Source organism: Grus americana, chromosome 1 (genome assembly GCF_028858705.1).
Source record: "Grus americana isolate bGruAme1 chromosome 1, bGruAme1.mat, whole genome shotgun sequence".
Classification (NCBI taxonomy): Eukaryota; Metazoa; Chordata; class Aves; order Gruiformes; family Gruidae; genus Grus; species Grus americana.
In genome coordinates this window covers 204,257,784-204,475,138 of record NC_072852.1, presented here as the reverse complement: position 1 = coordinate 204,475,138, position 217,355 = coordinate 204,257,784, and the positions used below count along the sequence as shown (strand labels likewise).

The following is a 217,355-nucleotide window of genomic DNA, read 5'->3' as shown; positions in this document are numbered from 1 at the left end:
AACAAGAAAAAGAAAAAAAAAGAAAAAAGAGAAGAGGAAAATGGACGAGGAGGAGAGGAGAACACAACACTTTCCTATGCCCTTGGTCGAATTTTCAGCCATCTCTGTTCATACTTGATCTTTCCTACTGGTGCTGGGATAAGACTCTAAAAGATGCTGACTGTCTTTAAGGTTGTGCCATCATGCAGGCAGGTAAAAATGCCAATAGAAGGGACCATTGCTATTTGATGGTCATTGAAAAACTGTGCCATTAAGCAAACTGAAATAAATGAAAACATTTATTTCTAAAGAAGAGATGCTCCTACAAAGAGTTTTGGTCAAATAAATAAAAATCACTAAAGTTGAAATATTCTGTTTATATTTAAAATTCTGACTTTTCACTTCAAGATAAGGTTTTGAGACTAAATTTAGCTTAATCAGATTAGTTGAAAGCTATGGGAAATGTTTAGTTTCAGGTCCATTTAAATATTTTGGTCATTTCTTGCCAGTGGTAATTATTTCCCCTTCTGATTTCTCAGTTTGGCCATCTAATTAAAAGCAAAAATTATTTTCACGATCTATTCAAGAGGTCTGACCTCTGTTCTCACTTGTAGGCAAAGGGTTTAGCACTGGAGAACATGGCCTTCAGAGACCATATGGTTGGTTTGCTGGAGTTATTTTCGCTTAGTTATTCACATTGCAACATTTATGTTTGTGTTTTCTCGTCAGCCCATGCCCACAATCTTCCTTTGGAGAACAGAGCTGTATGGTGCTGCTGCACGCAGCTGCTGTGGCAGTACCAACACGGATGTTCTCGGTAGTTGAGACAGCATGGGGAGGTTTCAGCTAGCAGGATATGGGGGAAAGATGAGTATTTTCACATGCCTTTCATGATATTGGTCCTAACAGCAGACAGAACTAGGGAGACAGACCACAGGTTGCTATGAGTGAACATCTTTCCCTTCTTCTCGTAGCCTGAGTCCTACCAAAAATGACAGGTCACTTGGCTGATGAGAAAGATTGTACATTTAGGTTAAGGGTATAATAGCCTACATTTGGTGGAGCTGCAGAGCAAGCTTGAGATTTCCTAGACAGCTCCTGAGTCAGTAACAAATACAGTAAGTCTTTCCCCTTTTTCTTGGATTGTTAGAAAGTTGTATGAAAACGTGAAAGCAATTACGTCCTTCAGACCTCTTGAAATTACTGCACCATCCACACCCTGTGATTGCGCCCCTCTCTACTGCCTGAGGTGGTCAGAAGGGATCTGCTTTCTGAAGCAGAACGCACTCTAAGGTCTTGTGGGACGGCACAGGCTCTGCACACGCAGGCACAACTAAACCTTCCAATTCAATCTTATTACACATACATGTGTTTGTTTTCTAGAGTGATGGACATATATAGCACATATATAAACAAATTCTTAACCCTTAGTAATTAGCACTGCTTCTGAAAGTGATAGACATAATAACTTTTTCCTTTTGTTTTCAGATTTCAGGATGTGGCCCACTATACTGTGTGCTTCTGTATTGCTGCTACAAAAATACCCTGCTGCAAGGGGGGGTGCGTGTCTTCCTTTGAGGGGGGGCTTGTATACCAAATATGGCCCAAGCCTGTTTGATAGTTCGCTCATAAATGAAATGATGACAATCCTCTTGTGACTAGGAAACATTCCAGAGCCGGGGTGTAGGGTTACACAATGGTACAGTGTCTTGCCCCTGATTTATAATTTGAGAAGCAGATTGCGTTCAGACAGAATGTGAGCTGAACAATGAGGTTTCTAGTCCTGATCTCATTAACAGAGATTTATACCAAGAGGCTATTGTATCTTGTTCTTTTGGTTTGCCATCCAGCAAACATTCATAAAGTTATTTAAAAAAGAAAGCTTCTGTCACACACTTAGGTCAGAAAGTTCTCAGGAAAACAGCTACTCAAATATAGAGTGGTCTCAATCTGCACTTACTATGGCTTATGTTTCTGGCCTTAATTAGTCTTGGAATGATTACTGGATCAAACATCACACTCAAGCTCATTACATGTAAAGTTTTGTGGAGACACGGCTTAAAATGCCTTTTCACATATTTATGTTTGTTCACAGTTGAGTCACTCTAAGATACTTTATTATTTGCAAATCAGACATAATCACCAAAAGAATGTTCTTCCAGTGCAGAAGAACCATTAGTAGGTGGAAAAGCAATAATATCCTGAGAGCTACTTTCCATCCTGCTGCCCCCAGAGCCTCTCTGCTAAATGAAAGGTCATAACGACATGGCCTGGAACCTGCTCTTCGCTGACAGTCACATAGTCATTGTGCGTGCAGAAGAGGATGCACAGCACATTAATTAATGTTTCAATAATGCTGCCAGGCAATTTGGCCTGATCACCAGTAAAAAGAAAATGGAGGTCCTTTTCCAGTCTCAGCACTAGAAAATAGCCTGGCCTAGCCGCGTGTGTTGACAACGCAGCTCTGAAGCCTGCAGAGCAATTCTGCGACCTCAGCAGGAGGCTGTCTCGGGGTGTCATGACAAGAAGTGAAGTCACACAGAGCACAGCAAAATCCAGCACAGCTCTAAAGAGATTAAAGGACACTGTATCTGGAATACAGGAGGCATCTGGCTTCAAAGTAACTAAGTGCCACCCAGCCGTCATCACCGCTTTTTCATACTCCTGTGAAACACGGACAGTTTATCATTATCAAGGCATGTGACTTCCCAATTCCACCTGCACTGACTTTTGTGCTGCTGCTGGTACAAATAAGCACACAGTGCAATTAGCCCATTATTCACTGTAGTAATATTCCCATAAGCTATGTTCTCCCAGACGGCTGATGCACATGTCAGATGAGAGACCACTCAAACCCAAAATCGGTGGCCAGTTTACACATATGAAACAGCTGAGAGTAGGTGAGGAGACAGGACAGCAGAAACATGTCAGGCAAATCTTCAGATGGCAGCCAGCTCCACATCATGGAAAACTGCTGCTAAATAACAAGGAACATGGATCAGTCACATCACACGTAGAAAGAGTAATGCTAGGCAATGCAGGGGCATGGGGGTAGTGGGTGTTGTGAAGATCAACAGTGATGTCTTTGGTGTGCTCAACCTGTACTGAGAAATAGGACGCATTTCTCCCCAGTAAAAGTACAACAGCTGAGCCTTTGCATGTTGAATTAGCAACAGAGATCATCCTTACACCCTATTGCGGGACTGTAGCTAGACCTTCCTTTTGGTCTCCTCCGCCTGAACTCCTAGTAGAGATTAAAAGAAATAATGCAATCTCATCAGCTCCTGTTACAGAAGAGTTGCGCAGTATTTTTAACCTTCATTTTTCAAACAGATTTTGAAATGGACTGAGGTTATCTCAGCTTCATATCACATACCTTTGCTCTCTGGTGAGGCTGGGGAAATAGGAACATCGTGCTCACTTTTTCTGTGCTATTCATTGTTTTGCAAGCTTTTTCCAGAAGAGTTCAGACTGTACTGCAATAGCAGCTTTTCTATCTTGCTAATGACTTGTCACTGAATGCCAGACAGCCCAAATATGGAATAATTAGAATAGTAATGGCTGACATTTTCTAGGCAATATGTGAATGATAAGCTTTAACTAAATCTGCCAGTCTCCACTTAATCTGTACTTTTTTCCTTTGGCTGAACGTTTGGTGTTAAGTGACAGAAAAATGTGCACTTTTCCTTCTTTTTATCCCCCAAATGTATTAACTATTCTTTATCTCATCTCCCACAATAGCCACACTTCCCATAAATCTTATTTTCCATCAAGGAAGTTCTGCTTTACAAGTTTCCTATCCAAGTGCAATTGATTTCTACCATTTTACATTTCCTTTAGTATGAAGACCTGGAAGAGACAATCCAGAGAGAGTTTGTTCTCCTCCAGCTACTAAAGCTCTGTCAAAGTGCAATGATCTGACAAGGCGATGCTTAAGGCAATGAATCCTGTGTTAAATCTTTGCAACCAAAAAATGTTTTCAGTTGTCTTCTGTGTTTCCCTTGTAAAGCTCTCTGTGCCACTCACACCTTCCTGCTGCAGTACTTACAGCAGGATCACCCAGCCTCCCCTCTGAGAACTGCACTTTCAATGTTTCTGAGGACCTAGCCCCAGAGTGGGAAAAGCAGGGCAGAATTTATGCAGGAGAATGCTATGCAAAAGCTTCTGGCCTCAGCTTTGGAATCAAGCTCTGCAATGTGTTTTCTTAAATGGTATTTTGCATTCACACACTCAATCAAAATGATAAGTGCCACATTATTGGATCCACACACTTTGATTTTGAAAAAGATAAACTTGGCAGAAAGGTTCCTATTGGCAAGAGCCACTCATTATGGCAAACCCACTGTCTGAGGGACTGCTCTGACCATTAGACCCCTATACAAAAGGCAACCAGGGCCACCTCCTCCACCCCTGACCTTGCTCTGATGTGTGCTGCATGTTACCTGCATCTCTTAGGTATACTTTAAGGGTATCTCATTTTTGAGAGCACATGTACTGAGGGACATGTAGATTTGGGCTCTCAAATGTCTCGGACTTAGGACTCATGCCCAGATAGTCTGCTAACCCAAGGTAGTACCATTCCTGTACATGGGCAGGAAACAAACTTTGGGTCTGGATTGGGCACTGAACCTGTGTCCTGATCTTATTTATCCACTTAGATATGTGCATGCCATTCTGAATCTTCCCAGAGGTTACTATCCTTCAGAATTACTCCTGGCTTCTAGTCACTTTAATGTGTGTGTGTATATATATATATACACACATACATACACACACTAATAGTCATAGCAGTTGTGCTGTCTCATTATTTCAATGAATTAGGACAGAGAAAAGGAATATAAAAGACTTCTCCAACCTTATTGAGGTTACGTCCAACTCCAATAGCAAACAGCTGTCTCCAGAGTCTTTCTTCGCCATGGTCCAACCACATGGGCCAATCTCAGTGCTGTTGAACCCCTATTCGGCCCCTTGCTCACAAGCTCTAATAGCTCGTGTTAGAATCATAGGCTCATAGAATCATTTAGGTTCATCATTAGGACCCTTAAGATCATTAAGTCCAACCGTGGCCCGATGTTTAGCCACTTGAGGAGTCACAGACCTCATATGTCTGTCCTCCCCATCCCTGGAGATTTTCATCCCCATGGCTCAGCTCTATGTCACAACCCAGAACATGTTAGTTCACACCCAGGGCTGGGACCTGGGGCACCTCGGGGCTCTGGCTCTCAGTCCTCACCATGGATAGCACTGCAAGTAAAACCACTTAAAGCTGTTTGCCAGGCTATCCCCAAGTGCTGTTAGACAGGGGGCATTCAAATAAGAAGGAATTGGATAGAAAAAACACTCCTTCCCCTCTTTTCAGGGACCTGGTGGTTTATGCTCTTTCTGGACATGAGTGCATGACAGGAGAGGAGATGGCACTACAATAAACACTGCACAGAGACCATTTCCAACAAGGAAACTGCACCTGGCATGTCAAGACAGTGGCTACACAGATACATAGATGGTGGCTACATAGATTAATATCTTGAGGATTTCTGATTGCAGTTAAAATAAGCTTGTTTTCTCTTCTGTTTAGTCCTATTCTTTTTTCTCCCCCCCCCGCCCCGCCCCGTTATTGTCTTCAAATTCATTGCCAGATCAATACCTAAGGAGAATGGTTGCAGGGCCAGAGGCAGAGACTTCTTGATCCAAACTTTGGCAGGCAGGGAAGGAGAAGAGGAAAGGAGGTGTTGCAAACTGAGCTAACTATGGGCAGCACCGTTCCCAGGACACTCTGCAGCAAGGTGCAGAGCTTGCCAAAAGCCATTTGGGCACACATGGGAATTTCAACAGCCAGATCTACTGAACTGCCTCCAGCACAGCTGTGGCCTAGATGTACTACTTTGTTCACCGTGTAGTGTCCAACGCAACTGTCCTTCATGCACACTAGTTGGAGAGAGCATATTGTCCCTAACTTTGTGCTATTTTTTATTAGCATTTATAGCAGACTCAGTCTCATCTCTTCTTTCACCTGATTCCTGAGAATACTATGGAGTAGATATTGTTTAAAAGATTCTGTACAAATATAATTGCATAGTTTTGCATTATAGCAACCCAAATGAGGAGAATATCATTGGGGCAAACTTGGCCCAAATAACATACAGAAAACTATGCTGAAATTGTTTTGAGAGTGGCTCATCTCCATTCCCCATCCAATACAAAAAGAAACTTTGAGACGAGTTCTAAGTTGTTCTGCATCTGCCATTAACGGAGGAACAGAGACCTCACACAGAAGAGAACTCCATACTTTCAACCCAACACCAGAACAGCATGAAGGAAAGTCAGTACCATCACTCTGCAGAACACCTCAAGGGTCTGTTTGCCGAAGTGCTATCATCTGGGCTGAGATATTCCAACACGAGCAGTAAATAGATACTGATATTCTTTCACCTCTCTCTGCAAGTGACCTTTTTGGCTCTTAGCATTTAAACAAACAGGCTGCTCCAGGAAAGCACTTTTCAAGTTCCCTATTGGTCATATTAAAGATTTTTAAATGAAACTATATACAGGACAAAAATCTCTTGATTAAAAGTTTAGATGAAGGAGATTATTGGGAGACACTAAATCCAAATGGCCATTTGTTAAGTATGATTGTATTCTAGAACAAATCAGGTATAATAGATCAGATGCCATTTGGGGAGTCAGAGATCCCTAGTAACTCACCATGCTGACAGCTCAGAATCTGTTACTCACAGATTTAAAAAATGTTTGGGATCTACATCACAGGGAGGAGGGGCATTATAGAAACTATTTTGCAATGTTCTTATATTATTATATACAAATATATGTAATAATTATTATAGTACATATACTATATTGTATACATATATTATTATATGTTGCTAATGATGTCATTACATACTTATTTTTATATTGGTGTCTTCTACAAAATAAGAAGCCAACAAAAAGCTTGAGTTTGGTGGCTTGCTGCATGGAGCCAGGAATATAGAAAATATAGGAGGAGATTACTTTTCTTTTGAATGTAAAAGCTAGATGATTCTAAAGAATAGTGGCACTAGTCTCTGCAGAATACTTTCATTTGGCTTTTGTGTTATTGATAAAAATCCAAATTCAAGACAAAAATGTTGCCATGGAATTATCAAAAAAGTGTGCTTTTTTTTTTCATTTTGGAAGGAGAGAAGCTCAAATAAAGTATTCAGCATACTGAAATGAGTGACTTTTTGTACAATGTTGTAATAGTCTGTTGTGGTTTAGCCCCAGCTGGCAGCTCAGCACCACGCAGCCACTCTCTCACTCCTCCCCCAGCAGGATGGGGGAGAGAATTGGAAGAGTGAAAGTGAGAAAACTCATTGGTTGAGATAAAGACAGTTTACTAGGAGAAACACAAAAAGAAAAATAATAACAACAACAACAATATACAGAAAACAAGTGATGAACAGCACAATTTCTTATCACCTGCAGTCAATGCTACACAAGACCCCCAGCTGCTCAGCCTCCCAGCCCACGCACAAAAGCAAAGCAAGACAAGGAATTCATTCCCCACTTCCCATCAGCAGGCCATCTCCAGGAAAGCAGGGCTCCATCATGCCTAATGGTTACTTGGGAAGACAAATGCCATCACTCCAAATGCTGATGCTGCGCAAGACCCCTGGCTGCTGCACCAGGCCCCCCCAGCTACAAACGGAACATGACATCATATGGTATGGAATATGCCGTTAGCCAGTTTGGGTCAGCTGTCCTGGCTGTGCCCCCTCCCAGCTTCTTGGGTGCCCCCTGCCTTCTCCCTGGCAGGGCAGTATGAGAAGCTGAAAAGTCCTTGACTCCTTGGCAGCAACTAAAAACATCAGTGTGTTAGCAACATTATTCTCATCCTAAATCCAAAGCACAGCACTACAGCAGCTGCTAGGGAGAAAATTAACCCTATCCCAGCCAAAACCAGGACATAGTTGAAGGCAGCTTCAGAAGCTTTTAGTGACACCTGAAGTGACAGGGTTCAAAGGTCCGATTGATTTTAATGGAAATTGGGTGTCCACTTTTTTTTGAAAGATTTTAAAATCTCACATATGGTTTATAAACCAAGTACAAATGCAGCATTTGAACAGCACCTAAAAAGAGCAATAAATGTACAGAGCACGTTGCCGCAGATCAAGGTGAATCCAATGGAAATGCCTAGTTCAGTTCCTGAATACCAAAGTGTAAATCCTTTCCAGAAGTCATGTAGAAGAGACTTTAAAAAATAACATAATTCTTAACATCATACAGGGTCAAAATTCTCTTTCAGTGGTACGTAGCTGCCAGCCACGTTACCCTTCCCCTGAGAGCTGACTACAAACTTTGTGGCACAGCACTTACAGCCCTGAACAGTCCTATCAATTTAGCTTGGCACTGCATACAACATATGGCCTATAATTAATACAGCTTTTTAAGATCCTTCTGGTACTATTAAATGCAAGATATATTAAACCAAATGAGTCTAAAAGTTACTCCTTTTTTTTTTTTTTTCTGGGAAAGAGAAAAACTGAAGGGTTAAGGATGATGGAGTTACTAACATATTTTAAAAAGCAGGAGAACTAGATTTCACATCTCTGCCTGTTCCTCAGATGTCTTTTGTCCTTACTAAGACAGTACTCACACATTAGTGCATGGGGTATCAGATGGCCCTTTTGTGCTTATTCATTTCCTATAAAGAACGAAACTACCGTGGCTGCTCATGTTTCCTTTGGCAGCTGAGTAGCCGGAGGTTTAACATGCCGTAAATCTGCAGCTGTAGCAAAGCCCAAGTCCCACCAGGTCCACGGCCGCTGCGTTTGCCCTGTGCTGAGGAGGGCCCCCAACCTGCCCCCAGGCCGCCACGTGTCACCCACATCCCACTGAGGTCTGAGCCCCTGCCTTTAACTGCCTGGCCACCATGGAGGACTGGATGTTAGCTGAAAGCTACCCCTTAGTGGCCTGCTGCTGCTGTGTATGGATTTATTCAGAAAGGTTGAAGAAAATGTTAAAATTAATTGTACGGTACCACTGTAGACTGAGGAATTAGAAGCTTTGTATGTCTCCTGTAGAAGTGTAGAAAGTATGTGTGAGATAATTGCTATGTGCATCCTTTATAACAACTGGAGAGAAATAAACAATTTTAAGGTACAATTACATATAAAATAAGTCAGATGAATCCGTCCCTAAAAGTACCTATTTGTCTCTAATGACTTGAAAGAGAGCTTAGAGACTAGCTCTGACATAAGCACTGTGATGATACGCATGCCATTGTAGACAGACTCAGAAAAGGTCTACTGACCTCTTTTCTTCACTTTTTCTCTTGGCATATCGGGTTTTTAAACTAGATTTCAAGATGAGATTACCAAAGTTAGCAACAAAAGGATGTAAAACACAAGAACTTGATGATCACCAATGGATATGCACCTGTGGCATATCCTGGCCAAACTGGTCATGTCCCTGTAGATACAACTTTGTTCACTTGCAGTCAATTCACCTTTATCCAAGTAACTGAAGCACTGGGATTCCACAAGTAAATGAAAAAATGTGTTTCCAAACCTAAACTGAGCAAGTTTGAAATCTCTACATCCTAAATCCTAACAAATCTGGTGCAACCAGTACACTGGTTGTAGAGAAGCTAAGCTGACTCTGCATAGATTAGTTTGGCTATATCTCTCTCTGTAAATAAAATGGACCAGAGCCAATTCTCTAGCTCCAAAAGCAAGTGGCGTGATATAGCTTGAAACCACACAGCTAAACTCTCTTTTCACCCAGAGCAGGTCGCTTTGTTCATATTGCATTTGGGAAGAGTCTCAGGACTGTGCCAGGCCTTGAGCTCAGCTTGGACATGGTCTGGGAAAGCGCTAGCTGGCACAAGCCATACCATGCCAGGGACTGTGCCGCCAGTTAAACTGCACAGACCATTAACAGTGCCTAAACCCATCCCCTGCATTACGACATGTTTCCAGTGTAGCTATAGAGGTGGTTTAAGAGTCTAATAAAGTACATTGGCTCAGACATACTGCTCTGAATGTGGGTTACAGTTTCCCTCAGGCAGCCAGATCATACGTCTGTGTGCCTAGGACATGGTTTAACTTCAACAAGATAATCTGGCCAACAATATTGGACAATTTGCTGTGTTTTCAATATCATATCGCATTGTGTAAGTGTATCAGGGGAAAACAATATATTGCAGTAGCATGCTCAATATTAAACTGGAGTTTTGATATTACACCTTCCTAGTCTCTAGACTCAATATTTCAAGGCAGAATTCTCAATGTTACCTAAATAATTTTCGCAATCCAACCTGACCAACTCTGCTATAAAGGTTTGAGTTACTCTAGATGGAAGATTTAACACATAGGAAAAATGCTATTTAAAATTTAGTAAACAAAAAGTACATCTATACTGTCTTCTTGGTGTCTGCTAGAATTTTGTGCCCAGGTCTTACCTCCTGAATGTTCATGCTGCCTAAGTGTTAGTTCACCCTCAAGCTCCATTCTGGAGCAAGCTCAGGTGTTTCTGGGCTGGGAAGAAGTAGGCAGAGACTAAGAGATGGTGCACACCAGTGTCCCACCCCCACACTGCGTGAAGATACAGTATGAGTGAGACTCATGTCGGATTTGGCTTCTCCCAGACTAACCAGTATTTCAGCAGGCCTCTCCATGGCCTCATGTCCTAAGCCAGCCTTGGTGTTACACAACAAAAAGACCTATCTGGCAGCCTGCGAAGCAGCTTCCCAACAGCAGCCCAGGGCAACATCTTAAAAGGACCATACTTAAATCAATGGCTCCATTGTCGGGAAGATTTCTTAGCAGCAATTTAGAATTATATGGAGTGCCATAGCACAAGCTGGTTTTATACAAACTGGAGAGCAATGCTCATTCTATTTCATATATCTATCTGTATATCTATATATATGCATATGAATTTTGTCTCCTGTGTGTATATATGTGTCTGTACATACACGCAGGAGGGGTAACCAGCCCTTGGGTGCAGGCAGGCATGGCTGCGTAGCCTATACCAAGGTAGATGTGATCCTCGTAAGCATGGCTGCAGCAGAGTTCTTCGTGATCATAGTCACTGCTGTGACTATGATCTTGAGAAGCAGGTCTCTCTGCTTTGCTTAATTCTTAGTGCTCTCCTTGACTCTGTTCTGGACCACTTCAGTTGTCACTGAGAGAAGTCAGTTGGAGAGGGAGTTGACCTGTGGAGTGTGGACACAAGCCAGTCAGTGCTATCCAGCCTCAAGGCTTGAATCAACTCAGCAGTATAAACACAGCCAAATAGTCTGTATGTTCAATGAGATGAAACGGAGCAAACAATTCTGATTCCATTTAATGCCAATTTAGGGCTCTTAATACCGCCTTTCCCACAAACCAAGCTGTTGTATTGTCTACCTAAAGGCTTTTGTCCAATGATAGGATGAGATTTTGAGAAATCTGTCTCTTCTGACAATGTTGCAAGGAGTGCTCAAGTTTACTATCAATGCTTCACTAAGTAGTCAACATGTTGATTTTTGGTAAAATAAAAGTCTGGGATAAGGAAGACATTCAAAATAAACAGGATCCTAGGAAGGGCAGTCACTTTAATTTTATGTTTATTTTTCCCCAGAGGGGAAGAGGTAGAGCTTGCCAACTTTTTAAGTTGCTTGCTAACTGCATAATGAATGGGGATAAGTTAACTCTGACTATGTTTTCAATTTCCTCAGGGAACTAGATGCCAATGCCTTTGAAGCTTTTCTATTAACATCTGAATAGTTCTATACAGGGGCCACCTTACATATCTAACATGACCTTCAGTGCTTCAAACTTAACCAAATTTATCTTATAGTCAGATGATTTGCCAGAATTACAGTTCACAGGATATCTGGCATCACTGATCTAATTTATGACAAATAAGAGGATATAAATATATAGGCTTCCTAAGACCCCTTGTTTATTCCTTGAATAGTCTGCTGTTCCCTTATTAAGTCTCAATGTGTTTTCTAAATCTAACTTTAAAAACTATGTTCTGTAAAACCATGTATTAAGATTGAAAACCTAATTATCCACCAAAATGATGGATATGTTTGCATCTCAAGATACTCACATAGGAATAATATGTATAACTCCAGTCCTTCTGCTGTTGAATTAAAAAGGAGAACTCAATAACTGTAGTGGGAATAGCATCTGAAATATTTTCAGCAATCTAAAATGGAGAAGAGAAATGGCTAGCAAGGGAAGAAAAAAAAAAACACTCAAAAAACCCACAACAGAACTAAAACCAACCAAAAAACCCCACAGTAGCAAGGTTTGCTTATGAATTAACTTAAATTTACCTTTCAAGGAAGGAAAAAAAAAAAAAAAAGACCTTACAGCCAATTTCAGCCTTGTCAGGCATAGTAAGTTCTGTTAGAAAAGTCTGTGGAAAAATCTTTGTATCTCTCTGTGCTTATGGAATAAGGAAATGCTTACAAGCTCTCTAGAAAATTAAGTGTTTTCTGAAGTGTATGGAGATCTCTAGATAGAATTATAAAGATCAGACTGTGTACCATTCTGAATGCATTCAAAAGATAATTTTGTAAGCTCTGGAGGAAGTTATGGGTTTATTAAGAGTGTTTTATCCTTTTCCTCCTTGTTGTGTCTTGGGTACAGGCTTGAAAACACTTCAGATTACAAACTCTTTCATTGTACGCACATGTCTGGCATAACTAGTCTATATTTTGGCAAGGATCTCCTGGTCTATTATTATATAAATAATTTCTCTAAATGTTGCTTCCCTGATCCTTTTTTTTTCTAAGAGAGTCTTAATACCCAAACATTTACCGCTCTAGTCTAAATATTCCTCAGCTGAACTACAACATGATTAGGAAGACAACTGCAACTTTAGAGAAAATGGCAATGATCCCATTGTTCCCTCTGGGAGCCAGACGGGGCACTGTAAATCACGTATCCTTCAGAAGAAAAAGAACTCACATGCTTCTGTCAGGACTTCTGATTTTGAAGTTTGTAAATTGAAACCTTTAGCAATCACTTCTTAGCTCAAGCTCTAGGAAGGAGAATTTTAATTTAGACATTGAAATACAGAAAGTATTAAAATCCAAAGTAAAATGTTGCCACTTCTCTTTCGGACACATTGATAAGGAATAAAAGCAGATCACTCATTCATGTCAGCTGAAAAGGAAGAACAATCCAGTCTTTTTTGCAGGGGATGGAACTTATAGTTTTCCATCAATTTTCATAGTTTGTAGCTCCATTTGGCTTCTTGTTATTCCAAGTAAAAGATATATATTCTTGGAAACACTTTAAGAAAGCATTTGCATATCATTTTATTCAAATGATACTGTGCAGAGTAACGAACAAGTGAGACTATTACCTGGCCTGTATCTCAGAATGAGTTTGTCATTTCCTCATCAGGACAGTACTCCTTTAGTAACTGAGCCATATGTACTCATTTGGAAGGTGTGTTGGGTTTGTGTGGCAAGGTTTTGGTAGTGGGGGGGCTACAGGGGTGGCTTCTGTGAGAAGCTGCTAGAAGCTCCCCCGGTGTCTGATAGAGCCAATGCCAGCCGGCTCCAAGACGGACCCGCCGCTGGCCAAGGCTGAGCCAATCAGCGCCTCTGTGATAACATATTTAAGAAGGAAAAAAAACACTTAGAGAGAGAGAGCTTTTGCAGCCGGAGAGAGGAGTGAGAAGATGTAAGAAACTCTGCAGACACCAAGGTCAGTGCAGAAGGAGGGGGAGGAGGTGCTCCAGGTGCTGGAGCAGAGATCCCCCTGCAGCCAATGGAGAAGACCATGGTGAAGCAGGCTGTTCCCCTGCAGCCCATGGAGGAAGGATGAGGGGGTGTAGAGATTCCACTTGCAGCCCGTGGAGGACCCCACGCTGGAGCAGGTGGAGGCACCTGAAGGAGGCTGCGGCCCGTGGGAAGCCCACGCTGGAGCAAGCTCCTGGCCGGACCGGTGGACCCGTGCAGAGGGGAGCCCACGCCAGGGCAGGTTTGCTGGCAGGACTTGTGACCCCGTGGGGGACCCCACGCTGGAGCAGTTTGCTCCTGAAGGTCTGCACCCCGTGAGAGGGACTCCATGCTGGAGCAGGGGAACGATGAGAGGAGTCCTCCCCCTGAGGATGAAGAAGCGGCAGAAACACCGTGTGATGAACTGACCATAACCCCCATTCCCCGTCCCCCTGTGCCGCTGAAGGGGGGAAGGTTGAAGCCGGGAGTGAAGTTGAGCCCGGGAAGATGGGAGGGGTGGGGGGAGGTGTTTTAAGAGTTGATTTTATTTTCTCTTTCCTCTACTCTGTTTTGCCTAGTAATAAATCAGATGAATTCCCTCTCTAAGTACAGTCTGTTTTGCTCGTGACAACAATTAGTGAGTGATCTCTCCCTGTCCTTATCTCGACCCACAAGCGTTTCATTATACCTTTTCTCCCCTGTCTAGTAAATGAGGGGAGTGAGAGAGCGGCTCTGGTGGGCACCTGGCCTCCAGCCAGGGTCAACCCACCACAGAAGGCTATGAGGAAGCTCATCTCTTTTACACTGATTCTTCCAGAACAAAGGGAAGACGGGATTGATGCTGATGTTCTAACTACATACATGATTTGTAAGACCCGAGGACTGAAAGGAGACAGAAACACCTGGTGGGGAACACAATATAAGGACAGATTCTAGAAGAATTTTTTGCACTTGCAAAGTATATTATCCTGCTATACTTACTGTGGATCTGCAGCAGCCTTTTGTTCAATTGTTTTGCAGGTGCAAATTTATTCTCACCAGATAAATTATGGAAGCAAACCAGTGTACATATCTTCTTATCTATTGGCATCTGTTGGCAAAGTGGTGAGCTCTCTGATTTGGTTTCCTACCAGAGGGCATGCACAAGATTTAGGCCACACATTTCATACCCATAAACAAGAGCTCTACACTCTCCTTGCAGTCTTGGACCTGCATCTGGGGAGAGGAATTGCTTCCTTCAACACAGATTCTGAGGCATACTACTGTCAGATCAGTATTTAACACTGCACAGCAAATCACACAGCAGCTTAGAATATAAAATAGAGAAGAAAAACACCAACTGATCCAGGAGGAGGAGTTTGCAAAGATAACATAGCAATCACATTCTCTGATATGTTATTTTATTCTGTTGTATAACTGGAGGTTTTGGATAAGCAAGCTTTCATTAGATAATCTCAATCTGTATGAATCAAAATCAACTTCACCAAAACTCATGCAACATTCTGAATGTTTTTATTCACTCCCAGTTTCCTGTCACCAAAAAAACCCACTGCTTTGTAGGATAATCAGGAGCTTGGTCCCCCTGACCTGTGAATTCAAGATGAATCTATTGGGCAGATAGATCTGGATTTCTAGACTCAATATCGTTTTCCCAGAGCAAAAAATGTCTCTCTAATGAGGGCTTCACCCTGCCACTGAGGAAGAAGCCTGGACACTTGGTGACCTACCTCCATCATAAGCTCTGGAACCCAAGTTTTACACTTTCAGCTCCTCCCTGGAAGACTCCATGGGGTTTTCCTGACAACTAGAAACCCTGTAGACTTCTCCAACACTGACAAAAAGCCCCAGATTCACCAACAGGTGAGAATTAGCCACAGAATTCCTGGAACTCAACCCAAAATTTCCAAACCTATTTCCTTTCTCCTGTAGGAAACGTAGAAATGTCAAGTATTTGTTCAAGCCGAGTGACATTTTTGTTCTGACAACCAGTGTTTCCTAAATTGACCCTATATTTGTTGGCTTCAGGCTGTGCTGCCTTAATGCACCCAAAACAGATATCCTTGAAAGGCTACCCTCACTCTTCAATTAGTTCTGATTGCTATAGCCTGTCTCTTAGGTTGAGTAGAATAACAAGAACCTTTTGCTTCAGACATTTACATGGGTGCCAATCTGCTTCCAGGTATTTATTAGACATGTTTGTCTGTCCTACAGTTGAATTTACAGAAGTGAACAAGGACAGTCATAACCCCTGATGCTTAGCGAGGAACCCATTTTCACCAGCTCTCTGGCAGAATCTTAATCTCACTTTGAGCAGGTCAAGTTGCATGAAACATCTCTGTTACCCTGCCTTTCCCAGGACAGGAGGTACTGGCATTATCTCTAGAAATAAATGTCTTGGCTGCTGTGGATGTCATAACTGTAGAGGAAAACAGCACAACAGTCAGCTGGAAAATTTCAAAGAAAAGAAAAAATATTTTTCCCTGAAAAAAACCCTTTTCTTGGTATTTTCTTTATTTCTGTGGACAAGCCTACAATGACTTTAATCTTGACTTTATGGAATATCTGTCCTACACCTAAATAGCATCAGGATTCAAAGCATAGACTTTCCTCTTTTATGTGACTTCCCAAGCCCAATTCAGTAAGCATTCCCAGAGGTGTCCTGGTAGACAGAATCCTGCACAAAACAAGAGAGACAGTGGCTGTGTTACCCTTATCCTTTCATCTGTGTGGGTAAAGTTGGATTTTACCCATAGAGGAAATGTGTACTCATGTATTGCCTTTTATAATTTCCAGATCAGGAGGCGGTATAGGACAGATCTCTGTCAGTCTCACTGTTGAAACTGTCTCTCTGTAGAAGTGTAATACTTGTTGGGCTGAAGAGCATAAAAATGACTGTAGAATTAGTGGCCAGAGTATTCAACTGAAATTAGGGAGACTTCGCCCCAAGGACATGCCGCAATTCTCATAATTCATGTGAAACACCTCCTTTTGTCAGGTACTCTTTCCTGTTGGCTAGTTTAGGTATCTTTTTGCTTAGAGTGGGGCTTTTGGGAGGATCTCTGTAACTACTCACATTTTGAAGTGGCAGCCCAGACATGTAACTAAGAATCTGGATCTTAATGGGCATCTCAGCCCAACAACACTACCTTCTATGTCCTTTGTGGGTCTAGTGCTAAATTACTTGCTTAAATTGCAGTAGAGGCTTTGTGGTCACATTGGGAATGGACTTTAGTTCTCCAAAGCCCAAAAGAAGCAATTCACAGTGGAGACCATCTTTTCCTCCTCTTTCTAGGAAGAACAGAATAGACTAGGTTTCCTTACTTGATTAAAAACAATAGCAAGAAAAAATCTGCATAGGAATTTACACTAAATGGTTTAAAATAACCCCCCAAACATAAGGCATTTTGTAAAAGTCAAAGGACAAATATTGCAGTTCAGCAAAGACCTCATAATGTGAGTAAACAAATCTGAAAACAGAGCAGTTTCTCCACCCTCCCAGATGGCTTCAGGGTTTAGATTGCCAGTCCCTCAGATGGCCTAGGTTAAGAATCATGCTTATGCAATGAAGGATGCTTGTCAGACTGAATGGAAGTCAACATTTGGGTACCTTATTTTATATCGCTTCATAAACTTTGTTTAAACAGTATAAACAGCAGACAAAGGAAACTGGATTTTGCAATGAAAGCTATTTTTATGAAAGCAAAAGTCACATGACCTCTTACCCAGCTTTTAAGAGAGCAATAGAACTTGCTTTGCCTGCCAGCCCTGAAAAAAGACTGAATTTTATGTCAAAGACAGAGGTCTTGTTAGGCAACAGTGCTACATTCCAAATCTTACATGGTTATAGCTTCCCTCCTTGCCTTAACCCCACCCTCTTGATGAGAAAAAAAAAAAAAAAATGCAGTTAGGCTTAACCCTTCATAGCCTTTGACTTTTACAACAGCTGAGACCACTCTGATTTTTCACTAGGTAAAATTTTCAAAGCAAGGTATATTGATGGGGAGCTTGCATACATGGAACATGTTCTAAACACTCAGCTCGTGCACTGCAGGAGAGAAATCAAGGTCTCTGTGGGTCCTAAATATCCTAATTTCAAACCATTCATGGCAAGCTACGTTCAGATTTGTCACTGATATATCCCTCTCAGTGTAAAATCAATACCGTAGGAAAGCCTTTGTTTATTGCCTGCTAATTTCAACACATACACATTTTTCCAAAGTCACTCTAACAAAATTTTTGGTAAATATATCCTGCTGGAAAACCACACTCACTTTCCTTCTGAAATGAAGCTTTCCTTTTTCCTCACTGAAACATTTATAAACTCCTCAAATGCAGTATCACTCTCTGTAAAGCCCTCAGTACTGACTGAATTTTGTATTTGATAACCCAGAAATGGAACCCTATAAAATCCCATTCGATAAGGAGAGCCAAGGAATATCAAGGTAAATAAGTAACAGAATAAGCACCCAAGGAGTGTACATTAGTGATATTCTTATAACTCTTCTCTAATTCAGTAGTCCAATGTAAAATACACAAAAAGAATCCTTTTAAATATAGTAATAGTATGGTATATAGCCCTTTTCAGAGAAGAAAAAATGGTGAAAAAGATAGTGGTGATATTTTTGCCCACTCTTTTTAATGAAAGTCAACAGCTGTCTGGCTTTGGTACATATAGTGAACGAGCCGCGAGCATGACATGAATGCTATGGTACAGAGAGCAGCATAGGATGCAAAGGTCCTTGAGGGTCAGGGGGAGGAGAAGGGACAAAGTAACCCAGGGCTGGGTACGATGTGCCAAAGGTGAGAGGGAGTGAGGGAAAGTGCACAGGAACTGGGATCCTGGAGACAGCTGTAATGTGCTCATAGGTATGGGGGAGCGGGGCTAAACTGGGGTGTACAAAATACTGGTGGGGAAGGTAATACTCTTAGATGCTTTATCAAGAGTATAGGTGGAGAATAAGGTGTTCAGAGCTAAGAGGGATAGTAAGTAAATTTGCAATAGAAGGGACAGATATGCTTTTTCAGCCACTCAGCCAGCACCTCCACAGCTGGAATTCATCCCTGAATCCTAACTTTAGGTGCCTGATGGGTAGATATATACGTGTAACGTACATTAGGTACACATGCAATCATACATTCAATAGAGTTCAAGTAGGGAGTTTAGGATGTGTTTGAGCTCACCTTCTGGCAGCCATCTCGTCAGCTGAATAAATCTGTTGACTCTAAGGACAGTACTGACTTGGGACTCAATTCAGATGTCTGCATGTGGCCACCTAGTTCCATCTGAGACAAAGCAGAGTATCACCTTTACGGAGCTAGCAGATGTATCATTACTTAGAGCAGACTCAGCCTCTAGCTGCCATTCCAGAAAATCAGAAGAGGAGTGTCTGGGGTAATCTGAAAGGTACCTTGGGCATCTGAAATGCCTCTCTCTGCAATTAAATTGAGATCTTGATCTCCCCTGATGATAATAGAAGCTTAGCTCACCAAGTCAGCTTCTACAAGTAGACATCTAAAATTAAGTCTCTGAAGCTGAAACACACTCCCAGGTCTCGGCTCTCACCTCTAGGTCTAGTGCCATTTGAAATGCCCACCTGACCTCCAGCTACTGGTCTGGAGGAGCATAGGTCCCCTCTAGGTCTTGTGTCACATCTGACAGCCCCATGAAGATGTTTCAGCCCCTCAAGGGATATTAAATGGTAGCAGACACCAAGTTCAAGCAACTGGATCAAGCATCCAGCATCTAGAACTTCAGTCACTCCTACAAATATCCTGATCACTGTCCAGAGAAAAATAGCACATCCTGTAGCCTAGTACTGCTGTAGTCATGCACGTAGAAGGGAGAGGAACTGTTACACTTCAAAGGAATTTGTTTTCAGCATAAGAGATGTGAGCATCAAAAATCAATGAAGACAAAAGCATATCTATAGGCAAAATTTAGTTCTTAATACATATATAAAAACTGTGCTGGGTTACTCACAGAATACCTTGCAGTATGGCTACACAATTGTCTACAAATAACAAGGAAAAAACCCCAATTAGTCAGAATCAGTAAAAAGCACTTGAATAGGATTGCTGAAGAATCTGCATGCCTAAATCCAAGATCACTTCAATATTTCATATTAGCTAGGTGGTCACTGGATAAAAGTAATAAACAGTCTTTGGCACTTGAACAGATCGCAGAGTTGCCTCCTCCCTCTTAAAGGCCCTAACCAAGAAGTTAGACAAATTCATGTTTAGTTCTCCAACTACTGTAGTAAAATGTTATTTTCTACATAGGGAAACAGTTTCTGAGATACAATTACCCAGACACCTTGTAAGCTTTTGTATGTAAACTGTGTATGAAAACTACATATGTCAGCTGTGTGGTTTTGGCTTGTGGTCCTAGAAGAAAGGGGCTATAACTCTCAAAGCATAAGGTGAATTTGAAACCGTTCATCTCAGTTGCTACTTGTGTATATGAACAACTCATGTATTGCTCGAAAAGTGGAACAGTAGCTCAGTAACCCTTTTCTCTTCTGCTGGGTTTAAAAGAACCAGCAACCCGTATCTGATTTAGAGAAAGGGTGTTTAGACACTGGCCTTCAAAGGAGAGCTTTAAGGCAGTGAATCTCCAGGGGAGTACGTAAATTGTGTAAGAGAAATGAGACTTAAGTGCATGAATCCTCTCTGTTTCCCTTTAGATAGGCCTGGATGGTGTCACACACACTGTGTTGAGTTTCCTGGGCCTCACTCTAATTCTTACTGTGCATCTCCAGCATCTCATGTTTCTTTTTTGAAGACCAAAGAAAATTTAGGCATTGCAATGCTTGTTGCTTTGATGCCTAAACTCGCTTTTGGTATTCAGCCTCACATATTTTATTTACTACTTATCTCTAAATACTTTTGATGATACCAATTGTGAACTATCTATTTTGGCATTGCTGTTTTAATTAAGCTGCAGCACACGTATAAAGCAATATATCACATGTCCTTTGGAAGCAGAGGTTATTAATGGAACAGCCACTCAGATATACCAAGTTGATTAAACTAAAACAGGCGATGTGGACAAATTGAGCACAAACCACCATCTTTCTACCACATACTCTGTGTCAGGCAGCAGCAAGAGGGGGCTGCTCTGTAATTTGGGCTGAGCTGGGAGCCAAGGGTGACAGCAAGGCCAGTGGGGCAGTGTCCTCCCTGAAAAGGCCCCGTCCCACAGCACCCCAACCAGCACAGCAAAGCAGGTCTGCTGACAGGGACCACATTCAACCACACCACCAGATCAGTCTGTAGTGATGAGACAGGTTGAGTCTGAGGTCAGGCTCAGGATCGGTGGGGTTCATGGCCAGGCACAGGAATGCTGTCCACACAGCTCCAGTAAGGAGCAGAGGCAACAGCTGGGGCTGAAATGCAGCTCCCAAGCCAAGAGGACGAGGCTCCTCTCAAGGCTTCTTGCAGCTCTGTCCCACCCAGCTCTTCTCTCAGCTGTCTGATCGAAGGTCCCAGCAGAGCTGGCCACATCATTGGGAAAAAGTGGCTGCTGAGTCTCTGCAGGGTCCTGACACTGATCCGGGACTAAGCTTGCTAGGACAGTGGCAGGTTAACTCAGGGGACATGACACTAGCCCTAGTGGTTGAGGCACTTTAGATGTAAAAGCTGTGAGCTTGGATTTCCTCACACCAAAAGAGGCTGAAATCCAGATGTCCCTCTTCCTGGGTGAGGGCTCTAGTTCCATGGTATGAAGGTGGCCACCATGAGCCCTTTGGTTGTGTTTTTAAAGAAAACCTCTGGCAGTTCTCTGCAAGCAGAAGTGCCAATGCTTGCCTTCACCTGAGGATCCAGAGCCTGGCTCTGGAGCAGACAAGGACTCCTGCCTTGCAGCCTTGGATTACTGAAGGGCAACGCTCGGGGTGAGGGTGGAGAAAAGGGGGAATTCGGATATACCACAGTCTTTCCTATTTGCTAATTTAGAGATATTTCTAATTGGTTTCTGTCTCTTGCAGACTTGAACCTGGAGTCTTTTATCAGTGCAGGTGCCTAGAATTGGACATTGATATCCTGTGAGTCTTTTGCGGGAGCTGAGCTTCACCATAGTATACAGTGCTTTCTATTCTGGGGGGGTTCTAGTCCTCATTGCAGGCAAGATGCAAGATCTGGACTTTAATTTACCCTCCGTCAGACTTTTCCTACAGTATTTTAACACTGGAAAGACAAATTTATTTCACAGATGTATACAGATAATTATCCCTTTCCTCCTCCATTCAGCTAATACATGTGGCTTAACTATCCCTCAGCGATGCTGAAGACTTCTGCGGGAGGGAGGCAGGGAGGGAAGAGCTGCTGTTCAGGTTCTTTGCGACCTCCCCAACTGGAACGGGCTGCTGCTCCGTCACCAGCTGACCTTTGCCTTAAAGACTGATGCACTTTGCAAAGGTGCAACAGGGCTGGTCCTCTGTAATTTGATTTTTGTTTGCCATGGAAAGGCAGGTTTGTTTGCTTTGCACTTAAGGCCCGCAGTTTATTCAGGACTGTAAAACTCTTCAAAATCACATATAAGTAAATATGTGAAAAACAAACAATGCTGAAAATTAGTCTGGTCAAAAGTGAGGGACTACTATTGCTTAATAACATATACTTACAAGACTTCATTCTGCAGCAGAACAATATATTTTCCACTCTCCAAATATCTTCTGTGAGACCATAAAATCTTTAACTTTTTAAAAAAACAAGTTAAATGCTTGTGTTTAAAAAGAGTACTGTGCCTGACTTTCTACTTTGGGGTATTGTGAATGACATCAGAGGATAATGAGGTCAGTGTTTAAACTGAAAGTCCCAGTTTAGCTTTTATTACTGTAAACTGCTTAAAATTGGAAATGTTGAATTATAAAACGACGGTAGGTAGATGGCACAACATTGAAGAAATTAATTCCGTAGTTTCGAGCTTCTTGTCCTGATCCTCCTGAGCCAGTCCTGAAGTCCTTACTCATTTCCTTACTCCTGATTCATCAAAGCATTTAAACGCTCTAGATTTCAGTGGGATTTGAGCATATGCTTGTTGATTCAACACTTTATTCAGCAAAAATCCTCACTAAAGTCAGTAGGAATTTTTGCCCCAAAAGACCAAAAGTTTCACTCTGGTTTTTTTTAATCTTGCATTTGAGTCCCCACAACCCAAAATTGAGAATTTATGTGTTTGGTAGTTGTTGCTACGCATCACTCCCTGCCCAAACCAGTTCTTTCACTTTGGCTATTTAATCTCTGGCTAGTAATATTAGCGACAAGAGGAATTTAACAGATGGGGTAGTGCTGGAGTAGGTGGAGACGGGGAATGGCTCCTTAAATGTCTCATAGCTGCTGCATAACTTCATCTGCTGAATTGCAGCCTGCCGGTGTAAGCCCTCTTTTACAAAATTTAGTGAGTACGTAGTGAGCAATGAATTCTAGTGAAACTATGTTAAAACAGGGTTTCTTAACAGGCTTACGATATCTATTTCTTCAGAATTCCTTTGGTACGAGCCTGTTTGACTACCACGTCTTACAAGTTAAATCTGTAGGATGTCTTTTTGAGGCTGATGAGACGAGGGAGCACACATCGGCAGTTTCAGCTTTGCTCCCCACCGTCGTGGCACACTGCACCTTTCTCTTCTGCTTTCTAATCGAATCAAATGTGATTCAGCTTAAATTTTTATTTTTTTTATTTTTTTTTTAATTAGAAACGGGTCTGCTGTTAAGCCTGAACAGCAGATTAGTGGGAAAATGACATTTTGGGAGATTTGCAGCAAAGGGAGAGCTGGTTTTTTGGGGGGTGGATTGCTAAAGGATATAGCGTGAGATGTACAGCAGCCTTAAACTCTGACTGCTTTCCCTGCAAAGGGCAGGAAATTCCCAAATTTTGCAAGGTGTCTTTTGCTTTACTGGACTTTTAAAAATAACTTCCTTAAGTAACAATGTCCTCTCCTTAAATTTTCCACTGGGAAAAGCTTGAAAGCACAGCCTCGCTACTCCCAAATGGCTCAACACCCTGGGAACCAAGATGAAGCCGTGCTTCATTATACCTTTGTAATTCATAACTTTGGGCTTTTCATAATTCGTTTTGGCATTACGTTATTGAGGGTGGTGTTGATTAAGCCAGTAATGGTAGACCCTGCCTTTGCATGCCAGTCAGTCTGCTAGGTTTTCCTTTGGCAAGCCTGAATTTTCCCGGTGCATAGACAGGAGCAGAGGGGAGTGGGGTGAAGACTGATGTTTAATTAGGGGATTTTATAGGTAAAAATCAAAGAAATCCTGTCAGAACGGAGACAGCCGTGCCTTCCGGCCCTCACGGGGAAGGGGTGAGCGAGGGCCCCGTCAGGCGGCGGAACGCTTGTGAGCGGGGCCGAGCCCCGCGGCGGGAGCGCGCCGGTAGCGCACCGCTTTTGCGGCGCCGTTTCCATAGCAACTGCCGAGCTGCCGCTGGCGCTGGAAGATGTCTGCCGGGGTTGGGCGCTGCGCGGTGGGCTTCGTTTTCCGCTCCCTGCCGCAGAAAGCTTTCTCCTGCTTGGAGGACAAGGACATCCAGGAACGACTCCTCAAATGGTGGGAGGGGGAAAGCCCGGTGCGAGAGGCGCCTCGCTGGGGGTGCCGGGGAGCCATGAGAGGCGGGTGGGAGGTGCTGCGGGCCGGGGTCGTCACGGCGCCCTCAGGGCTCCCGCGCTGAAGCGGTGGCGGGTCCGTGTTTCTCTCTTCTCCCCTCTTTAATTGGAAGTCTCCTCAGTATTTTTCAGGCACGTAAGAAGCTTGTGCTAAGGTGCAAGGCGTTTATCCTTCTCGTCCAGAGTTAGCCAAGATTACTGCAGCTTCTCAGCGTTGCTCTGATGTTGTTTGAGCAGCGGTTGTGCTTCCCTCACCCCTCCAAGGAGGGGCGGGAGGCAGTTGTGAGAGAGAATGAAAAAAAAAAAAAAGAAGAAAAGTGTAATTATTGGTCAGAATAGGACTTTATGTAGCGTAACTAGGCAAATTTACAGAGTAAGTACCTACTGTGTCTGCAGAATATTTAATCTCATTATTCCATTTCAGGTCCATGCAAGGTAGGATCACAGCACAAGCATTCAGTTTTGACCAGCAGTTTAAGCCCTATCAAAAGGATGAATTTGTTATGGTACTTCTAAGTCCTTTATATTTTTACTTTTTTCCCATGAAATTATAGCTATTGGAAAACCGTATAATGGCAAACATTTTAGCAGTGTCAATGTGCTATTTGCCTGCTCATTGTCTCCTTCACAGTAGGTGACTTAGGTGTGGTGCTCAAGTCTTACATTATGGGTGAACTGTATTGTCCAGAAAAAATATTTTAGTCTGTATTAGTGTTACTCTGCTTTAAGAGGGAACGATTTAGTCATTCAAGATTCCCAAGAATGGGAATCTGAACTGGATGCTGATCTTGGCCACCACATTCAATGCTGGGAATTCCACCCAGGGGGAGACTTTAAAGAGTGTATGTGCAGTTGGTACCCTTGCTCACAGCTACTACTGCTTTGTCACAGTAAATACATCTTGCAATTAGATGTACGTATGCACCGTATATCTGAAAATGCAATTTATACTGGAATTTTGGGCTCTCAGCTCTGAGACTCAAGTCTCTTCCTGATTTTGTTTATTCCACTTTGTTGTCCGCAAGTGAAATCTGTTTATCTATTTGCAGACAGAAAAAAATAATAATGTGTGGTTTTAAAAAAGTGTGGGTTTTACATCTGTGGTTTTAAAAGCAACTCTTTGATTTGTTGTACGTCTACTTTATATTGTTATCCTGGGTAAAGAATTCAGGCTCTTTGTATTTTAAAGAAATTCACACAGAAATAAACCAATATTTCATCTTCCATTGATAAACATTTCAAAGGACTGAAGTTTACAAAATATGCATTTACCTTCTCAATACTTGTCTCTTTTGAATTAAAAATGTAAAAATGTCACTATGAAATTATGAACTCTGAGTAGCTGTGAATTAATTGAGAACAAAGGGGCCATTACATTGTTGTTTGATCTCTCTGTATCCCAGAGAGGTGGTAAAGAGATTTGGTGATGCAGAGACTGAAAAATCCATTATTTTCTTAGCAGCATCTTCAATGATTATTCACTCTGCCTGTATGCATATACATAAGTGTGGGTTTTCTTAATTGGCTTATCTATCATTTAAACTTGTCAGCTACCCATATTACTATGCATGTCTCCTTTTTTTAACTGATAAATCAATAAGATTGAATACTTAAATCTTACTGCGGAACATCTTCTCCATCCCCTCAATAACTTATGGATTTCTTTGGTATCTGTTTAATATTTTTTGTGTGTCTCTAAACTTCTCCAAGCTTCAAATTTTCAAAATGTAAATTTTACAATCATGCTTAGCATTTAATTTTTTACTTCAACAACATTGTATGCAGAGATGGGATTGTTTCACCTCTTTTTCCATTTTCTGTGCCTCCAAGGATTTCATACAACCATTTTGTGTGTTTTTGGACTAAAAGTGCTTTACTGTAGAATCTTAATACTGCATATATAAATATGTACATTAAGATATCTTGAATATATCAAAGATGGTGGCTACACAAAGTTACAAAAACATGTATTTGGTGGTCTGATATTTAGTATCCAAACTGAAAGATCATACAGAATCTACTTACTAATTGGATCCTTATAACTTGCTTTGAAAGTATCCAAGGCACTATAAATGATGATTTTATGTTTCATTTCATTAACTTGTATTATCTTATTTGAATATTATAGGCATTTTTTAATGATCAAAATGTGAACTCCAGTTTAAAGTTGCTCTCAGCTTCAGGACAATGGACTACATTGGGTAAATTTAGAATAAATTAATCTTAAATAAAAATGTCTGTGTTGTAACTGTTTTCCTCTAATTTACCATTATGTAATAATGACAGTTCATATATGTATATCTTCACCTGGTTGAAACATCTTAAAGAATGACTTCTTTTACTAAATAGTAAGAAAAGATTCTTACCTAGTTTGTTACTGAATTGTCACATATTGTGCTTTTTTTCTCCAACTCCTGCATCGATCCATAAATCAAGCTACTCGAATTGTTTTTAACATCCAGTTGACCTGATCATGTATCCATCCAGACATAATCAACTGCATTAATGTAGGAATTACAGTCCTACCTTATTCAGATAATATTTGTAGAAAGACACTCTTCTATAGATGTAACCACCTTACTTAGGACAGGTCTGAAATTATTGCTCTGTTACAAATTGAAGTTGAGAGAGCAGAAGATTAGATAGAGCACAGCCCCGAGCTGGTGTAAACATGCTATCTGCACAACAAAAGCGATCTGGGTGCAGAAAGAGAGGAAAGCGCCACGTGATAGGTTACTCTAGTTGCTATCATGGCATAAGGTTGACTTCTAGTTTGTTGCCATATCATTTACTTCTTATAACACTTGATTATGTCTGTAGGTAGAGATGAGACACTAAAGGAGAAAGACCACAAAAGCAAACAGCACATGATTTTATGGCCCCACTTTGAAACTGTATTTTTGATTATGTAAATGCCACATGAAATTTTGTGGAAATTACATGTGGTAATGTAATGGGATTTTATGCATAATGTGAACTCTGATATCGCTAAAGTGGTTTTTCTTAATAGGAAAGTTTTAAAAGGGAGCAGTGGGATGTCCTTGGTTCTTTTGGTTTGTCTGCAAATACTTTGCAGTGTGTAAATATTTAATGGAACTTTGGGACTTTTCTAACTTTTCCATTTCAACTCTCTGGAATTGGCATAGGTTTTCCCCACTATATACAATGACACTAGACATTGCTACCTTTTTGTCAGCAAAATCCATTTTCCAAACACTGAATCCTGCTGTTAAAACAATTGAAATATATAAGATGCAAAAAAATATCTCAAGTTCCCTTTCAAGTACCTCTTTTTTCACTCTGGCAAGCAAAAAGAAAATATTCAAATCGTGGGTAAACCTTTTCCTGCTTTAGGCATGAATTTTTTTAGGCTATCTGTCTAGCCTGTGACTTGCAAGTCCCTGTAGTGAAGGTCAGTAGGTTACATACCTCGTGTTAAGAGCAGAGGGTCACTTGCCAAGTATCCCAGCTTAACTCCTGATTCTGCTCAATCTTCCTCAGCACAGAAGTAATGCATTTTGTTCTGAGGACTGGAAGGGTTCCCTTTCTAAATCCTGAACAGCTGGTATACCCCATTTGCTCTTAAAATTTCATCTTCCCATTCTTTGCCTATTTTTGGTGAGGAATGTTGGCACATTTTTCTATACTTAGTCTTCATGTGCATTTTTTGAAAATATAGTAAGAATTAGCTTTGAGTGGGAGGAGGTAAAAAATCATCTTCTAGTATTTTCTTCTTCAGACATGCCGATAAATTAATCCAGATATATCATTTACTTATCACTGTAGAGTAATTCTTCTAAAAACAAGTTCCTGTTCTTGAAAGATAGTACTGGAAATGGGTTTATTTTGCCTTTTAGAAAATCTGAAGAAACTTACATAATCTAGATTGATTCAAATACTGTATTTATTCTCTTGCAAACAAAAATGTTAGAGTTTTTTGCAGGGTGGTGGTGTGTGTGGAGATATTTTGGATGCATAATATAAGTGTGGTTCAGATAGATTCTTAGAAACCTCCCTACTCCTCCTCACCATGAGCTTGGGCAGAAAGAATTTATGGACCCACAGAAAGATATCAGCATTATATAGAACTTCCATATAATATTACTTTACGAGAGTGTTTGTTTTCATAATCCTTTTGTCTTTTTCCAGGCTGTGGTTCCCTTTTACCTTCTCACTAAGGATTTATTTATTTATTTAATTCAGTGGGCACGGTTTCACTTTCATATTTATCTCCATCTCCTCTCTGTTACTTGTTTATCTCCTTTTCTTAAAATCTGTTTCTAAATGTTCTTTATTACTTTTTTTTCCTCTGTGTCTAATCTCTTTTTTTTTCTTCCCTTGACTGCTTTTCATCCTCACCTTAATATTATCAGGTCGTAATATCCTCTGTCTCCATCTGTTAGATCAAAAGGTGGCATAAAACGTGGGGTCCTCAAGGAATGCAACATGCACCTCTCTCCCCAGCTCCCCCATGTGTTGGGAGTCCTGGTAGAATCCCACGATAGTACATTGTCTCAAGGACTCCAGCTTTAATATTACTTGAAATATAACAGTTTAGATAAACAATATGCAAGGTTATTCTCTAGTCTGCTTCATTTGATCAGATAGATACTTAATTACCACACCACATTTTTTTCCCTGCTGTAGTAGGGATTTTTTTCCCTCTCCCTGACTGCATGGCAGAGTACTTGATAGTTCTGTCATGTGCTTTAAACCCCCTTTTCGTCTCTTCCTCTCGTATTTCTAAAATAGAAGCAGCAAAAGGGGCAAATTTGATGCATACTAACTTATATCTTGAGCCTTGTATTTTTAAATAGCTGCAATGAAAACTAAATAGTAGTTTTTCCTTGGAGACATCGCTGGCCTTGTACCTGTCAGCAGTCTTGGGGAGGCAAGACTGTATCTGCTTAAGCTCAATTAACACTTGAAAAGTTATCTTCAAAGGGACAGGGTTACTGTCTTTTTCTGTAAATAAAAATTCAGTATTTGCCTAAGAACGATTCTTGATTTGCTGTATGTAATTTAAGCTCTAATGGCTGTTGTCTTTGGAATGGGGTTTTAAAATCTGGAAGGTAATCTTAAATCAGCAATTTTTTAGACTACTGTTATAGGTTATAATTTGCAAAAATTTTAGATGTCATTTGAGCCTATAAATCGTAACCTGCACCTTTTACTTTTGAAATACCATCTTTTTAGTAGAGAGCACTGAACTAGCATTAAGTATGTTCTGTATAAACTGTTTTATAAATATTACGTTGCAAGAGGTTTCCCTGAGGTAAAAATCTTTCTAAAACTTTGGAGGAATTCTAAGTATACCTAATCTGGGGTTTATCTGCCCCATGCTAGATGTGCAACGTGTTCATTTAAAACTGTATTGGCAGCACTTTATAGATATTCCAGAGCTAGCTGTTATAAGCAGCTTAATCTGCTTCAGTATGTCTCAGCTCTTTGTTTTCCACTTGCAGAGTTGTCATAGAATTTCTTCTTCCTATTTTATTGCTCACTTTTACAGCGTTACTAAAACTGGTCACTCTTTTCCAGGAAATTCTGAATCTCCAATTTCAAATCTCACCTCTCAAATGGAGAATAGGAGCTTCCAGTATATTTAAACTTTACCATTTATAGTTTGGTTTTCTGAACTACTGAATAGATTACAAAGCTCTTGATTTTTTTTCCTCATTGTCCTGATTTTAGCTGAGAGGGTTGATTTTCTTCATAGTAGCTAGTGTGGGGATATGTTTTGGATTTGTGCTGGAGACAGTGTTGATAATATAGAGATGTTTTTGTTCTATGGACTTATTGTTGAGCAGTGTTTACACGGGGCCAAGGCCTTTTCTGCTTCTTGCACTGCCCTGCCAGCGGGATGGCTGGGGGTGCACAAGAAGTTGGGAGGAGACACAGACAGGACAGGTGACCCAAATTGACCAAAGGGGTATTCCATACCATATGATGTCATGCTCAGTTTATAAGGAGCTTGGGGAAGATGGGGGGGAGTGAGTGAGCGCCTGCATGGTGCTCAGCTACTGGCTGGGGTAAAACCACGACAGTCCTTTTTGGCGCCAAAGTTTTCATAAAATCTTGTTTCAGCACAGAAGTGTGTCTCCTTTCCCTCCCTCCACCAATAAAATCCTAACAATTTGAAGGCCTATAAATAGCTCAATTTCTTATACTTTGAGCTCAATAACGGGGAAAATGTAAGATGTATCTTTTTTCTCAAGTCATTTAACATCTGATTTTTATTAGTCTCTACTCAGTTTTCGATTCATAGGTCTTTACAAAATCATTTCTGTATTAGACGCTGATTTAACTTTTAATAAATCTCTTACAAAATAAAAATTCTATCCCTGTGAAAGGAAGCTGGAGAATTATAAGTTAGAGGAGTCTGGAGGTGACAGGGTGGGAGGAAGCATAAATAAATAAATAACAGTTGGGGTTTTTTTTCTTAGGTTGTTAAGTCATGTTTTTCATGACTTGTGATTTTGGTTACATAATTTGATTATTTTTTGGTAGTCACTATGTGGACAGGTAGGGGAATGTCCTAAATCTTTTTTCTTTAATAAAAGGTATCCTTTTTCATAACCATATCTGTAGATGTGAAGCCAAGCAATTAAATGCCAAGCTTTTGTCTATAGATGATTTTCTTTATGTCACACTGGCCTCATAAAATAATTACAAAATTTCATGCCAGTATTATTAGCTATAGTAGACATATTTTCGAGCCATCAACTTGTAACTTCTCCTTAATTTTTTTCTTAATGTTGATCAGGTCGGTTATACAGTTTACCTGAATTTAGATACCAAGATGCCAGTCCTACTTAACCTATGAATAAATAATCTCCATGTAATAATATATGGGAGAAATCCAAGGACTTTTTGCAAGTGTGGGGGCAAGAGAAATTTTAGGTTATGTTACGCTTGCAAAGATTAGCATCAGAATGAAATGATTGATGTTCTTGGAAGCATCATGGTTCATACATCCCTTTTTGGCATGTTTCTGTTCCTGAAATACTCTCATTAGAGTGAAATTTGGACATTTCCCTAGTATTAGTCTTTAGTGATCCTTTAGGTCAATTTGTCAGGACACCGCTTAATTTTATCTTGAATTGTATGGTCAAAAGCCTTTTGATATTCTGATGTTGTTGACCAGTCTCCCATCAAGGGAACCTACAGAGGAGAAAAGACAAACTCGTGGAAAGCTGGAATGCTGCTGAGACATACTGCCTTTGTGTTGCATGCTCACTCATGCCCTCCTCCCCTCTCCTGTTCAGAAGCACTTTGAAGGGTGTTCAGGGTGACTTGGAGATGAGTGGACAATATGTTCTAACATTTGGTCTGAATACTTAGGCCATAGAGAGCAGATGGAACTGGACTGTGTCCAAAGCTTCTTAAACATGGAGTCTAATGCTATTTGAGATGCCATAAGTTATCCAACACCACCATACAGATTTGTAGATGTAACACTGTATATAGAGAAGATATGTGCCCTTATGGACTGATATCTCATTAAGGAAAATACTGTCGGGCATCTCAAATGGCACTAGATGTCCATGAACAACAGGATCAAGCCTTGGATGACTTGCAAGCACAGAAAACAGAAAAATTACATAAAAATGTACTCTGCAATTAATGATTACAGAGATAATACTCAAGATTCGTACTGGAAGTGGTGATAGTATGGTTTTCATCTTCTGAAGTAGCTGTTTGCTAGAAAAAATTACAGTAGCTACAAAATATTTTTTTAAAAAGTTCAGATATAATACTTAACAAACCAAAAATTCATCAAGGCTGTGTTCATTTTGTTTTTTACTTTGTAGGGTGCTGTTTGCAGCTATCAACTTCTATACTTCATCATGCCAAATGTGGTATTTGCCCTCAGATTCTTTAAGGTTTAAGCTGTGGAATATAATTTTATAAGGGTTTGATCTAATGTGATGTTGAGTTCACATGGTGTTTCATCTATTGTTTGTTTCAGTTGATAGTATTGCCAATGGGGAGCAGACACATGAGCCTTAATGGAAGGCAGCATTTAGATGAATTTAATATTTTCTTTACACTTGTTTCTTTCTTAGCTTTCTTTGTTTTTTGGGGGACTGTGTGACTGAGTCATACTTATGTGATCTGTATTTTTTTAAAAGAATATGCCACACACAAGTATTTAGAGAATTTGATTATTTCCACACTGTGTCAAATTATGAATTACTGTAAAACCATTAGTACATGGAAATTCTCCTATTTTATTTATTGCAAGAGACGTGGAGTGAAGCCTTCCTATATATTCCAGGTTCCAAAGTGACAAAAATTGAAGCTACAGTGGTGCCCTGTACACAGATTTCCATGTCGTTTTTTGATCGCCTATACTCTGAAGGAGTTGTTAGAGAAACTGGAGATATTGTGAAATGTTATGATGACTATTACGATGATATTCTCATCTCTGATGAATTAAGGAAGGTCAGTATAGCAATAAATAATGGCTTATAATTTTTCATACTCCATTAGGTACCGTAAGGACAGATTATTCAGGTTTTTTTCCTAACAATACATACTTTCCACGGTAAAAATGGGCATCGATAGCCATGTGATAGAAATGACTAAGGCACTGCAGTGCCTGAATGGCTGTTTTCCAAGTGGGCTTTCTTTCCTTTTTAGGTGGGAGAAAAAGGAAAAACCTTCTTCTACCCACCCTTGTCTCAAGTAGTCAGTGCTTGTGTGTGTGGGGGGGGAAATGCAGCTACTCATTTGCTGAGCAGGGAAAAGGAAGTGGTGCCGATGGAAAGGTCCCATGATACCCAGAGCTGTGGGTTCACCCAGCCTTCCAGGTAATTGATGAAAACGAATGTACTCAATAGCTACGTCCTGAAGCATTCCTGGCCAGGAATGCTGACCATATCATACGTGAAGGCCTTTAAGGAAAGTCATCTTCATGTATTTTCACTGAAACAAAGGAGAGGAAACTATGAAAAGGGAAATTATTTTTCAGTGTAACACTGGAAAAGGACTAAATATAACTCCTGAACAGGCCTGCAAGGTGAAAACTGTTTGTTATACTCCAGTGGAGGTGTCAGAGAGGAGATTATTCTGAAAAACAATCTCTCTAACAGTGGCATCTTCTTAATCAATGTATGTCTTCACTGTATGTGTTTCTTTTGACTTCATAAGCTAAAACAATTTTGTTTAGCATTAGCGAAGCATACTGTGGGAGAACTGGATTTTGCTCTTCCTTGTATATATAATCAACATAAGTGCTTAATAATTACAGAGTTGCAGTCATTTGCACTTGGCAAATCCTTTGAAGGCAATGTATTTGAACCAGTGACACTGGTTACAGGACATGGCCTGAAATACTGGTCTGTCTGGTAAAGTTCTGGGAAAAGGAGACAACTCAAGCTCACGTCTGAGTTTCAGATGTGGTTTGTAGCCTACCAGTTCAAAATACTATGTATTTATTTATAAGTTGGGTATGTGTGAAATGTTTTCTGAAAATTAAGTGTATCAGATGTAGGAAAGTTAGAGGCAACATTTAAAATAAGAAATCATTGGAGTTTCAGTCTCTCCATTGGAAAAATTGTCCCTTGGAAGGAAGGTGTGTGTCTGCAAGTTGCAAGTTAAAGGTTTCACATTTGTTTGACATGCATGTGATTCCTACTTGTAAGACCTAATATGGCAGAAAGAATTCAGTCAAAATCTTCCAGGAACGATGTCAAAGCTTCAGATTAAATTAGTCAGCGCCCTAGGACAGTAGACTGTAGGGGGCAGCAAACTGTCTATCTCCCGGTTTTTTTTTTTGGGGGGGGGGGGGCTTTATCTGCAAAACTCCGTGTTTCTTTCCTACTTGCCACGTCTTCTCTTGCTTCAACCAAGAAGGGGATTGGGATACATATGAGATGGCCGTCAACAACAGTTGCTGTCCTGACCCCTTATTACTCAGGTTGTGTAGTGACATTATACAGAGGGCCAGAGAGCGGTAAGCTCATGTCTGGCTTTGACCAGTTTGCCTGGGTTGGCATCTGCAGTTTGGCTGATGTGACTCAAACATCTTGTAGCCATACTGAGTTGCTATTCCTGTCCACCCTTACAGTGGGCAGTGTTGGGACTAATCTATCAAGTTCTCTGTGTTCACATAATCATAGAATCTTAAGGTTGGAAAAGACCTCTAAGAACATCAAGTCCAACCGTTGACCCAACACCACCATGTCTACTAAACCATGTTCAGAAGTGCCATGTCTACATGTTTTTTGAACACCTCCAGGGATGGTGACTCCACCACCTCTCTGGGCAGCCTGTTCCAATGCCTGACCACTCTTTTGGCGAAAAAATTTTTCCTAATATCTAATCTAAACCTCCCCTGACGCAACTTGAGGCCATTTCCTCTTGTCCTATTGCTTGTTACTTGGGAGAAGAGACCAACACCCACCTCACTACAACCTCCTTTCAGGTAGCTGTAGAGAGAAAGAAGATTTCCCTTCAGCCTCCTTTTCCCCAGGCTAAACAACCCCAGTTCTCTCAGCTGCTCTTCATTAGACTTGTGCTCCGGTCCCTTGACCAGCTTTGTGGCAAAAGGCAGGTGAGACACATGGAGGCAGCTGAGTAGCATGTCTGTTTTATCAGGGCTACAGATGAAGGCTTGGCAGAGTCTGCAGTAAAGAAGGGTGTGAGTTTGAGTGATCTCCTATGGGAGATCCTTGGGATGCTTTTACAAATGTGAGATAACAGTAAACTTAGAGTAAGAAACCAAATGGAGGCAAAGTTACCAAAACCAAACTAATTGGCAGTGATCGACACACCAAATATAGCTAGATTATTTTCAGACTATTGATTGTTTCATTAGCATGATGAGCAAATAACTAGTGAATAACAAGAGTCTTGAAAAATCTTTCCTTACATCTTGTGGGCACAAATCTGCAGTGATTCTGCTGTATTTATAAATTTTGAATGTAATTGCATCATTGGAAGAAGGATTTAGAGAGCAGTACTTATTTCCATCCTTAGTTCATATATTTTATATGGACATAAACTCTGTGTGACATACAGCAAAGTAGTTGCATTGTTTATAAACTTAATCTTGAATAAGAAATTTTCATCTGTTTGAGTTCTTTGTTATTTTCTTGTTTCACAAGGTCTTGCTTCTGGAAGATTCAGACCACTATGACATATTCAGTCAATTGGATCGCAAGGAATTTCTGTTCTGTCTTTTTAAGCATCTTTGCATTGGAGGAACTCTTTGCCAGTTTGAAGATGTAGTTGACCCATACTTAGAAACTACAAAAGCTTTATATAAAGACTTGGTGAGGTAAGTGTTTTCTGTTTTATACAATTGTATATTTATGTGCTGTGCATAGATACTTTGTGTTGATTTGTGTAAATTTATTATGCATTACTGCTTCAAAAATGGGGCTGTTATTTAATCAATCTGCAAGCTTATTTGTCTTTAACTCTCAAAATATTGTGTAACAATGGTAGTAGTTCAATGGCAAAATATATGCAATTTCGATGGCATCTGTCCCACATAAAAACATTTTTTATATTACATATATGGACATTGATGTTTTATAATTCACTCCCATTTTAAAGATTTTTGTTTCTGTCATCATCTACTGAAAACATGGCATGGCACCGGAACAGATTGCGTTCCCACTGTCATTGATAAAATGTCAACAATTAAGTGTTGGATGTATAGTCCTGGACTACTTTGAAGCTGCTTTTGGCTTAGGATTTAAAAATTGAAATACTTTAGCTGAAATTTTTAGTTCTGTATATATTTTATTCCAGCTGATTTTTTCATTTTTTTTTAAAATACTGTTGGATTTTGGCATTCTTAATTCCACAGATATACTTCTTGCAGCGTAAAGCTAAGGGTGATAGAATCTGGTTGTTAACATGACACAGTGGACTAAAACATGTTTTTTCCAGGTCTGGTGTATGGAATTGCTTGGAATTTTAGGTTTTGGTTTTTTGCCTTGAGATTAGATGTGATTGATCAGAGGTTCCAATTCAGAAAAAAGGGCAATTTGATATATCCCTATGCTGACTTCTCTGACAAAATTTCTTATTTTCTGGCTAGTGGGAAATGGCATGTAGTTATCGGTTATGCAAAGACTCATTCCTAGCTAAGCTAATGGGAATATGAAGATCATCAATGATATTACTAAAATTTTATATTGTGTTATACTTTGCCGCTCATAGTAAGTATTTGTGAGATAGTGTAAAGAACAATATTAGCCTGAACAATGGAAAACAATCGTAGACCTCTGAAATGTGAGATAGTACAAGAACTCTGATGATGTGGATACTAAGCAATGCACTGGAATGTACACTACAAAGGCTTCAAATTGCTTAAAGTAAGAATTGGGTTTTTTTTTTCCTTCTCAGCTCTATCTGGAATGGTGCCATGACCAATTGTTATTTCATCTCCTATTTTAAGATTATACACAAGCATATTAGGAAAAAAAACGTGTAAGATGTATTCATCTTCAAGTCTGTTCTTAAAATGTCTTTGGATAAACTTAAGAGTAAAATTTATATGTCTGAACAAAGATACAGTAACATTATTAGACCCAGTGATTCTTAATCACCTGAATATTTCTTTATTTCTGTAGCACTTGTATATACCTTGCTGTATTAAAAAAAAAAAAAAAAAGCAAAATATTTGGCTGGTTTTTGGGAATTTTTTGTCATACTTAACCAAAGCAGCTTACAAAACTTCAATAACTTCGAAGCAGCTTTCAGATTTTCTAGTGGTCAGTACTTTTCATAGCCATATGCTGTTTACAAGGATCATCTAAAATAAATTATTTAAGTAGCAGTAGAACAGTTGATACTTCTAGAGGAACCACTGAAACAGAGAAATTGAGCGTTATCAATATTCCAAGAAGATTTTTTAGAAATAACAGAACTTGGATTGCTGCACTTATTAATGTGAATATTATGATTAGTCACCAAAACTTTCTTATTAGTGTGATTAGTTTTGATATTTTCATATCATACATCCATGGAAATCAAGTGGGTTCTTCAGAAATACAGAGTATGACATAAATGGATCTATCAGTGCTTCAGCTGTACCCTCTCTTTTCTTTTAAATCATTCACTCTGCAATTGAAACAAGCTGTTTGTTACTCTAATCCTTGGCCTTAGTTGACTCTGCATTGACTACAGCTGTTTCTGTTGGTGTTGTTGAATTGACCTAGGACAAAGCACAAATCCAATCAGTTCCTTCACTTTATTGCTTCCCTTTGCTGATGAGTTGTTTTCTCCTAAACATGTTCAAGTTACTTAATTTTTGCACAGGTTACACCAGAAAATAAAGCAATGAAAATTACTTTCTTATGGCCTCTTATTTACAGTAAACAATTGCTAATGACAGTAGTGGTCTCTTAAATTCTGTTTACTAAACAGTTCACCTTCAAATTCCTATTGAAAACCAACTATTCTTTAAATTCTTCTTTTCCAGACTGCTATGGTCCATTTGGTTTCTTTTTATCTTGGATTGCATTTGCATTGGGTACTTTCTACTCTTTGTAAATTGATATTAAAAACTTTTCGTGGTATTAAAAGATTCTGTAAACTGCATTCTTCTTAAGCTTTAATTTTTATGTCTTGAGGGTTCAGAAGGCTTGGTGAAAAACAAATGGATAGTACAATAGTTATTAGCTGCTAGCTGATGGAAAAATTAGCCCCCACAGATGAACTTAGACTAATCATGATATGCTTAGGTAAATACCACCACTGTTTGGTGCTGTAACAGTTTTTCTTACGGAAAAGAGCCTTCGCATGAAGACTTCCACAAAAGTGCCTCTTGTGCTGGGAGTGGCAAACCCGTTATGAGCTTTTTCCCACTTCTCTTTCTTACAGCCTTTCTTCTGGACTTTCCTGAGTTCTAACTGCAAGGCACTAGCATTCCAAATAGTGTTAAAAGGCTTGACATTTCATGTAGTTAAAGCATTTCCATGTCTATTGCTTTATTGTGAGAGAATGCAATAATCTTTTAAAATTAATTGCTCTAGATATTTTACAAGCACAGCTAGGGAATTCAAAATACAACTATTAAATGACAGACATTTTCTCCTTTGTTATAAAGAGAAGTAATAATTATTTCCTAATGAATTAACGCACTTGTCACCTGTTACTAATCCAGCAGTAGTCTGTGACCAGTTGAATCCATCCGAAATTTTAGCGTTGTGTATCCTGTGTAACCTAAACCATTTCAAAATCTTTGTAGTATTTTTTGGTTTAGTTAAAGAATATATTTACATGACAAAAACTTGCTAATTAAAATATAGTCTATGAATCTTTGTTGATAAATCTTGTCTTCTGTACTTAACCCTTGATTTTTCTGACAGTGTCTCTCCATGGTGACAGCTGCTCTAGTATCTTGTAGTCATTGTTCTCTTCTCCTTCCTTCCATGCCATCTCCATGCCCTTTCCCCCATAATAGATGAATTTATGTGAAAGCATTGAGCTGTTTTTTAATGTATGGAAAGCCTAATAAAATACTGTCAGTAAGATTAGGATATAAATAGAACCCAAAGTGAATTGAGAGACAATGAGGAAGTTTCCTCTTCATAAAAAGAAAAAAAAAAAAAGATGCACATTAAAATGATGAAGGAACTACATATTCAATGGATAGTTTGGAAGTTAACAATTTGAAAGAACAAAGGCTATTTTTAAGGAAGTACTATCCTCTTCAAGAAGACGAGGTAGTTTTTTCTGAAACCTTTCAGGGGAAAAAAAAAAGAAATAGAGCAAGTAAGTTTGTCAAAGGCAACCTCCTGATTTCTTTCAAGTCAGCAAGGGAAGAATCTCATCTGATTTTGGCAGATATATTATTTTGCATTAAAATTTAACCAGTACTAGGAATAAACACTCAGTCTGAAAAATTACTTACAGGAAGCTAACCACAAGGGGAAAATTTCTCAAGGCAGTGGAAAAAATAGGAAGACTTATTCTCTGTCACCCCTTACTTTGGTATCCTAGATATATATAACATAAAAATTAAGAAACCAGTAATTGAAAGCATTATTTTCAGATACAAGAATACGAAGCCAGAGTAACTTAAATACAACTGTAGCTTTTGAGGGTGATGATATATGGTAGAAAGCACTAACCCCACTCATGCTCTGTACCTTGTTCTGAAAGTTGTCACTCTTTCAGCGGACATGGTTAAACAGTTTCTGAACTGCTGCAGTTTACAGCCCAGTACATTAGCATAAACTGATATCCATGTTAGTTTATCTTAATATGTTGGTCTGTAAACTGCAGTGGTTCAGGAGCTGAGTCATGAACCAGCTGAGCTGTCCCTGATGGGAAAGCAGTAATCTCCAGGGGGGTGGTAAGGCAGACAGCTGGGGCCAGTACCAGTTTCAGCAATGCCATCTTAATCCACTGTTGAGTATATCAACATGCCAGTTGCAACAAAAAATTCTGAGAAAGCCTCCTTACTGACTCACCACAGGAAAGATCAACTTCATAGTACAGGCTTAATTTATACATGACTGTGTCATTACTCTACAGATGAAATCAGTTAATCAGAGAGTCAATTTCTTTTATTGGTTGGAGAGATTGAATCAACAAAGATGATGTCAGTTGATTTGGGGTTGGTTTGTTCTTATAAAAAGAAACCTTGCGAAAGCCATGGCAGTAGGGGACTGCTGTCACAGACAGCTTGGAGCTGGTGTGGTGTTTAACACAGATCCTCTAGCAACTTGGCTATATTGGGACCTTTCCGGGGAACTGAACCCCTTTGTGACAAAGCAGGTTTTGAACTATGCATTTCTTGGAAGTGTATAAGTATAGAATTTATAAGGCTCAACTGCTCCACAGTGAGTTAATGTAAATAGGAATCTGTGAAATTAGATAAATTAATAGAAGTTACATGATCTAATTGATGAAGAAATGTAAGCATCACTTAAAGCAGCCCTGAGAAAAAATGACACATTTAAAAATACTTAAATTTAAAATACGTTGAGATGCCTGGATGCTTTCCAATAATATCTTAGTGCTGTTAGTAACTGTGATGGAAGAAATTATAGTCTTCACAACTAACACAGTCTAGAAATATAAAAATTCAGAACTAATACCATCCTAAGTTGCATAGCTGTCTATATGTACAACATTCCAAAGGAGGAAAAATGAACCTAAATGATAATTATGTATTAATTAAAAATGAGCTAAAGTCTGCATTTCTTTACCAGTACTGCTGCTAATTCCTGTGATCTGTATTAAGATGCAGTTCACTTCACAGGTTTTCTTCTCAAAGAATATGTGAAAAGATTTATGTAAAATGTTTACTTGAATAACTTCTCATATCTATCAAAATGCAAACTTTATATTGGAGTCATCTAGGCCTGGGTAATATTGCTGTGATTTAGTAGCTGAAAACAGTGAAACCAACTCTGATAACTAGATACATTCAATAGTTTTCAGTAAAATGTCATAACATCCATGTTATCTAACAATGATCAACATAACTTTTCATGGTGAATGTGACATGAGTTGAATTTTAACTATTAATTTGAACTTGATCAAATTTGAGTGAGAACACAGTGCATATGTTGAAAATGTATTTATTAAATGAAGGATTCTAATAATCAATGGTTACTGTACATATTAAGTATGTATTATTCACTGTATTTCAGTGTTCAAAAGAATCCTGAAACAAAAGAAATACATATTATTTCTACAGTCTTGCGAGTGTCTGCATATGTAAGTATTAATAATTTTTGGTATAGGATTTTACTGGAAGTAACATGCATAACATGAAAATAATGAATTGACATATCAGTGAATATCAGCAAGCTTGATATTCCATTTTAAAGGGTTATTTTTCCATAGTTGTTGTAAGTTTTTATTCATGAACTCTTTGCCTGATCTCATCCTGCTTTCTCATCCTCTTTACTAACTTTTCATCAATAACCACCAACTAAAGTTTTATTTGATAGCTCACTAAAAATAGGTTTACTGGATTACACTGGAAGTCATAATAGTCATCCAGAAACTAGTTCATGAAAAAACCCCATATCTTTAGATCTGAGTAATTCTGGTTTTAGATCTACTTGAGATAGCAGTAAGGATTAAGACTCCACTCTTGACTTTGTATAGTTCTGTTTTTAGAAATGTTGCTAGAGCTTTCCGAATAGCTAGTATCACATCTGTTTCTGTAAGGACTGCAGGAAGTTTAGTATACAAAAAGGTTGGGGTGGTGAGATGACTGCTAACCTTTTTTCCCCTCCCTTGTTAAGTCTCATTCCTATCTGTTTCTCTTGCAAAATCATACATTTACCATCAAGATAAGTTTGAGAACTGGCTGCATGTTTACTAGATTCAGCATATCTGTAATTTAATTGTTACAGTAGGATGAACTACTCTGAATTCTTCTTGAGTAACCAGAATACGTAATAATTAAATGCCAGATAATGTACCCACTTTCAAAAGAACTAGCTGATGTCATTTCAGACTGCACGAACTTCCCTGTAAGTTGCCAATAGCCCAGTTGTTCATCTGTGGGTCATCATCTTTTAAATAGTGTGTGTGATTCATAAAAGCTTTTGAGAGGTTTGTGAAAATAAGCACTTTATGGGTGTATCAAAATTTACTTTTCTATTAGGCTGCAGACAGTAATAAAAAATAAAATAAAAAAGCAAAACCCTGATAACTTGATATTCTTCTGTTATTAGTTTCCTCCCCATCTCTGAATCAAATGTATTGATGTGAACTTTGCAGATTTCTATGTTCGTGTAGATGCGTGATATTTAAGACCTCCCCAGCTGTCTTTGCCATACATTAAATATCATCAGTATTTAAAAACAAAAGAAGAAAAGTAAACCAGACAAACTTTGGCAACTTTTTGAGAACAAAAAAGTGGATGGACAAAAGCAAATCCAGTGTACATACAGAGCAGGCTGTCCTCTGTGTAGCCTTGGGGGGAAAATTGGGCTTTACTGCACATTCTGAAAATTTGTTAGGTGAAGGAGAATTCTGAAATTCTGGTTTCCATTAAAGAACATCCTGAAGATTTTTCTCTCAGAAGAGAGAAAGGCTTGAACTTTATGGCTAGATTGTTCAATGGCTCTGTGGATCAAAACTCTTTAAACTCTACTTGGAAATTACAGGAGGGGCACCTACTAGAGTGCAAATGTCTTGTGATGAAAAATTTCTCTCAAGGAGATAACTACGTTTCTACAGTAGATTTAGTTCCTGAGTTAATTTGGTAAATAACTGCAGAGTGTGTTATAATAATCTTAATGTTGAGCTGACAAATTTTAAGCCATGTTTTCTTGGTTTGTATCTGAAAGAAATGGATTTTTACCCTGATACAAATAATAAAAAAGCTTTTCTGGTAAAAGTGACTTGAAGAGCAGCTGAGAAGTTAGAAGAACACACATTTTTGCAAGCTGGATTAATAAATGAACAAATAATACTTGTATATTTTCACAAGTAAAAATGGAATCAAGAATTAAGAATTTTATGTAACACCATCCTGATACCATCCCTGCCTTTTAATTTGTTTTTTAAGCTGTGGCTAAGAAGCCCTTGTTTTGTTATCTAAAGAAGCATGCTATTAGAGATGTAAGTATTTCAAGATATTAAGGTGTAGTTATAAATGTCTGTAGATCTGTTTAGCATCAAAACTCAATAGAGCTGGGAATCACAAGAGAAATAATTTTAAATCTTGTGACCAAGTACTCTGTTGAACTCCAAATACCCTGGAGAACTTTGTTGCTTGCATGTAATGAAACGTTGTTACAGCTGAAGTATTTGGATGCTAACTGGTATTTTAGAGCTTTCTTTACCTTAACCCAAATTATGGCAGTGTTAGAAATCAGTGTAATACATAGTTAATTCAAAAAGTATTTTTAAAAAATTGTTGTTTAAATGATGCAGTTTAGAGAGATGTTCAGCAGTATCTTTATTTCTGTATTATGCTATGCATTATGCTATGCATGCGTACTTTCAAATCATCAGCTGATTATCTGTGTTCCTACAAAGAAAAAATGATCCTCCTCTAACACCAGTAAATCAATCATTACACGCCCTGCCTGTCTGAACCGAATTGGTAGATGGAATTGGTATCATTCTTAATTTGTGTACATGCACCCTGTTGCTCTAAAAACTAGAGAAAGTCTGTGTAAATTCCAGAGCCTTTATGCTCAAGTATTTCAGGGGGTTTATGACCTCCTTTACTAATTAAAATAAATTTAAGAACCCTTTTCATTTAATTAGTTTATTATTTTCCTGATGCGTCATCACCAGAACTTAACTCATTTTTGTTCTTGAGTTGTTGAACAAATTTTTAGCGTGCTAACAGTGCCTGTCAGTCAAAACCTTAACTGACATCGGTCCATTCCGTAAGGACTGCAGGAGTGGGATCTTCAGTAGCAATGGGAAGAAAGTTTAATTAGCAATCACATCTTGATGTTGGTCTTCTGTTGGATTTTTTTTTTCAGTTTCGTGCATAAGCTTAGGTTATTTTTGGATCAAACTCCAAAGACATTGTGATGCCGAGTACTGTAAAATTTTAAAGCTTGCTCTCCTTACTGCAATTAAGAATCCAGTGTTTGATACACATGTATCCCTAAAAAACACCCGAAGAAAGCTAGGTATCTTAAAATTGGAGCTACAGAGCTTGGACGCTGTGTTGCTTAAAAATAGAATGCTATTTTTAGCTTGCAGCATTTGACTACCATCGGAAAATGCTGTGAATAAACATTATCAAATCTCTACCTGTCTTAAACAATGCTTTTATGGTGGTGCTTATCTTAATTTAAGATTTATGGTCTGAATAATCCCTCAAAGACAGACATCAGGACATATAGTAGAGGGGTTCATCCTCTTTGATATAACAGGAGAGAAAAAGGGGTGCGAGTAACAGCTACTGATAAAATTCACAAGTGGTCCATGGAGCAGAAATTGGAACCCGGACCTTTTCCTGAAGCTGACTGCCTTAACCACTGAGAGAGGTTACACTTTTCATGTTTCCTTTGTTCAAAAAAGATGGATTATTTTATGCAAAGGAAGACAGCTTCAACAAAAGAATGAGAGAGATGTGTCTCTAAACTGGAATAGAGTCTGGGAGTTGAAAATTTTCCTGGAGAAAATGGACAATATATGCAATATGGGAATTTCCCTGAGGCGAAGAAGGGGAATAGAACCTACATCTCTTCAACTATTGTATAAAGGTGTTGGGGAACAGGAGGAAACTGTTACATGTTTCAAAAGAAAGGAGGTATCAGCTACGTACTTGTTGATCTTTTAGATGTTCGATTACCAGAGTGAATACCTGTAAAAAAAAATCAACCCTTCAAAAATCCCCCCCATCTAGTTTCTGGATCCTTTCTGGATTTGAAGTGTGTGTCAAGCTGTGCTGCCCTGTCACTGCTGCAGCTTTCATTGACATGGGCAGACATAGGATGTTAAATTGAAGAGCCCAGTTCTGGTAGCGTTGGCTGTCAGCTGAACGTGTTTTTTCAGAATGAGGATGTTGGAGCGAGGCACCTAGATTCCCTTCCAGCCCTCTCTGAGGACTGGCACACAAAATGTTTTCAGTAACAGTTCAAAATTGTTAATGAGCTGTAAGGAGGGTTTTCCTTAAATGCAAGTATTTGAAACTGAACAAATGTATTAACAAATATTAAATGAAAAAGAATTACTGATAGAACAACTTTATGTATTAACATGGAGTCCCTAAATGTTTTTCTGTTTCAAAGGAAACATGTCAGGAACCTTGCATATTTAATCATCTATATTTTAGGCTCTAAATGTGTAAACACATGCTTACATGTTTAATTTTACATTTTATTACATATATTACATATACCTCAAGGTTATTGGAACAGACAGAACTACTGTGCATTTTGTAGTGTCAGGATCCTCATGGAGACATAATGCTGCTTAAATAAACTATGGTGCATTTATTCTATTGTGCCATGAAATAAACTGTTACAATTGGCACAAAATGATACATTTCATTCAAATTTTATGAATTCTCTCTTGGGTATCCATGTTGTTGCTAACACTGTTGTGTTTTGTTTTTACTTCCTCTCAGGATGATAATGGCCTGTGTTACCCTTCAAGCAAAAGCCACGAACAGACTTTTGCCTACTTGATAGTGGATCCCTGCAAGCGACACGTGCATGCTCTGTACCACTGTTTTGGTGGAAGCTTGTTTAGTAACTAGTTATAACCCTGGCTGTTCTCCAGTTTTATAATGGAGGTGGCCTCCTCGCTGCACCAATTCAGGCAGAAATTGCCTAGTTTTCTTACGAGGGAGGATGTGCTTGCAATTACATGCTCTGAATGGCTACATGTTTGCACAGATGTTACACAAAACTTTTTTTGCTAACCTCATAGTAAGTTTTCTGTATTTAAAAGGCATACTTCTTGAAGCTGTCCTCCTGGTAGTTTTGTCCCCCCCTTCCCTCACCCGTTTTATCTAATAAAAAGTACTTCTCTAGATGTGTCCTCTCTTTATGAGCCAACCTTTCAGATCCACGACACATAAATGCGGGGGAGGCTCCAGAGTCAGTGAAATCTCTGCGGAATTGGGAGAAAGTGCGTCAGGCGGCGCGGCCCGCGCCGGCCGGTTGACCTCTATCCCTCCGTCCCTCGCCCCCAGCTCCCGCCTCGGCCCGCACGGTTACAGCCCCGGGAGGCCGGTGCCGCCCGGGGCGCGGCCGCCCCGCCACCGCCAGGTGAAGCGAGGGCTGAGGGCCCGAAGGCCGGGCCCGGCCCGGCCGCCTCCTCACCCCAAGAAGGGCCGGGCCCCGCCGCCTCAGCCCCGCGGCTGCCCTCGCTGCGGGAGGGGCTGGCCAGAGGGGGGTCCCGGGCCGAGCTCCCCCTCACGCCCCGCGGGCGGGACGCGTGTGTGGGCGCGCCCCTGGCCCGGCGGCGGGTCTGCAGCGGGGGAAGGGAGCCCGACCGCCCATCCCCTTGCCGAGCGGCCGCCTGGAAGTTGGGATAGAAGTTCGGGGAGGAAAAGAAAAAGTTCTGGTTGGCGGCACAATTCCATGGCAGCCTAGGGCGGGCGGGCGGCCGGAGCCGGGAGAAGTGCGGGCGCGCAAGGAGGGGTAGCGAAGCGGCGGGCGAGCCGAGGCGTGAGGCGACCGCGGGCCAGGCGCGGTGGGGGGTCTGGGGGCGCCAGGCAGAGGCCCCCGCGCCAGGCGCCCCCTGAGCGGGAGGCGGTGCGGGCGGGCCCGCGCAAGAGGGCTGCGCGGCTCAGGCTGCCTTGGTCGGATACGGTGCGGGCGGGCTCAGGAGGGGCGGAGCCGGCGGCGGAGAGTGATTCGGGCGGGCGTAACTCCCAACTTTTGTTTGGTGTGTTGTGTGAGTTAGTTTCCGCCGCCGGGACAGAGGCGCCGGCCGGGCTGGGCCGGGCTCGGGAAGCGCCGCACGGTCAGAGTTGTTTTGCCAGTTGCTGCGGCCGGGTCGGTTTCCCTGTCGAGGGGTGAGAAGCACCGGCGACAGCAGGACGAGCCGCGGCCCAGCGAGCGGGGCATGCGGGGCTGGGAATCTGGGCTCTGAGTCGCCGAGCCCCGCCAGGGAAGCGCCGGGGGGTCCCGACGGAGCCATGGATCCTGGGCAGCCTCAACCGCAGCAGCCGCCGCAGGCAGCGCAGCCCCCGGCCTCGCAGCAGCCGCCGCCACAGCCCCCGGGCGCGGTGTCGGGGGCCCCGGCCGGCGCGGCGCAGCCCCCGGGCGCGGGGCCCCCTCCGGCGGGGCACCAGATCGTCCATGTGCGGGGCGACTCGGAGACCGACTTGGAGGCGCTGTTCAACGCCGTGATGAACCCCAAGGGCGCCAACGTGCCGCACACGCTGCCCATGCGGCTTCGGAAGCTGCCCGACTCCTTCTTCAAGCCGCCCGAGCCCAAGGCCCACTCCCGCCAGGTGAGGGGGAGGGGGCGGCCGCGCCGCGGGCGGGCGGGGGGCGGCCCGGCCCGGCCGTGCGCTCCCGCTCCCCCTCCCTCGCCGCCGCCGAGCTCCTCCCGGGGGAGGCGTGTGGGGGAGGGGGCCGGGGCGGGAATCCGCCCCCCACAGGGCTGAGCGGGGCTGGGGGCGCCCGGCCGGGGCGGCTGGGGTGTTCGCTACCTTTCTTCCTCCCTCGCTTTGCTCCTCGCTCTTCCTCCTCCTCCCCCCCCTTTAGTTAGTTGTTCTTCCCCAGGGGCGGGGGCGCCGCGCAGCCCCTCTCCCTCGCCTCAGGGCGCTGAGGGGAGCCGGCGGGAGGGCGGGAGGCAGGCCCTTGGCTCCGGTCCGGTCTCCGGCGGGGCCTCGGACTCCACATCCGCTCCTTGGGGAGACCCGCAGCCGCTTTCTCGGCCTCGCCGGGAAGGCGGCAGTGGGGGGAGCCCCTAAAACTTATGTGAAAACGCTTTGCGTGGAAGACGGGGAGGATTTCGCTTTGAGGTCTAATCCTTCTGTGTCGTGGCGCTGCCCGTCTGTTGAGGGGGGTAATGAGGTGGTGCCAGACTTCCCCCCGTCAGACAACATGGATGTAGCTTTTCCACCATTTCATCGCTGCGCAGGGTTGAGTAGGATTAACGCCCCCCCCCCCCCCCACTTCAGAAGTTAATTCCCGAGCCGCCCTTCAGGTCTGACGGCGTCGAGGGTCCGCCGAGTTAACCGCCTGGTTAACCCAGGGCGGGAGCCCAGGGCTTTAAACTGTGAAGCCGGGGCTGCGGGGGCCCCGGCGGTGCCGGCCCAGGGGATGCAGGGCAGGGCCGGCGCTCGGCCTCCGGGAGCCTTTGGTCTTTAAGCAGAGTGACTTTTGTGCCAAGACCTAAGTGTTGGTGCAAATATGACTGAAAGTTAATGTTTAGGCTGCTGTTACCAACTTTTTGGAAGGAGGCTGTGCCTACTCGAGAGTTTTATTAAGTAATGAACTTTGTTGCTAAGCTATAAAATGAGTTTTATTATTGGCTATTGTCACTTTATCTGTGTAGCCAGTAGGAGTGAAACTTGCTCTGTGTACTGGTGCCTGGTACTCCTGTTGTTAAGGGTCTGTCAACATTTCCATTATTAAACTTCTGTTTTGAAGGATTTATAACTTGGCTTCAGAAGTTCACTCCAGGCTGAACCTTGGCACGTACTCTTTCAGCCGAGGAGTTAATTCATTTTCCAAATACTCGAAAAATCAGTCTGGCCTTCATATTCCAAGACTGAAAAGAAAGGGGTGGGGCTGAGTTGCTTCTGTAGTTTTACTTGCTTCTGCCTTGCAGACCTTTAATAACATACTGAAATCCAGCGAGGAATAAGGTTATTAAGTTTAGTTTTTTCTAAGTTGTGCAAATCTTATCGCATTTCCGTTGTGCACAAATGTGAACTGATATACATTCAGCTAATACTTGGTTTTTGTCTTGTTAAATATGGTAACTGCTGTTCAATAGCTATCGCATTTTAAATGCACTTAACGTGTGTGATGTTCATACAACTTGTACTTTTAAGCTTAGCATAATCTTACTTGTGTATGTTGCTCTTCATCTGTAATGCGTATTTAGTTGGATCACTGTTCCGTGTGCCTGTGGATGGTTCCTAAAACATAAACTTGAAATCCAGCTAAAGCTGGAGAATCGTTTGCTTCATTGTGGACTGTCTTTTAAAATAAGACTGTTTTCGTTTTCCTTTTTGTTGAGTTGTGCCACAAAAATATTCTGTTTAACAGAAAAGTTCTTTAAGTTTTTGTAATTCTCCCTGTTTCTGAAGAATTAAAATGCCTCAAATTCAGTTGATTTGCAACTTGCATATTTTGTTCAAATCTAAATCTAAGCTAATTAATTTCCAATTTAATATATGAAACTTCACATGTGTTTGCGTACAGATGTAGTGAAACAGAATGGTTAGTCTCCATAAGAGTATATAAATGGGGCCTCGTGTATGGTGCAATACCTTGTGTAGAGAGGTGTGGCAAGGGCTGATACATGCATCTTATTACAGGTGTCCATGTTGTTCTGGTCTACCTACAAAATAAATTAATTGGTAAATATATAAAAAAAGGCCAATATTACTTTAATTCAGTTTTCAGAGCTGCTTTTTCTGTTTCACGTTGGACACGCATTTACTACTGGCAAAGATGATCAATGTGGTTATGACTGGTAACTCTGGTGAATGGTTTTGTGAGTCACTTCTGATTGACTGGTTCAACAGTTTGCTGAAGCTTTGCTTTGGATAAAGCATGGACAAACTGCTTAGAAACTTCCAATACCCTTAAAGTGCAGTTGTGTGTGGGTTAGGAAATTTTGTGTTCAGTCTTGTTGTAAAGGGTTTTTTTTTTTATGGTTGAGTTCAGGAGTCTTGCTCCATTGGAATTCACTGCTGTCGTTTGGCATTTCTTTGTTGCTTTTCTCCTTGTGTAATCATTTAAACTCCTGCAGAGGGTGTATGTGTGGGTGTCTTTGCACCCCCACACCCCCATTTCAAAAGGAGAGTGGGAAATTAACTCCTCCAGCAGAAAGTGGGTGTGATGGTATTGGGTGGGTGCAGTCCTGTAATGATCCATGCAATATGCTGTATGAGGTCTGCTGACTGCGGGCATGTTTTTTTCTTAACCCTGCACCAAGGGTAAGAACTTTAGTTTTCAAAATAAAACTAAAGGCATGTAGTACATACTTACAGTTAATATTTCTTGAGTTACACAGGGGGTTTTGTGATGTTAATTAACCTACCTACTTGGAGGCTCTCTTCAACAGTAACAACTGGAAAATAAGCAGAACTTTAGAATGACTAACTTCTGAATTTCTTCTGAAAGATTCATTTAAAGTGAAATGTCTTCTGACAGCTGAATTTCTGCTGAAATATAAGAATCTTAATGAGAATAATTTTGCTCCTGGCAGGCCAGCACTGATGCAGGGACAGCAGGCGCCCTGACCCCTCAGCATGTCCGAGCTCATTCCTCTCCAGCATCACTGCAGCTGGGAGCTGTTTCTCCAGGGACGCTTACACCCTCTGGAGTAGTGACTGGACCTGGAGCTCCATCTTCTCAACATCTCCGCCAGTCTTCATTTGAGATCCCTGATGATGTACCTTTGCCACCAGGTTGGGAGATGGCTAAGACACCATCTGGACAGAGATACTTTCTTAAGTAAGTAAAACTTGTTTTCAGTTAGCTGTATCTCTGGCATTTTTTGTTGGATTTTGTTTGGTTGGTTTTTTACAGTCTTTGAATTTTAGTAAATTTCATTGTGTTTAAAATACATACTTTAAAAAACATGCCTCTGTTTTTAAGTAGGAGATCCTACCACTTCAGTATTTATCCCGTATCAACTCTCTACTGAGAGAAAACTGTATGGCACTCTGTGAATATTTATCTTATATTATTCTTAGCTGAAGAATGTTGTCCATTATATTGTATACTGAAAATCAATGAAATGGGCATAGTGATTTATAAACAGTGTGACTCTTGGATTTGCTGAATCTTGCCAGAGTTCTCATGCAGGTCAAAATACATTTTACCTCATTTTTCTTGATACAGATGTAAAAATGTAGAGTAAGTTTAGAAACTATTGTAGTGAGACTGTATCAGGACTTCTTATTTTTTGAATAAGGACAATTGTGTAAGTACACAATCAAAATATTTTTACCTACTCTCTACTCATGAGGAAATTTAATATATGTGTTTGATTGCAGTATTTGGGTCTGTAGCTCTTAATGCATCTACATTCCCTGCAGTGAGAGAGAAATTGCAGAACTTCTAACATCGTTTCATGTTCCTACAGCTGTAGCTTTCTCACATAGTGAAATTAGTATCACCTTCTCTATAACTGAAAAGAGGTTGCACTTGCCAGCCATCTGATGCCTAGTCCGTCAGGGAACATTTTCTTTTATGCTGCATAGTTTTCTAAAACAGCAGGAGCTTGTCCTTCTTACTAAAAGTGTGCCCACCAAGACACGTAATTTGCCCTCAAATATTTTGACTATATTTTGAACATTTTATTTAACTGCAAGTCTCTAAATAACCCATTATATGTCATTTTCAGGGCTGGGAGCGGGGAGGGGCAGCACAGTGTGCCATTTATGTAAAACTTGTTTCGGCCAAGAAAAACATCTTTATCCCTACCTTTCTTGCTAAAACATTGTCATTAATATGTGCATTTGATTAAAATACTTGAGTTTGTAGCTTCAAAAACAAATTTACATTGTCTGCAGTGAAAATGGAACTGGCAGAACTTCTTAAAACTGTTTCTTGTTCCTATAGCGATGGTGTTTCCATACAGAGAAATTATTATCACTTTTTTAACCGAAGAGAGGTTACAGCAGTTGTCTGACATTATTTGAGCCTGAAGGTTACTTTTTGAAAACAATCATTCTATATTAGGAATGCGAAAATGAGCATTAGTTATAGATCTTGAAGATGTGATATTTTCTTTGGTGAAGTTTAACAAAGTAGCGTATTCTAGAATGTGAGCTCTTCAGTGGGCACAAATAGATTTATTTTTTTTAACTGTGTAAGTTTATGCCATTTGAGAACTGTACCTCATTGGACCTTGAGGAAAGCACAGACTGAGTTTTGAAATGAAAAGCGAACTTTGTTTTGACTGCACTAGTGAGAGCTCCTAAGGAGCAGCTTGTAAAGCATGAAAAATAAGTATTTGATTTTTAAGTTTTACTGTCACAAGTGTTTGTTTTTGATAACACTGTCAGTTTTACAGAAAGTAGAACAGTTTTAAGAGCCGTCATGCTCTTTTAATCAATTTTTTAAATTATGCTCATTCAGGTGAAATCAGAGTGAAAGATACATTCTTGGAAAGCTTTTCTGCAGTTTCATTATTACCACAAAAAATCTTTTCCTTTTTTTCTGCAAGTGTTTTGGGTTGTTTTTTTTTTTTTTTCCCCCCCTTTCTTAGTGTCCTGGTATCCATTTCAAAGGGTCAGGTTTCAGCAAGAACAATAAAGAGCCTGAGACTGGAAAGTACACACAAGTCTGGCAAACTCATCTGCATGAGCAAGATCGTTTGTTCTCAAGTAGACATCCAAAGTAAATGATTGAAAGAGCTGCTAGCTGTGAAGGATGTGTCTTGAAGGGGAAAGGAGTGGAAACAAACCAGGTTGTTAGGAAGAAAAATAAAGGCTGTACTTTTTGAACCTCTCCCTGCTGGGTCACATGCTGACCTTGGGAGATTTTAAACAGCTTAATGGGCTGTTTTCTTTTGGCTTTCCTTGGGTGATGCTGTGGTATGGGAGAGTCTAATGAGGACAGTTCTGAAGGCTCTGTTCACACTTGAAGAACATTTGTTGTTCCTAAAAGGTGGTTTAATACTTTCTACAGATGAGATTCACCAACTTCATTTGAGTTCATGAAGACTTGTAAGAAACATTTCAAGTACCAGCAAAATGTTTGCTTTGTATGTTCAGGAAATCCAAAGAAATGTAAGAATTATTTTTGAGGAGCAAGTTTGTATTTCAGAAGGTTTTTCAGTGTTGAGTGCTAAGTTCTGTCTCGTACCAACAAGCCCCGTTAAAAGTCACATCTTGTCTAGTTAGACCTTCAACATTTGCTCGAAGCGTGAGTACTAAGATTCCTCATACTGAATACATTTAACGTGGTTCCTTCTACCGTATGCAGATTTTTGGTGTCTCTTCCAAGTATTCAGCTTTTCTGTTGGATTGGCTGCATTGCTCTATGTTTCCATGTGCTCTGTTCTGTAGCCACTCCATGAACAGTTTGGTAATCAGGCTCTAGAAAGATCTTTGCAGGATAGGTAACAGTATTAGATTTTTTCCAGATGTCAGTAAGCCTTATGGTTATAGTTATCATAATATACTACAGTGCAAACAGAATAATATAAAATTGAGTACCATACTTGATACAGTCTGGAACATAGTCACTTCCACTAATCAATGGGTCAGGCACTGCAAGTGTAGTAGTTTGTGCAAAGAAATGAAAATACTGTGTATAGGAGAGAAAATATTTGTCTGTATGTATAGATATATGCACAGAGTTATTTGGCCTGATATTTTATATACACACTACACATGTATCTGTACATATTAAAGGCGGGTGAGAGTGGTAGTTTAAGATCTGAACCAGATCTGCTCTTGTAAATCAGTCTGTCGTCTAGATAGATAGACCCCTTTATGTATGAATGCCCAACATATGATTTGCCAGAATTCCACTCATTAGCGTTCATCTCACTGTTATGAGTAGGACTCCCAAGTATAATTTTCCGTTAGTGAAAATGCAGATGATTTTGGCCAGTGAGTTAAGACACGCTTGCTATACAGCTGGTAAAACTAATTCTGTTTTTTACTGAAACTGCTACTTAAATAGAACTCAGAAGTTAAGATTTGCCTGGTTAATAAGTGGTCATATCTGAGTCATCTCAGCATTGCTGTGCGGTACACTTTAGTCCATTCTTAAACATGGAGTGAAAAAGACTCTCTTGGTTTGTGTGGCGATGTCAACTGCATTGCTTTTTAACCACTTCCTGTTAGCCAGCTGCTGGTTGACATTTCAGTGAACTATGGAGAAAGATAGGGGATCACTCTCTAGGCAAAAGATAATATGCCATGGGAGTAGCAGACAACAGCTTGCAGGAAGAAAAAACAAGTTTTGCTCAATTTTAGAATTACTCTCGTATCATTTTAACTTAGTGTTATTCTTTTAATTCTTACAAAGCTTGTGTAATGCTTCTTCTCATTTTGTAGTGTGAGGAAAAGTTAACTGATTGTCCAGCAAACAAGTCTTGCAATTATTTTTTTCTACAGGAAGTAGTTCTTGCAAGCAGTTTATCAACAACTTCCTATTTTTTTCTGGAAGTGTTGAATGACTTCCTGAAGGAGGCCAAGGTGGTTTTCATTAGTATCTGTGGGTGTGTTTGAGGTGTTTACCCATCTGGCCAAAACCTTAGAAATGGATTGCTGTTACACGTTTCTTATGTGCTCTATACAGCGGTATGGCTTTGAATGTTATGAAACCAAATAATTTTAAAATAATGGGGAATTTTGTTGCTATGCTTTTTTTTTTTTTCCCCCCTTATGTCACACATGAAGAGTATCCAGTAGCACTGTTAAAATTTCTCTTGCATCCCATTTTTACCCCTGACTGGAACCACTCACTACACCAATATCATCTGCTCCCCTCCTTCTTGTCTCCTCCCCACCATGCCAAAGTAATCTTAGTCTTAGGGACTTCCAGGGTAGATGATGTTTATTGGAAAATCTGTTGCCACAGTTGCGTATTTGATTGAATACCTTAATTTACTGGGGAAATGCATATTCAGAATCATCAGTTAATGTGAGTTCTTGTGTTTATGGTTCTATAGTTCAGGCTAGTTTATCATTTAAAGAGCCGTATTGTTGGAAACTGAAACTGCAACCACTGCTTTTGATGGGTTTGTCCACTTCTCCATGCTTTTTATACTAAAAAGCAGTTGAAGATTTTTCTGATTGCTAAACTTTATTTGTAATATGTCTAATTAATTTCATTTTTATATTGATGATTTCTGAGTGTTTATGAAAATATGAGATTGACTTAAAAGAAAAAAGCAATGAGATTCGTGCAGGGGAAAATGGGCACTGACAATTTCAGAACATAGCTGGAGGAAAGAAGTATTAGTTAAAACACTTCTAGAGTAAAACATGCTGTGATGTTTTTGGCAACTTAAGATTTTTTTTTTTGTCTTGGAAGACAGTCATAGTACTAAGCATGTATCTTTCCTTTTACCTCTTACTTGGAGTCCTGCGAAAAAACAATGATACAAACTATTTTTGATTTGCAGTTGTACTAACGATTTCTGTATCTTTAAAAGGGCGGAGGAAGAATAAGGGTGCAAAGCTGCCTTATTTGTGTTAGCACTGAGACTGAGCGGGGAGGAGGATTGAAAGTACATCCTCAGCCCTCTGAATTCAGCCAGCTTAGTGGGTGAGCATCAGTGAAAGCAATGGCACATGGTGCTTTTCTTGCATTTAGTTTAGTTTTGTTTTGCTTAAGAGAAGTTGCAAACAATGATATCCATGCATTCAATACCCTGCTGTAGAAGGTGATTTTTATAAGACTATTCCAAAAACAGTTCAACAGATGTGATTTCAGGTAACCCAAAAACATACCCTGTGGCTTTCACTAATATATTTTCTTTTTATTTATAAGCATATTGGCATTTATTATCTTCAGCTTAAAATAGAACTGGGGAAAAAAATAGGATCTGTGGCAACTAGTTGTAAGTTAATAACTAAATCATGTCTGAGGATTTTTTTTTATTTTGTTTTTTAAATCAGCTGTTGATCTGTGCATTTCTTCCTCCCACAGGCTTTGCCTTTCAATATATCTATCATAAAAATAATCTTTGTGCTTTATAGTGTCTGATTTGGTGCCTATTGATATATTTTCATATACTCTAAAAAGCACTGGATTAAACCTCTACTGCGAGCTTCTAATATTGTAGGGAGGTATGCACCAGATGTAGAAAACATGATGTGAATATAATTCTTACAAATCTAAATAGGATATGAATATACGTGCAACAAAGAGATGGCAATTTCATACTCAAAAAATATAATAAGGTTGTATTAACGCAACGTTCATTAAGGAAGAAAAATATGTTTAAGTAGCAAACATATAAAAGTAGACCTTTCAACTTCCCTTATGTAATTGGTCAAAATTACTTCTGATTTAGCTGTTGAGAACACTCGTGTAGTTTTGGTTTATATGCCTTAAAACACCTAATACTGTTTTATAGCAATGCTTTCCTATCTCCTGAATCAAATTTGAGATCAGTTTTATCTTACTGTGGTCTGAAAACTTTGTATTATGTTGAAAACTGTAATTGTGACTGAGATCTTTATTAACTAGTCTTTTATAATGAGAACTCTTAGAGTCTCTCTGATCAGTAATAAGAAGAGGCTTCTGATACAGGTTTAATCAGAATGTAATGTTTAAAAAAGATGCTTCTGCAATTCTGCTTATTAAAGATTTTTTCACATTGTATCTGGTTAAAAGTAGTAGCATCAAGCTTTGTGGGAGCAACTACACCACTATGGAACCACTTCTGTTTTCTCAGGTCTTGACCTCTTGTAAAGACAAACAAGAATTTGACACAAATCAAGATGATGTCTTCTGGACTCTCTTATCGTTTTGACTTTCTTCTGTATGTTGAAGATGGCAAAGAATTATAGTTGTGGGTTTTTTAGTAGTCATCTGGTTCGTAGCATGGGGTAGTCTGTAACCCATCAGTCACATCATGGAAATTCGATAGAAAGCAGTAAAGTAATAAGAGGATGTTAATTTGAAAGTTCCCATGAAAGCAAGACAGGCACTACCCCATCAGTTTTTGCAAAAAATACTTCTAATGGGTAAATGCAATTGAACTGATCAGTGGCATATGTGGGTAAAATCATACCTACTTTTACAAGATTCATTTCTTACTCTCTTTCCTCTTCTGGAAATGGAAAATAAAAAAAAGTCAGTACTTTTTAAAATTCCAAATATAAAACCTCCATCTATAGTTTGCTCAGTTTCCCTCTGCCATTGTGGCTCAACAGCTGCAAATTTTTAAAAGCTGACAGAGCAAACAAAGTGGATTTTTCACTTACTTTATCCATTTTTACAATAGACTTTCAGAAAAACTAACTTGTTAGCACTGGGAATGCTGAAATATTTAACTGCAGGACCTAAATTGGGTCACATGTAAAATTAAAGCAGAGTTCTTAGTTTGCTCGTGAAGAAACGTTTTCACATATTGGACATAGTTACTGGATACACACAGGAGAGCAAGATATGTTACTCAAGGTTGAGATACAAGATTAACTGTTAAAACTAGTCTGATATTAACTACAAGCAATTTTTTTCAGGGTCTGGATTAAGACTAGACGTACTGTAACCAACCAAAGAAAAAAAAAAAAACAACCAAAAATGAGGTAAACAGCTATAGAGAGCTGTCAGCCAAAACTAGAGATGTTTCTCTTCTTTTTATATGTGGCCAGACCACTGCATGTGTTTATCTTCATAGCTGGGAACAAATTCAGATGATGTAATTAGATTTAGTTTAACCTTTTGAAACTGATAGCTCCTCAGTTCTACTATTAACTTTGTATCCTTGTATTTTTATAAATTCCAACATAGTTGCATTTACTGTTTGTACAAGCCAAACATACATATGCAGTAAAGCTCATTAATGGTGGAACTCGCTGTCTTTCACTATTTGTGTAAACATTGTTCCCTCTTTTAAGGTGTCGTCGTGGTTTTTGTCCCCCCCCCGCCAAGCTGTGCATGATTATGTAAACCCTAATATTTAATTGCTCAGTTTCTCTTGTAAATTCTAAAGAAATTTTCACTTGGCTGAATGCAGAAAATTTACAGGAGATTTCTGTGAGTAGCAGTCCTTTGGCAGGTGCCCCTAGGACATGGTCAGGATACCATGGAGTTGACCCAAGAGAAAGACAGAGTTGTCTCTAGGGGAAATTTGACAGCCTGGGGGTTGGCATAATGTGAAACAAAATTCTTGGGAGGAGGCTCTGTATTGGAATGTTAACAGATAGATGCCATGTAACGGCAGGACATGCTCTCACAAACAGCTTGCTAAAACTCATTTTGATGTAAGACTGTATGGGGAAATTTACCAGATAGATAAACTATATTTTTTGTTAAGTATTTAAATAGGAACGTGAGCATAGGGTAAAAGTGTCTTTAAGATGAAAGTGGTACCTAATTGCTATTTTTTGGTAAATAAAACTTGAGTTTTATTTGGAGAACAGGAGTTTTTGAAAGGCTTGACTAAGCTATGTCGCTGTTTCATGGCGTCGTCCTGAAGTGCTTCTTGGAGTTTGTTTTCTGGGATTCACTCTGCTGATGTTTTATTTGGCTTTTAACTAAGTTACTTCAGGCTGTGTTTCAGGCAAGTATAGCTAGGTTTTCTAAATTGCTGGTTAAGTCAAGCTAATAATATAAGGCTGCCTTGTAAAGTAAGACTTTTACCAGTATACTGCGTGTCAGTCATGCCAGTTGCTAGGGAAACAAAGCTGTCTTGAAAACAGTCTTGGACTTTGCTTTAATTTCACTAATGAGACTTTGCTCCGTCATAGTGAAAGACCAGATCCCTTTTGTTGAGTCTCTGACGTGCTGTTTGGTAACTTAGATCAGTGTTAGTGGTTAAGTTTAGTTATTGATTATTACATTGAGGTTGTGAAGCCATTTTTTTTCCTGCTGAACTGTTTTATAGGAAAGTCAAGTACAGGTCGTTTACTATTGCTAGTTTGTCTCCAATAGGTTCTGATTTATGGAGAGCTTTGTTGGAAGTCTGTCTGCACCACACAAGTTTATTTAAATAGTGTTACTGCTTTAAGAATGCCTTTCCCATTCTGATTACGTGTTGTGACTGAAATGCTAAGTAAACTTTTTGCCTTTTCCGGATATGTTGTAAAATTAGACATTTATGACGTAATAAAACATTATCTGAAAGCAAACAAGCATGGGTTGTATAGGCAAAAATGGATTTTTTTGGGGTAAAGGAAAGAAACGCAACTCAGGTATATTTTCTAATAGGATTTCACTTCTCAGTTTTGGGGTTTTTCTTCTATTTAAAAAGCCGGATTGGCGAGTCCTCTGCAATTACTTTAATTCCAACATTTATATAGTCTCTTCAGAATGGCGAGAAATAGGGAAAAAAAGAAATTTCTTTCCATATTTACTAACTATACTGATGGTATAGTTAATAGAGCTGGTAGACCTAAATATCCAATGCACACATAATTCAGTGGTGATTTTTATTTTTTTATTTACAAAACCTTTGTCATTGTCAGAGTAACCAGCTTTCCATGAGCAAAGGGTATGAAATGAGATATACTTAAAAAGGTGTAATCTGACATATAAAAGGCTGTTACAAAGAAAAGGTGAAAGGACTTGGAAGGATGTTCTATGCCCAACTTCATAAGCCATTTTTGTATGTATATATGAAAAACATATTTGTAGGAAAAAAAGTCATACTGTGCTTTAATTGCAGTTTGCGTGTCCATTGACTTCTGTGCTGGTGTTTGAGTCAGGTTGAATTACACTTGTTTAACAATAAAAAAATTTAAATACTTCCAGTCTTCGGTGAAAACAGTTAATAGCACATTCCATGGTTACAGGGCTTTGTACGCGTGAGCCTGACTATGCTAAAACTGCCTGTGTTCTAGTTCATGTATGGATAGATTTTTGATAGCTTTTTGTTACGCTGCTCTTGACATAATTGTACATATTTATCATCAATGTAGAGCCATATTTCATTTTCCTACCTTCTGTCCCTGAACACATGCACACTTAATTTCCATCTGTGTAGGTCACTTAAACTCGTCTAGCCAGTGAGTTTAACATATGGACTGAAGTAAGTGTTCCCTTTCCTAACTGGTCTTTCAGGCTTTCACTTTTTACGGGAATCTTATTCTGAAACTATCCTAAAGTAGGCCCAAGATATTGGGACCAAATAATTACTAGGTAACAGAGGATACTGTTATAATCTGTATGCTTGTGGGCTTTTGTTTAGTTGTTGGGTTTTTTTGGTGTTTGGTTTTTTTTTTAAACCGTAATGACTAATAACTGGAAAAAATCTATTGGATATTTCACAATATCCTGATAATAGAGTCACTGGCTAGGCATAAGGAAGAGAAAATGTGAAACAGACCTTAGCATAAACAGTTCATTAAGAACTAACATTTTACTATCCCTATTAACAAGGTCAAAGGAAGTCTTAATTATATTCTTTTAAAAAATAGTTTGCAATTCAAATTTGTGCCCATTTTTTATTAGTGTTAGATGGGTCTTGACATGATCAGCTTTGTATTATAGAGATTTGTTGATGAACTTGGACAGTTCATTGTTTTCTTAATGAATAAAATGTCAGTTGTACGTGGTAAAGTCTCCAGGAAAAATGAATCTTAATGCAGTTTCATAGTTGTAGTACCCATTGTCCAACTTCTAATTTTAAGGTTGCATTGGAATAGGGAGGGGAGGAAGCAGAAGGGGGACCTTTTTTTTTTTTTTTCTTCTGGTGCAACTGTTTGTGTGGCTTTTGCTCAGGGCTACAATTTGAATCCTGTTTATGCTGTGACGGTGAGCAGCACAGAGATTGCGTGTGAACTTTAATTGATTCCTCCACTCTGCAATGCTGTTGGAGTAGGAGTGTAGACCCTGGTTTGTGCCAAGATTTGCCCTTTTAAAATGGCCTCAAATACCTGCTCTGTGAAACTGAAGGGGGAGGTTTTTAAGTGCTTTCTAAGCCAAGGTAACTGCTAACTTACCAAATAGTTGAGGGAATTGCAATAAAGTGTGAATTACTGGCTTTTGTAATGGATAACTTTTATGTAAATAAATTTGTGGGAAGAAGTCTCTTAGCCTCACAAGAAGCCATTGAGCTCTTGTTTTGTGCATGCAGAACAAGTTTTTTTGTATGGAATTTATTTGGAATACAGGAGATTCTGGTGCTTGCTTCTTGCTGTGCCAGGACCTGTACATAATTTGCCTATAACTTTGAAAAATTCTTTATATGAAACATATAAGCACACTTACAATTTTCCTAATGCATGATGCTTTTACTGCATAACTAACTGAAATAACTAGCTTCTGTCCAATTTCTACAGATAAATATATTTGATCGTTATTACTCTTACCTGCAGTTGTGATAGGAAGTTTCAAGAGCTTAGAATACTAACCATTCAGTTACATACCCACTGCTGATTAAAATATTCCAGCCCCACCTACCACATGTGGGTAGATATGCATGTACTTTGTCTCTCTTCGTTTAGTCAAAGTGCAAAATACACCCTCTGCAAAAGGAGTAGATGCACGTGTTCTTTTATTGTATAGGATGCTGTTCAGTTATTGACTTCCAGCTAAAAAATTGTTCGTCTGTCTTACAAGCTGCAGAAAAATAAATAAGATACAAATTCTTGGAAGCAATTTCTTTATCAAACTGATGAGTCCAAAAAGAAGAAGTTTTGTTAAATGAAGATATGTAGACTGCAATGCAGCAGCAACTGGTGCTGTTGCATTGTGCTTCATAAAACAATCTTGTCGTTTGCACTTCATTAGGACTAGCAGCTTTTCATTTAGGTTAGTATATCACTTGAATACTGTTCGAGGCAATGTTTCTGCTAAAGAAAAAAACCCAAACATTTCTTTGTCAAAGCTATTAGGCTCTTTAGCTCATGGTCCTGCCTAGCATTTTAGGTGAGCTGAGGATTTCCTATCTGTTACCCTTCTAGTGGATCCTACAGAGCCAATATTTGGCTTTTGATGGACACAGCAAGGCTGAACTGTGTAATCGGATGATAATATTGTGTTGTTTCATGTATGTATCTTTTTGTGTAATATATCTAAACTATACTTGTAATGATTAGGTGAAGGAAAAAATTCAGAAGATGCGTGGCTAAAGTGTAAATAAAAAATAGGAATACTGGCAGTAGAGAGGCAGTAGAAGTAGCTATACTGTTCTCCCTAAGTTTTCATCTGCTGTCCTTGATACGATGTTCAATTTTAAAACCTAGCAAGTGCTGGGCCCTGCCAGCTTTGCTCTTGTAAGAGAGCTTCTTAGCAGCATCTCTTTAAACTGTTTATATTGATACAAACCAAGCGCCTGTCCAGATCAGTATCTTGTCAGTGGTGGTCATGAGCAAATTTCTTAGAAGGACTAAGAACAGGGCAAGCATGTGTGATACTCTCTCTGAGAACTCTCCCGGCTTCCAGCTGTCCCTCAAGACTTGTGCTGTCTCTTCTTGAGGCCACAGAAACTTTTAGCCTTTTAGCATCTGCTGCATGCTCTGGCAAGGAGTCTTGCTGGTTGTCTGTCCACTGCACGAAGAAACGCCTCGTTCTGTTTTAAGCTTGGCTCCCATCAGCTTCATTCAGCGGTGTCCAGTTCTTATTTTGGAAGTGACAATGAACAGTTGATGCATATTTGTTCTGCTCAAGTTTGATACCGTTTCCTCTGGAAAGTATCTCTCTTGAAATTTGAAGACCTGCTGGGTCTTCCTGGGATAGAAACTTTTTTCAGTTATCCCTGCAGCTCTTCTGTAAGCCTTTTCCAATTTTTGTTATTTTTCAGATGAAAGGTTTAGAATGTTTTACTACAACACCATTCTGAACCTTTCATCTAAAAAAAATAAAAAAAAATTTAGCGTATTCCTTCTGCTATTTGTCCTTTCACTATATACTTTTCTTTTTGCAGTTCTTTGCATTTAGCAGTTGACCGAGGGTAAATTTGTGTCATTGGGAAACTTTGTTGTGCTGCCGCTCTTCTTTTGCATAGATCGTAGCGTATAGGCCCCTGTGGACGTTGACCAGAGGCTTATTTCTGTTGCAGAAGCTGCTGATTCCTACCACCTCGTTTTTTTCTTACTGGTAATTGTTTGTTGATGTCATATCAGGACCTATCCTTATCCTGTAGCTCCTGTTCCTAATCAGGTCTTCTAGTCATCAGTTTCTGGAGCTTAATGCCTGCCGTGATTACTGTGTCTCCAGAAGTTGAGTCTTCCTTATGAACTTTGGGATGAAAATACTTCTGTTGGTGCATTCACCTTGGAAGGGAAAGGTTGTTTGCACTTGCTTCCGGCTTATGTCTGGGAGCTGCTCAAACAAAATGGAAGTATGCTGGCATGATAAAATGATGCTTGTGTATGTCATTAAAAAAAAAATCCAAGTGAGATTTATTTCTAGAATAAAATGTCTTGTCCTGTGGCTGATACTGCACATGCTTGTAGGTTTTTAATTTAATGGATGTGTCATTAGAGAAGTAAGCAATGCCAAGGTATTTTGAAGACAGGTTATGTTTCTTCATACACTCGGTTCCAGCAATGCTGAAAGAATATTGGTTTCAACATTGTTTGGGAATTGTCATTTCATATTCTACTTATAAGTTTAGTTACAAAATTGCTTCTGTCAATACCATGCCTTACTTCCTAGTATCTCAGTACCAGATGCTTATACCATATTTTTGTGTTGTGCAGTATGTCTATATATCGCAACAGTTCAGTAACCAAAAGAAAAGTATTTGGCAGTCCAAATTCTTGAGGTTTTTAAGATTTTCAACCAGCTGTAACTGATTTTGTGATATTGAATATGTTGTGTCAAATGTGGCAATTGGTAAATAATCAGATAATAAGGGACAATTGTCTGAGTTTAAAAAAACCTTGAGCAGTTCAGATGGAATCTTTCTTCTTCCAGCAGCAAAGGCTGATTAATTTTGCATAGGAGCTTCAGGATTGTTAGGATCTTAAGTTGACTGGAAGATTCAGAGCCATGAATTTACCAGGTGATATAGATATGTTTTTCTTTTCAAAGTTCTCAAACACAGCCTTTAGTGTCTTTATTGTGATCTAGCCAAACTAGTATTTAGTGAAGGTTGGACATCTATCCAACCTTCTGCTCAAAGCACGGATGTTGCTGAAGCTAAATCAGGTCAGAAGTGACTGTTAAGCCAAGTGTGAAAAACCTCCAAGGATGGAGATCCCACAGCCTCCCTTCCTCCTGTTAATATGCCCCTTCAGAAGATGGTTCTCTGCAGCAGAGCAGACTTTTAAAATAGGCTGTAGTTTCTCTGCTAGCCAAAAAGTGAAATGGCATGCTTTAGGTATGATTTTCTTAGGATTAAAAAAAAAAAAAGCAATTAAGAAACTTGCTCAATCTTTTTCATACGCATAAGATAGTCATGTGTGTTGACATCCCATGTCTCATCTTACATCGAATAAGTTGTCCAAATGACTGTGCTATATTTTACAGTCTTATATGTATTGAGTAATTCATACAGGGACTCGTCTTCCTGGAATGCCTGGTTGATGTATATCCGTTCTAGGTTATTGCTTACTATTATGATCATATTTATGCAATTCCTTTTAACTTGCTTGAAGCTCTGTCAGCTTACTGGATGTGTAATACAGTAATCACATTTATGCTAGCGCATGTCATGGCTTCTTAAATGATCTATATGTGTGTTAAGTCATAATAGCAGGGAATCCTATTCAAAATAGAAGAAATTGCTGCTTGTCTATGAAATCATCTTCCACATTTGTACTCTGTGTTCTGTAATTATGGGTTTCTGCACAAGATAGAACAGAGATGAGAGAACTAGATAGAACAGAGAAAACCATATTTCCATTGGGAAAGTATATCTTTTATTTTTGATATAGATTGATTTGGAAAAAAAGTCTCACAACAAAGTTTCACAGCTGATTCCAGTAGCGGGCATATAATGCAGGGTAGCCACATTTATACACTGATATAATCATTTCATCAGCAGTGGTACTTGGTCTATTTTGGGTTGTACTCTGGTTCTTAATTTTTCCCTGCAAGTGAGTTGTTGGAGAACTTGTCATGGCACATGGGATGAGAATAAGGAAACTCATGAGAAGACAGCAGAGCATAATGAGGCTAAAGTTGTTCATAGGTTGGGTTTGAAGAGTGAAAGCAAGCTTTGTTTGTAGACTTTGAGGCAGCCTCTCCTAGTTTCATAGCCGTTGCTATGCTGACATAGTTATGTGTGTAGTTATGTCATGAGCCAGAGACTAATTTTTTTCTGCGATTATGTTGTTTTCAACTGGATCAGTTCTTTGATCCAGTTTGTGTTGTGGCTGTTTAGAGGAGGAAGTAGAGATAGATGCTGCATGAGAGTAAATTAAGCCTTAAATCAGTGATACCACTAAAGAGAGAGACATGTGGAGTCATTCCATCTGACATAGGAATCCAGTTTTACGTTTTAGTCAAAACAAGCCACTACTCTGTAAAGCATTGCTGATGGATTTTAGTATGGTTATTCAATATAATCATAAAACAAATATTTTATGTTCTTAGAGCTTTTAAAAAAATTTGTACAGTGTTGGTGACTTTTATCAGAACTGTAGTAAATGATGCAATCAAATTATGAAACTAAATTTACTTATTTATTTATCCCTCCATATTTATAGTGATATTTTCCTGGAAGACCAAATGGAATTTTGAAGCCAGTATAACAGTTTCGGTTTACTCTTTGGGATGTACTGAATGGGTTTGGGGGTTTAGAGGAGGGGCTCATTGGTCGTGTGTGGTTTTGGTTTGTTTTGGGGGTTTTTTTGTGTGGATTTTTTTTTTTAATTAGTTTGCTTATTTTTTAGAATTGCTGTCAATACTATTCTCTGCAACGCAAAATTATATTGTTACCATTTCCTGTGGACAAATATGTAGATTCTACATTGCTCTGTCCTGGGCAGTCTCAGAGAGGATTTGATCCATTTGTATTGTCTGCAGTAAATATATTTTAGATTTAACTAAAGCCTTTTTTCTTTTTTTTTTACTCTCTTTTACCCTGTGAGTTACTCAAATAGTATTTTGATCAACCTTATAATGGCTGAGTTGAATGATAAAACTACATTTACAGGAGAGACAATGTAAATATTTTTAAAAGCTTTATTGAAATGTTACTTTTTAATTCCTAACTCAAGTTTCTAAGCAGTATTCTTCTGTTGCTAGTTGCAAACAAATTCTTTGTGAATATTAAAGAGTCATTCCAAGAGTAAGCCAATAATAAGACATAACATTTATTCTTGTCTTCCTTGAATCCAAATTCTATTATGAACCTCTGGAAGAGAGGTCCTTTTGGTTTTTCATGTAATATCTACACACATCCTAGCAGCTACGACAAAGCTCACAGAACTAGCTATTCTTACTCTAAAATTCAGAGAGCTAATTGACTGCAATCCTCAAGAAAATTAGCTTTAAAAGTCTACAAAATTTCACTCTTACAATTTTATTTTGAGATATTTGGTTAAAAAAAAAGAACCAAAACAGAAAACTTGTGTTTGAGCTTCTTTAGCTGTGTGATCAACATCTTCTGTTGTGGAATTTTCATTCCCATGCTGTTTATAGAAGCACAGATTTCACTGAATGGGGTAATCTGAAACATGGTGTTGTAAGATGGTCTATTCAGTGTCTTTAACAGAAAATGTCAGTCTTCTGCTAGGAATATGCGGTACATCCATGAGGGGACAGTGGAAAAGGTAGAGATATGTTGGTGTAATGAATCATTGGTTTGGATGGGGTTTTTGGAGGAGGTAGGTGGTGGCTGTTGGCATTTTTGTTTGGGTTTTTTGTTTTGTGTTTTAGTAAATAAAACCATGCATTAATATGTAGCTTTATATGAACTTCAAAACCAGCAAATAAAGTAATGGGGAAAAACAGTTCTTAATGAGCTTTATGGAGGAAAAAAATATTTAAAAAGCACTGGTGTTTGGCTTGTAAAGCAAAATTGAAGAAGTTTTATTGCAGACATCTGTGTAGAGTTACCACCTTCCTGTTGCACAGAAACTGAACTAGGGTAACACAATGGTTCTTCCAATCCCAACCAATATGTATCTTGAAAAAAATAGACCCCACAAAACAGAAAAAAAGACATACTTTAATGCTGGGTAAGTATAATACTTGGATTGTGGTCTGGTATGCACTCTGTAGCTGATACTCCGAGATTTGAGCTTGGTTTTAAAAAGTTCTAACAATATGTGTAAAGTTGGCTTGCTACAGTTACAAATTTTATGTGTGAACTAAATTCAGCTAAAGTCAGCAAGGTGTGTGGTGGTTCTGTGGTTGGTTTTCTTGGTTGTGTTTTTAGGGTGGGGGTTTTTTGTTTTGTTTGAGGTTTTGGCTTTTTTTTTTGTTGTTTTGGGTCTGTTTTTCTGACTAAAAAAAAATCATTGAATTGAGCTGTTAGCCAACATGTGTTATGCTATCGTGGATAATATGCTAACAAAGCTGTTTTGAAACCAGATTTTTTTGCCTTTGTATAGAATCTTTTTTTTTCCTTGTAATTTATCAGAGTGAAAAACCTCTTGCTAAACTGGAAGATCTGAAATACGGTGAGTTTTCGGAAGAGTATTCGGAGTAAGACAGCTTGGATTTTTGTCACTGCTTATAAATGTGTAATTTTTAAGCCTACAAGCACTCAACAGAGTTTCAACGTGCTCAAGCCTTTAACAGGGTTTAAAATGTGCACAAAATAAACATCTTAGTGTAGACAACTTTTAATGAGGGACCAGAATATTAATTTTAGTTTATTAACAGTGTACATGTTGTACATCTGATATTCAAAAGTTACTACAAGAAAAACATATTGAGGTCAGCTAATGACTGACCTACAAGTGACTTTTAATATTCCCATGAAACCATTCTTGGTAATAATTTGATCAAAGCATCCTAAAAATAAAATGGAGGGAAAAAAGGATTTTACAAAAGCAGAGTGGTTTGGATCTAAAGTGGGGTATGGATAAATATTCTGAGTTCTATTTTTTAAGTGGGATATCTAACACTGAAACCAGTGTACTTATTTGTGCAGCACAACGCTTAAGTAGTAGGTCTGTTGTGACCCTGACCATTACTGGTCCGGGTAAAATCAGAGTAAGTACTTAGCTGTCCTCACAAGTTTTGTAAGTATACCTATACAAGCAAAAATCTCAGATGTTCTGATGATCTACATCAGTAGAATAAATCACAAGAAGTGCAAGCTTTATTAAGGAAAGGGTAATCACATAGTTTTGTTCATAACTGTATCCACACAACAGTTTGGGGTTTTTGGGTGGTTTTGTGTTGTCTTTGAACAGCTTGCAAGTTCTTGAAGCACAGCTACCAGCAAAATTGAAGTGTAGAGCAAGGTACAAATTCATACAGCAGGTAATGTGAGGGAGGGCTTGTAGGGAGACTGAAATAGAAAGGAACTGAAAAGTAATGCAGAATTGGCATTTTTTCACTTCTCTGTGTTGAAGCAAAGTTGTTCCACAAAAGCAATAGAACAGGTAATGATTTTAGCTTAGATTTCAGTAGAAATGTCAGTTTGAAATTATAATTGCATGCCTGTACAATATAGGTATTGTGCTTTTCGGTGACTGTGCTGGTTTTGGCTGGGTTAGAGTTAATTTTTGTCATAGTAGCTAGTATGGGGTTGTGTTTTGGATTTGTGCTGAAAACAATGTTGGTAATATTGAGATGTTTTAGTTATTGTTGAGCAGTGCTTACACAGAGCCAAGGCCTTTTCTGCTTCTCACACCACCCCATCAGCGAGTAGGCTGTGGGTACACAAGAAGCTGGGAGATGACGCAGCTGGGACAGCTGACCCCAACTGACCAAAGGGGTATTCCATACCATGTGACATCATGGTCAACATATAAGGAGCTGGGGGAAGAAGAAGAAGGGGAGGACATTGAGAGCAGTGGTGTTTGTCTTCCCAAGTAGCTGTTAGGTGCGATGGATCCCTGCTTTCCTGGAGATGGCTGAACACCTGCCTGCCCATGGGAAGTGGGGAATGAATTCCTTGTCTGTCTTTGCTTGCGTCCGTGGCTTTTGCTTTACCTATTAACTGTCTTCATCTCAACCCACATGTTTTCTCACTTTCACTCTTTTGATTCTGTCCCCCATCCCACCAGAGAAAAGCAAGTGAACTTAGTTGGTGCTTGTGTGGTGCTTAGTTGCTGGTTGGGGTTAAACCGTGACAGTGACAAAATTACCACACTGTGGCTTTTTTTCCTGTATTCAAGTCAGGCTTGATAGAGAAGCCCAAGAGGAGGGATAGGTGTGTTTTGTGCTATGTTATTTTGCTCAGGAAATAGCAGGTGGCTGTTTTGTTTGCCATAGGCAAAGCAGGATGATGAAGAATACTGAGTGTCTGACCAACCGGAGTTGATGTGGGGAAACAAGAAAACATGTAGGTGCAGGTCTGCTAGTACAGGAATTTGTCATGGTTTGTTCTCAGAGGAACTAACATTAACAAAGAATTCAAGCCTGTACCATTGTCTGTCTTCAGATATTCCATTAGACATTCAAAATTGTGAATAAACCATAGTATTTTACAAACTTTAGAAAGTTCAGTGCTTTTTTTTTATATCTTCTTCTCTGTTCCTTATGTAAATAGTTACTGTAGTTATTGTTCATCTCAAACACCAGAATAAAAAATGAAGTTGTTCCTTGCTACACACAGCTCCTTTGCGATTTATGACTTGTTCTTCCAGTTGACCAGCTTGGTTTAACTGCTGTGCTGTGTAAAACTAAAGTAAACTTTGAATGCTTTAATTAACTTTCCTACTATATGATGATAGAGCAAATAGTTTCAGCATATGTGTTCATTACAGAAAGATGTATTTAACTCATCTGTGAACCTTTTATTCGTCCATATAGATACAATCAGATAAATAAATCAAAAGGTATATGATTTTGTTCTAATCAGAAGTCAGAATTACAACACACAAACATGGTTTAAGAAATAAATGCCATTAAGAGTCTCAGTGTTCAATACAGAATTTCAGTGATTGACACATCCTTGGAATGAAAGGGAATAGCAGTGTTAGACTTATATTTTGTGTCAATCCAGTCAAGGACTTTGTATAGCATGAAATTTCTGTTCTTTCAAAGTAGAAATTATCAGGTGTGCCTAAGATCTAAAGGTTGTAATTCTGATTCTGGAACTTTTTGTATTTGAAGCTATTTCATGTGGGTTTTAATAGTCTTTACAGAGTAACTTTATGTAGCTTAGCCAGTGTGACAAAAATCATAGAGAGGGAAGAAATCTTGGTCGTGAGTTACATGCTTTTTTTAATACTCCAGGTTGTGACCGATTTTTTTCATTCTAGTAGCACTAGATGTGCCATTAGTGGTACTATCACCCAGTAACAATAGGATAGACAGGCAGTAAAAATTAATTCCTTAAATTTCCTTTTTTAATGCTGCTCTGAATCAAGATACAAGCTTTTTGATTGTACAGTTGATTGAAGCCAGTTTACAGCTTTTTAGAGACTGAATACTTCCTTCTTTAGTGAATGATTTGGAATAATAGGATTGATTACTGAAGTCTAGTATTTTAACTCTTTATTCAGTCTGCTTCTGTTTGATGAATCCATTTTCAATCCAAGGTTGTTTTGCTTCATTCTGAGAAACATTTTGGGAACTGAGTAACGCAGTCAGGTTTCTCCTTGAAGAAAAGGGGAAGGGTCAAAAGGATAATTTCTTTAATCAGTGCTTATAGCGTGATGTTCTGAGGCAAACAGTGGATTCCTATTGATTGTGGCAATTCAACCACTTCTTATAAGGAAAGGCTGTGTGCTTAACATCTTTATTTTTGGTTTGGTTTTAACCTCTCTGATTAAGTTCATCAGTAGTTATTTGCTGGGCCAGTATGTTAGTGGTATAGAAGAAACTGGCAGTTAAGATTGCAAAAGCTCAAAGCTGTGGGAGATTTGATTCTAAAAATAATTACATATACACACAAACAATGGAATTATGTATGTGTGTGAGTGGTCTTACGTCTGTTAAGCTGTTTAAGTAGAGTTCATACTAAGTAATTTCATTTTCTCTGATGTCGCAAGCCTTAGAACTCTTCCACTGGTTGCTTTTGTAAAACAAAGTCACACAGCTTGGAGTTCAGCCTGCTGTTGTTTTTACTGGTTCATCAGATTTTAGGCTGCACAAACAAGTCCAACCTGGCTAAAGAATTCAAGTGGTGCCCTTTTAGACAGATGCACCTTCCAGCAACAAGAGAGTTTGGAAACAGTAGATATGGCTGTCACCTAGTTTGACCTTCTTGATAAAGGCTGGATCATGTAATCCATTAATTTCACAGTAGAAAATACGTACATTTATTCTTACCAAATACTGTTCTATTTAAATGTTTGCTTTCAGTGAAGTCATGCAAAGACCATGGAAGAGAAACTGAAGATTGTTTCTGCATGAAAGGGGGATAGGATTCTGAAATTAACTTTTCTTTTGAGAGATCAGGCTGAGTACTGGATTCATTTTAGAGAAATAAAAAAATAATGGAAAATAAATTAAAATAATGTTTAACGCTAACTCCTCTCTCTGAAGGTATCAACTTACTATTGCTTTTAGTGCTTGAACACTTTGGAGAACTGGGTCTACTAAAATACAGACACCAGTTCAATTAAAAAAAAAAAGCTTGAATACTCCAATGGAAGTGAGATTTAAAATTTTAATTTGTTTTCCTGAATATGGTCAGAGAACGTGTGGCAGATACAAATGGGTTCCTGCAGTCTGTAAAGGCAGCAGCTTGGATATTGACTTTACTTTTGAAAAGTCAATGCAACCTGTCCAAACACATTGTAAAGCCCATTTTAATTCGCATATAAGACTTGGTTTGAAACTTCCCACCTTCTTGTGGAGTTAATTAGACAGTCATGTTTAATAACATTTAAACCAAAAATGAGTTAGTGACTTCACAGCTGTTTGTGGTAGAGGGAGGCGGTGGATTAAATTTGAGGCCTAGTTTTCTTGACAGGGATTTCATAACATTTCCCACACACCACTTTACTTGTCTCAGGCTTTGGGTAAATATGTGTCTAGATTTCTGCAGCTTCAGTAATTGCCTGTTTGTTTACTGAAGCTCTGGTTTGTAACTTCCTTGAGCAAGACTTTTCAAATTTGAGAGGTGGGTTATGTAGTAGATTGTAAGAAGAAAAGCTGCCCTTGTAGTTTTTTTACCCAGGTTTACTGGTCAGTAAGCATAACTGAAGATCAGCACCTTGTGGCACTTCAGAAATGGTTATAACTCTAAAAGATAATTCACTAAAAGCGTCTATCAACTATTTGAAAAGAAGATGTGTGTGCCAGTTCCTGAACGTGAAACTGGGACTGACGTTTAAAAGGAAATTTGGTTCTCTTGTGGTTGTGCCAGTCCGATAGGCATGTAATGTTCTTTTCTCAAGGGAAGCAGAAGAAAACCATCATATGAAGACATGTTTTAACAGTGTCTTGCTAGGCACAGCAGTGTTTAGCCATGTTTTGAAGAATTCTGGGAAGTATGGCTTGGGCATTATCTATGAGGCCAAATGATGAGAAATTTTGAATAAATGGTGTGAGGAAATACATGCTACATACTGAAATTATTATAAAACTTATTACTGCCTGAGGGTACACTTCAGAACAAAAGCATTAATTAAAAGCAGTATTATCCTGGCAAGACATGGAGAACAAGATCTGTTCTTGTAACAGAAGCATAATTGCAGTCTTGTCAAAATATCATTAGACCCTGTGGCAATTGAAAGAACATCTTTCCAACATGGCTTGGCTTTTTGGAGTCCATTTTCTATGCTTTAAGTAATTTAGCAGTTTTCTATGTACAACTTTTAATTTTTGCAATCAGGTTAAATAATGGTGTTTTTGTGAAGATCAGAAAAAAGTGAAACAAATGCAACCAGATGCCCTTCAGCATGTCATTAAAGGGAGTAATACATTGTTTTTGCAAAGCTGTTTTATCCTCCTACAGTATAAACCTGACAGCTGCTTGGTATGGAAAATTAGAAGGGGGAGATGTATTACAGAGGAAAGACATCATGGATGTTAATTTAACCCTCCTTGGTTTTAGAAGGTTGTTTTCAACTTGAGTTAATGAAGCGCAAGGTATGGCCGATTATCTGAAACAGGTTTTATCAGCAGTGTGCTGCATGCAACATGCTCAGCAATGTATTTGTGACTACTGTGTTCAAGAAATGTTGCACGTACTTGAATATATCCTTTTGAAGGCTGTCTTTACATGGCCATTTAAAAGGGGAAGACCGTTGCTGAGTGCTATCTCGTCGAGATACTAGCAATGAAAAGAATTGGTTCAGACGCAATCTTCATTATTGTAACTATAAAAATTATAAACTCGTTAAACAATCAGTCTGTAAAGAAAAATATATATGTACATTCATATATGGATGTCTTTAATGTTCAGCTTGACTTTTAGTCTCTGTATTTTTGTAACTGTTGGGGTGCATTTAGTTGTGTGTTTTGTAGGCATTTAGACCAGCTGATAACAATTGACTTTCAACTTAAAGAACTCAAGTGCCCTTATCAGAGTTGCTTGGTGGTATTATGAAGACTTCAGTTCTGCTAGTCGCTTACACCTGGCAATAGTTTGAGAAGGCATAGGTTAATTATTTTCTTTATTTTGTTTGTTATTTTTTCCTAAAGCTGCTCAAGAGCTTTTGAGACTTAATAGTGTTGTTCTCTAAGGTGACTCTTTTCATCATTTGGGGGGGAGGCAGGAGGAACATTAAAAAAACCAAAATTGCTTGGTGGATCTGAAGATCTTGAACTTAAGCTTTCTGAAGACAGTTATAGAAGAGATTAAGCCAGTTTGCTGTTTTAAATAAATAGTAATTGAATCACTTAGATTCCTAAAATACAGCAGTTATTTTGATAGTTGGTATACAATTGTTGAAAAGCTTAAGTTCCATTTCATTGTTGAGTTACTTCATGAAACAATTACTGTGCAAAGTTCTTATCTTCTGATCTCTTTTTTTTCCTAAATGTCCTTTTTCTCTCGAAAGCATTTTTCATCAATATGAATAAAAAGTAGTCTTCAGGAGTTGGCAATTCAGTCTGATTGCAGCATTCAAGGTAATCTTTGTTTAAATTAGTTCTTAATTGACAACTTCACAGACTTTAAAGTACTTAGAAATAGATTTCTTTCTTCCCAGAGCCTTACTCTTGGGAAGTAACTTGAAACAAATACTTTATTACATAGCTTAGTCTAAATCCAGTGTGACGTCAGAGCTGCTGCTCCATGCAGCACATGGTGTATATTGGTGACACGAATCTGTTTCAAGGCTTTTCCTTCCTTAGTGCCTTCTGCCTTGGATGTCTGAAATAGGAACTTAAAGAACCCGCTGGCTCCCATGTTCTTTAAAATGCTTGGACTTTCGAATGACTCAGTTTGCATGTGGATATGTGAATTTTAGCGGTAGTCAATATAGTAGCTACCCAAATGTATACTCTGTGTGTGTATATAAGTGTGTGTATTCTGAAGTTTTCTGGTTTTGGAACTCCTAAGAAAATTAAAATGTATAAAAGCTTTCATGGTTTAGAAACTGTAGCCTTTAGGAAAAGATTAGTCTTGACAATGCAGCATTGTCTATTGAGTCAATTAAGCATGTAGGTTTAGCTAGCTTGGGAACAAGTTCCAGGATGTGACATTATAAATAGCTCTCTCACATAACAAATGTAGGCTTAGTAAGTGGGCCATGATTTCCCCTGCCAATTTACCATGGGTTTTTTTGAGCCAACTGTACTGATGCAGAATTGTAATCTTTCTGATGACTGTCTTGGGGTGCTACTACTATGTGCTTGGGGAGTATTGGATCAAAATAAGGCTAAGTTGGTCAAAGTGTCTCTCTTGTTGGTTTCCTGGGCATGTGCTTTTTTTTTTTTTCCTGTTTATCCATATCTAGAAATGTAACATTTTGGCCCGATGACTCAAAAATCCCTAAGAATACTGCTGAATCTCCAACCTATACCCCACTTCTCATTAGCTTGAATACATTCCGAACACCTAATCATTTGATCTAGTGAAAATAACATTTAAAAGAAATAAATACCTGTATAGATTGTCATCGTTCTGTTTTCTTAATAGAGCATCCTTCAGGCTAAAGTTGGCATCCTCTGAGGTAGTAGTTTTCAAAAAGCGATCAATGACTAGCTGGTGGCCCCTTAAATGTGAGTTGGTGATGTTAAAATTGTGGAAAACTAAAGGATTCCTCCTTTCAGCAAGCAGCAAATGGGGGAAACCATGTCTTTGTAGTAGCTTCTGCCTTTTATGTCAGGCCTGGCTTTGTTGCTGGCTATGATTTTGTTTTGTCTTCTGGATTTGGACGTGGCTTTGTATTAGAACAACCTTTCGCGCACCCCTACCCCCCGCCCCCCCCTTCACCCCCTCTCCCAATCCTGCTCTATTTATTTGGTGGAGAATTACTAGGACTGGATCTTCTTCAGCTCCAGGTCAGATTTCTCTTTGCAGTTATGAAAATAGAAAGGCAACAGAAATTCCAGCAGCTTTCAGGGTGAGACTCTTAATTTCAGGTAGTACTTCTAATGTGCCTGAATGAATTTCCTAGTTGGAAAGATGAAACTATGTGATTTCTTGTAAAATAATACTTTGCGGTATTAAATGCTGCCAGCTTTGCCTTGTCTCCTCCCTACACCACTAGAAGTTGTCTCAACAGCTTTTGGTGGAATGTAACAAATATGATCCCTATTAAAAATAAATGTCTGTTACGAACAAAACGCGTATGTTTTTAGCTTTGATTTAAAGTATAGCTTTCATCAGAATTTCCAATAGTTATACAACAAACATAAAAGAGCAGTGTGGTCAACCAGCGTAATTTACTTTAAAAACAATTTAATTGTATTTTTGGCTACTTCAGGGAAAATCATATTCGAAGTTCTGAAATGGAGTGCATTTCAGAATGATGACATTCACCTTTTAGACAGTCTAAGCCAGAGGTCTCCAACATGGGTGCATGCATTCTAGGTGGTGTGCAAGACAGTCCATTGGGGTGGGGGAAGAAAATGGGGTTTGTACCATTAATAAATAAAATTTTAAAAAACTATTCATCTTTAGCTCATCCTTTTTTGCTTTCCGTTTTTGTGTATGTTTTATAATGTACATGTATATAATTTATAAATATACATGTATTGGGAGTGCATACTCAAAATGTTTTTACTGGTAGGGTTCATGATCAAAAAGTTTGGAGACCACTGGTCTAAGGTACCTCATGACAACCATTTTGGCATGTGTGTTTTTGTTGGGTTCTTTGACCTGCTTCCCTTTCCTATTGGAAAACCTCTGTTTTCTCATATAACTTTATATTTAAAACATTAGGAACAAAGCATTTTGCAGTTCTGTTGTAAGTTGATCAGATTTACTTACATGGGTGTATGTGAGGTTGCCTGGTGTGAACAATTGAATTGTGGTAAGATTGCTTTGATTCAGTTCTGGTGTAAAAAATTTTAGGAGTTGCATTTTTATATGATGTCAGAATTGAAATTTCCAAGAAATACTGACCACTTTTAAACAACATAATGTTAGGTTTACTGGTGTTTATAGGCTGAATGCAAAAAATAAAGCCTGTCATAGTTTAAATTAAAAAACGAACTTTGAAGGTCAGATGTGGTATTTGATATGTGTCATCCATAATGGTGAAATAGAAAGCGTGAAGCTAGCTGATTTTGATCTGCATCCTTTTTTTTTGTCCTTCTCCTTTCATGTTCTCTGTGATCAATTTATTTAATTTTTTGTTAATTTAGAATTAAATTATTGACCTGTTGGTTACTTCATAAGTCATAAAAATAAAAGAAACTGAGGTACCTAATGAAATGTTTAAGTTTTTTGTCAAACATGAAACTCTTTTCAATTCAAATTTTGAGAAAGACAGGTGTTCAGGCTGTTTTTAGTAATTTTCCTGTAATTTTAACTTAAAAAAAAAAAAAAAAAGGCAGCATCTCTGGACATCTCCCATACAGCTTCAGGATTGATGTAGGGCTCTTGGTACTACATCCACTTGATGGATTCTTGTATTGCTTGAGCCTTGTATCAGGGAATTACTAAGCATTTTCTTTAAAATGTCTTTTGGAAAGGGGTTGGTTTCCAAAGCTGTCTTGGAAGTTCCTCCCACATTACATACGGCGGAAAGAAGTGACTGATTACAGTGTGTCTGTTCCTTGTCCCAGTTGTGTCATCATTAAAAAATTACAGCAATCTGAACCTTTAACATAAAAACTTACAAAATCATAGTCCTAAACTTTAGCCTTCTCCCATGTTACAGGTTTGGGTGGAGTCTTGATTTTGCTGCTTATGGAGGATTTTTTTGTTTATTTACTAATGTCCCCTGTTGGTTTTGATACTCTTCAATATTTTAAGTATTTTTTGTTTGTTTTTTCCTTCCTCTGAGCCATGGTTTCTGTACGAATACAGGAGCTGTGGTAAGGTGATGTTGCTCCACCTTTTCCAGATACTGTATCTAATTCATTAGATAGAAGTGGGTTAATGTAGTCATGAAATCACTGCTTCTCAGAATATGGGATTACATCAGCAGAGCCCCCTAGTGTGGGTTCAGTAGGTGACAGCAAAAGAAAGTTTTTTGCCTTGTGTCAACTGAGTAATGAAGGCAGAGCCAGAAGTGCCTTAATCTTGGCACAGCATATAACATGGGAGACCTTTTGCCTGCACAGCAACATCAGCCAGAGGGTAAGAACTCTTGTCCCATACCGAGGTGGTCAAAGATGTGCCTGCTAGCAAAATAGCATGTCTTATTGGCTCTTGACTTGATTCTTTCTCCTCTTGGGTTTTATTGTCATGGCAGGTTTGAAAGATAAGTGATCTATTGACACTGTAAATGTTTCAGGTAATCTGGTGACCGTGTCTTCTGCAGGCCACCACATTGTGCACCTGACATTTGTATGGGAGCTGAGGAGGCTTGGGTTTGTAGATGTTGGGTGTGCTGGAGTTTGTAGCCACCCCCATAGAGGCTTGAGAAGTTTGGTAACGTTTTCAGGCAGAAGTGCTATCTGTCTCTTATGACATCAGCTTTAAAAAAAAAAAAAGGCAATTGTTGGTCATAAAAGCTCTCTTGCAAAAGAGGAATTTGGTATTGTGTTTTTGTGCTTTTTAAAAAGTTTCTCCAATAAATATTAATGCCGATCAGATGCAGCTCTTTCCTATATGTACCTTTTTGCTTTTTGTTATGGCATGGCTATTGCATGAATTTCTCCCTGCTCTCCTGATGCTTCTTCATTTGAATCTGGACTTGTAGTTAAAGCAGTTCTGGAGACCCCTTGAGGTGTCTGTACTTCTTGCTGTATATTTTTACAGGTGACTAGATCAAAGTAACTGGGTCAAAATCACACTTACACTTCTATGGTTTTATATGAACTATGATATTCTTTCTTCTTTAATGATGTATTTTATTTATTTCAGCTTAGTTGCCTTAGGATTCTGGCAGTGTCAGTCATTTATTGCTGTCTCCCAGTACAGAGTATTTGTTTTCCTAGAGGTTTTGTGAACAGAGGTGATTGGGTAGGAAGAGGAAGCCTGTTGATTACTCCTGGGAAGAAAAGGCTGTAGTATGAGCCTCTGTTACTGGATGTTGTTAAGTCTTGAGAGTACTTAAACAGATTGAAATACCTAGTTAGTGGGGCTGTACAACTTGATTACTTTTGGAAGTACTTTTGACTCCTGGTAACATAATGAACTCAGAACAGCTGCAGAGGTGGGTTCAGCATCAAACACACTGATGGCTGAGTTTTAATTGGCTTCACCTGTCAAAACATATGGGTGATGGCACTGGAGGCAGAACTTGACACCTGCAGTTATATAGAGAGGAAAGAGCCTGGCTTGACTTTCAGGGTGGTAAGAAAGCTTTTTGAGCAATGCTGCGAATCAAGGTTTCATTTGTAAAGTGATATGAAACTGTGCCTCCAAAATACTAAAGCTCAAAAAGCTCATTCTTCAGTATACAAAATTTATGCTACCTTCCCCTACTTAGACTAACATTGAATCTGTTTTCTAGGAGTAGATGCTTTGAAATGGTTAGAGCTTTCAGTGTATAGACTACATGTTAAATGTTTTGTTTAAGAAAAACTAAATATTTGTGGCTGCCTGTGGATTCATAGGTTTGAACTGATAAAAAATGGGGAGTGTATTTAATCAACCATCTGAAATGTAATGATTGTTTTGTTGGGTATTCAAAGATATCTTCATTACTTTAGGACCTGAAAGTCCTAAAAGGTCTGAGGCCTATAAATAAGCTTTCCATATATTCTGTAAGATTTTAAAAATGTTTCTGGTGTGATACTGCTCAGGAGATGGAAGGTGCTACAAATCTGAGTCCTGATTAGTTGGCTTCATTTCAGTTGCCATTAAAAGGGCATGACCTGTGGGTTCCAGTTGATTAAATCCAGGGATGGGGCATGTAAACATTTTAAGGAATAACTTTTCCCAGACCAAGGCAGACCAGTATGTGTATTGTAAGAAAAAGCAATCTTCCCCCCTGCCCCTTTTTAATTTTTAAGGTGGGGGGGGGGGAAGAGGGGGGAGTACATGATGAAATCTTATTTTGAGTTTTGCAGAAATAAATCAAATGTTTTAGAATGCTAGATTTTCAGGCTGCTCAAACAAGTAGAACTTCTGAGTGTTTTTGACTGTGTCTCCATAGAAATTCTTTCCTCCCCCACCATGTTCTTTCATATTTAGTTTCCATAACCAGCACACTATTGTGAAGGAGGGGAAACGCAGGGTAACTGCAGGGAAACCAGCCAATCACTCCAGCATCAGAGCAGACTCCAGGGCTTGTGGAGCTAACCTCTGTGACCTTCACAAGGGGCCTCTCCGAGGAGAGCCATTTTTCCTGCCTTGTAATGGTAAAGAAAAAACTTGGCAACTCCTTTGATCAGCAAAGCAAAAACAAGAGAGCAAGGAGCAAATGGGCAGCTTTGTGCACAAAACTGCTAAGTCAGTGCTGGCTTTCTCTGCGCTGAGAACAGCGTTACCACCTTACATAGAATACATGCACATTTTTATAGGGTCTTTGGATATATGTTGCATAGTCTTGGAAAATCCTTCTGTTCAAAACTAAGGGAAAAAGTTTGGTTGTTACCAGTTATGGTGAAGTGAAAGTGTTTCATCTAGTAATGTGCAATGTGAGAGTGAGGGAACTTCTTTTTGGGCAAGATTTTCAAAAGAGAAGAAGGAATTGCACAACACTTCTAAAAACAGTTCTAGCATTGAGAAGTGGACATTTCTTGTATGCAGCTGGCATATATTTTTTACTATAAAACTTAACTGCTTTGCAGCTTTTGATGATGTTTTTCTCAATTGATGCCTACAATGCATTTCAGATGCTTAATAGAAGGAACAGTGGTTTTGCTTTGCAAGTATGTAAAGTTTTATTTTGACTTGTACAGATTTAAAAACACAATGTTTTTGTATTGGGAAAATTTATATCAGCTCTTAGCTTCTCCTTCATTATGTTCTTTTTACTGTTCTTCAGCTGCTGATCTTCAAATGCAGTGGTACCCTTCTGTTACAGTTGCTAGTTTCTGTTACAGTTTCTAGTCTCTGCTAAGCTGTGTTCCTCCTCTGTGGTAGTTTTCTGCTCAACAAATTGAGTTAATTCTTCCATGTGAGCTGAAGTGCTCTCTATTCTTCCTCTGTCTGAGAGTAGGAGGGGGTTCATACTGTTTTCATTCATTACTTCCTTCCATTCCAGTGAGAGTCTGCCTCCCAGTTTAATCTCCCAGACCAATATATTACTGTCCAGGGAACTCAATAGTTCGTTCATTCTCAGCAAGAATTCTTCCTGTGGTTTGTAAACTTGCAGGTTTCGACCTCCTTCCTTGGCTACTTCAGCTTCTCTTGATGAAGCTGGGCTCCTTAGGAGATGTTGATATTACCAGATTGCCAGATTCCTCTGCAAGTCATGTTTCTTCTTTTAGACTTCCACTGTTCATTTTCTCTTGATGTTTCATCCTTTCCTCTGCCACTCCCTAATTAATCTCCACTAGTACAGTGCTGAAGTGGTTCATAGTGAGTTTCTTCTTTCTTACATGACTGAAAATAAATAATCAGCTCCACAGTTATGGAGCCAGGTAAACCATGTTTTGAGATCTGTGTTGGTTTGGAGTGTAATGCCCTTCAATTTTATTAAAGTGCAGAAATTTAAATGAGTTTCATTGTCTTAGCTAAAAGTTTTCAGGAATTAAACAGTTTATTAGATCCTTGCACAGTTCTGGATAGAATGCAAATTAATTTTCCGTGGACATCATTTATTTTTGTGCAAACTGTTCTTCAGCAGCTTTCACCTGCATGCCATCTGTTACTCCAACATGTACAGTGATTTTCAGGTAAGTTACTTAGCATCTGATGAAGATACCCAGGAAATAATTTGCCTGAAGTCCCTCATCACCAATGAATTTCTAAGTAAATTGTACTCCATCTAAGTAAGTGCGACTCCTTTAGCAGATTCATTTGTCTTGTCTGTACTGATGGTGTGATATGGTCTCACTGCAGTTATTGTATTTAAGGGGCAAATCCAGCGTCTGCCTACTACCTCCCCTGTGCATTGCACTGACAAAATCAGGGAAGAGCAGTTCCTGGCCTGCTCTGTGAGCAGGGAGGAGTGTGCCTCCAGGCCCTCCTCCTCCTGTCTCATGTGGAAGCAGTGTTGGCGGCAGCAGCTTTCGGCCAGCTCTGTGCACGCTGCAGCGCAGAAGGTGGTATTTGGCTGCTCGGATGATGCTTCCGGTCCAAGCAGCTGTTCCCTGCAGTAGAGTAGGTGAGTTACCAGATAGACTGCTTGATTACAGGACTGCTGCACTCAAGGTCCATTTAGTTAGTCAAGTAAGACTGCAATCCTGAAGAGCTCAGAAAATAAGTAGTCGAGTGAGAGATGAGAAGAAATGGAGCACAAAGAAATAGGGATTCTGAAATAGAGCCACTAAACTCTAGGGCTTTGTCCACTTTCTCAGTTTCATACTGGATATTTTTTCCATCTTCTGCAGCGTATTCTTTGCCCTTGTTGTGCTGTTACATTTTGTTGTTCTTGATATATATGAAAATACAAGTAGGTTTCTTGAAGAGAGGAGCACGATATTGTCAAATCCGTATCAGTCCTCTTCAGTTCTCATTTGAACGTATTTTGTAACAATTTTCTGAAGAAACAGATTTCTGAAAATATGTTTAAAGGGTAATAAGATTTCGGAGAAGAGTGACTAGAAGGTATGCCAATTTGTAGAACTAGAGTCACGGTATCTAGAAATAGATTTATTTATTTTTAATGTACAGTTTACTTTAAATTTTATCTCATAACCTTTTATAAATTGTGACCTGTGTAGTGGTATAAAGTGATTGCAGAATGAATTTTAAAGATAACAATAAACAGTACATGTTTGCTACTGAACTTTGAGTTATAAATTCTGGAAGGAAGTTGCTGAGTAAGTACCTGGAACTATAAAGTGTTAAACCACAGCTCAGAAAGCATTAACCAAGTGAGTGTTTACTTTTTTGGTTTATTCAAGCCTCTCAGTTCAAAAATAAGAACCTGGGAGCTGAAGAAAAGAGTAGTTTGTTTCCTTCTTCCATAATTCTGAATAGAAAATCAACGTGAAAAAATGACATCTGTTTAAAAAGCTTTCAGTACATGGTGACTAGAAGCAGTCAACTCAGATCACTACATACAGATCAGACATTTTATGAGAATGTTGAAAATTGTTGGTGAACGGCAGACAAAAAGGATTATATTAGCTCAGTGTTAGGCTTTAGCAGGCTAATTGTGGATGACCATGAAGGGATATTACTCAAAAAAGAAATCGGACATTTTATTCTCTTCTCGATATATCCTCCTTTTTTTGCCTGCAGGTATTGATTTACACCTCCTTCTGATCTGAAGATTGCAATCTAGTTTACTGAGTTTAAAGGGCAAGAGTGGATATATTCTGAAACTTGCAGTGGCAGCGAGTCTCTGTGACAGAGCCATGTTGTAACCATGCGTTCATTTGCAGTTCAGACAGCTTGTCCTGACAGGTGTATATTGCATAGTCTGTAGAAAGATTGGCATTGTCAGAAGTTGACGTGGAATTGGGATGAATATTGTTCTGTTAACTCTCTTCTGTAATTTACTACTTAAAATTCAGAAGAGTTGTGTCCTATTACTCAACTGTGTACTTATTGGCACTTCTGAGATTAATAGCAGTATATCTTCCAAACACAGGTTATGGAACAAATACATTTTGGCTATGGAATTTTATATGCTACCTACTGAATGAACCAAACCCAAGCAAATAGAAAAAGCCTAAACAACCTTCAGACCCTGGGCTTACAATTGTGTTTGAATTAAAGGGTTTAAAACAATTTTGGCCACCTGGTTGGTGGGCAAAAGTAGGCCTGTGGGATGGTGGAATGAAGACTTTGGCTATAGAAAGCCGGTCTTATAGAAGAGATTAAAGGAGCTCAGTTTGTCCAAGAGTTCAAAGTGACTTAATACTGATTGAAAAAGCTTCTTCACCATCAAGGGAGTTTCTAAAACAGTTTGTGAATTTTGCAAACAAAAAAGGAAAAGCTGGAAGCTGATAATGGCGGCATTTGGAACTGAAAGGGAGCGGAGGAAAGGGATGGGTCATAGGGAAGTGCTGACTAATGGTCAACAAACGCTATAAGGGAGTACTTATGTTAAGAGCTGGCCTCACTTCCTAAAAGGAAAATAAACCCCGTACGGTTCAAGCAAGTTGGGGAAGTCTCTAAGCTGGTCTATTAGAAAGTGGGGAGGGACTATGCTGGAAGGAGAGTTTGATTACAATGGTGTTCTAAGCCATTAAAAAAGATATACAACTAAATTCTGGTGTGACCTGTATTCTGATCTCTTTTATGGGTAGGATACATTCATATCTTTATCGTGTCAGAGAGGCCTGTTAGTAGTGAACATGATTTTTAAATGCTAGACATAGGAGTACATGTTTTTTTTTTTTAAAAATATAATAAGTAAATACAATGTTTTTCCCTCTTCTCCCACTACAGCAGCACTGCCCCCCCACCCTGCCCCACAGCTGAATGCTGATTTTGATAAGTCGTAGATAAAGACTGCAGGGATTTTAAATTTGGAATTAACTTATACTAAGTAAAGGTGATAATTTGAAGTTATTTAGGATTTATTGGGAACTTCAACTCTTATTATAAATCTCCAACTGAAATTTAGTGAAGGATGGAGATCTGTGATTTTTATTTTGTGATCTGTTTTGCATCTAAGGGTAGGTTTGAGCAGTTTCTAAGTACTTCACTATGTTTATTGATAAAACATGGTAGTTGCTAATTTTGGCAAAGACTAAACTGTTGCGTATCTTTAAATGAAATTTGTACTTTAAGAACTGTTAGTAATTTATGTGCTTTTAAATAAAGTCCTGTGCTTAACACTCTTTATAATCACTATTCTTAATTCCCTCTGTACCAAAAGATACTCAGAAAGCAAATCAAATTACTACAAATCAAATACATAAAAGCTGAGGTATTAGTATTTATTATGTTGATTTAATGGAATAAATTAAAACCTAAGTCCTCTTTTAAATAATATATGTCTTTTTTTTTTCCTAGAAAGAAGGTAGATTGTTTGCTGCTGATGATTTCACTGTCAAACTTTCTCTGTTACTTCCCCAAATTCTTAATAATAAAACAAAATAGTATGAAAATTTCCATTTGATAACTTCTGAAACTTGCAATGAAATTTGAGTTCAAAATTAGTTTTACTTTTCATCATTGATTTAACAATGGGCTTCTGAAATACTTTTTAAGCTGATGCTCTTTAAACTTTTTTTTTTTGTGACTGGTGAAGGGTAATGTAGAACCTAGAACTTGAAAATCCTCAGGTTGAAAACTTTTTTAGGTCACTTTTAAAAATAAATATAGTTATTATATTTAAGTATACTATACATTTAATTACAATAGCTAGAATATATCATTTATGATATATAATAAGTAGCTTAATCTCTTTTTATGCTTTTGCTCTGTATTGTCCATGTCACCCTATGTTAAATGGATAAATAAAAATAACTTTTCAAAGCATAGCCTTTAGACAATGTGTTGTATCTGGGTGCCAAGAAATCTATTGCTTCTGGTGCGTTGCAACTTGGGAAATCTGTCTCCGGGGCGCTGAAGTGTGGAGGATGAAAAAGAATAATTTGCTGGCAAAAAACAGAATATGCAAGATTGCCTAGAGTTAGCTGAGCAGGTAGCACAAAGTACTGACTCAGGCAGCAACTTGCAGTTGGAAGATTTTTGTCTTTGTTTTACATGGCAATCTGCAAAATCTTCAGGGACGTGAGTAACTGCATCCATCCTCAGCAGCACGTTGTGTTTGTCTGAACTGTAAAAGTAAAAAGCTCTACCTGAGACACAGTCATAAGGAGGAGTCAAAAAAGGGATGAAACTATAATACAGGAAGTGGAAGTGAAAAAAGGGAAAAAAAACTTAAAAACATGTGTGTATAAAGAAAAGAAATAGAGGAGTTGGGGATTTTTTGTTTTGTGGTGGCTTTTTGGGTTGGTGGGGTTTTTTTTGTTAGCTGCAGTCTCAAATGAGGGAAAAGATAGTCCATAACACTGTTTGTGTAACTAAAAGTGAGAACATCTAAACAGCTGATCAATTTAAGGTGTGAAGTGTCAGTTCTGAAGCATACATTTAAAATTATTGTCAATATTAATGAATTTAATGGCAAGCGGATTCACTTATTCTTTGTAGCAGAAAGCTATGCATTCATTTCCAGTAGGTCCTACCTAATGGTTTCTTAAGAGTCAGCTCATCCTGTCAAGGCCATCTGGGAGTGATCATTGTCTGAATACTCAAGCAACCAGTTTGAACTGCCCTCTGAGACTTCCTACTTAGAGCAATAAGGAAACAACCTAAAGAATCTTTTTATCTTAATATTTTGTTTTCCTTGGTGGTGGTTAGCCTCAGGGTTATTCAACAGGATTGCTAGGAACCCCCTTTACATACTAAGGCAGCTGGCTATAGCAGCTTTTATTGCAGCATGCTTAGGCAAGCCTCTTTGACTTGAAAACCTTCAGGCAACCAAAAATAGGGTATATAGAAAGGGGTGTAAAATTGCCTGGCTCCTGATCATGCAAAGAGGCATTTGATTTCCCTCTTGCTTTCTTTGTCTGCTTTTAAGAGCTAACTGGGGAGAGAGAAATGAGATAGAATCTGAGAGATAAAAGGACAAGAAAGTGATAAAGAATTCTATGGCCCATCACTTCTGAAAATCATCTGCTCTTCCCTTGATAATTTGAAGCTAGTGTTTGTGTAACCTTGTCTTTAGTGTGACAGAAGACAGAATATAGTTGCATCTCGAGGTCTCTGTTTTTGCTAAGCAGGGGCGTAGGAGGGTATCTGTAAAATTAATCCAATAATTTCACTTGAAATAGCAGTGGAGATGGTTCTTCCTTTAGATTTGCCCTCCTTGGTGATGTATCTTTATCTCTTTCATTTAACATTAAGGAGAGGAAGAACAATGAATTCTGAGTATGCTGAGTGACTTAGCCACAGGAAGCAAATTTCTTACACCACCCCCCCTTCTCTCCACCCTGCCCCCTAAGGTTTCTTTAAATAGAGCCTCTTTTTCTGCTGTGGAACCAAGAGGGCAAGTTTAAAATTAAGTAAATCTGTTGATACAGAATGTGATCACACTGCATTTAGTCATTTATGGAGTTTGGGAAAGGATTGAACTGATACAAGGACTGTACGAGCAAGGACTTTTCTTTTTAGTCTCTGTAATACTGCTGTTTCTTATAGTTTTCAAAGTAATGGAAAGAGCCCTGGGAATGAAAATGCCTTCATACTCCTTTTTTTTTCTGAAACTCGGAAAATAATCTTACTTTATTTTGGGAAATCCACAGAGGAATCCAAGAATCATATTTTTGAGACTCAGTTTAAAATACTTCTAAGCATTGTGATACTAGCCCTTTTTTTTCTAGATGAGGTCCTTGAGTGCAGGGTGGGAAGAAGAACATGAGGAAAAGGAATAATAAATGCAAAAATAAGCATGTTATTACTTCAATTTCTGCTTTCACGAATGGCAGTTGTTTCAACAGTGCATTATAATAAAAGTGGTGCTACCTTGGCAAACCTTTGAACATCATATCATGCCTTCATCTCTTCTGTTAGTCATGCATGTATGATCAGACTGCCTGCTGCCCACTGTCCATTTTAGCATTATATGCTCTGAAAGGAGGACCTTTCTGTGAGTGCTTTCTTAAGAAGGTTAGTGCTATTCTGCAACTCCAAAACAGCAAGATGTGTATAATCAGAACAGTAAACTTAGTATTAAATCCTTGGTGTATGTATTGTGCACTGTCTGCATACAGGCCCATGCTAATGAGGGCTGCTTTTGAGTACCTTAAATACTGTATTTTGTGTATCTGTAAAAACCTCTACTCTGTGTATCAGTGTCCACAGCTTCGTGGGCCATGTTTTCAGGAATTTCTGGTAGCTCCTAGCATCTTCCAAGCTGCAACTGCATCAGGAATAAATTTCAGAGAGATTTGTAGTAGAACTTGCCTGACTCTTACTGACTGTGTGCAAAATCTATTTCTGCACCAATTAGACTTTTGTTAGAGACGTTGAAGGCATTTAAGTTCCCTTTACTACTTTGTTCTAGTTCAGATTTAAACTGTTAATTTGGTGAATGAATTTCTGCTGCCCAAGACTGTAATTATGTAGGATAGTGTATATGGTTCTATTTCATACTTTGATTAAGGGGCTAGAGCTCTGGCAGGCTCTCTTCCCACCTGGTCAATGTTCGTGCCCACCATTCTCATACATTTTGCTTGTGTTCTTTCTCAAAGTTAATGAAATCACGGCTGCGGCACAACACATGATTGCACACTGAATGTTGCATGTTGATTTAAAGCTTTTGCAAGCTGAAAGTAGGATAGACCTGCAGATTGTCATGCCACCAGTGTGCTCTCTATCATCGTATGCCTGTGGTGTCATTTGGTGAGGACATCATCAGTAGCATAGAAGGAGTAGTCCAACACAAGCTTTGTTTACTTAATGCATAAAGACCTGTCAAGCAGAAGAAAGAATATGGAAAATTCAAAAATACAGCCATATTATGTATTGCAGCAATATTCAGAAGCTTTTATCTGTGTTTCTGTTTCTTTGAGGCAATTAGGCCATGGCTGGAGACATTACTGTCCTTAAGAGACAAACTTTAGGGTTTTTTTCTGGCATTTTTGGGAAATGGTCAGATTAAGAATTTATAAACTTTACTGCTGTGTGCTTTTATATATATTAGGCTGTAATAATCCTGAGACCTAAGGAAATATTGCAAGTTAATATAGAGAGGAGAAGTGGAAAAACAGTGCTTTCCCAAGCAATGGGTGGAATATAATCTCTCAGCAGATGAGATTTTCATTGCTGGGTGACCAACAGCCTTTCCTTTTGTTGGATATGTTAGTCACAAAGACAATTGGAAAGTCCTTAAAGGATCTCGGGCCACTTTAAGTGTGTCTCCATGTCTAATAGTGGTGCAACTTTAGGGAAGTGTTTATGGAGGACTGAATTTGGGGGTAGAGATAATTGCTAACAGAGCTGTCTCATTTCCCCTTCAGGCTTTTCTCTTTACTGTTGCTCCTTGGAGTTGAAATTTGTGTCATCTCAAACAATGTATTAATACTACTTAAGGTATAAATCTAGAACTTTGTTACACCATTTTCAAAGAAATGTACTTCACTTTTAAGTCAACAATACCCAATTAAAAATGGCCAATATAGCTGAAAACTTAGTTTCATGTTTTAATTTTTTCCAATTCTTGAAATCCCCTTAATAGGGTAGAAAAAGAGTGTACAAAGAATGTCACAGCTCCTACCCTCAGGCAAAGCTGAATCAACTCCATTGTGTATAATATCCTAAGAGCATCATCAGCCATAACCCAGAAATCTCTGCATGCTACACTCCAGTTGTTGAGAGGGATAATCAGAGCAGTTCATGCCAAGGCTGTTTCTACTCTAAACTTATTTGTTCATCCCATTTCTAAACTGAACTATGGAAAATTCACCGGTGAGGTCCTCTAGCCTATCTGCCATGTCAAACTGATAGTGGCCTTCTAGCTACTGCTGCCGTTCTTAGGAGTTTGCATCTAGCACTGTTCTTGAATTAGTAGATACTGTCACTTTCACAGCTGCCCTACGATCAGACCTGTGATCTTCCTGTAGAGGTTAGGCCTCTGCAGAAGCAGATATTCTGGTTTCTCTGCCTGCTATACTGATAGGTAGGTCAGTAACTTGCAAGTAGCCTACACTGCCTGTGCACAGGACAAGTTTGTGTAAGGTTTGGCAAAGGGGTTAGCTTGAAGTTGATTTTTTTTTTTTTTGAGACAGTTTATGGTAGTTTCAAGAGCAGAAATACTGTTTCTCCTAGAGCCACCAGCAGAACTAACTTTCTAGTATGTATATCAAGTTCTGATGTACTAAAATATACTGATGATAGCTCTAAAATAATTCAGTAATGGCATTTATGAGGAGAAACTTACTGTGGTCATGATTCATCTAATCTTTAAAGTTCTTACATTAAAAGAAGGATTAAAGAAATAAAAAGGGAAAACCTTCCAGAAAGTTATGGATTATGTGGATTGAGGAAACCAGCTGGTTAGGAAGACAAAGGAAAAAATATGAAAGAATAGAATGTGTAGCTCAATCATTTAAGCTAAAGCAGAACCATAAGTGACATGCTTGTCAATGGAGCAGTTCATGTTTGGGATATAATGAAAAGTTGGCATTTCACATCAAGTTTAGAAAATAATTAGGTTTAGCTTCATTTGTGCACTTGCTTATGCTACACCGAGACTTTGCTATCCATCCCCAATACAAAAACTACGTAATGCCAAGTCAACAGTTTTTATAGGTCTGTCATGATACAGTCAGTGTTGTGTGTGTTTTGCTTTTAATAAAATAGGATTTCCAGTGAATTCCTAAAATAGCCCCAAAAATCTGAAAACCAGAACTTCTTTTCTGTGCAGATCAGAATTCTGCATTTGTTTGCTGTTACAGAAATTTCATATAGTATGTTCATCTAGTACACAAGATTAAAATCTCTGTTCACTGTCTTTTGCTTTTCTTCCTAATGGCATGTTTCTATTACACATTTTAGTAAAATAATTGGCAATTTCTGACCTGCTTATGTTAATATCTTATTTCTTCTGAGAAGATCTTTTTTGTGAAAGGAAAGTTCTCACTACAAATGACATAGCAGATGTGCACCCTATATAAGATGACTTTATGCTAATCATGGCAAAAAAGAGTAAGTAAGAATCATGGTTTTGTGATGACTGAGAATTCTGTTATTCTTGAAAAGCGTACCTACTAATACGGACTCTGTAGTTGCCATAAATACTACATAATGTCAAAACTGAAGACCTCTTAGATAAGCCTTTCTTGAAGGATTTAAGTAATTTTTTGCGTGTCCTTTGTGTGTTCCTTTCTGACTTGGCTTTCAATAATACAGCTCACGACTTTTCAGTGCAGTAACTGGACTACAAATGTGAAGGTGTGTCACACCTTGTGCAAAGGCAGATCAGTTCTCTAGTTTTAAGAAAGGTTTTATTTTAGTAGTCTATTAGCATCTAAAGGTTATTTTTTAAATAAAAAAGTAACAAATATGATCATTTTGATCTCTGGATCCCCTGCTTCTTTCCCTTGTACTTTAAAAGAACTAACAAACAAACAAACACCACCACCACTCACCCTCTGCAAAAAAACCCAAACCAACAAAAACCAAAAAACCCAAACTCAACCAAAAAAAACAACCCCAAACCACCAACTCTTTAAAAATTAGGTTAGAAATTGTATTTGACAAATCTTCAGGCATGTGATAGTGTTTAATGCCAGTAAAGATTTCTTTCAATTAGAAACTCCAATTCTTAGTAACTGCAGAAATGGTCTTTGCGTGCGTAAAATGAGAACATTGTTCTTTTCTTTAAAGTTGTTCTTGTCAATATGTAAATAATTTGTGTGTGACTGTAAAACTTGGGGATGGCTGGGGAGCTTGATTCTCTTCATAAAGCATAGCACTTTGAAAGTGTTTTTTGGTGGAGAGTAGGGAGTGGTGTGGCTTGGAACAGACCCTCTTCTTGATACCAGAATTTACATGTTTGCTAACAAATATTTAGGGTGTTCTGGGTGGTTTAGCTTTGTTTTTTGAAGGCCTGTTACCACAGACCTACATTTATGGTACAATCTAAGTTGATTTCCTTAGTTTCTACAACATTTGTTGGATTTAACAAGGATGTGCTTCACCTAGACGTAAATGAACAATAATAGATAAGTGTCAGATAGCTAGATGTTGGATTTGGGAATTTATTCTGTGAAGTAAAATGTCTTACTGATTGTCCTAGAGATGTTGATTTTAATTCCAAGACTATTTACTCATTTTGTTCTGTGTGCACAGTGCAGAGCTGTGATTGTAGTTTGTGAGTAGGTAGAATTAGAATTTAAGTTTAATTTGATAATACTGTGCTAAATGTAACAGCCGATTAATGGGTTTCATTGACTTGATATAGTTTGCTAATATTTTTTAAAAATTTTTGAGGTTGACAGTTATGCTTTATCAAAATATGGGTCAGGTCATGTAAAATAGAAGATATTGAATGTAAGGATTGGGGCAGTTGTCATGTAAAGCAGCAACTATGAAAAAATCTGTTTAGTGCATGGAAAGATAATGTAGTATTGGTGTTAGAGTTCTTAGGTCCATTTTGGACCTTTTCTGTGCTGCTATTTGAAACAGAGGGAAAGATCTTTAACCCTGGAACAGGTTGCCCAGAGAGGTTGTGGAGGCCCCATCCCTGGAGGTGTTCAAGGCCAGGCTGGATGGGGCACTGAGCAACCTCGTCTCGTGGAAGGTGTCCCTGCTCAGTGCAGAGGGGTTGGATCTAGATGACCTTTAAAGATCCCTTCCAACCCAAACTATTCTATCATTCTGTGTTCTTTACCTGTGGAAAATTTCCTGTTTCCATACTTCAGTTGATAATGAGAAATACATGGTGATTATAGGAGGTTACCCTGGTGCATGTGCTGCAGATACTGAACAAATAGAAAACCTATATTCCTTCCTGTAGTACAAGGACTTATTTAAACATTTCATCTGTATAAGTGGGGGTTTCTGTGCTTTGTACTCCATAAGTTGATGAGCGTGATTGGAAAGTTGTGGAGAAGAACTGATCCATTGTGATGTGCACAGAGCTGAGTGGGAGGGCACAAAGAGTTTGCCTTATTGAACCAACCTTATGATTAATATTATTTTAATGTAATCAGTTTGCTTACTTTGAGACTTTTCTTCTATGACTCTTTGCTCTAAGAAGACTACTGGTTGGAGTTTAGTTGGTAGAGTAAGGAACGTGCGACTGTTCTCAAGTGATACTCATTTAGGGAAAGGATTGGAAGCTGCTTCTGCCTAAAAGAGGTACCCATGTGAACAACTCTGTATGAGCATTAACTATACTTTGCATGGTATGCTTAAGCAGGCTTGAGGAATGGGTAATGCTGTGCTCAAAACTGGAGGTACTTTTAGAATTACTTCTTCCATAGTCAGTTTATCTATGCTGTATTCAGATATGTTTGGGAAAGCTGTTTCAGTGTGTTCCTACAAAGCTACCTGCAGAAATGGTTATGTAATGCAGTGAGACAACTTTTTTCCTTCTGTTTCTTGCTCTACACTCAAATAGTGTATAAAAACAAAGGCTGTAAAATATGTGCCTTAGGTAGACATTTTATGAGTTCATAGTAATACATGGATTTTTATAGGAGTTAAATGGAAATAAACAAATGTGTAGTCATGGGTGCAGTGCTGTTTTCCCAGTTTCCACTGTTCCCAGAACTGAGTTGAGCAAATATAACAAATCAGAACTAGAGGGGAGGGGTAGCACATGCTGGTACTGTAATTTAAACACATAGTCTGTGAAGCATTACTATACAGTGTTTTTACATCTGTATTATCTTTACCTGCTTTGATTGCTTTGCAAAATTGACCGGCAGAAAAGTGAAAAAATGTTCTCTGGTATGAAGGTTTATGTGTAGTCCAGTATATATAGGGCAGCCTTTACTGTGTTGTGCCCTGATTTATAAATAAATAGGCTAAAAAGGAAATAAAGAAGTCTTGCTGCATGTGGCGTGTTTCTCAGTGGAGCTGAATATTGGAAAACGTATGCAACCAAAAATGCTGTGTGCTTAATAGTACCTGTATTAAATGAGCAGGTCATGGAAACCGACATGGCAGGGACACCATTTTAATTAATGCTGTAGCAATGGGGGGTGGGGGGTGGGGGGGTGTCCTGTACACAAGGGAAAACTGGCAGTAGTTGCCACAAGCAGACAAAGTAGAGCTTTGTTTACTGTTATATTTTTGTACAAGTAACATTTCTGCCTATTTTGTGGCCCTGCTACAGTGTGTCTGTAACTCTTTGACCTGGAATTGTTTGTGTGCATGTTTAGTGAGGGTAAAATATATATATCTTAAAACTTTTTTAAAAGCCACTTCCTGATACCTTCTATCTTATAACAGAAAGTCCCTTCAGTGATTAGAATGTGATAAATAATTTTACGTAAGCATAAAATGGGGCAGTAGTCACCAAAATAATCTTCTGAATTTCTATCTATTCCTTCTCAGTTGTTTGAAATTACAAACTAGTTACAAAATTTAGTATTTTGGGGGAAAATACCATTTTTTGAACATCAAATAACATGTTAGAAACATTTACTAATGCAGTGGAGCACATTTTTATTAATTGGAGTCAAAGGTTTAGTTAGTAAGATTCTAGGCATAGCAATCAGTTGCTTACGGTAGGGAGAAAATAATACTCCATTTTGTTCATCCAGTTTGACCTCTGATGAGATCTTAATTTATGATCAGAGCTCTTGAATGTTGTGGTCATGCACATACATAAACAAAATTTGGTATTCATCTCTTCTAATGTCAATGCATTTGACCTAGTTAACTTAGGTTCCCTTATTGAAGGAGAAAAAAGGCCTGGTTCACCTTCAATACGTTCCTTAAATTGATCAAATTAATTCCGTCCTAACAGTGCTTATTTAGATTCCTTTCTCGTCAGTGGAGACTGGGGTGACAAAGTCAGATGTCAGTGTCCGCAAAGATGCTAGTGTTGAGGTGACCAAATCTGAATGGTTTGTCCCTTTAGAATGTCTAAAATAATACAGTACCAGCTCTTAAACTTGAATATGCTTTAAAATAAGAGAAACTGTGAATTGGGAACGGTTGCTGCACAATTATTATTTAATCCCAACAAAAAGATGGAAAACTTACAGTCTGATTGGTAGTTCAGTACAAATACATGTTGATCCACCAAGATAGATAACACACACAGTGTAAGATATGGGGACAACGCAGAGGTAAGAGTTGGAGTACTTAGTTTTGAACTCAGATCACCAGTAGAATTTATATTGCAGCTTTAAATGTTGTGGTTTTGCTGAAGTAAATGAACATGGACATTCCATGTAATCTAGAAAAAGTAACTTTAAGGATTATTAATGTAAGGAAAGAATGGTACCAAGTTAATGATGCTTTAGATTCTAATTGATAATGGTACTATTTGAATATGAGTTTTAATTGATACCAGTTCTAAATGAATTGATAACAAGCTTTGTTGTAAATGCTCAATGTGTATTATTAGTTTTATTTTTGTCCACATGTACTACTTGGAGCAGTGTTCCTTAATGGCATCAAGATAACATTGATGCTTGTTATGAATGCCTGCATTTGTTACTCATTAGCAAAACATGCTAATCACAAACTCAAAAGGTGAAGTAATCATTCATTACACTTTTATATTTTCATTGAATTGAATACTTTTGTGAATGACAGTGATGAAGGTACTTCCCAGTTTTTTCAAAACACATATATCTAAGCTCCCAAAGTTTTGTAATTTGGTTCTGGAGAGGGCTAGTTGAGTTACTCAACAGTCCAGCTGTGCTTATCTTTTCACATGAAGCTGAAAGGCACATCACTTTGATATCACTGCTCTAGTGTGACTAGTTACTTAAATTACCACGAAGAGATTGTTCAATTGTCAGTGGTGAGGGGAGTAGTCCATCAAATAATCTGAGGATGTGGTTTGCGCACAGAAAGTTTGGGAACACTGATTGCTCACTAGCCAGTTCGTTACAACTCCCTAGGCACTGAATGTGAACTCATCGTGCCAAGTTACTGGACTGTGCTTGAGATTGCAGACATAACTGGCTTGGTTTGAAAGACTCTGAAGTCACATTTAAAAATGACAAGTAATTAATCAACGAGAAAAGGAAGAGAATGTTTATTTCAGGGGTACAACATCTAGTTATGGTACAACAGACTAGATTATGATAGTCACATTGAGCCTTATCTCACCATTGCTCTAGCTCTGACTGCTACAGCTGTTGGTTGGGAAAGTGGTGGTGGCGGCGAGAGTAAGGATTTGAGAATCTGTCATAAGGTGATGCTTGGAAAGAATCCAAGCAGTTTTTGCTTGGTTTTGAATGTGGCTGTTGTTGGCAAGCACAACCTTTTGCTGTTAAACTTTCTGTGCTAGCAGGTCATTGTTGTGAATGCATGATTGTCCTAACTCCCCCATTCTTTTGTCCTAGTCACATTGATCAAACAACGACATGGCAAGATCCTAGGAAGGCCATGCTTTCCCAGATGAATGTTACAGCCCCCACCAGTCCTTCCGTGCAGCAGAACATAATGAACTCAGCATCGGGTAAGCAAAAATTGTATTTATGAAAAAGATCATACAAATGAAGATCTCACTAACTATTTTAATTGGGGGGGGGGGGAGGGAAGGGCGGGGGGGAAATCCAAATCTCAAAAATGTCTCTCTAATTACCTGGTGTTTAAACTTTAAATCTGTTGGTGCTTGATGGATTAAGCAAGAGGCTGATACTTGAGGTAAGACAATTTGCATAATATTTATGATGTCAACAGAAAATAGTTCTTTGATTTGTGTTTTTATTTTTTTTTCAAATGAATGATGCAAACATTTAAAGAAGCAGAATTTTTGTCTAATTTCTTCTGACTGAAATGCCATTAAATTGATGAAGACCAGAATGTCCATTAAATTGGTGTCAATTTACATTAAAACTATTGTGCTTCTGCAGTGTTGTTCTGCTTCCCCTTGCTCACTTATTAGATTTGGTATACCCCATTCATTTACATTTCCTACATATGTTATGACCATCTTTTTTTTTTCTTTTTTTTTTTTATTCCCCTTCTGTTTTCCCTAAAAAATAAAGCAAACATCTGGAAAATCTTGTTTGGAAGCAGAGACATTTTGATTTTCCTCCTGTTTTCCTATCATTTCTAAAATCCTGTATCATGATTACTGCTTTAGCTGACAAAATCTGATCTCTCTTCCTAGAATAAAGAATTGTTTTTCAGCTAGTCTGGGAGGTCCGTCACTAGACAGCAGTAAAGTGTGCTTGTTCTTGCTGTAGAATCTGCTGTATGTTTTCAGAGCTCTCTTGTCCTGACAGTGCAGAGAGCCAGCAGATAAATTTGGTGCCATGCTAGTTTGACCACTGCGCTCTTCCCTATGCTTTGTCACCTTCTGTCCATCGCTGAGTGTCATGTTTTATTTATTTTCTCACACTCTGATTGTATTTGGTGTATGTCTGCTGTTCCTGTATTTCACAAAGGTTATTCTCTAGTGCTGCTTTTTGTTGTCCGTTTAGACAGCTTTGTTTCATGCCACAATTCATATGCTGCAGACAATACCAAAAGATAACAGGCGTGACCAAACTGTGCTGTTCATGACTGAGTATTACAGAGAAAGCTAATGAAACTTTTTGCTGGCTAGGCCAGGAGATTGGATTATCCTGAAACAAATTAGAGCCCTGTTCAAGTTCAGGAAGTCATGGTTCAGAGCAATTAAGGTCTCGCTCTGATATGAAAATATCTGTGATTAATTTTTCTGTAAATATATCCCAGGAAACCTCAAGCAAAAGAGGTGACATGTTTTTGTAGGGACACTTCTGAAGAACAGGGAATAAGAGAAAGGAAACAATTCCCTTGGTCTGTCTTGCCTTTTGGTTTATCTTATTTGTGCTAAAACTGGATGCTTGCTGCTTGAATATTGACATAAATTCTGTGTTTTAAGATAACTCCTCAAACCTTGTACAAAGAATTAACAGGAAAAAATACTGATAGTGACGTAGAATTCATTCTATGTACTTAGAAAGAAATGAAGGGTCCTTAGCAGAAAAATAAACTGGTAGTTGTAAAGAGTAAAAATCTAAAAGAGAATCTAGCCATCAGTACACGAGGATTATTTTTAAAAGAAAATCAAGAATTTACGTGTAATTGGTGTGTGTGACCAAGTGATCCTGAATAGGTATTGTTGCTCATCCAATAAAGAAGAGTTGAGACATTTAAGTGGGTTGTTTTGTGACTTGAGAAAGTACTTACTTGAATACAAATTCATTGAACATTTATTTGTAATTTCACAGATGATACTGTGTTGAATACAAAATTAAAATCTTGTAAAGTTTTCCCCCCAGTGCTCTGAATTTGATAAAGTGCATGAAGAAATCAGAACTTCTGTGTATATTGAGTTATGTGTTTGTGGTGTTGCTTTTTTTTAAGCTTAAATCAATTGAGGTAGTGTGACTTGGAACTGGCTCTTTGGATGCACCTGCTTACTCTTAACTTGCATTTAACAGAAGTCTGTTTTGAATTAAGTAATACTGAACCTGCATTTATTGAATATGATTCTGGTTTTGATACCTGATTTGACAAATCTTTATGTACTAACTTTAAATTATTACTGGATATTTGTTTTTACTAAAGTCTTTTATATCTGGTTCTGTTACTTTTTACTGCTGAGTTCATGTAACTTATGCTTCCTTGGTGGCCTCGTAAAGAATGAGACAAATGGAAAAATCAAGTAACTATGCACCACTTCAGCACAGTGGAACTTAAATCTGAGTGCTAACGTCATAAATATAAGGCTACTTCATGTTCTAATTTGGGTATTCATCCTCAAGAACTGGGAAATAAAGTTGAGACCTTTAAGACCGAAGTTTCCTGTTATGAAATATTGCTGGCAATGAAACATGCCCTGTGCTGTGAGAGCCTTTCATGAAAGATATTGGGAAAAACCAAGTGTAAGTATTGTGACAGCTGGAGGTCACTGACTTGTAAAAAAATGTTCAAAATGCCATGGGGAGAATGTTTTCCTTTCTGTGCGGTTCATCCGTGTATAGCACTCAGTAATTGTAGCCCTTAATCAGAAGTTACTGTCCAAGTTTTAGTATATTTAATTATAGACTGCCATAGGACCTTGTGAGCAAAGATACTGGGGTAAAACCTAAGAGAGATTTTTAGGAGCTGTCTTGAAAACCATTGGAAGCTACCATTAGCTAGAATTAAGAACAGGGAAACAAACTGAAGAGGGAGAGAGAGAGAACATAAAGCTGCTGTCTGCATGTTGAAGACCTGTTGTCTTTTCTGGACAAATAGGATAAGTAGAGCTCAGGGGAAATGGGAAGAAAGCAAAACTAGAAGGTATGGTAAAGGTGAAGGCAAGTTGAAAGATGTAGGGGGAAGGTGTAGTTTAGCATCAGGTTGAGATTTTTTGGTTGTTTTTCTTAAGAAATCCCACCTCTTGAGACAGCTAAGACTGGATGAGAATCCAGGTATCTTGCTGCAAATTGTGTTTCTTTAAGGAAATTAATAGGCATCTGAAGCAGCTTCATCTGTTCCCGGCATGATTTTGTGAATGAACTATTTTGAGTGTTAGTAAGCGTACATCCTTTATAGGAGGGCATCGGTATGTGAAAAGCAAGGATTTCCCCCCTGCATGCTTGTTTTGGTTCTTTGATGTTTTCTTAATCTCAGTCTTGCTGACCGTTGCTTGCTACATGCAATCACCTAAAATGGGTGGGGCCATATGTATGCAGAGAAATGCAGTGTTCTTCTAGGTGGCATTTGTAAGCTAATCTTCTGTGAAGTAGGGTTGAATCTTCACATAAATAATGGAAAGAAAACAAGCCTGTCACTTCTAAATATGCAACGTATGTAAAAATCAGTCTTGACTGTTGTGATTTTTTTATGTATATGTTTCTAACCATTTTTCCCCTAAAGGTATTACAGGAAAAATAATGTTCTGCTGTCTCGATTAAAAAAAAAATAAAAATAAGAAAGTAGTAATGATCATAGAATCATAGCATGGTTTGGGTTGGAAGGGACCTTAAAGACCATCTAGTTCCAACCCCCCTGCTGCGGGCAGGGACACCCTCCACTAGACCACGTTGCCCAAAGCCTAATGGTATGTTGTTCTTCTGAAGAACCTGTCCTGTATATTTCTTGCTGAGGTAAAGTTACAAATTTGAAAGTAAACAATGCCTGTTTCTTATACAATTACAGTTGATATAAGAGAGATGGGATAGTAATTGTATTTATGCACTTCCATTCTTCAGATACTTTTATTTCCTGAATCATGCTTGACAGCACTGCTTACTTTAGCCTCTTCTGCTTGCGCATAGACATCAGATAATTAGCTTTGGAGTAGATTACCCATCTTTGTCCTCTTTTTGTCTTCCCTCTTACACTGCAGTTTTGAATTGGCTTTCCCAGTGAAATTTGTAGAACTAGTGTCATTCCGTTGCCTCTCAGGGGAAGGCTGTAGTGCCATGTTAAAGCTTGGTAGGAAAATGGACACTGGAATTCATAACTCTTGAGGGCTTTTTTCCCCCTTGGGGGGCAGGAGGGTAAGGAGGAATATGCCAATAACTAAGACAAGTTGTGTAGCTCTTCTCTTAGATTCTTGCTCACTTCAGTTGCGGATTTCTCTTCTATGTAACCAGTCATACTACAAATTCTGCTTTTTGTACAGTCAACACCAAATACGATTATTTGTGAAACTCAAGTTTCTAAGCGTCTGCATTGTTGTCCCAAAATTTTATGTTCAGCATGACAGTAATGTTCATTTCTTTCATCATCTGCAAAAAATGCCCCCTTTTTAATAGTGTTTTTTGTAAGTTTTACTGATTCAGCAAAACTTTAGGTAAATTTTGTAGGCTGTATATAATTTTAAAAGGTTTTGGAATCACAGTGCCAGAGGGGAAAAATTTCACCTTTCACAGAGAAAGATTTTCTTAGAGATCAGTGTTTTTCTATTAGGTAAAGGTGATTCCTGCTGTTGAACATAGGTGTTCCAGTTCCTGGGTTGTCCGTTCATATTCTTTTAATATCTAGATGCAGATGCCTGCTAATACTCATTAACCTTGTGATAACTTCCAGCTTCATGTACATTTATATTACAATTATGTATCAGAAACTATAGGGACTTGCAAGATTTACTTTGTATCCTAGCATACCTTCAATCTATACTACATTTTTGCTCTTGTTACTTTGTAACTGCCAGCAGTGAGCTTTGCTTTGTGTTCAAGACTCTGCATTTCATGGCAAAAATGGTGTACTGAGAAAGTAAAAACTCAGAAAAAATGGAGACATGCACCAGAGACAAGCATACAGACTTTTAAAATTACATGTATTTATGTTAAGTTACAGCATTATATAAATATTTAGTTACAGAGGTATGCCTTATCAGTAGTTCTGTAAGGATGGCTTACATTTGGAAATTGGAGTCTAATTTTTGGATAACGTTGTCTTTAAAAGTACCACAGTAAATGGTGAGTTCCCTAGAAGGATTGTGTCTCCCTGTGCAAATAATTTCATAGAATTGTAAGCTTATGGTTGTGATTATATTCAATTGACCTAGGAGGCATTGAACAGAACTGGTAGGAGACCGTGCCACAGGGATGTTGTTGGTGCTAAACGTGTACAAAGGTTCAAGGGGAGACTGGAAAAGCACTTGAAAGAGACATCCTTTGGCACCTAGTAAATAGACAGAATCTGGCTCAAGAAATCACCTCAGGTAGTTGGGAGGCCAAGCTGACTATTTGTAGCACTATACTTTTTGGGTCTCTGTGTATTCAGTGCTTCATTTAAAAGTTTATAGAGTCTGACAGTGACAAAACGGGCTGCTTTGAGCAATAAGATCTGTCCGTCACCCCAGGCTAGGTGCCTGGGCTAAATGGACTTTTGAGTAGACCCAGCAGGGCTGGTTTTGTACAATGAGGGCTACAGTAACTAGAAATTTTGGTGAGAGGGTCTGAAGAGCAGCAATGTAGAGCTTATATAAGTTAGGTCACTTAAAAACATAAGCTAATACTGGGAATTCTGTTCCTGTTGAGCCTTTGGGGGAAAATGGACATGTAATTGCACAGGAATTTTCGTAGATTCTCTGAGTGAATGTGTCTGCTATTCTTCACCATGGTTTTCCATTTTCCCTCCGTTACTTGCCTCTAATACAGAGTTTGTCAGACAGTTACAAAATCAGACTTGACAGGCTTCTGGTTTCATAACTGCTCACAAAACCAAACAGGAACTACAGAAAGCAGTACTAATCAATTTTTTAACTAACATTTCAACATGTAGGGGTGACAGCAGAAACACAAGAGCAGTTTACTGGCCAGGGAAGAAAGCAACATCACAATTAATGCCAAAAGTTTCTAGAGAGAAAAGTTCTGTTTCTGCAGCCGTTGATGGCACTTAGCAAGGAAGACTTGCTACTGTGACCGCCAGGTGAGCAGACAGACCTTTTCTGTCCTGTCCACAACTGTGCATTTTATTTAGAAAGAGAACCTTGCCCAGGTTTCTTTCTAGTAAGCTAGTACTCATCAGATTACTGAATCTAATAAGCAGTATTCTTCCACCAGGTAGGTGGACTGATCAGCTCCTGGCATCCTGCTTCAAAGCCATTTTGTTCTTATTTACTACAAAGGAACATGCTGGACCAGTATACACTTTACTCGGTGTTCAGCAGGACCAACACCCCAAGGCTAGTTTTGTCTTTTCTGGAGCCAGCCGTGTTTTTTGGCTTTGTAGTTCAAAAGATAATTTCTTGCTGAGTTTCGTCTCCGAGGGATGTGTGGCTTAGAAGGACTCTGAGGAGAATGCTAGTGAGAAGGTCTGCCCACATGGCTAGGGTGTTGGCTTAGCAGTCAAGGAACATTTTTGGTTCTTCATTGGCTTCTACGCCACTTGGATGATGTGGGGCATGTCACTGTGCTCCTGTGCCCCAGTTTTATAAAAAAGCATCTCACTGATTAGCTGGCTAGTCTTAGGGTATGGTAACAAAGTACAGGGTTCTTTGCACTTGAGCTTTCAATTCTGCATCAAAGTCCTGTTATACTGTGAATATGTTTGGATTTATGAATGTTTTGCAGTGTTGTCACTCTTTCTTGCCTGTTCTGTTCACTAGCCTCCGATTAAAAGCTGAGGTACTTTTGTTACTTATACACAGCCTTTAAAGCTTGTGAGCATTAAGGGTGGGAAGGAAATGTCCAATGGTTAAATCACCGTTTTTCCTCACTCAAAAACCTGTAGCTCTAATGGTGTAGTAGTGACGTTGCTAGGGAAAGGCATAGTATTCTGAGCCAAAATGAAAGAGTTTAAATTAAAAATGTAGTTTGCAGGGAATCTTCAAAGACCACAGTAAGAAATTCTTGTCCTGGTTATGCCTTGGGATATTACTGGAATGCAGCTGAATGATTATTTTACTCTTTTTGACGTTTCTCCAAGAACATCTTTGGAGATTAAGCAAACAAATCTGTCCTTCCCCCCTCCACCTCAGCTTTAGACAATGAATTCTTCAACAGGAGCATGACTTCAGGACAAAATGACAGGCAAAGAGCTAATGTACTTTGAACATGGATATAGTAGGTACTTCAGGCATTTATCGGATATGCACACATTTTTGTGTGTATATCTGAATCTCGCGTGAAATTATGATGTTTGTGCACACTTAATGTATCTTACGTTATACAGGATGGTCTGTTAGTCCAAGTCTAACAGCCAGATGGCTTTTGCTAGTGTATCACTATATTACACTAAGGAAGAGTGGAAGGAGAGGTTGAAATATGATGACTTCTGGCAGCAGGTCTTGTGCTAATTTCTTTTAAATTCTTAACATTTGTAGTGGATCTTTTCTTATATCATCTTAGGAAAGTACTTAAATCTAAAGAAATACAGGCAACATCTTTCTGTATCCAAGTGAGGTACTTTAAAAAGTCCATATCTGTGTGAGTATACGAATTCAAAAACATGTATTTGTAAAGCACATGCCAGATAAGATGTGGTGAATATAACTTTAAGAATAGTTTTAAGTCTAAGCAAAATACAGATGAGTGTACATGATCATATAGAGATGGGAATGAGTGGCGTATGAACTGTATAATCAATGAACTGTATAGGTGTTTTTCTTGAAAGACTCTTTGTTCAGCCATTAGCTCTGGACTCCAGAACACCATCGCCTACCTCCCTTTTACCATTTCCCAAGCGTAGGTTTCCCTGCCTGTGCCTTCCCGCTCGTAGAGGCGTAACACTGCTGTTTGTAGCACTGTGTCTCTATGTCTGCTCCTGGTGTTTCCTTGCCTTCACTTTTTCATTGCTTGTTTGCTTTTTGTTCTTCAGGTTTGTGTTTTTGCTTGCTTAAGCCTTAATGCTCTCACAGAAGGTTATGGCATGAGTTAAAGGGAAAAGAAGTTTTGTCACTTTAATTGTTTATGAAAGAGAGGAATATTTCAGGATCTTGTTGGTGTTACTTGCTGCTGCTGCTGGGCCTTAATCATTAGATGAGCTTTCCTGTGAAAGGTAGAATATCTCTATGCTTACTCTTTTTCCTGGTGCTCATGCTGGTTTCATTCTGGCAGGCTTGACTTATTGCTGGTTTTGTACTATAGTGCTATAGCAAAAGCAAGTGTCAAAAGCATATGAAAGGATGCAAACAAGTTATAAAATTAAACTCCAAATCCTAAATCAAAATGATAGAAGTGCTTTCTGTTCTTTGATTTCCCACCCGCCACTTCTTTGCCCTTATCCCAGAAATGTTAGACATGAGCTTGAAACTCTTTTGTTTCATGTACTGTTATATATGTAAAATGTTGGAATTTTTTTTAGATCAATTTCAGCTGGAGCAAACAAGAGCCCGCCATCAACTCCTTCCTTCTATATTGCAGGCCCACTCCCCGATGGATGGGAACAAGCTATGACCCAGGATGGAGAAATTTACTACATAAACCATAAGAACAAGACCACATCTTGGCTAGACCCAAGGCTTGACCCACGCTTTGGTAAAAGTTCATCTCACTTCAGAATTTTTGATTCACTTCAGTTCACTCAGCTTTAATTTTGCAGGCATATTTTGAAAACTTTTTATAGTACAATTAAAATATATTTTCATTTGAATTATAGAGACCTTATTTAAATCATTATTAAAAACAAAAGATAAAAAGAATTAGCATATATCCTGTAGGAGTGTATGTCACCAAAGTTTCTAATACTAGGGGTTGGGATTTTGCCATATGATCCATACAGTTCCCAAAATTGGTGGCATTCAGAAATTACTTACGTAGAGACAGTTTCAGCCAAGATCACTCTTCCCTTTAAAACTGCAAAACTTTACCACAGAAGAATCTTTTAATTCCCAAACAAATATTTACTTTCCATTGCTCTATCCTGTCAAATAATAATTTATGCTGTTTAAATACACTTGAAACATATACCAGCTTATAATTCCAGCTTGTCACAGTGATGATCATGACAAAACTTTTGTTTTAAATATGGAGAGAAATGATTAGTTTTGTGGTTTCTGCTTTAATAATCTTTTTGTGGGGTAAAGACTATGTAATATTGGAAATAGAAATAGTAAATTAGGGATCACGAGGTCTAGATGTAAAAATTTAACAAAATAGAACTGATACCTCATTTTTTGTAATTTTTTTGATCTATATAGAAAGCAGAACTGCAAACATTGAAATAAAATATTGGCACTGATGACTCTGAACAGCAATCGCATATAATATTAAGAGACTCTAGTTTCTTAGACTGTCGAAGTGATTGTTCTGATATATTTAAGGTGGTATTACAACTTTAGTTCTTGTATAAAGCCATGACCTGTGTGTGTAAGCTTTATTAGCTAATTGATTTACCCTTGATTTGTTTTCCCAGTAACTTACTATTTTCAACTTCTTTGGATTTTAGTCATTTTTCCAGAGCTATGGAAAAAAAAAAAAAAAGAGAGAAGAGATCATTGTGGTTTTCAGGCTTTAGTTTTGGACTCGGTGCAACTAAATGAAAACAGTGTGCAGATCACTGAGTAGGTCAGGCTGAGGGGATACAAAGCCTTTGAAGCTTTACAGGGGTTGACCTAACAACAACTGTGGGCCCCTTTTGGGAGAGGCATTAACTCCATGAATGCCATATAAACACAGAGCTGCAAAACTCAACGGTCGCTGTTCTGTTTTGTTTTTCTGAAATGGCTGTTAGAAATTTCAGCAATTTTGTTTTGTAGGCTTGAGCAGCTTACTTTGTTTGCTCTTATGGAGAACACCAGATTGTGACACTTTGTTTATAAACTGCTCACCAGTTTGTAGACAGGTTGAACCACTGTGCAACTTGAGCCCAAAGGGTGGGGTGTACATTGAAGGTTGTCGGCTTTGGCAAATGTCCATGCTGGCTTTAACACTAGCCGGAGTTGCAGACCTGTCTTGCCTGTTGCAAGAGGAGTGTGTAGGTAATTTGCAACTTCACAATTACTTAATATGTGAATAAGTCTGAAAAGGAAGCAGTCATTTTGAAAATCAGTCTTGTCTTTTGCAGGTAAAATAGGCAGGTCAATTATACTTACTTAAGTAATCTTGCAGGGCATGTGTTTTGCTTTTCTTTGTATTACTTTATAGTTTCCAGTGATAAGCTGGAATTAAAAAGGAGTGTGGAAAAGGTTTTAATTGACAGAGGTTGTGAGTAAGATGAATCTTATTTCTCAGAACTGTGTTGTACTCCTGTAAATAGTACGGTCTAACTGTAAGGGCAAAAACTACAGTCTTGTGCATACTGAAATTCCATGAAATGTTAAGACAGTGCAGTTAAACTGAAAGAAGTTAGAAATGTCCAAAAGACTGCATAAGGGTTTCTTGCTGCATAGCTTCCCTTTTTGGGCCCACTGCGTATGTGTATCCCAGACAGTCTTGAGTACATGCCAAGGCTCTTTATTTTGTGGTCGGACTTTTAATCTGTTCCAGACCTTTTCAGTCAAAGAGCTCAAGTGTAACTGAAAGGGGCAGGAAAGGGAAAAAAAAAAAAAAAAAAAAAAAAAAAAAGAGCATGTGGGCTCTTCTGATCTAGAGTGACGGCAAATAGAGACAAGCTGCTAGCTGCTGTTGAGCTTGAAGGAGTTTTCCTTGAAATCTTAAGTTGTACGCATTATGTTGTGGTTTATGTTTTCATCGTTTGAGCCAAGAAAATACAAAATCTTATTCCTGTTGCTTTCTCACTTGTGACCTCCTTAAGTCACTCCAGTAAAGAATAAAAAAAAAATCTGTTTGACAGAACTAACTCACTGAGCCTTGCATTTATTTATCATGTGGAGATCCTCAACAAATATGTGCTGTGACCCTAAATAGCATGTGAATGACTCAGAAGTTTACCTTTCTGTGCTTAATATAGGTTGAAAATCCTGCTGGGTTTTTTCCCTCTGAGGATTACCATACTCTTTTCTATCGCTGAGTTTAAATATAAGGGCTTAGTTTTCACTATTTTTTTACTACTGACACTTTCAGAAGCAATCCTAGGTGAATTCATTTTTGTAATGTTGAAACTTTTGATTATTACAGTGATACTAATGTTGATTGAAAATAAAGGAGAGGTTAATTTCTTCCTTGATATTGCCACTTTCACCAATCTGAAGAACCATTGAAAACAATAAAGCTGTTAAATGGTATGTGCAAACATACTCTTCTGTTCCAGTATTCAGAAACAGAAGGGTTGAAGAGTCTTTGCCCTTAACGCTTCTGAATTCCCAGCTTCCAGGGAGACAGCCCTTATGGCTCTGTATGTTCCTCATCAGATTGAAGCTTTGCATTCATCTTTCTTTTCCCTAGTTGGTGTGCCTATACCTCTTTTTAAGCAGTACTGGGAATTTTCCATTAATGTGGTTAGAAAAGAGAGAGGAAGGAGGATCAGTTTGAAGAAATTGTTTTAGGCAGACACACCTACTGACTTGGTAAGGGGAATTTGGGTATTGCGCTCATGCTTTTAAACAGAAAATAAAAGGATGCATTTAATATGGATTCTTTCTTGGAGTAGGCTTTTAAGACTAATGCATCAGATAGAAGTCCCTGTCAGAATACTGGCTGTGGAGTAGGCTAGGTCTAAAACCTGAGTGCTCCAAGTTGAAGATAAGACCTTTGTTCCAACACTCAGATCTAACTTCTTTGAAGTGGGTTTGAGGTCTTCAGCTACACCACTTAAATGGCAACAAAGTCTTGTTGTGGCTCAGATGTTGATCCTCCAAGTCTGTGTATTTGGCTTTAGAACAGTTTTGTGTTAGAATTTACAAACTTTAACATCTATGAAAGAACTAAGTATGAAAGGAAGGTCTTCTTATGCTAAGCACAGGCAATCATAAAAGATGACATGGGATCAAAGGAATGAGGATGGGGGGGTGTCCTTAGGCCTATGTCAGCAGTATTTTGTGTGTAGTGGAGCATCTGGTACAAACATGCTGTCCTACCTTCTCACTGCCCTTGCAGGCCTCGTAGTGTGAGGTTTCAAATTACTTCTTTTTATTTTTTTAGAAGGTTATTTATTTAAGGAAACTGGACTGTCAGGTTGAGCTTGTGTTTTGGACTGTTTTGTCTTCTGCTAGCTTCTGCTATTGTCCATTGGTCATTCTTCACAGATCCTTTTCTTAAGCCTTCCAAATAAGTTAATACATTTTCTTGATAGTCAAAGAACATCTGGGTAGGAAGCAGGTCAGCTATGCATTCTGAGTGGCTGAAGTAGAACATCTGCTTTTTCTATAAAATTAAATTTCTTAGAACCAGTTGAAGTTTGGAATCGTTCAACTTTATTGCTACAAGTTTCCAAGAATAGGCGAATAGGCTTTTGTATCAAATACCATTAAAGCAATTTTAACTGTTACTTAAGTTTGCAGATGATAGGACTTGTTTTCAAAATACAACTTAAAATAAGTACCTTTCTGGGGATACGTAATTTGTTAAATTTGAAGATGGGACAGTGAACTCGAAGTGGGAAAATACCAGAAACTGGCAGTTGATTTCTGTATCTCTGTTGGAAAATGTTAATCTTGTGTTTAAACAGTAGTACCCATTAGTCAGACAAGTCTGTCTGCAGGAATTTGAGTAAAACAAGATACTGTTTCAGTTTTCTTGTTATTTTATTCCAGACTTCAGTTTTATAGGTTTGTTACTAGTGATCATAGCAGTGTTACACACACCCGGTCTTTTTCCTTCTGTTCTTTCAAATGTTGGAGCTGCCATATGGGGTATGAAGCAAAAGATGTGACGTCAGATTGAAATCATTGCCACAATTTTATTTTTATCACTCCCACTTAGAGATTATGTTAAAGTTTTTTGAAGTTCTGTATGAATTTTGGATGAGGGGGAAGGTAAGGCCCCTCAGTGTATCAGTGTTTAATAGCTCTATGGAATGTGCCATAGGGGCTCTGTGTACAGTAGCTGCTTGAACTACACAAGTAGGAAAAGGAATAAAAGCGATGATAACAGTAGAAGTATAGAGAATGCACATCAGGACTTTCTGCTTCCTTTTTTTTGTAATGTAAGAACATTATACCTTTGAAACAATGAAAAGGGCTTGCTCAGAATTACTGAAGTAAAATGCACCTGTAGATTTCATTGAAACATGTATTTATCATTTCCATTTAAGAAAAAAACAAAACAACAACAACAAAAAAAACCCCAAAAACCAACCACACAACAAACTTGAAATGCACTTAAAAGCTTAAACTTCAGAGAATCTGCTAAGTTTTAAGTATTGTAAATTAAAAGGAAGTATTCCATAGTGTTGCTTTCTTATTCCTTACCTGCCTGGCACTTTGTTTAATATGTGTTTCTTCAAATTAGTTTGTAGGAGCCTTGCCAGAGGCAGATTTGTGGACAAGATAGAACTGGAACCCTAAACTGGAAAGCTTTTTTTTGGCCTTTGGTCAAAAAAACCCAGGCCTTATGTCTGGTCACAGTGGTGTTTCATATTTTTTAAGTTCCAGATCTGCCTTCCATTTTTGCACAAAAGAAGAGCATGAGCCACAGTTGGTTTTGATCTGCAAATTCAATGGCATATCCTCTTTACATTCTCTCTAAACCAAAGTGGATTTGGCTCATCTGAAAGGTCTGTTGGTATTAAGATTTTTCACTTCACCGTCTCTGTTTTTCCAGAAGAACAATTTCAGGAGATCTCTTAGGATGAGGAAGAAACTTCTGTATTTTAGTATGTGTGTCAGAGAATGTGTATGGATGGAGCAGCATCATTTTTCAGTGAACCAGTGACTTGTGTCAAATTGAGCTCGTTGCAAATCTGCAGAGGCAGATGAAATTTGACTGGTAAGCATCCCTTTGTAACAGGGGATGCTGCCCTTATGGTAGTGACAATAAATGCTTATTGGTTGTTCATCATCATATCAGAAAGTAAAGTCTTGTTTTTTTCAAAAGTAGGGTATATTTAGACCTCTTTACGGAACAGAATTCACTGAAGAAATCATTAACTCTGTCCACAAGTATTGTGTAAGGATGCAGTTATGTACTTTATGTAGAATATTTGTATACTAATAAAAAGGGGGGGAAAAAAACCCACTTCTGTTAGGAATTGTCAGGGCAGTAGGTTTATATAAGTTTATAGCTGGTTTGGGTTTGGTTTTGTTTTCAGAATAATTTAATCCTGTTTGAGAAAGGAGATTTATTGGTAATGGTGTCTTTATGCCAGTAAAAATAATGTGTACTTCCAGTGTTGTGCTAGAACAGCTGTGACAGTGAAAGAAAACTGCACTCCTAATAGGGCCATTTTTCCACCATATCCTCCTAACACCACAGTTTGCATGTCTCTGTTAATGAGCATAGTACATTAGAAATTGAAGGTGCATCATTTTTAACACATCATTCATTATCTGTAATCTAAATATGTATACAAACAATAATTATATCCTCTATATCTAATCATATATAATCTAAAATTCAAAGAAGCGTCAGCTTTTTTCCTCCTTGAACTCAATCATGTTGAAACACGATTTCAGTTTCTTATATAGAGAAAACAATTTTGCTCTGTTTCTTGATAGTATACTGTTGATTTTTATTTTGTTTTAATTGCAGTAGCTTTTACTGGATCTTGTAATTCCTGTTTAATCATTTCTGATGGGCTTGTGACAGACTAAAAAAAAAAAAAGCAGATGTGCGCATACATATATATAGACAGGGTTTTTTCCCCTCACACAAACTGAAGGAAGCCTGTGTTTAAAAAAAAAAAAAAAGCTTTTGTATTATTTTATAAGAAATTGTACACAAGTTTGTGTTTTGGCCTAATTAACCCAGGAAGTATTATGTAGTGATTAAGCAGTGAAACTGTTTGCAGCTAATACCCTTATGTAGACTCTTTGCTGATTAAACTTTAGTCTAAAATGCAGACTAGCTTTGATTAAATATATTTTGCCAGACATTTGGTGGACAGACATGGGATCTTGATGAGCCCAGGGTCCTGCATTTTCTGTAGTCTTCAGTGTATCATATATACACTTTGAGCTTAGATAATGTTAGTTGAGGTTTCTTCTCATAATCTGTCCTATGCAGTGTGTCCTACATAGTTCTCCAGTAGTACTAACACTTATACTGTCTGTTCCATTCTGTATGAAGATTTAAAAATAAAGTTAAATATTTTAAAAATGATTTAGACTTCCAAAATTGAAATAAATTTCTTTTTAAAGAATGGAAAACGTTTTGGTTTATATGCATGCACTGAGCAGAAGTTTCTTATAGCTATTTATGGTACTGCTGAATCTCATTTATATGTGCTTTTCTGGCTGGCCAGAATATTTCCGTTTTCTGAAACTGGCATACATTGAGTGAAAGCCCTTTATAAATATTGCTGCTGACTTCTATGGGGAACAAAGTTAGATCCATGAACAACTGCAACAGCATTTTAATCCACTTTAGTTTCCAGTGTGTTAAAAGAGTCTGTCCATGGATGCTATAAAGTCTTAGTGGTGGTCAATCAATCCAGCCTTTGCACCTCTGCATTTCAGGATACAGAAACCCTTTTAAAAACAACGGCAGCTTTATCAAAGAAAACAAATAACTGTTTAAATTAATTTATATTGTTTTAATCAGCAGGTGCCGTAGTGATAGAAGAGCAAAAAGAAAAATATTGGTTTCACTTGAATACAAATAATTGATAAATGCAGACTAATCGATCGGTAGTTTGGACATGCTTCTGTAACAGATAATATTTTCATTGGATATATCTTGTTTTAACCATGAGTTCAGCTCGGGGTGTGTGAATATTTCGAAGACACTAAGATTTGTTTGTACGCTTAAAACAGAAAAATGAGCCCAGAGGACAGTCTGTTTCAGGTTTCTCCCTTCCTCTAAGCTCCAGGATTCTCAGATTAATTGGAGATTGAAAACACTGGAATATTTTATTGTGCTAATTTTTAGGTTGTTTTATAACAACAGCATTATGAAACTGCAACTGGGATTTCCTTAAAGTAATATAGCAATGGATTATAAAGAATACAGTCCAGAAACATGACTTGTATCCTGATGAAACAACAAATTGTTGTACCAAGTCTCTTTAAAAAAGCCACTTGGAACAAGTTTTTATTACTTCCGAGACTCATTCTTTCAAATCCTGCTGGTAATTTTTTTTTTTTCTTGACAGCTCTTTTCAATTTAATCAAAGAGGATTTTTGCCTTTGTTGCAGTGCTGCAAACTAGCACCATTCAAAAACCTGGCCATAGCCAAAAGTGATGCACAAAAACTGTCTAGTTTCCAAATGAAGCTGGAGGGGACAAATACTCTTTTTCAGTTGCCTCAATAAAAACATCGATCCTTATTATTAAGAACAGTAAGTTATAGTATGCTTAGATGCTGAGCTTTGTTGTTGGTTTTTTGGTCAAATAAATAGCACTTTAAAATAGTTTTAGTTTTGAAGGGTGAAATGATAAATACAAAAGAAAAAACATCAAACATTGAGCTGTGTCTATTAATCATTAAGGGTACTCTACAGCAAGTTTTGCATGTAATTCTGCATAGGGGAAAGGTACTGTGTTACTGCAAACTGTCAGTGCCCTGGGAGGTGTGATTTAAATTGGCATAGGATCTTGGGAGAGAATTAGCCTTTTATGTTTGAGTTGTTAACAATCTGCTGGCCTTTTCTCTCTAGCACCAATGACTGGTAATTGTTTCTCTCTCTTGGTTTGTGGGGTGGGTTTTTTGTTGTTTGGTTTTTTTCATTAAGGATGTAGACAGCAGCTTAAACTTTTTTTTTCCCCAGTAACTGTCAAGTGTTATCTGCTACAGTACAGAACAGGCATTTTGCTGTTGAGTTTGGACAGTAGAACATTTACTGTGTACGATTGGAAGACCACTAATTCTCTGTTCTCAAAAGCATATTGCAGCTATTACAATTGACTGTACTCTGCAGATTGTGAAGCTAAGCCATATTATAGGAGGGCAAGATCTTTTTTTATTGTCTTAAGTTGCCCGTGTTTTTTAACTTGTCTGCCCCTCCTCCTCCTCCCTCAAATCCCCCTCTTCTAGAAACAAAGACTTGTTTGTTCCTGCTCTGCCTGTGAGGTCTTTGCAGCCTCTGCTGTGTGGGTGCAGAGCCCCTTATTTAAATGCTTTCCATACCCATGGAAGGTAAGGAACAGGATGCATCAGAAAACTGATAAGTCCTAACTCTAATAGATAAATGAAACTCTTTGAATTCAAAGTACTTAAAAAGAGCTGTGCATGTCAGGATCATCACAAGCCCATGAGGTGTGGGGAAAAAAAAAACCTGCTTATCTGAGATCACATTGATAAGCATATTCTTTAGAGTGCAGATTTCTGCAGTCATGTCTTCAGTAAGTAGTGGAGAATTGAGAATTTTAAAAAAAAAAACAACTAACAAACCCCACAAAACCACCCAAAACCAAACCAAAAAAAAAACCAAACCAACAACAAAAAAAACTTTAAAACTTTCTGTTTTTTCCTGTCACTTGAAACAAGATGTGGTTTTTCTCTTTTCATTAAATATTGTGTTGGAAATTATAGAAAACAAGACCTAGGGAATGAATACTTGTATGGTGCATGCAGGAAAAACAAATTCATAACATGTTGAAGGGATGTTAGTGATATTGCACTAAGGTGTTTAAGGTTACAACCTGTTAAATTTTTATGAGGTTATCTGTAATACAACTTGGCTGTGAACTGCATGAGGCAGGGACTCCGAAACCATGATGGTATAATTGGAGAGTAGACCATAAAGCTGGCAATTTTAACCTAAAGAAAACTGACATTCTTCAGCTTTAGGTACTTGATTTTTACAAGGTAGAGAGTTTGCTTTTAACTTTGATGTGCTGCTTTCAGGTGATTGTAATTTTCTAACATTTGTCCCTCTTTACTTTCCACTGTAATTGACCTTCCATCTTGTTTAATAGCAGGGTTTGAAATCCTGGAACTTCTGAAGGGTAGTACAGACCTCTGTTTGAGTTGCAGAATTAGCTAACAGCAGGAGAAGGCTGCTGTTTTCCTTTCTCCCCTACTAACCCTACTATTCACTGTCTGCTTTCAAGGTGAAAGAGGGTAAGGTATAAAAAGCAAAAGGCATAATTCTGGTTTCAGACTTAATATGATTCTGGGTAAAAAGAGAGAAAGGAGGAGAGAGATTCTCCACTCCAGCAATGTCATGTCCAGCTTATCTAGAGCTGCTCAGTGGGTTGCCTTTCTTTGCATTACTTGCTCTAGCTTCAACTTTGCCCTAATTTGATAAATGTAGGTAGTCTAATTGCTCTCAATGCTCTGGCAGAGATTGCCCAGTGGAGGGGCTGGAGCTTGTAATTACAGTTCACTGCTCACATCCTTGCAGGATAGTTGTTAGTGTTCTTGAAACATTTGCTTAACAGTTTCTTGTGTCTTGGGGAATATAAACCTTCTGTGTTTGTTCACCAGAGGAACAAGTTGTCCTGTCTCTTCCTGTTGCTGGCTTAGGGACCACAGCTCACATCGCAAAGCTGTTTGATTGGCTCATTCTGATCATCTTACAGAATCATAGAATGGCCTGGGTTGGAAGGGACCTCAAAGATCATCTAGTTCCAACCCCCTGCCGTGGGCAGGGACATCCTCCACTAGACCAGGTTGCCCAAAAGCCCCATCCAACCTGGCCTTGAACACTTCCAGGGATGGGGCATCTACAACTTCTCTGGGCAACCTGTTCCAGTCTCACCACCCTCATAGTAATGAATTTCTTCCTAATATCTAACCTAAATCTACCCTCCAGCTTAGGGCCATCACCCCTTGTGCTATCACTCCATGCCCTTGTAAACAGTCCCTCTCCATCTTTCCTGTAGGCTCCTTTAGGTACTGGTACTCCTATAAGGTCTCCCCAGAGCCTTCTCTTCTCCAGGCTGAACAACCCCAACTCTCTCAGCCTGTCCTCATAGGAGAGGTGCTGCAGCCCTCTGATCAGCTTCGTGGCCCTCCTCTGGACTCTCTCCAACAGCTCCATGTCTTTCTTGTACTGGGGACCCTAGAGCTGGACACAGTACTCCAGGTGGGGTCTCTTGAGAGCAGAGAGTAGAGGGGCAGAATCACCTCCTTCGACCTGCTGGTCACACTTCTTTTGATGCAGCCCAGGACATGGTTGGCTTTCTGGGCTACAAGCGCACACTGCTGGGTCATATTGAGCTTCCTGTCCTCCAGCACCCCTAAGGCCTTCTCTTCAGGGCTGCTCTCAAGCCATTCTCTGCCCAACCTGTGGTTGTGCGTGGGATTGCCCTGACCCATGTGCAGGACCTTGCACCTGGCCTTGTTGAACTTCATGTGGTTCACGCAGGCCCACCTCTCAAGCCTGTCAAGGTCCCTCCGGATGGCATCCGTTCCCTCCAGCATGTCAAGTGCACAACACAGCTTAATGTTGTTGGCAAACTTGCTGAGGGTGCACTTGATCCCGCCGTCCATGTCACCAACAAAGATGTTAAATAGTGCCGGTCTCAATACCGACCCTTGAGGAACCTTCTTCCTGAAATTTGGTTTTGAAGGTGAAGTGGTGCTGAATCATAAGATGAACTGCTTGATTTTAAGCTTTAATCCACAGGAACATGATCTTCCCGCTATTTTTTTCCCCTCTGGGTCAGGATGGGACTTTCAGGTTGGAGTTGAACCTTCAGCCCTTTGCATTCACTCTGTTTCTACTTGGTATTGGGATTCAGTTTCTATTTCTACCTCAGCTGTTCACTTACCTTTACAGGAAGTTTTATCTTATTCGTGATCATTTGTGTGAATCTCTCATAAGTAACTACATAAAAGATGATTTCAGATTACTTCAAGCTATTTGATACTTCCTTTTATTTCACCTTGACTCATGAAAATGTGACCCACATGTCCATTAGACTATTTTCTCCATGCTGGACCTATGAAGTAGTTGAAACGGTAGTCTAGAGAGTTGAGTCTGTAAATGTTTTTGACTTCTTTATTTCTCTTCTGTTCTCACTCCAGTCAGCATATGGCGTTTCTTCTTCATATGTTACCTCTCAATGGAAAGATTTGCTGCAGCAAGGGGAAAAGGGAGCAAGGCTGTGAAGCAACAGCCATTTTTACTGCTATTAGGAGATAAATATATTTAGGCTTTCTTGGAACAGAACTGTACCTTATTGTCGAATACTCAGAAGACAGTGGAGACTGAAGGGCTTTTCAGAGAAAAGATGATACAGATTCTTTATGGGATATTTCTCCTTTCTTATGATAGTTGGAAGTGTTAGTATTCCAGGAATCCTCTATACATGATGAAAACATTAATTCAAACTAATACAACAGATGGTTTTCTTTGCACCAAAACAGCTTGTCATCCTAAAAAAAGCTTACTTTTTTTTTTTCTTCCTTCTTAGTTCCCATAAACTGTAATCCTCATTCCCAGGAAAAAAAAAACAAACCTACCACTCTCCCATCACTGCATCGGCACATGCGTTCTGCAGCATATTGTGAACGTTAACAGTTTCAGGTTGTTCCAGACAAGATGGAGAGCTAATTCCAAAACTGAAAGCCCCTGAAAAATAGTGCCCTTGTAATTCAGCCTTTCCCAGTCCTCTGTTCCGCTATGGGAACTCCAGTGCCTCTGTTGACTTCAACCATAACTAGTCTCGTGGTGGGGAGGAAATCAGGCTTGTCAAGTAGATGCATCCCAGTCATGCATTATTTAATAAAATAAAATTGTCTTGAGTCTTGTTTTTATGGGGGAAGGGAAGATGGGTTCTCATTATGCATTAGGCATACAAGATGGCATTTTTTCTTCTCCACACCCCAGAAAAGATGCATCACATACTTCTGTGGGGTAAAATAAAAGAAAACGAAGCACTAGCAAAATGTTTCCTATATTGATGGCAGTATTTTTGGCTGTATAATTAATCTGCCATCCCTAATTATGCATGTTTTGCATATCCAGATGCCCTAAATGGAGTCTGTAACACTCAAAACTTGATGTGACAAGGACGTGAATGATTGTTGCATGACCTGCACCACAGTGGGAAGAATGGTAGCCTTTAACCACACATAGTTTATTATGTGAGATGATGTGTTTTGTTATTTTATATGTTCTTGACTTCAGTGATTCTAAGAGTACACATGAATAAGAAAAATGATTTTGTATTATTTGGGTCTAAATTGAGAATATTTTATTAGGAAGAAGAGCGAGAGATCCTTCTAATTAAACTTTAAATATTTTACTGCTCTTTTGAATTTTTCACCAACTTACACATTTAACTGTTTTCAGAAGCTTTTAGAACAAGTATGCACTCTTAGACATGAGACTCGCATTGATTTCACAAGAGTAATACAGTAAGCAAACATTTCATGCTCTGAACGTCAGTATAGCTGCATGTTTTGTACTGTCATGGCTTGCAATTTTGTAAGGTTTTTAGTATATGCCTTCTAAGGATAATACTTTCTTTGCATGTATTTGTTTGAGTTTCATTTTTAAATGTTTATTGTTTTGGTTCCTTAGCCATGAATCAGCGAATCAGCCAAAGTGCTCCAGTGAAACAGCCACCCCCTCTGGCTCCTCAGAGTCCCCAAGGTGGTGTGATGGGTGGGAGTAGCTCCAATCAGCAACAGCAGATGAGACTTCAGCAGCTACAGATGGAGAAGGAAAGGCTGAGACTGAAGCATCAAGAACTGCTTCGGCAGGTGAGGCCACAGGTTAGACACCTACTTCCACTATTTCTTTTGTATGTTACGTTTTGGTTTTGCTAAGTTGTTGTTTCAGTGAGTCTTAGACTGGCGACTGTACAGAAAGCTTTGAGATCTAACAAGGTCTGAATTCATTCTGTTACTGATACCAGCTTGGTAGTGAAAGCATCTGACTTATCAGACTGAAGGATTTTGTTTTCCTCCCTCATTCCTCTCCCTAATAAAACTCTGAGAACAGGCTTCTTTACTATTAGGGTGACATCATGCACTGCTGATCTGATTGGATATTCCTCTTGAGAATATATTTCATGTTCATTGAGTTCTGAGTCATGCAAAAAGACAAAGAGTTGGTTCCCACAGCTGCTTTAGTTCTCCCTTTTAAGTGGAGGAAAGTCTTTCACTTTTAGAACCTGTCACAGTCTGTAGGATTTCAAAGTACTTTTAAAGTTTATATAAGATTCATTGAGGACACACAGTGTTGCTAAAATCTTATCCGTTAACCAGTGGAGTGGAGCATGGAACAACTAAATCACTTATGCTGCATTTTGAACCTGTGTTTTTCTTATGCCGAAGAATTTCAAACTTCCTAATTAGGCTGCAAGCTATTCCTTTCAGTATTTTTCTACTCTATGAATATACCTGTAGCAAATGTTAAAGTGTAGGACCGGACATTGGAATCTCTGGATTTTGAATTCGGGCTTCACTTCCTTTTAACTTTAAGCCTTCTGCTTTGATTTTTCCATCTGAATATTTTAAGAGTTACTACCATCTGTGCTAGATACTTAGGCTATTATTTGGTTTTTTGACACTGCCAGAGAAAGCACTAATTGTTTCTTTGAAGAAAACCTAAAATCTTACCCTGTTCCCTTTTCACTTTGGGTGATGGGCCTTGTATCAAGAGAGGATAATACCTTAATGTCCTCAAAGACAGCTTTTCTCTTTCTTCATCACCTGCAGTATTCTGTCCTGGAATCTGACTCCCATTGTCCCCTTTTAGTCAAGGCCTATTTTATAGGAATCTTCAGCATCTCTTGGTGTGTAAAATGGGTCATCTTTACAGCTGTTACTTTTTCTAGTACTCTAGGTAAGAATACATTGCAAAGGTGGCATCAGGACTTTCTCTCCGCTTAAGCACCTGGGCTTCTGCTGTTCCTGCTTTGCTATTAATCCACCAACAAACATTTTACCCTGTGCTAGCATGCTTCTAGGTAGGCCTTCTAATTGTCTTCTTGCCTCAGTTGTCATTGAGAACTAACTTTGGACCAGGTGACAGCCAGTTCCCTTCTCGTTGTTCTCCCTGGTCATTAAGCTTATCTGTCAAATATGCATCCTTGGTAAATCTGTGAGTTTTGTTTCACTGTGTCATGATTTTCATAGTTTCTTAACTCCCTTATTCTGTCTCATCTGGCCTGTCTTGGGGGCTCAATACTACAAGATGGTGTTGATAAGACAGCCTGCATAGGCAAACCATGCAGCTAAAGTAATTTTTATCCATCTTATTTTTACTCTTAGGCATTGCGGAATATCAATCCCAGCACAGCAAATTCTCCAAAACATCAGGTAGGCTCTTAACTGATGTTTCAGCATAATTAGAAAGATGAAAGCATTAAATTAGGCTAGCAGAGGAACTTTTTGCTTCATGAAGGCATTCTAAAAAAGAAAAACAAACAAAAAAACCCCAAGCTCTGCCACACACATTTTTGAACCACTTCTCTGGTCACAACCCTAACATTGTTTTTAAGAATGCTGCATTACCACAATTTTTTATCAATATTTAAAAGCAAACGAGGAATTCATTGCACATTTTTCTGCACTGAAAACAACCTTCTTGTTTAGCATTCTTGAGGATACTGCCGTTTCAGTCCTGATGTCATCAAGATGTGTATTTAAAGCAAACCTCTCGTTATGTCTAAGGTAGTAGTTTGTGACTTAAGTACTGTTCATATGAATGTTCTTACCAGTTTGTTGAAACAGATATAATCTTAAAGAAGGATATCTATAATCAGTTAATAAAAAGTCACTTGAAATACTTATGATTTTTAAGCATGTACAGTGTAACAGAATCATTTAATAGATTAGACTAACAAAATAATTGCTATGGGGATATAATATGTAATTATTCCATTTTAACATTTAACGGGTTCCTGCACAAATACATTTTCTGTATAGGAAACAATTCTGAGAAGCCTCCTAAGCTCAGACCAAAAGAATTGGTCAAAATATGAAGCATTAATGAACAGTTTAATGCAGACTTTTTAGGCTCTTAGGAAGTCAAATATGGAATGAATCTCTGAAAGGGTGGATTTATGGATATATTCAGAGAGCTTCTTGCTTGCTATTGCTAACAGTATTCTTAATCTACTGGTTCTTAGGACAATATTTATATTTGTTTGTATTGTACTTTGTTTTTCTAAGAAAACTATTGCACTACGCAGTAAAAACAGAACAAAAGACAGTATCCTGTGTTTGTAAGCTGTGAGTACTGGTATACTATTGCATTCTGAAGAGTACCACAAAATTTGTACATTACTAGTTCTCCTGAGATAATCATCTTCAAAATAGAAACCTCAGACCTTAGAAACAGCACTGATACACTGGAAAAAATACTTTCTTGTTTGGCAATATCAGTGCAGCTCTAAAACTGAAGCAATTTAATTGAGATGTAATAATTTGATTCATTTACAGAGCATTAACCACATAATGATCTCATTGATCAATATTAGATCCTATTATGAAGGAGGAGAAAAAAATTCCTTAAGAATTGCTGTATACAAGCAGTAAACAGAGAAGCACACTCCTCCACACCAGTTTGAAACACCTTATCTTCTGCCACAATTAGGTCATTCAGAAAGGATGTTTTTCTTACTGAATGCCAAAAGCGTATTCTGTGTTTTCTTGTATGTCCGAAGCCCTGTCATACAATTGTTCACTGTTCCACAGTAACTTCTTCCTGTTGCCAGTTCAGAAGTAACCAGCAAATAGAGAACTTTGGGATCAGTTTCATATTTAATAAGATCAGATTTGTGGAACTTCTTGAAATTCTGGCTTAAAATACTAAAAAGCTGCAAAAACTCAGAGACCTTATTGTTAATTCATTAAATGTATATGTAGTGGTCACTGTGCTTTGAGATCGGAACTGATGAAAGGATTTATGTAAAAATCAAGATTCTAGTTACATTTAAACTGGTTTCATACCAGGCTCACCTGTGTACTCACCTGCCTGGGATCAGTTTTATTAGTCTGCACTTGCTAATGAGTCATGCTGTGTTTGAGTGATCTGGTGGATAGAAAAGTGCACGATCACGTCAACTTAAAAGTTCTCAAGTACTAGATTATTCATGTTATATCATCTAACTGTATTTTCTGTGTTTTCGTGTGTCACTTCAAAAATGTAGTGAGCAACCACATGTGGAAGAAGGTACTTAGAAAACTGCTTCTGGAAATTGTTCTCTAAATGCATCTTGAGGCCTTGTACTACAGAGGCAAACGTTGTCTGTCTTCTCCAATGATGCTATTATTGAAGTCCCAATCTGTACATCCTGTCAGGTCATAATCAACCTAGTGAATCTGTGAAAAATCTGTAGAAAGAATGAACATTTCAGTCAACTTTTTCTTTTTGACAGATCCTTTCTTTCCTTTGTGAATAAAATTAATGAAGTTTAGAGGAATTATCTGCTTTCATGATAATAAAGCTGTGCTTGGGGGAAGAATACTAGCTTCTCTTGCTAAATTTTAGATGTTCTTTTAAGAAATACTGAAAATAAAATCTTCAAATGTTCAGTGCTCTTAATTCTGGGAAGACTAAGTCTTATTTTAGAGAGGGATCGTCAACGTCTTCCTTTTGTATAGAAATTACATTACACCAGCATTCTTGATGCTTGCCCATAATGAAGTATCTCTTTCATATGGATAAAAAACCCTGAGAAATGTTCCTTTACTTTTATCTGGGTCTCTGAGCTTTTCTTAATCACAGAATCAACTAGGTTGGAAGTGGCTGGTGGAGGTCATCTAGTCCAGCATTCTGCATCCAGCCCAACCTCCTCTTTCTTCTTGACATTTTTGTCCACATAACCTGGATACAGTGCCATGGTTGTATTGATATCTTTGGTCAGGTTTTTTTGGTACTGGGTAAATACTGTGTCCTTGCCAGTTTTTATCTCTCCGTTGTGATACTGTAGTATATCCTGTAGTGACATTAACACTCAGTGTTATGTGTGGATGTATGGATGCCTTAGCTCTTAGAAAGATTAAACAATTGATCGGCTTCATCTTTTGTAGCAAGTACAGTAAAAGACTCTTCTTGTTTGAATGAAGATTTGTTTTATTGTAATTCTAAAAATGTCCAAGTCAAAGGTATTTGAAGCAAAAATTACAACTTCTATAGTTACTGTGTATAAACAAGAGCTATTGATACATTCAGGGAATTTGAAGACACCAAGCAACTGTCCAGTTACTTATGCTCGTCATCATCAGTTACCTGTGAACACCTTAAAGATGCCTACCTGTCTTAGTTAAGAGATTGAGTGACTTGACTTTCTCTCCATCCCCAGTAGCTCTCCTTCCATTTTCCTGCAATTAGCGTCCGATTTGTCAACAATGTCTCTCCCTAAAGTAGATGTCAGTCAACTTTTGTATAAATCATAAAATTGGCTAGATGTTAGGTAATGGATTTCTTGCCTTCCAGTATACAATGGAAAGAGATAGAGGCAAATAATGTTGAGGTTCTGATGGCATTATTATTGGATGTTGTGCGAACTACTTTCTTGTGCTAAGACTGGAAGATTTCTTCTTTGTCTGCAGCTAATATTAGGCTATTTGCTAGTAACATCAGCATACTACACAACTGTGGTAAGTTCTTCTTTCTTAGTAGATCTGCATACTTGGAATGTGCCCTCTGTTCATTGTCTCCATTCTTTTGTCCTATTTATTTTAGGAAGTACCTGTCATATTCTCTGTCCTGTTGCCCTGGACTTAATTTTTATCAACTGTAGTTTCCTATGATTCCTTTTTTTAAATTTTTTTTTTTAAAAGTTCATTTTAGCTGGTGTTTTACACTGTCATCAGCTTAGTTGAGAAGATTTCCAGTTTTCCAGGAAAGTATTAATTTCCTAGGACACTATCATTATTTTTCACTAAAAGATTTTTTTCAGTCACTTCACATGTACACCAATGCAAAGCTGTGTTACTGTCAGATTTGTGACCTTTTCTAGAAAGGAAGAAAGGCACTGTTAAAACCAAGTACGGTCTTGAATTCTGTACTCTTGAAATTCAGTGGTGTTAGTGAAGCCGGAAGTTTTACTGAGGACTTAGATTTTGGGTTTGTATTTGTTTTTTTCTCCCTTCGAATATGTCTTCAAATAACAAGATATACTTGTATTCAAATCTTAGTGTAAATGGTGGGCAATAGTTATTTTAGTTTCCTAGCAAATCCCTAACTGTGTTGTTCCTTGAATCTCTTGTTTCCCATCCCTCCACGTGTTATCTGAAGCTGACCTAGATTAACAAGATAAGTGACTTGTCTTGGTTTCATCACGGGTGTTTGTGTTGGAGGGTGGGGAGTTGGTGTTGGGTTATGGTTGGTTTTTTGCTGGTTTGTTTGTGGTTTTTTTTAAACAGAGATAAGGTACTGAAGCCATTTCATCTTTGAACATAGTTTTTTTTGACCAGCGTAGATACGACCACTGGCATGCAGAAACATTTTTGAAAATTACATTTACAGGATGCAGGAAGAAAATAACAAGTCCCTTGCAGCAAATTCATAGCTGTATTGTGTCCTTTGGTTTTAATTTGCCTTATTGCTTGATATTTGATAGAGAAAATGGTCTATGATGTGTCTTATTCTAAGAAGAGATCCATTACGTGAAAAGTTTTGAGGACCACTAGCTAAGACACAGTGAAGAATCTTTCCAACAAAGTTTTTTCCTATTTAAAAGTTTTACTTCTAATTCAACTTTTTTTTAATCAATAGTCACAAATAATACCTGAAACTTCTCATTTTAGTGGAAGTAAATATTGTATCCCTCCTTTTATTGTGTTTTACTTACTTGATAACTCTTTTTATTACTGCTAAGTTTTGCTTTGTCCTTCATGGTTTAAGTTTCCTGTTAGATGTTTCCTTTGCCCAATGAACAGAAATTGTTACTTATTTCTTACTCTCCAAATTCAATAACAAAATGTTACTGGAGAACTGTCACGCAATTAAGGGAGCAGCATGTACAATATCGTAAGATACTTGAAGATTGCAAGTAGGCAGAAATCAATTTTGTATGTGTTTATCTGAGTTTTCATTGAACTGTTGATATGTTATTGTTACCAGGAATATTTTATTTCATTAGGTAAAAATCTGTTGTTATTCACTGGACTACTTTGCAAAAATCTGTGTAATTAATGAACTGACTTCTTTAGTCTGTGGCAGTAAATTCAGCATGTAATAACAAATCTTAGCGTATTGCCTCTATTTATATAGGCATCTGTTTCTAGGAAAGCACTTGTAAGTAGCTAAAGGTTAGTTCAGATAATCTGTCAAGCACCTGTGATTTACTCTGCACCAGCTGCACAGAGCATTGTTATAGAGAACCATGAGGCTTACAGGTAAGGCAGCACACCTATGCAGTGCCATTACTTTAGAAATTAATTCAGGAGAAGACTTAACGAGCTGTGTAGAGCCATCCTAAATGGACTGAAGACTGCAGCTGGAGAGTTGTGTGGTATTTTTAAAGCAAAATATTTGCTGCTTAAAAAATGACTTCTGACTGAGAGGTCTGGCAGACATGCTCTGGCAAACTGAACTGTATCAGTTTAAGACATTAAGCTCAGCTGTCTGCCAGAGATTGCCTTCATAATAAGGCAGCAGAACAGGATGTGTCTAACATTTTTTCATAATCTAGTGGCTGAAGCATTGGTGTGGCTACACTGCAAGACAGATCAGACACCTGATCTATCAGAAAAAAATTTTTTAAGTTAGGTCAGTTTTCTGACTTGTCTTCATGTATGGCCATGCAAATGCTAGTTCCAGCTGAAGGGAGGGGTAAGAATATACAGTCAAAGGCCATCTGTAACTATCAGTAAAAAGTTACTTTGGAATTGCCCCTGGCTTGTGACCCACGGTGATTAAGAGATCAAGGCACACATCTTCCTCTGCCCTGATTAACACACTCTGCTTCTTCTTATTTAATTTAACACTATTAAATAAATGAGAAAGTTGTCTCAAAGCATCTGGAATTTCAGCTTGGAGTTGGATGTCCTCAAGAAATTATGGAGATGTTCCTTGACCTAAATATTATTTAAGTCTCTGATATTTCTGATGAACAGTACACTGAGGTACTACTTTAAAGACTGCCTAGAAAATGCAAGTATGATTGAATGTAAATAGGCAAGCATTATTGAAAGGAGTCCTGTGTGGCTAGATTTGGAGGGGAGGGTATGTTGGCTGCCATCATAATATACAAAATGTGGAATTCAGCTAGTTTTACTGCAAAAGTAACAGTGCTGTTGTTTGGCCACCTGGGGAACTAAGTGCTTTAAATGTTCTTTGGTTTCTGAAATAGTATTTGTTATTGAAAACTATAGATCTAAGTGAGACTTTATTAGTTTGTGTGGCAAAAGCTGTAGAATTTGTTTCACACTCTTTGTTGGTTTAAGTGGGAAATGCTGAGCATCAGTAACTAGAAGTTGTACAGTAGGAAAGATACTTGTATTATATAAGTAACTGTCATGGTTTTACCTCAGCCAGCAGCTCATCATCACACAGCCGCTCGCTCACTCCCCCTGTCGAGTTGGGGGAGAGTATTGAAAGAGTCAAAATGAGAAAACTTGTGGGTTGAGATAAAGACAGTTTAAAAGCTAAAACAAAACCCATGCACACAAGCAAGGCAAACCAGGGAATTCATTCCCCACTTCCCATGGGCAGGCAGGTGTTCAGCCATCTCCAGGAAAGCAGGACTCCATCACGCATAACAGTGACTTGGGAAGACAAACAGCATCACTCCGAACATCTCCCCCTTCCTCCTTCTTCTCCCAGATTTATATGCTGAGCACGACGTCATATGGTGTGGAATATCCCTTTGGTCAGTTGGGGTCAGCTGTCCTGTCTGTGTCCCCTCCCAACTTCTTGTGCACCCCCAGCCTACTTGCTGGTGGGGTGGGGTGAGAAGCAGAAAAGGCCTTGGCTCTGTGTAAGCATTGCTCAGCAATAACAAAAACATCCTTGTGTCATCAACAGTGTTTTCAGCACAAATCCATAACACAGCCCCATACTAGCCACTATGAAGAAAATTAACTATTTCAGCTGAAACCATGACAGTAACTTGAAAATTCAGAAGCTCTACTTTTACTAGCAGCACCTAAGCTTTACAGATTAACAAAATAATTTCATTGCTTGCTTGTGAATGTAGATCTTTATGGATAAATACCCTAAAAGTCTATAGAGTAAATCAGATCTGCATTTGTTGCCTTTGAGTTTTATGCCCCTATTTCAGGACATGTTTTGTGTCTGTATAGGAGCGTATAGCTACAGCTCACTGCAGTGGATTTCCAGGAGTCACTGGTACTGCTTGCAGTTGCAAAACTTAATCACAGAGGTCCTGCTAAAGCAATTGGTCAGCAGAAGATGGGAGTGACGTTGACCTGAGTAAGAGATGGCCGTGAATAACAGCTTTTGCTAGAAGTAAACGAAAATTGGTTGAGGGAGGCCATCCAGCTGTGCATGGCCTTCATGATCGCTGACTCCTGCTGATGTGTGCCTGCCTTACTGGTGCTCCAAGGCACCTTGGCCACACACGTGCACTGCTGGAGCCATGGGCAGAGAGGTAGTGAGAGGAGCAGTAGCACAGCAAAGGACTGCAAAACCAGACAAGAAGCCAGACTTTATTTACAAATGTCTATTGCAGTTTATGCTGCCTTCTCTGTGCTTGCAGTGCACTGTGTGGCATTGAGTTCTTTGCCAAGTGTATACAATACAATTAATTATCACTGTATCAGTATCACCTCTTAAATTAATTTTGCTGGTTTTCATGTTTGCAACACAAAGATTTATGTTTTCCCCCTTACTTTTCACTAATTGCATAACTCCTGATTGCCGAATTAATTTCTCTTAATCTGTCCATGTTTTCCCTGTTTCTTTTGTACATATGCTGTAAATTTGTTGCCCTCAAACAAGAAAGTAAATATGTAGTCTGAAGGAATAACTGGTGCTGTAAGTTTGCCCGTAAGTGTCGTGGTCTTCTCTTTCCCCTAACACTTCCATCCTAGTAAAGCCTGTGGATCATTTGGTAGTTGAGCAGTGTTTGGCGGCAGAAATGTTATAATTGGCCATTTTAAAGTAAATTTACCAAAAACCCCCCAATTATAAGGATATATCAATTCAGGTTGAGTAGTATATCATATACTTAATACAGTAAGAATGTGATATGTGAGTTGCATGAGGGAGTCCTTTACCTTTTCTCAAAAGCATGATGAAGATAAAAATGGTCTGAAAAGAGGAATTTTATGAAGTTAATTTGGACATGGTGTGAATGACCTGGAACCTCATGTAAAACTTAATCTGTATGCAATTATAGGGGAAAAAAAAAGAGGATAAGGTCAGCCAGATAAATTACACAATGCTGACATTATTTTTAAAATAACTTTGCTTAAGGAGATGACAGATCATCTTGGTTTTTATGTAATAACTAAAATTCAGTTTTTGTGTTAACAATAGGAATGCTAAGCTTTTATTTTCCCAGAGGTACTTAAAAAAAGTTTGACATACTTAAAAAATAGGATGAGATCAACTTATAGAAATCTAAGCCAGGATTTTGTCACGGTTTTATTTTTGCCTCCAGACTTTAAATACTTCTAATAAAGGATATATTTTAAAGCATGAACTAAAGCCTAGAGTTCACATTGCTCTGTTTGGAGCTGGGAGAGGTTTGTACACTCCCGTACATTTTTTTGAAGTATAGGAAACATATAACTTTTTTTTAATTGAAAATCAGCTTCATAAGGAAGAAGAGACGAAGAGACCATTCTTCAAGCAGCACAACTTTAGCTTCCATTACATGCACCCTTTAGGAAAAAAAAGTCCTAATACGCTCTTTAGGGCTTGTTGAAAACTTCGTGTATCTTACGGTATGATTAAAAATTGCTCTGTATTTGTTTCTGAATAGCTCATCTCTTTTGGTAATTCCTTTCTTTTTCAGACTCGCAGATTGACATAAATTTATTACTTGAATGAGTAATGGAATAATATTCTTTCTATGGGGAAGTGCTGTAGTTCTGCCTCCTGAACAAGCAGCAGTAATGCTACTTAAAAATAGTTAAAAATAGTTGTAGTTTTGCATTTTTAGCAATGTTGTTGTTAAAACAAGGATAAAAGTAGTACTAATATTAAAAAGATTTACTTCACTACACTGAACGTGCCAAAGAATAGGCAAAATGCAGTTCGTTCTTCTGGTTTAATACAGCTCTTTTTAGTGGGCCTTCAGTGAAATGTGATTTTTCTTTTTTAGCTGGCTAGTATCTGAGTTACATTTATTTTTACCATACTATTTAATATAATTTATTGATGAAACTTCAATCTCTCCTATCCTCTAAGGATTTAGAAAATACAAAAGTAACTTTCCCATTTTTCCAAATTGCTCATTCCTTTGTACTGACCTTTTTCCTTAAGGTACAGAAGAGAAATGTGTGGGTTTTTTCTTTCCTGGTGTCAGTAGCTCTTGAAAAGGGGACCTGTATGGATTTCTCTCTCTCTCTTTTTTTTTTTTTTTTTTTTAAAGTAGTACTGCATCATGAGACATTGGAAAGACCAGGCCTACCACACAATGAGATACAGTGTCACTTCAATGCTTTATATTCAGAAATTACTCTGTGTTGGTTTTGCTTTGTCATCACTTCTTGGGGCACTGGTGTGTGATTAAGCTTCTCCTGCAGGCTACTGGCACTTCTGGCCCCTCTTCTTCATACTAGTCAGGGACTGCAGCCCAAGGAAATAAAAATGCAACGCACAGAGCTAAGCAAGAGGGAAGGGGAAAGGACAGAGCATTCTTGTCGCAGCCAGGTAGTTGTGACTACGTAAAAGCAGAGCACTCGCTGATTGACAGCTTTCCTGTCAGCATGGAGAAGAAAGATGTGTGTCACTCCAGGTATGAACCCAAGGCTGAAAAGATTCTAGAAGTGGTGGTGCAAAATCCAAGGTTTTTTAATTTTTCCTCTCCTCCTTTTTCATTGGACAAATAGCAAGATAGAATTGTTTAAAAGTAGCTATATCACATGAAGATGTGGAAGACATGGAAGAATTCTGGTCTCTAGAGGAAGGGCATCAAGATTGTGGTGTGAGTGAGCAGTTCTTGAGCCGTCTCTGGGATGGCTGCTCTGAGACCTTCTACCTGCTTCAGGTCACCTTTTTGGGAAGCATTCCAGGAAAGAAAACCTTTTTTGCTTTTTTTCCCTTTTATATAACTTTACTTTTTTTCACTCCTTTTTTCTTGGTATTTTTTTCCTTTTTTTCCTTTGTCTCTATGTCTCTCTTCATTATTTCTTTTTTTTTTTAATGGATTGAGTCCACCTGCATATCAACCTTCTTGTATCAAGGCTGGTGTGACTGATAGAAGTTTGTAAACTTAGCTGTGAAGTAAGGCCTCACTTGGTTTTATTAAATAAGCAAATGAAAATCATATGGATAAGCCTACAGAAATGATTAAAAGGTACCTACCATCCTGTGATCTGAAAATGAGGAGAAGGAGTGTTATTACTATTTGTTAGAACAGTGGCCAAGTAAGTGGTGGTGAGCAGAGGACTGGATTTACTTGCAGTAGGCAATTGGGTGTGATGAACACAAAACCCCATGGTATGTTTGTACCCTTTCTGCAAAGGTCTAATCAACTGGAGTGAGAAAACCTTCTAGTACAAGACATGAAACTTGGTGTTAACAGATTATGTAGACTAATAACTCACAGGAATGGGAGTGAAGCATATGCAGATTAGAAAAGGAAAAAAAAACAGGTGTTAGGGAGGCATTCAATATTTGGCACAATCTGCTGGAAAATAAAATAACCTTAGACTTTTTTTTTGAAAGAAATCACTTTTAAGAAGAATTGGAGAAAGATTATTTTTATATATTAAAAGTCTGCAGTAGTCCTTTAGTCTCATAATTGAGAATGGATGAAGACCTCTCATTTTACAAGTGAGAAATATTGAGTATTGTCAAGACCGAGAAGATTGGTTTTGCCTGAGATTAGTGTCCCAGGCACAGCCTGAAAATCACATACTACTAATAACGGTAACAAGATAGTCAATAGATTTCTTTACCGGTTTCTGCATCAACAAAGCCAGGCTTGCTGAGCCCTTGATGATGTTTTAGGAGAGTTGCTTGAAGAAAATGACTGTATTTTTCACACGTGTAACTCATGGATTACTTGTTTAAAAAAAGGAGGGGGGGACGACTGGAAATTACATAAAATGCTGCTTATCTCCACCCACCTTTAATTTTGTGTATTTTATTTTTATTAAAACTTGTTTTCATTAAATAGTAATGACAAGCGTAATGGATGGATTGATTCAAGTTGGTGTACAGCGAGATGCCTAAAAATATATACGTAATATATATGTAACTTAGGTTCGTAACTTCAGAAGTGCAGCGTCTTAGTTATACTAAGAAATTGCTAGGGATTTGAGGACCTTTAAGATTTACATATGGGAAAAATCATTGATTTGATCAATCAGAAATTTCAAAATGCATGTCTCAAACAGGAGGAGTGAATGGGAACTTGTAGGGAAAGACTTTAAACTTTGTTGAATGAAACAAGCAAGGTTAAAAGGAAACCAGGGACAAAATTGGAACTTAAAAGAAGGGGGGGAAAAAAGTGCTAATCAGCAGAGCTAGACAGATGTATCTTAGGGGTCAGATAGTGTTAACAGTTCTGGTTTTGATCTTGAGAGTAGACTTAGCAAAAGGATATTGAAGTGAACTAGGAAAGACGTATGTAAACATACAGATATTTATATCCATAAATACATTTACAATGAAGTCTCTAATACTGGGCTTGACTGGTGGAACTTTCGTTATCACTGAAGCGAGTAAAAATTCTTGCTTTGTCTTCAGAAACTTAATTTCATTTAAATCTTGTAACTAGAAACAGTAAAAGCATCAATTACTATAATGTCATGTGTTTCTGTATCTGAAAAGTGTATTCAAATGTCTAACATGATCTTTCTTTCTCCCCCTCCCCCTGTTCTAGGAATTGGCTCTCCGTAGCCAGCTTCCAACAATGGAACAAGACGGTGGATCTCAAAATCCCGTGTCATCTCCTGGAATGTCTCAGGAACTGAGAACAATGACTACAAATAGTTCTGATCCCTTTCTCAACAGGTTTGTAGGAGTAGCTACTAGAGGGGAAAAAAAATTGATTTAAAATTCTGTTTGGTACATGTAATAGTTTATTTTGAACATCTGTCTGTGCCAAAAGCCACAGCTGTAAATGAATCTTTCCTTAAATGGCAAGTCAGTAAAAGTTGAGGATTAAAAGCTGTCTCCTGTGGGAGGAAGTAGTCTGTTCAGACTTGTAGGAAGGTTTTTTATTCAAAGTCATAACATGTTTGCCTCTGCATAATCTGTTGACTAACAGTCATTTCAAATTACTGACTCAGAAGAATTTCTGAATAGCTTGCTATGAGATCAAATGAACCATGAGGCACATTTAGGACTACACCTTGAGGTTCATTTTAAGGTTTCTCCATTCACCCCTCCCCTCCACTTCAGGTATTTAATTTAGCAGTATTTTTACTCTGTTAATGTTAGGTTTGCAAATAGTGGCATGTCTCATTTTAAATGCTGTATTATTTTGAAGTGGGTCTTTTAATTCAAGATTTAGAATTTTACAGTATAGTCTTTTTCATATAACATTTTCCTTAATCCCTCCGAGTTGGACTGTTTGTTTTGTTGGAAATACTGTTCTAATTACAGCTTGCAAATGCTTCATACTAATCATTACAACTGCAGCTTGAGATAAGTTGTATCTAAATTTTTTGCTTAGCATGCTGGAAAGAAAATATGAAAATAGTAAAACAGTCAAATCTCCAAGCCACATAAACTTTTAATTAATAGAGTAAAAAAATCTACTAACATTTCAGCAGTATCGAGTAATTGATCTTAAGTTGGAGTAGTTAATTTTGTAGTTCTTCATTAGACTATATTTTGTTAACATCCTAAACTGATATTAACTCAGTGTACTCTACCATAAAAGAGAAAAATTGTGTATTCTGTCAGAGTTCATCAATACTTTTCTGCATTACCTTAAACATTAGCCTAACTTTAGGATGCTTACTGGAAGTGCTCATGAAGTATAACAACATGCTCATCCTTCTCTTTAATGGTACATTATTATACTCGTGGAAAACCCCATAAAATTCATCTTGATTCTTTCAATGTTAGTTTTATCTTCTGTGGTTTTTGCCACCAATACAATTTCAAACCTGCTCATAAGGTAAGAAGTCCACATCATCTTTACCTTTAATTAGAAACAGGAAAAAAGCTAGAAGGGGCAAATTCGTGTTGTTTGTAATTTTTTGGCAGGTCGATAATAAGCAAGGACTATTTACTGTAAAGTGGAAAAAGATACTACTCACCTAGTTGCAAATATGTTTAACAGAGCTTTTTTTTTTTGGTAGCCCTTACCCCATGCAAAATACTGAAAATCTGTACCTGACTTGAGTTCAGAATATCTTAATTTGGATTTTGGTCTGATCATTGTCCCTTTCTAGGTAATTTTATGTACATCACCGCACTTAATTTTGGCATGTGGATAAGGGAAAGGAATTTTTAAAAAGGACATTTGTGGATATATGTGTTGCTATCTCTGAATTAGATACAGCAGTCCAATAGTTTTGCCCTAAAGGTCTCCTTGATGCCCCTTATATTAAAGTTCAGACTTAGAGAAATGCTTCGTTCTGTCTTTATAGGGTGTGTATAAAATTCCTGGTGAAACCGTCCTCCTAACTTTAAGTACCAAAGCTGGATATCCCAAGTTTAGGTAGTTGAATATTTTCCAATTGCCTACACAATCAGAGCATCCAAAAAAATCTCAGAAAATAATTGCTACATTAGAGCAGTTTGAGAAAATTTACAGTAGTGTTTTCATCTACATAGTCAATCTTTTGCCTGCTGTCTTCAGTACTTACTGTCATTGTGGTTTTGGGGGTTTTTTTGAATGGGACATCCAGCAATGCAGACTTTATTAGACAATTTCACCTCTTGGTTTGCCACTGCAATAATATATTTTTGTCTATTAGATTTATATTGGTAGTGACGGTAATTCTCTGTTTAGCTCCTAAATTGGGATTTCTTCTTTTGTATACACATATTTTAGCAAGTATTAGTTGAAGAAACATCCACTCTATTTTGGGTAATGCAGTTTAGTTGCATGCAGTAGTTTTGGGTGGTGTGACTACTATATGAAGAAATCCTTGTTGGAGGAAGAGGAAATGTGTATTAAGGAGCGATTTGAAGAGAAGGGCTGGACATTCCAAGTGTGAGAGCAGCAGCCAAAAAGCCTTCTCAACTAGAGTGATTTAGTTAAGCATAGTCTCAGTTCTGTTTTTAGTATTTTGTCCCACAAAGTAAACCAGCATTTTTTTTCACAGAAGTTTTAAATAGCTTAATTATTAGGATTGTTATCAAATGTGTGGTGATACTATTTTTAAATCAAGCTATAAAACAAGAAATATTTATGATTTAACTATAAATAAATGTTAGGTTTCATTCTTGTATGGCAAAGATGTCTTTGCGAAATCTAATATATATTTTGATATATATATATAAAAATGGCTGATGGCATTCTACTTGCATCTGATGTTGAACAGCTGTTCCATCATCATCTGTTTGGTTCTTCATACCTGACAAAAAGGCATACACTATATATTTCATAAACACATTATGAGAAGGATCAGTATGTCTTCAAATGCTAATTTGAACAGTAAGTCAAGCTGATCTTCAGTTAGTATTCCAGCTGGAAAATCAGTAAGGATTCTCAGTGAGTGTAACCACAACCTGAAGAAATACAGATTTTTAAACTATTTTGTGAAGCTTGGATATTAGGAGATGCAGGAGGAGGGAGGTAATGGTATATTTATACAGCTGCTTATGCAGGCCCCTCAGTTCCTGCCAGAAAACCTGGTTCTGCTTGGGCTTCTCTCCATGGGTCACAGTTCCTGCCAGGAACCTGCTCCGGCATTGGCGCTCCATGGACCACAGCTCCCTTCAGGGCATGTTCACCTGCTGCAGCATGGGGTCCTCCACAGCCTGCAGGTGGATATCTGCTCCACCATGGACTGCAGGGGGACAACCTGCCTCACCACGGTCTTTTCCATGGGCTGCAGGGGAATCTCTGCTCTGGCACCTGGAGCACCTCCTCCCCCTCCTTCTCCACTGACCTTAGTGTCTGCACAGTTGTTTCTCTCGCGTTTTCTCACGCCTCCCAGCTGCTGCACAGTGGTTTTTTTACCCTTAAATACATTATCACAAAGGTAGCACCACTGTCACTGATGGGCTCAGCTTTGGGCAGCAGCAGGACCATTTTGGAGGCAGCTGGAACCAGCTGTGTCTGACATGAGGTCAGCTCCTGGTGTCTTCTCTCAGAGGCCACCCCTGCAGCCCCCCTGCTCTGAAAACCTTGTGATGTAAACTCAATCCACTGACCTACTTCCCCACCCCATCCCACATTTCCCACTCCAGCTTTCTTGGTCTTGCTTGCTCCACTGGTGGTAAGATGGCAGTAAGAAAGTGAAGGCATGTAAGGCCCCATGCCATCACTGCTTTGTTAACTGTTCTGTCAACAAGATCGTTCTGAACAGGGTTTGTTTACAGGAAGACTTCTGTACCAGTATTTGATTTATATTAGGGTGCTCTCTTGCCATGACATGTATGACTGAACTAGTAGTAATAACGCAACAGTGGGAAGCAATTGAAGAATCGCTAGAGGAGTTCCAACTATAGCTCCTATTTATAACAGCAGTGACCTAAAAATACACTTCAGTGGTTGACATGGGGACATTAGTAGTTAGAAATATTTCTTTATCCTTATAGAAGTGTGAAAAGGGTACGCCATTATTATTTTTATAATCATCAGGGACTATCTGTGATACGCTTCCAATGGTTTTTAGCTGTGGGTGGGTGTGAAAAATTTTAAATTATGCAGAACACAAGTAGGCAGTTTTTTAAAGCTGCTTAAGTATGTTCTCATCAAGTTAAATTGAATCTAAATAATATGGTTTTAATTGGAAACGATCTGCATAAAATAAAAGCCAGGTCTCTCTCACAGACAAAAGCTTCAGTTTTTGATTAGAATAGAATGTTTCTCCTGACACCAGTGTTTTCAAAGCCCTTAAATTGGTTCAAAACCAAGCATTTATTTTAATTTCCTCAGTACTCTGCCCTCATTTTTTTGCTCCCTTTCTTCTGTTACAGTGGAACATATCACTCCAGAGATGAAAGCACAGATAGTGGACTCAGCATGAGCAGTTACAGCGTACCCAGAACCCCCGATGACTTCCTGAACAGTGTTGATGAGATGGATACAGGTCTGTTTTTGTGTACATCCTTAATGCATGTTTTCCAAATATACTTGTGTCCATTTGCAATGAAAACAAGCAACTGAGAAGCTGTGATACTTTTTGCATTGTTTTTCTGCCTTCTTATATTTCTGTAATAGAAATGTTATCATTAGATTTGTGAAAAACATACTTGTAATCAACTCTGGGAGGATGGGGAATTGCACATAAATGATATCACTCTTATATGGAATTTGCATGTCCATTTGCTTTTTGAAGTAATATTGTTTGTTCAGAGCTAAAAATAGTACCTTATGCAGTCTTGCTAATACTACCCCAAAACAGTATTTAACTCAGTATTGTCTTTTTCCTTAAGTGGAAAAATTAAAATATGGTAAATGACATCAAAGACTTGGGTCAGTAGGTGAAAAGGTTGAAACTAAGGCACGTTCCTTGTACATCTGCATGAAGTCAAGTCATCTTTGGGTTTTGTGATGGATTTCTATGAATCATGTTGCTTGTATGATGCAAGAGGTACAGGATTAACCTTTAACCAGTTGTCCTGATAAATCGTGGGTTTGGTACTTCCAGTATATTTAATATCCATCTTGCTTTGTGTTATAACTAGGTGACAGTATCAGCCAAAGTAACATACCGTCCCATCAGAACCGTTTCCCAGACTACCTTGAAGCCATTCCAGGGACAAATGTGGACCTTGGGACACTGGAAGGAGATGGGATGAATATAGAAGGAGAAGAACTGATGCCAAGTCTGCAAGAGGCTTTGAGCTCTGACATCCTTAATGACATGGAATCTGTCTTGGCAGCCACCAAGCTAGATAAAGAGAGTTTTCTTACTTGGTTATAGGGGCCTCAGGGAGACTGAATTCTAAATCTGTGAAGGATCTAAGGAGAATAGGACATCTGTATCTGAAGTTCAGAACAAGCCAGTGTGGCACACTTTGGCTTGTGTTCAGAAAAAGTAAATGAACAAATACTCAACAAGATTCTTTCGTTTTGCTCTTCCTTGTCCATCGCTGCTGTTATATATTGCTGACTTTTTTCCACAGTTGACTCTGAAGAACAGACATCTTCTTGATCTTTTTCTATTGCTGTTGCAACTACTGTTCAAGGGGGGTGGGGAGGGGTGATGAGCCTATTTGGATGACGAATGCCATTCCTTTTGTCCTAGTGTGCGCTTGCATATCATTTTATCTAAGTACTCAGATTTGAGAGTTAATTTCTGCATGTCACTGCTTGTAGTTTGCTCAGCTAGTTGTCTCCTGCCTGTGGCAAGTGGTAAAACATGACATACTGGGGTGACAAGCCAAAAATGATGTATCTGGTCAAAAGAAGTCAATACTGATTTGGAGATATGACTTAAAGGAGGGCTGAAGACTGTTTGGCATTAAGTGTTTCTACTAGTAGCTCTTTCATTAGTCACGAAGTGCTCTTGTTCATATTTTATGTTATAGTAAATCATGAGACATTTTACATAGAAACATATATGAACTTTGATTGTTGCCACATATTCTAGCCTAATTTTTTTGTTTGTCAAAAATAGTTTGATTATTTTTGTTAGCTGGTTCAACTGTAGCTGTAGGATGGGAAGTAATTATAGGTGGTTTTTTTTTTTTAAATAGTGAAATCGAAGGGTTTTTTCTGATTTCACATAGTCTTATTTAAATCTGAATTGTCTGCTTTTTTTATACTTAAAACATGCCTATTGTAGCCTGATAAGCTAGTGAGTACATAAACCAGTATGTTTTGCCTGTAACTTTTTTATTTTTTTAAAGGCTAGTTTTGAATGTAATCATTAGAATCCATGACCAGTGGCTTATTTTTCATGTTTATTTGCAAGATTTTGAATTAGAATCTGATTGCAGCAATGTAAAAGTTAGAATCCTAAGTGTCGTATGTACCATTTTTAAATGCATTTTAAAGTAGCAGGAACCATTTTTAAATGACAGATGCATCTAATCTCTCTTCTGATTTTCAGTTTTGATATCTAAGCAAGTTTAGATTTTAAAATCCTTAATGGGAAAAAAAACTTTATGAAAAGTTTCTCTTAAGTTAGCACGGAAAAAGTCTGAAGTATTAATATCACTCTTAAGTTGCAATGAAAAGGCTAGAACACCAAAAAAAAAATCCTCAAGAAAAACTCCTAACTGTAATAGTTAACAAATTCTGTTTGGCGAAAAATAAGCCCTGGACACTATATGTAGAAGAATGTAAAGATATGTGTTAGATGGTGACATGAGCAGGTAATGAAGTGTATGTTAGTAGTAGAGCTTAGCATGGGGTAGAGGTGAATATGAATTATCTTTATTTTAACAGGAAAAGATGTATCACTAAGTTGTCTGCAGGAGTTGACACAGTTTCCAAAGAGTATTTTTAAATGAACAAAATGAGCATGAATCAAACTTCCAGTATAAGCTATGAAGTTTTGTGGGGCTTTTGTGTTTTTCTGATGAAAAATAGTGTCACCAGTTAACACCTCTGTAATTAAGGGCCTGTCACCATTCTCAACATGAGCCTTTATTTTCAAGGGTGTGTAACATGACTATAAAGATACTGTAAGCATGAAACTTGGTTTTGAAAAAAATCTCAGCTGGCATGGACTTCTCCTGGGGAGAGATTTTTTGGGGTTTTTTGTTTTGTGGGTTTTTTGAAGACATTGATTATTGTTCAACTTAGGAATGAATCAGCAAAACAAACAAAAAAACAAACCATGTTATTATTTGGATTTTTTTTAATGCTTCAGAAGTAGTTCTGTTTTAGGATAATGTGAAGAATGAAAACTCTGAACCAAGTCTCATTTAAAAAACTGAAGCAGCAGAGGCAGAGATTTGAAATTTGCCACTATAAATGTACATTTACTACTTTATGTAAAGATATTAGTGTTTGAAATACACAAAATTGTTTGTGGCTTGTTATGGGATACAGGCAGGTTTTAAAATGTCAATCTTCAAAACACATCCGCAATGACAAATACATTCTGCTACACCAATAATTCAGCGATTAATAGGCCACTTGTATTGTGCAATGACACAGTAGCTCCTAAAGCAGTATATTGTGTCCAAAGTAGGGATTTTAGTAGCATTTTTACAATTTCATTATGAATTTTTCTCTCTTCTTCCCTTCAAGACAAAAAGACAGTTGTTATAACTTGAATGGTCTGACATAAAACCACAACAGCAAGGAAATTCAGAGATGATTCCATTTCAGTTGTCTTCCATAGTTGTATCCAGGTATAATAGCACATACGATGCACTGAGTGCAAACTCCTGACATGCCGTACCTTGCTACAACAGGGACAAGTACAGAACAAATTTTCTTTCCTTGCTTTTGTGTGTTTGTCACAGCTTTAATATTTGAATGTTTTCTTCTCATTGTAGAAACACTAAATGGCTTATACTGTATTTGGGTAGCACTGCTTAGGGTAGATACTGACAAACTGGGAATCCTTGAACTGCTCTAACATTAATTATGTTTTGTGATACTTATTTTAATTGATTTTAATACATTTCCGTTCTCTCATTTATTAGGAAACATACCATAGAGATGCTGTACTGTTGGCAATCAACATTAATTTGGATTTTTTTTTTTAATTCTGCAATGCATTGTTTGATGAAGTGGTTAAAATTGTTTGAAATGCGAAAGTGTTTTGGGTAGTATTTTATACTGATGTATATATTGAAACAGAAATCATTGTAATAATTCTAATAGCTTTTAGTTATAAATACACTACATGCAGACAGATGGGGCTGTACAGTACTGTGCTGTTCAACACCTGGGCCGGGCTACTGCTCGGAAACAGGTTGCAGTGTCAGTAAACCATATGGATCAAATATCGTACCATTCAGTGTTGGCGCTCACCAATGCAAAAGGAGAAGAGACAATTTCAACATGATTAACACTACATAGCTTTCACACATCTGGTAAATTAGTACTAAAGTGACCTTTTCACTTACAAGCATGTTTTTTATACAAATTAACAGGTGTGCCTGTGTAAAATAATTTGTTTTCTGTATCTTGGAAAAAATACTCTCCACATTTAGAATGTTGTATGTTAGAGAACTCTTAAATGCACCCTTGTCAAAAATTATATATATTAGTTACCAATGTTACTTTTAGATATGAGCATGACTAAGTTAGGTACTTAAGTACGTTCTGTTACATTATTTTTCTTTATGTAATACTTTTTCAGTTGTTTTTGGTATAAATATATACTTTGTGCTTACACATCTTTGTTTGTTTTTAACATTCAGTAGTATGTAAAGATAGTGATTTCCTTCAGTAAGATGGATGCATTGAATTGTTGGAATTCCTATTGTAGTATGTCTGTTCTTGTCCCCCTTGTCACTGCTTTTGTAGTCATAAACTCCAGTCCTGCAAACATTGTGTACAAGCTCGCCTAAGAGACAAAGGAGTCCCGCTGAAGTCAGTGAAGGCTTAACGTTAACATATACATCTCGGTGCGTTTGCAGTAATGAAGAGAAGCGACTCTACTGAGCCTCATACAATACTTTAATTGCATATGGCGCTATAGTGAGAGCTGGTAACAGAAGGTCTGTTACCTGCTCTAAGAAAACATCCACTTTTTTTGCAGTTCTGCTTGCAATGTTCAGGATCTTCCCACGTAGCAGATACTTTTTTTTTTTTTTTTTTTTTTTTTGGCTAACTCTTAAGTTTATACAATAATTTGTGGCAGACTATCAATAAAGACACGCTATTTTCATTTCCAAGTTTTGACTTATGAATTGTGAAATATGTAATGACATACCTTGAAAGTGTCTGAAGATTTTAGTTTAAAAAAATCTTGACAGGATTCATTAATTTTGACTTGTACAACAAAAATTCTGAAAGGCTTGTTTTAATGTAACGCAATTCGTGATGCCTGAAGTCATGCACTACTTGCATTCCAGCAGTTCCGGAGTTACTGCTATTCAGCACTGAAATGCCTCAACCCTGTGAAATTCAGTGCAGTTGTGTGTTTTCTTAGTTAAAGGTCTGAGGCTCGATGCTTCTGTTTGTCTTTTACTTGTGAGTTCCTGACTAGGTTTAGTCAGATCCTTTAAATTTAAACCTAGCATCACACCTTGCACCTGGGAATAGAAAGCCAGTGCCAGGGCATGACAAGGCACTGATGTTATTTGCTAATATCACTTTCTCCCATTTATAAGGTGGTGACATACTGCAGTAGGTGAAGTATGAATGACCTTCTGAGGTAGCCCTAAATAGACTGTGTCACAGCGAAGCAGGATATCTGGTCCAGGTGCTCCAGGCTTGCTTGGCAATTCTTTTTGAAATATTTTCAACACCGAGTTAAAAATAGAAAGTATTGGTTTCAAGAAGCCAGAAATAGTATGCTTCCAAGGAAGCTTTGAGTCTTCCCTATGCTAATGTGCAAGTTGTCAGCAAAAAAAGCATTTTTCACCTAGGATCATTAACAAAATAATTATTTCAGATTGGGCTGTGATTGTCTAGCACCTCCTCTTCTGGAGGCTCATTTGGAGATCAATTTTATTTACAGTGTTGGCATCCATAGTTTGTGTTCCTGTTTAACAGTGTGCGTCTTGTCCCGTGTCATCACCACTTATTATTGCTAACAATAGTTATCCGCACCCTCTAAATTCAGATGTCATCAAAATAGGAAGACATCTGTACATCATGAGAAATCTTGCTTGACATGAAATGGCAAAACCAACGCTAACTGAAGAGCCAGATTGTCTTTGGAAATAGGGTAGAGCTTTGTGCCAACTACCATACCCAGTACTTGTGCCTCTTAAGCAAAAAAGCCAATGTGTTCTTCTCTGAAGGAAAAAAAATAGAGGAAGCATGTTGAATGAGAAACACATAAAAACCAATACATCTGACAAAGCTGCCTAACGGTTTTTGTGGAAAACTCATGATTTTTATTTTTGCTGACATACTTGTCTCTAATGCAGAGGTAGTAGCAGTGAACGCTACAGATGTAGGCTGTTAGTGACTGGTGGTATTTTCTCTACATGGGAATGAAGTTGGTCACACTGGTTATAGTATTTTCTATGTTAAACTGGCTTGTATTTCAACATGAGAGGCACAGTAATTTTATTGGATTTTCCCCTCTCATTAGCAAGCAATTAAAAAAAAATAAAAGGAGGGTGGAGGAAAAAACCAAAACCAAGAGTGGCCCAAGAGGCTTTTCCTTCAACGTTCTGTAACAAGAAAATTAGAGCTCTGTAAAAATGGTATGTTAGATCTCACCTGAAAAGCCCTTTGTCGTTCTCCCTTATATGTTAATTCGGAGCCACTCTAGTGTGTTTTACATTATTTATTGTATTTCCCATCTGCGAGGTTTGCTTGCCTAACAGCTAAAGCCTGGGACCATACCGCTAGGTGCTGTTGGTCCCCGAAGGAGAACAGAGTTCCTCCTCTCCAGAATTCAGCTGCCATCCTGCTTAACATCTGTAGTACAACGCCAAAGTTGTATTGTATGAGCCCAAACGCGCTGCCCAGCCACTGGTACAGGATGGTTATTGGCAAGCACAATTTTTTGAATGATGGTGGATTCCCGTTCTGGTCTGACTTCCCAGAGACTGGAAAAGCTCAGCTTTCCTCTCAGTACTTGGATTTCTGTGGCTGGTGGCGTAGCAGGGGCGTGGAGTCCTCCCTGCACTGGTGCTGCTGCACCTGCCAGGACTCAACCAGCGCTTCAACCTGATCTTAACAGTGATGATTTTTTTTTTTTTTTTAAAGCTGACAGTTTTATTCAGACTTTCACTCACAGTTTCATTGTTAGGCATGCAAATACAATTGTCTCAGCTCTCTTGACTGACAAGTGGCCCTTTTCAGATTTCATCAAGCGATATAATCCTTTCATACCCATCATCCACTGTTGAAGAGTGTGACCCCAGACCCAGAGGCCTCTGAGAGGTCCAGCTGTAATTCTGGACTTTCAGAGTCTACAGTTAAAATGAGATACTGGTGGTGTGGATGTATGACAAAACCCCAGACCCACACTTCTAAGAAATGGCACGATTTAGGTGGTGATACCTCACAGCAAGTGGCACAAACTGGGAGCTGATTTCTGGTTAGACCAGTGTCCTCTGGCCTGGGGTCTGCAGGCTGCAAGGGCATATGAACATCTGCTGAGTCCAACGAGTTGCTTCCAAAAGCAAAGGCTGGTGGGCAGCCTTACGTGTTCTGTACAGAGATCCCCACTCCTGCTGAGACGTTTCGGTGTCTACAAAAGGTGAGAACTGCTGGACATGTGAAAGCTCCACTGCTGCTGCAGCCTGTACCTGCCACCACCTTCATCCCTACCCACAGGTGGTTCTAACTACTGCTTTAAAGCCCTGGCTTTTAGATTTATATACACCAACATGTGAAACTCTGTGACTTCCTTGATTTCTTCATTTTTGTTTTTCACTTAAGATGACTCTCCTTTTAAAGGTGTTTGCTCCTGTAAACAGCCTTTCAGGGCCTTTCTCAAATGCAGGATTAAAATAGCCTTTTGAGCATGAAGTAATGTTCAGGGAAAGCAGAGCTTACAATGAGAAATACCACAGAGTTTTCCCTAAAATGCATGTTTATTGTTAGACACTGAAACATGTACCTGGTTCCAGTTCAAAATAGCAAGAGAGATGGAGATCATTCCTCTTAGCATTCTCTGCATTCTTATTGAAGTAGCAAGGAGTTTGACCCACAGGCATTTAACTCAGTCCTTTGAGGCACTTGGATTAAATTTGGTAATATTTATTGCGGATATAGAGTCCTCTCAGAATTATGTGACTACGATATGCACCAACAAATCACTAAGAAATAGAAATTTCTCTTTGCAGCTTAGTGGCAAGAATGCTAGAAAACCTGTCAGCCAAGCAGTAGTATCGCTATACGAGTTCCTCTTCTCCGTGTGTGAGCCCTGGCTTGGAAAATAGCTGGGTTTGCATGAAAATCCATGATTGCTATAAGGCTCAGGTTCCTTACAGCTCTGATCTCTGCTGGTGAAGTTTTCTGCTGTGATACGTGAATTTTGCTTTATGGTCCCCTTGAAATTAAAGCAGTGAAGTCTGGTGAGGCCCATGAAAACGGGCAGGAAGCGGATCTGTACTGCGCTGCCGTGTGAGGCCGGAGTTTCTCAGCTGCTTTCAGAAATGCCTCACTCCTAACGAAGTGAAGACATCTGGTGGACTTGTCTCTTTGTGGCAACCAGCCTCACATTTGCTTGCATTTTATTTTTAACGTCGCTAACTTCTAACACACGGTCACGTTAGTGAAGCGAGCACATTGGTGACAACCAAAACAAAGGGTACAGATGCGTTTTAAAATGCAGCGTCAGGTTGGCTCTAGCTGCCACGTGCCACGCGTTGCCCTGGATTAGAGGAACTCCCACCTCGTAGTGGCACATCTGACTTTCTGCTCAGCCTGTCAGTGAGGCGTTTTACCATTTCCCAGGAAAGCTGCGTGGCATGGTTTTACTTGTGTCCTGGGAGCACTGAAATGTTAATGTTTGCAAAATGCTTTAAGGATAAAGCAGTATTTAAGAGCTTCCTGTTTGTTTATTCTCCAAACCGTGCTATTTTGGGGGTCTCACGGAGTGGCAGCATGAAGAAGTACAATTTTTGCAATGCAGTGCAAGGTATGCCTCTGATTCTACTAGCTTAAACCCACAAATTACAGAAAGGTAATATGTCAGTGCACATCAAACGATAGTTTTCAGTGGCACATGGACGCTCAGGAGGAAGGGTGAGCTGGTTCAAGCTAGCCCTCCTCTGCTGCTCACCAAAGTTAACTTGAATTACCTGGTCTTTGCTGGAAGACAAATGCACCACCAGTTACCACTGACAGACTCGCGTGCACTGGTTCTTCCTTCTCTGGAAACTTTGGTACCAAAGTCCTTAGGTTTTTAGCTATTTTTCAGATTTACCTTTTCTGTTGAGCTTTATCCGGTCTGCTTTCTGGGAAGCAAAGTTATCTTTTAGGTGTGAAAGTACATTGATTAACTATGAGCATGAAGCGGAAAAATCTTGTATCATTATACGTATATATGCATAGAGTTATGCTGCATGCATTTGTGTATATAAACACTAATTTCCTGCCTAAAGACAACTCAGGTTCTCATAAGCATTATGATATTTGGTCTAGGCTCATAAGGGAAAAAAAAAAATAGAAATGCCATCCCAGTTATGAAGTCCGTATGGTTGTTGCTTATTTTTAAATCTTCAGGTTTTTAGGTGTGACGTAGGAGCATTTCAATCACAAAACAAAAATGAATAATGAGAGGGAGCATGAATGCACATGTTACTCAGCTCTGCTGCCTCTCAAGAAACCAGTCTCAAGTAGTTATAGCACCCATATATGAAGTTAGTTCAGCTTTTGGGGACTTAAAGGCACCTTGAACAAAAAAAAAAACCCCAAAACCCCAAACCAAAGGGGTGGAGTAAAAGAAGATGGGTTGCCAGTCACTCACTCCGCTCCTGTGAGAGTGCATCTGTTGCTTTTTAATGTGGGACAGAAGGGCAGCTGGCTTCAGATAAGATTTGTCTACACTGAAGTTTACCTTCCAGTTTAATGCATAATCCATGCTGTGCATCTTTGTATACGCACGTTCTGTAACTGCATAGTCACACTCGTGCATGCACTAACACAGAGCTGTGTATGTGTGGCCTCAGAGACGGAGAGCTGGTACATTATGGAACAAAATGTTTACTTATGGCAGGGATTAGACAGGTATACTCTTCACTGGGTAAAAATACTGGCTGGAAGGCCGAGCCCAGAGAGTTGTGGTGAATGGAGTTAAATCCAGTTGGCAGCCGGTCACAAGCGGTGTTCCCCAGGGCTCCGTCTTGGGGCTGGTCTTGTTTAATACCTTTATCAATGATCTGGACAGGGGGATCAAGTGCACCCTCAGTAAGTTTGCAGATGACACCAAGTTGGGTGGGAGTGTTAATCTGTTTGAGGGTAGGAAGGCTCTACAGAGGGGCCTGGGCAGGCTGGATCGAAGGGCCGAGGCCAACTGTACGAGGTTCAAGGCCAAGTGCCGGGTCCTGCACTTGGGTCACAACAACCCCAGGCAACACTACAAGCTTGGGGAAGAGGGGCTGGAAAGCTGCCTGGGGGAAAAGGACCTGGGGGTGTTGTTTGACAGCTGGCTGAATATGAGCCAGAGTGTGCCCAGGTGGCCAAGAAGGCCAACAGCATCCTGGCTTGTATCAGGAATAGTGTGGCCAGCAGGACTAGGGAAGTGATCGTCCCCCTGTACTCGGCACTGATGAGGCTGCACCTCAAATACTGTCCTTCAGTACAAGACAGACATTGAGGTGCTGGAGCATGTTCAAAGAAGGGCAACGAAGCTGGTGAAGGGTCTGTAGCACAAGTCTTCTGAGGAACAGCTGAGGGAGCTGGGGTTATTTAGTCTGGGGAAAAGGAGGCTGAGGTGAGATCTTCTTGCTCTCTACAGCTACCTGAAAGGAGGTTGTAGTGAGGTGGGTGTTGGTCTCTTCTCCCAAGTAACAAGCAATAGGACAAGAGGAAATGGCCTCAAGTTGCATCAGGGGAGGTTTAGATTAGATATTAGGAAAAATTTCTTCACCGAAAGAGTGGTCAGGCATTGGAACAAGCTGCCCAGAGAGGTGGTGGAGTCACCATCCCTGGAGGTGTTCAAAAAATGTGTAGATGTGGCACTTCGGGACATGGTTTAGTAGACATGGTGGTGTTGGGTCAACAGTTGGACTTGATGATCTTAGAGGTCTTTTCCAACCTTAAGATTCTATGATTCTATGACTAAACCCCTAGCGGGTGCTGAATACAACTGGGTGCCGCATTCCACTGATACATAGCATGTACTCTGCTACTTGCTTGAGTTACTCTTTTTAAATAGAGATTAAGATGGTTTTGAATTACTTACCCATCCCCAAGATCTCATGACAGTTGCTGGGGTTTCTTTTGTTTTTGAAGATTTAAGCTGCCTCCATGGGTGGGCCTAGACTGTTTTAAAATGTATTAACATGTGGATTTATTCCACGCTCAAGTATAACTATTTCTGTGCCACAACTCTTGTTGCTAGGTATTTCTTCAGCAGAACAGTAGCACTGGAATATAAGATGACAAGCCAGTGTCCAGGCATTCGAAGCCGATTCAGGGTGCTTTTGAAGTCAGAAGTCTTTGACCTTCGGTTTTAAATCAGCCCTTTGGACTGTGTGCTGTGCTTGTACAGGACCTAGTCTGCTACTGGAACAAAGAGGAGATTTCTATATCCCATAACAGGCAAACCTGAGTGCTCTAACTGCTTCTAACAGTGACTCTGGTGGCCACTCTCTTAGGCTTTTGTTTTGTTTTGTTTTTTGGTTTTTTTTCTTTTTTCCATTGTGTCATCTGTAAAAATGTATGATATACTTTCCATCTTCTTCAAATACTCAGATCTCAGCAGGGATGTTTGCATTCTATACATTTATATATATGAATACATTTGCATATATTTTGAATTGTGTTCAGAATGAATACACAAAATTTGGAGGGGTGTGCTATAAGACAGTATCAGACAGTGAGGTGTTTGGAGAAAAAATAGAGGCAAATCAATAAAGACTGATACACGGGGATGTAGTCAGAAATAGTCAGCTACAGGAATTGAAGATTAGAACCTGGTAGCTCAGTAGATAAAACTGCTTTTGTGACTTGGGAGAACATCACAAAATTGATTTATCTGTCACGTTTTTGCTGTTACAAAAATGCATATGCTTTCATGAGATGCAGAAATGCAAATACAACAGGCACAGAGCAATTCTACACTGGTTCGTATCAGTGAGCAGCTGGAATGCTGGTCGGCCTTTTGGGTACAGCATTTGATGAAAGATGTGGACTGAAGGTGGTCCAGAGGAGAGTAGTGATGATGAGGAAGATGAGAGAGGAAGATTGCAGTAGTTGGGCCGTTTATCTAGAGAAAAGCTGATTACATGGTTAAAGATGATCTTCAGGTAAAAAGTAACTGCTACTATGAATCTATTATCCATGGAGCACAGGACAAGAAGTCATCGGTTATGTTGCAGTAAGGTAAACTTTGGGCTAGGAAAACCTTCTTTCACTCTTCTGGGTGCCTTGCTGGGGTGCCTGAGGAGATTGTAGTAGCTCCATCATGGGCGAATCCAAAGAACAAGTTAAACAGGCATCTCTCAGAAACAGAATAGAGCTGACCTGGCCTCAGGGTGGCCGGGCGGTCTAGCTGACCTCTGAGGTCCACTCCTGGGCACCAACTCAAAGAATTGGGGCCACTGTTAGAGCTCAAGCACTAAGTTAAAGAATGCAGGTTCCTAGAGTTTCAGATGAGTAGATCCCTTCCATCTTTGGTTCGACTAGTAACCCCTGTTGCTCCTGTAATTTGTCATTAGCTAAGGCAAACACCTCAGAAACGTGCAGTTCTGACTCTACTGAGATCTACCACTCCTGCTGGTAATTCCTCCCAATGGACGATCACACCAACGGCGTAAAAATGGAAAAAAACCCCTTACTTGCTATTTACATGTGTCCAGTTTTGGTTTCCAAACACTACTTCTTTCTCTCTGCTTAAGAAGTCCTCGAGTACCTGCTCTTTTCTTCTATTGAAAATATTTACATGCTTTAATTAAGCTCGACTGCTTTAATAAACTGGACAAAATGTTTCCACTGTGGTAAAGGGAGCTTTAGTGCTATCTGTCTGCTAACTAAATGTACTGCATGTGTTCAATTTGTCTGTGAATTAACCCAGCTAGTCGCGTTTCAGTGTGGCCAAGATACAATAGATTGAGCACAGCTCCCACTTAGCAGGAGAAAAACCTCCTGCGGAGAAGTAAAATCATCCTGAAAATCATCCAGCCTTTGTGGAAAAGATGTATTTTTGGCTGAAACTCTAAGGGAACTACTGATGAAGTTGAAGCTAAGCCCAGATACCAGTCTTGGCAAAAACAAAAGCAGCAAACTGGGTAAGAGGGAAAAAAAATCCAGCCGAAGTGGTGTGTGGTCTTTTCTAATGGAACAGTCTTTTGCACGTTCTCCAGTGCAGAGCAGTGTGGTAAAAATGATGGCCTGCAGACTTATACATCATTTGTTTACTGGTATATATTTCCCTTAAGGGAGTGGCATATTTCCCGCCCCCCCTTCACCTCCAAACTTTCTCCTTAGGATAGGTTTTTTTCTTTTTTTCCTATTGAGGAAGGTCTTCCTTGTAGTTGACTTTCTGCTGTTTGCAATACTGCCCTTGAATAAATTTCATGAGACTTGAAAGAGAATACTTTTTTCTTTTTTTTTTTTTTTAATATAAACCTGTTGGGGACTCTGGAGCAATTTCAGTACGTTAAGATGAAATGCTCTGTGTTTGGCTCAGGGTCATTTAAGTAATTCACTGTACTTATTGCCAAGCAAGGAGTATTTCATACGCTGTTTTCCTGGCTAAATCCCAACCTGGCTAATTCACGTGCCCACCTAAATTCCTCCTGCATGTTTGGATAGAGGAGATGATAGTCTTCACTTGCCTCTTTAAAATGCTTGTGCCCCATGGGGCTCGTGCAGCCTGCCTTCCACAGGTGCCTGTTTCATGCGTGGGTAGGCGATAACTCCTATTATGTAAAATACTTCAGGCTCTCCCAGGATGAAAGGTGCTAAATGTATGCAAGTCATTTATTATTTTGCTCAGAGCCTGCTAGTTCTGCCTGAGCTGGAGACATGCACGACCTGTTCCGACTTTTCCAAAACAGGTTTTAATGTGCACTAAACCCATTTGCCAATGCTGCCGCGCTGCCTTTTGTTTCTAAATTTACCCTGTTGCACAGCTGATTAGGGAGACAGGAAGCAATATATCTTGAAGCTTTCAGGAGACAGCCCCTCCCTGAAGACGTACTTTAGTGAACTAAATGTACAGCGAACAACATGCAAGAGGTGGAGTTTCAAGCCCGGGCATGCCAATTTAAGTGATACCATCACAGAGTTTGTCACTTCCTTCAGAAGTTCACTAGTGGGTGTCCCCCACCCCACCCCCAAATGATTCTATTTTAAAATGCTTCTCTCTGCCCCGAGTTGAAGGGGTGGGACTTTCGGGAGTTTGGGATCAGCAGCGTCAGCACTGGAGTAGGTGAAGTGGTGTTCTGGTGAGCTTAAACTAAAGCTGTGGAGTTAGGAGTGGTTTTTGTTCATCTCCCTTATCGCGTTGGCAAATAACTGCAGAAGTATTGTCTCGCCCTCTTCTATTTTTGGATAGAGGGATGGGAACGCTTTGTTCCCTTCAAGTAGTATTTGAGTCCAGTTAGCAGAGAACTCCTCAGCACGTGTGCGCTTGCACAAAAGACAACACACCATCTCTCTGAGGTTATTAACTGTGTAATATCCAGCCTGCACCTGATGCCAGCAATCAGGATGCCTGATCTACAAAATGCACCGATTCTCTTGATTCCTTGACATGGAAAATAAAAGATTCAAAATATAGTCATTTTATACAAGCAAGCTTTTCTGGTTTGCTTTGCGTGGAAAGGCAAATGGTGAAACCAGGAATTTGATACTTCTGAGTAGTGAAGTAGTCACTCGTGAGTGGATGGGTGGGGGTATCGCATGGGATCGCAAGCCAAACCCTGAACTGTAACAGAGCACAGACTTCTGGCAAACCTCCTCCCTTCGCATGCCTCACCTGGGTATAGTTAACTTGCCACTGTGAAGATAACTTGCTTCATCAAGTAATTTCAAGGCTTCTTTCCCTTTGCAAGCTAACAAGTCATTCTCGAAAGGCATCCACAACAAAACCTGTAGGGTTAAGAATTACACGAATTTTTCCTGAAAGTGCGAAAACCTGGCCCAGAAAGGCTTCCTTGGGAGCCAAGGTGCCCTTGGCCTGCTCTTGTCCAGAGGTATTTCAAATGCCTCCTCTTGAAGCCTAGCTCACCAACGGTGTCACCTTCGTAGGCTTGGCAACGCTTCCATCTGCCAGAAAACTGCCCTGGCAAGCCTGGCATCTCTCGTTCGTACCAGAGGGCGCCTGGACAATGTGGTGCTTTACATACTGCGCAGGTTTTTCTACGTAAAGCTGGAGCAAAATGCTACTAAGTCAAATCACAGCTGTAGAAATGAATTATCACCAGTAGTACAGACCCTGCAAAATTCTCCCTGGGATGTTCTTCAACTGCGTTCGCCGTTCAGTATAAACCTGTTAATGCTATTCTGTCTAGCGAGGTGAGGGAAAGGGAAATCTGAAGTCAGTCTCAGTACTGAAAAAAATGGTTACAAAGGTGTAAGTAAGCACGCGGTTGTGCCCAGTACAACTACTCCAGTGAAAGCACAGTCATTTGTCTGCTGTTTCCCATGAATTTTACTAATCCTGTAAAGCTACCTTAAAATGTTTTTGCTGAAAGGCAAGTTGCTTGATTCATCCATTCAGTAGGCATGTGGAGTCTCTACATCATTTACAAAAAAAATCATTACGTTACCTTTACCGTGATTCTTTAGTGGCAGATGCGATGGCCAGGTGCCAGAAATGTATATAAATCCTGCTCCCAGGGTGTAGTTCAATTCTCAAAGCGTGACCACAGTTAAAACTTAAGGAACACTGAGTTAAGCGCATCCTTCCAGAATGTGGATAGATAAAAGCAAACACGGAGCCAGCTAATCCAGCATCCTTTTGGGTAGCTGTTGCTATGCCGTAAATTGCAAATTAATAATGCAATTGTTGGTTTATGTCCTATTTTGGTTTTTTTTGTCTGGAGGAAGAAAAAAAATTCCTTTGAAGCACAGCTGAGGAGGCAGTAGGAGGTGCATCCTCTAAAAGCGATTTCTCCATTTAGCTGGAATTCTTTTCCCTGATTTAGAGTAGTAATTCATTTACATCTATTACTTTCAAACTGCTCCTTGATTTTGGCTTTAAATAATATAAGGAAATAGCTGAAGTTGATACCATCAGAGCCCCCTCTCAGCAGACCTCGAGCTGTCACCCTGCCAGTGCAGGCCACGGGTTTTCGTGTGGCTGAGTGAATCACCCTGATCCTAAACACACAGATTATACTTGTCTGCTACAATTTTAAATAAGCTTGGAGCTCTGCACAACATAATTAAGAGCCGTGACAGGGAACTCTAAACGTTGGTTCCAGCCTAAAGTAAATCACAGATCTGTGTACAGGACCTCCAACAAACTGAATCCAGTTTTGCTCGATGAATATTGCCATGTTTTTAACCAACCTGAATCCAGTTTTGCTCCATGAATATTGCCATGTTTTAACCTTCCCTTCGCGGTGTAAGTTCCACCTCTGCGTTACAAGATCTGGGAGGAACTGAAAAGTAACCCGAATGCTACAATGCCGATCTGTTTGAACCATCCATGTTCCTGCCCACAGCCCTCCGTGCATGGTACTCCCCTCAGCAGAGGCCTCCAAAGCACAGGGCACTATATATAAAAGCCTGGGATCTCCTGTCCCTCCAGTGATTCGGTGACTCAGGTCCCAGCATCCTTGCCTGAGAAAGTCCTCAGAAACCCAGAGGTCTGAAAGACCCTGTGCCGATGGGATTAACCCATTAAATCCAGTAACCAGAGGGATCCCCCCGCAAAAAAGCTGGTCTTCTGTGGCAGTGCCGTGCCTGGGCAAGGGAAATTTTTATTTGTAAGATATCCATATAGCTTTAGGGAGATCTGAAATGAAGTGTGCGCTGACAGATTTGGCTTGACAGACGTGGAGAAGCCACCAACTAACTCTTGCTGGTGAGGTGGTCCTTCTGAGGCTACTGCTGTTGAAATTGGCTGGGAGGGGTTGCTCTCCAGCTGAAGCTGACTTTTGTTATTTTGCGGTATTTCTGTGAATAGCAGATTTTAAGTCCATCAGGGGCCATCTGGGGAGAGAGTTCATAAACATCAGACTCGGGGTGAATTCTGCTGGGTTACCAGCTGGGATCATTGCAGTTACTCACTGATGGACAGAAAAAGCTAGGACTTACTCTTTTCGTCTCACACAGAAAAAGCTACGGCTTCATCTCTTCTTTTCCTTCACAACAAATGAACAGTCTACAAACTATAACTGATTTTTTTTTTTTTAATGTGCTTTTTTGTCCTTCCCCTTTTTTCTTTTGGCCTAACTCTGGTACTTTTACCAAACCAAAGGAATTTGAAATGGATGCAACAGTCCTATCTGAAACAGTAGTCTTTCCCCTCCTTCTCCCAAACAGAATGGTGCCCTCACCCACATTTATGGAAAATTGAGATAAATAAAAACTGTCTCCAAGCAAAGAAGAAAATACTTGATGTGGTGGGCTGACCCAGGCTGGAGGCCAGGTGCCCCCAAAGCCGCTCTGTCACTGCCCTCCTCAGCTGGGCAGGGGAGAGAAAATATAACGAAAGGCTCCTGGGTCGAGATAAGGGCAGGGAGAGATCACTCACCAATTACTGTCACAGGCTGTGGGTGGATAACTGCTCCACCATTAACCTCCATGGGCTGCAGGGGGACAGCCTGCCTCACCATGGTCTTCACCACGGGCTGCAGGGGAACCTCTGCTCCGGCACCTGGAGCACCTCCTGCCCCTCCTTCTCCACTGACCTGGGTGTGTGCAGAGTTGTTCCTCTCACATCTTCTCACTCCTCTCGCTGGCTGCAACTGCTCGTGGTGGTTCCCCCCCCCCCTCTTAACTCTGTTACCCCAGAGGCACTACCACTGTGGCTGATGGGCTCAGCCTTGGCCAGCGGTGGGTCCATCTTGGAGCCGGCTGGCATTGGCTCTGTTGGACATGGAGGAAGCTTCTAGCAGCTTCTTGCAGAAGCCACCTCTGTAGCCCCCTTGCTACCCAAACCTTGCCATGCAAACCCAATATGCGTGACAACTAGTTTTTAAAGAGATGGAGTTTGCACCAGATGCTTACATAAAAAAGAAAAAGGAAATTTATCCTACATAGCAGCGTTAGCTAATGCATCCAGCAAGACATGGACCCCCAGGTGAATCTTAGAAACATAGAATGGTTTGGGTTGGAAGGGACCTCAAAGATCATCTAGTTCCAACACCTGCCCCCCCCCCGCCCCCCCGCCATGTAGAGGAACACCCTCCACTAGATCAGGTTGCCCAAAGCCTCATCCAACCTGGCCTTGAACACTTCCAGGGAAGGGGCCTCCTTTGGCTGAATAAGACAACCCTAACAGCAATTCAGAAACTTTGGGGCTTTTCAGAGGAGTATTGGTAGCAACCACACTAATTTTGAAAACGTAATACATCAGCATGGACCCAGAATGTACAACCTGAGTATCTTCTTGCTGATGTTTTCAAAACCAGAAGAGATTTTTTTTTTTATCAAAGATTACATTGCTTGAATGGTATTTTTACCAAGTGTGAAGTAAATCATAGAATCATAGTAGAATGGTTTAGGTTGGAAGGAACATTAAAGATCACCTAGTTCCAACTCCTTTGCCATGGGCAGGGACACCCTCCACTAGACCAGGTAGCCCAAAGCTCCATCCAGCCTGGCCTTGAACACTTCCAGGGAGGGGGCATCCACAACCTCTCTGGGCAGCCTGTTCCAGTGCCTCACCACCCTCACAGGGAAGAATTTCTTCCTAACATCTAATCTAAATCTACCCTCCTTCAGCTTAAACCCATTACCCCTTGTCCTGTCACTACACTCCCTCGTAAAAAGTCCCTCTCCAGATTTCTTGTAGGCCCCTTCAGGTACTGGAAGGCTGCTCTAAGGTCTCCCCGGAGCCTTCTCTTCTCCAGGCTGAACAACCCCAACTCTAGGGAGAGGTGCTCCAGCCCTCTGATCAGCTTTGTGGCCCTCCTCTGGACTCTCTCCAACAACTCCATGTCTTTCTTGTACTGGGCCCCCCAGAGCTGGACGCAGTACTCCAGGTGGGGTCTCACAAGAGCAGAGTAGAGGGGCAGGATCACCTCCCTCGACCTGCTGGTCACACTTCTTTTGATGCAGCCCAGGACACGGTTGGCTTTCTGGGCTGCAAGCGCACTTTGCTGGGTCATGTTGAGCTTCTCATCAATCAATCCCCCCAAGTCCTTCTCTTCAGGGCTGCTTTCAATCCATTCCTTGCCCAGCCTATAGTTGTGCTTGGGATTGCACTGACCCATGTGCAGGACCTTGCACTTGGCCTTGTTGACCTTCACGAGATTTGCATGGGCCCACCTCTCAAGCCTCTCAATGTCACCAACAAAAATGTTAAACAGTGCTGGTCCCAATACCAACTCCTGAGGAACGCCACTCGTCACTGGACATTGAGCTGTTGACCACAACCCTGAGTGCGATCATCCAGCCAATTCCTTATCCACTGAGTGGTCCATCTGTCAAATCCACCTTGTGGTTTAGCCCTGACTGACAACTAATCCCCCCGCAGCTGCTCGCTCACTCCTCAGCCCCAGTGGGATGGGGGAGAGAATCAGAAGAATGAAAGTGAGAAAACTTGTGGGTTGAGATAAGAACATTTTAATAGATAAAGCTAATAATTATTTTTATTATTATTATTACAAAACAAGTGATGAACAGCACAATTTATTACCACCCAAAGTTGATGATGCGCCTGACCCCCAGGTGCTATGCAAGGCCCCCAGCTGCCCCACCTGTCAGCCCACCCCCTGAGGGTGGTGAGACACTGGAACAGGTTGCGCAGAGAAGTTGTGGAGGCCCCATCCCTGGAAGTGTTCAAGGCCAGGTTGGATGGGGCTTTGGGCAACGTGGTCTAGTGAAGGGTGTCCCTGTCCATGGCAGGGGGGTTGGAACTAGATGATCTTTGAGGTCCCTTCCAACCCAAACCATTCTGTGATTCTATGATTCTATGCTTTCTAAATGCTTAATTGCTTCATGAATGTGCCATGTTAAATGTTTGTAAAGGCCAAAATCTCACAGAGAAAAAAATATATAGATAAGACAAAAAAAATGATGGCTCAGTATAAGTCTGAATAGTGTTTATGATCCTAAAATAACTTTTTAAAGAGCCAGAGCAAATGGGGTTTTTTATTTTAGCTTAAGGTTTCCTGGATCTTAATATATTTCATTTCTATTAAATTTAAGTTTAGCTTCATTATTTTTAGGTTGTGTTTGCTTTGGAATGATTCTAGCATCCTAAGCTATTTTTATTTTGTTCACAGTGCATCCTTACAAATTTCATGTGGTCACTTTAGCTTTTTTTAAATTTTTAAAACTTTCGTGCCACCAGTGTTGAAACAGCAAAAGGATGTGTCATTTGTAGTGGTATAAAGAAAAGCATCTGCCTCCTAGGTCAATCTTTTTTTTTTTTATTATGGTAGATTAACCAAATCCTTGGTAATTGTATTTTATTCTGCAGTAGTAAATAAAGAAGAAATATCTCTGGCAGCTTAAACTGGATCTGTAGCTGCTGCATCCCCAGAAGTGGGCTCAGCTTCCTCCTTCCCTCCCCCGTTCAATTGTACATGAAGGAGGGAATGAACTGCTGGAGAGCACTAGATCTGCTCCTCTCCCACCTCCCAGACAAACCACCACCTGCCCAAATACAAAGGAGAGAAAAAGCCTTTGAAAGCACCTTGGAAGGCAGGTGATGTGCATTAAGGAGTAGCATTCCTCCAATACAATGAGTGGGTGCTGAGAAGCCCTGAAGAGTTACCATGCTTGGTGTCGCTGAAGGTGCACACTGAGGGGAACCCGCAGAGCCCTTGCTTTCAGGTGATGCTTTTACACAGGGACCTTCAGGCTTTTGGCTACGTGATGTACTCATTGCAGCTCTCACTGGGCACCATGTCACTGACTAAACCACTTCTTGTGGTTTTACCCCAGCTGGCAGCTCAGCACCACGCAGCTGCTCGCTTACTCCCCCCGCAGCAGGATGGGGGAAGAGAACTGGAACAGTAAAAGTGAGAAAACTCATGGGTTGAGATAAAGACAGTTTACTAGGAGAAACACAAAAAGGAAAATAATAATAACAACAACAACAACAACATAACCAAAACAAGTGATGAACAGCACAATTTCTTACCACCTGAAGTCAGTGCTACACAAGACCCCCAGCCTCCCAGCCCACACATGCAAGCAAAGCAAGACAAGGAATTCATTCCCCACTTCCCATGGGCAGGCAGGTGTTCAGCCATCTCCAGGAAAGCAGGGCTCCATCACATGTAACAGTTACTCGGAAAGACAAATGCCATCACTCAGAAGTCGATGCTGCGCAAGACCCCCAGCTGCCCAGCTAGAAATGGAACATGACATCATATGGTATGGAATATCCCATTGGCCAGTTTGGGTCAGCTGTCCTGGCTGTGCCCCCTCCCAGCTTCTTGGGCGCTCCCCGCCTTCTCCCTGGCAGGGCAGTATGAGAAGCTGAAAAGTCCTTGACTGCTCGGCAACAACTAAAAACATCAGTGTGTTATCAATGTTATTCTCATCCTAAATCCAAAGCACAGCACTACAGCAGCTGCCAGAAAGAAAGTTAACGCTATGCCTGCTGAAACCAGACTGAAAGAGAAAGGCTCAAAAGAAGATAAAGGTCCTCTGTCAGCCTCCAGAGAGGCTGTTGCCGGATGTGACTCAGTGCGCTTCCACGGCCTCGTCTCCCTGCAGAAATTTTCAGGAGACCTTGAAAAGTTTCAGTAATTTGTGATATCTTTGTAAAAAACATTGCCCCAGTCATCACGAGAGATGTCACAGCTCCATTTTAAACTAAACAAAGAAGATTTGCACTATGAAAAATCATATTGACTAAAACTTTGGCACTCTGACAGCACTTGGGACCTGAATGGAATTGAAAAATAAATACATTCAGTACCATATAGGCATGAAAGCCTTACCTCAGGATTGTTTGGTTTCTAATTTGTCCCACACGAAGAGCTGTGTTAATGTTGCTAAGTTAGCAGTCATAGGAATGACAGATCGAAGGCTGCCAGGCAATCCTACCCTGCCTTCTCATATACATTATTTATGCTTATTCATTGTAATATAGTCTTCAAACAAATACGGCTACAAATCATCTTCCCTACAGAAGCACATAATGAAAATATTCAGTGAATGAGCAACCAACCTATACAATGTAAAAAGAGTTTGGAGCCAAGATTAGTTTTTGAAAGACAATGTTACATCAGATGATTTCTTGTTTCAATGCACATTAAAAAAATATTTTTTAGTTTTTCTATTGTAAAACTTTGAAAACAACTGTTCAAGATCAACTGAAAAAATCTTAGATGTATTTATCTATATCTTTGCACACTGTCTTTTTGTTTCTGAATTTTGTGTCACACATAAACACTTTTTTTTTTTCCCCTAGGAACATCTCCACTTCCTGGAGCAAAGCTCTGCCGAGGCAGGTACCCCATTGCCAGCCGCGGCCAACAGCAAAGAGGTTGTAAGCACAGGAAATTTACACATGTATACAGATCTGTTTGAAGTCCAGAGTACAGAAGCATTATCACAGACTGTACTCCCTGAGTATGGTGTAGAAGCCCTGAATGCTCTCCTGACAGGTGGTAAGCATTTCAGTATTCGCTACGTCATGTGACAGAGTTACACAGTTCTTTGCCTAATTAACTGTTGTGCAAATAGCCATTGCATCTTCTCTTGAACATGGTCCCTGCTAATTTCATTTAATGTCATCTGATTTTTGTAACAGAAGAGAGGGTGAGAAGTATTTCCCTGTTCACTTTCTTCCCATTTATATTTCATCTTTTTCTCCTTAGTCCTCTCTATTTTTGAGATGAAGAACTAATTTGTTCAAGTAATCCCTCTATGAAACTGGTCCCAAACCCCCGTTCCCTTGTAGCCCTTTTTGGAGCCTTCCCATTTTTACAGTACCATTTTCAATAGAGAGAACTGCCCAGAGATTTCCGGACATGAGCACACCCTGGATTTCTCCAGAGCATAATGTTATCATCTCCTCTGCTCTCCAATCTCTATAACTTTCAACCCATTCTAGTCAAGCTGATCAAACGGGAACACGCTGGCCTTAACAGAAGATATCACTTAACTGTATTCTAAACAATGCCCAGCTGAGAACAGTGCTTTCCAGGAGAGAAATGGTAGAAAAATCATTCCTGGAACTTTCACTTATTCCTTCTTTACAATAACGTTTACCACCCTGGCATTTCTGTGCCCAGCTGTGTTATGAATTTGTTTCTACACCATGCTTTGAGATCCAAGCTCTTACCATGAGGTGGTATTGCATTGCATTGTGTGCTGATGGCATTGATCGGCCAAGGGCGCTGCTGCTGAGCTACCCCTCGGTAGGCAAGCTGGCGACGCAGGGTGCTCCCCTGGAAACTTGAAACGTTTTTTTGAAGGAAAATGAACATTATTGCTGAGCATGAATTACGAAATAAGGGTAAATATGTAATGTTGTTTGGGGTGCAATCATCTCAAGAAACTTTATATGTCAACAGGGGACATACCTAAACTGAGCTAATCCTTGTCTCCCCTTACAGTGATTAGAGAGACAGCAGTGCTTTTGGGGGAGCTAAAGTCAATGTCTGAACTGAGTTAGATCAACGGTGCCCTAAAAGCATCCGATTATCTCCATTCACTGTAAAGAAAACTGATGCTTGCTTGGTTGGATGTGGGTGTCTAAGGTCAGCTGGGAGGAACCCCAGCCCTTGGGATTGAGTCAACTGTGCCCAGAAAAGACAAGAAAGCATTGTGCTGCTTTACTGGCAAGGTCTCCGTGTCCAGCTGCCCTTACATGGAGGAGGAGGCATCCAGAGAAGGGGTGCAGGATGACATTGGGAACTAGACCTTGGAGACTTGAGCAGCACCAGGGATGAGGAAGCTGTAGGAATACTTATTTAGAATGATATGGATAAACCTGAAGGTAAGCAGGGTCATAGGTGATGTGGGGACAACTGCGGCATGAGGGTGTAGAGGCTACAGAATAACAAGGTTAATGCAAGAGCTAGAAGGGCTCCAGGGTGCTGTCGCTGGGGCTGAGTTAACAGGAGAATGCTTGGATATTCAGATGATGCTGGGGGTTAGAGATACCAATCACTGGGGGCAATGATGTTGCAAAGGTGATGAGGTGCAAATGAGGGCATGACTGGGGCAGAGGTTTAGTTTTATAGGGATTGAAAATGGGGTGTGAGGGGAGACTGGCTGCTGACTTGACTGGGGAAGAGAGAGATCATCAGGACACACAAGTAAGGATACAGCTAGTGGTCGTTGCTTCTCGCTTTTCTTCAAGTTCTTCCTCTGTAGCTGCCCTGTGCTACGCTTCAGGGCCTGCAGCAACACGTGGTACTAGAGCCTTTTATCATCTCTGTGTAGCCCAGCCTGGCGACAGCTGCTCTTTATTCCCTGCCTTGCTGCTTGGGGAGGAAGAGAGAGACAGCCAGTCTGGCTCTGCATCACGTCTCGCTTGTCATCTCCACCATGGTGGTAGGGGACAGTGCACGATAGATGGCAGAGAAGTCTGCCCTGATCCCCAGCTAATGCATCTCCCTGGTGGAGAATCAAAGCTTTAGACCTAACCAAGGAACAGGAGTAATAGCTTTTCAGCCAGTGCAGGAAGCCCCTGCAAGCAGGAAGAACCACACGTGCCAGTCAACTTCCAGATTTCTCTTGGTAGTAGAGGAAGGGGTTGACCTTAGCTCTGCACTGGAAAGGACGCAGTAGCTCTCACCAAGATATTTTTCTTCCCTCTCCCTTCCATTCTCCTTCCTCCTCCTGACCACCTTGCTCCTCTTGTCGCACCAGTCAACTCACTTCAGGTCCTGGGGTCTTTGCTAGGCTGTGGGGATGGTATTTACCTTTCCAGTTCCTTATGTCATCAGAGTTTTATTCTCATCTGTTTGTGATCAAGTGCCTTTTTACCTTGCTAACGCAGCCCCCCTTCCCTGCTCACACCCACCTTCAACCCTGAGCGGCCCCATCGCAGCGGGAGCCTGGGCGCCCTGGGGCAGGCGGGTGCTGCTGCTCGGGGCCGGTGGCAGCACTGGGTGCAGGCAGTGTCCAGCTCTGCTGTCCGCCGGGGACAGTCCTGCCAGAGCCTGGAGCCTGGCAGGGGACACAGCGTGCCCTGTGCTGACACAACCCTCTGCAAATTCATCTGCCAAGCTGACAAGTCTCTGCTGAAGTACGTGAGCTGAGACTTTTTAAAAACACATTTAGAACTTGGCTATGTCTTCTGGCATCGGGATGACCTCCTCCCTCTTTTGCCAAATTTCAGGCTCTTGCTCAAATAAACCGTTGCCTAATCTTGCCCTGAAAACCACAGAACCATTTTTACTGAAACTGCCCTCCCCTTTCCTCCTCCTAAAAGAAAATGGAGGGAGAAAGAATCAGCCCGAGGCCAAGCCTTGGCAGAAAACATTTCAGCCTGGATGAGTAACATCTAACAAACTTACCAGCAAACGAAAGCAGGAGCTTGTAACAAGAACTGTCAGGCGGTGGTAATTACAAGCAGCGCTACCAACTCTATCTGCAATGTGCATCACCCAGAAAAGGAGGGAAGTGCATAAACGGTAAAGATAATTTTACGTAACCTGAAGAATTGGATGCATGCCTCGGAGTGTTTCTCATCCTATTTCATCTTCCCTTTGTTGCTTCTCGCAGTCGTGCTCTTCCTCCTCTGCAGTTCCTGCCACCTGGAACAGCGTTCTTGTATTCTTCTATCAACTCTCTAATGTCAGCTTTTGGTTAAATATGTATCTGGGATCCCTTGTCTTTTGCTCTTACTTTTCTTCCCATTATGCTAATACTCATCTCTGAAATGGTTTACTCAGCTCAGATGAGAATATTTGGGGTTTGTTTTAAAAAGGATTAGAAGAAGGAAGCAAATCTACAAATACAAGTGATCCTGAATACATTAACATTTATGATACTGAGTTTCACTGGGCAATTTATGTAAAGCTATTTCCTGATTGTGAACCATTATTTAAATTAGAAGAAAGCAAAAAAACCCAAAACCCACAGTGGGGAAAAGCCATGGACAATTAGATTAGCTCCATCTTAAAAAGACATCTTTAGCGAGATCTCTGTTCCCAAAATCAGAAATATTAATGCATGCTTCATTTCACTCACTGCCTATTTTTTAATTATTTTTTAAACTGCTGATGCTGCAAAAAACCTCCATGTAAGAATAAAGGAAGAAATATTAACCTGTAATTTAGCATAGGAATGAGCCTCAGATAAAGCCAAGTAAAACAAACAAACCAACCAGCCAGCCAGCCAAAACCCAAACAGACAGTCTATAACCCCTACCTGTGGACACTGACTGCATCTCATTTATATAAACCTCAGATATAAGCTTAAAAATACACTAACAGATATAAGTGGCATACTTAGGAGAGTATATTGGTCACCAGACATGCAGGATAAACTATCCACAGGTCAACTTGCTCAGCCAGCTCTTGCTTGGATTCACAGAGGGTTAAAATTCTGCTCAGTCAGTTACAGGAAGGATTCAGCTGTAAATCCAGGAGACAGGTTTGTTATCTAATCTGTTATCTTGCATAACACAGGCTGTGGGGCTTCTCTGGATTGATGTTTACTCAATTAGACCACAATCCTGAAAAAGCAATACCCAGGCACAATTTTATGGTAGCTCTGGGTACTTCCGCATGCTGAGCCCCCAGGTTTTGCATCTGAAATGCTTTCAGGTTAACTATGGGTGTAACTTGTGAGCACTTAAAGTTACCTAAATAGTTGGCACCTTCTTAATGGTGATGAATTCTGTGATGTGGGGTTACCCAACTGCTAGGTAACACCAGCAGTTTAATCATGGCCATACTAATGGACATCTCTGTTACCCACCAGGAAAACTTTTTCCTTGTAGGGATGAGAACTGCTCCACCAGCTGCAAATGTTAAAAAGGAATATTTGTTTTAAAAATAGTCTATTACATTTCAATAGCAGGTTTGTTTACATAATTTGCTGTTGAACTAATTTACAATCTACTAATCAATGCAGTTACCTACATTTTCTATTAGCAAAAAATCTCTTTTCTCACTAACTTGGAGCAAAGGGAGCCTACTGCCCTGAGGAGGTGTTTGCCTTCGCACAGCTGTTGGATGCTGCTCTGGAGATGTTTGCAGAACAGTGACTGAGACAGAACAATCAGAATTGCAGGAGATTCACAGTTTTATTTATTTTTTTTATGACTCAAACTCTCTTTACATGCTTTACCTTTCTGGTTTCTTCATTCATTGACTTCTGGAGAAAGTGCTTGTAATTGGGTGGTCTGGTAGGTGGTACCGTGGATTAGAGGGATGGGGTGTGCTGGGATGATGTGATGCAGGTGGGGAGCTGTCGGCCGGGTCTCCTTCTGTTTCCTTTCCATGTCTGTTTTCTGTTACCCAATTATTGGATGGTGCTTGTGAGAAACAAGCTCAGAAGGAGCATAGTTAATTGGTCGTTGGTGCCTCCTGGGGAGGATCAGTGCCCAGAGGGGGTCAGGAGCGGGCAGGGTGACAAGCCCAGAGGCAGGGAAGGGGCAGGGAGATGGGTGCTGCTGAGCCAGCTGGGTTCAGCTCTCTGGGCTGTATTTCCATGGAAGTTCAGCTGGGCAATAAAACACATTGCTACATCTCTGAAAAACACTACAGTTTCTAAGTCAGCCTGAGGGCTTGAGCCCACCATGTGGCAAGAGGGGTAAGAGAGACCTGAGCAATATACTGTATCTGCACTTTTTAAAGCCTTTGTACTCCTGGTATGAAAGTCGTAGCACAAACTCCTTGGTTTCCTTAATGTCGCTGCCACAGCTGGGTGAGCTGGAACAATATCTTCATTGTATTCAAATGCATACATGGTCCTAGGTTTCTGTATCCCTTTCCCATTACTGTGAGGTACTGGGACAGCTGTGGGGTAGTACAAGCTCTCCTTTAATCAGTCGTGTTCCAAGGGAGGCCTGGGAATTGCAAGGTCACAGATACCGGTCTGTGAAACTGCTGAATGAATCAGGCAGGAGCAGGTTTGTTTACACAGAACGCTGGTACACAAACAGCTGGGCAACGCAGAATGAGGAGAGACAAAATGCAGACGCTCTGCTCTAGCCAGAACCGAGATCAAATATACTTTCTAAACAAGCTTGGTAATAGATCTCCCAGATGTTGAGAACCAGATGTAAAAGATGATTTATGTGCATACAAATTGAATGTTGCAAAGCTGGACTTTGAGGAGCTTCCCATGTGGAATGGAAGTTGGACCCTGTGTTAGACACCCACCTTCCCTGCTTACAACATTTAGGAGGACTCAGATGATCTCAAAAGGATCCAAAATGCCAACGTGTAGAGCAAGAGCCACCTGATACTAAGCTGTTTTGTGGGAAGCTACTTGGAAAGAACCAGCAAGAAGTTCTAGGAACAAGCATAGATTAAAATTTTCCCTTTCAGGGTTTTCATTGCCTTGCTTTACTTAGGACCCATAGCTCAGAGGCTTCCCTTCAGCCCATCTGTCTCTGCAATTCATTTCTTTCCTGGAAGAAAGGCTCAAGCTTATTTTAGAAGAGAAAAGGTGGTTGATGTCATGATAGGACACATTGCATGGGACCTAAGACACTTATTCCATATCCCTGCTGATTCTGAGAAATTTCTGTGTCCCCATGTGTTCAGGTCTCCAGTCCCATGAGTTGTGCAGTGCCCATGAGCAAATAAGAAGTTGTGCTCGTGACTGAAAATCGGTGCCATCAGCTGCAGAAGGTGACCCAGCCCTGGCACCTGGGCCACCACACTGGCCCACCTGACCTAGTAGTCTGCTGCACAGCTCAAATGCCCAGGATGTGGAGTGCCTGTTGTGATTTTCCTCCTTACTCTGAAAAGTTAAATAAATACAACCAAAATGTCTGGATTATAGGTAACCTGGAATAACGCCATGATTTACCAATCTTCCTATAGATGCTTGAACTATCAAGCAGCCAAGGATTATAGAGTGCTGGGGCTTGAAGACACAAGTGCCTTCTCTGGTGCAGGAGAGTGGCAGGTAGGTAGGAGGTGGATTTTCCCCCACCAAACCAGCCTAACAAGCAAAATAGCAGTCAGGCTCCTTCTTGCTTTCTTTAGACCCATGACTAGTTGTTTTTGGCTGCATTATTTTGGATTTAGGTGCTCTGATGTCTCATAAACAACTGAGAAATCTACTGCCAGACCTGGCTCTGAGCATTCGCTCGACCTTCAGAGGTGTGTGTGTGTGGGATGAAGGAGGAGTAAACAACAGAGATTAGGAATACCTAGAATTTGTAGCCTTTGAATCTCTGAAGGGGATTTTTTTTTCTCCTTCATTCAAAGCTGAGAGGACCTGAGATGTCAGCTGTCTATTTTAGGCCGGCTGTATATGATAAGCAAGCAGCAAACATGCTGTTAAATGTGGAATTGGTAGAAAGGGTGTGCGTAGTCTGCCCTGTGCTGGTTCCAGAAGAGCTCTGTTGGCTGCAGCAGTGCAGCCGGGTATCCCAAAGGATACTCGCCACTCATCCAAGTGTTAACCTTTTATAAGATGTTGTCGTGGTTTTACCTCAGCCAGCAGCTCAGCACCACGCAGCCGCTCGCTCACTCCTTCCCGTTGGGATGGGGGAGACAACTGGAAGAGTGAAAGTGAGAAAACTCGTAAGTTGAGATAAAGGCAGTTTAACGGGTAAAGCAAAAGCCATGTGTGCAAGCAAAGCAAACCAAGGAATTCATTCCCCACTTCCCATGGGCAGGCAGGTGTTCAGCCATCTCCAGGAAAGCAGGGCTCCATCACACTTAACTGTTACTTGGGAAGACAAACGCCATCACTCCAAACACTTCCACCTCCCCCCATCCTTCCTCTTCCCCCAGTCCCTTATATGCTGAGCACGACATCATATGGTATGGAATATCCCTTTGGCCATTTTGGGTCAGCTGTCCTGTCTGTGTCCTCTCCCAACTTCTCTCAGGAGCGTTGCCTCTCCTTGTCTCCCACACCAGCATGTAGGTCCCCTCTTGGAAAGGAGCCATCTCTGCCTGCTTTCCACCAGCTCAGTGAGGGAGGACACCAAGAGTCCTTGCACAGCGCAGGCCATCACTGCGGTCCTGCTGCGGAGCTGCTGTGGAAGCAAAAGCGGCCTGTGTTTCATTTTCTCCCTGGCTTATCTCAGCCCACGGTCAATGCTTGGGTAAAGAGACAGCATGTGCGTTTGTGGAGTACCACAAAGGGCTCTCTAGGCTGTCGTGTAATCCAAAGAATAGATCCATAACAGATCAGTCACAGGAGACAGAGCTGGCCAAAGCTTTAGGCAGAAGTGTGCCAGTAAAGTATAGAAAAAATAAGTGGCGGTGGGGTGAGTGCACTTTTATCTAATTCAACAAACTATCTTATCTGGTGCCAGGGGAAAGCAGTTCTTACGTAGCTACAGCTGCCACATGTCTTCATACATCTTCTGTGAACAGCATTAAAAGCCGTCCAAGGCCAGCCACCCACAAGAGTTACTGTCCAAAAGCCGCACAGAAACACTTTGAAACATTAAGGGTTTTTTCCCCTGTGATTTAGGGAACGACCCACTCATTTACCTAATGGGGCATTGATTTCAAGGGAGGCACAGAACTGGCAGAAAATACTGAGAAGTATCTGACCTATTTCTGAGGCAACTGAAATTCTGTATCACAAATTACAGATTTTGTTTGGGTTTATGTTACAGTTATCTTTATGACAGACATTATGTTTGTATTTACAGATCTGCTGTTTTCTGGAGTGACTTTCCAGACTCTGGGACCACGTGCAGTGTAACAAAAAGCCTGATTCTGTGACAGGGTTTATGAAAGCTTCCCAAGGTGCTGGTCGATAAGAAGAAGAACATGGGTGGGTGGGGGCACTGCTCGGGGCTGCAGCTCCATGGTGGGACCATCACCTTCCTGGGGCCTGCCCAGGACACCCACACATCCAGTCTCAAAAATGAACTTTTTTCCCTTATTTGTCCACTCGGTGGTGCTAAAACAACACCAGCCCTTTTCTGGCACCTTCTCACTGCTGTGTGTCAGGCGGAGAATGGCTGCGCTCTTCAGGAAATGTTCAAGTCACCGCTTTAAAAAGCTACCTCTGCAAATCCAATAGCCAGGAAACCTAATTAGCTCCTTGGGTTGCTGCTTCGAACCCTGGTGCTTTGTTTCCAATGGAATAGAAATAAGCAATGCAAAAGGCTCGTCATGCCTAATTACATAGGAAGAGATGAGCAAACCCATGATCCTTTTCTCTAATGTTGATTATAATTTCATTAATTTGGGATTCTGTGTTTTTAGAGAAAAAGTGAATGGAGTCACATCACTACCAAAACTACTTTTTATTTTCAAAAAGTTGACAGAGAAGAATTGATGCTGCTAGGTAAATTTTGTGGGAAAAATAATTTTTTCTGTTACTCAACTGAGAAAGATGGGTGAAAAAAACAAAGTTTAACCTGTAACACACAACTCCCTTCAGGTTCAATTACTTTTAAACTAGCGCGTATCACTAAAGGAGATGTCCTGCTGGGAAGGGCTGTGTGTTCAGGATGCTGTGAAAGTACCTCCAGTGCCAGCCTAACTGGCTGTTAGGAGGTCTCTCCCCTTCTCCAGGCAGAGTAACTGGCCACAGGGCAGCTTGGAGAAGGGATGCAGTGATGAAACCTCGCTGAAAGGGTCTTCAGAGAGACAGGTTGAGCTTTTCATTTTACCTGAGTGCCAGCGCTGTGTCCAGGCTTCTCAGTCAGGACTCAGGCTCCCAGAGGGGAATTCCGCCTTCCCAAAATCTGAATAGACTTGTGTGCTGCCTCTGGGTATTTACAGGCAAGTAAGCTGAACCCAAGCCTCAGCATCCAGTGCAGAGCCCATGTGGAGCTGTGCACAGTGAGAAGGATCAGGATTTGAACAGCCAGAAATGTTTCCTTACCCTAATTCTCAGAGTCAACGCTCACAAAATGGCAAGTGGCTCAGTACATCTGAAGGGGAGGATTCTTTGAAGTTAAAATCGGTGAGAAAAACCTATATAGCATGTGATGTGATTACATTTATTGTATTAATTCTTGTAATATAGCTCTGTGTGGACAATTGCAATAGTAACTCTGAACTCTGGTTTTATGAAAAATCTCCAGGCATCCCCAGCGCTCACCGGCACATGGGTGGTTAAACCCTTGCAGACAATGCTGTAATTTGTTCTTCCTCTTCATACCAGTTTTTACCTTATTAACTTCCCATGACCAGAAGCAGTGTTGGGGGTTAATGGCCTAATTTGTAGCTTATGACCTGCTGATGGACACAGATCTCTTAACTGTTTAAACTCTGTGTGAAGAGCCCAAGAACCAGCTCATGCTCCAGGAGTGTGGCCAGGTGCCAGGGACACGACCAGGTTGTCCTCTGCACCGGGTACCACGCCAGATGCGTGTGGGTGACACTGAGTGAGGCACTGCCTGTGCTCTGCCAGGGCTGGACCTCTTCCAGCTCACAGGCTGTCCAGGAAACACAGATTTACCTGAATCCTGGCTTCTCCCGTGCCGTTAGTCAACAAGACCTCATAGCTTCTCCTCTTCCAGGGAAAGAGATGGCTGTTTGTGGCTCCCTTTTGGGGCACAGATGGGGGAAGCATGGCTTCATGGGCTCCGCAGTGGCTGGGTGCAGGAGGTGATGGGGTGAGGGCTTTGGGGGTAAGGGGATTGCCAAGGGGAAGGCAAAGGAGCGAGTGTCTGGCTGTGTCGCTGCCCTCCCTTCACAGCGGCCTTCCATAGAGGTGTGTGGTCTGTAGTGCTTGCAATGACTGTAGTTACCCTGAGGAGCTCCAGGGATGGACTTTCCCTGCCAAATATACTTCTGCTGGAAAAGATGATGTTCACCACAGAAACTCTCTGGCTCTGCAGCAGTGGTGCGCCTCTCTCCTCCAGGTCCTTGGCTCCGTGGGCTGGGGAGATCCATCTTCAGTCCATGAACTCTCACATCTCTTCAGCCTCAAAGATTATTCCAACAAACTTTGACAGTAATCCTGCCAAATTTCCTGCTGCCCCCACCCCCCCAAAAGCTCATTCCCCAGAAACCAATCTGAAACCTCACTGAGGATTCCACTAAAGCCTTTTTGGCAATAAAATCCCACTGTCACGCTGCGTGATAGATCATACTCTGGAAAACGCAGCCCTTGTTGGGAACAGCCAGATCATTTTGATTAGCCTGACTACTTGTCTTGTGAAATTTGGCACCATGCCACACTTAATAAGTGTGTCCAAAGTTAAAAGTTTCTATGTGCTTGAACCCATCCATAGACTGCTCAGCTTTCCAAAATCCTGATGTGTGAAACACACTGTTGCGCTCTTCAGCAGGACCACCTTCCCAATAAGCAGTTTATCATTAAGCCCTCTCTTCCCATCTGGCCACCCAAACAGCAGTCATCTACTGCATTTTACTTGTTGGACATACAGAATGAGGATGAGATGACAGAACTGCTGCTAACACGTGAGATGCAGCTGCCATGACCAGTGAGGACCTGGATTTTCATGCTCAGAAGTGGCAGTGGGGACAGCGGTGCCTTGAGCTGTGGGGAGGAGCAGCCCAACCCAAGAGAAGGTGCCCACTGCTGAGAAGAGGCTCTTTGGGACCGGTGCATGTGGCTGCCCAGCCTGGGCCTTCTGGGCTGGTGTTTTATGAGCTCAGGCCCGCCAAATGGACATTTACAGATAGTTTTTAGTGTCCTACTAGGAATACATTATTGTCGTAGCTCATTCTGTTTAATCATTCCAGTAAAACAATGACCCTTTCCTGATTATCTTCTAAAAAAACCCCCCAAAGCAGTGCATTTAAAAAACCCCCCAAACTCATGGATTCTGGTCCCCTTCCCCAGAAGGGAAGATCTCAGTTTCATTTCTCTGCAGTTCTATCAAATCCTGTCCTTGATGAAACAAAAGTGAAAGTGGACAGAAACAAACACTTTCTGCTGCTCTGAGAAACAGCAGCAGAGTGACCCAGGCAGACATGAGGTCCGTTTTGTGGGAACAGCTGTTGGGTTCCTGCCTTCAATACATAAACCACGTGCTGAAAAGCATGAAGATCTGGAGAAACCATTGCCTTATTTGCCATTTTCCCTCGTCCACTGATTTTAGTTACATTAGCCTCCTATGATGTTACAGAAACATAAGATTAAAACCAGATTTGTTTTCTGTTATCTGTCCTAATAGCCTCGGAACAGGCTCGCTAGAGACTTAACACCCACCTCCTTAGCAATTAACAGAGAGAAGAAGGCACTTCAAGGTGGTGCATGTAATCCATTTTAAATTTTTATTTCAGGATTTAATAAAAAACACATCCTGAAAGCACCTTTTTCTTTTCATTCGACTATAAAGACTGACCAGCTCAGATACATATATCTATCCTTCAACTCTTCTACATTTTACCGGGCGATTCTCTCTTGCTAATTGCATCATTGTAACCTTTGTCCTTCTCTTGCCTGACATTCAAATTCTGCACCTTTTTTTGGAGTTTCCTAAGAGTTTTGTTGGTCAGCAGCTCCTTTTGTTTCCAGAGCTGCTGTGGCATGCCTGACTTCTACAGCTTTCCGTAGTGCCTTTCATAGTGTTGTATTACAGATGACAAACACGCAGGCTTGTCTTTTGTTCTATTATTTATTGAACAGAAGAAATTGGTTTACAATTATTTTTGTAAATTGGTTTACAATTATTTTTGTAGCTTATCTTTATCTATGGAAAAGCCATGGTCTTTCTTGCTGGGGCTGGGCAAATATACTGTAACGTGGGAGGCCTGACAACCTGCAAACGATGTAGCTGACAACGTGTCAGCTGACGAATACTTGTGTGTAATAACCAAAGGGACAAAACAGTGTTTGAAAAACAGGATATTGTACAAATGTGCTCATTTTCTGTGTGCAGAAGATTAGCATTGGGTAGAAAGGAACTGACTGGAGGGGAAAAGAGAGATTTGAAAGGCCAGAAACAAAAGAATAGCACTCAGAGTGTATATGTATTTCAATCTACAAAGCCTTGGCCCGTAGGTCTACATGTCTGGATGCAGGACTGAGCAGCTTCGTATGTACATGCAATGTTTCACTTCAAAACAAATTATTTTTTTACTGACACCATAGGAGCCAGCAGAAGGAAATCACTGTGGTAACACTGAATGCGTTAAGGTCTGAAGTATGCTGCATCTTTTATAGCGATTGCTGCATATTGAGAAACACAGCTTCAGCAGCGGTAACCTCATGAACTGCCTAGGCATGAATACCACTACTGTTTCCAACTAAGAAAAACAGACGCGCAGAAAACAGAGAAACTCCTACAGTCCTGGGACGATGCCAGACTGTGGTATATTCTTTCAGAGGAAGATAACCTGCTTCATTTTGGATATGTTCTCACAGTAGCTTATTTTATGCTTATAATTCAGTGGCCAAGTGAAGGAGACAGTGTTCTGGAGACCTACAGCATGTGTTTGACAATGCTCAGACACAAACCAGGTTCATAGTTAGATATCCATTCAAAACTGCATTAGGAAGAGCTTCAAGATAGGATAAAAATTAACTTTCTCTAGGATAAAAATTAACTTTCTCTAAAATAAACCCAAGGAAGTCATAAGGAAGTGGCAAGAAGGCCAGTATAAAACCCCAGGATGTTGGTACTTTATTCAGACCCTTGTGTTTGTACTTCTCAACATGCAGGTGCTGCTAGAAGTGATGCTGTGTGCTTAAGGCTTCAAAACACTTGATATTGAGACATGTGGACTTCTGTGCCAGCCTAGACGATAATTTAACCTCCACTATTACAGAGCCTGAAGAGAGCACAGCACCTTGAATCTCAGAACTGGTGGTCTTGTCTTTTTTAAATATATTATTTACTCTCAGAGCAGAGTAAAATCCATCTCACATCTACTTATGACATTAATGTTTTCTAAATTAGAATCATAGAATTATAGAATCACAGAATCATAGAATGGTTTGGGTTGGAAAGGGACCTTAAAGATCATCTAGTTCCAGCCCCCCCTGCCATGGGCAGGGACACCCTCCACTAGACCACGTTGCCCAAAGCCCCATCCAACCTGGTCTTGAACAATTCCAGGGAGGGGGCATCCACAACCTCTCTGGGCAACCTGTTCCCATGCCTCACCACTCTAACAGTAAAGAATTTCTTTCTAACATCTAATCTAAATCGACCCTCCTTCAGCTTAAACCCATTACCCCCTGTCCTGTCACTACACTCCCTGATAAACAGTCCCTCTCCAGCTTTCCTGTAGGCCCCTTCAGGTACTGGTAAACCCCAATTAGATCTCCCCAGAGCCGCCTTTTCTCCAGGCTGAACAATCCCAACTCTCTCAGCCTGTCCTCATAAGGAGAGGTGCTCCAGCCCTCTCATCAGCTTCGTGGCCTCCTCTGGACTCTCTCCAACAGCTCCATGTCTGTCCTGTACTGGGGCCCCCAGAGCTGGACACAGTACTCCAGGTGGGGTCTCACAAGAGCCAAGTAGAGGGGCAGGATCACCTCCCTCGACCTGCTGGTCACACTTTTTGTGATGCAGCCCAGGACACGGTTGGCTTTCTGGGCTGCAAGCACACACTGCTGGCTCATCTTGAGCTTTTCATCGATCAATACCCCCAAGTCCTTTCTCCTCAGGGCTGCTCTCATCCATTCCTCGCCCAGCCTACAGTTGTGCTTGGGATTGGGCTGACCCATGTGCAGGACCTCGCACTTGGCCTTGTTGAACTTCATGCGGTTTGCATGGGCCCACCTCTCAAGCCTGTCAAGGTCCCTCTGGATGGCATCCCCTCCCTCCAGCGTGTCGACCACACCACACAGCTTGGTGTCATCAGCCAACTTGCTGAGGGTGCACTCGATCCCACTGTCCATGTTGCTGACAAAGATGTTGAACAGTGCCCGTCCCAGTACCCAGTACCGACCCCTGAGGAACGCCACTCATCACCGTTCTCCACTTGGACATTGAGCCGTTGACCACAACTCTTTCAGTGCGACCATCCAGCCAATTCCTTATCCACCGAGTGGTCCATCCATCGAATCCATGTCTCTCCAATTTAGAGACAAGGATGTCGTGTGGGACAGTGTCAAATGCCTTGCACAAGTCCAGGTAGATGACGTCAGCTGCCCTTCCCTTATCCACCGATGCTGTAACCCCATCATAGAAGGCCACCAAGTTTGTCAGGCATGATTTGTCCTTAGTGAAGCCATGTTGGCTGTCACCAATCACCAATCAAATGAATGACTTCTTAAAGCCTCAGGGGCTGTGGCTTCATTTTCCAGATGCTCTACAAACATATTTATTTTACCAGGTTTTCCTTTTTGTTGAAAACACGCTCTCATTGCTTTTGTGTGTTACCACTGGGGTGTTTTATTTTGTTTCTCTCATAACGGAAGTACAGGAGAATCTTACTTTGTCCCTTCTCTTCATGTTCTTTCATCCCAGTCATCTTTAGGACAGTGCTTTTCCAGCTGAAAATGGTCTCTCTGCTGAAATTACTCAACACAGTAACAAAGGACCCTTTGCTCCTCCGAGGCTGCTGTACCCTCTGTCTCGGCAGCACCGTGGCGTAATGGACTCACTATCTAGCTCCCGCTCCCTGAGCCAGCTGTGCTCGCTGGCACTCTGAATTTCTGGCCCAAGAATGTTTCTATTTGGATGCAAACATTTTTTTTTTCCCCCCCAAAAAGCTTTGTTCATAAAATAAAGACTTGAGTGACCTTTTGGATCATCACAATTAGTAACACTGAACTTCAGATAACAGGCCCAGATGATTGTATTAGAGGTCCATACGGCTCCCATTGCATAAACAGATTATCTGCTACCTGGGATGTCTGGTACTGGCTGGTACTGGGATAGATGGATTTTAGACCAGTGCAGCCACTGGTTGATGCTAAATTAAGCCCTGTCAGTATGTTCTTTGTTTTCTGAGTCTGAGGTGGTCCTTCTGAATGAGTGCAACAGGAACGGAGCAGTTTTCCTTCCTATTCCACTAGAAAAAAAAAAGAGGAATATTCAGCATGACATCTAGTGTGGTTTTTAGCCTGATTTTGGCATCTCGTTTATGCAATCATTTTTTGTATAAGAATGTATCTGTCCACTCTACCCCAATAACTTTTCAATTGTTTGACCAATTTAATAGCAAATTTGTCAAAATTTGACAGCAAACTCCAGTTGCTGGAAACCCAGTCTTCTAACCTTTTCACTAAATAACTATTTATCTTCACTCAGTTAGCACTTGTTGTACCTTCCTTTCCCCCACCATGTGTATCCATTGGGTACTGGTATGTGGGTTAATATTCAATTTGTAGCAGCTAACAAAAAAAAAATACTAGCTTAACCCCTTATCAAAGGCTCATCACCCTTCTTCCTGTTTTCACTATGTTTTTCCAATATACTCTCATGAAAATATTACAAATTTAACACAAAGTCTAAAGGAAACTTTTTTCAGTAGTACACATTAGATTATTTTTCATTTATTTACTCCCACAAGTGCTAAAAAGACAAAGGGTTTTCAGTACGACTATGATTCCTCTTATTTCTCAAAATATTCTTAAGAAACACAGTATTGTGCAGCAGAATACAAAAAGGGAAAGCCCAGCTTCTCTCGGGCTGCAGTTTTACTACCATTTGACAGGACGATTAACCCAAGCAGCCCCCGCTCCCATCGTTGCATCCCGTGTCTGCTGCAAATGTTTGTGCCATCATTGTTTAAGTAAAGCTGCTTTATGGCTTGTTCAGTTTGCGCACATGGTTTGTTGGGTTTTTTTTGTTTTGCTGTAAACCACAGTTTGCTTCCTCATTAGCTGCACTGGAAATTCAGGCAGAGAGCTCAGATTTCTGGTTTTGCGTCCAGACTTAGGGCCTTATTTTGCATGTGGCAACATAAGACTTAAACTCCTCTTTGTACACAGGTTTTTGGAAGTTAGTGAATTCCCATGTGTCCTGGTTTTCAGCTGGGATAGAGTTAATTTTTACAAGAAGCTGGGAGAGGGCACAGCCAGGACAAACTGGCCAAAGGGATATTCCATACCACATGACGTCATGCTCAGCATATAAAAAGGGGGCTGGCCGGGGAGGAGCAGTTGCTGCTCAGGGCTGGGCTGGGCATCGGGCTCTGGGCAGCGAGCAAATTGCATTGTGTATCACCTGCTTTGTATATTCTAAGTACTGCTGTTATTTCCACCTCCCTTGCTGTCCCAGTAAACTGTCCTTATCCCAGCCCACGAGTTTTACCTTTTTCTTCTGATTCTCTTTCCCATCCCATCTGGGGTGAGGAGTGAATGAGCAGCCGCGTGGTGCTCAGCTGCTGGCTGGGGCTAAACCACGACACCATGTGCCATTTGAAACTCTGATGTAGATACTTTGGGAAACTTCACCGTGTATCTGTAACGTCTGAATGGATGAGTTAATTTCTGAGGTAGATGGCCTTTTAAACGGAACACTTCATCATGGCAATGACCCAGTTCCTAGGTAAAGTGTGATGCAGGCACATTTAGTGTGATTCACGAACCACTTGTATCTTCCTGAATCTAATAGTAGCTTTAGTAGTAAACCTCCAGTGTAATCCTCAGGAAATCAAAGTGCCACATCTGATTCTCTTTCAATTGAAGGAGTATTGCCATAAAAGATTCAGCAAGAATGTGAATAGCAACAGCTAGTTCAACTAAAGCAAATTAAACACCTCAGGAAGGATCTAAAATTTGCGGAGAGATGATGGGGAATAAATGAGGGAAATAAGATCTAGAGAATTTGTCTTACTATGACAGCAGGAAGTAACTGGGAGTCAAATTAAACAATCTGCTGTTTAGAAAGACAGCTCCTTTGGAAGAACCAGGAATGTGGAGCTCTGAATTTACACAATTTGATGTGGCTGAATAGCAGCCTTTTGATTTCCTTGATATATAGGTGGTCCTCTTCCCACCTAAATGTGGCTTATTTTAGTCCAATCATCTCTGTTTTGGCATTCTTTGCGTTCCTATCTCCTGCTGAATGTAACGTTTATTATACCATCAGGAGAGCAAAATTGTCTTCCTAGAAACAGAGAATAAAACTTAGAAAAGTGAGCAGATTCTCAAATCTAAAAAGGGAATTGAACTCAACATTTACCAAGATCTTCCTGCATTTTTTTCTTTTTTATCCTCCAAGTAAATAAAAATGAAAGAGAATTTCTGATTGATTTAAAAGCCTCAACTTATTCAGTGTGGTTTTGATATGTCCTTGACACTATTTATGGGTTATGGGAGAACTTAGCTGAGCACTAAATGCGAGAAAAGAAAACCCACAACTGATTTAGGTAAACCTTCACATTTGTACTTGTGATCCTTTGTGTAGGAGGATGTGGAAAACAAAACTCTGTCTGGGTGCAAAGGGAATGGAAACTTTCCAGATTGTGAATGTACTGACCTTCAGTAAGGGAGCAGCAAGATTTACACTCTGGGTTTTGGGTGGGGTTTTTTTTCTTGAGCATGTGAGGTTATTACAATGAGTCATGGATGCCCTTAATGTCTACATATGATATTTGTCCCTTGTGAGCTTTTTACCTATGTTTTTGCTATATGCCCAAATACAATTTTAAAAGTCTCATTTAAAAAAAAATAAAAAAGTTATTGCTGGTCTAGACGTAGGTGTCCTGTTGCTGTGTTTAGTCAAAACAAAGTGGGCAGTTTGCACCCACCTAGATTATCAAAACATAGTTTGTCTGATCTCATGTTTACAGGATGTCAGAACTAATCTGCTCTTGGGACTTGGCTTCATTTGTAAATTAAACAGTTAGTGCAACTTTATCTACAGTTAATATTTTCTGTCTCAAGTTGGCTTTTCCTAAGTTTTCCTTAATACCTATTTTTTTCCTATTTCTCTCATCATTATCCTCCTCTTATGTCCTGAAGGAGTTGATGAGCCACATTTTCCAAGGAAAATTTGGTCAGTAGTTTTTTTGTGGAATGCTAATTGCCATCTTAGATCAGTTTAACAGACAAAACCTACCTCTTTACTGCTGGAAAGAGGGCTGATGCTCGTGATGAAGCTAATGCTCCAAAGTTCAAAATAAGTAGATCACGTTCCATGGAGGCATTTGATACCTTTGGGAAGCTGAAAAATGTGGGCATTAGCCAGCAATCACTGTGTTTATTTTTTAATCCAGGTTTGGTAGGTGGGTTTAGATTTGCGGGAGAGTAGGTACAGGAATCTCCTTCCATCTCCAAGTTCACTAGCTGAGTTATACAGCTCCCCAGTGAAGCCTTGTGAGGCCTTGGAGAAATGCCTTGTTTCTCACTCCTAAAAGCAGCTTGGAATTCAGACAGTTTCTGTTATTTCTGTATATCAACAGCCAGGCAAGCTATATATACGGTTGAAGCAATACATTTAATGTTCCAGGGAGTACTTTTTCTTCACGTAACTGAATGCTTGTCCTGAAGACAAAAAAGCAACTATGGGTTACGTTCTTGGCTAGGATTGAAGACCTGAGCAGTATTCCTGAAACTGCAGATTATGTTGTACCTTATCCTCTGTAGCACTGACATGATGGATTTGCTACTTTCAGCTGGTTGTATCTCCAGAAAATATCTAAGATAAAAATCATGGTTAATACTTGTGCATGTCAGCTTGTTAAGGTTGTATGTGTGTAATTGGTAAGGTTGAAATCCTAGTGAGATATTCTGACAGTAACTTACAGTGTTGAAAAACTAGGAAACACTATTTTTCTGTAACTTATGGGAGAGAAGAGCAGTAGCAATGGAAAGGCAAGTAACAGTGGCTTTTCTCCCTCTCTCCCCTTCATAGATGTTTACAGGTGTGTTTCAGAGGTGCCATTAAAGCCAGATATTTTATTGCTGTGGAAGACAGTAAACTGGAGAAGGCATCAGGTAAGTGTGGCAGCATGGGGAGACCTACGTTCATCAGGCCTCTCGGAGAAGACTTCTGGACACATGGTTATATCAGGTACTTCAAGGGCTGTCTGTGCTACGTGGGGTTGGCAATGATAACGTGCTCATGCTGCAGGGGCACTGCGTTCCACCACCAGAAATTTGCTGTATTGTCTTTATTCTTTCAGTCAACACTGCCATTAGGTTTATTTTCATAAACACTGATAACATGCAGCCACACTTTTATTAGCACTTCCACCTCTATGATTAGATGGGACTCCTTAAGAAAGCAGTTTCCCTTCTTGAGGACAGCTTTATCTGAACGCAGCCTTCTTCCCCCCTCTCCAAAGTAGAGTGCCTTGTTTCAGTTTATCAATCCTACTGGTTTTTAGGTCGAGATTGTGATCTTGGAAGCTTGCTGCAGCAGGTGAAAGGGCTGGAACAAGGATTAGCGCCACTGTGACGTGCCACAGCCTGAGAACCAAAGCCATTTAGCTTGGGCAGGACTTAAGCACTGCTGATCTCCTCTCTCTGCCTCCGGAGAGTTCCCTTGGTCCCAGGCTGAAGCCAGACTCAGGATGCCGATGATAATGCACTGTTCCTCAGGAATTTCAGTCTTAAGAAGAATCTTTTAGTCACATTCTTACTTCACATCCTTTGGGTGAAGGACTATCCATCATTGCAGCTAAGTAGGTGGGCTAAGTTCCCTCTTATCTTTTTCTCTGAAAAGCAAAGGAATTGCCAGGAATGGAGAAGTGGGGGAGCTGCTACTATACTCAAAGCAAGCAGGAAGAGCCTGGCAGCTCAGGGCAGCTACACCTCTTTTTCTGCTATTACAAGCATTTTAGCCTGCTTTTTTGTTCCTCCCTCTCCCTTCCTCCTTGTTGCAACATGAGGCTTGCCAAGCAGAAAGGGAGAGCCTGACACTGCTCGCCTTGAGGCCTGGGAGGGGAGGAAAGAGCAGCTTGTATTGCCAGATTGGAAGGAGGCTGACGGGTACAGAGGGCAAAGGGCAGATATGTGGCTGAGGGTGGAGAGGCACAAGGGAGGGAGGGGTGCAGGGTGCAGAGTTGTACTGGGTTTGTGTGGCAAGGTTTGGGTAGTGGGGGGCTACAGGGGTGGCTTTCTGCAAGAAGCTGCTAGAAGCTTCCCCCGTGTCTGACAGAGCCAATGCCAGCCGGCTCCAAGATGGACCCACCGCTGGCCAAGGCTGAGCCCATCAGTGACGGTGGTAGTGCCTCTGGGGTAACAGAATTAAGGAGGGGGGAAAAAGCCACCAAAAGCGATTGCAGCCAGCAAGAGGAGTGAGAATATGTGAGATGGAACAACTCTGCAGACACCAAGGTCAGTGGAGAAGGAGGGGCAGGAGGTGCTCCAGGCGCTGGAGCAGAGATTCCCCTGCAGCCCATGGAGAAGACCATGGTGAGGCAGGCTGTTCCCTGCAGCCCATGGAGGATGACAGAGGAGCGGATGTCCACCTGCAGCCCATGCAGGACGATGATGGAGCAGATATCCACCTGTAGCCCCTGGAGGACCCCATGCTGGAGCAGGGGCAGAGTGTGAGGAGTCCTCCCCCTGAGGAGGAAGGAGCAGCAGAGAGACCGTGTGATGAACTGACCACAACCCCCATTCCCCGTCCCCCTGTGCCGCTGGGGGGGAGGAGGGAGAGAAATGGGGAGCGAAGTTGGGCCTGGGAAGAAGGGAGGGGTGGGGGGAGGTGATTTTAAGATTTGGGTTTATTTCTTATTGTCCTACTGTGATTCTATTGGCAATAAATTAATTTCCTCAAATCAACTCTGTTTTGCCCATGACAGTAACAGGTGAGTGATCTCTCCCTGCCCTTATCTCGACCCAGGAGCCTTTCGTTATATTTTCTCTCCCCTGCCCAGCTGAGGAGGGCAGTGACAGAGCGGCTTTGGGGGGCACCTGGCCTCCAGCCTGGGTCAACTCACCACAAGAGCTAAGGAGAACGCTGAATTAATTAGCCTTGGGAGAAATGTATGATAAAAATCAAGAATCTGTTACAATAGATTCAGTGTAACTTCATTTGGGGAGTCCTGCTTGAAGTCCCCAAACTGGGAGCACGCCTAGCTTGCTCTGTGAAAGTGAATCTTTAAAGCAGTTGCAATTTAAGCCACACACACGTATATATACAGAACTCAGTTCCTTATGTGACATGAAACAGTTCCCTATGTCCAATAAAACTCTGAATCCCACACCCCATCACTCTTCAGATATGGTATTTGGAGAGCTGACTCAATATTTGAATCTGTAGCCTTGTCTTCTCCATGTCAGTAGCTTCCTTAAAATGACACATCAGTGATCTGATAACCATCTTAAACTTTTAAAAGGTGTTTTTAACCTTTTTTTTGTGCAACTGTGAAAACAGCAAATGTTCATATGTCTATAATTACGCAAAGTTAAATGGTGTTACGGTAGTAGCTATACTAGCTGTCACTGCAGCTAGATGTTTGAAATTTGACAGTATTGTTATATATGATGTCATCACAAATGACAGGAAATTTGAAACAGTTTTAGAAAAGATATGAATGAGTGTCTTGCAAATTCATCTTACTGGAATTCTGTTACAGAAAAGTACCCACTAGTGTCATAATGCTCTGTTCAGTTACACTTCCTTTATTTTTACTCTTCAGTTCTCAGTTGTGTAAACACCATACTACCATTTTGTCATCACAACAAGGGGCTTTTTTTTAACCTTGTATCTGCTGTTTCTTTATAGGAAATGCCAGACCATGACTGTGCTGGGAGATTTTGAGCTTCGGTCAGTGTTCTGGTACCTGTGGAGGAAGTTTTTCAGATTTCTATATGCAGAGATGTCTTAAAGCCCTCCAGTGGAAATTTATATTCTGTCTTCCTCCTGTTCTTCCCCTGTAACTTTCAATGACTTAAATCTTTCATTGGTCATGTTGTTTCCTCTCTTGCACTCTGCACAGCTGTCTATATTAGGAAATGTGGCCAAGCAACTCTGTTTTACGCTGGTGTCAAGCAGAAAACGTGAAACTACGGGGTTTGCAGAAAGTCCGTCCTCACCACCTCCACCCCCCGGGACAGCGACACTGTACGAGCGGGCTGTATCTGCAGCCGATTGCTGCGGGGACAACAGTGCTAGTGAAAGCCAAGCTGCGAGGCCGTCCATCCCTGCGTCTGTGCTAATACGGGGTCCCGTAGGCCAGGCCGTGGGCCTGGGCCGCTACCCCTCCGGCCGTCCCCCTTCTCGGCGCGCGGAGCAAGAGCCACCTGGGCCGCCTGCCAGCCCCGCACGGAAATCCCCATCCTGGGCCGCGCCGGGCCGGGCCGCCGGGGAAGCACGCTCTGCTGGCGGGTTTCCCCGGCCGGGAGGAAAGTACCTAACGTCCCTGCTGACGCCGGCGGGGCCAGGGCCGGCCTGCTTGCCTGCCTGCCTCCCTCGGTACAGCTACTGGAACGAGCGAGAGGGCAGTGAAGCCGAACGGAGGAACCGGCTAGCCGGAGCCCCCAGGGTTGAGGGACACGGGCAGCCCAGGGGAACGCTCCTCCTGCCGGCGGCCGCCACACGAAGGCGCTCGCTAACGAGGAGGCCGGGAGCGACAACCCACAGACCAGCAGCTTATCCCGGACCTGCCCGACGGGAGGAAAGGAGGGGAGGAAAGGGAGACCCCGCCCACTCTCCTCGTCAGACCGCGCATGCGCCCGGCAACCGCCGGGGCTTTCCCGGCGCGGTGCCTCCTGCGGAGTTTCCCGGGCAGGGGCGGTGCCGGACAAGGGCACCTCTCCCCCCCCGCCCCTTGCAGGAACTACATATAGGCTGGGGCGCGTACCAGGCCTGCCCGCTACGGGGGGGTCCGATTGGAGGCTGTGAGTATGGGAGAGGTGGGGGCCGGGCCGCGCCGCGGCCTGGTGGGGCCCTGCTGGGAGAGCGCTGCTGCTGCGTCGGCCGTGTCGGGTCTCCGCGCCTGGCTGAGGGCGCGGCGGGTGGGGATGCGGCGGTTCGGGGGAGGCGGTTGCACCTGTCACCGGCCTTGCGGTGCTGGCCAGCGGCAGGGGAGACCCGGGGTGGGCTGGGGGGCCGGCTCTGCCCCAGGCCGCGGTCTCCATCGCGGTAGCGTGAGGGTGGATGAGCGGCGAGCGGGGCCCTGCCGTGCCGGGGAGGGGGGGGGAGGTGTGTGTGCGTGTGTGTGGGACGGACCGCGGGGGCCCGGCAAGGGGGCGCTTGGGGTTGTGACTGAGGGCGTGCGGCCGCGCACAAACCCCGCCAGGCAGATTTCGGTGCACAAGATCTGTAAACTTAGCGAAGGGTGCTTAGAAGGCAAATTTGTTTTGCCTGGTTTATAACACAAGAGCAAAAGGATATTAAACTAGGTTTTGAGTTTGCAGTACTTTCTTTGGGCTTGGGTAACTTCTGAGTATTGGTGCAGCATAATGGAAGAAGAAAACATGAGGCTCAGCAGTTGGGTGGCTCTGGAAATCAAGGGTACTCAGGAATATAGTGGAGGATAATATTAGAAGAAGAGTGTTCAGCAGACAATGACCACAGGATCCCAGATTTAAGTGATCCTAATGTTTTAGGATTGACAGAGTCTTGGTTTGATATTTCTAGCATTTACTCTGAGCTACTTGACTTTCTCCAATACCGAAACTGGCTTAACTTCCTGGACTAGCATTGTTCATGAAAGCTGATAGCTTAGTCCCACCATCTGCGTTAAAGAAGTGGAATGGTGTAAGGCATTTGTAGCTCATGTCCTCAGTGATTAGGAACCTAGTAGTAGTAATAGTGCAACCATATTAAGAACAAATCTACTAAGAGCTATTGAGATGAGCAGGAACTGTTCTGCTGTTTTCCAGAAAGTGATTTTTCTAGGGCTGTATCATCATGACAAATATATCTGTTTTGAGTCTTTCCTGGAAGAACTTTTTAGGAACCGATACTGCAGAGCAGACTGCTATATATGTATATGTGAATAAATATGAAATTACATATTTAAAAACTTGTGTTCTTACCTGAAATTTTTGGTGAAGTTCAGTTTTGCTGATATCCTACGCTTCAAGTATCATGGGATTTACCTAAATAAGAAATTCCAGCACTCTTAATTTAAGTGTAATAAAACTGAATCTTTGTTGTTTGAGAATCTGCAGGCTTAAACCAATTTAAATGGATGTAACTTTTTTAGTCCAAGATCTTGCCTTTAGGTGTACAACTTGTGATCAAGTAGCCTGATTCATCCATCTGCCAAAACAGTTCTGCTTGTGGATTAAACAGTTTTGCATATGTGTCAGTAACAGGGAAATTGTGTAAAATCCACTCCGTGTGACACTATGTAAAGTTGACTCCCTGAAACTTTCTAGCTAACATTACAAAAAAGCTTCTGTTGAGGTTTTAGTTTCAATTTTTGTATATAGACATTTATATCTGTTTATATAGATGTTACATGCACCTCATTGTGTATATTTTGAAACACTCCTCTTTTCCTTACAGGTTTTGTTCCGCCTGAAAGAATTAAATGATTGAAACTATAGATACTTACAGTTTCTTCTTGTGGACAGTCAGTATCAATATGGAGGCGTAGGCACCTTAGAAGGGACTTCAGTCTGAACTCTGGGAGGTAGTTCTGTGCACAAATAAAGAAACTAAGGCTTCAAAATTTTTTTTTAGTCTGAGGATTTTGTTTGCTTCTCTGTGCTATAAACATGGCATATAGAAAAAACTTAATTCAACAGTATGAAGCATTAGAATGTCCCAACCCAAGGCAATTAATTTATGTTAAATTTGATAACTGTATACTTGTAACTAAGGCACCAGGTTAAAACCAAAATGCTCTGTTCAGTCTGTGCTGAGAGTGTTATAGCCAGAAAAGCCTGGGGCTGTTCCAGGCTTGTTAATTGAGACAGTTCATCCTTGTCAGAGGCAGTGTATAGAATTTGTTTATCTCATAGTTGAACATTCAATATATGTGAAGTTGAGTATAAACAAACTTCTGCAGTCTTTACAATTATTACAACAATATGCAGAAGTTGAGGGTTTTTTTGGAAGTCTGAGTAGCAAATATACCAGATCAGTAATGTCAGTTCAGAGGCTTTTTTTTTCCATATGCCTTTTGAGCTTGCTAAACCATTATTTTCAGCCTCCTAATGAGATTTGCAAACTAAAATCTTCACATGTGTATAAGCTGCATATTTATGAGCTATCTAGGGTGAGATAGTTCTTAAATCACTTAACATATGTTCTGGTTAAAAATTATGTTTTAGTTGCCCCCTGTTTTAGTTTCTTTATTGACAAGGGATTTTGATAAACCTGTTAGAGGTTTTCCCCTCTGGATCACACCTCCACTGGCCTGACAAATTGATACTGCTCTCCCAGATACACAGTACAAGGAAAGCATGTGATGCCTATATAATTTAAGGGGAAGTCCTTTTTGACGTGCTTTCAATTGTCAAAACAGGATGGGGCAGCTTTTGCACCATAAGTGGTTGTGTAAACTAAAGTACAAGAACTTCCCGAATGTTTAAAGGCTGTTAATCACAAGACTAATTCTTTTCACATAAACATTCAAAGTTGCACATTAAAGTATTTCATTTTCAGGTTCTTACTTTTGTACAGGCAGGGGTTGTTCCGAATTGCCTTTAATGCACACAACTACCTCCCAGAGGAAGACTTGTCCCATTCTTCCCAAAGTAGTCCATTATGAACATAATGGAAAATAGTCCTTTCTTGGCTGGCATCATGAAGCAGAGTGCTCTGTGTGATGAACTGAAGTATGATTTATCCTGTGAACTCTACAGAATGTCAACGTTTTCTACTTTCCCCATTAATGTGCCGGTGTCGGAACGGAGTCTTGCACGGGCTGGGTTTTATTACACCGGTGTGCAAGATAAAGTTATGTGCTTCAGTTGTGGCTTAACGTTGGACAACTGGCAACCAGGAGATAATGCTATGGAAAAACATAAACGCCTGTATCCTAGCTGCAGTTTTGTTCAAAACATGCTTTCAGTTAACAACCTCGGACTGTCCTCTTGTTCTGCCTTTTCACCTCTGGTTGCAAACAGTCTCTCACCATCCCTACATTCCATAACGCTTTCTCCAAGTTTAGAACAAGTTGGATATTTCAGTGGCTCTTTTTCCAGCTTTCCTCAAGACCCAATAACTACTAGGGCAGTTGAAGACCTTTCATTCTTAAGACCTAAACTTCACAATCCTTCTATGAGTACAGAAGATGCTAGACTACGCACTTTTCACTCGTGGCCGCTGACATTTCTCTCTCCCGCTGATCTGGCAAAGGCTGGACTTTATTACTTGGGGACGGCAGACAAAGTTGCTTGTTTCACCTGTGGCGGTCAGCTGAGTAACTGGGAACCAAAAGATAATGCTATATCAGAGCATCGGAGACACTTTCCTAACTGCCCTTTTGTGGAAAACCTTACCCGAGACCAGCAAAGTTTCAATGTTTCAAATGTGAGCATGCAAACCCATGAAGCTCGTGTTAAAACATTCATAAATTGGCCAATGAGAATTCCAGTTCAGCCTGAACAGCTTGCGGATGCCGGCTTTTATTATGTAGGTAAGAAAAACTGATGTCTCTGGTTTTATTCCTATTGCTATGTCAGCATTTAAAGTAAGTTGTGTGAATGTTTGCTAGATATTTTGTCTTATCTTTTTTTAAAGGCCGCAATGATGATGTCAAGTGTTTTTGCTGTGATGGTGGGTTAAGGTGCTGGGAATCTGGAGATGATCCATGGATTGAGCATGCAAAGTGGTTTCCAAGGTAACTTGCAAAATCTTTATCATAGTTTGTTCACATCCTTACTGCTTAAATACTTCTAATTTTGGCAGATATGTACTGCACTTAATAGTTAATTAAAACACTTCTTCATTAAGCATGATATTTAATTCTTTCCACATCATAATTAAAAGCTGTGTGCATCTCCAAATTGCTATTAGCAAGTGAGGCTGCATTGTTAATTAGCATACTTCTCTAAGAGAAGCAGTCAGAAAGCAGACTACGGAGAGCAAAAGGTGCTGAGAAGTGAAGTAGGAATAACATCTAACACCTTTGGTCTAGTTCTGTGCTCACGCAGAATGTTCTTGAGCCAGTTTTTCAGGTGTAGTTTAGTTTCTTAGGTGTGGGAAGGCTTTTGAAGAAGGCTTCAGTGGTTGTTTAACATATCTCTGTTGGAAAAATGACAGAAATAACTTTTTAAATGCCCCCATAATTAAATGGCAATTGCATACCTAATTGCTATCTGTGCCTGTGGAAATCTCCACCTACGTTAATGACAGAAATAGCTGCACTTAATTTCATGAAAGCTAATAATAATTCTTCACATCGTAGATCTCCAGCTAGTCTTTCATGGGCAGTTTACCAGCTACTGTTGGACTACATGATGTATGTAGAGTTAAATGATGCCTTTGTTTCCTTCTGTGTTACGCCTGTCAGTAAACGTACTTAAGAGGTATAATTCTGTGTTAGTGAAACAGGTCTGGCTTTGCTAGTGCTGTTAAATTTTGTTAACTTCTTTTGAATGATTTGAGTAGGAGATAAGAATGGTGAGATATGAGATAGGAACAGTTTATCACTGCACTTTGTAGTGATGCTGATGTGGTTTCATTTCTCATGACATGACATCTTGATTAGAAGTAGTAGAAGAATGTAAAGCTGCTGCATTTATATACCTAAGCCTACTGACTGCTGAACATCATGGAAAAGCTTTATCAAAGTGTCACCAGACAGTAGGCTATATCAAGCTTCCAATTAAGAGAACTCTTTTCTCTCTGAAGGAAGAGAAACATGTATTTAAGTTATGCTGTGGTATTGTAAGCTGTTTTATTCTTCTGTATTTTTTTTTCCTTTGGCAAGTAGAAAGTGTAATTTAGTACACTTTTGTCAATGTTTCAGGTGTGAGTATCTGCTTCGTGTAAAAGGAGGAGAGTTTGTAAGTCAAATTCAGGCCAGGTTCCCCCATCTTCTTGAACAGGTAAACTTTACTATTCTGTAACTTTGGTCTTCCCTTGTTGAGGAGTGCAATGTTCTTCTTGGGAGTTTGGGCCATCCTTGTGCCTTGCTTCTGCATATATTGCTACTAGGTTTCTAATGTGATAAATGCTCTTCATGAGCACAAAAATGAAACCAGTGCTGAACCGTGGCTAATGGACTTGGACTAGTGGAGTTTAACCTGTACAGATTACTTACAGAAAGTGTTAGGAGGCAGTGAGCTGCTTTGTGTCAGGAGACGGAAATTCTGATTATGTAAGTTTCAGTGAATAATTGTTATTTGAGAAATCAGTCATGGAAAGCCTGAATTATTTCTGTTCATGATGCTTCTGGCAAGAGTAAGCCAAACTTTTCATGGAAGTGGTCAGCACTAACTTTATGTTGGTTATATAGTTGCACAAATTTGCAGACTTGTGTAACCATGTGTAAAATACTTAATGGGTACCATTCAGATAAAAAGCTTAGCATGGTTGATGAGGGAAGAATGTGTTAGAAAGCTATGCAGGGGGAAAAGCAATACTCTGATACTAATGTAATTCTGTTGTGTTCCACAGCTCTTGTCAACTTCTGATACGCCTGTAGATGAAAACATTGATCCCCCAAGTATGTATATTAAAGCGTGTTTTTGAACTTCCTCGGCACTTTGTGAACTTAATGATTGGCTATTCAAAGCTAATGTGCTTAAGAATTCTTAGATTTTCTTGGAAACAACAATAATGTAAGGGGTTTTTAACTAATGATAGAAGTTAGGTAGCTTCAATGTTATGGACAAACTTCAAGGAAGCACCTTTAAGAGATCTTGTCTTTCATTTTTCTTATTTTTATATTGGCAATTCATATTAAGATCTTTGGTTTTGAATGCTTGGCATCTGCTGTATTTGTAGGTTTTAGTTTCATGGTAGGGTTAAACAAAACAAGTCAAGTTGGCATGTGTTAAATTGACCTATGGTATTGAACTTGGTGGAACAGTTGCTAGAGGGTGTCATTACCATGAATTATGCAACTCCATTTTTAGGCCCATAACTAGGTAAATGCTCAGAGTTGAGCAGCAGTGGTCAAGGAGAGGGTAGGACAAGCTAATAAAGTGAAGTATTTCCAAGATGGAGGCTGATCATAGTGGAAACAAACTTCTCCCAGACGGTGAGTGGGTTGTGCTATCCCAGTCCCTGCTGGTTGAGGACAATGAGTCAGAATCCCACATGCCTGGTGCTTACTAAGTTGAATGGAAAATACTGATCAAGAGCTGGAATAGAGCAATTGTTTGTACTATAAACTCTGAATGTAGATCCCGCCCCCTGACACTTTTCAAGGCTGCAGTTGGAAATGACTAAAGATAAAAAAAGCTGCTAAAACACAATGGAATTCTCTGTTTTTTCTCTGGGTTATGCTAGATTTTAGTGAAGGCCTGACATGGATTGAAGTTTATCATGGATTCAGTTGGACTGAATCCAAGTAACTGGCTTCCATTTTTAAAACTTAACCACTTTAAAAAAAGTCTCTTTAGCCATTGAAACTTTTTAGTACCAGGCATTCATGTATATATGCATATGTGTAGGTAATGTTGATGTGGCTGACTTCTGGGTTGTATAGGTATTTTACTCTTTATATTATACATGGTGATTTTCTTCTTTGATTAGTTATTCATTTTGAACCTGGAGAGAGTCATTCAGAAGATGTAATCATGATGAACACACCTGTGGTTAAAGCTGCCTTGGAGATGGGGTTCAGTAGAAGGCTAGTAAAGCAAACAGTGCAAAGTAAAATCTTAGCCACTGGAGAAAACTATAAGACTGTTAATGACCTTGTGTCTGATCTGCTCACTGCTGAAGATGAGAGGAGGGAAGAAGAGAAAGAGAGACAATTTGAAGAAGTGGCATCAGGTATGCATAAGGCATGAGCAAAAGTGAAAGCAAAAGTGGTTTGTATTATGTATAGCTTTTATAATTGTTTTTATTTACTAAGTGATTTAATTGCTATTAGGATCAGCTTCTGTAAAAGCATTGTCAGGGCATCTGTATGGAACTAGCAGTCTGGGAATTGTTTCATTTCCTTTCAGGTGGATGGCTCATACAGGTGCCAAGGGTTCAGAGTCACCTGATTCTCTCCACAAGAACAAAGTCATATTTTTTAAATTTTTTTTAATTTGTGTGCCTTTATATTGCTGTTAATAAAATAAATGGAAGCAAAATACTTGGCACACTGTGCTCCTTAAGCTACTGGAATCAGTGAGCCATCATATCCACCTCCTAGAAGAGGCCATCAACTTTTACAGATTTAAATTCTGTAAGATGGCCAAAGGTTTGCTTTTCTGTGTCTGACTCATCCACGTAGGTCAGCCATTTAACAGTGTTTATTTTAGCATTTCCTGTTGTTTTCATGCCATATAAGTTTTGAGGACATAAAATAAAACTTCTCAATTACAAATTGAATTAAGACTGCTTCTTTCCTACTTGCATGTTGTATCAAAAAAGCATAGATGGATTTCAGCCATTAAATCTTAATGCAAATGAATTTTTTTTTGTGATAGACTATTTAAAAAAAAATCTTCTGAGTATGGTTCAAATTCTGCTGTACTTCTGTGTTTTTCCTGCATGTAACTTTGTTGGACACTTCTTAGAAAAGCTTGATTCTATCTACATCTCAGACATGATTTTGACTGCCACTGACTAAAGTTAACCTGTAGGTTGTTGGTGAGTTAGCATTGGTGGTAAACAGAGGTGTTGTTTTTTCTTTGCAGTTCTGCAGAGAATGTAAGTCTTGCTAATGTGCAGTTAGACAAGATCCCCTCAGATAATTTAACCTAGGTATGGGAGCAGGAGGCTTCACTAGTGAAAAGCCTTCAGCTCAGAAGCTGCTTGTATGTGGTTTCCTTAAGTCTGTTCTTGAGGTGAATGCTACTAAAACTTACTGAGGTCTTTGTTAACGATGTGTAGTAAGCAAAAATTTCAATTGGTGTTTGAAGAATGTATCAATTATTGTTAAGCCAAAATGCAACTTGGAGTAGTATATTCCTAACAAACATCTAATCACCTTTGCATTCCAGATGATTTGTCCTTAATCCGGAAGAATCGAATGGCTTTATTCCAACGTTTAACATGTGTACTTCCAATCCTTGGGAGTTTACTGTCAGCTAAAGTGATAACAGAACTTGAGCATGATGTTATTAAGCAAAAGACTCAGACACCATTGCAAGCAAGGGAACTGATAGATACAGTTCTAGTGAAAGGAAATGAAGCAGCCAGCATATTCAGAAACTGTCTACGAGACTGTGACCCTGTACTGTACAAAGATTTATTCGGTATGTCTATTTTTTTAAGAATGTAAGTTTATAGAAGTCTAACCAGTGCTGTCATAGCAACCTAAAGATAAAACAAACAAAAAAACCCAGATGCTGCTTGAATATAGATTAGTCAAATGACTAGGATGTTTTTCTCTTCTTCTAGTGGAGAAGAACATGAAGTATGTTCCCACAGAAGATGTTTCAGGTACCTTAAACTCTCCCTTCTTACTTTAAAGGGTATTGTGGGACAAATAGCTAACATCATAAAATAGAAAATCACTTTGGTTAAGAAATAGATTTTATGCTTTACCCTCTCCCTAATTCTGCTTCGGTAAGGTGGATTTAACCTGAAAAAGCTAAGTGCATGTGCAGACTTGCAAGCAAGTCTATCTGCTGTAAGCTATATCCTGTGCCTTACACATGCTTTTCTACCTAAGGAGGTAGAGCTTTTGGGGGCCTGACAATTCAAGCGCATGCTGGACTTGATCCTGCAACAAGGTCTCATTCAGGCACTTGGTGAAGACTAGACAGTGAATAGTAGGTTAGCATTTCACAGCAGGTATCATCATCACTACTTTTCCAGAATGGGTTATAGTGTCCTAAGATCTAGTTTGACCAACAGCTGGGTAGATAAAAACTTGTCAGACATGGCATTGAGTTTGCTCTGGTTCTCAGTGCTGTAGTTTAGTATGTTAATAGACTGTAGAAAAGTATACAAGCCTCAATATAGCTCACTTCCACCAGTCAGGCTGTGCTCTGTGCTTCTAATATCCAAGCAAGAAAAGTACAGCACTTGCTAAAATGTAAACATTGGTTGGTGTCAAGGACTACAGTTGGCCTTCAGTCCCTGAGCTGTTTGTTGTCTCACAGAAGTGGAAAGTACAGACTAGTTCCTTGCATGCCAGTTTCTGAGCTCTGGAAAATGTACTTACTGTCTCACTGCCATCTATATTTAGTGAATACAGATCGGGAAATAAAGGGTGAAATGGAACATGGTTTTGTTCTGATCAGAATGCACTTATATTCAGGCTTATTAAAGTTAAATACTTTCTTCTAGGTTTACCTATGGAAGAACAATTAAGAAGATTGCAAGAGGAAAGAACTTGTAAAGTTTGCATGGACAAAGAAGTTTCTATTGTTTTTATTCCATGTGGTCACTTAGTGGTATGCAAAGAATGTGCACCATCCCTTAGGAAGTGCCCTATTTGCAGGGGGACAATAAAGGGTACAGTTCGTACCTTTCTTTCGTAAGGAGGGAAACTTGCAAAATGCCTCTGTTCCTGTCATCCTCCAACTGCTGAAGCTTAAGCCAGCGGTGTCTTAAGAATGGAAAATTGTGGTACAAAAGATAATTAATCAACTACCCAACACTGTTGTGTAATAGTAAACCGTATCATCATTATGAGTATACTAGGTCTTCCTTGCCAAAGACTATTTCTGTTTGTAAAACTAACTCAATATTAAGGTGAGGGTTTTGTAACTTTCCTTTCCAGAAAGCAGTTTCACTAGTATGCCCTTGTGTCATTTTGAATAAAAAAACTTTCTGGTTGAGTTCCTAAAATGGAGCTTGGCATAACTCTTCTCATAAGTTTCCCCCATGTGGATGTGAGGAAATACATTAAGGTTGCTTTTTTATTAATAATTAATCTTAATTAACTTCAGCTACTGTTTTGGCTTTCTTGTGGACTTGAGAGAAGAGGCTAACTGTTGCAGGAACAGCAGGACTTTTTTTTAAGTTTTGTTCATGTCTTAGATATTTGTATAATGTGCGTTAATAATAGTTTATATGAAGGCTGAATTAAAATATTTCTACTTCTCAAATGAGTGCTTGTTTTCTCTGTAGACTGCAGTGAACAGAATGCTCTCTTTTCCTGCTGAAAAGATGGTTCGTTGCCCACAAAACTACAATAAAACTTAATTCTTTGTGTCTTTCAGTTCTGAAGAGGGAAGTGAGCTTCTCTGCTCCTTGGTGATTCCCTCTGGTAAAATAAGGGGTTCAGATTTTTATCCTTATTTAAAACCAAACAACCCTCCCCCAAAAAAACCCCTAACAGCATCTGGTACTTCTTCTGTCTTGATTTTTTTCAAAGGATAGAAACCTTGTGCAGGAATGGTCCTCATGACCTAGAGGTGAGGCAGAAGGTAGCTATACAGCAATATAGCTTTTATGCTAGGGATTAAAATGTAAAAGCTACTTCTCTGTGTTTGGAACTTTGTAGTGATTGTGCAATTAAATAGTAGGATCTTCCAGCCCCTTCTGAAGTCTTTGGTCTTGTTTTGTATGCTGGTGGTCTAGGGACTCCTCTTTCCTTACTGGCCGATTCTTGGACTTTCAGTTTTGTATCCCTAGACTTGCATTAGTAGATACAAAATACCTATGAACATTTTCCCTCTGTAAGTCAAACAGTGGAAGAATACTGCTAGGATAATGGCACCAGGTCCTGCAGTGGTGGTGTCAGTTTGTCTGGCTTTTAAGTCAGTTGTCTTCAGTTGTATCTTAATGTCCAAGTATGGACCTCTCAATCTTCAGACCTGCCAGTGATAAAATGTCTTTAACAGTACTTTGGTGTCTTACACTCTCTAGTGTGAGGTGAAAATACAATTTCTTGAAGTTTTAGGATGCCAGTGTTTGCAAGTTGTGTGCATGTAACTGGTTTTCATTGCTTCATGTGTTACTTTAGCCATACATGTGTTACCTCTTCTAATAAGAGAGCAACCTGTATGTATGAAAATGTTAAAGTGTATACATTAAAAAACTTGTGTGGGCTATGTAACTTGTGACTCATTATAGTGACATACCCTGTGTAATGGTTGCCTGGTGTTTAGAGCAAGGCTTGTATTAAGTGAGGGGAAATGTTTGTCACTAGCAAATACATTTCCAGTCGTACTTACAGATGCTGTATGTTTGGCATTTGTATACATCTTTGCTCTTGTACATAGAATCATAGAAAGGGTTGGATTGGAAGGGACCTTAAAGATCATCTAGTTCCAACCCCCCTGCCAGGGGCAGGGACACCCTCTACCAGACCACGTTGCCCAAAGTCCCATCCAACCTGGCCCTGAACACTTCCAGGGATGGGGCATCCACAACTTCTCTGGGCAACCTGTTCCAGTGCCTCACCACTCCTAACAGTCAAGAATTTCTTTCTAACATCTAATCTAAATCGACCCTCCTTCAGCTTAAACCCATTCCCCCTTGTCCTGTCACTACACTCCCTCATAACCAGTCCCTCACCAGCTTTCCTGTAGGCCCCTTCAGGTACTGGTAAGCTGCAATTAGATCTCCCTGGAGCTGCCTTTTCTCCAGGCTGAACAATCCCAACTCTCTCAGCATCTGAGTTGTAATTTAATAAAAGTCCCTGTTTTAAGTCTGTGAAAGAAACCTCTGGGTCTCCTGTTAAAATCACCTGCCATCTTGGGAAATGTGTCCACTGCGTTTGGGATTTATACTGTATGTAGAGTTTAACAGAATGTTGGATTTCTAGTGTAGTTGCAGCCACAGCACTGAATTAAAGTTTTGGCTAGCTAAAAAGGGCCCAAACATGTACTTTTGTTTGTTAATTATGTGGTTGAAGGCTGATTTGTTAGCAGATTCAGGATGTTTCCATCAGTAGTACTGATCACTAACCTTAGTGAGGATGATGGTGCGAAGGAAGATACAAATACATTCTAGTTACCAGTTGTTTGTCTCTGCCCTGTATCTCTGAGCAGTACCTCCTGGGCTGGAGTCCCTTTCAAAGTAATACTGGGGATAGTAGTTTTGATGAAGTCTTCCTTTGCTGTCTGGGGCATTAGGGGAGAGGTCATGTTGAGCTTTTCATCAACCAACACCCCCAAGTCCTTCTCCTCAGGGCTGCTCTCAATCCATTCTCCACCCAGCCTGTAGTTGTGCTTGGGATTGCCCTGACCTATGTGCAGGACCTTGCACTTGGCCTTGTTGATCTTCATGAGGTTCACACGGGCCCACCTCTCCAGCCTGTCAAGGTCCCTCTGGATGGCATCCCCTCCCTCCAGTGTGTCTACCACACCACACAGCTTGGTGTTCAATGTCATTTGTGATGCCTGAGGGTATCTCAGTAACTGCAGCATACCTGTCAACCCTGGTTAGTGAGTGTTTTGAATGTCCTGGGCAACTTAAACAGCACTGGCTGCCTGCATCTAGACACCTGAACTGCTTTCTGAGAGGTGGAAGAACTTGGTCTAGAAACTATGGGTTAAATTTGACCTAGTTTTGGCAGGAAGGCTAATCTAGGTTACAGCTTTCCACCACTCACCACTTTAATGACTATGGTCGCCCTGATCTGTAATGCTGTACATGTGAGCAGTTACGCTCTGCTCAGTGCTATTCCAAGAAAGCTATAATAAAACTGGCTGGCTGTAGCACGCTGCAAACAGAACCCTAGCAAAATGTTAACCCATGAAGGCTTTCTGCACAGTGTTAGGTTTGGAGAGGATCACGTGACTTCTGTTACTAGTGAACCAGCTGACCATGTTCACACTTTGTTCTGTGTCCACTTTGAAAGAATTTTCCAGAGCTTGGGTTAAACAGCAATAAGCGCCCCCCTGCCCCCAGTTTCCTGGGCAGCTCTGCTGATCAAGCAGCTCAAGCTCTCAGAGGTCTGTGCCAGGGCCACAGCTTGTCTGGAGCTGGCAGAGTGGGTGTGCATGGCTTAGGGGGTGCAGAGGGTGGGAACTTCGGTACTGTTGGAGTGCAGTGGTCAGACTGCTGTAAGATGAAGACGGAAGGCAACATTCCCAGCTTCTATAAATGAGCAGTTTCTTTACTTGAACGAAGCTTGACCTATCTGTCAAGGATCTAGCCTGGAGCAGTTGCAGTTTCTGGTGCTGGTTTGAGATACTGCAAGGTACGGTGCCTTCCCAAGTAACAGCTCTATGTTTTGTGAAGTGAGTGCCATGAAACTTTATGGTAATTGTTTAGCATTTTCCTGCACGGTTTTTTTGTGTATTCTTTTTTTAACTGAATGCACAGCTTTCTCTTTTGTGTGCTTTTGAGCATTGACCAGGAGGCCCAGCGCTCTTCAAAGTGAAGACAGCGTGCAGTCCTAGTATCCACAGGTGATCAGAATGCCACCAGTCATTGTAACAGAGCACTGCTCTTACATGCTGACATGAATGGCCATGAAATATCTAGGAACTCCATTAGCATGATACAAAAGAAAAATCTTTATATTGCTGCTTTTTGTGACTGAGCAAGTTAGTGGTTGTTTAGTAACTCCATAGTGCCATGCTCTCAGAACTTGTTTCTTCGCTATATTCCTCAGAAGACATGTGTGAAGAAGAGAAGCACATGAAATTGTAAACAGTGTATTCATCTGCCTTTAATTCTGCGTTGTGGCAATTCTAGTGTGGTGAGGCTGGCGTCTGCAGTACCATCTTTAATGTTGCAGGTGGACTGAACTTGCAAATTCAGTTTTCTTGCTGTTACTTATTCCTGAAGCAACCCACCTCAGGTATGTGAATTCAGGCAGGAGGAAATACGAAAAGGCATTCTCTGTTCTGTTGAACTGCTTAACATGCAATTGTTGTCACTCTTGCTCTGGAGGTTACTAGTGCAAGGAGTAAACTTCCTGAGACAGTACTGAATCACCAGTCCTTTGTTCCTGTTTCTAACTGAGCATGTGATCACAATGCTTACTGATGCTCCAGCCCAGCTTCCTCCATGATGGCTGCTGGCATGGGACCCTGCAAGCCCAAGAGTCTGGGGCATTGCATACATCCTGCTCAAGGAGGAGCGGAACTCCGACCAGCAGATCCTGCTGTGCTATTTTCAAAAAACAAACAGGTGAGTTATTTTTTTTTCTCTTTGAAGAAAGATCAAAATGTGCTGGAACATAGCAGGAAATTGCACAATAAGAAGTGTTCTGGCAGTGGCCTTCATGTGTAGTTTTGACCTGGTGAATTTTTTTAGGGAAAAGCTGGAGATCTTGCCAAAGGTATCTAAGCTCACATGTTAGAGGGTGTAGACTTGGTCAGAATCAAGATCTCTTTTGGATCCATTTAGCTTGACTTACTGATGCTGCATTCTTTTGGCAGTGAAATACTCACTGTTTGCGGAGTATAGGATATTAGTTAGCGTTGTGATTTTCCCAATGGAAGATAGCTTCAGTGCTCAGGGAAGAGTCAAGTCTTTAGAAAATATTAAGTCAAAAGAAGAAAGCCCCCATTTGTACAGACACCTGTTGCTTTTCTTTATGAGTGGTGTTCCTCAGGGGTCGGTACTGGGACCAGCACAGTTTAACATCTTTGTCAACGACATGGACAGTGGGATTGAGTGCACCCTCAGCAAGTTTGCTGATGACACCAAGCCGTATGGAGTGGTTGACACACTGGAGAGGAGGAATGGGATCCAGAGGGACCTTGTCAGGCTTGAGAGCCTGTGCAAACTGCATGAAATTCAACAAGGCCAAGTGCAAGGTCTTGCACGTGGGTCAGAGCAATCCCAAGCACAACTATAGGCTGGACGAAGAATGGATTGAGAGCAGCCCTGAGGAGAAAGGACTTGGGGGTATTGATCGATGAGAAGCTCAAGATGAGCCAGCAGTGTGCGCTTGCAGCCCAGAAAGCCAACCGTGTCCCAGGCTGCATCAAAAGAGGTGTGACCAGCAGGTCAAGGGAGGTGATCCTGCCCCTCTACTCTGCTCTTGTGAGACCCCACCTGGAGTACTGTGTCCAGCTCTGGGGGGCCCCAGTACAGGAGAGACATGGAGCTGTTGGAGAGAGTCCAGAGGAGGGCCACGAAGCTGATGAGAGGGCTGGAGCACCTCTCCTATGAGGACAGGCTGAGAGAGTTGGGATTGTTCAGCCTGGAGAAGAGAAGGCTCCAGGGAGATCTAATTGGGGTTTACCAGTACCTGAAGTGGCCTACAGGAAAGCTGGAGAGGGACTGTTTATCAGGGAGTGTAGTGACAGGACAAGGGGTAATGGGTTTAAGCTGAAGGAGGGTTGATTTAGATTAGATGTTAGAAAGAAATTCTTTACTGTGAGAGTGGTGAGGCACTGGAACAGGTTGCCCAGAGAGGTTGTGGATGCCCCATCCCTGGAAGTGTTTAAGACCAGGTTGGATGGGGCTTTGGGCAACGTGGTCTAGTGGAGGGTGTCCCTGCCCATGGCAGGGGGGGTTGGAACTAGATGATCTTTGAGGTCCCTTCCAACCCAAACTGTTCTATCTGATTCTATCAACCTTGTCAAGGAAATTGTGTTACATAGTTTTTCTTCTGTTTCGAAGCACCCATCACCTCAGTGCTGGCCAGGTACGACACCTTGGTTTCCAAATGACTTTAAACTTGATGTGGAAAAGGTCAGAACAAACAATAGACAAACTCAAAATTTTCAATATCAGAGTGAGAATATATCTTCTCTTGGTGTTCTAAAAGGACACTTAAGAGCCTCCAGAACTTGGAGTCCTTTTTATTCTTTCAATTTTCAGAGTTCCTGACTTGGATATTTTGAAGTATAGGGATGATCTCACACCAAAGGATAAAATTAATCATTGATCCAGTCTTCAAAGTAGTGTTTTTATAGCGCAGCAAACGCTAAATTCTAATGCAAGCTTAAGCTTAGACATTGCAGAATCAGCACCCCGAATTGGCAGTCCCCATGTCTATGCCGGTTGTGACAACTGTGAGATGCAGATTCCTGTATTCATGTAACTTCCTTGCTTTTTAAGATGCCAATCAGGACTCCTTCGGTGCTGTTCAGAGAATGTGTTTACTTTCTGCACAGGTCCATTCTCATTCTATCTGCTTCCATATCACAGCTAAATTCTTAACCTCTTCAGTTATCTAGGCAATTTTCAGCCTCTGATGCCATTCCACCTTGCTTATGGCAGTATTGTAATTTTGTTGTGTATATCTTTTTCAATAAAGGATGTTAAGAATGTGATGTATGTCTTCAGGGCAAAAATAGAGAGTGGCATAAGTATGTAAGAGCTTTAACAATCTCTGAACAAAAAGGAAAGGTATGAAAGTAGATTTACAAAGGAACAATGTTCAAGTTACTGAATATTATCACAGTAACATGATCTTGCTTTAATAGTTGGGGTTTTTTTTTGTTGTTTTTGTGGGTTTTTTTTTAAATAAAAAACACCCAAATGCAGCACTGGAGCATTTCCAGACTGCTTTGAAGCCTTTGATGCAGGGCACCATCAAAACAGTTAAGCTGGAGGGGCAATGGTTTGGTACTGGAATACAGGCTAAAGGAGAGCCGCATAAAAAGGGAAGACCTGTGGAAGGAAGGCAGAAAGCTACAGCCCTGAGATGTGGTCCTATGGTTGATCCTGACATGTTTGAAGGGCAAAAGTAACATTCACACCATATCTGACCTAAGACAGCTGTGATCTGTAGCCACCAGATGACTTCCCAAGCCTGTAGTCATAGATGAAATAAATGTTAATATGACGCACGAACCCATGAATTTTAAGGATTAAAAAATGAGTACAGGGCTGTGTGAAAGAGCTGTAAGGATCAATTGGATGCTGGTGATGGGCTTAAACCGACACTGTAAGTGCAGTTCCGTGATGTGTCACCAGAGGGGTTCCTAAGCCAGACAGAACTATGAACTGCTTTGCTCAGCCATCAGTACTAGTGAGGAACCAGTTACCCAGTCCTGTTGAGAGGATGAGCTATAAACAGTTGAATCATCTTTACAATATTAATAAACTCAGTTTAGGAACAGCTGAAAGACTGGCTGTGGCATAACTGTACCTAGAGAAGGGAAGGAGCTATTTATGCTAAAAATTTGTTGCATAATGTGAATATAAACAGATCATAAACTTACCATTGAATTTAGAGTAACTAATCACCAAGGAAGTGAGCGAGAGATTTCCGCAAGGAAGGGATTATATTTAGGAAACATTTCTTTACCGAGAGGGTAGTGAAACACTGGAACAGGCTTCCTAGAGGGGGAGTCGGTGCCCCAAGCCTGTCAGTGTTTAAGAGGCATTTGGATAATCCCCTTAATAACACGCTCTAACTTTTGCTCAGCCCTGAAGCTGTCAGCCAGTTGGACTAGATGATTGGTGTAGGTGCCTTCCAACTATTCTATATTCTGTATTCTACTCCCAGTTGCCTGGCATAGCGCTAGACTTCAGTCTAGGAAACAAAAGACCTTTTTTCTGTCTTTTGCTCCTACTTCAGCTTTATAGCTCACATTGGTTGAAAATTTGGTAGATTCTTGTGTCAAACCCTTTCAAATACTTTCCTTACAGAAACTAAGTGCCAATCTTTAATTAACATAATCAGGATTTTTGACTGCTAAATTAATATTTCAGTTACTTAATGCAGTCAACCCCTCTACATGTGCAGAGCGTAGCTAAATTCAGTTCCACTGCTTATTCCAATGCTGTAGTGACCTCCGAGACTGAGGCCTAAATAGGCATTTAGTGGTGGTATGATACACTGAAAAGCTGTCCTGTTCATCCCACTTCAGACATGTGTAACTTAAAGGTGGTTTTTCATTTACTATTGGAAAGCAAATGTAAAGTTAAAGGTAAGATTTATCAATTGCACCTTTGTCTAGTATCCAAATACCTGAAGGGAGGTCAGGTTTTATATTTGCACTGACACCTCTGAAATCTTAAAGCACATAATTTTGTTTTAGCGTAGTAACGAGATTACAAAATACATTACAAATGACTGAGCTGGGCAAAAATGCACTAGGTCTGGTATTCTAGCATTTAGAAGTATATATGGTGAACACTTCTTATTCAATAGACTCATAGAATGGTTTGGGTTGGAAGGGACCTCAAAGATCATCCAGTTCCAACCCCCCCGCCATGGGCAGGGACACCCTCCACTAGACCAGGTTGCCCAAAGCCCCATCCAACCTGGCCTTGAACACTTCCAGGGAGGGGACCTCCACAACTTCTCTGGGCAACCTGTTCCAGTGCCTCATCACCCTCACAGGGAAGAATTTCTTCTTAACAGCTAATCTAAATTGACCTTCCTTCAGCTTAAGGCCATTACCCCTTGTTCTGTCACTCCATGCCCTTGTAAACAGTCCCTCTCCAGCTTTCCTGTAGGCCCCTTTAGGTACTGGATGGCTGCTATAATAGTTATGACTGTGGAACGGGTTGAGGGAATTATGAAACCATCTAATAAAATAAAAATCCAACTGAAATTGATATAGTAACTCCAAAGATTTGATTTTATTTATTCATCTGTACAACAGAGGTGAGACAATCCCAGTAATTAAGTTGCACTTAATTGTCTTAATTTCTACAAAATAAGGAATTGCAGTTCTATGGAAGAATTGTTTCCGAACTCTTCCAAGTCAACAACAGAAATTTTCCACCAAACAATGCAATTAAGAAAAATCACAAAAGTTACTTCAAATCGCTCTTCCCTCTGTACCTCAATAAAAACCAAAACAGCCCTGCTAGCCCCATTTCAGGTGCATGGTTGGTGCTATTAAGACTACTTATTAGCCACGGTTTGCTGGAGTTGGCTGTGCCTCAGACACAACAGTTTTACTGCTCCATGTGAAAAAGGAGAAAAACATCCCATCCATACAGCCACTTTAACACTGCATGTCGGAATAAACTATTGCTCAACAAAAAAAATTAACCCATGCCAGAGCTGTAGTCTTATTTCCCCTGATGTGGTGTACCCCAGCCTACATGCAGTTCCTCCTGTGACCTTCCTCAGCTGTCACACCTCCCATCTGTACCCTGCGTGATGGATTACTGCCAGCAGTAACCAAGATGGTCAGGTCCCACCACACTAACCCTCTTCACCACGGAGAGGTCTACAAGTGGAGCCTGAGCAGGACCGAACGATTATTCAGTGACATGAGGAGATGCAGGCCTGTGTCTCCTGATCCTTGCTCTAGTTTTCCTTACACCAGTGTACATCAAAAGCCCATCTACTGAAGTCAGCAGGTTTACCTCTCTGTAAATGCAGAAGCGATACAGAAGCAGCATCTTGCACAGGACCCCCAGAGTATTTGGGCCTTCATCTAAAGGCCTTCTGAGAGATGCCCCATTGCCTTCAGGGCATTTTTGACCAGACCTCTGTACACGTGTGCAGCAGTATCAAGTTCTGAAAACAGTTGTAAAAAAATGCAATTATATTCTTCTAAAATGCTCTTACAGGTTTTCCACTTCTCTGTTTAACTTTCAGTGCTTATCAGATGCTGCTAAAACATTGCATACAGCTTCTTAATAATAACAACCAAGAGTGAAGTGATTGCTACATTCAATTTAAAAGCCAATTTTTAGAAGCAATTTTCATATTTTATAATATTTATGATGGTGCAATTACTTTTTTCTGTCTTATTTTTATCTTCAATTGCACATGCTTCATTAGGACATGTTGAAAAGAGAAATTATGGCTCGCTTAGTCTGTTTTCCTGTAAGAACCCCCTTAGAGAAAAGGGTTGTGGATGGGTATCTCCAGTCTGTCCCTACTTCCTGCAGCTAGTCTTATTGTATAGCCTGTTAAGGAAAGTCTCTGCAGGTCACTGGTGAGCTAATGACTGAAGTTTAAAGTACTTATTATCACCTTCTATACAGTTAGCAAACTATGTCCCTTTACAGCCTAATAAAAATTAACTGAATTGTTCAAACCCCAACATTTCTAAACTAAAGTTCACATCAAACTTCAAAATAAATACAATTTAATACAAAATAGTAGAAAAAAAAATATTTTACTTGCAAAAACCTATGCCTGGTCTCCAAGGTGTCCTATTTAACCTACTATATCCATTATGGAACACACTGCATTTACGCAGTATGTGAGAAATAATTGAACTTACTTAGAATTGCAATGATGAGATCCACTGTGCTAGTAATTAGCTATTTCAGAGACTTGTGTGTATACCTAAAATGACTCAATGTGTGTGCTTCTTTAAATTTGGTTACAAATACTGGAAAAAGAAAATACTGTCTCTACAAAGTGCTGAGTTTGTCGTCTTCTTATGAAAGCCAACGCAAAAAAATCAGGATGTTAAAAGAGCTTCTCAACATTCTGCAGGATCACACCCAAGATGGGTTTAGAGACTGTGATCATCTTTATGAAAGGAACTCTTTCAGACGTAAGTTACAACAGCTGTGATGGGATGGGTTTCCAACATTGTCTTCCCTGAAGTCTCTTTAAATGATGGCATCATGTTCATCACTGTAACAGAAACACAGTAATGAATGTTTTGCAGTACAAGCAACAGTCAACATGAGAAACAGCAATCCAGCCGCTGCTAAGAACGTTATTTTGTCAAGAGGCCTTGCTGGGAGGGGCTAAGGGCACATTGATCTGGGAGTTACAGTCCTCTCTGACCCAAGCCTGAAGTTAACAGAACAATTTCATTTTGCCAACACTCCTCCAGCTTCACTCGCATTATGAACATTTTGGCTTTCACATTTCATTCAAGTACATATTTTTAGATCAGCTGTTGCTCAGACATTTTTATCCTATCTTACGTATATCCAGTAGTAACAGCTAATCAAAAACTGTTTACAAGCTCAGCAACAGTTTTCTTTTGTTTTAAAGATACTGTTGATCTGAATTCGACAATAACCATTCAAACACTACTGTGGGTAAACATGTGCAGCAGGGACGGGTTGAATTCCATGACCAGCAAGCAAGAGTCAAGATGGAGAGAAAACACAAGGCCTGAACACTAGCATCCCAACAAGTCTAATGACATCACCTCACTTAAAACAAGCTTCTCAACTGAGATGGATGATACTGAACAGCAAGAAGAAAAGCAAATTAGTTTTAAGAATTCTCAGTTCTTAAACTAAACATGGGACAAGGGGATGCAAGTCTAGAAGTCTGGAAGTAGAGCTGAGTATAAATGGCAAATGAGATGGTACAATTTAGATTGAACTATTCACTACAGAAGGGGTGAGACACAAGATGAAGTCAAAATCACAGATGTCTGACTGGTTCTGTGCTCTCAGAACTGAATGCTGCAAAGGAGAGGAACTGAGTAGCTCCACAAAGAAGAACCATACCCAGGACAAGACTGGACCTACTACCTCCTATCCCTCAGTCTGGTATCATAGAGGAAAGAAACCAGTTGCCTGGAAGAAGTTGGTGGCAGAGAATCTGTTTAAATCAGTGCTTTTCAACTTGTAGCCTACAGACTGTCTGAAGCCCAGTGTCAACTTCTAAAGGGTCTTGAAAAGATAACTAAGAAAAGCAAGCTTACTCTCAATATTGCATTTGCTGTGCAGCAGCTACGCTCCACAGCAAAAATAGCAGCAGCCTGCAGCTCAAAGAAGGTTGAAAGTCACTGGTGTACACAGAATAAACGAGTGACTTTGGGTAGGATCCAGCCTGTACCTTTCAATATCCACAGCACAGGCTTTATCTTAGCTGCCCTCACAATAAGTGAATACAAAAACACATGGATAGGCCAATTCATCTGACGGATTTACCCTACTTTAGAGTAATATGAATAATATGAAAAGACTAATTCACATGCAGATGCCTGTATTTGGTTAAATGAATTCTACTTCTCATTTCATTTCAGGAGGATCTGGGGAACTACAGGCATGTCAGCCTGACCTCGGTACAGGGGAAGATTATGGAGCGGTTCATCTTGAGTGCGCTCACCAGGCAGGTGCAGGACAACCAGGGGATCAGGCCCAGCCAGCATGGGTTCACAAAAGGCAGGTCCTGCTTGACCAACCTGATCTCCATGAGGAGGAGGTTGTAGTGAGGTGGGTGTTGGTCTCTTCTCCCAAGTAACTAGCGAAAGGACAAGAGGAAATGGCCTCAAGTTGTGTCAGGGCAGGTTTAGATTAGATAGTAGGAAAAATTGCTTCACCGAAAGAGTGGTCAGGCATTGGAACAGGCTGCCCAGAGAGGTGGTGAAGTCACCATCCCTGGAGGTGTTCAAAAAACATGTAGACATGGCACTTTGGGACATGGTTTAGTAGACACGGTAGTGTTGGGTTGATGGCTGGACTTGATGATCTTAGAGGTCTTTTCCAACCTTAAGATTCTATGACTTGTGAAAAGTACTTAAAGCAGGTTCAGTGCATACAATTTTACGGACAAGTTTCTGGAGCTGAGAACAAGATAACAGAGAAAACTAAATATTAGAAACCAACCATTTGGCCTGCCTATTTTGCAAGGTGGGGCAAAAGTTTGAGTTCACATATTGACAACAATCAAATACTGTGCTTTTAAAAATGTGAATAATGGCCATATTGCCTTTGAATGTTCTCTGTGACAATAAATAAATGAATCAATTCCAACAGTGGTGACTTAAGAGTGTGGAATATTAGATGTCTGGCTTTAAAACTGGCTGCTCAAACCAGACTTGAAGGTACATAAAAGGTGATACAAGAGAGATGGTAATGGAGTTTCAACAAGGTGTCATATAGGTAACAGAGCTTCCACAAAAAACTTGATGGCGAGGGGGAGGAAAACACTGAAGAGTGAATAGACAAATAGAGTCTAGGAGAAAGTGTCAGGAAGAATCAGAAGTCTTGCAAATTGCAGCAAACATTTCAAGGAAATGTTTTCAAGGAAACGTTAGCTATTCATGGAATAGCTAAAGGACAAGGATCCTTTAAAAAAACAGGATGATATTATATAATAGATGAGAGAAAAAACCCACACAGAAGAGAGGCATAATGAGGAATAGTTGGTGAAAGACAAAATATCACACTTAAATCTCTTAATTATATTAATATTATATACATTAAACAAATGTATGTATCAGAGTTCATTCTCCTTGTGTTGTTTGTCCTTGGTCCCCTCAAGCAAGTAATAAATTGTCAAGGGATGATCCCTTGCGAACTTACATCGTTCTGTACTGAATGCCTCTTCTAGAGTGATAGGTTTTGCATCCGATGTAGAGAATAGCTAGGACTCCAAGTGTCAGCACAATGCCACCTACAAAACTGCCCGCATCAAATCTGGAGGTTTTGGCTATGACAGCCTCAGATGTTGATGTAGCTGCAAAGAAAGCAAAAGGCATTTTATACAGAGCTTGCAAAATTGTGTTTCAAGGGACTCCTCTATATCCTGGCCTCCCCACTGACATTTAATCTAAAGACCCAGGGAGACAAATTTAATGTAGAACAAGTGGCAAGAGTCCGGCCAAGCACATTGAAACCTACAGCTCTGTTTTTAAGTGCCAGATTCTGGTAACACAGGAAGAGCTGATCCAACTGCTTGCTGTCAGATGAGCGTACTGAGTCAGCCTGCAGAGTGGTCCAACAACCACCAGTCAGTCAGTATAGTTACGTGGTGGGAGTAAAATACTTGTGGTGGCAATGAGCTGTTGGATTGCTTTACCTTGTCTCATGGAATTGTATGCCTCACCTTCCAAGTGAGATCAGCTCTGCAGCCCAACACAAATATTGACATAGATAACATGACCTCAGATAAGCCATAGTAGTTTCTGTGTGAAAACTGGTTTTATCTGCTACAAACTCCCACCAAAATACCCAGTCTGTGCCCATCTCTATTTGTACTTGCCACAGGGAGCACGAGGTGGCCAACTAAAAGTTCTGCTGATGACAGCTCCACCTACCCAACAACACTTCACTGACATGTGAGCAACCCTGATCTGTTCAGAAGTGTAAGCATAAAGTGATGTGAACAAGCAGCTAACTGCAAGGAAATACTGAATTCTACACTTATTGGTTTTGTATTCAAGGGTACTGTCGAACTGCATTTGACAACTTTTACATGAACTGTGACTCACTCATAGTCATACTCTATCCTCCATTAGGGATAAAATTCATTACATTGCTACAAACATGACTAACAGAACCTAGTCATTCTACTGAGCCAGCAGCCACAGGTCAGCTGTGAAAAAGGAAGTATTAAAGATTAATTCAAGTAACCTGTAGAAAGGAAAGCTGAACAAATACAGAAGTTGTATTGAAAAGCCAGGCTTTCTGCAAACATTGCTAATCTCCTTGCTGGTGGCTGCTGGTTCAGACCACTCGCATTTTATTTTTTTTCCTGAATGTGTCAGGTCTCTCAGGTTAAGCAAAGCCTTATTAAGTAAGTGGAGTGCTCAGAGCAATTGTTTGGACTAGATGATCTCCAGAGGTCCCTTCCAACCCCTGCCATTCTGTGATGCTGTGATTATAGACAGCTTAATAAAACCCCCCCACCTTACTCTTGTTTTTCAGCATGCAAATACCTTCTTTCTTTGTTTTACTACTGTTAAACTAACAATTCTACAACTGTACAACATGTCAGCATATATACAAGCCTTTATGAGCTTCTTGAAGTGTGAACTCACCTGTTACAGAAGTGAAAGAAATCTTGGAAGTGGTCACCACCGTACTATTGAATTGCGATGATGTGACTGATGAAGCTGTGGTGGATCCTGTTTTCTGGCTGGTTTTGGTGGGCCGAGTCGTCAGGGTGACAGGCATAGTGGTGTGGGTGGGCTGACTGGTATTGGTCAGATGAGTAGTACTGGTAGACATACCTGGGAAATTTTTATTTGTGATATCACACAGAAAAATACATAAAAATAATCAAGTGTATACTCATTGAATAATATAGCATTTATCATGCCCAAACAGAATGACAGAATAACAATGAAAATGCCACTGCATGGATATCTAGGCTTGCATATAGACTCTTCCCCTACACATTTCCTTTGGAAAGACCTAACTTCTGATTTCTGGGGCGCAAGGTCAGGAATGGTTTTAAGGAAAGGCTGTAAAGAGAACCTGGATAATATCTGATAACTTTTATAAGGGTCAAATTTTTTTGGATATCACTGTCCAATTCCATAGAATCACACCTAACTTCTTATAGTATTTTAAAATGTAATACAATTCTGGATCAAAAGTAACTCCATTTGAAGCACCCAACTTTTCAGATAACTAAGCTTTTGCTTGAAAATGCACACCCGCACTCCCCCTCCCCCCATTTTAGTAATGATTTAATCTTTAATTTACTCTTGAATGAAATGCTGGCTTTGCTAAGGCTGCATGTATATTAAACTTACCAGAGAAAATTCTGTATATGTATTAAACTTAAGGTTCAAAAGGTTTTCCACATGTGATAAAAGTTGCACTAAAGTAAATCTGCTGGCTTGTATCATTTATTTAGTAGTTAGTTGTCTTGCCAAGGTTAAAACAAAGATTGGAATGCTGTTTCACAAGTTTAATTGACACCTAACATCTTTAACTTTTACTCTACTTTTACCTAACACTTCCCCTTCCCTCCTCAGAAAGCAGTGAAGTTCAGAATAAAAAGAACATGAAACAAAATTCAAGAATAATACAGATTGATACTTACAGCAAAATCCTTAGAACCCTAGTAGAAGGCAGCCAGCTAGAATGATCTTAAGAATAATTACTTATTTTTCTAAGGAGGAGCTAACAAGAAACATGAGCCTGTTATGCAACCAACATTTCTCTAAGCAACCAGTATAAGGCAAATAGCTTTTATGTATGAAGGAATTTTAGGGAGAAAAAGCTCCCTTTGCAGCTGTCTACTTTTGTACTATAATTTCCATAACCTCACACAAGCTGGGTTAATTTTAAATGCCATGAAAGCTTTTCATTGTGGACATTCCAATATCTTATTATACCCATGATTTCATGAAATTATCTGAAACTAGAACAACTGAAGAATAGGTAGTTTCATCTTAATTCCACAGTAAACTTGATATTCAATTTCTGCATCGAAAATGCTTCTATAGAATGATCTTCCTGTAAGTGTGGTTTAAAACATGAGTAGCCACACACAATGTCTTTGCTGAGACTTAAGTATCACTGCTTCCAGTACAGATGTGAACATTAAAAACATAAAAAAGCCAAACAATACAACAATGTAAGCATTCAGAAAGCAACTGACCTACACAACACTTTTCTACGACATTTAACACTTCAACTACTGAAACAGCCCAATACAGTCCCCATAGTAAATGTTACTTATTTTCCTGTTCTTTGATGTTTTTGTTGTATTTCGCCATAACCCTAGGAAACACTTTGAAATGAGCATTCACTGAAATGGAACAGTTGGAGTACTGTACTCATGTGCTTACCTTGTTACAATTAGGAAATTCAGTTCCTCTATGAAGCATGTGTAAAATACATCAGATAACATTCAGTGCACATTTTAATACTGACAGGTAAACTCCTCAAAGGCACAATCATCTATAAATATCAAATGGTTCCTCATTGTAGGAAATAAGCAAGGAAATGTCTATATGGAAACCATCTACAGTCACAGGACATGAAACCACACTTGGTAACTGCATTCCTAATGTAAAAGATACCAAAAGGAAAGACAGACAAATCTGAATGCAAGTGTCAACCAGCCAGTTTTCTTTTTTTGTTGTTTTTTTTTTGTTTGGGTTTGGTTTTTTTTGAGACATGATTTCTGAGAGTCAAACTGGTTTGTGTTTCTGAGCAATATAATGGCTAATGGTTCCATGTGTAACATTATTAAATGATGTTACACAAAAATGGTACTTATTCCACGGGCATTAAATTACCATACAGAAAATTTGAGTCAGCACAAAAAATATCCAAGCAGCTATCACGAGGAATTTTAGCAAATTTGCACATTACTTTTTCCCCTCTTTCCTACTAGCAATCCTTTTTTCTTACTTTATCAAGATTACAGCACTTGGTGATGTAACATCTATATTAAGAGTAAAATCTGGTTAATCTCCTAGAGGCTTATCTTTCACAATGTATTTAGCATAAGTTATTGCGAAACATCAGTGGGAGGCAGCTGGAGAATTTGGGAAGCTGACATGAATTGGGCACCAATCTGTTGTTCTGTGTTTTGAAAAATCTTACCTGTGCTATTTTACCAACAGAATTAAGATGAAAGAACATTTGATAGCAACATCTGTCCTTTTATCTTTTATTTCCCTAATTACTTTTCCCCCAAAAGACCAGCTGGGCTTCACCAAACATCACACTAAACAAACCCAGACTGCATGAGTTAACTAACCATATATATAGCGTACAGATAAGAATTCTTAGCAACATGCACTACTCCGTTAGTGTTCTAATTCAACAAGAACAAACATATGAGCACCGTGCTAACATACAAAATGATTATTATTAAATGCTCTTCCTAAAATAAATAAATACTCTCATTTGCATGGAAAATGATTAAATGAAATGGATTTTTGCTTCAGCCATGAAAAGCTTCCAAAAAAAAGGCAGAGACTTTAGGCAAAACCAAGTACATAAATTAAGTACGTATATCCAGTAGTCTTTATTCTGAAGAGGTTGAGACAGATAATCAAAATGGATGAACACTGTCTCAAAATGTATGAAGTTTCAAACAAGAAAAAAAAAGAAGGAAAAAGAGAAGAATGTGAATCATAAACGGTGTGAAGTAAGGCATAGCTGTCTGTTAGGTTTGTACTGTGCCTAACAGTAAAGGGCTCAGGCTTCTTTTTAGTATTATTATCTCCACGTAGTAAAGCTCAGACCTCTGCAAAAAAACCACAGTCAGGGTTGGAGCAGAGGGTGGGTGAAAAACCTGTGGTTAACAATGGCTTTACACATGGGGAAGGCCCTAAGGCAACAAAGGGATTACAAAACTCTCTCCACTTTCCAAGTTAGACGTGCTTAAACTGGTACGTTGCAGGCAAAGGAATGAGACACTGCACCACTTCCTTACTATCAAAAGGTCTTTGCAGAGATTCCCCCCCCGCCCTGGTATTTTATTCTTAAATGAATAACAAGCAACTTCTGAGCGTGGTAACTCAGGGGTTATCTGGAGACTACAGAGACACAAAGCAAGAGTTGTACTGGAAATGGAATTACATAGCTGGGACCTTAGGATCAGCATAAAACTCCACAAACACACAACGTATCTTAGGGTAGGCACAATATTTCTGTCCTGCTTTCACATGGCTCTTAGCACAAAGGAGACTCTGTTCATGCATGGAACTAGCTTTTCTTCTCTCAGACACAACCTTCTAACTGTGCATCACAGACTGAACAACTGCATGACATTCTTATCCAGTCTTTTCTAATCTGGTGAATTATGCCCATGCGAGTTCTTCCAGAAAATGATTTAATTTTCTTTTTTAATAATCTCACATTGACATAGGCAATGGTTGGAACACTACAAATCCACGTGGATGAACTGTTTGTTTGTGTCCCAGGTTAAATATCTGCTTTCAAACTCTACTAGTTGATCTAACACAGCTATTACTTCTTTCTACAAAGATGTGTTTTGTAAATATATTTATGTTGGAGCATCACGATTGCAACACTGCTGCCTTGGGAAATCATTCTTACCTAAAGTTCATTTGCCAAGTTGTGAATGAAAGAGGGTAGTGCTAGAACAATGCAGAAGTACCCGGAACAGATTGTCCCACATTTGCCACTCATGTCTTGCTTGAACTCCACTGTTTTGTGCTATGAGCTCTATAAGGACTATTTTCTATGGTATAAGGTGCCACGACTCCTACCTAAAAGGAAATGGAGTCTTACTTTTGAAACTCAAGCCCCCAGGACCTCATTATATGCTAAATCTATTTAATGTGAAATAACATTAAATGTATGTGCGCTGTTTGCACAACAACCTATTCATCTTTACTCCATTAAGATGGAAAAAATTTACTTAGAGACAAAGAATGAACATTAAAAAGACCAACTTTTTTCAATTCTTTCTTGAAGTTTTATTTTGATTCTTGTTTTTCAATGGCATCACAAATGTCATTGCTTCTATTGAATGAAGCATGCTACCTAAACTAGAAAAAACAGCGTAGCTTCATTTCAGAGTTGTTTTACATGTTGCCTCCCAGCCCTAAAATAATAATGCCTCTCTCAAATACCCACTTTTGATGGATATTTCTTTAGAATTTGGTATGATCCGGGGTAGGTTTGAAGACAGCTTCTAGGATCATAGTAACAGACAGATGAACAGATACATACCTACTGCAGATGTTGCTGTAGATTGTGTGGATGATCTAACAGTGGGATTGGATGAACTGCTATTGTCTTCCAGGAAAAAAGAAAACAAGTATTATTAAATTTCATTTTGACATACTATAATTAAAGTACCCACAACACAATACTCTTTTCAGGGTATCCATGTTTGCAGGCTATAAGTGGGAATAGAGTAGAGACTATTCCATCCCAAAGCAGATGGTTTTATCCCTCTGCAAAATGCTTCCAGATCTCAGTGCAGTAAGAAAATAGTTACACTATATGCAGAGCACTGCCCAAATGGTCTACATCTGAATTCTTCACATTTATTTTTGCTCTCTCCCACTTCTATGTCACACTCTATTCCAGTTGCTGTTACTGTCCCTGACTTTCTTAAGCACTGTGGTTTGTTTTTTTTTTTCCTAGTTTTTATTCCTTTATTTCAGTTCTTATTCCTCTATTTCAGTTCCATTCCTGTACATCAATCTTTTCTTTAATTTTGCTGCATCTCTGTTACAAACTGGGCTCATGCTAGAACATACTGTTCCGATACTCTGTGAAACATCTTTCTGTGGGCCTATGTTCTCTCTACACAAAAAGGCTCCTAAGAATGTGCCTGTTTCCAAAGACTTAAATTATAAACCATATTTCAGTCTTAATGGTTTTGTCCTTCCCTCCTTTCTTTCACTTCTACTTTTCCAGTTCTCTTTTTTCCTTCCCCTCCCACTCACATTACTTCTAGGTTTTCAGGCACCCTCCCACTCTCACTTCTGTCCTCATTGCTGCATCCCTCTTCAATGTTTCTTATAGGGTAATGGTCTCTTCCTCCTGGCAAACATCCACTGGGCTGTTCGGTTAACTCCCGCTCCTGGAAGTGTCACTGCCCATACTTCCCTCCCTTCGTTCTGCACTGTTGTCTATGCCCATTCTGTGATTACTCTTTTCTGTGAAGTAACTGATCTCTTACAGCATCTTCCCACATTGCTAGTGCTATGTGCCTTGCAGCAACTCTATTGCTTTTCAGCATGGCCGGAAAACAAAGTGCATAACCTCAGAGATGACAATAGCAACACAGCTACCAGAATCAAGTAGCAGGTGTATTTCCTTTGAACAGATCTGCTGTTCTTACCACCAAAAAGGTCTAGTCTAAAACAATTTTGTCAACCCTCTTTGCAACTGCATACATGTTATGAGCAAGCTCAGGTTTAAAAACAAATGCAACAAATTTACACTTTCATACCACCCACCAAAGGTGGGGCAGGGAATTACAGAGGGAATTACTTTGCCATAATCATAGCCAGCTAGCCCCACCACTGAGTACTGCACACACAACCCTTATACTGACATACCTGGGATATTCAGTTGCAGATTTAATTGCCTCTGAGAAACAGTTTGTGACTGTGGAATTACAATCACATTCCTTCTTGGACATGCTGACTTTTATACCAGTGTAAGCCATGGATATGCCTGGGGCTAAACCTCTCCCACATTGGCCCAATACTATAACCAGAACACAGCTTTGGGTTTCTCCCAAGTTCTGAGTTCTTACTTCTGCAGCCCTGGGAACACATCTGGATGTGTACTGCATGCTCATACAGGTGAAAAGCCGCCATGTACACTGCCTGGAATTCAGATGTGAGTAATGATGCAATTAACACAACATAGAGTGAGTCGATGATCAGAGTATTGGCTATACATCCCACTTGTTGGCAAACAGCAAATGAGATGAGCGAAGTAGTACAGTGCAAAAACGACTCAAGGAATATGCCTTTTGCAGGGCACATGCTTAAAGGTGTACAGTTTAATGCAGTAAAAATGAAATTACACTAGAAATAAACATGTACTTCATCAATGAGCTCAAGCATGGTGGACCTACACTCCATTTGACATTAAAAATCAAATGAAAAAGTGACTTGCTTTTTTCTCAAAAGCACTGAATTCTAGTCTAGCAGACTTCTTGAGCCAGTGGTTCTCTTTTTAACTGTAAACTGATGTTGGCAGGTATTTCTAGTTCTACACATAAAATGTTCCCATTTTATTTCTGCTCTCTCTCTTGCTCTGGGGTACCTAAAGATAGGAGAATTGATTTGCGTTCTATTGTTCATCAGCCCTACAGCTGTTCACAATTCAATAAAATAAAGGGAAAACTGTTATAGCACAGTTTATGGCATACAGTAATACATACTGCTCTTCTTGATGCTACCGAAGAACAGCAACAGAAATGCCAAGAGTATTACCTTGCAACCTATGGTTTGGAGTCATAATAAAGGGTGCAGTACTGCTGGAGTTGTTTGTCTGTTCATTTCCTACATAAAAACAAGAAGATGATAGGTTTAGGTGCTTTATTATCATGAAGTGGGAAAAAAACCACCGTAGTGCAGCATCTGTCTCTTGCTTTGGGCCTCTAAATGACTAAACTACCCTGGACAAGAGCTGGGTATAATGACAACATAAAAGGATGGTACCACGATGGCCTGCTCTTAGCGCATTAAAACCCACAACATTTGCACTACCGAATCATCAAATAAACTGGAACTCCTTCCCATCCTCAGTTTTATCTTCCCCATCATCACCACCCCAAGTTCTCTTCTTCCTTGAGATGAAAGGAGACTGAAAGAAGTAGAAGGTAGAAAATCAGGCACCTTCCTTCAGTAATAACATATGACCCGCATCACCTACAGCAGAAGGAAAAGAACTTTTCACAAACATCCCTTCCTCGAAAGTCTGCAAGGCCTTTGCAGGCAGATGAGTGCTTGCTCTGCCCCTACATGGATAGCATGGTAAGACAAAAAGCTATACTAAGAAGTTGCATTGCTTAGTTTGGGACTAACAGCATATTAATGCATCCGCTGAGCATTTGGCAGGTGGGGAGTGGGACTAAGAAGGAGCACACATCTGGTGAAATAGCATCATACCCTAAAGACTAATTGAGGCCTGATTACTCTGTCCTCAGGCTCGGCCTATATGCAAGTGCTAAGATTTAAAGTTAAATCACACAGAATAAATAGTCTGGCATTAACATGCATGCAAGAGGATCAGTTCTGGATTCTGCCTTTGTGAAGCAGAGTTTAGTTTTGATCACTTACAACAATAGTCTGTTAAAGGCAAGCAAATAACGTCAACTAAATTATCACAGAAGTAAGGCATTTTCTTAGTAGTTATGAAACCTTAATGAAGAAAAACCTCAGAATGGTAAAGTTTGGAAATACAAATGACAAATCACTCACTGTATCTTACCCCTGCAATGTCAAGATTGAGGACAGTACTGCAAGATATGTTAGACTGTTTAACTAGGGAGCTTAGGGAAAACAAACACACAAAAGAGAATACAAACACACAAAAAAGGAGAGTGGGACACAGCTGAGCTAAGCTTCCCCAGGAAGGACCCAATCCTGCAGAAAGGGATCTACATCAGAACCAATCCCTCTGCATTTAACAATGATCTGATTGAGGAGGCTCAGCCAACAGAAAACTGACATTACCCGCCTCCCCAACAGCATACGGTGGTTTTTGCTGCACAGAACGGGATCCCTGTAAGATTAGATGAAAGAGAGGGGCAGGACCCAGAGGTGGAAGACAGGACTGGCTTAGTCCTAGTTCAGATCAGCTTGGACTACACACCTTGAAAGATGTCAAGGACCTCATCCAGCTTAAAAGATACAACTTTCCCCCCGCCCCTGCCCCACCTCAAAAAAACCCCCCAAACACTGATAAGTTTCTTAATTTGGATCACAAGCAGTTGCTCCAGAATACAAATACATCTTAATATGGGATGCTGCATAAGCATATGCCACATCTGAACATGTGTCAGTGAATGGGACAGGTGAGAAAAAGAAAATCGTAAAATGACACTATGCCCAAACCGTTCTCTATCCTCGGATTGTGGTTTTGTTTTTGAAGCCACGTGTATCACTGCAGGGACAGCAGTAGACTACAGCCAGGGAGGTGGGGAGGACGTCCTGGGTTAAGACAAAGGGAAAAGCCGCACACCCTTTTACACATTGATGGCTCTGACAACAACTGGAGACCCTCATTCGAGGGCACAGACCACATAGCGCAACCGGCCCAAAGCGAAACAGTGAGGGTTTCTGGCCTTCTCTGGGGAGCAGAAGTGCAAGGGTTGGAAGTCTGCACTGACCCAGGTGCACACGTGGGTACAGGAAGGAAGCGGGGAGAAAGCCGGCAGCCAGCTGCAGTGTGGAAGGTCCTGTGCACAAGCAGACGTAAAGCTCTTTGAGACACAGGATTAGTTGCAATATTGGGCCTACAAATTGTGAGTAGAGAAACCGTGCTGATGATTGCTCCCACCATGATCCAGAGGAGAGAGGGAGGGGAAAAAAAGAAAAACAAAAAAGGATCTCCGTGTTCATTTTTCATGACAAAACAGAACCAAACCAAGGAAATACCCAACTTAAAACAATGCATCAAAGCACTGGAAAAGGACAGGCAAAGGGGATCAACAACATTTTTGTCAGACAACTCTGTTTTCCTGTTTAAGGTCAGGTGCAGATGCATCTGAAAACACAACTGCTTGTGGCTGGCCAGGGTGTATCTGAAGGCAAGCGTGCTTCCTGTGAAACGCTACGGCACAGTTTGGTACACCGAGCACTTCTAGGGCCTCTCACAGTTTGGTTACTCTAGTGTGTAAAAAAGTCACGAGTTGGAGAGAATTTGGATAAGCAAACTTGCAAAAGGGCAAAATCAGGCCAGTTCTTCCAACTTTATAGTGACATTCAGACACGGGAACTGAAGATCTATGTTTGTGCTAAACATATAGATAGATGCAGGGTAAGTGATAGGGATAGCTCCAATACTCGTTGAAAACGAACAGGATGAGACTTTAAACGGACTTGATTTTGCCAGATCCTGCAAAAAATCAACACAGTGGATAACACCCACAAACCTTTAATGAACCTGTAGTCTCCAGCTCAGGCATGTACCAAATTACTATTCTCTGTAGATGAAGCCAGGTAGAAGAACCATACGCTGATGAGTGGCACTAATCGTTGAATTCCCCATGTGTGACAATGGTCAATTTTCCCACTCCTACATTCACATTTAAGACAAACACTTTTCTAAGGACTTGCAGGGTTTATGTCTAGTCTAACTAAGCCTCATGTTGCAGAAAGATGCTGGTGTATAAACTCACATTTTTAATAAGCACAATTTCACACATTCATTTCAGGGACATTTCAAAAATCATATATAAAATTCTGTCTGGGCATCTTCTCTTTTCAAGTTTGATGCATAGCAGGTAAGTAGGTGAGTTTTATGCCCAAGCCATTCCGCGTTTGTTGGTTTAAAACCAGTGCTATCTAGAAACTTTATATTTCTTTTCCCTTTGACTCTACAAGGTCTTTTGATATTTATTTATTTTTGAAGTGGCATTTTTGAGCTACCAAGGTTATTGCTTCATCCTGAGTCAGAGGTCAGGCAGGATTATCTCAGCAACTTTTTGGACAGGCCCTCATGCCTTAACATTGTGAAATCTATCTCACAATCTTGCAAAGAAAAGCGTAAACACCATTACATAGATGGTTAAGGAAATAACACAGATTCTCAACGCTGGTCCATTTGAGACTGAAAAAACATTACATCTTTTGCCGTCATCCAAGAAACTAAGAGAAGTATGGAGATACACTGGAATCAAAATGCCATGCCTGTTTTCAGGTCTGGAGGCTGCTGCTCATTTTTTGTGCTGCGAGTAGTTCTGTATACAGGTAAGCTCTCGGAAGACATTGCTAGCTATCTTCTCTGAACAGAGCAGGAAGGGAACAAGGGCAGCTTCCTGCAGGGAGCATGGATTCTCCTTACTTGTTCAGACATCAGGAAACCAGCTGGATTTTTCATAAAAGTGGGAAGAATTTTTCCTAAACCATAACATTTTGGTGATGTTTCTTCACTGACTTGACTGACACATAGAAATAAACTTTCCAGCAGAGTAAAAGAACAACGTTATATTGAAATAACCAGCTTGCCCAAAAATCTTAATTGGAGTAAGCACAAATGTACTGCCACTGTCTCTTTTTGCACATTTGATTTGGGTATTTGATGGGTTTCACTTTCGTCTGTAGTGTTCATTAGTGAGGCATTAACTTTTGCTGAAACCAACACAAATCTCAGTGGTAGTTTCTGGAAGTTTCCGAGTAACAAGGCAGAAGAAAAAGATAGTTCAATAGATACACTGACTGAGCCTTAAAAGGGCACAACTTCTCTCAACATTAAACAGAGTCTAGACAACAAATACACATACAGAGGAAGGACTACACTTGACTATCAAAAGTCAGACGAGATCATGCCTACCCCAGAGAGAGCACTGACTGTACACTGAGTTAAATCAGCGTACGCACTCAGGAAGCAGCATGATGAAAGACAGATCAGGCCAATCTTACATCAAATCAAATGGCAGTCTATCATAAAATGGAGGCCATAGTATCTTAGCAAAGCAGTAAACAGTTTACTGGTAAGCTTCTTGGAAAAAAGCAAGCTTTTTTGTGAAAGGGTAATTATAAAGCTGTTTACATTCCTCATTTCGCTTTTTTTGGTATCAATTTATATTACAGCTTCACCAGATTAAACAACAGTATATTAACACTGCTGAACTGATACTCCTGAACACTATGGCAGGTTAATTTTGGTACCTATCTTTTGGCATTTCAGTCTTCTGAAAAGGCAACTCTGGCAGCTCAGACTTTTGTATCTCTTATTTTATCTGAGTGCATGTTGACGATTATCCTCTGAATCTGGTCTTCTACCACCTGAGTTAAAGCACAAGAAAACAGGAGGCCATGCATTTACTAAAATCGGCCACAAAAAGAGGCATTGCTACAAGTGCCTGACAAAAACACAACAAAACACACCATCTGTCCCAACAGCAAAGCCATGATGACCCCAAAACTATTAAAAGCCACTCGCCACAGTTGCAGCATGCCTCAGAGAACGGCATCAAGAAGGGTAAGCAAAGCGTTTCCTTCCAGCCTAGCCCTCTCTGGGGCACCATGGCTTCCCCCACTCCTCTGGCCACCTACAAGGGAAAGGTCCTTCCTCTACGCCCTGGGACACTTGCAGGGTTTGGGGGACATCTCCTGCCGTGCCACATGCCTCCTCCCCACCTCCTGCTCACACTCGCAGGCACGCAAGTGGATGGAAGACAGGAGCCGTGGGTGATCTTGGGGGTGAGCGTGGCCGGCAGCAGGGCGTGTTTGTGCATCCACTCTGTTGTGTGCAAACATTCACACACACATCCCCAAAACCAAAACGCTTTTTTTTTAAATTATTGTTTCTACTTCAAAGACATCCTGAATATCAAGCCCCTGTTTCTGTTACAGGGTCCGCTCTAGAGAAACCGGCCACGTGCACCGTGCAATCTCAGCTCTTGCTTGACGGGGCGGAACGAAAAAAACCAGCAAACCACCGGACTTCCCCGCAGCCGGTCACCCCAGCGAAGGGGCGCTCGGCGGGGCAGCCAGGGCTCGGCCCGCCCCCCGGCCCCACTCCCGGCCACCAGGTTGTGGCAGCAGCCACGGGACGGCAGCAGGGCCCACACGGGGTCGCCGGGACAGCTCGCACTGCGGCTGCCGCCTCCGGCACGGCGGAGGGGAGCAGCGGCAGCGGCGCTGCCCGCTGTGCCCGTCCCGCTCGCCCGTCCCCCCGCGGCCGCTACTCACGGGAGCTGGGGACAAGCAGCAGCAGCGCTACGGCCTGCAGCGCGCAGGGAGCGCCGGTGAGGAGCCGCATGGCCGCCGACAGAGCCGCGGGACGCCGCTGAGGAGCCACCGGAGCACGCGATGCGCTGCCTGCCCGGGCCGGCGGGGCGGGGCGGAGGGCCGGACCAAGGGCGCGTCCTGCGCGGGAGGCGGTCGGTGCTCGGTGCTCGTCGCTCGTAGCGGTCGCCATGATTCGCCGCGCCGTGCTGCCCCCTCAGGGCTGGGCAGGGCAGGGTAGGGCGGGCCGGCGGTGCGGCAGTAGGCAGTTCCTCTGCGGGGAATGGTCTGTGGGGCTCGGCTCTCTGCCGCCGGTTTTACAGCAGGCTGGGTGGCAAAGTATCGTGCTATCTGTAGGGAGAGACTGGTAAGCGGAGAGAAGCCCGTTTTTCACAAGGTGTAATACCCGAGTAGCGCTCGGGGGGTCTTAGAGCACCCGTGGAAACCGGGGTCGAGCACTGTGAGTGCTGCCCGCAAACAGCACTCACGATTATTAATGTAATCCAGTCCGTTTGCTGAATAGCATTTTAATATCTCCCACCAGACCCTTAA

General features: G+C 40.2%; 4 protein-coding genes and 2 long non-coding RNA genes across 14 annotated transcripts; 3 read left to right on the top strand and 3 right to left on the bottom strand.

Annotated features, from left to right (window-relative positions):
* Window positions 1-23,472: 23,472 nt before the first annotated feature.
* On the bottom strand, window positions 23,473-30,692 carry LOC129208771 (uncharacterized). The gene is made up of 3 exons (XR_008577886.1): window positions 27,727-30,692; window positions 24,683-24,778; window positions 23,473-24,554 (listed from the first exon to the last, which is right to left on the bottom strand). It is a non-coding gene; the product is annotated as an uncharacterized LOC129208771 (long non-coding RNA).
* CFAP300 (cilia and flagella associated protein 300) lies at window positions 24,112-45,737 on the top strand. Of its 2 annotated transcripts, XM_054832053.1 has the most exons (7): window positions 24,112-24,241; window positions 24,722-24,803; window positions 26,426-26,498; window positions 32,579-32,745; window positions 35,412-35,584; window positions 40,926-40,992; window positions 45,332-45,737. In XM_054832053.1, the coding sequence occupies exons 1-7, from the start codon at window positions 24,132-24,134 to the stop codon at window positions 45,461-45,463; spliced, it is 804 nt and encodes a 267-aa protein (XP_054688028.1). In that variant the 5' UTR covers window positions 24,112-24,131; the 3' UTR covers window positions 45,464-45,737. The 2 variants fall into 2 exon arrangements, with proteins under 2 accessions (XP_054688028.1, XP_054688037.1); XM_054832062.1 differs by lacking the exon at window positions 24,722-24,803.
* A 752-nt stretch (window positions 45,738-46,489) lies between these two features.
* On the top strand, window positions 46,490-139,069 carry YAP1 (Yes1 associated transcriptional regulator). 8 transcript variants are annotated; one of them, XM_054831961.1, is made up of 9 exons: window positions 46,499-47,170; window positions 50,110-50,357; window positions 95,130-95,245; window positions 103,566-103,679; window positions 116,615-116,808; window positions 118,312-118,359; window positions 130,017-130,147; window positions 134,240-134,352; window positions 134,951-139,069. In XM_054831961.1, the coding sequence occupies exons 1-9, from the start codon at window positions 46,853-46,855 to the stop codon at window positions 135,187-135,189; spliced, it is 1,521 nt and encodes a 506-aa protein (XP_054687936.1). In that variant the 5' UTR covers window positions 46,499-46,852; the 3' UTR covers window positions 135,190-139,069. The 8 variants fall into 8 exon arrangements, with proteins under 8 accessions (XP_054687971.1, XP_054687979.1, XP_054687988.1 ...); XM_054831969.1 differs by having other exon boundaries at window positions 46,501-47,170; window positions 116,615-116,796; XM_054831996.1 differs by lacking the exon at window positions 103,566-103,679 and having other exon boundaries at window positions 46,490-47,170.
* Window positions 139,070-155,281: 16,212 nt separating this feature from the next.
* Window positions 155,282-158,540, bottom strand: LOC129200485 (uncharacterized). The gene is made up of 3 exons (XR_008574934.1): window positions 158,388-158,540; window positions 157,399-157,511; window positions 155,282-155,451 (listed from the first exon to the last, which is right to left on the bottom strand). It is a non-coding gene; the product is annotated as an uncharacterized LOC129200485 (long non-coding RNA).
* A 20,838-nt stretch (window positions 158,541-179,378) lies between these two features.
* Window positions 179,379-190,067, top strand: BIRC2 (baculoviral IAP repeat containing 2). The gene is made up of 9 exons (XM_054811713.1): window positions 179,379-179,837; window positions 181,456-183,535; window positions 183,640-183,739; window positions 184,871-184,949; window positions 185,521-185,569; window positions 186,604-186,846; window positions 188,010-188,264; window positions 188,410-188,451; window positions 189,304-190,067. The coding sequence occupies exons 2-9, from the start codon at window positions 182,662-182,664 to the stop codon at window positions 189,495-189,497; spliced, it is 1,836 nt and encodes a 611-aa protein (XP_054667688.1). The 5' UTR covers window positions 179,379-179,837; window positions 181,456-182,661; the 3' UTR covers window positions 189,498-190,067.
* An 8,322-nt stretch (window positions 190,068-198,389) lies between these two features.
* Window positions 198,390-216,916, bottom strand: TMEM123 (transmembrane protein 123). The gene is made up of 6 exons (XM_054811751.1): window positions 216,768-216,916; window positions 211,338-211,406; window positions 209,107-209,172; window positions 204,477-204,668; window positions 203,020-203,173; window positions 198,390-200,380 (listed from the first exon to the last, which is right to left on the bottom strand). Exons 1-6 carry the CDS (start codon window positions 216,835-216,837, stop codon window positions 200,356-200,358), a joined length of 576 nt encoding a protein of 191 aa, XP_054667726.1. The 5' UTR covers window positions 216,838-216,916; the 3' UTR covers window positions 198,390-200,355.
* Window positions 216,917-217,355: the final 439 nt, after the last annotated feature.

Excerpts from the sequence above, each read along its gene's own strand:
- TMEM123 (XM_054811751.1), bottom strand. The coding sequence starts at position 216,837 with ATGCGGCTCCTCACCGGCGCTCCCTGCGCGCTGCAGGCCGTAGCGCTG. Across the intron at positions 211,407-216,767 it reads GCTGCTTGTCCCCAGCTCCC|GAAATGAACAGACAAACAAC; the intron begins GTGAGTAGCGGC and ends GTTTTTATGTAG. Across the intron at positions 200,381-203,019 it reads GGCATTCAGTACAGAACGAT|TGATGAACATGATGCCATCA; the intron begins GTAAGTTCGCAA and ends TTTCTGTTACAG.
- YAP1 (XM_054831961.1), top strand. The coding sequence starts at position 46,853 with ATGGATCCTGGGCAGCCTCAACCGCAGCAGCCGCCGCAGGCAGCGCAG. Across the intron at positions 50,358-95,129 it reads GGACAGAGATACTTTCTTAA|TCACATTGATCAAACAACGA; the intron begins GTAAGTAAAACT and ends CTTTTGTCCTAG. Across the intron at positions 116,809-118,311 it reads TTCGGCAGGTGAGGCCACAG|GCATTGCGGAATATCAATCC; the intron begins GTTAGACACCTA and ends TTTTACTCTTAG.
- BIRC2 (XM_054811713.1), top strand. The coding sequence starts at position 182,662 with ATGAACATAATGGAAAATAGTCCTTTCTTGGCTGGCATCATGAAGCAG. Across the intron at positions 184,950-185,520 it reads TCCCCCATCTTCTTGAACAG|CTCTTGTCAACTTCTGATAC; the intron begins GTAAACTTTACT and ends TGTGTTCCACAG. Across the intron at positions 188,265-188,409 it reads ACTGTACAAAGATTTATTCG|TGGAGAAGAACATGAAGTAT; the intron begins GTATGTCTATTT and ends CTCTTCTTCTAG.
- CFAP300 (XM_054832053.1), top strand. The coding sequence starts at position 24,132 with ATGTCTGCCGGGGTTGGGCGCTGCGCGGTGGGCTTCGTTTTCCGCTCC. Across the intron at positions 32,746-35,411 it reads TCTCTGATGAATTAAGGAAG|GTCTTGCTTCTGGAAGATTC; the intron begins GTCAGTATAGCA and ends TTGTTTCACAAG. Across the intron at positions 35,585-40,925 it reads TTATATAAAGACTTGGTGAG|TGTTCAAAAGAATCCTGAAA; the intron begins GTAAGTGTTTTC and ends ACTGTATTTCAG.